This window comes from Dasypus novemcinctus, chromosome 24, assembly GCF_030445035.2.
Source record: "Dasypus novemcinctus isolate mDasNov1 chromosome 24, mDasNov1.1.hap2, whole genome shotgun sequence".
NCBI lineage: Eukaryota > Metazoa > Chordata > Mammalia > Cingulata > Dasypodidae > Dasypus > Dasypus novemcinctus.
This window is the reverse complement of record NC_080696.1, coordinates 60440522-60726381: the sequence shown is the minus strand read 5'-3', so window position 1 is coordinate 60726381 and position 285860 is coordinate 60440522.

Here is a 285860-nt window from a genome sequence, read left to right as displayed (position 1 = left end):
AGCGAGCAGCTCGGTCAAACACCGGGATCGTTTTGCACCGCTGGGCGGATCGCTGCCTCCCGGGGCCGAGCAGAGCTCCCGGGGTGGAAGCAAGCTCTGGCACCAGCTGGGTGTAAACGCTCACGGGGGGGGGGGGGGGGGGGGCGCTCAGAACAGACCCAACTGAAAATAGCTCCATGCCCAGCAAGAGGGGAATGGCTTCTTTTAAAAAAAAGTAGCGGAGTCACAAAATGGAATACTAGACAGTCACTGAAAACTAATGATGTTTTGGTTGAGCTACATGGCATGGCCACTTTTGTAGATGGAAAACAGTTGAGTATCAGAGAGCTCTGATCCGAGGATCTCAGTTTTGTACAATAATTGTATTTATAGGTGTATAAATCCATATATATTTTAGCTAGCTAGGTAGATAGATAGATAGATAGATAGATAGATAGATAGATAGATAGATAGATAGATAGATAGATAGATAGATAGAGATGATAGACACCACATGGTGTCTATTTGGTGAAAGTGTTTTTACAGTATAAATAAGTTTTATAATAACAATTGTCATTTGGTTCTGGAAATAAACGTGTAGCTGATGCCCACGGGGTGTCAGGCTCCCTTCCCCGAGGTCACAGGCAAAACCCCCTCCCCGCCCTCGTGGTCACCGGGCCCTCCGGGGGCCTGGCTCAGCCTTCACACCCTCCCTCACCGCTGGTGACCGTTGATTGGTCAATGGTGGTCACCTGATCCAAGCTGAGCCAATCAGAGTCTCTTTCCTGACTTTGACCATGGGACGGGGAAGAGGTTGTCAGGGGGTGTCAGGGGTGTCAGGCGGGAGCTTCGGTCCCTCATCAGGGTTGTGTGGGGCATGTTTTCCCGCGTTGGGGAAAAGAGGAGCAGGGGGAGCGGGAGGCCATGGGAGGGGTGGAGGGGACGAGCAAAGTCCGGGGCCAGCGGTCGGCGGGGGTGCCGGCGGGGGTTCCAGCGGGGTGCAGGCGGGGGTGTCGGGGGGCCCGCCCCGCCTGCGGCCCTCGCTGTGCAGCCTCCGGGCGGGGCCCACGCCTGCTGGGGAGTCCCCGAGGCGGCGGCCCCGCAGGCGCTCGACCATCAGCCGAGGCAGGCGGGAAGACCGTCCCCGACGGCGCTGGCGGCGCGCAGCTTCCGGGGCGCCCCCGCGCAGGCCTCGGCGTGTCGCGCTGTTGACTTCCCGTGACAGCCCTGACTGCAAGGCCGCCTCGGCTCACGCGTGGCTGGTGGAAGCTCAGAGAGGTCGGAGGCTGCTGGGTGGCGGAAGGGCGTGCTGGCTCCCAGGGGCTGCCGGCCCAGGCGCCGCTCCTCCTCCACCCCTGCCCACGCGCCACCTCCCCCCGCGGGAGCGCGTCACCACGAGCGCCGGAGGCCTCGGTCTCACCAAGCAGCAGCGAGGCCGCCGCCAGCACCAGACCTGGGCCCTCACAGCCCCACCGACGGCACAACACACACCACCCACCTCCAGCACCACGGCACAACACACCAGACACCCACAACCTAACTCCACCGTCCCACCAGCCATGAAGACACCACCAACCCCACAGCTCGCACCACCGGGAGTGCCACCACCCTTACAACAATGTAACCCCAACCACGATGCCGATGCCGCCACCAAGAAGCAACAAAAATATGTCAGAATACAAAACTTCACCTTCCCAGACCTGAAGTGCTCCCGGAGTCTAAACCCACTGCGCAGAGCAGACCCTGCGGCGCCGATGAGCTGCCGAAGCCACGCAGATGGCCCGGCTGGTGCCGGATGCAGCCACCGCTCGCACCCAGCCGGTCTCTTTTAGGAAGCCAAGTCCATGTGGAGGCGACAGCAGCCTTGCTGGACACCCTTCTTCTCGGGGGCCCTTTGCACGCCAGTCCAGCTCAGGAACTGGGCGCAGCTCCCTCATCCCTCTTTGTGGGCCACTGTCATGGGGAAGCGGCGTGAGGAACGAGGGAGCTGGGGTGCTGCTGGACCCCGCGGCGCAGACCGCCCCTGGCTCTGTGTCCACACCTGGCCACCGTGGCCCTGGGCACGCCCAGGCCAGCGGGTGAGCACTCGGGGCTCCCCCTCTAGGACAGGCCTCGGGTCTGTCCTCCAAGTCCACTGTGACCCCAGGCTCTATGCCCGTCACCTCCCTCCTGGAGGGCCCCGGTAGCTGCCCCACTGCCCTCCCTGCCTCCAGTCTCATCAGGTGATCTTTCTAGGGTGCCAGCGTGCCCCCATCCTGTCCCCGCACAACGCTGCCCCGTGGCTCATCTCTGCATCATGTCTGAGATCTGACCCTGCTCCTCTCCAGTTCAGTCTTTGCCCCTCTTCCGGGTCTCCAATCCTGCTGCTTGCACTTGCCTGAAGATGCCACACTGCATTTTGCCTCCAGGTGCTGTCCCTTTGCAAGGAGCACAGACCAGTCCAGAGCAGAATTTGTTGAGTACCGCAGACCAACAGTCTTTGCATTTATTCTCTTACTGAATCCTCAGAAGGGCTCCCTCATTCCCACCGTGTAGCTGAGGAAGCCGAGGACCAGAGTGGCTTAGAACCTTGCCCAGCTCTCACAACTCCGAAGTGGTGGAGCTACATGGGACCGCGGGCAGCCTGACACCACACCCTCTGCCCCTAACCCCTGAGCCACGCTGCCTGAGAGCCCGCCCGGGGCTCCCTGAGCCTGTGATCCTCAGCTCAGAGTGAGAGGTGGTCGAGGAATGGCGTCCCTGAGCGAGCTCAGGGCAGCACCGTGACGCCACGTGGGAGGCGGTGGGAGCAGCAGGACGGCTGTGCAGTGGGGTCGGTCTGGCTGTGAGCCCCAGCTCTGCTCGTGGCTCTGGGGGCAGGTGTGGCAAGTGGCTTCCCCTCTCTTGGCCTTGACTTCCCCGTCTGCAAAGGGGGGGTTTGAAACAGTCGCTCACTGCCGTGGTGGCGGTGGAGGGCAAGTGGGCCCGTGCAGCTGGAACACCTGAAGGTCCCAGCATGCACCGAGGTGTGTGCTGAGCAAAGAGCAGCGATTTCTGCCCGCCTCTCCCGCGGTCACCCTGGCGGGCTGAAGAAGCCTGCTCAGACGCCGTAGCGAACGGCGCTCAGGTGGACGCTGCTTCTGGAGCCGTCTTGCTTCCTTGGACGCGGGCTTGCTTGGTCCCATGGCCCCGTAAGTTGGGGCTGCCCTTTTCTCAATTTTTTTTCTAGATGGGGAGCAGGGGCTTTTTGCAACAGCAGCAGCCCCGACCCTCAAAGTCCGTTCCCCATTTTGCGCCATCACATCGCCCAGCAACTAGTCATGTAATTACAGATTTTTCGAGGCTGAGGAGAACAGGCTTGGAGGGGCGGGGGGGGGGGGGGCGTTCGTTCTCTTGCCAGGCCCAAATTCCCGTCTGCAGAGGGGAAGGTCCTGGGGATGATCGAATGCGCTGGCACGGGTGGCCCTCCGTTGGCCATCAGTGGGTGATGTTTGCATTAGGAGACTCAGCTCCACCCTCCAGCTGGGGGGCCCTGGGCACAGCCCTCAGGCTCTCTCGGCCCTTCTCCCTCTCTGTAGAGGGAGCTGAGGCCTGTTTTCCAGGGCGTGTCTCCCGAGTCGCCCAGAACTGGAACTAGAACACACGCTTTCTCATGGCCAGGCTGGGCGGGACCCAGGCTGCACCCTCTAAATTAGTGAGGTGTGCCCAGGCCCGCGAGGACAAAAAGAGCTAATACTTAATGAGCATTCCTGCGTGTCTCTTCTTTTCAGCCTCACAGCGACCCTGGCAGTGGGTGGTCTTGATCCCATTTTGCAGATGACCAATTTATGTGCAGGATGGTTCCGGCCACTTGCTCTGGTTTGCAGAGCTGGTGGTGGCAGAGCTGCGGCGGGAACCCGGGTGTCTGCCCTCGAGTCCGCTCTGTGGACTGCCACCCAGGGCTGCCGCAGTTAAAGTGGCCCGGAGACTCTCCGGCTGGTGCTGCAGACGCTCCAGCCCAGCAGCGCTGCCTTTAGCTCTCAGCATTTCCATCTCCCGCCTTCCGGAAGGAGCCCAAGTCTGTTCCCTAAACTGCCGCCCCACAGGCTCTGTGGGGACTGGGAGGGGCCCTGAGCTCACGGGGAAGGGCTGGCCCCACTGCCGGAGGCCTCACCCCAGAGCAGCTCCGGGGACAGTGCCCGGCCTTTGTTAGCCTCACGTACTCATTAAGCCGGGTTGAACCGAAGGTCAGGTTTGACTGCAAATCTGCCAACCCAGAAACCCACTCTGTGGAATGGCGCTCAGACCTTTCCGGTCCTTTTATGACTTGGTCGTTGGGAAAAAGAGAGAGCGAGCTGAGCGGAGTGATTGTGTGGCTCCTTGAAGATGGCAGGGTGCTGAGATGTACCAGCCCGGCAGGGACCTTGGGGTTGTGCTCTGGCCCTGCAGGAGCAGGTTCTTCCCAGCAAATGTGTCCTGGGCTAGAAGAAGAGGAGGAGGATAAAGCAGGAAGCAGTGGCAGGGAGGTGCTGCCAGAGGAAGGATTTCCCGGCGTGGTCAGACCTTGAGTGAAAATGGTGTAGAAGGCTTTCCTCCAGTCAGAGGCGCAGAGAGAACTAGATACACCCGGGCAGGTTCCTTCGGTCTCTGTCCTTGTGGTGGATGTAAAAATTAGCCGTGTTTCCCACCATTCCTTCTATGTTCACCCTCTGCGGTGGGACTTTGTTTCTCTCCCCGACCAGAACTGAAGTCTTTTCCACCCCCCCTATCTGGGCCAGCCTTGTGACTTGCTTTTGGGAATAGGATGTGGCAGAACACATGCTGTGCCAGTTCCAACCCTAGGCCACAGGAGGCCTTGCACACTTCCCCCTGCTGTCTTGGGACACCTCACCCCCCCCCCCCCCCTTGCTGGGTAGGCAAGCCCAAGCTAGCCTGCTGGAGAACAAAAGACATGTGGCCTGGTGTCCTCCACAACCCCAGCTGACAGCCAGCCACCATAGTTCACTGGGACAAGGCAATTTTAGACTAGCCCTCAAACTACCTCTCCAGCTGACCACGGACACAAGGTCAAGCTCAGCCCTGATCCATGGAGTCTAAGTCAGCAGAACCTTCCAGATGTCCTGTAGACTCATGAGAAATAACAAGTGGTTGTTATTTTAACAAGTCATTAAGTTTTGGGGTGATTCGTTATGCAGCAACAGCTAGCTGCTACACACCTCCCCTCTTCCCTTTTGCTGACTTCTGGGCTTGTCCTTCTTCCCATTCTATGGTTTGAATTGCTTAATTAATGAATTTTGTTAACGAGGGGCTAATCTGGTGAGTGTTTATGGACCTTGCTGGACTGTAAGCTCCGTGAGGGAGGAACTCTGTCTTCATCTCCAGTCTAGTGCCTGGCACATAGTAGGTGCTTCTTAGATGTTCATTGATTGAGCTGCGTGTGCACGTGCTGCAGACAGCCGAGAGGTGAGAAGAAGCCCTCCTGTTCGTGTGTGCTGACGTGTGTGTGCAGGGATTCCCCTCTGATCTGACCCACCGTGAGCCCCAGGCTGCAAGACAAAGTGAATTTTCACAGGCCTGGCTGGGTCAAGGGCGTTTCTTCCCAGTAGCAGGGGAATAAGGGGACGACCTTCATGGAATACAGCATAACGGCCTCCCGAAGATGTGCAGACTGCTCAGACCTGTGAACCTGTCACCTCACACAGAAAAGGGGCTTTGCCAAGGGGATGGCGGGGAGGCTCTAGAGATGGGCACAGGAACCTGGGTTTTCCCAGTGGGCCCAGTGTAGCCAGAGGGAGGTGGATGGCCAGAGCAGGGCAGAGGTGAAGGAAGCCACGCCGCTGGTTTCCACAGTGGAAGAAGGGGCCACAAGCCAAGGAATGCAGACAGCCACCAGCAGCCAGGAAAGGCAAGGAGACCGGTTCTCCCTTAGAGCTAACTTCCAGAAAGGAGTGCAGCCCTGCCGACGCCCGGGTCTTAGCCCACTGAGACTGATTTCAGACTGCTGGCCTCCAGAACTGTAAAAGAACAAATCTGTGTTTAAAGCCACTGAGTTTGTGGTGATTTGATAGAGCAGAGATAGGAAACGAATGCAACCCTTAACCACCTTCTCTGCTGAACATTACTCAGGTTCCTCTGGCGCAAAGAGCATCTTTGGGCCAGCGGGAAGAGCCTGAGCAGGCTTTGGGACTCAACACCCACTTCTGAGGAAGTAAACATCTCCCTGTTCCCTGGGGACTGGGGGTGCAGTACAGGGAGATGATTTTACTGATAAAATCCGTGGCAGGGAAAGAGAAAGCGAACCGATGCTGTGTGACCGGTCACAGCCCAGGCGGTTCCTGGCTGCCTTGGGGACTGCTGGTGGCTGCAGGCAGCCAGGACGGCTCCTCTGGGCCCCTGAGAGAAGCACGTTTGTGAAAGGCAGCACCCACCCTTGGTATTTGTAATTGAAGGTGTAATTCAGACTCCGCAATGGATCGTTTCTTTTTCGCCTGCCCAGCATCTGTTCCCTTCATTCTGGAAACCATCCTTCCCCCAGTTGCAGCCCACCCCCCTCGGGGATGGCGGCCTCTCACATCCGGGTGTGGTCCCGTGACATGGGCTCAACCAATCAGCGAACTCTGCCACAGGGATTGGTTCAGGGGCGAGCACGTGACCCGCCTTTGTCCAATCAGAGCCAGTGTCTACCTTTTTTGCCTTAACTCTCTTGGGCTCTGGGAGGACGGGGTGGGAGCCTGTTGCTACTGGCCACCATCTTGCCATCTCAAGGGCGGACTTTTTGTGAGAATGGAACCAATGTACGGGAAAGCAGAGCTGAGAGGTGGAGAGCAAATTAGTGAAGAGCCAGAGACCGAGCCTGATGTCAGAGCCCCTGGGCCAAGCCATGCCTGAGCCATTATTCTTCCCCCCTCTTTGGTTATCCAGTTATCCTCCCTTCTCCTTCCCAAAGCCAGCGTGAGCGAGTTTTCTGCCACTTGCAACCAAGAAAGTCCTGACTCATATACGAAGCCAAAATGGCAGATCCAAAAAGACTTGGGCTCCATTGGGTCTAAGCTCCTCCTCCATTCTGTGGCTGGAGAAACAAACGTCCCAGAGAAGCCATGAGGTTTGTCAGGCCTGGAGCTGAGAGTGCAGGGACCCCATTTAGGACGTCTTCTACCCCGTGGTCAGTCAGCCCCCCTCCCACCTCAAACATCCCCTGCACCGACACCCGTGAACCTGAGAAGCGGTGGGGCTGGAGGCCGAGGTTTCACACTTCAGGCGGGATTCGCACGAGGCTGGGCAGGGTCGAGGGATTCGGGAGCGGAGCGCCACCGCCTGGGGCGTGGGGGACAGGTCTGGAGGCACAAATCACAACAGCTGCACGACTGCCCTGAGGGTCTGTCTCTTCCTCACCATGGGGCTTACCCTCCCTCAGCCAGATTCCTCCTTCGTAGACCCGCGATGACGATACTACCTGTCATTCATGCATTCATTCATTCATTTGGCAAATACCAGTGACACGCTGGCACGGTGCTCACAGAGGGACCTCAGCGTCCCAGGGGACAGAATCCCCAGGTTTTTGGTGCTTACGGGTTGGTGGCCTCTCTGGGTGTTTGTGTGAACTAAATAAGGCAACAGGCAGTCAAGAGAATTTAGGGGTTGGCAAAGCATGCAGAATTGCATTGACTGGAGCTAAATTATGCCTAAATGAAAGATAGTTTCATAAAAAAAAGAAGAAAAGTAAATAACACTCTTCCCCCGTTAGAGTGATAGGCTTATTCTGCACATGAAAGGGGAAAAGGCTTAGAATTAATTAGAGAGAGACTCGTTGAAATAAAAACTTCATTTAGGAAAGAAGAGGTAGCAGGTGTCAAGGGCTTCGGCCAGGGCTGGGCACCCAGCTAAGTCCACACGCCCCAGCCGTTACTGTCAGCTGCTCCCTGCTGTGGCTTGTCAGCTGTTCTGAATTATCTGTGTCATCACTCCCTACCCAGTGCTGAGGTCACCAAGGAGTGACCGCAGTTTAGGGCCCACGCCCGCAAGCTTAGAAAGACCGAGCTGACAAATGGAGCAGCCCTAAAATCATTAACGGGAGGGAGGTCAGCCACGGGGCCGCTGGCCAGCACCAGAGCACGGCCTCGGGCCTCTTGGCCCAGGCGGGCCAGGGGAGGGTGCCCAGGCCAGCTCCCCGTCCTTGCTGGCAGGCGCTGTTCCCAGCCCAGTGCCCAGGATGCGCCCGCAGTCAGGAGCCCGGGAGGGCAGCAACCATGGCTGCGCCCACCCTGGATTACAACTGTTGCTCTGCTGGCCTGAACTTTCCAGAGGCCAGGGCTGATGTGAATCAAAGTGTGGGGATTATTACACTTCTGTAGGAGGCGGGAAAGAATTCAAAATCAAACCCATGAAATGAAGCTGCTACGTGGAGAAGAGAGAGAGGACACAGGTGGGTCCCTTTGAGGATATGTGGGAGTGTGTGCGTTCTTAAGCATGGGCTGGAAGGAAGAAATGGAGTTGGCCAGGTGGCTGTTTGGGGGAAAAGAGTCCCACACAGAGGGAATAGCAAATGCAAAGGCCCTGGGGCAAAAACTTTTGCCGAGCCTGTTCATACGTTCAAAGTGCAGAGTGACTGGGTGGAGAGAGCTGGGAGAAGTGGCAGAGAGATGGCAGGAAGGTCAGACCGTGAGGGCCTTGGGCACGAATAGGACTTTGAGCTTATTCAGAGCGAAACAGGAGCCAGAGCTTTAGGAACACGAGAGCCAGGCAGGGCCCTTTACCCCCAGCAAGCTCTCTTCAGGGGACAGAAGGCGTGGGCAGCAGGTCAGAAATGGCCGCAGGGGCCAGGCCAGGGCTTGTGTCACAGAGGCTTTTAGCCCCGTGTTGAAGTCACCTCCACTTCCCGCCTGCCCTAGAAGTTTCCTATCTTGGGAAGCAACTCCAGGGCAGTATCATGAGGATTTGTTTTCTTTCTTTTCAAACAACATAAAAACTTGACAAGTGGGAGTAGCCTTTCCTCTGTGCCAGCATCTGCATGTGTCCGTGCCTATCTTTGGAGGGATCGCCTGCCCATGAAACGTGAGCCAAAGGACGTGTCACAGATCAACTGGACATTTCAGAGAGTCAGCGTGATATCCATCGATATTTGCCAACAAGTTAAAAAAAATTATGTTTCCTATAATCCAGGATTTACACGGTGCGATCTTGACGGTGTCACCTTTCTTCCCTTTATATCCCAGCAATAATCTTAAACTCTACTCAAAACAAAGAGCTCCCTGTTGGCAGTTAATCCTCAAAGGGAGAGCTTTGTTCGAGACTAAAAAACCTCATTCAACAACATTGGCAAGGAGCTGGCATTCTTTGTGCCAACTCGGCCTGGTATTTCCAGCTCTGACTCGGAGCCCACATTTGAGAGTTTAAGTCCATTTTGTTTCCCCCTTTGCAAGGAGAGCTCTCTGTCACGTGGTGCATTTGTTGAGCAGGTATTCAGAGGAATAAGGCAATTCAAACAGTGGCCAGAAATAAAAGCAGGATTAGAAGGAAAACTCTGGAAGTACTGAGAGAGGGAATTTCTGGGAAAACAGGAGTCCAGGGACAGTGGATCCACGAAAGAATTCTCTTTCCTGTTAGTTTTCAGTGCTGCATAACAAATTACTGCAAACCGGGTGGCTTGAAACCACACCCATCGATTAGCTCCCACTTCTGCAGGTAAGAAGTCCGAGCACAGCGTGACTGGTCCCTTTGCTCAGGCTTTCACCAGGCTGTGTCCTCGCCTGGAGCTCGGGGTCCTCTTCCAAGTTCACAGGCTTGTGGAAGCACGACTCGGCTCCTGTTCCTTATTGGCTGTCAGCTGGGGGTCACTCTCAGCTCCTAGAGGACAACCTCATTCCTTACCATGTGGCCCCCTCCATTTTCAAAGCCAGGTTTTGAAGTTCTGTTCACATGAAGGCGCCCTTTTCAGGACTGGCCTGATTAGGTCAGGCCCGCCAGGATCTCCTTTGCTTAGTCATTCATGGCTTATAGCATAAGCTAATCGTGGGGGTGATATCCCATCCTATTTACAGGTCCCCCCTCCTAAATGGAGGAAATTATGTGAGCATGTGGGTCTGGGGGGTGGTGGTGAGGTCATAGGATTCTGCTGACTATACCTTTTTCTTGGCCATTAGCAGCCATTTAGAGCCCTTTGCCAATGCCAGACCTTGGAAGCCTCAATCATGGGCATAAGAGAAGCCTTGGACTCTCCATCAAGGCAGAGTGGTTAGGGGCTGAGGTCTAGAGTCAGACATCAAGTGTGAATTTTTTCTCTCTGCTCTAGTCGTGTCACTATCAGTCAGAATGGGTTAGATTATGCTGCGGAAACAAACACCCCTAAGATCACATCAAAACGACAAAGGCATGCGTCCCACTCACAGCCTGCAGTGGGCAGTGGTCGGGGGCTCACCGTGACCACGCAGGGTCCCAGACAGAAGGAGCAGCCACCCTCCCAAACAGGTGGGGAGCCAGGCCAGAGGGAAGAGAAGGCGTCCACAGCAAGTTGCCCCCCGCACTGCACCCACGAGAGCAGGGACGTGCCCTCGGTGGGGAGAGCTGGCGTGTGTGCAGACGGCCCTCGAGGAGTGGGCCGCTCAGCTGGACAAAGCTCTCCCCGGGGAGCCTTCGTTCATCGCCTGCCAAATGGGCGTGAGAGTGTGGTCTAGCCAGAGCTGGGGAGAAGGCGAGTGCTGGAGAAATGACGACTGAGTGCCTGCCCGGGCCGAGGCCCCCGCATCCCACACGGCCGGCATCCTTGTGAGAAGAGGGAAATCTGGGCACATGGAAGACGGTCACCCAACGGCAGGCGGGGGTCAGAGCAATGCGTCCACAAGCCACGGAATGCTGACGCGTGCCACAGAGCCCCAGATGCAAGGAGAGAGACGTGGCGTGGACGCCGAGACCTCCCAGGCAGCACGGCCCCAGAGCACCTTGTTTCCAACTTCCGGCCCCTGGAACGGTAGAGAATCCATTTCCGTTGTTTTAAGTCACATGCCTGTGGTTTTGTTACAGCAGCGGCAGGACTCTAACGTCCTGGTTCCTGAAATCCCTGGATTTGTTCATCCCAACTTCACCACCTCCCCGGGAAAGCCCTCCAGGCACTGACGGGCTGGCAACCGCTGACCGCACTATGCTCAGTTTCTTTCTAGATCTTGATTCCAGGAGACAATTGGGTTAATCATCATTTTCACAACTCCAGTTCCTTTTAGGACTTGTTTGGTCATGGTTTTATGGTGGCACAGAAACTAAGCTTCAGAGTCAAAAGAATTGTCCTAACTGCATGATGGTGAGTAAGAACAAAGTAAAAAAAAAATACCCTGGACAAGAAATCATTCAGTAAGTAAAACAAATGAACAAGCCGTATAAGACCTAAAGGAAGGTCGAGATGAATTCTCTGAGGAGGGAAAGATATTTTGTTCTAATATTCTATCAATCGATGGTATTTTTAACATGATCAGATTGAAAGAAAGCTGGGTAACTCCAGACAGATGATGCAAATGTTCATTTCACTGCTCTGCTCTGGGGTGGGTGTCAGCGCCAAATCCCAGGATCCCCATCTCTGCTACCGGCTGGCAAACACTTCCAAGGGATTATGCACAACACACACGTGATCCCGCAGAGTAGACGTTTCCATGGAAGGCCGTAGAATCTGGGATAACGTAGCTCTGGGAGCGCTTAGAACTGGAGGTTTTGAAAACACGTTTCCAGGACTTTCAGCAAGCAATAGTTAATGTTGAAAGCCGGTGAACCAATGTCAACGTTTAGAACCGATTAGGGGAATACCATGTCCACGCACTCACCGTGGGGTGGTCAGCTGGGCGGGATGCGTGGCCGCGGTCTCTTGTGGGATTTTTTGGTGTTTTTTTTTTTAGACTTTAGATATTATGAATATCTATATTCAGTGTCCCAGGCTAGTCAAAGTTTCACATGCTGCCGTCTTTGTCTCAAATTTGTTTTAAAAAGGATGAAATCATTTCAGATGTGCTTGAAGCCCTGTGCACCTGCTGATCCCAAGTCCAGGGCAGTGGGTACTATCCTCGCTCAAAGCTGCTTTCCTAAAGGATTTGAGGCGTCCGTAGCAGGAGGCCCAGGTAGAATAAAACGGCACACCGCTGGCCCTCGGACATCGGCGGGGTCGCAGCCGGGGAGAAGCTCTCCTTGCTCTCCCTGGAGCTGGCGCACATCCACCCTCTTCCGCTCGGCAGGGGGTGGGGTGCCAGGCCGGAAGCTGTCCAGGCCCCAGGAGCCGGGCTGCAGGGGACCCACCGCAGGGCCCTGCGCTCCGGTCACCGCTGTGCTCACTCTTGAACTTCGCATAATGTTTGGACACGGGGCCCGCCTTTTCATTTCGCTCCGGCCGTGAATTGCGGAGCCAGCCCGCCCATTTAGAGCTGCGGGGCTTAGCGAGTTAAAAGTCAGCTCCGCCAGTCACGTTTGATTGTCCGATGAACAGAGCGTCGTTCTTCGTATGAATACGTCCCATGCAATATTTTGAAACAATGACTGATGTTCAGTGTTAGTACATCCCATGTAGTATTTTCAAACAACACATTTTGTAGTGTAAGTTTGACACCCTGAACTTATTTGTCACGAGATTTGTCCCTGAGCTGAAGCGCAACTTTAATGGGTTGTCCTGTAGTTTTTCTGGCCACCTCACACCCGTTAGCTCCATGTGACAGAGCGGAGGATGGTTGGGGACGGGACATAGAGCTGCTGGGGCTTGAGCTCACGGAAGGAAAGGGGAGGGTCCAAGCACTGTTTTCTTTATAGAAAGATCCTGGGGTGTCCATTTCCTGCCCCCCGGGGCAGTTCTGACTCAGCCTGAGGGCCTGGCTTTGGCTCCTGGTGGCCAAAGGATGGACCGAGGGAGGTGGAGGAGAGGAAGGGAGCAGCCCAGGGGACTGAGCACCCATGTGCCGTGCTCTGGGCGAGGCCCTGGGGGCTCCAAGATGAACGAGAAAACTCGTACAGTCTAGAGCGGTTCTGTCCAAACTGTAAAGTGCTCGCGAATCATGGGCAGCTTGTTAAAGTGCTGAATCTGATGTGCTGTCGGGGGTAAGCTCGGATTCGGCATCTTCAAGTGGGGCTGCTGCGCCTGAACCCCGCCGTGGAGCGCGAGGGGCTGGAGCACATGGGGGGCGACAGCCGGCAAAACCGGCCCTTCCGACGCGTGACGCGCAGCTGTGCATCCGGTGAGCATCCTCCGCTCACCCATCTGCGCTGCCATGAGAGCTGAGCGGTGGGGTCTTTTATTCTGGTGAGGGAACCTGGAGTGGGATGACCCTGCTGTGGGGGGAAAGGAGGGGTGCAGGCCCGACCAGGTGCCGACAGAGCCCGTGAGGGCTGCTGGGGACCACGCGTGCCGTGGACGCCGCAGAGGCCTGGGCTCTGCCCTCACGGCTCCCAGGGGCGCTTATGGGCGCCCGGGGGGGCCACCCGCGCAGCCGTCCTCGCACTCTCTGCCCTGGCCGTCCCCCTTCCCGGCCACCCTCCAGGGTGGGGCAGGGGGCACCGAGGCTGCTGCTTTGAAGCGGGGGCAGCTCGCCGCAGCAACCCGGCCGCACAGCTCGTGAAACCAAATATGAGGGATCTGAAGACTTTTATGGGGGCTCTTCTGCATCCAGCACATTCCAGGGCACAGGTTTACAGTCCTTTGATTCCAGTCCTCCCTATCCCCCCCGGCACGCCCCGTCCTCCAAAGCGAAGGGCTGAGGCTTCCTCCGAGGGCGAGGGGCATGCAGGAGCAGGAGCAGAGCGGAGACGGCGGCGGCGGGGGCTGGCGCGCCCCGGGGGGCCTCGGGCCGGCCGCTCAGGCCACCCCTGGGCCCTCTCAAGACCCCGGACGTGTCCGCACCGGCCGGAGCGCGAAGAAGTCCATGGAGCTGGACTCTGTGGGGCGCCTGGCTGCCCCTGCAGGACGGGGAGGGGTGGAGAGACGGAGAGACAGACAGGGACAGGGACTGACAGAGGGACCGTGATGGAGAGCGGTGCACACAGAGACAGAGCGGCACGCAGAGGTCAGCAGAGGCTCCGAGAGACACAGAGACCCCCATGGAAAGACAGAGAAGGGCAGAGAGAGACGGAGAGGGGCAGAGAGACGGAGGGGGCAGAGAGAGGGGGCAGAGAGAGGGGGCAGAGAGAGATGGAAGGGGGCAGAGAGACGGAGGGGACAGAGAGAAGAACGGGGGCAGAGAGAGACAAAGGGGGTTCAGAGAGATGGAGAGGGCAGAGAGACGGAGGGGGCAGAGACCGAGCCCAGTGGAGAGAGACGGAGAGACTGAGGGGGGAGACATGCAGACACAGGGGGCAGGAGGGGGGGCTAGAAGGAATGAGGCAGGAGATGGGGAGAGAGCAAGTCAGAGAGAAACAGAGAAGAGAGAGCAGAAACAGACCCGGCGAGCGAAGCAGAGAACCCCAGAGACTAGGAGAGAAAGAGGGCGGAAGAGCCCGAGCTGGGAGGCTCCCTGGGTCCCTCGCCCCTTCCCAGGTCCGGGCTTCCCCCAGGCCGGCCGAGGGGCTCCTGTGTGGCCGCAGCTCCAGGCCTTGGCCCCGCCCCCCACCAGGTGGGCCACTCCCTGAGGACAGGGGCTAGTGCTCCTGAGGGGCTCCCTCTTGGTGCCTGGACACGGGCAGGGGGCGTGCCCACCCTGACGAGAGCTTTCCCTGCACCAGCCGTGCTGCTCGGGGGCAGCGGGGGTCTGTCGTGGCGAATGGGAGGTGCTGACATGGGCGCACCTGGGTTTTATGGGGCTTGATACACAATGCAGTGGGTGGCTCTTTAAAGAAAAATCACTCAAAATCATGACCGTAACCTGGGGACAGGGTCTTGGAAGAGGCCTGAGCGCCGGGGGGCCCCCGTGGCTCGTGCCCCATTACCGTCATGGCAAGTCGGCTTTGGCCAGTGTGGCCTGGGGCCGCCTCCCCTGTGGTGTCCACTGCAGCAAGGTAACCCCGGGATTTGCCGCATGCTGGGCAAGGCGCGGGGCCTCTGCGTTCGGGAAGGGCCCCCGGGCCCTGCGTGTGGAGCAGGTGAGGGCAGGGGTGGAGGCAGGAGGCCAGTTAGGGGATGCGCTCAGAGGAGACCGTCATCTTCCAAAAGCCGCGTGGCCAACTCTGGCAGGCCTCCGTCCCCACCCTCCTGCCCCACACTGGGCCACCTCCAAAGCCACCCCCTCCCCATCCTTTTAGCGTGCTGATGGGTCTACCTCTGGGCCTGGAGACCGAAGACATTCATACTTTACCTTGAGGCTGGAGCCTGGGTGTGTGATCCAATTGCCGCTGGCACTGGGCATGAGGTCAGCAGGGCTGGGGGGTATCCTGGGAACGTTTTCCTCCCTCCTCAAAAGAGACTCATGAGAAGAAATGGCCATTTTCTCTTTCATTGGATGTTGTTGCCTCTGCTTGGTTACTGGAACCCTGGCAGCCATATTGTGACCATGAGGAGTGACAGCGCACATGCACTGAGGATGCTGAACAAAACCCTGGAAAGTCCATGGAAACTGGGTGACATTGTTGAGCCAGGGCACTGTCCCTTTGGGTGGGGTTTTCTGTTCATTGCCTTCTAATGGTGTGCACATTGGAGTACCCAGCTCTGTTCTCCCCTTGGCTCCTGTCCACCTTGGCCCTCACAAAGTACCAGTGGAAAGCAAGCCTGCTCCACCAGTCAGGGCTGGCTAGGCTCTGCTGCAGTGACAAATAACCCCCAGGTCCACATGGCTTCAAACAACAAAGGTTGATTCTCCTCCCACCTTATGTGCTATGTGGGGTCGACAGAGGGATTCTGTTTATTGTGCTCATTTAGGCCAAAGGAGGTGTGATGGTTTGGAGCCACGAACCCCAGGAAAACATCTTCTTACACGTAACCGCTCCCCCTGGGTGGGACGCCTCTTGGAGTAGGACGCCCTGACGAGGTACGGTCGACACACCTCAGTCAGGACGCGTCTTAAGCCCTATCGCTAGAGTTCTTTCTAAGCAGAGGGAGATTCAGACACAGAGAAGAGAGCGCCACAGAGGAAGAGGCCAGAGGCTGGACATCCACGGAGCCCAGGGGAGGAGGGAGAGGCCGAACAGGTTGCCCTGTACATCGCCATGTGACAGAGGGGCCCAGCCCCGAGGAGGGCCAGCAGCCAGCCCCGGACACTTCGGGAAGAAAACCTCGTCTTGCTCAGGTCTTGATTTGAACTTCTAGCCTCAAAACCGTGAGCTAATCATTTCCCGAGTTTAACCCATTGCTCGGTGTTTGCTCGAGGGGCGAAGGAAGTGAAAGCAGGAGCCTTCATCACTCGCGGATGCTGGGACCCGGCCAGGCGAAAGCAAGGGGAATGGGGACGTAGAGGGGGCGAGCCAGGGAGGGGGCAGGGACAGGCCGAGCGTCCCCAGAGGCGAGTGACTCGCTGGGGCCCCCGTGGCCAGTGCAGGTGGGGGCGAGCCGGGTGTCTAGACTCTCTGTCCAGTGCTCTTTCTGCTCCTTGAGGCCATGGCAAGGCTTCTGCCTTCCGTGGGGCCTAGACAGTGGCCATCCTGATAGCCCCATTTTTCAGGCTGTTGCGGGGATTGTGTAGGGGCGCAGGGGGTACCCACGGAGGTGGGAGGCCCAGAAAGCTGTGCTTCGTACGCAGTGGTGGGGGCCGGCATTGAGCCCCGAGCCCAGCGCCTGCCGGGAGGTCTGAGGCCTTGAGGCCAGGGTCAGTGGCACCCAAGACAGGGTCCCTGGAGGCTTGTCTCCGCAGGGAACAGAAGTGCCCAAGCCCGACACGGAGGCTGCGGGGAGGCCCGATGGCAGCCCGGTTCCTGGAGCCTGGGAAGGTGCCGCTCAAGCTGGCAGGGGGCACCTTGCAGAGGGGGCTGAGCCCAGGCCCTGGAGGTGGGCGCAGGCCCTGGGCTGTCCCGGCCAGCCCGCCACGCTCGAGAGCTCCTCGAAGGGCCGAGAAGGAGCTGGGCCGGTGCCCAGAGAGTGCGGAGGGCTCGCCCGGCGCCCTGCGCTGTCGGGGGCACCAGCCAGGAATGCAGGCCACCCTCCAGCCCCGGAAGGAAGGCAGCCCTGCCCAAGGCTTGATTTCAGCCCCGCAGGACCCCCGGACGCCTCCTGGACTGCGAGAGAAGGGGCGCTTGCTCTCAGCCACCCCTGCCTGGTCACTGGTCAAGCGGCTGCGGGAAATGGGCACAGGACACAGCTGACCTTTGCTGAGAGGACACACAACGTGCTCTGTGCGGGGCAGAGACCAGCCAGGCCCCGGGGCTGGACTGCATGGATTTAACCCCCACTCCGCACTGGCCAGCTCAGGCACGTCCCGGCACCACCCGTGCCTCAGTTTCCCCTCCGTACGAGGGGGTTCTGGTGCCCCCTGACTCAGCGCTGCTGCCTGCACATGACAGCTGCCCTCCCCGCCTCCGGAGCCCTCGTCGCAGGCCGGGGAGGAAAGCGGTTCTCCTGGCTGTGCACCCACCCGGGGGCGCGGGGGAGCGAGTGTGTGCAGGCAGGCTGGGTGCTCCTGCGCCCGCGTGGCTGGCTGTGCTGGGCAGCCTCGGGGTCCCGGGCGGGCGTCACTCCCCTGCCCTGCTGGGCGTCTGCGGACCCCGGGGCAGAATCAGAGACGAGGAGCCCCCCCAGCCCAGCCCCGCGCTTCTCTTTGGCACCCCCGGCCCTCGGGGCAGGGGCCAGGGTCAGGGGCTCATGCTGGGACCGCCGGGCAGGGGCAGGGCCATGGGGGGCCCGGGCAGCTCCCAGGAGGACGCCGGGCCAGCGCGGGGCTTGCTGGCCCCGTGCAAGGGCGAATGCGCGTGTGTGCTCACGAGTGTGTTTGTGCAAGTCTGTATGTGCGGGTGGGTGTGCAAGGAGTGACTGTGTATGTGCAAGGGTGTGTGTGTGTGAGAGAGAGTGCACGTGTAGGGCCGCGTGTGAGCAAGTGGGAGTGTGAGAAAGAGGGAGCGTGCAATGCCCGTGCGTGTGAGTGTGAACGTGAGTGTGCACGGCCCGTGAGCGTGCGGCTGAGTGGTGTGAGCCCACGGCCCTCGCTGGGTCGCCGCCTGCCGGAAACCTCCCTTCTGCGGGCTGTGGTTTAACTGGACCCTTGGCTTAGAGCTTACCTGGCACAGGTAGTTACCCTTTGTGGAGCCTTCTGGAAACTACTCAGCCCATTGCCCACTGACTCCGGCCCCGCCCCAGTCACAGGCTCGGGGAGTTAAGTCATTCCCTGGTGGCACAGCCGGGGCGGGGCGCAAACCCTCCCTGCGCCACCCTGAAGCCCGCGCAGCCACCACCCTGAGGCCTCCTGCCCCCTGGCCCTGTCCCACCGCCTCAGGGCCCTTGGCCTGCCCGAGCGCCCCCCCATCCCAGCGCAACAAGTACGGCTGCACCTTGCCCGTCTCCTTTGCGAAACCCAGAGGTGAATCCCAGAGGGCAGGGCGGTGTCGGCTTCGTCACTTATCACCAGCTCCCTGGACGGGGCCAGGGCCATAGCAGGTGCACTCTGTGTGGTTGTTGAATCACTGAATGAGAAATCTTCCTCGCTCCTTTGACTGGCTGCCTCGCTCCCAGACCTGAAGACTTCTCCTCCTCCAGGAAGCCTTCTGTGATAGCCCTCCTGCCCCCAGGCTGACTTCCCTCTTCACACCGCTTGTGTCTGCCTCCCGCACCAGACTGCCTGACACATGGCAGGTGGTTAATAAATATGGATTTGCTGAGGCAGGCAGGCAGGCAGGCAGGCAGGCGGGCGGGCAGGCAGGCGGGCGGGCGGGCGGGCGGGCGGCTTGGGGATGGGGGACAAGGTCAGGGGAGGGTAAAGAACGCTGAACACTAGGGACAACTAATGATGACCCCCGTGACCTGCCCTGCCCAGCTGGGCGGAGTCCCGGGTGATTCTGGGCTCGGAACCAGGCCCACAGGACCACTCACCTGCGGGGCACCTGGGCGCGTCCGTTTCCTGTTGCTGCGGTAACACATGGACACGTGAACGCACGCTCAGTGGCTTGAAACGACAGAAACGTATCTTAATTCCCGAGGTCAGAAGTCCCAAATGGGCCTCACGGAGCCAAAAACCCCATGTCGACCAGGTGCGCGCCTTCTGTCCCGAGAGAACCCGGCCCCCTGTCCTCCCGCTCCTGGATGCCGCCCCTCTGGCTTCCTCACCCCTGTCACGTCACCCTCTGCTCCTGGCCTCCCTTCTCTCTCGCTCTCTGACCCTCCTCCCCCTTAGAGGGACCCTGGTGGCAGCGGCCCGCCCGCCCCCCCCCCTCCGGGACCACCTCCCCGCCTCGAGACCCCCGCCTTCCTCACCCCTGCAGAGCCCCTGCGCTGTGCCAGGTGACGCGCGGTTCCGGCATGAACACCTGGGCGTCCCTGCGGGCGACCGCGCCCACACACTGGGTACCCCGCTGCCCCGCTCCGAGCCTCGGCTCCTGCGTCCCTGAAACGCGGACCGACTGCGCCCGCCGCGCGGGGCCGCTGCGCAGCGGCTTTGGGCAGTGGCGCAGCGCTCGCTGCCCTGGGAGAGGTGCCGGGGGTGAGGGGGCCGGGTGACCAGGGTGGGGTCCCTAAGGGCCTGCCCCAGGCACGGAGGAGGGGGCGACGGTCTGCGCAGAGCTCTCGGCCCCCCGCCGGGCACGTGGTCGGGCCGGGCGGGGTCCCACTGTCGGCCCAGACAAGGGACAGCTGGACGGCCTGCAGTCCCCGCGGCCCGCGGCCCGCTCCCTTGGAGGTGCGCTTGCTGCCCTCTGCTGGCCACGCAGAGACCGCCCGGGGCTGCCCGCGCTGCCCTCCTGGGCCCCACCTTGGGGTGGGGTGGGGCGTGCCGACCTACCAGCCACCACCGGTGCCGTAAAGAGTGAAGCTCCTTTCCTGCCACCAGAACGCCAACAGCCCTGCCCCGCTGCTTGAATGAGCGCAGCTCAGGGGCCTCGGCCACTTCCTAGAGGCCCCCAGCTCCCTGCGCCGTCCTTGGCTCTGCCTCTTCCCGGCTGTGTGACCTTGAACAGCCTGCTTAACCTCTCTGAGTCCTGGTTTTCTCATCTGAAAAAAAAACGAGATGACTATTTTCCGCGCAGAGCTGGAGCAACCCCAGTGCTAAGAGTCGCTGAGTGTGCGCGCCAGGCTGTTCTGGACGTTGGCTCTGCATCGTCGTGCGCAATTTTAAGTGGGCTGATGAAATCTTCTCAACAACCCTCGGAGGTAGGCGTTGTGATCTCCATTTTACAGATGGAGAAACCGAGGCTCCGGGAGGCGAAGTCTCCTGCCCGGGGTCACAGAGCCGGGGAGTAGAGAACCGGGGTCCAAGTCTGGGACTGCCCAGACCCCGGACTGTCCTCCTCGCCTCTCGTCCTGGGTCCCCGGGCCCGGCAGAAGCCCAGATCAGCCTTTCCATATGTTCTTGATTGCCTACAAATAAAGTAAAGAAAGAAAAATAGATGACTTGATGAAAGCGTGTTGTCTGGTAGCCATTTCTTTCCAACTGCAGGGGAGGAGAGATGTAGCCGTAAAAGAGGTTCTCGGGGGCTGAAAAGTTGGGGAGCCCCAACCTCGCGGCTAGTCCCCACGGCCACCACAGTGTCCGCCTTGCCCATCCCCCTGACACTGCTCGAGACCTGCAACAAAAATCAGAGGTGGCCTGCCCCAGAGTCTAGAACCCCCAAGAGAAGCTGTCCCCCCACTCGCCACCCATGGCCGCGTGTTGCACAACCCTCCTCCAGAGTTTTTATTGTCAGCTCTTTCTGATTTTAAGAAAGCTCCTAAAAACCGTTTTAGCTGGGGGAATCTGGCTTTTGGGAGAGCGGGAGCCATGTTTGGTTCTAATTAGTAAACCACAAATCCCTTCGGCAGCCTCTCTTTGGGGACAAGTCTAACAATGTAAAATCCATTAGAAAATTCCTGCCGGGAGCACGGCTCTCGGGGGGCTGTGTGTGCCAGGTGCTTCGCGTCTGCTCCCCTGTTCAGTCCCAGCAGGGGCTGTGTCCACAGTTCACACAGGGTGAGCCGAGCTTCAGAGTGTCTAGGGGAGCCCCAAAGGCCCACGGCTGCTCTCAGACAAAGCAGGGATTTGGACCAGACGTTGCTGTGCTCCTCTCCTCCCCTCACCCCTGACAAGCCCAGGTGCTCAGGGAGAGGCCCCGTCCCTGTCCTGGACGTCAGTCTTCGTCAGTTTGCTAAATGGGGGCCAGTCAATTATTTTCTGTAAAGTACCATATAGCAAATATTTTAGACATAAGATCTCTGACATTGTACCGTGACAGCAGCCAAGACAATCCATAAGTGAATGGACATGGTTATTTACAAAAACAGGCCGGGGGTGGGGCAGGTGTGGTGCTGGGCCATAGTTTGCTAACCCCTGGTCTTAGTCAATCAGGGAAATTGAATCCCCCTTTGGAAGTGGCATGGACTATACAGTTCTGGCCCCTAAGACCCAAAGAGACCCATGGATGGGATTCTGGGAAGGGGTTTCTTCAGCCTTAAAGAGATGGATAGAGACCTTTTTTATCTGTACCTGGACATGGCGGGCAAAGAGGTGATGCTTGGGGCTGGTGCAGCCCTTATGCGCTATGAGGAAATGAGCCAGAGGACCAAAGCTGACATGTGGGGCGGTGCAAGATTCCTGTGTGTCTGAATGAGCAAATCTGGTACTGTCACCCCTCTTCTATATTTATGATGTGAAATTATAAAGATTTGCATTATTTAAATCACCTTTGGTAAAATTTTGTTTCTTTACAGCATTCTAAGTGATAGATAGCCTTTAGTTATATTGCAGGAGAAAGTTTGTCTTTTCCCTGTTTCCCCACATGGTTTTTCTGATTTGACAGGTTTTATTTTATATGGGGCTGAGTAGAGGAGATGCTCATCTGTTTTGATGCCAGAGGAAAATCATCTGCAGCCTAGGTTGGCCCAGTACCTGCAAAAAACCACAGGTACTGAAGTGTATGGAAACGGATGGCTCCCCAGCAGGAATTTTGATTTATGCAACTTTTGCTGCATAAGCCCAACTTTAGAACCTGATGCATTGAGACGGGACGCATCGCTCCCAAGCAGGCGTGTTTCTGATGACATAGAAAGGCGTGGCAGTTGTGCTCCCATCAGCCTTCATCCAGGCTCCCAGTTGGCAGGCATGTGGCTAGGGTCTTGGGAAGAAGATCTCCCGTGCGTGTGGGTTTCGTGGAGGAGGGCGGCTGGGCCCGGCTCTTGCCAGCCTGGCTACTCAACAGCAGGCATGTAAGCAGGCTAGAGCACCAAGGGCTTGGAGATCAGGGGGGCCTTCTTGGAGGAAGAAGCACCTCAGCCAAGACCGGAGACGACAGCGATCAGAAGGCAATGGAGGAAGCGGATGTGGCTCAAACCATTGGGCTTCCGTCTAACAGATAGGAGGTCCAGGGTTGGATTCCCAGGGCCTCCTGGTGAAGGCAAGCTGGCCCACGCGGAGCGCTGCCCCACACAGGAGTGCTGGCCCGCGTGGAGAGCTGGCGCAGCAAGAGGACACACCTGAAAGAGACACAGAGGAGACACAGTAAGAGCCGTAGCAGAACAGGGAGCTGAGGTGGTGTAAGAGAATGACGGCCTCTCTCCCACTTGGGAAGGTCCCAGGATCGGTTACCAGAGCCGCCTAATGAGAATACAAGTGAACACAGAAGAACACACAGCGAATGGACACAAAGAACAGTTAATGGGGGTGGGGGGTAGGCGGGAAATAAATAAATCTTGAAAAAAAAAAGGCCCTGGAGCAGGACACCTGGGGACAAAGGTGTGTGTCACCTAGAGAGTAGTTGGTGGGGAGGCCCAGGTGTGAGGGCCAGACAGCGTGGTTCTTTCAAGGAGCTTTTATTAATACGTCGGTCAAGTCGCAGCTGATCTGGATGTCATGTTCTGCAGCAAAATTTCCATTTGTTTGAAATAACTTATGAAAACCCCCCCAAAGTGCTCATCGCCGGGCTAGGACCGGCCCTCGGCCTCAGCAGCTGACGTCCTGGTCGGGCTACGTCTCCCTCGTGAGGGGGCCTGCCCTGGAGGGCGCAGGCAGCAGCCCCCCGGCCGCTACCCAGAGACGACTTCCCAGACTGTCTCCAGACTTTGCCAAATGTCCCGTAGGGGCAAAATCGTGCCCACTCGAGACCCCGGTCTGGACTAAAAGAAGGGAAGTCTGGGCCCCGGGTAGAGGGTGGCGAGCGGAGGGCACGTGAGCGGTGCTGCCCGGCTCTACCGTGGCTCGTCCCCTTCGTGGCTTGTCACCGGGGCTCTGGGACCGGACGGGGTTCCCGGATGTGCTCCAGGAAGAGCCCACCCCCTGCCCCCCCTCCTCCTTGCTAACAGCCTGGCCCCCCTCCCCATTTTAGCCGAAGCACCTGCCTCCCAGGCAGGGGACCCCATCCTGAGCTCCAGTGCCCATTGGTCCGTGTAAATCAGCCGTGGTCGCCTCAGGCCTCTGGAAGGTGGCCGGTGTGGGGACTGGGCAAGTGACCCAGCTCTGGGCAGTGAGGGGTGAGAAGTCTGATGGGGGGGTGGTTTCTGGAAACGGTTTCCTGGCTGATGAAAGGCCAGCCCTTCTCATCTCCCCCCCGCCCCCCCCCCCCCAGAGCTGCAGGGGCCATTGAGACCAGGAGGGGCCCGGGTGGGGGGGCAGCCTGGGACAGTGGAACGAGCCATCCTGCAGCCTCCAGGGTTGGGAGGCAAAGTGTTTTCTGGTCATCCAAGCTCGTGGAGGTTGAGGCTTCTGGGAGCTACAGCTAAGAGCACCCGGCTGGAGACTCCCGTCCCGGGCTGCACACAGTAGGTGCTCAACACATACACGGCTTTCTCAGAGCTACTGCTCGCTTGCTCGCTTTCCAGTCTGGACGCCCCCCGCAGCGCTGCGTCCTGACCTAACGGGGTCTTGTCTTGGGTGGGCCGGGTTGAGGTCAGTGCAGAGGCTGGTGGCCCCACGAGGACCCCCCCCAGGCCCCGGCGGTGTGGGGGGCTGGGGCCGGGGCTAAGCAGACCCTGGGGGGGGACAGGGACGTCCCCCTTCCATGCACCGGGCTGGGAGGTGCAGGCTGACAGAAACCCAGGGCCCCCCCCAAGCCCCCGAGGGATTCTGCAAAAGAAGCACTTCTCAAGTTCATTCAAGTTTTTTTTTAATTAAAATGTAAAAAATAAGTTAAAAAAAAAACCTTAAAGAAGCACGAGCCCCTCCCTGAAGCCAGTTGTCCCGGAGCAGCCGAGGCGGCCAGCCGACAGGAGGGGGCCCTGAGGCGGTGCCGCAGCGGCCCGAGCATGGGTGCAAAGCGGATCCCGCCCCGGGCAGCCGCGCCAGCCCGTCGCTGTGTGTCCCGCTTCTGGGCGTGGGCCCCGGGGCACCCTGTCTGCAGCAGGGGAGGGTCTGCGCCCCCTCCCCCCAGGTGCAGTGGAAGCCTGTCCTGAGGTCCCGGCCCCCTCCCCTGCAAGGCCATTAGGCAAGGGTGACCCCTTGTGGCCTCGCAAACGGGTGGGCTGCGCCAGAACTGGGGCAGCTTTGCCCTCCCCGCCTGCTCGGAGCCTTGAGGGGCCAGCCTGGCTCCCCGCCCAGCTCGACCATCAGAGCAGACGCGAGGGGCACCCCACGCCAGGGGCTGCTGTCCCCCACGGCCCCACCAAGGCCAAACGAGCTCGGGCGGCCGGGCACGTCTCGGCATGTCCTGCCGGCCTTGGGCTGCAGCTGCTGTTCCCCAAATGGCCGGGGCTCTCGTTGCGTGGCCCCTGGTTCCCACCGCTGTGTCCCCTCCCCTGGGTCACCCTTTGGCTCCAGAACGCCCCTCCCTGAGAGACCCCGCTCCAGGGTGCTGGCTGCTGCCAATCCGCCGGCGTTGAATTGCCAACCGCATGCAAGGCATTACGGGAAAGGCAACCCCATAACTGATAACTCTCTCCCCCACAAAATGTTTTTTTGAGAAAAAAAAATGGGGAGAGTGGAATTAACTATTACCATGAATTGAAGCGACCCGGAAGTGCCCCGGAGAAAACAGGTGCGCGGCCAGGCTAACTGTGAGAGAGGCCGGCGGGAGCCGCATGCTGCGCGGCCACCTGTGCTGCCCTGACCTGTCACAGGCGAGGGTCACCACAGACCATCAGACGAGGCGAGAGACCCCGGCGAGCAGAGGCACCGCGGCGCCTGCGAGGAGCCTGGGCGGAAAAACCTGCAGGGAAAGGTGCTGTCCCGCAGCGGATGGAACTGAGCGGATGGAATTTAGATAAGGCTGTGGAGGACAGCGCGATATCGGGACTGTGTATTCTGATTTTGATAACTGAACTGTATGTGAGAAAACGTCTTTGATCTTAGGACATTTGCCCTGAAGTATTAGGGTGAGAGGGTGTGAGAGCTGCGATTTATTCATCAATGGTCCATAGTAAAGAGTGCGTGGGAAAGCAGTGAATGTAGAGAGGGGGAGAAGGAGGGGGAAAGAGGGGGAAGAGGGGAAGGAGGGGGAATAAATGTGTGAAGTGTTGTCGTGGACTGCTTTGTGTTGTTCCTGCATCTTGGCTGTGTGCTCTAAATCACTTCAAAATAATGGCTCAAAAAAAAAAAAGGAAACACCTGATGCCTGTGACGTCAGAGCTCTAAGAGGGGCCTGAGCCGCCTGGAGTCGAACCCCCCTCCTGGAAGCCACTGGCCTCGGGGCGCCGACAGGGCGGGCCAGCCCCTCCCCCCAACAAGACTGGACACACTCGTCACTCCCAGCACACCCACACCCACTCCTGCAGATACACACCTGCCCACGCTCACACCCACTCCTTCCCTCCTACACACCCGCCCACGCTCACACCCACTCCTTCCCTCCTACACACACTCCCACGCTCACACCCACTCCTTCACTCCTACACACCCGCCCACGCTCACACCCACTCCTTCCCTCCTACACACACTCCCACGCTCACACCCACTCCTTCACTCCTACACACCCGCCCACGCTCACACCCACTCCTTCACTCCTACACACCCGCCCACGCTCACACCCACTCCTTCACTCCTACACACCCGCCCACGCTCACACCCACTCCTTCCCTCCTACACACCCGCCCACGCTCACACCCACTCCTTCCCTCCTACACACACTCCCACGCTCACACCCACTCCTTCCCTCCTACACACACTCCCACGCTCACACCCACTCCTTCACTCCTACACACCCGCCCACGCTCACACCCACTCCTTCCCTCCTACACACACTCCCACGCTCACACCCACTCCTTCACTCCTACACACCCGCCCACGCTCACACCCACTCCTTCACTCCTACACACCCGCCCACGCTCACACCCACTCCTTCACTCCTACACACCCGCCCACACTCACACCCACTCCTTCACTCCTACACACCCGCCCACGCTCACACCCACTCCTGCAGATACACACCTGCCCACGCTCACACCCACTCCTTCACTACTACACACCCGCCCACGCTCACACCCACTGCTATACACACTCACTCCCACGCTCACACCCACTGCTACACACACTCCCACGCTCACTCAGTCCTGCTCTCACACACTCACACAGACACTTCGACACTCTCATTCTCTCACACTCGCCCCCTTGTACGTCCATGCACACGCATTCTCACACACACACTCAGATCCTCAGCCGCAGCCTCCCCGAGACTCCCGCCAACCTCGGCCCTCCCCGCGGCGGCCTCTGCGCGAGCACCCGGCGCCCTGGCCTCAGGGGACGCCTCCCGCAGTCTCCACTGGGCCCTCGCGGCCCCTCCACGCACCCCATAACCACCCAGCCTCCCCCTCCTCGGTGCCCAGGTCCCTGCCTCAGGACCTCGCGCTTGCCCTGACAGCCCGTGCCCTCCCGCCCTGCCCTCCTCCTCACCCTCCCGCCAAATGCAAACTGCACCAAAATTCAAACGTTCACCGAAGGCGAAAGTCAACTTCCCTCCTGGGCTGACCAGGATCTTCCATTCCCGCACTGGAGGAAACCCTCTGACCCATTTCTCAGTGATAACCCGGGTGCAAATGTGCACGTAGACTCTGCTCTCACGTGCCCTTTTTTAGAAACACCAGGTCAGTACTGTGGGGTTTTTCTGTTTGTGTTTTTGTTGTTACTGAGCACTGCATGACGGAGAGGATTCTAAGTCAGTAGCAGGACGCGGCCTCTTCCTTGTTGACGGGCTGTGGCATGACCTTGACGGCAGGACCAGCCTTTGCTTAACCAGCCCCTGCTCGTGGGTGCCGGGATGACACCAGCCTCTCACGGACAACGCTGCAGGGAAGGTTCTCGTTGCCGGAGCCTGGTGTGCATGGGCCAGATAGCCAGACGCTAAACTCTGAGCAGTGACAACGCCGCGCCTGCGCCCCCGGAGGGCCCGCCCAGCACACAAGTCCCCACCGGAAACAGGCAAAGACAAGGCACAGCTCGCCCCGCCCTGTGCACTCCTCCTCCAGAGAAAGCCGGGGGCTCCTTGGGTAGCACGCAGGGGCGGAGGGACCCCGGATCCTTCCCTGCCGCTCCTTCACCCTCACCCACCGCATCTGCTGCCCGCACACCTGCGGATCCTGCTCCACGCCGTGTCCCTCTGCCACCGCCCCTCCCCTGGGCAGCTGCTCCCGCCACCTCGCTGGCCCGCTTCCTCCACGTCTTGACCCTCCATTCTAGTCCTCATCCGGAAGTGAGTGCTCGGACTCTCTCTCTCACTTAAAATCCTCCAATAGCTTCTCATCCTCTTAGAACAAAGCCCAGACACCCTGGGGGCCTCCAAGCCCTGTGTCATTTGGCCTCTGTCCAGCAGGGTCTCCCCTAATGATCCTTAGGCTCCTTCACACCAGCCGTGTGGCCCTGTCCAGGCTTCACGCCCCCAGCATGCCACAGGGCCTTTGCACTTGCAGCCCCTGCTGCCGGGAATGTCCTCCTTTGGGATGGTCATAAAGTTGGCTCCTTTTTATTATTTTGCACTGATGATCTATGTCACTGCCTCCAGGAAGACTTCCCTGACCACCCCATTCTTTTCTGCATCCCCTTGTTTTGATGTCTCCACGGTCCTTACTGAAATGTGTAATTATCCTGTTTATTTGTTTCTGGTCTCCTCCGGTTCCAGGGCCAACTCCCTGAGAGCAGAGAGCTTGGCTGGGTGGTTTCTTCTTAGGATGGTGACACTTTATGAACAAAAATAGATGCAATAACTGGCTGCCCCCATAGATCTCACAAGGCAGGCGGCCCCTTCCTAAAGCCAAGTCTCCTGGGGTGGCCACGCCTTCCACGGACCAAGGAAATCCACTGTCCCATGCTTGAGAGAACCCGACCAGTTGGCTAAAATCTGGACTGATTTCCAGCTTGCAGCTTGCGGCATTGATTGGAGGTTCCAAGGTCAGTCCCACAGGCTCAAAGTTAGGGGCCAGTCATGCGATTCCAAGGAAGCCACGGCAGGGCATAGAGCAGCAGGGCTGGCTGCAGTCCGGGCGGAGTGGAAGAAGGCGTGAAATCCCCACTGCTGATTAGCGAGGTGGCTCTGGGAGGGGCCCGTGAAGCCGATGAGAAGCGGGCGCATCTGTCCCCCGAGACGCAGCCAGCAATCGGTGAATCGGCATGTCCCGGCTCAGCGTGATCCAGCAGCCTGGCACTGGACTTGGCCCAGCATAGGTGTGGATGGGTGGGCATGGCCCAAGAAGTCAGAGGGCCAAGAGGTGATATGGGAAAAGTTGTCCATCTTTCTGGAGTTTCCGGAAGTCTGGAAGCAGAATCCAGACCTTGGGGTGAAAAGCTACCTGGCCTTCACTGGTGTGTGAACCTCAGCCTTCACCCCGCCCCTCTCACGGGGTTGTCTGGAAGATCAGATGACGATATGGGAAGTGCTTTGTGAGCCCCCGGGCCGGTGGTGAGGCTGGGACTGGGATATAAACTCCTGGAGGCCGCTGGCCTGGACCATGTCCCCGGACCTCACACCGGGTGGGCGCTGCAGGCACTGCTCTCGGGTGGGTGAGGGCGAGGGCTGTGTCCCAGGGCTCCTGGCCTTGAGCAATGCAAACCAGCTGGAACCAGCTTCAGACCAGACTCAAGGGCCCTCGCCAGGGCAGTGAGCCACCAGGCCCCAGGAAAGGAGGAGTCAGGAGCCAGCAGGAGCCTTCCCCTTTCCCCCTGCATGTCTGCCTCGTTCTTTTCTTTCTAGAAAGACTTGATTCCTTGGCTTCTCAGGACCACCTGGCAGAAAACATGACTATCGACTTTTGGGTACTCTTTGGGTCCAAAGAGCATTTCCCAGGGAAGTTCTCTGATTGGCTCACCTTGAGTTCTGTGCTCATCTCTGGACCAATGAAAGGGAACCAGGAAGTCAGGGTCATATTATAAAATAGCCGCTTCTACCGACACCGAGGGAATGGGGGAGCCATACAGGACCTCACGGAGGCTACTTTTTCTTTTCCTAGAAATAGGGTGCTGAGCACATAGCCCATAGGCCCATTAAAGAAGTCAATTTAGATGAAAGAATTATTTTTGTAAAGTTTATACACAATACACATTTTCACTGTAACAGGTGCTGGCTGGCTAGAGGAGGGGTGGGGATCGCCCATAATCACTAACTCAGAGTAATTGCTGTTTGTACTCTGGCTGGCCCTTCGTAGCCTCCTTTGCTGCGCCCCGACGTCAGAGGCCCTGGGGCGCATCCAGAGATAGCTTTCTGTCCAGAGCCACTCATTCCCTTGTTGACTTTATCCACTTGTGACCAGAAGACTCCCAAATGTCCATCTTCCCCTGGACTTCTCCCTGACATCCAACCACTATATCCAGTGATCGTCTCTGCGTTTCCACGTGGCTGTGCAATCAGTGTCCTGCCCAGACCCCACCCTGTCTGAGCTCCTCAGCTCCCACCTTCACCCCTGCTCTGCCCACGCCCCCCTCCTTATTTCATGGACACTTTGGCCCTTCTGGAAGCTTGGCTTGGGGTCACAGTGACCTCTCCTTCTTGCTTTCTTTTTCTCCCCATGTCAGATTGATCTGTCAGCAAATCCTAGTGGTTCTGCCTTCAAATTATATCCTTTATCTGGCCCCTTGTCATCCCCTTCACTTAGCCAACTGGTCACAGCTGCCCCCTTTCCCTGCATCATCGCAGCAGTTCCTGCCTGGCCGTCTTCCACCCGCTCAGCCCCGCAGACCCAGCGGTCCTGCGAGAAGGCCAGTCGTCCCTGCCACTGCCTCCTCAAGCCCCCCTGTGGCAGCCCGTCACAGTCAGCAGGAAGGTGCCAGTGTCTTTCGGATGAAAGAAGAAAATGTTCTATAATTATCCAATGATGGTGATTGCACAACTTGAGAATGTATCATAATGTGTACCATACACATTAAAAGGGTGACTTTTATAGGATGGAAATTCTATCTCAATAAAGTTGTTATTAAAAATAAACAGGGAAGTGGCTGTGGCTCAATCAGTTGGGCTCCTGTCTACCATATGGGAGGCCCTGGGTTCAAGTCCCGGGGCTTCCTTGCGAAGGCAGGCTCGCCCGCACGCTGCGGAGCGCTGCCTGGCCCACAAGTGCTGCCGAGTGCCGCTGGCTGGCAAGCGCCACAAAGAGCCGACTCAGCAAAGTGATGCAATGAAAAGGGAGACAAGCAAAAAAAAAGTGCAGAAGAGCACGCAGAGAGCAGACATCAAGCAAGCTGCAAGGTGGGGAAGGGAAATAAATAAAAATAAATACAGACACATAAGATGGCACATTAAGTGGACACAGAGAGCAGACGGCACACAAAAAGCTGCAAGGGGGTGTGGATAATAAAACAAATAAATAAATAAAAATAAACACCGAAGCGGATGTGGCTCAGCCACTTGGGTGCCTGCCTACCACATGGGAGGTCCCAGGTTCGGGTCCTGGTGCCTCCTAAAGAAGACGAGCAGACGCCACACCCGCCACAACAAGCAGACGCCTAAATGAGCAGATGCCACAGACTGGCAGAAGCCGCAACCCACAGGGAGCGGATGTGGCGCGGGCTGTTGGGCACTCGCCTCGCATGTGGGAGGTCCCAGGTTTGGTTCCATTGGCGAGCAAACAATGAATACACAGATGAGGGAACCAGGTGGGGGAGGGGTGATAAAAAATAAATAATAAATAAATAAATCTTTAAAAAATAAATAAATAAATAGCTCACCTGTTGAGAAACCATTTTTAAATGTTGGAGTCCAATTCCTGAGAGAGGCCCGCCTGCCCCGGGGAAGCTGACCTGTGTCCCCTGGCTGACCCTTCTTCTTCTCTCTCCCCAGCACTGGCACTGCTCTGGCCTCTGGTCCCCCAAACTCTGCCGCAGGGCCTTTGCACCTGGAGTGCTCTGCTCCTGGAAGCCACGCAGCTCAAGCTCTCCCCTCTGTCTTGAAGCACCCCCGGTCTGAACCTGCTGCCCTCCTCCTGCCACTCCCAGCATTGTCCTTTGCACTTACCATAGCTTATACGTGACCTAAAAAACATCTCTGTCTCATTTATTCTTTGTCTCTCCCTGCTTGTTTTGTTCACAGAACACCGCCTGCCTTCTAGGAGAAACTCAAAGAAATACCTCTGATAGGGTGGGTGGGTGGATGACAGATGTGTGAATATCTGACTCTGGTTTTAAACACCCACGTCTCTGTTAAAGAGCTCTCTAGGTATATTTACAAGTGTGGGGACACACCTGAGCTGCTTTTTGGAACCCTCTTTTTTAATCCCTTAAAATATCCTGGGCATCTCTGCTTACCTAAATTTTGATTTTTGACATTTATTGTATTTTTCCCACTAAGAATGACCCTACTTTATTTAGTGAACACTTTATTGACTGTATTGCAGTTATTCCTGATTCCAGTTCGGTCTGGACACACAGGGCCACTGGCCCTGGGAGGCTAAGTCCACCCCTGGCACTGCTGGAAGTAACCTCTGTCCTCCGGAATTGGGGCCTCGGGCAGCTGGTGCCCTGGGCCCAGGGTTTTGTCTTTGGGGCCGTGTGGAGTCTTCCCCCTTAAGTCCTGGGGCGCATCCTGTTGCAGAGAAGCAGGCTCGGGAGCGCTGGGAATTCTGCTTATGGGGTTTTTAGGGAGTTCTTGGGAAGAGCAGGGCTTCCTGAGTCGGGTTGGAATCTCCTTCTTCTGCAAACTAACGTGTGACTCTGGGCTGGTTGGGTCTCAGACCTGGGGGAGGATTTCACCTCTGAGGGGGCGCCCCTCATCCGCGTGGAGGTAGCCCTGCCTCAGCCCTGCGAGCGCCAGGGCGGGGGCCGGGGGCGCCTGGCTCACTCTTGTAGACGTCGAGAGAGGTTCAGTTATTTGCGTACGGAAAGGCCAGGACTCAGTAATAATTTTGGGAAGAAAAAGAGAATTTATGACCGGCCAAGCTGGGGACCTTTCTGTTTAAAACCCGAGCCCCGAATAAGATTTTCGAGTTCTTTCTATACAGAGGAAGAGTGAAATGGTCCCTTGTTTCAGTGTTCAGTAAGTTTGAATTAACACATATCCCCGACATTTTAGCGTGAACTTCATACATTTCGTGTAAGCTTTTAACATATTTGGTTTGCATTTTCCCTGACTATTTAAAGTTTATAGAGTGTCCATTGTTTAATTGTTCTTCCAGGATTGGAGTTGTTGCCATGGTTACCAAGGGCAGGGCTGCTGGGCACAGCCAAGGTTATCTACCAGGAGACAACAGCCCCAGCCATAGCCTGTATCGTCTCGACGATGCTCCCAGGGGCAGCCCCTCCCGCTCCTTCCTGCCCACGCCAGGGGCGGTGGCTGTGGCCCTGAGTGCCATGCGGGCAGCAGAGGTGGGATGCCCTCAGCGCCAGGCACCGGCACCGCCTCTGCCCTGCAGGATCCAGCCCCCACCGGCCTGGAGAGCTGGCTGGTCCTCCACCCAGGCAAGGGCAGCTACGCAGGAGCTCCCCTGGCCTTGGGCAGGTGCACCGGCAGGGGTGGCTCCACGGGGTCCCAGGCAGACCTGCGCCCGTTAATTCCACAAGTCCCCACTCTTCCTGCCAGCGGATAGTCCAGTGTTGCCTCTGAGGACCCCCTGGACCCAAGACTCATCCAAAACCTCCGAGAGCCCATCCTGTCCAAAGGGAGTGGTCGAAGCTGCTTCAAAAAGCCGGCGTTGAGAAAGCAGGAGTTGGACGTGTTACGGCCCTCACTGCAGTGTCGCCTGCATGGGCTTATAAGGACGAGCTGGGGTGGGGGGCTGGGGTCCTTCAGGGAAGAGGAGCAGCTAGACCTGGAGAAGTGGCAGGATGCTGGCAAGCGGGGGGCCAAGGCGCGGCACACGATGGCCACCAGCTCTCCAGGGAGCTGGGCTGCAAGGAGGCTCTGCCCTGGGCAGGTGGGCAAGGAGGGATAAAATGCCATGCCGTACAGAGGGCACTTAGCCCAGATCTGAAAGTTTACCTGTTACTACAAAGCGTCAAAGTGCCTACGGGGAGATCCAAGCCTGGCCGGTGAAGGCCTCCTGGGGGACTGTTGGAAGCCCGCTGGTGTAGACAGAACCGGGCTGTCGCGGTGAGCAGGGGCAGGAGGGAGGAGGGCACACACACACAACACCTAGCGTAACTCCATTATCTAAGTGGTACTGCGCTGGACGCGTGCTTCTGAAATTTATTTATACTCAGCATTGTATTTTTGAGGCTTTTGTAGATCCATGTGGTTCAAGTTTATCCGCTGTCACTGCTGAGTAGGATTCTATCTCATTAATGGGCCATAATCGTATTCATCCGTTCTCCCTCGTGGGCTGTCGTAAGTCATATGCCGTGAACGTTCTCGCGTGGGAATGATTTGCTCAGGACTTAACCCGCTGCAGCGCTGCCCTCAGCTGCCCTAGCTCTCCTCCAACCTCCTGATGCTCCTGTGTAAGTTCTTCAAAGACAGACACCTGCAGGCGGGATGGAGGCTTTTTCTTTAATTCTGATGCTCAGTGCTTTATTTATGTCAACTTTTCAGGTAACACTCTCTGATTCTGTTTTTAAACCATAGTTAGGCTCAGATTACATATTTTTAAAAATTACATTGGGGAGTAGATAGGCTCGAGCAGTTAGGTGCCTGCCTCTCACATGGAAGGTCCTGGGTTCGGTTTCTTGTGCCTCCTAAAGATGATGAGCAAGACAGTGAGCTGATGTGAAGGACTGGTGCAGCAAGCTGATGCAACGAGATGTCACAACGAGATGATACAATGAGGAGACCCAACGAGAGACACAGACAAACAGAGAGCAGATGTGACTCAAATGATTGGGCACCTCCCTCCTACATGGGAGGTCCAGGAGTTGGTTCCCAGTGCCTCCTAAAAGAAGATGAGCAGATACAGAGCACACAACGAGGAGACACAAAGATCAGACAGCCAGCACAAACAACAATGGGGCAGGGGGAGAAAGAAATAAATCTTTTAAAAAAAAAAGACAGGACAAATGGAGAAAATGACAAATTTTATTTTAAAAATTACATTGGCTAAAAACTGGTGTATGAACTGTAGGCCAATAATGTTTTAAGTAACTATTGAGGTGTCCTTTATAACATAAAATGCACAGAGCCTAAGCGGGGAGTTTCGGCAAAAGCGCTCAGCTGTGAAACCACAGCCAGATCAAGATACAGAACGTGTCCCTCGACCCAGAAAGTGCCCCCTGGCCCCGCCCCAGATGGCCAGTGGCCGGCTGGCTGTCACTGGATGGGCTGTGCCAGTCCTAGGCGTGGGCAGCTCCCTGGGGACTCTCTGTGTTTGGCTCCTTTCCCAGAGCAGACCGTGCCCCCGCCGTTGTCTGGCTCAGGGATTGGTCCCACGGCCAGGTGAGCTGAAGCCCGCCGCACGGATGCACCACGGTGCGCGTACCCATTTCCTGTTGGTGGACATTTCCGTCAGCTTTTCTAGTCCTCAGGACACCTCCATCTTACAGGGGAGGAAGGCGGCAAGGGCAGCTGCCCTTGGCAAGTTCACACAGCTGCCGGAGCCAAGTCCCCCGGCTCTGCCTCAATGAACGCGACCCCATAAATGCATGTGTGCGGGCACACGAGGCGCTCTCACAACGTCTATGTTATTAATTGACCATTACCAAATATATTTTAATAGACAACAATTATGTCATTAGCAGACCGCCGAGCTGGCCCAGCAGCCGGCACGCGCTGCCCCTCTCTGGTGGTGTTTGAGAAGACCCAGATGCCTGAACCTAGGAAGCCCACCCCCCAGCTGGTGCAAGCCCCCCAGGCAGGCTCTCTCCTTCCCACGAGCCCCTCTGCCCCTTGACTCACCTCCCAGGCCTGGTGGAGGAGTCAGACAAGGACCTTAAACTTCAAGTCTCTTTGTCTCAGCAGTTAAAGTAGAGAAGGCCCAACAGCTTGCAGGCTGGTCTGGGGGCTGTAGGCAGGGTGACTTGTCCCCATCACCCTCCTGGCTCTGGCAACTCCCATCTCAGCTCCTGGCCAGGAGGTGATGAAGGTACAGCCGAGGGCCCCAGCGGGATGGAGCAGCTCTGCAGGCTCCAGGAGGTAGTGGCACCCCCGGGTTCCCCTCCGCACCCCAGCAATGGAGGTCTGGGGGTGCCTGGCTTCTGGGGTGGCCTCTGATTTCCCTTTGGGGGATAAAGTGGCTCCCTCCTCCCAGGAAAGCACCCACTCTACTTACTACCACCCAGCCGAAGGCGGGAGGGGCGCTGTCGACCCGCGTTTCCCAGACAGCAGCGTCCGCCTGCGCCCCCTGGGGGTCTCGGTAAACCCACTGTCTGATTTGGGAGGTCGACGGGCGTGTCTAACGAGCCCCCAGGTGAGGCGAATGCTGCTGGTCCAGGGAGCGCACCCTGAGAAGCCAGGCTGTGAGAGCAGGTGCACGGAGAAGTCGCGTCCTGACGCAGGGACGCGCCTACGCACGCCTCAGACATGGCTGGGTGGGGACACAGGCAGGCAGGGACATCGGCACATCTGGGCCCACTAGCCGCCCTGTGTGGCTTGGGGCAGCGTGGGCGACCGCTCTGAGCTTCCGTTTTCTCATCTACAAAATGCAAGGACTGCCAGTTACTGCGTAAAGCTGCTGGGATGAAAGGCGTTCACCCGCAGCGGCATTTGTTGAGTGGGATGGAGAGCGGGGTTGAGAGAGCTAGGAGAGGTGTTTTCCACTCGGTGCCTCTGCCACGCAAATTTCCTAACAGTCTATTTCTTTCCCTTCCTCTCTCTTCCTTCCCTTCCCTTCCTTCCTTCTTTCTTTTGTTGGCTCATTCATTCATTCATTCATTCATCAGATCACTGACGTCATGAACCAGCCAATGGAACATTCAAGAATGGTTTGCAATGTTGCTGTCGTTCTCGAAGTGCCGAGCCCGAAAAGCCGGGCGAGGTCTCCTTCTCACCCTGGCTGTGTCCCTGTATCCGCACAGAGAGACGCCTGCGACAGGTCATCCCAACGTGGAACTCTTACATTTGGGTGAGTCTATTTCAGGTCGTTTAAATTTTCTTGTTAGCATTTTTAGGGAACATGTTCTAAGTGTGTAATATTTTAATTCAAAAACAGTGCTCCCTGTTAAAGCGCTTGTATCTAGGGCCCACTGTGTAAAACGTCCCGGGACTCTCACCGCGGTCAGTTTGATCTGCTCGTTCTCTCACCCGCCACAGGCTACGGGGACATCCCCGGCGGCCAACGCCCTTGCCGCAGTCCCCAGTTCCCTCCGTTAGGGCCGTGCTCCTCAGCTCCTGAGACTTGCTCTCCAGAGGGGCGGGGGCGACATCCAAGTGACCCGGCCGCCATTCGCAGCGGTTCCCACGGCGACACCACCACCAGCTGCCCCTCTGTCCCCCTCTGACGCCAGAGACAGGTGGGCAACCGGCCTCTGCACACGCTCAACGGACCCTTGTCTAATCCATGAAGGAACAGATGGAGGAACGAGCCGCGGTCTTGGGGGGACCTGCTGGGACTCATGCCCTGGGAAACGGTCTGCACCGCCTGTCCCGTTCCCCGGCCACGCCGGGCTCACCCGGGGAACCAGGCCCCAGGGGTCACGTGGGTCCACGGTGCTCCAGGGGCCCAAGGTCTCCCCGAGCTCCCCTCTGTTTGGGGTCAGCCCTAGAGCTGGAGAAAGTCCTTTAAACTCGAGAAGCTGCCCGGGAGCCCCGCGGGGAGAGGAAGGCCGCGGTCTCTTCATCTGATGGAAAGGGGGTGGCCTCAGGTGGGGTGGGGCTGCCCAGAAAACTCAAGTCAGCTGCCGGGGGTCAGGCTCCCACCTGGGGGAGCGCAGCGACTCCCCCCACCCATGAAAGCTGGTGCCCCCAGGCTGGCTCCAGGGCTCATTAAATACCAGGCCTTCTGGCAGGAAAAGACTAAACAAAAGGTTAGCTCCGGTCGGGGGGCATCTGGGCTGCAGGGCCGGGTCACTTCCACCAGGCCTGCTTCCCCCGGGTCTGGCCTCCAGGGTTTGCCCCCTGGCCCCTGGTCTGAGCCCTTGCACTGGGGTCGCTGGCTTCCCCGGGGGGTCACCCATCAACGCTGGGGGGAGTGGGGAGGGAGTCGGAAGCTGGGGCAGGAGTGACCCGGATCTGTGGCCTCCACAGTGCTGGGGGGTGGAGGTGGGGGCTGGGGGTGGAATGAGAAGGAAAGGGGGCTTGAAGACAAACCGGGGACCGTTCACAGTCTAAGAGCCGCAGGAGTGGGGGAGGCCCGGCAGGGTGGAGCCGGGCGGACAACATTTGAGTGACAAGGACCTCGGAGACCATGTTACAGTGCTGTCCTAGTTTCTGTTTGTTTGTCTAAACTGTTTTTTAAATTACTTAGGGCAAAGAATAATGACGCATGTCTCATATTAATATTTTTCTTGCCAAAAGTCTCCAAGAAACCTCCTGTGAGTGAAAACAAAACGAGAAAGGGCCCGTTAATTCCAAGAAATCCAGCAAAATGACTGGTGGGATTCATTCCAAAAAGTCAAGAAGGTTCTGCTATGGAGAAATCCATGAAGAGAACTCCCATTAACCAGCTGAAGACGAGAACTCTGTCATCACCTCGATGTCAAAAGGGACTTTGATAAGATTCAACTTCCATTCCTGAGGTTAAAGACCTCTAATAAAAGAGAAAGAACGACAGTATATATAAATGTCTCCAAATGAAAAACTAAATGATGCACAAATACTGGCCTCAAGTGGCCGAAGGGCTTGGTCAGCGATTCAGAGAGGGTGAAACACCTGTGGTCACTAATACGGCCGCATGCCCCACGTGCCCCCGTGGACACGCTGCGGGCACCACAGGGTCCCCGGCTCAGCCCGAGCCTGCCGGGCCAGGCCTCACCTCTCCCGGGTCCACCCTCGGGCTCGGCCGAGTGTCCGGCGCGCAGAGCTGCAGGGCCCTGGCCCGTTCCTCTGCTGCCCGCGGCCCGGCAGCTTGGCGCCCCTTTCTCGGGGAGGAGTAAGAACGGGGGACACAAGGGTGGGAGGGAGGGAGTGGTCCTGGCGAGTCTTTTGGACACTCCTTTGCACCCTCCCCTCATTTTCCACGAGGGGTTTTTCTTTTATGTGGATAACTTTGCTGGAGAAGACCTGCAAACAAGGTATCCATGGGCCCCGGGCTGGGCGAGAGCCTCCGTTTCTTTCTTCCAGCCTCCGTTTCTTTCTTCTCTGCCACCAGATCGCTGCGAGTGGGGCCGACAGCGAGCCCTGAGCTGCCAGCGCTCCGTGTCCTGACTGAGCGGGACGGGCGCGCTCTGTCTGCCCTGGGGACGCTTCCTTTAGCCCGTGGGAAACACTTGAAAGAGACCACACAACTTTTCAGAACCCATTTTGATAAGTGGCAGTGACTTTTATCCTAATTTTCCTTCTACCCTGTTTAGCCCAGCATCCATGAGCTTCCTCTGCCTTGATGAAAGTTACAAAAAAAGCAGAAGTGAAAACTTTCGGCCACGGTGTTACAGTGCAGGGAGATGAGAAGGCCGTTACATCCTGTGTGCTCGCAAGTCATCGCAAACAAAGAGACGTTTACTGGGTGTTTTTCCCCAGCGAATTTCTGCTCATCCTTTAAGACCTGACTAAAAGTCACCTCCTCAATGAAGCCTTCCCTGACTTCCTCAGGATGCCTCTTCTATGTTCCCACCACACTTTGTTCCTGTCTATGATGGCACTCATCAGTTTACAAAGCTGTAACAATGAGGTAACCCCATGGAAGCTGTGACCCACGAGACCAGTAGACCTGAGAGTGATGTGTACGGGTACAAAGTTTGACAGCCACGTGATATTATTTCTCCCCCCCCGCCCCAAATTGTCTGCTCTCTGTGTCCATTCGTTGTGTGTTCTGTGACCGCTTCCATCCTTATCAGTGGCACTGGGAATCTGTGTTTCTCTTTGTTGCACCATCTTGCTGTTCCAGCTCTCTGGGTGTGCAGCACCATTCCTGGGCAGGCTGCACTTTCTTTCGCGCTGGGCGGCTCTCCTTACGGGGTGCACTCCTTGCGCGTGGGGCTCCCCTACGCGGGAACACCCCTGCGTGGCATGGCACTCCTTGTGCGCATCAGCACTGCGCATGGGTCAGCTCCACACGGGTCAAGGAGGCCCGGGGTTTGAAGCGTGGACCTCCCATGTGGTAGGCGGACGCCCTATCCATTGGGCTATGTCCACTTCCCAGCCACGTGGTATTTTAAAGGCTCTTCTGTTCTCTGCTCTCAAAAGAACACAAATGGGTGTTGTGGACAGTTGTCATTTTTGGGTGCCTGCCACCTATCTCCCCTTCTCAACTGCCCCATTGTCTCCCCCACTTATAGACAGGGCACTGGACTCAGGGTCCTGTCCCTGCCGCCTCCCCCCACCAGGCACGTGGTGTAGATTAACCCCATGCTCTCTCCAGCGGAGGAGCCAAGAGGCTGAAAGTGGCTTCCCTCCCGGAAGCAGCCTACGATCCCTCTGCTTCCTGCCTCGAGCCCCCAGCCTGCCCAGGCCCCGCATTCTCCACCCCAGGCCTCGTGCCTCCTCTCAGGTCCGGGAAGCTTCCAGTAAAGGCTCTGAGGTCATTAGGGCTGAGCTCTGTTGCTCGCAACCCAAGAATCCTCATGATGCCAAGTTCCCCAAATCTTGGCCTTGTGATTCTTCTCCAATATTTTGAGCCTCACGTGCCCTAAGCCTCTCGTTTCCTGATTCCCGGGCCCACGTCCTACAGGCAGCCTTCACCTGCTCGCCCCACTCTGTCCAGCCTTTGCTTTGTCCATAGTCTTCACCAGTCCCTTCAGAGCCTCTCTTGGTCCTCCTATTAGATCAACTCCTCTGACTTCTGGGAACTTCCAGCAAGAAGGTCCAAGAGCCAAAGGCCAAGTCTCCCCAGAGGGCAGGGGGCAGAGGGAAGGCTGGCCTGGGACACCAAATCCTGGGGTCTCTTTGGCCGGTAGGGGGAAGGAGGCAATGGGAACCCTCATCTTTACCCACTGGAAAGACCGCCGCGGGCTGAGCACTTGCTGTGCGCCCAGCTCCACGCTTACTCCAGCTGGCCTCATCCTCGGAACCACCCAATGGGGTAGTTTCCTTACCACCCATTTTCCAGATGAGGAGACCGAGGCATAGAGAAGTGATAGCCTGTCCCCCAGCCAGGAGGAGTTTGTGCCTGGAGTTGAAGTTTCATGTGCCTGTGTTCGGAGCCCTTGCTGGGTCCAGACCCCTCTCCACTGTCCTTCCTGCCAGCTCTGCCTTCCCCGCGAGCAAGGTCATTATCATCAGGGAGGCCCGAGCCGCTGGCCCAGAAGGTCTGGTTGTGATCTGTACCCATCAGTTTGGCCTCACCTCTAATCAGAATGACTGGAAACAGGAAACAAGAGACTATGCTTCATTCTGCCTCCATTCCCAGGAACCTGGGGGGCCTCCAGAAGTTTCTGCAAAGAAACCACCAGCGTGATGTGCAGCTGGGAAGGCGCCCCTGTTGGGAAGCCCCGGTGGGGCCCAGGTTAGCTGTCGCGGCAGGTGCATTTGCCATTAGCTCTCCTCCCCCAGAAATGGAGCCACTTTCCCCAACAGCTGGCCTGGGCTCCCCAGCTCCCTCCCACCCAGCAAAATTGGGAGACCATGGTTGCATTTTTCTCTTCTCCCGGGCCTAGGTGTTGTGCAGTTGGAACTAGAATGAGCAGAAAGACTTCAATGGACCTGCATTTTCGCCCCTTTTGTTGGGGGGATTTCAGAAAGAGGAGTGGGGCTTCTGTTTATTGAGCACTTACTATGTGCCAGGGGCCGGCCTCTCCTGCATTGTTCATTGTATCCCTTCAATGGTCCCACCACTTAGGAACTATTATAGGCGCATTGCAGAAAAATCAGCCCACACAGGTCAGGCAATAGGAAACTTACAAACACCTAGATTCTGGCCCACCCCCAGAGGGTCAGGTTGATGGCTAGGAGTACAGGGTTGTCTCTTCAATAAAACCGCTTTTTAAAGTTGAACAGCACGTAACCTTCAGCTGTGCCCTCCGCCTCTGCGGTGCGTCTGGGTGGATTGCTTATGCTTGGTCTGCTCCTTTGCCAGCCCAGCCCCTCCCCCAACCCCCTGCAGCAGCACCCTACTTCTCCTTTGGGGGACGGGCCCTCTCCCTGCCCCAGCCCCTCGTTCTCCCACTGTCTTTCTCCCTCTTTGTCTGTAGTGTGCTAAATTGTGGCCGTCCTCCCCCCGAAAGGATGTGTCCATGTCTTAACCCCCCAAAGATACGGGACGATGATCCTTTTTGGAAAAGGGGTCTTAGCAGACGCCATTAAGAGTCTCAAAATGAGGTCACCCTGGATTACCTGCGTGGGCCCTGAACCCCAGGCCAGGGATCCTTTCAGGGGGAGGTTTGAGAGCAGAGACCCCTGGGAGAAGGCCACGGGGGAGGTGGACACTGGAGGGCTCTGGCAACACACCAAGGAGCTCCAAGAAATGCCTGGAGCCCCCGCAGCCGGGCGAGGCAAGCACGGGTTCTCCCCTGGAGCCCGGGAGGAAGGAGGGCTCTGCGCGCCTGGGCTTGGGACTGCCGGCCTCGGGAGCCGAGAGAGAGGACATTTCTCGTGTTTAAAGTCACCCAGCAGGTGGTCATTTATTTGGCAGCCCCAGGAAACTTTTTTTCTATCTAATGGATACATATTGAACTTTGGGGTCGAAAAGTAGAGATACGTAAAAGTATTTCCCACATATTAGACCAAAAAGCAGGTTATAAATAGTAACATACATACATTATATATGTATATATGCATGCAAATATACATACACATATGTCCATCCATTTGTCAGTGTATATATGTGGGTTTATATAGATATATGCGTGTATGTATTTTTTTACAAATTTCCCAACATTATTGGTTGACGGATAACAAACATCTCACTGATAATACATAATATATACACATGTAAAATAAAGTTAAAGTATTTTGTCTTTATAGTAATTAGTGTCATTACATTGTTTAATGTAAAATTATTGATAATACAGGTGTATACACGTGTGAAAAAGACACTGTCTCTTTCTCTTCCCTCCCTCTCTCCCCTTTTCCTCCCCTCCCCTCCCTTCCTCTCTCATTCTTTCTCCATCCTCTTTTGCCAGCTGCTTGCTGAGGCCTTTTCTCCTTTTCCTTTCTGGAATTACCAGGGTGCCGGAGCTGCGGCCTAATAAAGCTGCTTGGGAGAGCACCTGCGTTCCCGTGGCTGCGGTCCCTGCCCCAGAGGCCCTGCTGACCGCGCCGGCTTCAAGAGCCACTCACGGAGGCAGCTCGGGCCCCGGCAGGGCCTTCTTTGCTAGGGCTTCCAGGGCACAGGTGAGTTTTTCTACCTAGAAGTGTAAACGACCCCAAGCGCTGGGGGTGAGCACGCAGCCTGCCAGCGGGGCCATCGCCATGGACAGGTGGGCGCCGGCGGCTCCGGGGCAGGCGAGAGGCACTGGGCCGCCCGCCTTGGGATGCCCAGCGCTCAGCCATCACGGGCCGTGCTGAGTGAGGAGGGCAGAGGCCCCAGAGCCTTCCGCTCGCCCCGCCGACCCACGGAGCCCCCCGCAAGAGAAGGCCCCAGGGCCCAGCTGTCGGCCGAACAGGCCAGGTGAAAAGGATTCCCGGGCAGAGCTCCCTCAGCTCCGCTGCACCCGCGGTGCAAGCTCCTCCGGGCATCCTCCCTGTGTCTTGTGCTGACGGCACCTCCCCTCTCCCTCTGGGTGCTCCGGCAGTGGCAGCGGCCGAACAGCCATTTCCGGGGTCCTGGAGCAGCTGAGTGAACCCCACGCCCCGGCCCCTGCCCAGCCCCCCGCCCCTCTCCAGCAGATGGTGATGACGGGGGCATCTCGGGCGCCTGCGAAAGCCCGGCTCCCTCGCCCCTTCTTCTGTTACCGCTTCCTGCCCTCTGCCCCCTCCCCGCCGTCCCTGTGCCTTGGGTGGGGCTCGGGGCGGCTCAGGGAACGGCATAGAACCCAAGTCAGGCTGAAGACTGCCAACCCCAGAACGGCGGGAACATTGAGAAAGCCGTTTTCTCCTTCCACTCAGGCTGCGAAACCAGAAGGGGGTAGGCCTGGAGCGGCTGGAGCGAGCCTCCAGGGGGTGAACCCCGCTACAGAGAGAAAAGCAGAGCTGGGGTGTGGAGCCAGACGCATTCCCATCCTGATCAGATACCTGGATCCAGCAGTGCCTGAAGTCCACTGCCGGACTTTTCAGGCAGGGGAGCCAACAGATATAACTTTTGCTTAAGCCAGTTTGAGTTGTGCTTCCGTTAGGTTAACACAAAGACGCGCAATGAATACGCTGTGCCATACCCACTTTGTAGGATAACATGTGCCAGTCACAATGATATGGACTTCACATAGTTTTTTTTTTTTTAAAGGTTTATTTTTTATTTATTTCTCTCCTCTCCCCTCCCCCCCCCCCGCCCACCCCAGTTGTCTGTTCTCTGTGTCCATTTGCTGTGTGTTCTTGTTTTTGTCCGCTTCTGTTGTTGTCAGCGGCACGGCAATCTGTGTTTCTTTTTCTTGAGTCATCTTGCTGTGTCAGCTCTCCGTGTGTGCGGTGCCATTCCTGGGCAGGCTGCACTTTCTTTCGCGCTGGGCGGCTCTCCTTACGGGGTGCACTCCTTATGCGTGGGGCTCCCCTACACGGGGACACCCCTGCATGGCACGGCACTCCTTGCGCGCGTCAGCACTGCACATGGGCCAGCTCCACATCGGTCAAGGAGGCCCAGAGTTTGAACCGTGGACCTCCCATGTGGTAGACGGACGCCCTAACCACTGGGCCAAGTCTGTTCCCCAACATAGTTATTTTTGAATCCACACATAATCTCTGAGTTTGGTTTTTCTGGAAACAACAATTACTTCCTCCCCCGCCACACCCACAGCTCCCAGAGAGGCCAGCCCACCCCATGCCCCCACTTTTCCAGGACCTTGGGATCGAATCCTGAGGGACAGGGTTAGCAGTGGGGAATCGGGCTGGAGTGTAGGGGGCTGAGGTCACCGTGGGGGAAGGGGCTGTGAGAGGCCCGATGAGAACAGGAGAGGCTGGAGGGCAGAGGCAAGAAAGGCAGGGAGCAGCAGTGACGGGAAAACGGCGCCGCAGAGAACGAGACGGGGCACAGCCGTTCCCGGCTTCTGCTTCACAGACTCTCCAGAGCCAGGCAGGGCTGGTGGGATTTCCTGCAACTGGAATTTTATGGGATCCCCCGTCTCCTACCAGGAATGTCTCTTCACGTCATCTACCTTGAGAGGATTTCTGAAGTTCACCGCCAGTCTACAGATGAGGAAACTGAGGCTGCGAGAGGAGGAGGAGCTCAGCCAAGGTCGCCGCGCTGGCAAGCGGTAGATCCGGGGCAGGAGCAGGCTCTGGGTACCAGCCGTGAAGTGTGGCCTCTCAGACCGAGTTTTCCAGAACTTTCTTTTAAGAAGTAGGTCCAGCACACCTGGTGCTCCTGCTAGCCCAGGGAATTCACAACAGTGAAAAGAACCACCATTACCGTCCCGAGGCTCAAGTGCCCTCAGCCCCCCTGGGGGGCTCCTGGGTTTTGTCCAGAACTGGTTACAAGCTGACCAGTCAGCCCTGGGGCTGGCGGAGGACACGAGACTGCCGGGTCAGAGGCCAACGGCCTTGTCCCCCTGGCTCGGCCGGCAGCACGAGCTTCCCGTTTGTGTCCCTGCCTTTGTCCCCTGAGCCCGGGGGACATTGCGGAAAGGCCGAGCAGGTGCTGCACGTGCCACTGAGCAAGCCCACGCTTAGGCAACTCCAGTCTGACAGAAGCTGCGAGCAAACCCGACCAACGCTGCTCTGGTGGGAGGCATGTCTTTTTTATACTGAACAGCTAACATCTGCCTTCTCCCGTGGAGGGAGAGACTCTAAGGTTGTTCGCTTAAATCATCCTGGAAGAGCTGATCCGGGACAAAATCTGCAAAGTGCCTCTGCTCTCGAGATGCACAAAAACCCAAGAGAGCCAAAGAGAATGTTCTCTCGACAGGAATGAAACGAGAAGAGAAATGGAAAGAAAGCAAGCTCTGACAAAGGTTTATGTGGGTAGAGTGTGCGACTGAGAGACTAAGAAACTCTAATCTAGTGATTCGTTCTTTTTTTTTTTTTTTAAGATTTATTCTTTATTTATTTCTTCCCTCTTCCCTCCCCCCCCACTCCCCGTTGTCTGCTCTCTGTGTCCATTCGCTGTGTGCTCTTCCGTGTCTGCTTCCATTCTTGTCAGTGGCACTGGGAATCTGTCTCTTTTTGTTGCGTCATCTTGTTGCATCATCTTGCTGTGTCAGCTCTCCATGTGTGCGGCGCCACTCCTGGGCAGGCTGCACTTTCTTCGCGCTGGGCGGCTCTCCTTACGGGGCACACTCCTTGCACGTGGGGCTCCCCTATATGGGGGACACCCCTGCGTGGCAGGGCACTCCTTGCACGCATCAGCACTGCGCATGGGCCAGCTCCACACGGGTCAGGAGGCCCGGGGTTTGAACCCTGGCCCTCCCATGTGGTGGGCGGATGCTCTATCAGTTGAGCCACATCCGCTTCCTGATTCTTTTTTAATTATGGATTCTGTACCCCGGTCAGTGATGCTCTAAGACATTCTGAATCTCCCCCTCAGCTCTTGCAGTGAGGTGTCCAGCGGACACAGCAGTTGCGATGTGCTTGGTGGCGAGTCACAGAAGAGCCTTTTCCAGTGTCTTCATTAATAAGGAACTCACGACCTCACGCTCAAGAAGCCCAAAAGGGGGGCAGTGGCTCCCAGGCTGGCAGGCTCAGAGGCTCAAGGGCACCACCAAGGACACATCTTTCTGCCCTGCTATTCTCCCCCAGAGGCTTCATTCTCAGGCCTGTCCCCTCATGGTTGCAAGAGGGCTGCCACAGCTCCGAATGTAACGCCGTCACTCGACACAGGAGGGAGAAGAGCATGTCCTTTCCATGGGCCTTGTCAAGAGTGATGAAAAACTCCCCAAAGCTCCCCACCTCCCCACACTTCCTCTCACCTCTCATGGCTACCGGCATCTGGCGAGTAGCGGCCACGGATGCCCTCAACACCCTACAGTGCACAGGGCTCCCCCACCCCTACCCCAGAGAAAGATCTGCCCCACGTGTCCCTGGTGCCGAGAGCAAGAACCCCTGCCCTAGGTCAAGCCACCTCGACCCTCCACCACAGTCCTCCCCCCGGCCTGAAACGTCAGCCCAGCTTCGTTACTCCCCCGATTAAAAGGTCTCAATGGCCCCCCAGCTTCCCCCAGGCCTCTGACCTCCCAGCTCCAGCCCCAGCTTCTGTCACCCAGGACGGGTCTGCTCAGTCCTTTGAACGACTGCTTCCTTCTTACCTTTCAGCCTCAATCCCAGCGTCACCTCCTCCAAGAAGCCTTCCGTGGCCTCAGCTCCCCTGACACCGGCAATCACTTTTCTCCATTCCTAATCTTGTCAAGGAGCTCATTTATTGATTTCCCATTGAGGAAATGTTTTCAGTGTGCCCACTCTGGAAGGAACGCTTCCTGAGGGCAGGGGCACTCGCTGTTTTGTCCCTCGCTGTATCCTCAGAGCCAGGTAAGCGTCCAGCGCTGATAGAGGATCCATAAATATTTATGGAATAAATGAAAGAATGAGTTCACGCAGACAAATTACAGTCAGGCCCAGCTACATAATTTGTGGGGCGGATTCAAGATGCGGGACCCCGACTCAAAAATTCCTAGCAATTTCCAGACGGCGGCAGGGGGCACGACAGCTCGCAGGGCCTGTGTCCCTCGGCCGCTCGGCTTCAGCGGCTGCTTCCCCAGCCCCGGGCCAGGGAGAGCGCTCAGTGGCCCGAACACGACGAGAAAAAACATGAAGATCAGGCTTTCGAAAGGCCACCTTTTCTTCTAAAGGCTGAGTTACCTACCGCAATCGCCTTCCTTTTCGACTTCCGCTGGGTGAAACCTCCTTTTGGGAAGCGACGGTGATGGTGGACGCCTTGGCAGGACAGGGGGCCGGCCAGCCTCCCCAGCGACCCTTTGGCGTCCTGCTCGGTGCGTTGTTCTGCCGCCTGGTCTCCTCGGCTGGGGCAGGACCCGGCTGAGGGGTGCGCCCGGCTCCCCGCCTTCCCTTTCGGAAGAGAAGGGACTGACTCCTGTGGCCAGCAGAGGGGGCTGCGTGAACGCCGAATCCCCCGGCTGGGTCCCCTGCGAGGTCGGAAACCGAGGAAGTCGGTGACATTTCTCTAGCGACTCGGGCCCTTTCTGCACCTGAGAACCGAATCCTCTTCTTGGGCTCCTTGCTTTGAATCGGAGGGTCTCAGCCGCGGCTGCGTGGGAGACGAGCTAGGAAAGTGCAACCCCCCCCCCCCAAAAAAAGAGCAAACACCCTGAGACCCACTCCCAGAAATTCTGATTCAGGTGGCGGGGGTGGAGCCCAGGCAGCGCAGCTTTCAATACCACCTCTACCCTCACCCCCCGTGAGTTAACGTGTCACCGGGGTCGAAAACCCCTGCTTTAAAAAGTTGAGATACACGTACTTTTAAACAGTGGTCTATTTTTTTGGCGAGGGCTTTTTTTATTTTTTGCTGGGGGGGTCTGTCTTCATTCGGCACTTGGAGGACGATTCTCAGCAAAGCACGGGAGGAGCCCGGCGAAGGCCTCCAGGGTCGTGGCTGCCAGCCCAGCCGCACGTCCGTGGACGGGGCGCAGCTGGCGGGTCCCGCCTGCGTCGTAGGCACGCGGGCCCCTGGGCACCTGGCGGGCAGGTGCGGGGCGCTGGGCGCTGGGCTGCGGCTCCCCGCGGCGGCGCTTGGGGCAGCTCCTTTCCCCACTCCTCCCGGGGAAATCTGACGACATGCACAGACTGCTTGCAAACGTGTTTCCTAATAATAATCTTTCCAACAAAAGGCATAATTCAAAGTTTATGCAAGGCGATAGAACTCCTGAATGACTCAAAAGGTATTTTGGGAGCGGCTCCCCCGCTGGTCAGAATGAGTAATCCTTCTGGGAGCTTATAAGCAATTTAATAAGAAAACTGTCTCCAGGGTGAAAGTCCAAAATAAGGAAATATTTAGGTAGGAGGGGCTGGTTTAGACGCCCCTTTTGGAAGGTGTTTAAAGTAGGAACTCCCCCCCCAGGTGGGGGAACAGCCTTGCCGCTCCCCACCACCCCTGTATCCAGAACTAAAGGACAAAGGGACTTTCCAAGGACAGGTGGGCCGCCAAGGACAGCCTTGGCCCTGGAGCGCCGTGTTAAGGGGCGGAAGCCTCCACCTGGCTCTCCTTTACCTGGGGGAACGCGGCTATTTGCCCTGAAGAAGGCAGAATTCCTGCCTCGCAGCCGGGAAATGCGCCTTATCTCTCTGTCCCATGTAATATCCTTGTGTCAATCATAAGTCAGCTCCTGCTCTATCCTGGGTGGAGCAGGCAAAGCTAGAGCTTTCACCGCCCTGCTCGCCAGCTCCTCCCACCCCCTTTCTCCTTCCTAAGATGACTTACCTGTTGGAGCTTCGTAAAGAGAGTTTGTGTCCCCCAGCATTGCTTTTATACTTCATAAAGCCAGGAGAGAATGTAGAACTACAGGCACGGGGCGCAGCCAAAGGGAAGGCCCAGCTCTGTGTTTTTTCCTACAAGGCAAATCAGCAGATCAAACATCCGACCAAGACCCCGTCTCTCTCCTTTCAAATCCTCGCTTCTATTACTCATCTGCAGGAGATTTTGTTCCATCTAGAGATATTTATATTTTCAAATGCTACAAGCAGAATGAAGCCTGGCCTGTAAAACTGTCAATAAGTGAGAAAGATAGAAGGACGCTGACCTTGGGGAGCCATCTGGGCTCAACCTCTGCTTGCTGCTTTGTCTCGGGAACGTTGCTTTGCCCCAGGGGTCTCAGCTTCCCATTTGTGGGAAAAGAATAAGCACAGTAGCAACCCCAGAGGGTATCAGGAGGTTTAAAGCAAATCCACCCTGCCAAGGCCCCTGTCCAGGACATGGTAAGGAGCAGCACTCCCTAAGTACCAGTTACTATGGAGCAATAAATCTGGAAATGAAACAACAATATAAATCAATCACGAATTTTATCCTGAGTCTCCAAGTAGTAAAAATTGGTTCCAATATAATTTAAACTCACATCAGAAGTCAAGTTCCAAATGAGTATTGTAGTGAAACTACAAATTAAATTTATATGGATTGGCCTATAATTATAGGCTTAATTAAGTACCCAACAGATTTGTTCTTGAAGAGTTGTATACAATGTGTCCTATTTTGCACCAGAGAGAAGGCCTATTGGAAGGAACCCTATTTTCCTGATAGATCTTCAGTGATCACTGGGAATTGCACATATAAAGATTTGCCTAACAGGAGAGCCACCTGCCCTGTTAGTTGGAAATTCAGCATGTGCTATTTAAAAAGGAAATAACAAAGAAGTACATGCTCTTTGGGTGGGCAAATCAAAACAGAAGAGAGTAGATTTAAAAGTACAAGTTTATGTCTTAACTTTCCCTCTCCTGGGTATAAATTTTTGTTAAATTACTTCATGAAAATTCTCCCAGACCTTCCTTTCCAACACTCGTGCAAATATATGCCACCGACATTTACATAGATGTGTTCTTTATGGTAATTGTACTGTATATTCTCCGCTGTAACACACTTTCTTCTTTGAACAACATATCCCGGCAGCTCGCCAACCATTCTTGTTTATGGCAGCTCAGCATTCACTGTAAAGCATTTTAGGGGATAAGGAATTAGAGCTCTGCTTTACAGCTTGCAGACTTTAGGTCCCCAAAATTGTTGCGTCGACTCAAGCCAGGCAGGAGAAGGTTCACTGCCCGCCCTTTCCGCAGCCCACCCCGCCAGGAGCACCTTCTCTTACCAGTTCTGTGTGGACTCAGAGCGTCCTCCATGCACACCCACATCTCCAGCTTTGTTTTGTTTTTAGACAAACAGGGGCTGATGCTTTATAAACTACCACGCACCATGTGCCAAGAGCAAGAGGAAAACCCAGCGCGAGTGAACAATACTTTCTGTCTGGGTCTTTCACAAAGATAATTTTGTTTTGTAACCTCTGAAGGGAGGTTTTCTCATGATGCCGCTGACGTTGGGATGGTTTTTGGAGTTAAGGGTGGGGTGATTCCCAGCCCTTCTGAGGACTTTGCTTTCTGCCTTGGCTCAGATGGCACCAGCACCCTCCAACCCCTTTCCAGGTGGGCGTGGGTCCCCTTCCCATCCCTGGAAATGAGGCTTTCCCTGGAAAGTGATGGCAGAGACAGGGCGACAGGCTCATCCTCAGTTTAAAATGGAAAGTCTTCCCAAATATCCATCAATGGGCGATGGATATTTGTACAGATACATGCTTTATCTGGACAATGGAATATTACACAGCTGTGAAAATGGCATGCTGCTACATCCTGCTACGGGGTGAAACGCCAAAGCGTGCTAAGTGGCAAAGCCGGGCACAGAAGACGACATCGTGTGTGGTTCCTTTTACAGAAAATGTCCTAAGGACAGAAGCAGACTGATGGCTGCCAGGTTGCATGGGGTGGGGTAGGCGGGACGGGGAATAGGGGGTGACTGCTTACTGGGGTTTTCTTTCAGGGTGATGAAATATTTTGGAACGAAAGGTGGCGGTTGCACAACATTGTCACTGTGTGAAATGCCACTGCATTGTATACTTTAGAAAGGGTAATTTTACAATATGTGAATTTCACCTCATCTTAAAAATGAACAAACAATCCAGAAAGTCCCGGGTCCAGGGAAACCCTCTGGGTCCTGGGAAAACAGGCTGCTGGCCACCTGGGGGGAGGGCAGCCTGCCTCCTTCTCGGGGAGCTCGGTTAACGACGGAGTGAGCACGTTGCCATCAGTCGCTGGATGCATTCCCCAGGAAGCAGGTGGTGGGTGGCTGGTGGTGTCTGCTTTTTCTCATTGTTTGTTTTTAAAGATTTATTTTATTTATTTCTCTCTGCCCCTCCCCGCCCCCCCAGTGTCTGCTCTCTGTCCATTTGCTGTGTGTTCTTCTGTGTCCACTTGCATTCTTGTCATGTGGCACTGGGAAACGATGCCAATTTTTTGGTGTATCATCTTGCTGCGTCAGCTCTCCATGTGTGCGGCGCCACTCCTGGGCAGGCTATACTTTTTTTCGCATGGGGCAGCTCTCCTTGCAGGGTGCACTCCTTGCGCGTAGGGTACCCCTACGTGGGGGACGCCCCTGCATGGCACAGCACTCCTTGTGCGCATCAGCACTGCGCGGGGGCCAGCTCATCACACAGGCCAGGAGGCCCGGGGCTTGACCCTCCATATGGTAGGCGGATGCTCTATCAGTTGAGTTACAACCGCTTCCCTACACGGCGTCTGTTGAGGGCTCTTCGCCAAGCCTCTCTTGGGGCTCCCTGGACGCTGGTTGGTGGCTGGAGCCCGGACACAAGCAGTGGGCTGCGTCCTAGCCCTGCAGCTCCGAGCGCTCACCACTGAGCAGGCTGTGTTCGCCATGGGCACTTAGCGTGTCTGGCACGTTGGCCTCAGCTGTGAGAAGCTGAGTGAGTCCCATGGTCCCCCTTCCCTGGACCTGACCTTCATCCGCTGTGTGTGACAAGGGCCCTGAGGTCCCAGTCCCTGAGTTTGAGACCTGGCTTCTCCCCAAAAGAATACACCCAGAATCTGGGAGAAGATCCCGGCAGCAGGCAAGCAGGCTCGGACTCGATTGGGATTTGCCCTCCCCTGAGGCACACGGGGATGAAGGGGGGGCCCCCCACCCCCCTCCGCGTGGCCCAGCGCCAGCACAGCTGGGAAGCTGGGAGACGGTTGCCACTGGAATACTGTCCACAAGGAGGGTCAAAGGAGGAGTCCAGGGTGCCTGGCTGCCCACAGCGGGTGTGACTCAGGTGCCCAGTTTCCACTGCAGCCTTGGGCCCCTAACTCAGCCGTCATCACGAGCCCCCAGACACAGGGACATCTGTCTCCCAACCCTGGTGGGTTTGCTAATGTTCCATTAAAATCTCCCTTCAGCCTTAAAAATTGATGCGTAAATTTCATCAGGTGATTCCACAAGACAGGTTATTTTATTTTTCTGACTATAATCAGAGGATAAAAACTTGTAGCCGCTTGGATGAAATCATGTAGATTTTATTTGTCACCCGGCATTTAAAAATTGGGAGATCTCAGTTTACAATCTAGATTTCTGGACTCTCTGGGGAAAAAAAAAGTGAAAACTGTGACCAATAGGTCTGATTCTGATAGACAGAGCTGAGTGGCAAATGCCTCCTGGACACTGGGCATGGCTTCTCCAGTTTGCCACAGGCCTCACCACTCTCAGTTGTACACCCGGGTCTGGAGGCATTAGAGTTTGTGACCTCTGCCCTCCACAATTAGTGATCAGACTGAATTTCCTTTCTTCTCGTAGATATTTCGGGTGAAATAACTACACCTTTTGACTATGTACAAGTGGGACTGCCAGGTGTTTATTCGATATCTTTCTCTTCCTTCCTATATCCTTCCTATATCTTCCCTCCCTCTCCTCCCCTCCCTTCCCTCCCTTCCTAATAGAATCCTGCTTTTATTCTGAGCCATGAGATATAATGGGAAGTCATTGCATAACTTTTTATTCTACTTCAAGGCAGAATGACTCAGCTGAGAAGTATGCCCTTTTTCTCAGGCCAAACTCCTTGCTCCTTTTTTCTTCCTAGAATAAGTCATGAAGACTGGAGGTCCAGTAGCCACTTTGGACCAAGAGGAAACCTGAGGATGAGAGTCTAATGCTAAGAATGAAGAACGGAAATATAGAAGGAGCCTGGTACCCAATAACCATGGGCCACTTGCCAGTCCTGGCCTGTTCATCTCTAGACATCTTTTATGTAAGAAGGAAACAGACCTTGCTTAAGTCATTTATTTGAGCTCTCTTTTATAGGCAACCAAATATATTTCTAATGCCATACCTTTTTTACCTTGATTTCCTTTCCTTGTGGAAGTAATATTGCAGTTACACCCTCAGCTCTTCATTTGAGCTCCAGCTCCGCAGCCCAGACTTGGTCTATAATTCCACATAGAAGCCGGTGCCTGGGAGCTAGCCAGGCCTGGAGTTCTCTCTTAAGAGTTCTAGAATGTTCTGGGTTCCAGTAACTTTAGATCAGGAACTTTAGGATTCTGGGGCTCTTTCTGAGCACATATATCCTGCCCTGACTTTGTTCTTGGGGCTCCACAACCTTCCTCTCAGGGACCCAGAGCAGGTTTTAGAACTTTGTCCTTAGTTAGGCCTAAGCAACACAAATCTTTACTTCACATTGAATATTTCATTTGGGATCCTAGGTATTTTTCCCTTTAGGGTCTTGTGGAATATTTAGCTGCAGACTCAAGACATTTCCCCCTAGGCTTTAGAGCAGCACTTCCAAGAGAACTTTCTCCATCTGCCCCATCCACGACAGTAGCCTCCTGTACTGTGTGGCTGTAGATGGAGCACCTGAGATGCAGAGAGTGGGACCCAGGGACCGAATTTTAAATTTCATTTAATTCATTTAAATTTAAATAGTGGCATGTGTCTAGTGGCAACTGCCCTAGGTGGCTTGGCTCTAGCACCTTCTCTGTAAATGATTAGAATTTCCCCTCAGGGTTCTTTCTAGAAGGGAGAAATCAGCTGCCCTCATCTTGAAATCTCTATTTCTGCCAGATCTAAATTTTGCCTCTATCTTTCAAGTTGCGTCAGGTTTTCAAGTCCCAGCTCTCCACTGCACAGTGCGTCATTTGGAGTGATTTCTTCCCGCCCACCCCCCACCCCACCCCCGCCCCGGGAGCCTTACTTTCCTGCATCCCCTACCTCTCGGGTCCTGTGTAAATGGGGCTCTGCAACGAATAGTTGCTCAAGGAACCTAGCACGCGCCCTTCCCTGGTGTACAGTTGGTCACACATGGCTTCTCTCTCCTTCCGTTTCATCAGCACCTAGAGGGCAGGGTTCCAGTCACCTCTGAACCTGGCCGGGTGCTCAGAGCTGCGGGGAATGAGGTTGGCGACTCGAGGAGCTGTGAGTAGAACCCACCACCCACGGGCTGGGGTGTCTTCAGCGATCGGCACCTGCGCTGGCCTTGGGACGGGGGACAGCCAAGACCACCTTCTCAGGGCTCCCCCATTTGGGCTTGGTTCTCTACAGGATGGCACCAGTACGGGCCCTGGGTTGTTGGGACCCGCTCAGCAGGAGGCTGGGACGGTTTTTGACACAGTGGACCCACTGGGTCAACCTTCATCTTTGAGAGGCAAAGATGCCAAGCTCTGGGGGCCAAGCTTGCAAAGATGCCAAGCTCTGGGGGCCAAGCTTTTATTCCTGGGGCCGTGTTTTCTTCAAAACCATCACGTGGCTCTTGTTCCTCCCTTGGAAAGACCAGCAGAAGAGGACTGGGATTCGGGTCCCACCAGGAACGGCACGAGTGAACGTGTGCCCGGAGCCTGCCCAGCGCCAGGCCCTGCACCAAGTGCTTCCTTGCAAGCACATCGTGACATTTTCAAAACAGCCTCATGAAATAGGCCCTATTGCTATCCCCATTTGGCACAGGAAGACGCTGAGGTTCACAGAGGTTAAATGACTTCCCTGAGATCACACAGCCGAGAGACTGGCGGCAGAGTCGGGATTCAAAGTCGGGGTCCCCAGCCCCTGGGGAGCTGCCGGCAGCCCACAGTCGACCGCCACAGACTTCGCACCTTGGAATGTTATGAAGGAAAAGCAGTGACAATTTTTTTTTTCAATCAGCAATAATTGCACCTTGGATGAGCCTCGTTTGCCACTGCGCAAAGCTTAATTTTTAAAATAGTTCCCCAGGCCAGCACCTGAGCTAACACGTCTTTCAAGTAGGTCTAATTCGGGGAATAGGTTTGCCAAATCAAATACAGGACACCCAGTTTGATTGAATGTCAGATAAACAATAAATAATTCTTTGGTATAAGTATATTCCATGTTTTCTCTGGGATATGCTTACACTAAAAAGTTACCCCTGCTCACGGGAAATTCAAATCGAACTGGGCATCCTCCGTTTTTTTCTGCCGTAATATCTGGCAACCACAGCTGGGCAGGCCTGGCCCCCCACCACCGGGACGCTGGATTTCTCCAGTCACGTAAGGTAGACGCTGATCTCTGTCAGGTCTGGAGGAAAATAAAACACCGTGTCCCGGGCAACTGTGAAATATATGGGTGCTTAGGAGTTTCTTAAATGCACCAGGCGCATTGCTCTCGCTTGTACTTTGTGCCATAATTTACGGGCCTGCCCGAGGCGGGGGCGCGGCTCCTGGTCCCTGCTGCCGAGGTTCGGCGCTACCAGCTCTTCTTGTCAGTCTTGGGCGTCATCATTTAGCAGCTGTCAGGGCCTCCTTAAAAACGCCCAGGTTTCCTGGCAGCACCTCCCGCTCGTTCGGAGGCGACCAAACCGGGGACCCTCGTACCCACCTGTTCTTCATGAGCCTCAGAACAAAATCGCTGACTTGAACGACAGCGGGGTGTTTGGGAAAAGGAAGTGGGGAGGTGGGGTGGATAGTGGGGTGGAGAAAGGAGCAGAGAGGAGACCTGGAGGCTGTGGGGCCAGGTCTTCAGACCCCCGACCCAGTGGGATTCCGGCTCGGCCCAGGGCCTGTCCTGCCCTCTGGGGACCCCCGGCAGCTGCCTGCCTCTCTCCTGCCCCTGGCGAGCACGGCGGCCCTGGCCATTCTCTGTTGTGTTGAGTCCGCATTGCATCAATGAACGTCACAGCAAAGGAGAAAAGCCTTCAAGCAACCCTGCCTCCATTGCCCACTGCCCTACAGGTGTACACTCGCAGGCTCATTGGCCAGGATGCCCAGCGGCTGCAGGTGGTACGTGGAGGCACTGGTCACTCTTCCTTTGCTCCATTACTCAGGTGACACACACGGCTTGAGCCCTTTGCAGGCACTGGGGACGCGGCGGCGGGTGGGCTGCCCCTTGGCCACCTCCCGTCCTCAGCTGGGCCCGGCTAGGCCCCTGCTGTGGGGTAAGGATGTCGTTCCTAATGTTTGGCCTTAAATCACAAGACTGGCATTTTCCTCCAAGCCTGTCCTGAGACTCCTCCCTTTTCATCTTATTATTATTTGACATTTCCTTAGACCGACTCCTAAAGAAGAGTCAGAAGAGGAGATCGTGGGTAGGAACTTGGGTGCACCCCACCTCTCCCGGCTGCTCTCCCACGTCCAGCACCACCTGGCACTGTCTGTGGTCCAGCGACAGGCCACTCCGCCTCACGAACTCCTGCAGTGCCGTCCTCAGGGTAAGCGCCAAGGTCATGGAAACGACTGACCAAGGCCGGGAGCGGGTTTCCCAGGCTGTCACGACCGATATCTGGTGCCGGATGATTCTGGTGGGGGGGGCGTATCCTGTGCTTTATGGAGTGTTCAGTGCATCCCCAGCCCTACCCATCAGGTGCCACAGCATCTTCAGTCGTGACAGCCAAAAATGCCTCTGGATGGGGCCAGATGTCCCCTGGTGGCCAAAAGCACTGGACCGAGACCCCCTGAGGAAGGTGGCCCTGGCCCAGCCCCGCCCCCCCCAGCACTCAGGCTGCGCCCAGCTCCCCGAAGTTCTCAGGGGATCCCCAGGCCACTCCCACCTCTGCGGCACCCCCTTCCCCCAGACCCTTCCCGACCTCGGTCCTTACGCCAATGTCCCCTTCCCCGGGGGGCAATACCCCTGAAGCAGCCGCCCCTGCCCGCCGGGCGCCGGACCCCCTTGGTGCGCTGTACTTCCGAGGCAAGCCTCGTGGGCACGCTCTGGTTCTGCTGCCCCCTTAAATATGTGGAGTCCTTCTCCCTCCCCCAGGCTGGAAGGGTGGCGAACAGGGGCTCTGTCCTCACTGCTGCGGCAGCGACCCCCGGCGGGGCGGCCCCGAGCCCCCCCGCGCAGCGTTGCTGAGGGACGAGCGGCCCCAACCCCATGGCCCGGGGGGCCCATGGCTGGCTCGGTCCACCCTTGGGGGAGCAGGGGAGGCAGCGCCAGCCCCTGGGGTGAAGGACGAGCTCCCCACGGGTTTTCCCGCTGCCTGGGTGGGGGCGGGGGAGCGAGGAAAAGGGGGGGGCACTGGGCTCCGAGCTCTTCCCGCCCTTCAGGCCTGGGCTCCAAGACCTGCTCGGGGAGGTCTGGGGGAGACCCCTTCTTTCCAAGCAGGAGAAGGGCGGTGAGGAGCAGGGGGCGCTGGCGTCAGTGAGGTGGGCCTGTCTGCCCCGCACCCCTGTTCCAGGAGGGGTGCTGCCCCGCCCCCTCCCTCCAGGGCCTCAGAGGACCCAGGTCCCACGTGAGCTTGCGGTGGGCAGGATCGGGGAGGCGGGGAGGATCGGAGGCAGGCGGGACCCACAGCTCCCAGCTGCAGCGCCCCGACACCCACTGTGCAGGGAGCTGGGAGCTGAGGCTGGCGGGACCAACCGGGGCTCCCCCCTGCCCCCGTTCTCTCCAGGCACTGGCTCCAGAGGGGCCTCTCTGGCCGTCCTTGGGCCACATGCCAGTCTCACCAATCCCTAAAGGAAAGGAAGCGAGGACAAAGAAGAGCGATTGCTGTGCCCTCGCCTGCTCCCAGCCACCTCACTGGCTTTCACCCCTCACTGAACCCTCCCAGCTGTGCAGGAGGCCGGCACTCCCAAGAGACCCCTTGAACAGCTGGGCACACTGAGGGCCGAGAGGTGAAGTCCCCTGCCCAAGGACACACAGCTGCTCGGGGGAGGGCTGGGGTTTCCCTCTTACCACGTTCCACTGCCTAGTCATGAACTTCCAGGGTTTGGGAAGAAGTGCCCAGGACGTGAGCTGGAGGACCAGGTCGGGACAGGCCATAGGGGGGTCTCATCTCCTCTGCTCACCTGCCCCTTGCCCAGGGGCTTTGTACCTGGAGAAAGACAAGGTCCAGTCCGGCCTCTGGACCTTTGCTCCTCAAAGTGTGGATGGAGGAGCCGCAGCACCGGCCACACCTGGGAGCTTGATAGAAATGCAGAATCTTGGGCCCCACCCCAAACCTAAGAATCAGCATCTGCATTTTAACAAGAACCCTGCTCACGTACATTTGACTTGCCCGTGGGTCTGAAATGATGCCCGAGATGGTGCATTTCTAACCAGCTCTCCAGGTACTGCCAACCCTGCTGGTCCACATCAAACAGCAGAGCTATGTTCTGCAGGACTTTTTTTCCCCCGGGGAGGGTGGGGGCACAAAGCATCCGGAAAGCCAAGGAGAAGGTTGGTAAGATGCTGCTGGAGCAAGAGTCTAGATCAGCACTTCCTAAACTTGACCGTGTATCAGAATCACTGGGAAAGTTCATTAAAGCACTGCTGGGGGGATGCCCAGGAATCTGTATTTCTAACAAGTTCTCAGGTGATGCTGATGCTGCAGGTTCGGGGGCCACGTTTTAAAGAGCTGCAGGGGAGCTGCAGGTGGGTTTCAGGTGTGCTAAGCTAGTGCTTTCCCAGCAGCACTCGGGGCCATAGGGCAGGGCTTGGGGCCGGCAGAGGCTCTGCTTTGCCCAGATGCGCCAAATTCAGCCCAGACACCCTCTACCATTTCGGCATCCTTTTGCACCTAGAGGAGCACACCTCTGGCCTCATTGACAAGGGACCCCTGGGGAGGCAGGAGGCGTTTGTGTTCCAGGTGCTGCCAGCGCATAGAGTACAGCCCCAGGTGCAGCTGGGAGAGCCGGGGATGAGGCTGGGCAGTAGCTGCAGGTGGGCAAGCTCCAGGCAGCCTGCAACGCCGCACTCTGTGTACTTCTAGTGTCATCAAGCCAGCTGCAGGATCCTGCCCTACCAGGGCATGTGCATTCTGAAAATTAGAGCCTCAGCACTATTTTGCACTGCTTGATAGAAACGTTTGATTGAGTCTGAGATTGCTATCATAAGAAATTGCAATATTACATGTTAATGGAAAAGAACCACAGACTTTTTGGATTTTTAAAATATAATTTCACCTGTTTTTCTCTTCTTTAATTGAATATCGTTTTTAAAATATTATTTTATTCCTTATTTATTAAAAAATTTTTATAGTGGCAATGAGAAATTTGAAGATAGTCCCAGTAAAATTCTTGCTCAGAAGTCACGTGCAGTCATGCCAAGCACAAAAGCTGGCATAGATACCTTTATAGAAGCAAGTTCAAGGTTTGTTTTTTAAGGTGTCAAGGTTTTATTCCGACATTTTAAACAAAAATCCATATTAAATAAACCCCATAATCCTTTGCATTTTGCCCTTATTATAACTGTAGAATAGTTTAAAGCAGAATGAAGTTTTTTACCAAACCCCCAAGCCTGCCTGGCTTACCCAGAGGGCTCACTCCCACTTTCTACATGTGCTGAGTTGTAAACAAGGCAGGATGAGCGGCTCCTAAGACTAAGGGTTAGATCCTCAGCGTCCAGCACGGGCCTTGGCACATAGTAAGTGCTGAAGAGGCGGAAACAGGGCCCCTGCTGCTCGTGACTCTCGAGGCGTCCACTCAGACTTCCGTTTAGTGCAGGAGAGAGATTGACGCATCTTTGGCCTGTTACAGGAATCCACATGCCCGTATCCATGTGCATTGCTGGGCTCCAAAACTCCGAGCCAGTGCTCACGCTGTGCCATCAGGGCGAGCGACATCTGTGCATTCACCTCCTGCTCACCCAGTGCTAATTTGTACTCTTCTAGGTTCTGCGGATACAACAAGAAACAAGACAGAGTCCCTATTCCATGAAGTTCATGGTGCTGTGGTGATAATAATGATGCTTCCCTGGCAGGGCTGTTATGAATGCTTTAAATGCATTAACTCAGTCCTCTATGGCAGGTATTATTATCATCACATTTTACAAAGGAGGAAACGAGCTCAGAGGTTAAGTGACTCACCCAAGATCACACAGTAGGAACTGGGGTTAGAAGCCTGTGCTAATCTCACTATGCTCAGGGGCAGAAACAAAGGTGAGGGCAGACTTGGGACAGTGTCTGGTCTTCAAGGAATCTTCCAGAAAGGCCCAGATTCTCTGAGATGGGAGTTGCACTATTTTGCTGTGGATGCTGTAACAAAGGACCCCAAACTGGGTGGCTAAAGGCAGCAGAAGTTTTTTCTCTCACAATCCCAGAGGCTCCAAGTCCAAGGGCGCGGTGTTGGCAGGCCACGCTTGCTCTGAAGCCCGTGGCATTCTGGCGGTGGCTGGCGGGCAACCCTCGGCCCCTGCCTCTGTCATGTGCCCGTCCCCCTGCGCCATCTCGTGGCTCTCCTTCACGAAGGGCTCCCCTCGTACTGGGTCAGCGCTCACCTGCCTCCAGTTTGGCCTCATTTTAATGACTCCTTCGAAGGGTCAAGTTCGTGGGACCAGGGGTTAGGACTTGAACCTGCCTTTGGTGGGAGGGGGTGTCACGGTTCAGGCCACGGCGCGGCTCTCAGGCCAGCAGGGCAGGCTGTGCGTCGGGAACCTGGGCTGCGTGTCGGGGCAGGTCCACGCCGCGTGTCTGATGGAGTCTCACCCCGTGAGTCCGTCCCGGGAAACCTGGCACTCGTCATATAAGATAAAAATCAGCCGTTCAACCCCGGCCACCCTGCCAATGTCGAGTCCCGGCACAGCTGCCACCGGCTCTTCGGGTTTGCAGGAGCGGAGTCTGGGGCGGCCCTGAGGTGTGAGGAAACGCCAGGGGGACATTTGGCGATGGCAAAACAAGTTGTGTCTTCCTGCAAATGGAGTTCGGTGTCCCCAGAATATCTTCTGGCAAGCTCACACCATCTCGTTTTTGGGTTGGGAATTGACAGGGAGTGTTACGGTTTTATTGCACCCAAGTTTGTGTTGGCAGCTGCAAAATATGCACAGATGTCTCAGATGGAGCGGAACTTTCCTTTCTACTTTCCCCAGGCAGCTTTCCCGACCATTCCTGCAGCCCAGGGCACTAGTAAATTGGGCAGAGGGATTCCCAACCCTGTTATCCTGATGCCTACTCCATCCCACCCCACCTTGGGAATTCCAGTTAGCGCAAAGAGCATCCACAGGAAATTAGCAGCAGATTCATATTTAATTCATTTTCCCTCTAAAATAGATGCTTTCTCTGAAGACTCAGACATCTGGAAAAATCTGTCCTTAGGCCATAATCAGAAGGGTGGGCAAGAGTTTGTGCAAATACACACAGAGAGCGTCTGCAACAGCGAAAAGCCAGAAGTAGCTAAACCCAGCAGTGGAGAATGGTGAAACGACGGCACAGCCACAAGAAGGAACCGGCTGTTGTGCAACCACAGAAGTAATTGTTTTCCAAAGGAACAAAATGGCATGGGAAAATTCTCTGGGCTCACAATTAAATGATTAATAACTGGATTCAAACCTATAGGTAATGAAAGGACTTTAGATGGTTAGACCCCAAATGTGTAGTGTGTGTGTGTGTATGTGTGTGTGAAATGTTAGCAGTAATCATCTCAGGGTAGTGGAATTTTTCTTTTCTTGATTTATTTTCCAAATTGTCTACTTTAATAATCTTCAATTTCAGATAATAGTTGGGGGACTAAAATGTTATTTTATTTCTTTAAGTGGTAGGAATGTGAGGGCTTTTCCCCTTTCTTTTTTATTTTGTCCTTAATTTCCAATGTGAACATATTACTCTTCATAAATGTGTAATTAATTTTATTTTCTGGGGAAGAAACAACGCATATTCCATAAGGCACGAGGGAGTGGGAAATTTGATGTCATGAAGTGGAATAATGTTAAAGTAGCACAGCTACAGAGAAGGAAGAAATTAGTGGCTTAACGTGGCTGAAAGATATTAAAACACAAAGCACAGAAAGCAAAATGCCAACTAGAAGAAAAGATTAATCTACTTAGATTTTCAAAAGCACAAAACAAGACTTTGCTTCTCGGTAGGGACCATTCCCTTTCCCACTTCCCCCTCCCATTGTCTGAAGCTGGAACAAGCTGTGAAGGGCCCTGGCATTTTCCCAACATTGTCCCGAATCCCGACGGTTTCCCACCAACATTTCTTCATCTGGGGCAACGTCTGTTAAGGAGGGTGCCTCCATGTGCTTGTCTTCCAAGGATGCGCTTGATGGATGCATCTCAGACCTCATGGTAACCTGATGGTTGTGGGACTATTATTATTACCCCCATTTACAGATTGGGAAACTGAGGCTCAGAGGAGTGGTTCAAGCTCCCCCAGCCAGGAAGACGTAAGTCTGCCCCCTTCCAAAGCCTTTCGGCTTCCTGAAGTCTGGACTGGAGCTCTGGGTTGCGCCTAGAGCCAGGCCTTGCCTGAACGAGGGGTGAAGACTGGTGTTTGTGAGGCATGCACGTGGACAGTGCATTAAGCTCGGCCGATGGGTGGAAAACCAAGGGGCGGCGTCAACAACCCACAGGTGCCCCAGCAGGTGAAAAATGCTCAGCAGGCAAACAGGGCAGCAACTAGCAGCCCGGTGCGGGGCCAGCCCAGCCAAGAGCTGTAAATCAGACGATTGCAACACGGGAGCTGTCTGACACACAGCCGGGGAATAAACAACCACTCAGGCATTTCTATTATACACTTTTTTCTGAAACAAATCAGTTCAGCCTGAGTCATTTTGTAGAAGCTCAGACCATGACTCTGGAAGTGACAGAGCACTGAGTAATCCTGTCGATGGGCGCATCTCAAACAGGACTCCTAGGTTCCAGATGGTTCTAAGGAACCCAGGCCTGCCTTCGCCGGGACTCGCCGAGCCACTGAACTCGCTGGTCATAGTAGGGTTGCCGGTTAAATACGGCCCACTTGTGGGACACACTTAGGCACTAAAAAAGATTGTGTTGCTTATCTGAAATTCAAATTTAACTGGGTGTCCTGTATTTGGCAATCCTTCCTCTAAGCCATTATGATTCTTTGAGCAAAGGTAGCGCATACCTGAGGAAGCTCTTCAAGACAGCAGAGGAGCCTTTTCCCGAAACCACAACTGATCCTCTCATTATCTTGCTTAAAACACTTTCCAGGGGCTTGAGAAAACACTGCTGGGCTCGCACCCCTAGAGCTGCCCATTTAGTGGTTGCATGTCTAGCAAGCGCCCATGTGAGGCTGATGCTGCTAGCCGGGGGGGCCCCCACCTGAAGACCCAGTGTCCTTAGGTGGAAAACCAAACCTCCTTCCCTCCCCCCCCACCGTCCTCCACCTCCTACCCACGCTTCCAGCCAGCCTCTTTCTGCTACCCCCTTTGCTTGTAAGACTCGCTGGCTTCCTGTTTTCCTCAAGAGATCTTGGCTCCAAATCCCCACAGGGCCTTTGCAGATACCCATCTCGCCCCGAAATGCCAGCACCTTGCCCCCCCATCGCCCTAGGAGGGGGAAACTATCATTCACCCCATCTTACAAGTGTGGAAACTGAGATTTGGAGGACCCAACTCAGCTGCCCAAAACTGGTAAGAAGTGGTAGAGTCAGGGATTTGAACTTTCATCAGCATGTCTACAGGCCCACAACCCTTCTGCCACCCAAGGCTGCCTCCCCAGACTGGAAGCATTCACTTTTGTTTTGGACTTTCCTTGAATGTCGCTTTTGTGAGATTGCTACTTAGTGACTGTTTATTTGACCTCAAACAAAGCCCTTGAGATCTAGTACTTCGGGATTTGGGAAAAAATGTCAAGTTTATCCTCTTAACACCCTTCAAGATCTAATAGACTTAGCTCACATCCCCTCTCAATCGTTTTGGGTTTTTTTAAGTATCGTTTATTGAGGTGAAAGTCACAGAAAATAAAATTAACTGTTTGAAAACGAGGACTTCAGTGGCATTTCGTGCATTTAGCGCTGTGCAGCCACCACCTCTATCCTGTTCCAAAGCATTTTCATCACCCCAGAAGGCACCCTCGTCCTCATTAGGTCGTCGTTCCCCACTCACTCCTCCCCCGGCCCTCGGCAAGCACCGGTCTGCTCTCTGTCTGTACAGAGTTACCTGTTCTGGGCATTTGGTATTAATGAAATCATAATACAGTACGTGACTTTTGGTGTATGGCTTTTTCGCTTAGCATAAGTTTTTCCAGAGTCATCCAGTCTGTAGCATTTGTTACTACTTCATTCCTTTTTAGGGCTGAATAATATTCCATTGTAGGCATCCACCACAATTAATTTAGCCACTTGTCCACTGTGGACATTTGGGCTGTCCCCTTTTGGCTGCTGTGAATAGCGGCTAAGCCTCTTTCCATCTCTGTGTGAACTGGAGTGCTGATCTTACCCCTTCTCCAACAATACACACACATACGCTTCCAAAGTCTCTGGAGACTTTGCCATGGCAACTGAAAGCCTGCTCTCTGAATCCCTCCCCAATAGTTGGATGACATCAACTTCCTGTCTTCCTCTTGAAAATAATTTCCACTCTAGGAGTCTGTTAGTGAAGGTGGGGCAACAATCATTCCCAGATTGTTGAGCAAAGAAGGCCAAGGCCTTGTTTTGCCCCTCAAGTCATCTTCTTTGGGCTTACTTGGTTCTCAGAAGCTCTAGTTTTACTTTGGTGCTTTTCCATCCATCTGTCTACCCATTCCTACATCCATCCATCCGTCCGTCCATCCACCCACCCACCATCCATCCACCATCCATCCACCATCCATCCATCCATCCATCCATCCATCCATCCATCCATCCATCCATCCATCGACATGTACTCACAGAGCATCTCCCACATGCCTGGTATTAGGACTCTGAAGCGAATAGGAACAGCCGTGGCTGCTGGCCCTCTAGCCCTGGGAACTGCACCGTCCAGGGAGGCATGAGGCAATTGCTTGGACTGTACTCAGTGCCCTCAGGAGAAGGACAGCTCTTGGGGTGCATGACATTCACCTCCAGGCTGGTGTGCTTAGGAAGAAGCAATGTTTGAGCTGAAATGTACAGGCAGGGGGCAATTAGCCAGGTGAGCAAGGGGCAAGAGCCCTCCCGGTCAGCTCCTTGGCCACGCCCTGTCTTTGCACCTTTGGTTCTTCAGCCTGGACGCTCTTCCTCTTCTCTTCACACAGCGGCACAGCCTCACAGTCCTGTCATCTACGTGATACTACTTCCCGGGGCAAGCCTCTCTGGCCCCCCAGCCACAGTAGCTGCACTAGGCTACCGGCAGTCACTTTAGGCAATCCTTCACACAGCGAATGTTAACTGAGCACCTACTCTGTGCCCAACTCTAGGGAAAAGCGGGGCCTAAGATGCCCATGGAACCTGCTGGTGGAACTGACCAATGTAATCAGAGTTCCCAGACTCACCTTGCTCTGAACTCACCTGGGCCACTTATTAATAGGTAAGCTTTAGGAGGAAAGAGGTCTTCTCTGCCTTGTTCCCTGCAGGATCTCCAGCATCTAGTGTGGCACCTGGTACACAGTAGGAGCTCAGGAATGAACAAAAGAATAAACAAATGAATGGGGGTTGTCCCATATTCCTCTGGAGTAGCAGTTCTCAACCAAGGGTGATTTTGTCCCAGAGGTACATTGGGCAACGTCTGGAGACATTTTTTATTGTCACAACTGGGTGCGTACTGCATGGGGCAGCCCCACCCAAAAGAATGCTCCATAGTGCAGAGGCTGGAACCCACCTCAACAGCTTCCCTGGATTTCTGGATCTTCCACCTTCCCACAGAGGGTTAATGAGACCAGCAGGTCTCTCTTTTTCCAAGGCTAAAGCTGCATGTTGTTTTCAGGCTCAACAGAGGGACAGAGTCCTGACTTGCAGGGAGCTTTGAGAGGGAGCCAAAGAGGTAAGCCTCGGTGATGGTGGGTGCAGCGAGCTCCCAGAGAGAGCTCACCTGGCTTTTGTGCTGAGCTGCAGCTAGTACCTCCCTGGCCCCCGGGCTGACTCCGGGCTGCAGAACGCCTCCTACCCCTGCTTCTAGCACCGGGGGAAGATGGGGTCAGCTCTCCTGACACCCAGGCATGGGGAGCTGCATTTTTAAAATACTGTATTTATTTCATTTATTGCATATTGTTTGACACATTTGTACTTTCTTTCAGCAAATATTTACTGAGCATCTGTGTCGTGCTAATTGAGGCCCTATTTGTGCCCTCATGGTGTTTACCATCTGGTGGGGAGAGATATGCATAGACTAAGAATACAAATAACAACGTAACCATAACTATGAAGTGTGAAATGCAGAGGCACGGTCCTAGGGGAGGCATTTGACCTACTCAGGGAAAGGAGGGGCAGCCGGGACCAGGAAGCTTCCGCTGAGTTGAGGTCCAGAGGAAGGAGGCGTCAGCCAAGGGGAACAGCCTGTGCTGGGCGGAGGGAGCAGCCTGTGCTGGGGGGGAACAGCCTGTGCTGGGGGGGGGGGAGCAGCCTGTGCTGGGGGGGAACAGCCTGTGCTGGGGGGGGGGAGCAGCCTGTGCTGGGGGGGAACAGCCTGTGCTGGGGGGGGGGGGAGCAGCCTGTGCTGGGGGGGAACAGCCTGTGCTGGGGGGGGAGCAGCCTGTGCTGGGGGGGAACAGCCTGTGCTGGGGGGGGAACAGCCTGTGCTGGGGGGGGGAACAGCCTGTGCTGGGGGGGAACAGCCTGTGCTGGGGGGGGAACAGCCTGTGCTGGAGCGAGCCCCGAGGCTCAGGAGGAGGCGGGGAGCCTGGAGCACAGCTGGGGCAGGAGGGCAGTTTCCACCGAGGCTGGAGAGAGAGATGGGGGATTATACAGGAAGCTGTGGGCTCTTCTGAGGAGTTTGGTCTTTTCCAAGAAGTTTAATGTTTATGCAATGGGAAATCGTTGATGCGTTTTGTTTTACGCAGGGAGACTACACCATCTGATGTTTAATTTGAAAAGGTCCCTCTGCTGCTCTCGTTAGAGGGGTCAGAGAGAAATGGCAAGACTCAGGTCCGAGTCGATCCACGTGGCTTGGACTAAGCAGCAGTGGGCGAGGACACAGGACGTGGGTTCAAGACTGCTTCCGAGAAAGAAGTTTCGGGGATGGATTTGCTGAGTGGGCGTGGTCAGGGATGCGCCTTCCCTCCTGGCTTCCTCAGCTGGTGGCTGCTGGGAACCCAGGAGGACGGTCGGGTGTGGGGGCAGGACTTGAGTTCGGCTTAGGCAACATTAGGTTTGGGGTACCCTTTGTGCCACCCAAACAGGCCCCTCCTGAAGGCTGGTGGGTGTACAGCTCTGGAGCCTTGGAACAAATACCTGTTTGTGTGTATTCACCCAGGACTCACCTGTGCCTGAGACCCCCGAGGGAGAGCAGGAGCGGGATGGGGGCCCCTGCCTGGGACCTCGATTCTAACACGAAAGGAAACCTCGGTAAAGCAGGAAGCCTCTGCAGGGGAGACGGAGGAGGGGCAGCGGGGAGGTGGGCGCTCCGTGGAGAGTGCTGGAGCGGGACCCCCGAGCAGGTGCTTCTTCAAGGAGAAGGGGCTCCTGCTTAGGTAGGGTTGCTTGTCCGTGTCGGTCATCTCCCCGGGGGGAGAGCAACCGGAGTGACGATGAGGTCAGACAGGGCCTCAGTGCGCAGGAGCCGCCGCCGCCTCCCACGTGGGGCTCGCTGTGCCTTGACCCCCCGCGGGCCAGGAGACCCCCCGCGGGCCAGGAGACCCCCCGCGGGCCAGGAGACGTCCCTCAGCATTTTACACACGCCGCGGGTTCCTGCGTCTTTACAGGTGAGAAAACTCGGGCTGGGGAGGTGAAGGAGCGGGGCCCGGGTTAGAGCCCCGCGGGGCTGGGCTGGGGGTTTAGTCCTCGCGTCTCTCACCTGCATGTACTAGGTTTCTTGATTATCCAGGCAGTATTTTTCGATATTGCCCGCTGCAGCCTTAATCGAAATTCTCAGGTAGGCACGAACGATTGGATCTACCTTTGGCCTCCCTGTTTAATCCCTGTTCAGCTAAACCCTCCTTGCTCCTCTCATGCCCCTGGAGCCGTGCCCCGTACTCCTGCCCTGAGATCAGCACTGGCCATTCCTTTCCCCGGGCTTATGCCTTTTTTTTAAAGATGGATTGATTGATTGATTTTAATTTATTTCTCTCCCGTTGCCCCCCCACATCCCCCCATGTTGTCTGTTCTCTGTGTCCATTCACTGTGCATTCTTCTGTGTCCATTTCTATTCTTGTCAGCGGTACTGGGAATCTGTGTCTCGTTTTTTGTTGTTGTTGTTGTTGAGTCATCTTGCTGCATCAGCTCTCTGTGTGTAGCACCACTCCTGGGCAGACTGAACTTTCTTTCGCGCTGGGCAGCTCTCCTTACAGGCCACACTCCTTGTGGGGACACCCCTGCATGGCACGGCACTCCTTGGGTGCATCAGCACTGCGCGTGGGCCAGCTCCGCATGGGTCAAGGAGGCCCTGGGTTTGAATCGCGGACCTCCCATGTGGTAGGCGGATGCTCTAACCATTGAGCCAAGTCCACTTCCCTGGACTTATGCTTTTTATCACATCCTTGAGTCTGGTAGGCGAGACACAGGAATGACCAACTCTGATTGCTCTGCCAGGTCTTAGCGTCGAGAGGGCAGGGATGGCCCTTGCTCACCACTGAATCCTCAGAGCTGGACAGGGCACAGCACAGCATTTCCTTTCATTCACTCCTCAGATATTCATTGGGTGCCTGCCATGTCCAGGCACTGTTCTAGGCGCTGGGAATACAGCTGTGAACAAAACAGAAACATTCCTTTCCTAAACAGAGCTCATCTCTGAGTAGAATGGGTTAGTCATCAACTGCTGAGTAACAAAGTATCACAAACCTAGCAGCTTGGAATAGCACATTTATTAGCTCAGCAACAACTCCAGGAGCCTGGACTTGATCTTCACTGGGTGCTGCAGAGTCTTGCCGGGCTGCAATCCCTGTGTCGGCCAGAGCTGGGGTCCCATCGGATGGCTCTGCTGGGTGGGGTCTGCTTCCAGGTTCACGTGCTTCTTCACAGAATCCAGTTTCTTATGGCTTGATGGACCAAGGGCTTTAGTTTCATGCTGGCTGTTGGCCAGAGGTTGTCCTCCATTCCTTACTGCTTCAGCCTAGCAGCCGGCTTCTTTCAAAGCATGCAAGACGAGAAGGCAAATGGGAGAGCCAGCCAGGAATATAGAAGTTGCCATCTTTTCCAACAAGGTGACATCCCATCACCTTGGCCATGGTTATTCTTCTGGTCAGAAGCAATGTACTAGGTCAGCCCACACTCGGGGGAGGGGACCACACAAGGTCGTGAGCACCAGAGGGAAGGTCGCCGGGGGCCTTCCACGTGGAGGGAGACATCAGCTAGACAAGCAAGCAAGGGAATTCCAGAGAGCCACAGCAAGGCAACCGGAGGGCAGCCCCTGTGGGATGATGGACAGACAGACATGAGCACAGGACCAGTCCTCTGTGCTCAGGGCCACCTGGTTTTCTCCTGGGGCCCATGATGCAATGGCCCCAAGCAAATATGGGGCGCATGAACCCAGTTCTTCATCTGGGCGCAGATCTCATAAGTAATTGTGGGGCGGGCGGGGGCAGGGGCCAGCTCTTTAGCTTTCTGGTTTGGGGCCAAGATCCCATCTACTAAAGAGCGCCACTTAATGCATGTATTTCCTGCTTGGGGTTTTCCTTTTTATTTTTATCTTTCTAAAAGCCACTCACTAAGTTTTCTTAACTCTGGGTTGGGTATTTAGTGGTTGCATGAGTTCATGTCTTTCGGGGAATTTATAAGAAAGTGTCCAGTCTCTCCCTGGAATATCGTTTCAGGGCATTTTTCCTTTCCCCCAGCGAACGCACAGACATTCGTCTCAGGAGACACAAGCACGTTTTTATGTGAACAGAAAGATCAGAAGGTTATTTAATCAGCTCTCAACTGTGCCCCCCTCATTTTTTTTTTAAACTGAGAAACAACACCCATGTTTGGTTCTTATAAACGTCTAGGACTGTCTGCCGCCCTCCAGCTCTGAATCGTGTCCAGGAGCCCGGAGGCCACAGGTTCCAGTTGGAGCTAACCCGGGGTGGGGAGCCGAGCCCCGCTCCTGCATTCCTGCCGCTGGCAGCCCGGCTCTGTGCTCCCTGGCTCCCAGCCCTGCCCACCAGCCTCTGTTCCTCAAGTGCCCGGGGGGAGGAGGTGGCAGGCTCTACGAGAGGGCGTCCCCATCAGGAACACCAGGAAGCACGGGGAGCCCTGCACCCCTCGGGCTGGCAGTCAGGGGGAGGGTGCTGTGTCTCCACGAGCTTCGTTTCCTCTAGTAAGCTGGAACCATGATTCCTCGGGGCTGTTGACAGGCCTTGAGTCTTTGCTCAGGGTGGCACTGGAGGTGCTCAGAGGACATGGTCTGTTACGATTATTGTTGTTTTCCCTGTCCAATAGGCATTCCCTCCCTCTTCCTGATGGACAGAATTCTGTTCAGCCTCCTTCCTCTACCCCACCAATCATGGAACCCCATCCTCTTGCCTGGATGGGCTCAGGAATGGCATAGAAGATGTTCTTGCCAATGAGACGTGGTGAGGAGTTCTGGCTTCCACATTGGATGAAAGCCTCTTCACAACAGCTGTTTCATTGGACGTTGCGGTGTCTGGGTGTGAGGCTCAGAATGCCAGCAGCTATTTTGAGGTCCTGAGGAAAACTAGCCAGGGCAGAGCTGAAAAGTGGAGAATAGCAAGAGCTGGAAGATAGAAAGAAACTGTGTCTTTGATGACATCACTGAACCACCAAATTAGCCATATCTGGAGCTGCTCTGTTGTGGGGCTTCATGTCATATATTCCCCATTCTTTAACCAAGTTGTTGGGGTTTTTCTCTTGCTTGCGGCCAAATCTTTTCTACCTGAGACATTTCATAGCAGCCTTCTTATATTGGCGTTATTTGTCTACTCTACAGATGAAGAAACCAATGCTTAGGTCACAATTTCTCTAGGATCTTACAGTAGCAAAGCTAATATTTTGATCCAGATCTGTCTCACTCCAAAGCAGAAATGCATTAGAAGAAATTTCTCTCTCTTTTTTAATGCTATGTTTTCCTTGCCCTCCCTCTACCCCTGCTCCACTGTTCTTGCTGTCTGTATCCATTCGCTGTATGATCTTCTGTTCTATTTCTCTTTTTTTTCCTCCTCTAGGATTCACTGGGATTTGGATCTGGGAACCTCTGATGTGGAGAGAGCTTCCCTGTCACCTGTGCCACCTCAGTTCCTAGTTTCTGCTGCGCTTCACCTCGACTTGCCCCTTCGTTTCTCTTCTGTTGTGTCATCATCTTGCTGCATGACTCATTTACACAGGCACTGGCTGACCATGCGGGCACTTGGCTCACCACACGGGCACTCGTGCGGGCACTCAGCTCACCACGTGGGCACTGGCTCACCACGCAGGCACTGCCTCACCGTACAGGCACGCTTTCTCTTCTTTTACGCCAGGAGGCCCCAGGGATCGAACCTGGGTCCTCCCATATGGTAAGTGGAAGTTCTATCACTTGAGTCATATCTGCTTCCCAGCAATTTCTCTTAAAGAAACCTCAATCCCATATAAAACAGGAAAGAAGTCTACAGAGAGCCAGTCAAATCACAGCATCCTCTTTTCTTGAAGCTTTGGGTGACATTTGGCAAGTCTCGTCATCTCCGTGGGCCTTAGTTTCTCCCTTTCAAATGGGCTGAGGCTGCAGTGGTGTCTCTAAGCTCCCCTGGAGCTCTAAAATGACTGGACTCCAGGTCCGTCCACCCCGTCGATCGGCTGGCACACACCCAGGACACAAGCATCCGTTTCTCCTGCGTTGACAACTGTAGAATCCTGTGGTGGAGCCAGGCCTTCGAGAAGGAAACACGGACCTCTCCAGGTAGCTACCCTCACTGCACATTTTATTTCAATTCTCCAAATTCTTTTGCACATTTTACTTTCATGATGACATAAAATCCAACAGATGTAAGCGGAGAGCCAAGAGACCCTGGGATAACTCAAAAGAAAAGAGACCGCTTGGACTGGCTAGAATTATCCTCCCTGACGTGGGATTTACCTGGGGTGGGTGATGGGTGGGTGGAGTGAGGAGGGCTGGCAGGCCCCCCGGCTGGGCTGCTGCCTGCCTGGGAGAGGAAGGCGGCATGGCAGGTGGGAAATGGAAAAGGGACGGGGCTGCGTTCTGAGGCCAGAGGCCGTTTCCCTTCCAGAGCTCTGTGAGGGTTTGGGGTTCCAGGGACGAGGCAGGGGGTGGAGGGAGCCCACAAACCCCATTACAGGTTCCAGCCCCGCGCACATGCCGGAGCTCGGAGGGGTCAGTCTGTCTGGGAATGACGCCAAAGCTCCCGGAGTTTTCAAACGAAGAAATGTACATTTTTGGGTGGGTGAAGTCATCCAATATTTAGATGTCACCACTAGGGGCCAAACAAAACACACTGGCTGATGCCCTGTGGTCTAGCGCGGCCAGCTGCCACCCCGGCCACCGATGTAGCTTCGGTCTCCTCCAATCTACCCCTTGCTCTGGGCCGTACACATAGTAGCTATTCAACAAGTGCTGACGCCGCCCCAGGCACAGACCGGAGCTTACTACAGATCTTAGGTCATTACATTCTCCCTTCTACAGATGGGGAAATCGAGGCATGGGGCGCCACAGACCCAGCAGCTCCCCTGTACCCTACAACCCCCGAACAGAGAATTCCTCCCCTCTGAGCCTCCGCTTCCTTGGCTGCGAGAGGAGGACCCTAGCGACAAGCCGGCGTGAAACGAGCGGCTGCGTGTGGGGCGGCGCCCAGCGCTGATTCCGCCGTCCCGCCGGCCTCAGCTCCCGCGGTGGTGGCTCCCTCTGGTGCCTCGTGTTCCTCTGGGCTCCCAGGTGGGGCCATGTGAGTGCCTGGGCCGCTGCCTTCCCGGTGCGCAGGGCTGGCCCTCCACAGGCGCCTCCAGCTGCCGGGCCTCCCCGAGAGCCCGCGTGCGCCAAGCTGGGCCCGCCTCGTCGCCCCACGGCCTTCTCTGTGTCTCTGCCTCTCCTCTCCCTAAAAGGTCACAGTCCCTGGATTTAGGGCCCTCCCTCACGACCTCACCTGAACTTGATTACGCTGCAAAGACCCTGTTTCCAAATAAGGTCCCATTCCCAGGTCCGGGGGGCGTCGGGCGTGGACACACCTGGGGGATACCGCTCAGCCCACAGGGAGGCAGACTTTCCATTCATTTCTTAAGGTTTCTTCTTCCTTCCTTCCTTCCTTCCTTCCTTCCTTCCTTCCTTCCTTCCTTCCTTCCTTCCTTCCATTCATTTTTTTTTAATTTAGTTGCCTTTTTTTTTAAAGATACATAGATCACAAAAAATATTAAAGTACCCAGTCTGTAAAGCCCCGAGCGGGCGGCTGCCTCGGGCTGAGGGGTGTCCGTTGCGTTGGCGTCTCCCGTATTGGAAACCTGTGTCCTCACCCTGGCGACATCACGGACACCCAGGGCAGGGCCGGGAAGCTCTCGTGGCGGAGGGGCTCGGGGCCCTGGAGCGGCAGCAGGCGGGAGCTCCGCGGGGATTGGGCTGGCTTCTCGGCTGGGGGCGAGCTTGCCCCTCCCGCCCTTCCTGGGGACACGTGACAATGTCTGGAGACATTTCTGATTGTCGCAGCTTGGGGGGTGGTGAACCACTACCAGCATCTAGCGGGTAGAGGCCAGGGGTGCTGCGAAACCCCCCACAGGACGGCCCCCACCCCTGAACAGAGCCCGCTCCGGCCCTCACGCCCACAGGGCTGGAAAAGCAGGCGGCAGCGGGCAGCTGTGCTCACGTCCTGCCTGGATGACCTTGGCCAAGTCCTGCCCCCTCTCAAGCCTCAGTTTCCTTATCTGTCAGTTGGGCCCATCATGCCTGGCCTGGCTGGGTGAGGACCCGGTGTGACCATGCGTATCCACTCCTGGTCCCAAGCCTGGCACCCAGTAATGGCTCGTCAATGACTCTTTGGTTTGCTTCTCCCTCCTTTGCAGGGAGGTTAGTGCAAAGGAACCCGCTTCATGGACCTGCTTCCCGAAAGAGGAACGGTTCAACTAAGATAAAACACGGCCTGTAAACTGAGCCTAGACCTGTTTCAGAAGAGTCACAAGAGCGTGTGTCCTTGATTCTAAGAGGCCCTGAACTAGCCAGGCCTCAGCGTAAGGACGGCTTCTTGGGGGAGGGGGCTGGTTCCACATGAACTGCCCGTGTTGACGGCAAGGTGATGCGTCCTTCCGCAGAGATACACACCGCATCCCCAAGGCTCAAAAAGCAACGTTTCTCCTTATCCAAGCGCTTGTAGGAATGAAGCGAATACTCAACATATCAGGCAGCAGAACTTTCTCAAAGCTTCTGCAGGCGGATCTGCCCCACAGAGTTCAGGGAGCTCACAGCCCCCTCTCTCATCTCCTCTTGGTTCTTCTCGCTCTCCCCCACGCCCCCATCCTGACCTCTCTTTGATAGTCCAGTTTCCTTCCCTGCAGGACCCCTCTGTGGGAGGATAGTGTCCCCACCCCCCTGGAACACAGGAATTCCATGTGGCTTGCGTCAGCCAGTGGCACCTGGCCTCGCTGCACCTCTGTATCCCCTTCCTGCGTCTTTTTCGGGCTGGGGAATTGCACATCCTTTCTTAGAGAGAGACGGTGAACCAGAGCTTCTCAGTTTCTTCCATTTTCATCTCTCTCCACCATAAAATATTTGTGCCTAGAATCGTCTCTGCTTAGAAAGCAGGAAAAGTTGAAAATAACATATGTTTTCATATTTTTGTCTGTGGGTATCAAGTAAGAATTTAATGAAGCTAGAATAATTGTCATTTAAAAAACTAATGTGGGAAGAGGACTTGGCCCAGTGGTTAGGGCGTCCGTCTACCACATGGGAGGTCCGCGGTTCAATCCCTGGGCCTCCTTGACCCACGTAGAGCTGGCCCATGTGCAGTGCAGATGCACGCAAGGAGTGCTGTGCCATGCAGGGGTGTCCCCTGCGTAGGGGAGCCCCACGTGCAAGGAGTGTACCCCGTAAGAAGAGCCGCCCAACGTGAAAGAAAGTGCAGCCTGCCTAAGAATGGCACCACACACACGGAGAGCTGACACAACAAGATGACACAACAAAAAGAGACACAAATTCCCGTGCCACTGACAGCAGAAGCGGACAAAGAAGATGCAGCAAACAGACACAGAGAACAGACAACCGGGGTGGGGGGGGAGGGGGAGAGAAATAAATAAATAAGTAAATCTTAAAAAAAACTAATTTGTATGTGTTCTAGAAAATACACTTGGAATTTGTCCTCAGTTAGGATACTTTCACCTGCAAATAGCAACAACAACCAAAAAACCCATCTCAAGGAAGCTTAAAGAATATAAAGAGTTATTTCATTAAATGGGAAGTCTGAGGAAGGCCAGCTCCAGAGACGGGGAATTCGGTGGCCTAAAGACGTTCCGAAGATGCTGAACTCTTCTTTTTCTGCTCAGCCCTCCGTGAAATGCTAGGTTTTTCTTTAGACAAGACACCTGCTGCAGTTCCAGCAGGTACAACAACTTCCAAAGAAGGAAGTACAGTCCTCTTTCCCACTATCTCCTTAAGAGCAAAGCATCCTTTCCCAGAAGCCCCCTGGCAGGCCTCCCTTTCCTGGCCAGAACTGGGCGGCCCATGCAGGTCCAGAACAGTTGTTGGCAAGGAGAATGCGGTACCTTGGTGGCCTTACCATAAGTGGGATTTACTCCTGAGCTGGGGATACGCTCACTTCCTGAACAAACTAAGGGCCGTTACAAGGCGATGGAGGGATTGGCTGCTTTCTATGGGGAAGATCACTGTACTGGATGGTTTTAATTATGCAAATATCAAGCCTTTGCCCACCTGGCGGTCGGGTTCCCAGGGAGGCCCTGAGAGAGGACTTTTTTTTTTTAAAGATATATTATTTATTTCTCTCCCCTTCGCCCCTGCCCCTGTTGTCTGCTCTCTGTGTCCATTCGCTGTGTGTTCTTCTCTGTCCACTTGTATTCTTATCAGCAGCACGGGAAACTGTGTCTCTTTTTGTTGTGTCATCTTGCTGCAGCAGCTCTCCGTGTGGGCAGTGCCACTCCAGGCAGGCTGTGCTTTTTTCACGCTGGGCAGCTCTCCTTGCAGGGTGCACTCCTTGCGCGTGGGGCTCCCCTACACGGGGGACACCCCTGCGTGGCATGGCACTCCTTGCGCGTATCAGCACTGCGCATGGGCCAGGTCATCACACAGATCAGGAGGCCCAGGGTTTGAACCCTGGACCCTCCATATGGTAGATGGATGCTCCATCAGTTGAGCCACATCCGCCTCCCTGGGAGGGGACTCTTGTACAGGTGTTCGTTGAAGGAGAGCAGTCAGGAGAAACCCGTGGGGAGTGGGGTGCGGGGGGGCAGGGAAGAAGCAGGGTGCCTCTGGGGGACCAGCTCTGTTGGCTCGGCCCCCGCGTCGGGATGGTCCCCCTTGGGTAGCTGGGCTTCTGAGGATGTGGTTGGCTGCTCTTGGGGCTTGGCCCCTAACACATAACAAAATGCCAGCGTCTCACCCCATTCCGGGAGATACTCACACACTAAAGGACGCAGGGGAACCGCGAGCCCTGGAGGCAGGTTCATGGCCTGCATCCACGTCCCTCCTGCTATGTGACGTGGGCCCAGGCTGGGCGCATGTAGCCAAACGTGGCGCGTCATATCTTGCTGGCTCTCCTGGGCACACACGGCAGAGCCTTTGGTGGTTGAACTCTCGGCTTCTCTGGTGGGAGTCTAGCACTGACTCCCATGGGTGCTGGATTAAGACCTCCTCCATTAGTCCGTGAGCTCCAGGACTCAGGTCCCCAACTGCTAGCACTGTCCCCGGCACACAGAAGATCCCCAACAAATGTTGGCTGAATGGTCCTAGCTTGGCCTCAGCTCTCACTTAGAGAGTCAAGGGATGGGTCTTTATCTACTTGGGGGCAAGGCAGGGGGAGGAGAAAGAGGCAGCCAGCTCCCATCAGATGGAAACCCATGGAGCGCCATAAGCAGACGGATGGGTGGATTTATCAAAGGGAGACAAATGCACAAAGAAAGAGACAGAGGAAAGGGGCTGAGCAGAAAGTGTACAGAGAGGCCTCGTCTAAGGCATGAAAAATCCATTAAGCAAAGAAAATAACACAGCTTGCATATGGTGCCACTCAAATGTGTTCCCAGAGAAGGTCATCCAAAGAGTTTCTTTGCAGAAAATTGCTAATCCCATTGTGAGTTCCTGGTTAAAGAAAAGGTTAAACAAACACTCAAAGAAATGGGCTCTTTCACTGAGGGGAGGCTCCAAGAGATGTTCATTCTTTTCTTACTCAGGTGACTCCTGCAAAAAGCCCACCTGGATTTAATTTTAGAAACCATTTTCCCACTCTCCCTGTCCCCCTGTAATTGGCCCCATCTGTCCACATCTGGGAGAGATCCCGCTCTCAGAAAGGGGAACAAGACAACTGCCAAGACTTTGCCTGGCCATTGGGTTGCCAGGCTCGTGATGGAAATCTACCAGGTACTGCCATCATCTGTTTTCTCTTCTTCTAGCAAAAAGAGTAATTGGCATTCTCTGGGAAGTCCCCCCACCCCATCCATTCTTAGTGCTTTGCTTTAGGGGTAGTTCAAGACGTCAGCGATTGATTCAGAGAAGGATGAGTCACCCAAATAGAGCCAATAATGCATGCAGAGATGTTTACTTATATTTCCATTTAAATTCATTTAAATTTAAATAACCACATATGGCTAGTGGCTACTGTACTGGACGGCACAGAAATAGAAGAGTATAAATAAATCTAAAGAATAAAATAAATGTCACTCCTCATCCCACTTAGAATAACATTCAATTCTTGGTATATATCCTTGTACGTTTTATTCTGTGCATAGAACGCCAAGATTAGATTTCCTTTCAGAAATATATACTGCTTTTAACTTAATTTTTCCACTTAATACATTGTAATATATTTTCAATATCAGCAGGTACATTAGTAAGTCCACAGAGCAGATATTCGAGTGCCAGTTTTGGAAACAAATACGGATTCAAGTCCTGGGACTGCCAGACTTGCTGCGTGAGTTTGAATGAGTTATGTAGTCTCTCTGCGCCTCAGTTTACCCATCTGTAAATGGGGAGAGTCATGGTGTCTACATTGCCATGTTTTGGGGTGGATTAAAGTGCTTCACATGTTGGACATTGACCAGGCATCAGCAAACAATGGCGGCTAATACTGGTTCCACGGCAGCATTTTTGTGACTACAGAGTATTTCATTACATGGTTGTGTCAAGATTTGTTTATCCAACCTTTTACTATCAGTCATCTGGGCTTTCATTTGTTTTTTAAATAAACAATACTGCAGTGAAAGCCCCTACACCAAAAACGAAAGTGGTAAGTAGCACCTGCAGGCTCCCTGCTGAGGGAAAGACTGCTGCCCCAAAAGGAACCTGGAATTCGCCAAGAGGGTGTCAAGCCAAGGAGTCCCCCACCTTGAGATCAGCTGTCAACCTCAACAGAGTTTGGCCAAAGAGATCTGCCGTCTCTTTCCATTCCTCCTTGGTCAACTTCAAACTGCACCAGCAAAGCGAAAACCCGCGTGTGTGCTTACGTTTGGATTTCCTGCTAGGGCTCACTGCGGCTTGGAGATAGTTGGACCAACGAGGCACCCTGGTCAGAGAAAGGCTGAGCAAGGGTTTTTGGGGTTTTTGAACCTGTGACTGGACTGGGTCCTTTAGAATGACTCTTGCCCATCATTTCATGTTACTAAATACTGCTGGTCTCCTGAGCTACAGATCTTTGGGGGCAAGGAAGGGTGAGTCCCCACTGCCCTGGGCAGGTGAGATGGCGAGCTTTCTTTCACCAGCTCAGTAAGCTCTTCTGCTCCCCTTCTTTGGTCACTGTCTCTTGCTCAGAGGGGTGGCTCTGATTCAGGCTGGCCAATCAGAGAGGCCCGTGCCCTGGCATCAGTGATTGGTCCAAGGGGGTTGGTATGTGAGCCAAGCAGGACCAAGAAGACTTCCTCCAAGACCAATAGACATTTGCTAGGAGAAGAAATTCTGTCTGCAGTGGAGCTGGCAAGCAGGAACTGCAGGCAGCTGTGTCCTTCGCCGCAGGAAGCGCAATCTGCAGGAGGAAAGAATGAGGTGGAGAGGCCAGCGGAGATGAGAAATAGCAGTGAGAAAGTCGTGGGGGGCTGCTCCAGTCCCAGAGACCCCGGTGCCGTCAGCTTCGCCCTGCCTCCTGTGAGCATGCCCAGGCCCCTTCTCCTTCAGCTTGAGAGGGCTTGGCTTCCGTCACAGGCAACTAAAGCCACTTGACGGCTTCCTCTCATTCTCTGACTCCCCAGCTCCTCCGAGTCTTCACCCCCATAGCGCCCCCCCCACCTCCCACTAGGAGACTCGGTCTCCACTTCAGCTCCTTGGAGTAGCCTGCCCTCCCCCCGATGCCCGGGGCAAAGGGGGCTGATCTCCCCTGGGCTGCCGCACTGGGCTGCCGCACCCCCGCGATCCTCAGGGCTCCCCACTTGGCACCACGGCTCTCCCCTGGGGACAGCAGCTGGCGTCTTGTGCCGCAGCAGCCCAGCATCCAGCATCCAGCACGGGGGGCAGGTAGTGCACCACGGGGCGCTTCCAGGTGTGTGCAGAACGCCCCACCTGGAGCCAGACAGGCCCGCTCAGGCTCCACGACCGACTTGCAGTGTGAACTTGGACCAAGTAAATGAGCTTCCTGTGGCCCCAGTTTCTGCATCTGTAAAGTGGCTCGATACACGGCCTTTCCTTCCTGGAACGGCGTGCGGGTTTAGGGAGATGCTTCCCGCACCTTCAGTGCCGGGGCTGCCAGGACTCTCTTCTCCCTCCCAGGCTCTGTGCTGCTTCCCTCCATTTCTGGCACCTCAGTCTCAGGAAGAGACGGACACTCCTTAGGGTGGCCCAACCCAAGGGCACCCGAGGGTTCACAGTCCCAAAGGCCAGAGCCCAAGCTCGACAGCATCTGCCTTGGAACTCTGGGGAAGGATTCTGATTGGTCTGCTTGAGTCTTGGACCCACCCCTGGACCAATCACTGTGTCCAGGGGAATGGGGCCCTCTCATTGGCCAGCTGGGTTCTGAGCTGCCCTGTGGGTTGGAGTTGACAGACACACCTGGACCACATGGGAGGGGCTATTCCAAGGAGCAGATGCTGCCTGATTCCTCAGGTTCCTTAACTGAATCTTCCTGTTACTAGAAGTAGGCAATACCACTCCCCGCTCATCCACACAGAGAAAGGCTAAAAATTTTAAGTAGCGACCACGAAGCCACGGGTTTAGAGGTAGTAGGAAGCTCCTCCGCTCTCCCACTGGCCTGTCCTTACCCTCACCCCCCTCATGTCCTTAGGGGTGCCACAGTCCAGCCTCAGCCCCGGCTTTGGGAAGGTGGCTCTTCTCTCCTGGACTCCAGTTTCACATCAGATTTTGGGGGAAAACTTCTATTTCCCTCCACCTGTGCTTACTTCACTGTTCCATTCACTGGGCCTATTATACTTGGGCTGGTTATGCCTGGCTGATAATACCTGGGCTGGTAACACCTGGGCTGGTTGCACCCGCTGGCAATGCCTGGGCTGGTAACACCTGGGCTGGTTACACCTGGCTGGTAACGCCTGGGCTGGTAACGCCTGGGCTGGTAACGCCTGGGCTGGTAACGCCTGGGCTAGTTACGCCTGGGCTGGTAACGCCTGGGCTGGTAACGCCTGGGCTAGTTACGCCTGGGTTGGTATGCCTCACTGCTCCACACTCCCGTGCTTTCCTGCATTTTGAAGATTTACTCTCCGGGCATTCTTCCCTGGTACCGGACCCTTCCTGAACTGCAGCCAGGGGAAGTGAGGCCCTAAGTTCTGGGATCAGACTTGAGTTCAAATGTCAACTCTGCAAATTATTATCTGTGTGACCCAGATCAGTGAGCCTCGATCTCTTCGTCTCTATGATGCCGATTAATAATTGCACCCATCTCCTGGGGTTGATGAGATGAAGCATGCAGAGGGCCATGAAGCTCAGGGGATGTCAGCTTTGGGGCCCCTCTGTCGTGCAGGCCCTTTTGGGCAGGGCCCAAAACAGTGTTCTCATGAGCAGATGTTTTTGTAGAATTTGCCCAAGTTCAATGATTTTCCGGCAATCATTAAGGCAGTTAACTCTTTCTACACCAAGGTCACGTGTACCCCTTATGCCAGGTGACGGTGAAGACAGTTGATCTTGGTCAGATACGCTGAGTTTGAATTCAGTACCCTCTACGGGGCTCAGAGCAGAACTAGGGTGCGGCGAGTGAGGCACCTAGGGCGCAAGATGTCAGGAGGTGCCTACAGGCCCCGAGCAGGCAAGCGCCTTAGATTCTGTGCCTCAGCCCCACCCCAGCTCTGTCTGTAGTGGTTTCTTTCCCTTGTCTTCCTTCCCTTGCATTTTCTTTTTACTTTACTGAGAAGTAATCGCTACCTGAGCCTTCTGAGTTTCCCTTTTGCTACTTCTCTCTCCTTCGCCAGCTCCTTCCCGAGTCCACATTTCTTAGAAGAGCCAGAACTTCACAAAGGAAATGGGGAAAAAAGACCACCTCACCTCCCCTAAATGGCTGTGTCTAGCACATGTGTCATTGCAGTCACCTTCACCTAAAGAAATGGTTTAACTCTCTATGCGAAATGCCAAGAATTGATACTCTTACCTCCGCGGGGAATAGGAATTTTTTTTAATCCAGTAGAAATTCAAAACTTCCATGTGAAGTTTGAGTTTGACTTGCAACATTTAATTTATTTAAAAATAGAAATGTAAATGTAATCTGTATGTGTTCGTCTCCTCCTCAGGAGCTCTCTCCTGCTCTGACTGACTCATTAACAAATTAACATGTTGTGATTCTGCTGTGAAAAGTTGCAAGATAATTGTTACAGCCACATCCCGAGGCTCTAGAATTGTGCTTCCCAAACTCTTTTATAGAGTACAAATTAGATGCTTTTCATATAGGCTATCTAATTTTAATTAAAATTTGCCCTAAAGCTATCCTTAACAGCTTTGAAGTTACTGGAGTTTTGTCATCTTGGGGTGGTGAACAGTTGCAGTTGATAATGTCAAAATCTGTACCCATGGAAACCGCTTCTGACTGCTGCTTCCTGGGACAAGCTCAAATCTGCTGGAGGTTGATTCCAACTTGGTTCGAGCATCACTCTCCCTTTAGAGAAGGGCCGTTCTTCCTCGGACCAAGTGGAGATTTGGGGATTGAGGCTGGAAGGGAGGGAGAATTACACGCAAAGATCTCAGATTTAAGAGAAGGGATCCTTTTGAATAGTTCATTTTTATTCATCTATAAAATGAGGTCACCACCATCCTACATGCTACTAAAATGCCCAAGTCACTTGGGACTTGGAGATTTGGAAAGACAAAGAAAACCATCCTGCGGAAAGCTATAACATTTTACTCAATCTCAGTCACATGACCAAAGCATGCTGGGAAGATTTACTTGGCAAATGTGTTTTGAAATTTGTGTGGAAAAAGCAATCAGGCTCCATGAGGTCATCATGATAAAAGTGCTGTTAACATGCTGCAAATGCTAAGGTTACCCACTAAAATGTCATTAAAGATGACTTGGATTCTCTTTAGTTCATATTCCGTATCCTCACTTCCCCAGCAGGATGGTACAGTTGGGAGGAAAGTCACAACAACTCCCAGAGAAAATCCAGGCGGAGGTGGCACAGGTGGAGATGGCCCAGGCCAGCTCACCTGGCTGCTCTGCGTTTGCTCTGGCCTGGGGGCGGTGACACAATATTAGCACTGCTGGTGCCTTTCTGGAAGAGTCTAGAATCATTTGCAAATGACCCCTAAGGCTTCAGATGAAAAGTTCTCTGAAAACAGCTAGTACTGTCCTGGTTATCACAAGCTCAAATAACCAGTAGGCTACAACCACATACTGTATATAAACGGGGGAAATTAAGTCCCAAACAGCTTACTAGAGAAATGACTGCTTGCCAGGAGAACTGTTGGTTCCTCAGACAGTTGGTTCTTGACTCCCAAAGGAGAAGTCAGATTCTTTTATTCGTCAACACAGTTCAATGGGTTTCCCCATGTCCTACCAGTAAATTCCCTTTCCCATACATTTGCTGCAGTCAATTTCTGTTGCTTGCACCCACCAAATTCTGATCTTCTAACTAATGGGAAGTGATCAGCAGCCCAGTTTCCAACACTAGGGCCTGCAGCAGCCACACTGCAAAGGCCCTGTTCAAAGCTCGAAGGCAATCGAGGTTGGAGAGAGGCTTGGGTGTGACTGTGTGTACAAGGGCGTGCATGTGTATGTGTGCATGTGTGTCAGACCTCATCCACTTCTAGTCATTCACATTTTGTGTCACGTTTCCATTCTGTAGTGGACATGCACAGTCCATCCAGCATCCTTGCTTTGAGAAACCACCTCCCCTCCATTCCATGTGGTCTAGATGGAGCTGACTCCAGGCGGAAGGAGAATTTTAACCCGTGCAGTCGGACCCCAAAGCCCTGGTTCTTCTCTCACATATGTACCAAGCCCATTTGGCTGCCCTTGGCCTGCATTTCGGCAATCTGGATTTTTCTTCTCCGGTAGTTTTGGGGGCATGCTGGATCTAAGAGGCTCCTCATCATCTGAACAAGCAGAGTGAGTCCACACTTCTCACCCCCACCCCCCCTCCTCAACTCTCTTCCCCCCACCTCCCCACTCCCACTTTAGTCCATCATAACATCCAGTTTCTGATCAGACCCTGCCCTTCAGAACCATGGCTTCTTCCTCATTGGCTTAATTGCCCCCAAGACAACCGGAGGGATGAGAGTGGAGTGACTATTGGTTGAATTGTTTTATATGATTTACTGAGAAGATCTAACAAGAGTAGAAATCAAAGCAGTCCTGTGGCCAGGGGCTCCAAACCCACACAACATTATCTCTCATCTCTGGGTCCTATGAAGCCAAAACATACTCAGTATCTGTCATGTTATCAAGGGGAGAGCTTGGGGAAATTTTCCAACACACAAGTGGGTAGCAGCTTTATCTCATCTCATCCTCAAAGACTGGACAATCATGAACAGATTTTCAGAGCTGTCCTCTCCCCTCCCACCACACCCAGCACAAGCCTGGGCACACAATGGGGCTCAAAAAAGATGCATCTTGTGATTTAGTGGTTTGGATGCCCAGAAAGTAAGGCGGGCATTGCAGGGTGGGTTTCCTTCAACTAAGTGGAGGATTATATAATAACTAAAGAAAGTTTTATTGGAATACAGCCAGGTCCATTCATTCCCATATTATCTGTGGTTGCTTTTGTGCTACTTGAGTAGTTGAAACTGAGACTGTATGGTGAAAAAAATTATTCCAACCCAGCAGGCATCAGAATTTTCTGTAGCAGAGAATTAGGAATTAGAAAAATGCCTCACCAACTTCTAGGAGTGTGGAGGTGAGTCCCCAAGGGGGTTGTTAAAAAAGATACAATGCTGGAACAGACAGCTAAACTTTTTTGTCTTCTTTTTTCATTAGAGAAGTTGCATGAAAAAATCATGCAGAAAATATAGAGTTCCCATCTACCACCCTAATATTAACACCTTGCCTGCTTTGAAACAAAGGGAGGAAGCGGTGTGACTCAAGTGATTGATCTCCTACCTACTACATGGGAGGTCCCGGGTTTGGTTTCCAGTGCCGCCTAGAGAAGACGAGCAAGGCAGCAAGCTGATGTGATGGGCTGGCGTGACGAGCTGATCCAACAAGGAGACACAAAGAGAAAACACAATGAGAGACACAACAAAGCAGGGAGCAGAGATGGCTCAAGTGATTGAGTGCCTCTCTCCCACATGGGAGGTCCCAGGTTCAATTCCTGGTGCCTCCTAAAGAGAAGACGAGCAGACACAGAGAGCACAGAGCAAATGGACACAGACCAGATAGCAAGTGCAAACCATGAGAGTGGAGGGAATAAATAAATAAAATGTCTTAAAAAAAAAAAACAAAGAGAATTTTAAAAAAAAGAAGTGGGTAGAGAGGAGCAGAACAAAGAAGGGAGAGGAAAAGAGGTAGGAGGTAGGTGTTCAAACAAGTAGAAATGGCAAAACAACACAAGAAGATTCCTCCATTCTGAGCTGTCTGTACTGCACTGAAGTTATCCTGCATTTCCATAAACCTTCAGTAAAGGGGCGGCACATGGACACCCCATGCCAATGTTTAACTGAGTTCAAAGGAAAGGGTCTGGGTTCCACGTCAGGGTGGTTCATGGGGTAGATCAGCTGTGTAGACGGTGAGGTGATCCCGGCTAGAGCCTGGAGCCAGAGGTGATCCAGGAAGCCACAGCCACACCCTTCCCAGGGCCCCAGTGAGACCTGGGGAGACCTGGCATCCTCTGTCTCCAAGAGCAGGTGGCTCTGCCGGCATGTGGACCAGAGGTTTTTCGAGCCCACCTTACTCAAAGCCCCGAAGCCTCAGAGGGCAGCTGAAGGGCGCCCCTCCTGCCCCTTCCCACATCTCCCTTTGGAGGAGGCTTTCAAGGGCCTTCTCCTGCCACCCTGCTGTGTTTGTTCATTTTGCCTGGTGTGGACACTTGCCGGATGGCCACTCCAGCCTTGACCTTGCTGCTGCTGTCCTCCCGGCTGGTGATCCACGGCAGAGGTTCAGAAACCGCGGGTGCAGCCTCGCACGGGGAGCTCAGCCTTCACCCAGTGGCGATGCACAGCAGGACGCAGCTGTGGGGACCGGCACAGCTCCTGCCTCTGAGTCCTGGCTGTGACCCTTCCTAGTCGTGTGGCCTTGGGCAAGTCGCATCAGTTCGTGGCCTCTGCCGTCTGGTTCTTGCGTGGCTCTAGAGAAAATGTGCATGCTGTAAAGTGAGTGCCACATTTTCTTGGAACAAGCCTGCTCAGGTCCAGGCTGGGTGCCCCCGTCAGGGCAATGGCGGAGGGACTTGCCCCCCTGCCTGCACCATCCCCTGTCCAGCCAACAGGATGCCCTGGCTGTGCCCTGCCCCTGCCTCCTCCATCTGGCTCATCCGTCCAACCCAAGGAAGGAAGAAACGTGGAGGCCACTGCCATGTTTCTGAAGGGAAAAGTTGTCTGTGGTTTGAATTTTGCAACAATAGCCACATAATACTTTTGGGATAGGGGGGAAAAGCACTGATAAAGAACTCAGAAAATCTTGTGCTGTGTTGGCTGATTTTCCAAGCTGCTTCCTTCCTTATTTCAAATGCCAGCTCCTCCCAACCTGCAGCATGATTTTATTTTGCACCACATGGACTTAAGTCATAAAAGTCAAATGTCACTTCCTCAGAGAACTTTTGCTGACCTACCAAATAAAAGGGGTCTCTCCCCATCCCCACCCACCTGTGGCACTCCATAAATCAATCTGCTTCCTTATCACGATTAAACAGGGCACACTAATTTACCGGAAGGTCAAATGGCGCCCCCAGTTTGATTGACTGCCCCCACGAACCCCCATGTTTGGCCCAGTGCTTATCACATGGTAGGGCTCAATAAATGTTGCATGAATGAATGAATGATGGAGCACCTGGGAGGAGGATACAGTAGGTCCTGGGAAGGCCACAATTTCTCATCTGCTCAATGCTGAGGACAAGTTACATTTTGTTCATTGCCTTTGAGATTGTTTTGGAGGTTTTGTGTGGAGAAAATCTAGTCTGTTTCTGACTCCTTTATACTCTTCTCCACAAAACATGGTTCTTGGACTGTCATTTCATATCTGAAAAGTGTATTTAAAAAATAGCCTCTTGGGAAGCGGACTTGGCCCAATGGATAGGGCATCTACCTACCACAAGGGAAGTCCGCGGTTCAAACCCCGGGCCTCCTTGACCCGTGTGGAGCTGGCCCATGCGCAGTGCTGATGCGCGCAAGGAGTGCCCTGCCACGCAGGGGTGTCCCCTGTGTAGGGGTGCCCCACACGCGGGGAGTGCGCCCCGTAAGGAGAGCCGCCCAGCACGAAAGAAAGTGCAGCCTGCCCAGGAATGGCGCCACACACACGGAGAGCTGACACAGCAAGATGACGCAACAAAAAGAAACACAGATTCCTGGAGCCGCTGATAAGGATGGAAGCGGACACAGAAGAACACACAGCGAATGGACAGAGAGCAGACAACTTGGGGGGGAGGAGAGAAATTTAAAAAATAAAATAAAAAATAGCCTCTTAAATTTTGGTTTATTTTCTTCTATCACCAGGAAGTTTGCATTTACCCAAAGTGAATTTGCACAAGCACCCTTACCCCTCCACAGTGGGTGCAGCTGGCAGCTGCGCTCCCAGGGGTTCAGAGGGCAAATGCCTTGAGGTCTGCACCTGGTTGTCACCCAAAGCCAACACCAGCGCCCACTCCCTTCTCCTGCCCCTGCGGTGGGGAGGGCAGCCAGGAGCGGCACCCCTGAGCTGGAAGGCCCTTCCGGGGCACATGACCGCCCGACGCAAAAGTTGAGTGGAGCCCTGAGGATTGTCCAGCCGCGGAGGGAGAGGCTTTACAGTGAGCCTTGAAAGGAAGGAGGGCGGGAAGGCTGGCTGGCCCCCGCACCGCTCCCCCCAGCTTTCACCGTCACCACCTGGTAACGAGCTGTGTCGACACTTGAATGACACACGTCTCTAAAGGGTGTTGCCGGCTGGGACATGCTGCCACTTCGGAAGCAGGTTGTGGGTTGGGAATTTGGGAATTTGGGGAATGACGCCTCCTCTGGATGCTGCGCTATCAGTGGGCAAGGTTCGCAGGGAGAAAGGACTGGTAGAAACCTCCTCCGTGAAGTGCTTTCCTGAGTCCAGAACTTGGGGCCAGCTCAGGCGCCTGTATTGTCTTATTCTGCATGGAATTATGGGTGACAGATTGTAGAACTGGCCAGAAGTGGAGGCTCTGGCTAGAGCCGATGTAACCCCACTGTTACACATGCTGCAGAGCTGGCAGGTGCCAATGATCACAATCCCTGCCATTTATCCCGGGCTTACCGGGATCCAGGTGAGCTGCAGGCTCTAGGCCAGAAGGATCTTTAGGATATATGCTAAGGCAGCACTTTATTTATTTTTTTAAAGATTTATTTATTTATTTCTCTCCCCTCCACCCCCCCCCCCACCCCCCAGTTGTCTGCTCTCTGTGTCCATTCACAATATGTTCTTCTGTGACCGTTTCTATCCTTATCAGCGGCACTGGGAATCTGTGTTTCTCTTTGTTGCATCATCTTGTTGTGTCAGCTCTCCGTGTGTGCAGTGCCATTCCTGGGCAGGCTGCACTTTCTTTCGCGCTGGGCGGCTCTCCTTACGGGGCGCTCTCCTTGCACGTGGGGCTCCCGTACACGGAGGACACCCCTGCGTGGCAGGGCACTCCTTGCGCGCATCAGCACTGCGCATGGGCCAGCTCCACACGGGTCAGGGAGGCCCGGGGTTTGAACCGCGGACCTCCCATGTGGTAGGTGGACACACTATCCATTGGGCCAAGTCCACTTCCCAAGGCAGCACTTTAAATGTTTCCTCATTTATTCTTCACAGTCCCTTGTGAGATGGGCATAATTATCATCCTCATTTTACATTTGTGGAAACTGAGGCAAACCACTAATAATTGCTGGAGTGAGAGACTTTTAAGGGGAAACTTAAGGTTCCTAGATGGGAATTTCAGTCCAGAAAAAACATTAAAAAATAATAATAAAAGAGTGGACTGGCACAACAGTGGCAACTTTTGATTGGCCAGGTATGGGCATTAACAATAAAAAAGGGGGGAGATGGGGGTACCATCTATTTGCACCGTTCTTTCATAAAAGGCATTTTTATACCAACACCTAGGAAGGATGGTCCTAGAAAAAGGTATTTCTCTTTTTTTTGTCTTTATTCATTTTTTTAATATTACATTAAAAAATATGAGGTCCCCATATACTCCCCACCCCCCTCACCCCACTCCTCTCCCCATAGCAACAATCTCCTCCATCATCATGAGACATTCATTGCATTTGGTGAATACATCTCTGAGCATCGCTGCACCTCATGGTCAGTGGTCCACACCATAGCTCACACTCTCCCACGTTCCATCCAGTGGGCCATGGGAGGACATAAAATGTCCGGAAACTGTCCCTGCAGCACCACCCAGGACAACTCCAAGTCCCGAAAACGCCTCCACATCTCATCTCTTCCTCCCGTTCCCCACACCCAGCAGCCACCATGGCCACTTTCTCCACACCAATGCCACATTTTCTTCGATTATTAATCACAATAGTTCATGAATAGAATATCAGTAAGTCCACTCTAATCCATATTCTATTCCTCCATCCTGTGGACCTTGGAATGGTTGTGTCCACTCCACATCTATGTCAAGAGGGGACTTAGATTCCACATGGATGCTGGATGCAATCCTCCTGCTTGCAGTTGCAGGTGCTCTTGGCTCCATGGTGTGGTGGTTGACCTTCTTCACCTCCATGTTAGCTGAGTGGGGTATTTCTTTATATCAATCACATTTTGCTCCACAGAAACCTCTCCCCGTGTCCTTTTTTTTTTCTCATTTGGTCAAAGGGCGCCCCCGGCCTGGGGCATTTCAGGATCACTGCACTAAGTGCATTCTCAGCTGGGGCGGCTTTGCCCCCAAGCAATGTCTGAAGATGTTTTGGTGGTCACCACGGGGATGGGTCCTCCTCGCAGCTAGGGGGTGGAGGCCAGGGACGCTGCTGACCACCCTACGGACAGACAGCTCCAGGAACACGACCCACCCCAAAGCGGCAGGAAGCCCCACCTCCGCCGCGTGCCTACTGGCTGTTCGGCTGGCGTGGTCGTTCATTACCCTCTATGTACGACCCGGGGCCCAGGGGAGTCGAGTCGGAGGACACGCCTGTGCTGTGCCCTGTGCATTCTCCAGGGAGGTCAGAGGAGCCCTTCGCACGCACGGGACCCCAGCGCCTTCCCCTCCAGTGGGCCGGGGGACTTTCCAATAACTTGGAAAATCGCACCCCCAGTCCAGCAACGTGAACTTGGAACAAGGTTTCTCTGAGGTTGAGTTTCCTTTCTTGGCAGCCCAGCCCCTCCTTTGGCTTCCCTGCTCCCTTCCTGCCTGGCGTGACAGTCCCTGCCTACTCCGCGGCGCTGCCACTGGAAGGGCAGGGTGGCAGGCCACGCCACGGCTGCCGTGTGACTTCTGTCTGCAGGGTGGGGCGCTGAGCACCCGCCCCTGACAAAGAGATCAAGCAGATCTGTGATCCACGGTTGTGATGGGAGCTAATTAGCATTTCATAACATTTGCCAGGGGAGAGAAAGCAATGACATTTTAGAGCAAATAAAACCCATTTGCAAATTTACTCCTTTCCTGACAAGTTAATGTCTCTACCCATTACCTACCTCCCCTTCAGTAATTTATTCCTTCATGCCACGTTCCACTCTGCAGGGCTTTGCAAACTGGAAGTTACTGATTGAAGGTTAGAGTTGCTTCTGGACAGGAGCCTCACGGAGCTTAGGACTTAGACCACGGGGGTTGGGGGTGTCTAACACTTTGCTTTCACTAGGTAGAGGCTGGGCGAGGGGGCTGGGTTCGCAGTGGGTGAGCATAAATAGCTGATGATCGGTACCCCTGTGGTCTGGTCCAGTATCTACAGATTCCAAGCCTCTGGTCTGCTTTCCGACAGCCACGTCCTACACTGCCCACAAAGACGGATGACTTACCGTCAGGGAATCCTTAGGCTCTCATTTCCTCACTTTGGATTAATTAGAGGAGAGGACATTAAGATAATGGATGCAAATCCCTTTGCACAGAGCTTGAGCTAGAGCAGCTTCTCAGTAAACGTTGCCCAGTATTTCTATGTAAGAGCCGTATGCTAAGGTTCATGGGAAGGATTCAAGTTGTCTAAACCTGTGCTGTCCAGAACGGCAGCCACCGGCCACGGGGGTCGAGGGAGGACTTGAACGTGGCTGGTCTGCGTTGAGCTGTCCTGCGAGTTTAAAACATGCGCTGGGTCACAAAGCCTAAGGAAAAAGCAGAATGACGAGGTTCATGGTTTTTACATGGATTGCCTGTTGAAACTAGAAGATTTTGGGTCCATCAGGTTAAGTACAATTTATACTTTATTATTTGTTAAATTATATTACATTAAGGAATTACATAGTAAATTATTTTTACTTTATGAAGCGAATAAGATCAGTCTTGTTCATTTCTTTTTACTTTTCTTAATGAAAAATGGAAACTTAAAATTACAAGACTTGGGAAAGCCAGATTTCCAGGGCATTCTGTTCTTTTCTCTGGGGAAGAGCCGGCGCCTTTCTGTGCCTGGTTGGCTTGGCTCTTTGCCAGGCCTCAAATGCCACCTTCCCTGATATCCCTCCTCCAACCCTAACTAAGGGCCCCCTGTCCTTTTCCTTTGTAGCATTTTACACATTTATCTGTATGTTTATTAGTTTATATTAGTTTCTAGGACTGCAAAGTACCAAAAGCTGGGGGACTGAAAACAACAGAGATTTCCTCTCTCCCAGTTCTGGAGACCAGAAGTCCAGAATCAAGGTGTCGGCCAGGCCAGCCTCCTGCCGAAAGCTCCGGGGAGGCTCCTTCTGCCTCGTCCAGCTCCTGGTGGCACCGGCACTCCTGGGCTCCTGGCCACCCACTCCCAGCTCTGCCTCCAACGCACACAGAATCTCCCTGCGTGTCCCCCCGTGTGTCCTCACCTCTTCTTACAAGGCGCTCCAGTCTGCTAGTGCTGAAATGCAACAGACCAGAAATGGTTTGGCTTTTACAATGAGGATTTATTTATTTGCAGTTCTGAGGTTGAGAAAAATGTCCAAATGAAGGCATCACCAGGCAATGCTCTCCCTGAAGACCGACAGCCGGCGATCCTGGACTCCTGTCGTAGGACAAAGTACCCGGCGGCGTCTGCTGGCCTCTCCCGTCTCCTCCAGGTCTCCTTGCTTTCACCTTTCTGTTTCCCTGACTTTCTCTCTCTCCCTCTGAACGGCTTTGTCTTATGATGGGCTCCAGTAAGAGGATCAAGACCCACCCTGGGCCACGGCTTCCTGAACTAACCTAACCCAAAGGCCCCACCTACAATAAATTTACACCCACAGGAATGGATTAACTTTGAAAAGCATCATCTTCTGGGTCCATCCAGCTTCAAACCGTCACAGTCACACGCAGACACAAGTCATTGGATTTAGGGTCACCCCGATCCAGAACGCAGTATGACCTCATTCATTTCACGTCTGCCTCCCCCGGGGGCTGGGAGCTCCGTGAGGGTGAGAACCTTGTCTGCCTCGTTCCGTGTGGGATCTTCAGCCCTTTGCATTGAGGCTGGTGTGTAGCAGGTGCTCAGTAAACATTACCTAAAGTGATTATATTAGTCCGCCAAAGAGGTGCCAATGCGAAGTACCAGAAAGCTTTTGGCTTTTACAATGGGGATTTGTTTGGGGTAAAAGCTTACAGTTCTCAGGCCCAGTGAATGCATCAGCAGAGATGCTTTCTCACCAAAGTCAGCTACCCTTGATCCCGGTGTGTTGCCTCATGGGGAAGCAAGATGGCCGCCGACCTCTGCAAGGTTTCAGCCTTCCCCTCTGGGCGCAGCTGCTCTGCTTTCTTCCTGATTTCAGCTGCAGGCTGGCAGAGGGCTTTGTCTCTTAGGGCTGCCTTTCTTTCCTGGCATAGGGCTTATTTCTTTCTGGGCCTCCTATCACCGTCTTGGCCACTCTGCTCTCTTCCCAATTTCAGCTGTGAGCTGTCAGGCAAAAGGGCTCATCGCTCCCCAGAGCTTCAGCTGTTTGAGCCTTTGCCTTTCTGTCACATGACAAGATAAAAAATGACAGAGTTCTCTCTTCCCATGTCTGTCTGTGTCTGTTTATATCAGACCCAGCAAGGGGGAGGGGACTCAGCCTGCGGTAACTGAATCAAAAAGACCTCAATGCAATCTCAACAAGTAATCTAATCAAAAGGTACCTCGGCTCAATTTAATGCAATCAACGGGTATCACACCCAGAGCAACAGATTCATTTACAAACATGATCTTTCTCTTTTTGGGAGTCATGAAATAATTTCAAACTGCCCAGCGATATGGATCTCTGGACCAAAAAAAGCCATTGAAATTTCCAGCTCGGGGATCAGACTGACCTGGGTTCAAATCCCATCTCAGCCGCTGCTTACCTGGGTGTCATGTCCTTTCAGGAAAGCCATGAAATCTCCCTGAACCTCCAATCCATCTGCAAGGTGGAGACAGGAACAGGATCTGCCTCCCTGAGAAGTGGTGAGAAAAAGTGAGAAAGTGGACATCCTAGGCTCGGCTAGCGCTTGGCTCCGAAAGCGCTGGGCGATGCTGGCTGCCGCGCCTCTCAGGTGAGCAAGCGCTGCTCGAAGGGCCCGCTCAGGGCTGGGGACGCCCCTGAAGGAGGAAGGAAGACTATTTGCTGACACGTCTATACGGTATCTTTGAAAGGATACAAGAAACTGTTTGTGGTGAACGCCCCAGGGAGAGAGCCAGGTGGCCAGGTGTAAAGCTGGGAAGGAGTTTTGTTCTCTCTAGCACATTTGAATGCTGAGTAATATGAAAATTACCTATTCAAAATAAATGAATAGATTTTTAAAAATACAAGATAGCCTATCATTGAAAACGATGATTTTAGGACATTCGGGGCAAGGTAAAACACAGTATGTGATGGCTGAGGTTTAGAAGAGGGACGTGAGAATCACAATTGGTGGGAAATGGTCAAGTGAGAGATTTCAGGTATAGCTTTTGGCACACACTTCTGTGCTAGAGAAGCAGCAATTAATTTCGCAAATAAATTAACTGGGACCAAAACTTGGCTCAGTGACCAACCTCCCCGTAGGGCTCTACAAGGCGATTACCTGCCGGAGAACGGCCCGCAAGGATGGGGACCAGCTTGATGCCATCTGGATGGAATTGCTCCCCCAGCGCCCGGCAGAAGCCCCCCCAATGCGTGGGAAGACACAGACCACCCAGCCACTGGCCTGTCTGTCAGGGCAAGTGCGTTCGGAAAATTCTTTTGACATAATTTACTTGTTTGGGCCGTGGCCATTCCTCCAGTTCATTTGCTCACTGACCTTTGACAAGACATGACAAATCAACATCAAATACCAATAGCAAAATGGCATTCTGGAGGATTCTTTCCAACGGCAGGGCCTCCTCACCCAGATTAAGTTTTCTCAGAAACTGTGAGAACCCTGAAAAAGTGATGTTAAAATTAACCAGAAGGACTTTGGGAGAACAAAAAAATTTAACCAAAAGAATTAAGTCAGAAAACGAGAACAAAGGAAAACATGGGGAAGGGCAGAATCCAAAGTAAGCATTCACTTTTGTTTAAAAAAAGAGAAAAGAAAATTTGCCCTTACAAAAAAGAGTATTCCTATATAATGTGGGAGTAGAACCAAGCCATGTGCAGCTCAGATTAGCCATGATTTGAGTGCATGTGTGTGTGTGTGTGTTTATGAGTGCGTGTGTGTGCATGTTTTAAGTAAGGGCAGAGGAATAACAAGATGATTTTTTAAAATATTTTATGTATTTATAGACACTACACACCATTGTTTGCACTCGCTGCGCCCATTCATGTGTGTCCTCTGTGTCTGCTTGTCTTCTCTTTAGGAGGGACCAGGAACCAAAGCTGGGACCTCCCACATGGGAGAGAAGCGCTCAATCACTTCAGCCACCTCCACTCCCTGCTTGCTGTCTCTCTTATTGTGTTTCCTTTTTGTGTTTCCATGTTGCATCATCTTGTTGCATCAGTTCATGCCCCAGCCTGTTGCGCCAGCTAGCTGTCTTGCTCGTCTTCTCCAGGAGTCACTGGGAACGGAACCCAGGACCTCCCATGTGGTAGGCGGGAGCTCAATCGCTTGAGCCACATCCACTTCCCAAGATGGTGATTTTATGAGGTAGGTTTTTTTTTTACTTTCTCCAAAGTGGAAAAGAACTGAATTTGAAGTCTTATTGATAAGCACAGATTTTTTCACAGTAAATTCTCCTAAAGGGAACCACACTGAAATAAGTATGTTGGCTAATTTGGTGTGCACAGCAACCTATTTTGAGTTAGAAAAATTAATTTCTTTATGCTTTATTTACACATGTTATTTTGATGCCACTGAATTATTTAAAGTAACTATAAATACACTTGAATATATATAAAAAGGAAAGAAATCTAAAACAGAAATTTTTAAAGTTCTCCCCGAGAATGGGATCACCGAAGGGGTGGATTATTCTCTGGGGTGATGCAGTTTGGTGGTTGATATTTGAGGTTTAGACAGAACCTGGGTGTGAATCCTGGACGCACCATCCATGAGTGTGTGGCCCTGGGCAGGTGACTTTGCCGCGCTGAGCCTCAGTTTCCCCACTTACTAAATGAGAACAATAAGAGTAAGTACAAATGGGTCATTTGGGGATGAAATGAGTTCATGTTTGCTCCTATTTTACTTGCACCGAGGTACTATTTTCGGCATTTACCTTTTTCTCCCTTGCTCCCCCCCCCACACACACACACCGTGCCCCTTTGTCTTGGAGGAGTGAGGGAAGAAGGAGAAGGAGCCTACGAGGCTTTAAGAGATGAAGGCGACTTTAGAGAGATGGCAGAGTAGCTCAAGGGAAGGCAGAGAGGGATTTCTGGGCAGAGACAAATGTCTTTGTAAAGCAGGGGGGACAATGGGCCTGCACCCCCACACAAGCCCAGGCTGAGAAGAGCAGAGAGAAACTGTGTTCTGGGTGCTTGGCACCCAACAGGACTGGCTCTGTGGCAGGGAGGGCAGAAGGGGCCATCGGCATCCGCGCAAAAAATTCCCACCGCAGGCGTGCCCTGGAAGCAGCAGAAGGCCGGGGCTGAAGGGGCCTCTGGACCGGGATGCTGGTGTTTCCATGGCAACCAGCGTGCCCACATCCCTGGGCCGGGAGTCCTTTCCTCCCAGATGCCCTGGAATTTCAGTGCATCTCCGATGCTGGGGGACCCCCGGGGAGATGGCAGTTTTTCCTCCTGGCCCCTGGAATGGGCTCTCAGAAGAAAACGTGCAGTTTAGTTAAGAACTGAGGAAGCGATCTTTCCCCAGGATGGAACCCTGGCCCCTCCGCCGCTCCCCCTTCCTTCGTGCGGCCTCCGGGGCCCCAGCGCCCAGCACCAAACGGGCAGGAGGCCGGACGCACGGGCTCGTGGGGGCAGCCTCTGCCCTCGGGCGGCTCGAGGCTGCTGTGGCGGCAGCTCCTCACCCTCACTGTGCTCCCCAGTCATCTGCAAGGGTGGAAAAGTCCTGTCAGCCCTCAGAGACCTGGCTGCCTCAGGCAGGCCGTGGGGGTGGGCCGCTTGCCTTCCCAGGTTTCCCAGGGGGTCTACTGTCCAGCCAGGGCAGAGAGGCCCTGGGCTAGCGAGAGTGCAGCAGAGGGAGCTGCCGGCCGAGTGCCGAGCACCCCAGGGCGTGTGCGGCGGGGGCTTGGCCCAGCCTGGGGGGCAGAGGGCCTTCTCAGGAGGGCCCCTGGTTCAGCAAGAAACAGGGAGCAAACTTCAACCAGAGGCGCTATGAGGGGCTGAGGGGGCATTCCAGGCGGAGGAAGGGCACTGGGGTGGGGGGGCGACTTTAAGGTCTCCCCAGCGGCTGGAGGCCAAGGAAGGGGCAGGGGTCCACAGAGGCAGGAGCCCCCGGATGTCGCTGTCACTCATGTGTCGAGTGGCCAGATTTTGTTTTGTTTTAGAAAGTTCTTTTTTTCCTTAAGATGTATTATTTCCTTGTTTCTCTCTTCTTCCCCACCCCCAGTTGTCTGCTCTCTGTGTCCATTCACTGTGTGTTCTTCTGTGCCCGCTTATATTCTTGTCAGCAGCACTGGGAATCTGTGTCTCTTTTGGTTGCGTCATCTTGCTGTGTCAGCTCTCCATGTGTGTGGCGCCATTCCTGGGCAGGCTGCACTTTTTTCGTGCTGGGCGTCTTTCCTTACGGGGTGCACTCCTTGCCCGTGGGGCTCCCCTATGCAGGGGACACCCCTGCGTGGCACAGCACTCCTTGTGCAATCAACACTGTGCATGGGCCAGCTCACCGCATGGGTCAAGGAGGCCCAGCGTTTGAACCTTGGTCCCTGCTTCTTTCCACGTCCTCGCCTCGCAGCTCTGCTGCTTGTCCAGGTTGGTTCTTAGGTGGCTTGAGGGTCAGCCACTCAGTCAGCAGGACCACCGGCCTCGGTGAAGCCCCTCCACACACCCCGTGGAGACTGGTCTCACGTGCCTACTCGACGAGGCTGGAGCACCCCGGTATTTGGTCAAACCGTCGGTGTCGCCACGCGGCATTTTGCGGAAGTGGATGACACCTACAGTCAGGTGACTTAAGTAAAGGAGGAGATGCTTGGTAATGGGGAGGGGGGCGTCCCATCAGTTGAAAAGCCCTAAGGGCAAACACTGAGGTTTCCCAGAGAAGAAGAAATTCCAGCTCAAGCCTTTTCCGCCACCAGCCCACCCTACAGATTCCATCCCGGCCCGCCCCGCAGCCACGGGCGCCAGTTCCTTAACAGATAGCCTATTGGTTCTGTTTCTCTGGGGAACCTGATTGAAACAATGCCCCAGATACCTTCTGGGACAAAGGAAGGGCACCAGAAAAAGGAATAAATACAGTGTTTGGCATTCAAGGGGCTTAAATTCACCAAGAGCTGGGTGGCCAAATTAATTGCATTTTATCCCAATATTTAATTCCATGGAGCCATGAAAACTGATTTCATAGAAGAATATTTATGATACGGAAAAAGCAGCGTACGGATAACATGGATAGTAAATTTCACTCTACAAAAACACATACATAAAAACATAGCATTGTACATAGCAGCATTATTCATAATAACCAAAACATGGAAACTATAAGTGTCCATTAACTGAGGAATGGATGAACCAAATGCGTTCTCTCCACACAGTGGAACATCATTCGACAATAAACTGGGATGCAGGAGGGCTGGGCACCGCAACATGGTTGAACCTGGAAAGCAGCATGCTTCATGAAAGAAGCAAGTCGCACGTGCGCACACACAAATGTAATATAAATGTATGCATACAAGATACGTATTATATGATTTCACTTATATGAAATGTCCAGAATAGGCAAAGCTGTAGAGAAAGGAAGTAGATTGGCGGTCACATAGAGCTGGAGGTGTAGGGGAGGGCGAGCGAGTGACTGCCCTTGAGCACAGGGTTTCTTTGGGGTGAGAAAATTATTCTAAAGTTAGTCTGTGGTGATGGTTGCACAACTTTGCACAACTCTGTGAATATAGTCATCATTGACTCGCACACTTTATGTGGTTTGTAAATTACATCTTAATAAAAACGTTACATACAAATGCATGGAATATATTTATATATGCATATTTATGTTTACACTTACGTATATCTAAACAAGCAGTTGTGGCTCAACTGACAGAGCATCCGCCTACCATGTGGGGGTCCAGGGTTTGATACCCAGGGCCTCCTGACCTGTGTGGAGCTGGCCCACGCGCAGTGCTGATGCGTGCAAGGAGTGCTGTGCCTCGCAGGGGAGTTCCCCGCGTAGGGGAGCCCCACGCGCAAGGAGTGCACCCCGCAAGGAGAGCCACCCCGTGTGAAAAAAGCGCAGCCCACCCAGGAGTGGCACCGCACACACAGAGAGCTGACGCAGCAAGATGACACAACAACAAAAAAAAGAGACACAGATTCCCAGTGCCGCTGACAAGAATGTAAGTGGACACTGAAGAACACACAGCCAATGGACACAAAAAAGCAGACAACGGAGGGGTGGGCGGGGGGGCTGGAAAAGGGAGAGAAATAAAAAAAAATAAATTAAAAGACTAGAATGATGGAACAGCAAAATGTTCATCCTGGTTATTTCAGGTTTGCGGGATTATAGGTGGGTTTTTCCTCTTCTCTTTGCTTTTCTATATTTTCTGATCTTTAAAAAAAAAAATGAAAATGTAGGGTGTCCCCTGCAGCCACAGCTGCCACCACCCCTGCTGTCACCCTGGGGCGCTGCTGTCCTCTGATGAATTGCTCCGGAAGGGCGATGCTGAGAAGACTGCAGAGGAGCTGGAGGAGGACAGCGACAAGGAGGTGGATGAGACCCTGTCGGAGAGAGCGTGGGGTTGATGGAGACGTTCCCACAGAGGGCTCAGTCCACGCTGGAGCCACTTTTGATCTCTCCCTCTCTGTGGTTCAAAAACTGTACAGGTGGGGAGTGGCGGTGGCTCAGTGGAGAGCACCGGTTTCCCACACACGAGGTCCCGGGTTCAATCCCCGGCCCCTGTACTTAAAGAAAAAAAAAGTGCAGGTTTTCCAGGGCAGCCCTGTGGCTGGGACCACTTCCTTTACGATCCTGGTTCTTCGTGTTGATTTTGAGGCTGAGAAGTTGCAAATGGAGAAACCACAGCAATTGCAGCAGCGGCAGATACTTCTAGAGCCCAGCTCACGGCTGTCAGAGGAGTGCCAGGGGCTCCAACTTCACTTCCTGGAAAGATCTAGATTGTTACTGCTAGATTTCAGCAGTGTGAGAAATTTGAAATTCAATCATGTTTGAACTGCTGATGTGAATTTTTTTTTTTAACTTTGGCACATTGATCTATCTAAACCTAGTGGGGAGAATTGTTTACTTTCACAGAGACCCCCAACTTGCACCCGTGCCCTCCACACTGACCTGCCTTAATTCTGATACTAGAGTGCAGCAAGGCGGGTGCTTACGCCAACGCTGGCCACGCCACCCCTTTCCTGGCCGGCCCTGAGCACTCCCCGGCTAGCCACTGTAGATGAACAGATGCCAGGGGAGGGGGGCGCCCCTGGCCATTAAGGACTGGTGGTTGTGGTTTTTTTAGACTGGAGATGTTGGGGAGGGACATGCACGCAGTTTATGAAAAGCCAGTGCTCACTTTTTGTATTTAATAGTGAAAATGATTCCAACTGAAAAAAAAATTAGAATGCGATAAAAGTGGCCTATAGTACTGCGAGCCTGACCCGTGTCCCGCGTTGTACTGTTTCCTTCACTCATCCCGTGGCAACCCCAGGAGGTAGATACTATTAGTGTCCTGTTCTCTACAGGTGGCAGGGACCCACAGAGGTGAGGCACGCTGCCAGGCCACGCCGCCAGCAGGTGGTGGAGCCCGCCCGCGGCCCCGCAGGTCCACCTCCATGGCTGGTTTATGCCACCCCCTCCGTGTGATCTGGGACAAGCGGCTGGTCCACGTGGGAATAAATGACGACAACGCAGCTCTGCTGTGAGGATGCTAGTTATGGCCACAGTGGGCCACGTGGGGTCAGGGGGGGACCGGAGGCTCCAGGAGGGCCCCGGCAAGTGGACAGCGTCCACTCGAGAGCCTTGTGGGGAGGTGGAAAGGGGGAGCAGCGAGGGCAGCTCGTGTCCTGGGGGAGGCCGGGGGGTGAGAAGGCAGAGCAGCGAGGGACGAAGCTAGACTGCCGGCAGGACCGGGTCCAGAAAGGCTGGACGCCAGAGCCAGAAGCCTGGGCTGACCCCGAGGGCCTTGGGGAGCCCCCGGAGGGTTCCGAGTTGGGGTAGTGCAAGGCCCCATCCGTTTTCAGAAAGCTGGCGCTGCTTCCTCGGTGGGGGGCAGCACCAGCGGGGGGTGCAGGAGATGGGCTCACAGAGGCCCTGCTGAGCTCCTCCCGAAAACGGCTGGACGGGGCATCTGAGTTGAGAACTTCCGGAGGCCCCTGCTGGGAGGGCAGCCAGGAAGCCTCCCCCCACCGCGGCTGCTTCTGCTTTGAGCCCCGTAGGGGCTGGAGGTGGGGGGGGACACCATTCCTTCCCATCCGACTCGGAGCTAATGTCAAGGAAGCTAGGCCCCCCTCCTGGTTCACCTGCGCCTCCGCCTCCCAGGAAGGCGGTTTCCGAGATTGCGCTGCTGCCCTGGGCCGGCTCCCCACCCAGGCACAGGCGGCAGAGGGCGCGGGCCTTCGCTCCCACTGCCCACGACGCTACCAGCTTGACACCTGAGTTTCCCCTCCATCGGGGGCTTTCTTTGACTGTCCCAAGCTCTGATCCCACGGTGGGTCCCGGTTTGCCCGACAACCGGAGGAGAGCGGGAAGAGTGGCTGGGGGGTCGGCCCTTTCCTAGCCGGGCCTCAAGGACTGGGGCGAAGCACGTCCAGGGACGAGCCACCACCATTCTCACCGTGGCTACCACGTCCCGCACCAGCTCATTTATTTCCTGCAGCTACTCTAGAGACGGTGTCTGTGGTTAGAAGGATTTGGGGAATGAGGAGCTGATAACTCAGAGGGTTACGGGTCCTCGGCCGTCAGAGCTGTAGATGACAGCCCCAGAATTCACAGCCAGGTGTCTTCAGCGCGCCCCCTCTGCCCTCAGCTCCCCGCTTGCCCCCTACGTGCTCAGGCAGGTAAGTGCGCCCCAGTTCTTACGGACAGGCAGCTCCCTGCTCCCCAGCTCCAGCAGATGCCCTGTCTTGAATTTGCTTTTCCTGTTAAGCACTTGGCGCCTCTCCTCTCACTCCCCCCACCACTGCGGCTGATTTTAATGACTTTTGACAGTTATTTGTATAATTTGAGTTATGTGGCATCACAAGGATTTTTCTCCCAGGGAAGAATATATGAAACTGTTTTGACAGCTCTCACCAAAGGGGCAACATTTAATGTATAACAGTTCATGAAACAAAACTGGGATCCGAGAATACCTTTTGCTGTTAGTCATGATGATATCACCTTTAGGTCTAAGTAATAATAATAATTTTTTTAGAAGGCGGGGAGGGGGCAGAAATTTTTCCTTATGTTGTGATATCTCTGAAAGAAACTCCAACCGTTGAATGATAGAGTTTATGTGTGAAGGTAGAAGTCCTTTACATTCTGCAAATGTAATTAGTAAACTTTCGGGAATGAATATCCACCACCGGTATTGAGTTTCAAGAGTCCTGAGTTGACTCCACTCTCTCCAAGCATTTTTTCTTTTTGGCTCTCTTCTCTAGTTGAAGAGGACCTGGTAAATCTCTAAATCGATCAGCCGTCTTCTTTTGAAATCCTATTTGAAAACATACATTTCCCCTGAGGCCAATTGCGCTCATTTTTCCCCTTCTCTCCCTGCCTGAGTAATTTACTTTCACTCCCTGCAACCTTGTTATTCATGGGAGAGAGCATTTTCAAATACAATTTCTATAAAAAGAGGTTTTGAGAGATATGGTTGGACCCAGACCTTTCTGGAAAAGGGGGCCGGGGAGGGGGGGAGGAGGTTTCGAGAGAGCTAAGCACCTTTATTCTGATAAATGCTGCTATTTCAAAAATCGCTCCCATCCCAGCAGCCCCAAACCTCAGGCAACAAAAGAAAACGAAATCTCCAAAATGGAAGGGGTTTCTCTCTCAATGGGCTGGAAGCTCATTCTGCAAAATTTGCAACCTAGTAGTAACAGCAATTAACTAATTACCAGAAGCCAAAGAAAAGGCTGCTTGTTAGAAATCTGGGAAAGAAATGTTTCTTTCTGTCTCCAAGTTTAATTCTTGGTTGCACCAGCCCTGGAGCCTGGGCGGGTATCTGAAGCCTCTTCCTGGGCTGAGGCAGGAAGGCGTGTGGAAATCCCGGTTTCCAGACCTTAAAAGGAAGAGTCAGTTCTAACAAAGCCGAGAAACGGGACCGTGTGTCGCCGGGGATGGGGTGAGGGTGGGGGTGGGGGATGGGATGGGAGAAGCACGCTTCTACCTAAAAGAACTATCAGTTTCTTAAATCTAAGAGGTGGGGAATGTGGGAAATGGAATTCTTGGTATGGTCTTGCAATCAGTGTCAAGTCTCCAAGAGCCGGGATATGACACAGCCTGGATTTTAGGTAGCCAGGCCTCCTAGGAATTTCAGAGTTTGTGTTTATACCACGCCCCCAGCCCTATCTATTGTCAAAAGTCATAACAACTTCGCTCTCTAAAGCAAGAGACATTTGCTTCAAGGGGATCCAATGGTCGGATCATCTGATCCCGGTGGGGGAAAGCATTAAAAACAGGAACCGATAAGACTGAATCAAGACGAATATGAATAATGCTTTCTTCTCACTCATTCATTCATTTACTCAAGAAATATAGATGGCGCTCCTCCCAGGTGCCGGAGTCAGAGTGCAGACGCAGCTTCAGCCGCAAAACAAAGCCCTGCAGTGGAAGTCAAAGCCCTGCTGCGGAAGTCAAAGGGAAGTCAAATGATCGGCAGATCCCAAAAAGGTTCGGGAGGGCCGCCCCAGCAGGGGCCGGGAGGAGAGGGTGAAGTGGGGTGCGCGTCGTTAGAGAAGCTGCTGCTGACGTTCCAGGGAGACGAGGCCCGGGTGAGGGTCACCGCCAGGCAGGGGGCTCGGGAGTCAGAGGTGCAGAGGCGGGAGGCCCAGCCCTTGCACTGTGGGGGGTCGGGATCAGCTGGTTCCCAGAGCCTGGCGCTCCAGGGGCACAGCTGCGCTGTGTGGGCTCCCCTCGCCTACTGCCACCCTCACCGCCTGGGCTCAGCCAAGACGCGCCCACCCCCCGTGGCTGCTGTGCCCTCCCCTTCGTGCTCTGTGTCGCTGGTTCTTTTTTTTAAGATTTATTTATTTCTCTCCTCCCTGCGCACCTCATTGTGTGCTCTCTGTGTCCATTCGCTGTGTGTTCTTCTGTGTCCGCTTGGATTCTCATCAGCAGCACCGGGAATCTGTGTCTCTTCTCGTTGCATCACCTTGCTGCGTCAGCTCTCGTGTGTGCGGCACCATTCCTAGGCAGGCTGCACTTTTATCATACTGGGCGGCTCTCCTTACGGGCAGCACTCCTTGTGCGTGGGGCTCCCCTACATGGGGAACACCCCTGCATGGCAGGGCACTCCTTGCGCGCATCAGCACTGCACGCCGGCCAGCTCACCACGTGGGTCAGGAGGCCCGGGGTTTGAACCCTGGACCTCCCACGGGGTAGGCGAATGCTCTCTCCATTGAGCCAAATCCGCTTCCCTCGCTGGTTCTCGATGCTCCGTCTCAGTGTTTGAAAGGATGTGGAAGCCTGCGAGGCCCGCGAGCTTGACCCCGCGTAGTGCATCCCCCAGCTGGCCGCGCTCATGAGGAAGTTCTCCATACGGGCCACTTGGCCTGACTTATCCCGGGCTGGGCAGGAGGCCACGGGTGTTACAAGAAGATGCCGCAGCCGCTTCCAGCACCGCACACATCTTGATAAACCTGACTGCGTTGAAGGGGCGCTCGAGGGCTTTGGAGACGGGTGAGCTGGACTCGAATCCAGACCCATTGTGTCACTTTCCTCATCTCCGAGACAAGGATACTAAGCCCCACCTTGTGGGGTTATTGCAAGGACTCAAAAATGAGCAGTCTCAGTGAATGGACAAATCTTTTTGTGCCACTGCGTGGAAGGGCTGTTGGGGCACTCGTGAGGCTGGGGCCTGGTGGGGGTTACATGGAAGAAATGGTCCCTCGCCGTGCCGTGTCACCTCCACGCTGATTCCCTCCCATCCTCCAAGGACCCGGGGGGCTTGGGGGACCCCGAGACGGCAGTCTTCCCATTTTAAAGACTCTCTTGACCCTCCACTGTCAGGGATCGTGGGAAAGCACTGGAATCACCTCGCCAAATGCATCCATTCAACAAACGCTGTGCAGATGTCCTGGGACTGGGGAGCAGAGCACACGGCGGTGCCCGTGCTCCGGGGGCCGTCACGTGGGGGGCCGCAGACCAAGTACGAAAGAACTGTACAGAGGCTGGTGAGTCGAAGTGGGAGGAGGGGCACAGGGAGCGCTGGGTGGGGTGGGTTCCCATGCTTTGGGAGGTGGTCGGGAAAAATGTGGGGAGCCATGCTTCTATGGTGGCCACAAGCACAGCACGCGCAAAGGCCCTGCGGCAGGGGAGCTGGAGGAACAGTGAGGGGATCAGCATGGCTGGAGCTGCAGAGCTAGCGGAATGAGATCAGAGGGGTGCTCGGGAGGGTCTCGGCAAGGAGCGCCGGCAGGGGAGTGGGCACGCGGCATCCTTCTCCCTCCACTTCTAGCCTGTTTCCTCTGCCGTGGGTCCCCTGAGCCAGATGCCTTCACAAGGGCTCATCTTCTCTTCCCCCCTTCCAAGCCTCCCCTCCCTCCAGAGAGGATCCACGCACAGATTCCACATTGGCTGTTGATCCAACGAACAGGAAGAAGAAACCTTAGGAGCAGCCCACAAACCTCGCTTCGCTATTTAAAGATGTTCCCGCAACCATTTCCTTAATGAAGAACAGCTCAGGTCCAAGTCCAAAGCCTTCTTCTGGTGCCTGCAGACAACTTTCCCTCCACCTGTCCACAGCCCACAGCTGAGTCCGCCGGAAGCCACTTTTGTCGTTTCCTTCTCTCTGTTCGCCTTGGAGCAAGGTGGGGTGATAACGTGAGATGCCTCCACCGAGCTTGGCAGCACTTCCTCTGCTCCCGGAGCCGGAGGCCAAGCAGAGGTGTGTGTGAAAGGGAGGGCTCGAGGGCCCTGTGCAACCCCCCTGTGAAGTGTGCGGGGCACAGCAGGGGGAGGAAATAAATACACTCTAAAGGCGCTGAGGCAGCTCGTTTCTTTCTGACGCTGATCCCCTGCCAGGAGAGAAAAACAGGGTGACTTTCCTCTTGATGACGGAAGCGGCCATATTTATATTCACTTGACTCTCCAAAGGAGTAGATGAAGAGAAAGGGGTCTCAGTGGACCTCAGGGGACAGAGAGGCTAGGCCGTGGATTGCAGCTGGCGAGGGGCTGCATGGTCTTTGAGGGAGATGGCAAGTGGGCTGATTTTCTTGACCAAGAAAATCACAGCGTGTCAGTCCTGGAAACACTGAAAGCCACTGCCAACGGCTAAGACTTCAGACCACTTGAAACAGCCTTCCCGTCTTTCAGATGGGGAAGTCGAGGCTCGGGGTGGGGGAGGGTCTTGCCTGATGGGGAGGCAGAAGCAAGCCAGCCCTGCGGTTTAGATCTCCTGGTCTTAGATCAGGACCTGTGAGGCAAAGCATGCCCTGGTGCTACTGGGTTTTGTCTAGGTTCTTGGCGATGCTGCAGAAATGAAGTTCAAGAGCACATCGGGTGCGTTAGGTCAGTAATTTATCCAGGCAGGGAGGGACGAGAAATGGGAGAAATAACAGACCATGGGTCCCAGGCGAAGAGGAAGGGGCTGAAAAGTGATGAAGTGGCTGATTTACAGACCACAGGTCCCCGTTACAGGTTACACACCCCCAGGTGTACTTGCGTAGTGACAAGTGGGGGAGGAGGCAGCCTGAGTCGGGTCCAGGGGGGAGAAAGCGCACGTGCAGGCCTCGCACCTGCTTTCTGAACCATTAATTATCCCGCGCCTTTGCTAACGCACAGGAGGAGCTCCAGCTGTCTGCTGTTTGGACCGATGACCACCCCACCCCCCAATCCCCGTGAGGGCCCCATGATGACATCCTCGGGGAATATCCAGGGCTTCTCCCGGCTTCCAGAGGAAGTCTTTGTTCTGCATGGCAGAATCCTGGGCAGGGTCTCCCAGCAGCCCTCTTGGGGGTCCCTGATGTCCAGGTGGACTTCTCGGCAGGTTCTAGATCCGTCTGCTGGTTCCCTGTCTTACTAGCCGGCTTCCCTGGGGCTGACGCCACTGTCACTCTGCTCTTGACCTCAGCGGCTCACCTGGCGCAGCCCAGAGACCCTGTCCCCACCTTCGAGACCCCCCTGCAGGAAAGGAGGCGGGCGGGTGGGACACCAGTGTTCTCGTCTTACAGAAGGGATGTGTGACCAGGGGCCCCAGCAGCCTGTGCTAGAAGGAGAGTCACACGCTGAAGTGGAGTCTCCACGTTTACGAAGGCTTGGGGGGGCCCGGGGAGGGTGGCGGGCGGGGAAGGGGCGCAGAGCGGGTCGTCCACGCGCCAAGTGCTCGTCCCCTCCCGCTGCTCACCACTATTGGAAAGCATCGGGCGACACGGGGTCGCCACTGGGAGGCACCCCTTAGGTGGCTGCCTCTGCGGGAGGGTTGGGGGAGGACAGAGGGGGGCCTTGCTGTTTGTCATTAGGCCCCCTGTGCTACATGTGATGTTTTCTAAACCACACACATGAGTTTCTTGGGGGAGTTTCTATCAAATTTAAAGAATCCCTCTCTCTGCAGAGCTGAGGGACTGTGGGCTCCCAGGTTTGGCGCATCAATTCCGCACTTGGGCCTGGCAAACCTCCCTGGGTGACGTGGGCATGGTGGGGTCAGAGCCCACGCTGCCCTTCAGCAGGTCCAAGGCGGCCGGGATTTCCAGCAAGTTCCCAGGGGATGCAGAGGCTGCTGCCCAAGGGGTCAGGGTGGGGGCTGGAAAGCGTGGTGGTTGTGGGTGTGGACTCAGGAGTCAGCCTCGGGTTGAAATTCCAGCTTTGCTCCCTGGTTGCTGCATGACCTTGGGCAGGTGGCTTCACCTTGCTGTGCCCTCACCTGCAAAACAGCGGTGCCGCTCTGTCCTGCCACGTGGGGGAGTAAAGGAGACGGCGTCTGTGAGTCCTTTAGCGTGGGGCTGGCCCCGGGGGAGTGATACGACCACAGTGTCATCGTGACTGTCGTCCCGGCTCTGGGGATGGCAGAGGAGCTCTGTGAAAAGGATTTGGGGGAAGCAGGTTTGGCTCAACTCATAGGGCATCCGCCTACCACATGGGAGGTCCAGCGTTCAAACCCTGGGCCTCCTTGACCCGTGTGGAGCTGGCCCACACGCAGTGCTAAAGCATGCGAGGAGCGCCCTGCCACACAGGGGTGTCCCCCATGTAGGGGAGCCCCACGCGCAAGGAGTATGCCCCGTAAGGAGAGATGCCAAGCATGAAAGAAAGTGCAGCCTGCCCAGGAATGGTGCTGCACACACGGAGAGCTGACACAGCAAAATGATGCAACAAAAAGAGACAGATTCCCAGTGCTGCTGATAAGGATGGAAGTGGTCACAGAAGAACACGCAGCGAATGGACACAGATAGCAGACAAGTGGGGGGGGGGGGGAGGAGAAATAAGTAAAATCTTAAAAAAAAAAAAGGATTTGGGCTCCAGTGTCCGAAGGGCAAACGTTCGAATCCCAGGGAGCCCTGAAACAAGACAGCATGGCATGACTGATGAACTGTGTAGATGCCGACCCCGAGGAACCGCCTAAATGTGTATTTTTGGATGACTTGCTTGGATGCCAACCGCGGTCTTCTCCTTGCCACCCACACACAGGGGGGCGTGTGTTAGAGGTCCTCCCATGCCTGGTTTAGAGGGGTGACTCTGCGGCCGTGATTCCAGGGGGAGTTGGTTTACTTGTTCCCATCTGGGGCAACTTTCCTTCAAGGTGACCTCGACACCCACCTGTGAGCTCCCCGCGCAGGGTACTGCCTCGCTTCTCTCCAGGGAAACCGAGTGGAACTGCACCGGTGCCGGCCTCGGCCCGGGAACAGCCGGCTGGGCCTCCGGGGAAGGCGCCTGGATGCCGGGGCAGCTGCCCCTTCTCAGCAGCGGGACGCGCCCAGGCTCCGAGCTGGCGCAGCTGGTGCCACGGGGCGAGCCCCCTCCCCGGTGTCCACCGTGATTGGCTGGTTCCCTTCACTCCTTCACCCAGGAAGCAGGGAACGCTGCCCCGGGACGGGCCCTCGGGGCTTCCGGGGGGACAGCGGGGGACAGCGGCTGCCGGCGCCGCTGAAGGCGTGTTTCACTCGTTTCTCACTGTCGTTGCCCTGGTCTAGACCAGGGGTTCTCACCTGGGGTGATTTTGCCCCCCAGGAGGCATTTGGCCATGTCGGGGACACTTCCACCTGTCACGGCTTGGGGGGAGGTGTTGCCGGCTCCTGGTGGTCGCGGCTGGGGCTGCAGCCCTGCCCCCCATGGCCCAGGGCGCCCCCCATGGCCCAGGGCGCCCCCCACGGCCCAGGGCGCCCCCCACCACCCAGGGCGCCCCCCACGGCCCAGGGCGCGGGACAGGCTCACTCCGAGGCCCATCGGGAGGGGCCGAGCAGCCCTGCCCCGGGGGTCTTGCTTTGCCAAGTGTGGCCACGTCAGCATCACCTGTTAGAAACACCGATGCCCGCGTCGCACTGCCGCCTGCTCCAGCAGGATCAGCACTCTGACCAGGTCCCCGGGAGATTCGTGTGTGAACGGGTGACTGGAAACCGCCAGCCTCCGAATCCGTCTCCACCGAGCCCCCGCTTATTTTGGGTCTGATCAGCACAGCCACGGCATGTCCCCGGCTCACGGACGCCGACCCTGACCTTCCGGTGGGGGGAGGGGGTGCTAGTCCTCACTGTACAAACTTGAGACGCAGAATCTCAGAGACGGCGGGTCACCTCGCCAAGGACACACAGCTAATTAGCGGCAAAGTCAGCGTGGTGACCCGGCCCAGCCAGCGCTGAGGCTCCCCACCCTCCCAGGGGCTCAGTCCCCCGTGACACAGCAGGACCCCCGTGCCCGAGGCCAGTTCACAGGACCTCTTGGGGAGGAGGCCGCAGGTTTCCAGGGGACTCTAATGGGCAGTGGCCAGCGTTTCCAAAACATGATCAGCAGAACCTCCTGGGGCCCCTGTGAGAATGCAGATTCTGGGTTGGGCTTCCGGCAGTTCTGATTCAGGAGGTCTTGGCTGAGGCCGGGGAATCTGCATTTTCAAGACATTTCCCCGGTTGACACTCTGAGCAGCACATTTCTACTCCGTGCAGTCTCAGTGGGACAATATCACCCCCAAGGGGATGAAAATGGGTCTGGGGGCTAGTGGAAGTGGGGCTGGGCATGAAGAAGGCATCTTCTTCCCAGGTATAAAGCTCAGGTACGCATACAGCACAGAGACAGATAAATGGGAGGTACTAAGCTTTCATGAGTGGGAGCAGTTAGGGGGGAAATTGTCTGCACAGGCCCCTTAAGGAAGCAACAATGCCGGGGGAAAGGCTGAAACACTGGTCTAAGGCAGCACACACACGGCGCTGGGCGGAGCTTCCCGCGGCAATGATCCAGAACCTTCTTTCCAGGCCATGCAGCTCATCCTCGTCACTCTCGCTTCCTGCCTTGGTCGTTCTCTCCCCTGCCCCTCATTCGCCCTCACTCCTCTCCCCTTATTCCTTTTGCCACTGGAATCTCTTCCCAATCCCAGAGAGGACCCCCCCCCAGCTCTCAGTACTGACTGCTCTTCCGGTCAGTGGTTTGCAAATGCTTTGTAAGCTTCTCAGCTCGGGACCTCTTCCTGCAAAGCGCGGTGGGAGCCCAGCAGTGCAAGAGGTAGAGGCGGAGGAGCTCTGGTTAAGCGAGGGCCGGGCGGGCAAGGAACAGCCCGCTGCTGCCTGCAGTTTGCAAACCGTGACTTTCTTTCCATCGGGACAGGGTGGAGGGATTGATTTTGGAGCCAAGCACACCTGGATTCAAATCCCAGCTCCTCCCCTTAACGACTGGTGGCCTTGGGCAACTGACTTCACCCCTTAGCCTTGCTGTCCCCATCTGGAAAATGGGGGTGTTGGGTGATACTTACCTGGAAGAGGTGCTGCAGTGTGATAGGAGGCACCTGCAAGGCCCAGACACAGAGCAAGCAAAGCTTAGATGTGGCTGTCATCGCTAACAAGCCACGGCCTCTGAGGCACCAGGAGGCAGGTGGAAGGGTGCTCCCTGCAGCGCCACTTAGAGTAAAGAAGGGGCACACTGGGCTGATTTGCCTGGGACAGTCTGTTGCCATCGGTCATGCTTAGTAGCACACTTGTTTACTCTCAAAGGCGCCCTTGCTTAGATGATAAATTACATGGTTAATCTGATCCTAAGGAAAAGCTGAAATCAACGCAAACGTCCATCACTAGGTGGATGAGTCAGTAAAATGCAGAAAATCCTCTAATCTTAAGAGGTGTTGAAAAGAATAAAGTCCACGTTGATAAGGAGGATCTCCAAAGCACGTCACTGACTGGAAACAAAGAGTGTGGGTGAAATGGTACCGTTTATGCAAAGCAAAGCAGAGCAGTAAACCTGCTACCGTGTATTTTTGAGTTTCGATAGCTAAGTAGATGGATGTCGATGGATAGGAAAAGTGTGGAAGAGTACACTACGAGCCGCGAAGAGTTTATACCTCTATGGAGGGAGAAAGTCTGGAGAGTGAGGTGGTGATCAAAGGAAGGTGTAGTCCTTTCAACAAGAAGCAGACACTGTTGCACTCGTTTTATAAACCTAAATCAATAAACAGGACCCCCGGGAGGCTCCTTACGCAGTGTGAAGCCAGGCTGGCCACCTGGTGAATGTAAGGAGGTAGCTCTTAGGGCAGAGCTGGGAGAGCATCGCCAGGTGGCCTTGGGGTGGGCATGGGGTGGGAGTGTCAGCGCTAAAGTGTCCTGATTCGCCCATAGCTTGGGTGCCTTGTTACCAGTGCCCCCTCCCTTCCTGTGGAGGGTGGGTGCCCTGAACCCACTGTGGGTCTCCCACCAAGCACCCTGCTGTGTGAACACCGTGTGATTCTGGTTTGTCACCGCATCCCAAGGGGAGGTGCTCATCGGCAAACCTCTCCACTTCATTCAGAACTTTAAAATAACCCTTTTGATGGAGCCCCATTGAGAGGGCCCTGGATGGCTTCTGGGAGGAGCAACTGCTGGAATGGCCCAAGATTCCCACATTCCTGCAACATTCATGGATGAGCAGCACTGCCCCAATTCACCTCTTACCTTTTGTCACGTCACGGTTACTATGTGCATAAGTAGTTATGCAGTCCTTTCCTTTAAGGCCACCCACTTTTTAAACTTAAATATATTTTTAAAAGAAACTTTATATATATAGCCACTGGACTTTGGAGAACCCAGTATCACTTTCTAACATGAAAGGTGCTCATAATTATAAGCACAATGCAAATAAAACAATGAAATTAAACCTTTGGATACTGTTGCCTGCCCCCATTGGATCCTGATGCCTGCCTCTCTTTTTTTTTTAAGACTTTTTTCTAATTTATTCCCTCCCCCTCTCCTTGGTCTGCCCTCTGTGTCCATTTGCTGTGTGTTCTTCTGTGTCTGCTTGTATTCTCATTCGGCGGCTCCAGGAACCAATCCTAGGACCTTCCAGAGTAGGAGAGAAGCGATTACTCTCTTGCGCCAACTCAGCTCCCCTGCTATATCTTCTTATTTTCTCTCCTCTGTGTCTCTTGTGTCATCTTGCTGCGCCAGTTCTCTGCGTTGGCTGGCACTCCTGTGCGGGGCGGCTTTTTCCCATATGAGGCGGCATTCCCACACAGGGCAGCTCTCCCGCATGGGGCTGCATTCCTGCATGGGCCAACACTCCATGCAGGCCAGCTCACTGCGTGTGCCACCTTTCCCTGACCAGGATGCCCTGGGCATCAAACCCTGGACCTCCTATATGGTAGACAGGAACCCAATTGGTTGAGCCACATCCATTTCCCAGCCTGCCTCTCTCTGTTTGCAACTGGAGACTAGAATTGTCAGAGTGATATTACAGATAAGGTGCCTGTCTCCCCGGGTCCTCAGAAAGTTTAAAAGAGACCTGAAAAGGGAGAAAGACAAAAAATGCTTTACTACAAAATAAATGTTTTTTGCGTCAATACTATTTAATGTCTCACATCATGGGATATAGTGGTCCTTTGTCATCCTCTTCTGAATTCTCCACCTTGCAAGGCAGAGACACCTCTCCCTATACAAGCCAAAAAGGACAGATACTCACTTTTCCAGACTCCCTTGCAGCTATGACACAAGCACATGACCTAGTCTCAGCCAATCAGAAGCACCTACCCCAGACTCCGTCGTGAAAGCTGCTGGTGCAAAGAAGCAGGCCCAGGGGGAAGCTGTCTAGGTACTGGATGGTGGCAGGAGGGATGGCTTCTACAGGTTCCATGGGTGGCGCTGATAGTTGGTCCAGAGGCAGAGTCCAGAGGACAGTCTGGGGCGAAGTGTAGCCGCTGTGCCCAAGTGCAGTGGTAGATGAGGCCATCCTGGCTCCTGGCCATGTCCCTGGCTGCGTGGCTTCTGAACTTGGCTCTGCAGCCCTCCTGACAATTCCCCGAGCTCCCCTATATGGTAAAATAAATTGTTTCTGTTGCTTGTCACTAGCAAGTCTGAGTGATATGGGGTTCCTTCCAGGGCAGGGGTTCTCCGCCTCAGCGCTATTGATAGTTTAGGTTGCGTGATCCTTTGATGGGGGAGGGGAGCATCCTGTGCATTGCAGGATGTTGAGCAGCGTTTCTGGTCTCCACTCACCAGACCCTAATAGTGGCCCCCTGCCCCATTATGACAACTCTGTTTCCAGAAACTGCCTAATGGCCCCTGGTTGAGTAGCAACTCAACATGGTCTAGGCCGTGTTGAGTCCTACCAGAGGGACATGTCTCTGTTTTGGGAAGCACTGCTCTGGTAGCATACAACCTTCTAGGCTCTTCTACCAATCAACAGAAAGTGATTTTTTGCCGATATCTCTGTTTGTGCAGATGCACAGCTGCAAGCCTGAAGCAGGATGCACCAAACCATTTCCAGCAGTTACTTCTCAAGAGTGAAATTGGGAGAAGGGGACTTTCATTTTTATGTTACACATTTCTGTACCATTTACACTTTATGCAGTGAGGCTATGTTAATTTTGGCTACAAACCATTAAAAGGCAGGCTGAACAACTCAGGGAAATAGCCAAATCCATGCTCCACGCTGCAGGCAGCGAGAGCTTTCTAAAAGGCTCATCTGACCCTGTCACTGCTTGACGCCTCTGAAGGCTCCCATTGTCCTCAGGATGAAAGCAAACTCCTCCACCTCACTGGCAAGGCCCTGTGGGACCCTCAGGGGGCCTCGCTCTTTCTTGAGCCCCCTCCCCACCTCTTGGTCCTCCCCTTCTCCTAGCCACCCCCTCGTGCCCTCCAAGCTCTGGCCACGTTGAGTTTCTCTCAGCTGCTCACACGCTGCCGGTTCCCTCCGGCTCCTGCCTCTCTTTCGATTCCGAGCAGCTTCAGCATGACCTGCCAGTATTGTGAAATTAAATCCTGTTTCTGTTGCTTGCAACCAACAAGTGTGACTGATCTGGGTTCCTTCTGAGGCCACACGGGCAGTCTCCCTGATACACACCCACACACCCAAATGTCAGAGAGCCTCGGGCTCAGCCTTCCTACCAGGCAGCACCAACCTTGTGAATCACTTTCCTGCCTGGAGGCACCTTTGAGTGTCCATGAAATGAACACCCACAGGCCATTGGGAGTGGAGGGACCTGTGTTCCAATCTCACCTTTGGTCAGGTCTCTTTTTAGCTGTATGACCTTAGGCAGGTCTCTTAACCTCTCTGAGTCTCAGTTTCATTATTTAAAAAATGGGGATATTTGTAGCCTACCCAATAGGGTTGTGAAGATTGAAATGACGAATGTAAAGTCTCAGCATAGTGTCTGGCATAGAGAAGGCGTTCATTAAATGTTATATTATTACTTTTACTATTATTCATTTGCTATGATGACTGGAACACAGTAAATGCTCAAGAAATGACAACAACAACAATAATAATAGTGGCCTTTTATTTATTGAGTCGTTCTTGCCAGACACGGTGCTAAGTGCTCTGAATGCACGGCCTTGCTTCAGACACTGTCTTTGCAACAACACTGTAAGAAAGATATTTTTATTCTTTTTATAAGAGGAAGAAAAGCCATTCAGAGAGGTAGAGCAACCTGTTCAAGCCACGCGGGAAAAGGCAGAGCAGCAATTCAACTGTGGTCGTAACACAGCTACACTCGCTCGCGGTGGGTGCTGGGGCTGCTACAATCCAGCCCAGCTCTTACAAGACTCCTGAGGCCAATAGGGGGGTGGTTCTGGAGCATTCTGAGAATCCTCCCCTGGCCTCCTGGCTGGCCTGGGGTCAGGGAATCCAAACGCCCATGAGTATACTTCCTGGGGTGGTGGGAGGCGCGTGGCTAGGCTGCAGTAGTAGCAGGTCTCGCCAGCAGGTGGCGCAATTGAGGTGCCCTGAATTTTCTTTGTTTTTCTTTTCTGTCTTGATGAAAGTGTTGCCATTTGTTTAAACCCTGCCTAGAACAAGTACAAGCTTGGTGTATATTTTAGGACCTCTGGAGATGATATCTGCCTATTATTATTATTAATTTGGAAACAATTCTTTTGTGTTTCCTGACTCCAATCCATAACTTTTTCCCTCCCCAGGCAGTTGGTGGCACAAGGCTACACAGTCAGTGCCTTCATGCAGTCCATGTTCAGAAAGTGCTGTTTATTCAGGGAGGCAGTGAACAAAGTTGAATGACTCCAAAAAACCCTCTCTCACTTACCCAGGACCACCCACATTTGGGTGTCTGACCCATCCCTGCCCCAGCAGACCAAGCCCTGGGCGGATTAGCCAGAGGCTTTAGCCACGGGTCTCCCTCTAGGTGTCCCAGCAGGGCTGGCGGGACTGCAGCTCCCGAGAAGAGAAGCGGGATGAGGAAGCCGGAGCACGAGCTCAGCTTCCGGGGAGCGTCTGTCTGGGCCTCCGTTTTGCTTCTACTTACCGGGAGCCCCCCAGCCTCCTTTGCGAGCAAACCTAGAACTGGAGCATCCACTCAATCCTCCCCATGATGATCGGATAAAACCTTCCCAGCCCCTCAGAGAGTTAGGTGCCGTCATTATCCCCATTTCACAGACGGAAACAAAAAGGGCAGGTGAGACTTGAACTCAGACCAGCCTGACTTTAGAGCCTCCGCTCTTTGCAGGAGGCCTAAGCACACGGTAAGCTGTCACCTGTTAGCCGTCAGCGCATGGCGGGGACAGGGGGTTTGCCATTTCCTCCCTGCCAAACTTCTACCGTAAGCAACAGCTGCCAGGACAATTTTCCCTGAACCTCCTGCGTTTCTGTGTGTCTCGGGAGCAGAGGTACTCACGGTGTTTTTTTTCAGGCTCTCTTTCCCAGGATGTTTGGAAGCGAGTAGTCATGGGAGACAGGAGAGAGGACTTGCTTGTTTCCTGACCGGTGATGCCTCCGTGGAGGCAAAGTTCAAGCAGGTTTGCTTGCAGTCCATTATAAAAGATTGGGGTTCCCTAAGCTTGGGGTTCCTCCGCTGCTGACACAAAATGAGCAACAGCTTCTGGGTCGCTTCATGTCACCTCCAGAAGACTTAGGGGACAAGGGAGAAGAGACTCTGCAAGCCCAAAGCTCATGCTGCCTGCTGGGCTGTGAGTAATAAAGTCCTTCGTCTCTGACCCAGGAGTCCTGTGTCTTCTGCCAGTTTCCGTGAAAGTGACAGACTGGCTCGGCTGGTCAGGGGAACAATTTCAGACCCTACACAGCTCTTCACAACAGCCAATGGTGATATTCGGTACATTTTCTTCCATGTATCTAGCTTGCTTTTTTCATTGAGCTGATCATAAGCATTTTTAAATCTCACGATATATTTTTCTACAGTGTCATTTTTAAAGGCGAACTACACCCAGGCCTTGGTTGTACTGCAGTTAATTGAACCACTCCGTGATCATTCCTGTTTTGAATTCTCTACCGTTATAAACAACGCTGTGGCGAACATCCTGTCAGCTAACAGTGTGTGTGTGTCCAAGATCACCTCCTCCACGCCGAGCCCAGGGGTGGAGCCGCCCCGCGTGCTCCCTCCTCTCGCCTGTGACCACGCTGCTTCCGCAGAGTGGGGGAAGAACTTCCTTTCATGTCAGCAACCCCACTCCCCAGCCGGGAAAATGGCTCTCTCCCTTCTCTCGCCCCCGCCCGGGAGGTCCAATTGGCCTCTCAGAATTACGGTCCCAAGTGGAATTCTCAGCCCTCTTGCTGGACCAGCTCCCTTCTCAGCGAAGGCCGAGCCCTCTTTGCAGTGGTTCTGGGTTGCCTTCAGGTCATCTGACTCTTCTCTCCCTCGTCAGCCCCAGGTCCGTACCTTCAGCAGATCTCATCAGTCCCATCTTTACAAGAGATCCAGCGAGGCCCCACGAGCTTCTCCGGCCTCACCCCGTGAGCGCCCCTCCCTCGCACTGCTCGTTGAACCAGCCGGACCTTGCCTCTGCCTCAGGTCCTTTGCACGGGCTGCTCGCGCTGCCTGGAACGCTTCCCCCCAACCAGCCCAGTAAAGACAACCCCGGCGCTCCTCGGCCCTCTCTGCCCCACGTCCTAGTCCGTTTTTCTCCATCACGTAGCCCCCTTTGGACACCCACGTATTTGTTACAGTGTCTGTCTCGCCGCTGAGAAAGGTAAGCTTTCCCGGGACGAGGCATTTTGCCTGCCTTCTCCAGTGCCGCACCCCAGCACCCAGCACTGCTCCTGGCACCCAGTCAGCGCTTAGTAAATATTTGTACAAGAGAGCTTGGATCTGGGACCTCTCCTGGAGCACCCAAGCACGTTGGAGCGTGCCACCCGGCTCCGCGCCCTGGTGGGCTCCGGGGGGCCTGGGAGGCTCTAGGGCAGGGCGTTTTCTTCATTTCGCTGCAGGCTCAAATGAGGTTGGGATGCCTGTGATGGAAGTAAGGGGCCCCTACCCCTAAAACACAGCCTAATTGAGCAGAAAAGGCGTAGGTTAAAATCCGGGGATTGGCAAACTGTGGCAAGTGGGCCTAGCACCTACTTTCGATGGCCTACAAGGTAGGAATGTTTATGACTTTTTTTTCCCAAGGAAAATGTGTTTTTTTTTTTAAGTCTGTTAGTGTTTGGGGGAGAACAGTTGCTCAGTTTTACCTCCTGGACAGCAAACCTTGAATTACTCCTGCTCTGACCCTTTACAGAAACTGTTGCTGATACCCAGGTTAACTGATGAGCAGGGAAGGTGGGTAGGGGGCGGAGTGGCCGGCAAGAGTGACCAGCCGCTCGCAGGGGACTTAAAGACGAGGTCCCTGAGCCCCACGCCAAGGGGAGGGGCCCGCTGTGGACCCACGTCCACCCTCTGCCGTTCAGACTGAAAGAACCCGATCGAGGGGAGGGCGTGCGGGGCGGCGGCCCGCAGCGAAGGAGCACGCAGCCTTCAGCGAAGCGACGGAGCCCGGCCCTGCGCGGTGCTCTTGGCTAAGAGTGACTCCCACCTAGGGCCCACTGGAGCTTAGTAAACAGGCAGATTCCGGGGCCCCACAGTCCCCCCACCCCCGTCCCACCGCCACCCCTATCTCCCAGCGAGCATGGGCCTCAAAGGTCTGAATTTCCTACAGTGATTGGTTTGTGTGATTCGGAGCACTGCTTGGGGATAAATGCCTGAGGTTAACTCTCGGGGGCCTAAAAATAATAACATAAAATGATAAAATAAATAAAATAAAATAAGTTTGTGTCCTGATTCTGGCTCAGGAGTCAGCAATGAGGGAAAGATGCATTTGGGTCCAGAGAGCCCCCACCTCCAATCCAGGATGGGGGCGGATGTTCCAAGACGTGGCTGACTTCACCTAGAATGTTCTAACTTCCCACAAACAAGACCAGTTGTAAAATTAAAAGGATAGCAGAAAGAGAACTCTATGCCCTTCCTTAATCCTAAAAATGTTAGGCCTGGAGGAAGGACGCCTTTCCCAGCCCTGGGGACACAGCGTAGAGGCCCAGCGGAGGGAGGGAGGTGGGGTCCCGGGCGTGTGGAGGGAGGTGGGGTCCCGGGCGTGTGGCTCACTTGGGGCACCCCATCATGGATTTTGACGGCGATTTGTCTCCCAGCCGGGGGAGCAGCAGCCTGTTATTACATGTTATTTATTGTTAATGCTAGCGCTGCTGTTTAATTTCTCACCACTGAAGCACTTGGCGATACTTCGCTGTAAGAGACTCACTATAAATAACCGTTTACGGCTACACTCACATCATCTGGAGAGTAAATGTGGCTGCTCAGACCCAGCGCCTCCCTGACATGCCTTGATGTGGAGCCAGCTCCTCAATTCCCAATCTGAGTTTATGAAACATTTTATTGCCCATTTCTCCATGGCCAGCTTCCCAGCTGAAAGCAACAGACCCCTGCACCGGGGTAGCAAGCAACATTTCTGGAAACTGCTGAGGTTGTATTTACGAATGAGCTGGCCCAACAGATAATTCTCCCCCAACTTCTGGGAGTTCCTGGGGAGACTGTTCCCATTGACTCGCTCCTTCCTGGTGGGCTTTCACGCTGATGGGCACTAATTGTCCTCCTCTTCGCGGGGTTGCCTGCACCAGGCTTTTCCCAGACACTTGCCACTTTCTGTTGCTGGGACTCACTTCGGATAAATGGTCTTTTGGAGGATCCTTGCTCGTCTTTACTCCTTGAATTATCCATAATGATGGGCTGATAGTATCAACATTAATTAAAAAATAGACACCAATTATAGAGTATCTACCAAAAGAGGATCTCAGACAGACGAGCAAGGCACCTTAGATAGGACCCCCCCACTCCGGGGAAAAGCCTCTCTTGGAAGTAGGTGTTGTTGTTTGCTCTCAAGATGAGGGACCCTAGGCACAAAGAGGTTAGACAGCCTGTCCAGAACACAGAGCCTGGCTTCGAGCCCAGGCACCCTGGCTCCTCAGGCTGCCCTGCCAACCGAAAGAAAGAATCCGAAGAAAGGGTTTGTCCGTGAGTCTCCGGCACTGTCTTGGATGGCAGAGGATGCTCAAATAAGCCACTCAGGGAAGACAATTGGTCTTTGCTGTAGGAATACGCGTGTCTATTGCAGGGAGAAAAGCCCCTGCTCCATTTCTGTGTCCTGGGCACTGGGAGTCTTCCCTTCCTCTCTTCTCAGCCCATCCTTCGAGAGAGATGCCGTTATCATCTCCAGTTTGCTCTGAGGAGGAGCACGTCGCTCACCACCTCCCACTCTTGCATGGGGGAGCTTAAGCCTCTCAGCAGTGCCTGCCTGGCACTGAGGGCAATGCATGGGCTCTATCTGCAAACATCTATTGAGTGCATGCCCGCCAGGTCTCGGAGAGATCTGAGATTTCACCCTACTTGCAAGCTGACACGCTAGCCTGTCACCATTTCACAAATACTGGCAGAAGACATAAGTCTCCTGGGTCAGAGAAAAAGGCTTTCGTTACTCTCAGTAACAGCAGCAGTCAGGGCATCAGCGTTTTCTCGAGCTCGTTCCCGGAACCCCAGTCTCACTAAATGCAGAGGTCAGGAGCCATCTGCACACAGTGGGTTGCTTACACAAGAGCTTAAGGAGCCGGAATCTTTTATAATGGGCAGGAAGCTTGCCTGCCCTTCGCTCTGGAGAAAGACAGCATCTCTCTTTCCAGGTTGTTTGCTGTACGGACATCCTTGAAAAGGCAAATCTAGAACAGAGGGCAGCAGTGCCTCATGCATCTGATGTGCAGAAACCCCAGCCCCCTGGAGAAGTGTGTCCTGCCAACGCTCCCTGCAAGGTGCTGAGGACAGGGTAGAAATGCCCAAGGGGCAGTTCTCCTCTGCAGAGGTCAGACCTGGGGGGGAGAGGAGGCCGTGGCCCCCTGGGAGCCGACAGAGAGGAGCAGGTCCTGGCACCCAAGGCGAGGAGCCTGGATTTCCTGCTAAATGCGGGAGGGGGTCACTCAGGTGCTTTAAATGGGGAGTGGCAGGGCTGGTTTACACCTGGAAAGCTCAGCACGCTGGGAGCTGGGGAATGGACGGAAGGCAGTGAGTCTGGTGAGGAGGTCGTTAGCTACAGGCCCTGGACTCATTTGGAGACTCTTGGAAAGAACAGCTGGCAGGAATGCATGCAGCGGTGGAAGCAAGGGTGTCTCCTTCTTAAGGAGGCTGAGAACTCAAGTGAAATGTCTGGGATGTGCCTGGAGATGCTCTGGGGTAGAGAAGACAAGACTGACATTGGGTTGATCAATGTTGAAGCCAGATGATAGGAGTATGGGGTTTATTACGCTAGTCATTCTAGTTTTTACAGTGTTTGAGCATTTCCATGCAGGGTTTAAAAAAAAAAGATTAAGAACATAAAAGAGGGAAGCGGGTGTGGCTCAACTGATAGGGCGTCCGCCCACCATATGGAGGGTCCAGGGCTCAAACCCCGGGCCTCCTGACCCGTGTGGAGCTGGCCCACGCGCAGTGCTGATGCGCTCAAGGAGTGCCCTGCCACGCAGGGGTGTCCCCCACACAGGGGAGCCCCACGCACAAGGAGTGCGCCCCGTAAGGAGAGCTGCCCTGTGCAAAAAAAGCGCAGCCCGCCCAGGAGTGGCGTCGCACGCACGGAGAGCTGTCGCAGCAAGATGACGCAACGAAAAAAGCAACACAGCTTCCTGGTGCCGTGAGAAGAATGCAAGCGGACACAGAAGAACACACAGTGAATGAACACAGAGAGTGGACAACAGGGGGAAGGGAGAGAAATAAATAAAATTAATCTTTAAAAAAAAAAGAACATGAAAGAGTGACGCTTAGGCTCTTGACTTCATCCCCCAGCCCCTCCGGGAAGGCCTCCCTCGGCTCCTTCCTCTCGCCCATTCCAGAGCTTTTCTGGAGCCTTGATTAGGTGAGGGCTTTGTCCCCTGCTCTCCCCCTTGCCTGAGGAGGGGTCTTGGACCAGATCGAAAGCCCTGTGAGGGCAGGGGCTGCGGCGCTTCCGGACGGCCCTCCCGCTCCCCCTTGCTCAGTCACTGCCGCCTCCAGTGTGTGGCCCCCCTGTGAGAGCCCCAGCCTTGCTGGGCCCTGCCCGCTTTCACTGCCCGGCACTGCCTCCCTTCCAGGGACCTGCCCTTGGCTCCTCAGCCACCGCGAGCTCCCGTCTCGGAACATCCCCCTGCAGCTGAGTCCTGAGCCATTCGTGGGGCCAGCAGGGCTAAGTACGAGGTGCCATCACAGGCCCCGAGAGCAGGCCGCCAGGAGTTTCGGATCAAACTCACAGTGTCACTGTGAACTGCCCGGAAGGACCGAGCAGCTAATGTGACAACGTGGGCGGGACGACGGGGAGTGGTGGCAAATCGCAGGGGAGCCCGTGCCACTCCCGATTGTTGTCGGGTGTTTCCGTTACTTGACAGTACAGCCAGGTCTTCCGATTGTTTAAAAAAGAAGTCAGACATTTAGATTGAAACAAAAGAAAAACTGAAATTTTCCTATCTCTAGACATTGGTCACCAATTCCACTTTCATTAACATTTTATAAGTCAAAGAAAACACCCCATGAGCCAGATTCGGCTGTGGTTTACAGGGTTGTAGCCTCTGCTCTAAGTTGCTAAAATAAGGCTATGCTTTTTCATTTCTGGAACTTTCCCAAATTGTTTTTGCACACAGTAGCTTCTCCAAGAAACGCCACTGAGAGTGGCTGATGTCAGGACTGCGAGACCTTGGCTGATGGAAAAGAGAGCCTTCTCGGGAGCTCAGGGGCGAGGGTAGTTGCCCCAAGCAGCCTCCCGGGGGCAGGGGGCCTTCCGAGGGCCATGCCCCACATAGGGGTGGCAAGAAGGGGCCACACGCGGGGTGGTTTAACACAGAGGTCCTCAGCCAGAGGCGATGTGCCCCCCAGGGGACACTTGGCCCTGAAACGTTTTTAGACGTCACACTTGAGTGGGGGAGGGGCTGTGCTACTGCCTTGAAGTGGATTGAGGCAGGGACGCAGCTAAAGTCCTACAGCTCACAGGGCGGCCCCCACGCCAGAGAATTACCCCCCCAGAACCGCAGTGGCTGAGGTTGGGAAGCGCCGAGCAGGTTCCTTGGTGCCGGGACAGAGCAAGCTTCGCCTGTGGCTCTGGCTCTGATTTACTGTGCGCCCTGAACGCCCCACACCTCACTCCCCCTCGTTTTCCCCTCTGTGAATGGGGGTTGGTGGAAGCAAAGGACGTTCAAGGTGGCTGTGAGGTGGCGATGGGAGAAGGCACGGCAGGTGTGCCCGGGTGCCCGCCGCCCTCCGCGTGGCCGCCCCCGGGGCTGCCCCTCCGCACAGCTGCCCGTCTCTTTATCTAATCATCTATTGCAAGGAATGGGCCTCGCAAGCTGTTACTCGGGGTCCCGGAATTCAAAATTGGTGGGACCCCCGCATAGGGAGTTTTCAAGACCCAGGAAACAAACTGGCCCTCTGGAGAACCTGGGGAAGTTACTGTTCACTGTAGAAATGTCCTCTCGGGACCCTCCGCCTCCTTTAATAATTATCCATCAAATGGGACGCATCCTGCTCCTTCGGGCCCTCCAAGTCAACAAACAACTAGTAAACGAGCCCCCTCTCCCCCTCCCGCCCTGCAACCTCGCTTTGCTGTGAGTATATAACTGATTATTTACTGGAAGAAAGCCGGCCTGGGCTCAGGGCTGCGCAGAGCGCCCAGGGACCGGGAGGGACCCGCTGTCCAACACCCGCAATGTGATGGCTAAGCCCGGACAGCGGATCCCGAAGTGGCCAGGGCGGGGCTGCGGGCCTGGCTGGCGACTGCGGGGGCGTGGCCTATTTACCAAGAGAGGTGGGAGAGGGTGGGGGCGGGAGAGGCGAAAGAGTGGACCACATTGAGGCTCACTCTCAGGATAGGAGGCTTTCGAAAGTTCTGGCCCTCTTGCCTGGACCCATTTTAATGGTGGGGGGGAGAGTTCTCACTTAGAGAAATTAGGGGCCGCCCCTTGGGGCCTGGCACTGGGTCCAGCCCCAGAAGTTAGCCTGAATTTCCGTGCGCTAGCTGGGTGAGCAAAGGCAGCCGGGGACGGCGGAGCCGCACGAAGGCCATCGGTGGGGTGCGGCCGCAGGAGAGGGCGGGGGCTCCGTGTGGTGGAAGCTCGGGGACGGGGGCTCAGGAGGGTCTCACGGGGGCCGCTGAGAGTCTGGAAGCAGCTTCATTGCTTCGGGGCCGGGTGACCAGCACAGCTGCAGGCTGTGCAGCCTCGGTGGTGTGTTCAGCTGTGTGACCGCAGGAGGCTGGGAGCTGGGACCTGGGGCGGCACCCAGAGCCGAAGCCTCGGGGCAGGAAACCCTGAGCCTCAGCAGAGTTGCAACCCCTGCTTTCCGGTTCGTTGGACTTACCCAAGTCAGCTAACAGGGAGGTGAAGAGGGTCAACCATCACACCAGGGAACTAAGCGTGCCTACAACTGCAAGCAGGAGAATCCCATCCATCATCCATGTGGCATCTAAGTCCCCTCTCGATAGAGAGGTGGAGTGGACATCACCATCCCAGGGTCCACAGGATGGAGGAATAAAATATGGATTAGAGTGAACTTACTGGTATTCTACTATAGAACTATTGTGACTAGTAATGGAAGAAACTGTAGCACTGATCTGGAAAAAGTGACCAGGGTAGTTGCTGAGGGCAGGGAGAGGGAAGAAGAGATGTGATGTGGGGCATTTTCGGGACTCGGAGTTGTCCGAAATGATACTGCAGTGACAGATGCTAGACATTATATCTCCTGCCATAACCCACTGAATGGACTGGGGGAGAGTGTGAACTACAATGAAAACTATAATCCATGCGGTGCTGCAGTGCTCCAAAATGTATTCACCAAATGCAATGAATGTGCCACAATGATGAAAGAGGTTGTTGAAGTGGGAGAAGTGGGGAGATGGGGGGTGGGATACGTGGGAACCTCTTATATTTTTTTGCAATCTATGTATCTTTTTTAAAAGATAGTTTAATTTTAAAAATTTATTTAAAAAAAGGGGGCAGGAAAGCTGGGAGGGCTCGCTCTCAACAGCCTCGGGTCATAAAGATAGAAGCCAAGGCCCCAGGGAAGTCCTTTGGCAGCTGCTGACGACCGCGTTGGGATATGCCAGGTGCAGGCCTGGCACGTGCGGCTAGAGCTCGTTTGACCTTCACGGCAGTAATAACAGTAGCAGGGGTGGTAAAAGTATTATCACCTCCATTTCCCAGATGAGGAGACTGAGGCAGAGAAAATCAAATCCTCCTGCCCAAAGCCCGAGCTGGTGCCATGGCTAGCAAGCAGGTGGGCACCCATGCCCTTTCCCTCCTGCGTTCTCAGGGAGAAGCGCTGCCCGGTGTTGGGAGGTAAGTCTCAGGGCACCTGAGCTTTCCTTTGTTCTAGTTTTAACTTTTAATTTTTCTTGCTTATTTAGCAACCCACCCTTTCTTCAAACAAAATCAGATGCAGAAACATGATATGAAAAATAGCTAGATAGATAGAGCAGCTCTAATTTTTTATCAATCAAAATAAAGATGAAATATTTTCACCTACCAATTTTTCGCCTGATACCTCTTATTATGAAAGGCTGATAATGGCCAATGCAGGCGAAGTTGTGGGAAAACAGACACGTTCTGTTTTTAGAACTGTAACTGACATTGGGAGTGTGGGTTGCTGCAATATTTTTGGAGGGCAATTGGGCAATACCTGTGAAATATCAATCACCACATTCCTTCTGACCCTGCAATACCACTTTTAGAAATTTACCCTATGGATATACTGGCAAAAGAATTCCAAGATTTATGCACAGACTAGTTTTGCCTGTTCTGGAACGTCACAATAAAGGAATCCCTTGCTCTGCCTTCTCTTGTCCCTGGCTTCTGACACTTCACCTAATGTTTTCAAAATCCATCCATGTCGTGTGCCTCAGCAGTTTGCTCCTTTTTATTGCCGAGCAGTTTCCGCTGCAGGGATGCAACACGATTTACTCTCCAGTCACATTTGGAACATGTGGGTTATTTCTACCCTTTGACTAAGATGAATAAAGCTGCTCTGAACATTCTTGGATGAGTCTTTTTATGGATAAATTGCTGGGCCAGAGGACAGGTGTTTGCTTAACTTTAATAAAAACTGCTGAACAGTTTTCCAGAGTGGTTCAACCAATTGACATTCCCACTGGCATTACAAGAGAGTTCCTGTTTCTCCACATCCTTGCCAACACCTTGGATTGCCAGTGCCTTTTTTTTTTAACCATTTCTGGTGGATGTGTAGAGGTATCTCGTGATTCAAAAGAGTATTATTATAAAACCTTATTGAAGTATATCATTCATACATGAACATACACAAACAATAAGTATATAGTAAAAGTTATGAACTTACAAAACAAACATACATATCATCGTACAGGACTCCTGTACTTCACCTCACCACCAACACCTCGTATTGTTGAGAAACATTTGTTACAAACTATGAAAGAGCATTGTCAAAATAATACTACTAACTGGGTCATAAATAAATTTTCCTTCCTGAAATTAAAAAAAAAATTACTACTAACTATATAAAATTTTTTAATGAAATAAAACAATATGCAAAGCAATGGCTATGCTATGACCCCCTTTGAGTAATATTATATGTTACACAATGTATTTTAAGAATATCTACCCGTACATACAGAAGAAACATTTTCAGAAATAATAAAAAATAGAGAAGGTTACCATTCATGAAGGAAGATTGGAATTGGGGTAAGGAAGGAAGCCTTCCCTTTTTGTTTATTTATTTCTACAATGTTTAATTTTCTAATAGTGTCCATCAAGCTCCAGAGCAGGAAATGGAAACCACTCTAGGGGATGAGTGCTGGTAACAGGGGGCTCGCAAAGCCACGGGGAGTTTGGGAGAATGGGCCCCAAACTCCCACAGCATGTACAGCAGATCTTCCATGGGCCACCACCTCCCAGGCTGCCAGAAGAACCACAGAGTTCAAGAACACATGACTGCGTGCACCACTCAGCCACCAGGAAGCTGGAAATGGACATGGAGGTGCTGCTGCAACACCCTCCCCACCCACCCAAAGGGGAGGGCCATAGCATCCGCTTCTCTTCCATCTTCCACATCTTCCCTTCCACCTTCCACATCTTCCCTTCCACCTTCCACATCTTCCCTTCCACCTTCCACATCTTCCAAGGGCATCTGGTTGGCAGAATGGTACTCACATGCTGAGCTCTAGCTGCAACGATGTCTGGGAAACATAGTTTTCAGCTTGACAGCCTCTGCCTGACAGGGAGGGCACGGTGGGGGGAGGCTGAGCACCACTCTGACCTGGCACATTTATTTTCCCATTAGCAGGGGTCACCTGGGGTGGATTCCAGCCATTTTTATTTTCTCCTTTATAGGTCATGTCCTAAGAAACACGCCTGTGTGTACACATCATTTGAAACACCAAGCCCCGGATGGTTTGGGTTGAATTTGGTTGACTTGGGGGAGCCAATCCCCATCTGATCCCTTCCCAAAGGAAGCCCCAGGACATCGCTTTGCAGGCCTAGAGCTCAAGAAGCAGTTTGAGAACCTCGTTGAATGCTAACATGTTGGTCAAAAGCCGCGCCTCTGCAGCGCCTTAGAATTCAGATCCCAAAGGCATCCAGCATTCACCCGACATCCTCCTGAAAGCCTCGGTGACCACAGACAGCAGCCTGGCTCCTCTGTGTCTCAGGAACAGTACATGGGAGAAAAGGAATGAGGAAAGCTCTGTCCAGTCACCTCCAAAAGAATTATTTTTATTTTTTAAAAGCAATGGCAAATCAGCCTCTTACATGCCGGACGATCGTTTCCTTCTCCATCAGCCCTTTCTATTTCTCTTTGTGCTGGGGGTGAGTTTTTGGTGTACTGGTTTTCTACTGATGATCAATTCTGAAATCCAGCTGTGTACCTGACAGGAGCTCCTTGAGCAAGACTGAGTCCTCCCCCCGGCTACACAGGATTCTCCTCAGCTTGCTCCTGTTCCCCAGGCTTTGGCTCTCTGCCCTGAATTATCCCTCCTTTTCCATCGAAACAACCCCTTTTTGTGCAGAGCAGTTTATTCAGCCCGTCTCCTGAAGTCCTGTTTCATCTTGTTCTATTTCTTTTCCTCTTAGTCCAAGCTGACAGCATTTCTTCAGTTCAATTATCTTAAAAATACAGTGAGTGTCCTATGAATCTTACTGAGATCACTCCATTGGACGAGAGCCCCCAAATCTCTGAGATGACCCCTCCTCCACTTGGCTGTAGGAGTCTGCGAAGCTGCTGAAAGACAGCCGTGCCCTGAGTGGTTCTTGGGGTTTTCTGAGATCTGAGCAAAGGATTTTAAGGTCATAGCTTCCCTTTTATTTTAGGACATGTTTTCCTGACCATACTCTGGATTTCATCTTTGCCCAGAAGCCTTTTCCTGCCATGTTCCCCATTGTTTGCCATCTCAAGGGACTGGGAATTTTCAAACCCAGCATGTCCTGGCATCTTTACAAGAAATGGTTTTTTCCTTTATCTCTTTCCTCTGACGTTTTACTCTCAGTAGCAACAAGAAGCCAGGTGGTACCTGCAGCAACCTGCAGGTTTCCTTAGCTAAAGCCTGGTCTATCAGCTACACAGTGTCTTTTCCATGTTACTGCAGCTGCTAAACTACCTGCCACTGCATGATAAGGGCTCCCTTCCTTCCAGCTCCCAATCCTATTTTCTTCAGTCTCCTTCTCAAAGGCCAGCTGACTCCTGATCCGTCCCTTCAAGACCCTTTAAGCTTGGGAAGTGGCTGTGGCTCAAGCAGTTGAGCTCCCGTGTACCATATGGAGGTCCTGGGTTCGAGCCCCATGACCTCCTGGTAAAAAAAGTAAAAAGCTGCCCCAGACCTGCGCTGTGCGGAGAAGTACAGGCCCCCACGCAGTGAAGCAGCACACCAAAAAGACGATGATGCAACCAGATAGGGGAAAAAAAGGCCCTTTGAGCTTTCACTAACACTCTCTTCAAGTTTGCTACAGCTTGTGTCCACCGCCTGGCCTCAAGGCTAGGCCCACCTTTATTAGAGCAGCAGCTCACATCCAGGAAACAAAATCTGTTTCAGTTATTACGTATGGCTGCGTAACAAGCCACCCCAAGTTTAGGAGCTTAAAACAAAAACAATGATTCAGCATCTCCCATGGTTCGTCTGGGTCAACAATTCAGGAGTGCCTTGTCCAGGCAGTCGCATGGGACACTGGGGGGATTTTGGCCAGCTACAGGCAGCTGGCCGGAGCCGGGCTCTGCTTCCAGGGGGGCTGGCCGGGGGCGGGAGTGGCCTCAGCAGGGCGGCTGGCTTTCCCACAGCGAGCGGTCCCTGAGGCCCCGGCAGAAGCAGCCTCGGCCATCGCACACTGTCCCACTCTCAGGGTGTCGGCCCTGAGTAACACAGAGGGGACACGAGGGCCTCAAAACCAGGAGGGGCAGGTGCCTGGGGGGGCATCTGTTTTGGAAATGGCTATTTTGGCAATGAGAGTGTTGTCTTCAAAGACAGGGCAGGGTTCTCTGGAGAAAGGACCTATCTCTCATGGAGCTGTCCCCTTCTAAAATACGCATGAGTTGTGGGCAATTTGCGGGCTTATTTGCTGCTCTATGGCTTATCCGATGTGGGGCCTTTGGCAAGTGACCACCTCTCTGGGCCTCAGTTACCACATCTGTAAAATGGGGCTAACGTAAAACTCACATCATGGGGTCATATAGGGATGGCACGAGGACATTCATGTAAGACGTTTAAGAAAAGTGTTACTCGGTAGTAAAAGTTGAACCCATGCTGGCTGGCAGCATCCTCGTGTGCAAACTTTCTCACGCCCACAAACCACGCGGCATCTCTGCCAGCGCTGCGGCTCCCGTGAGCTGTAATCTGAATTTCTTACAGGAACAGCAACCCAATGAAATACGAATTTGTCCTTTCTCCCTGCAGATGATGTTTGTGGTTCAATAGTTCTAAAGAATAACTTGATTGAGATCTGGCTTAAACTAGTTCTCCGGGTGTTTTTAAAAACCATTCATCCATCCATCAGTCAGGAAGGCTTTCAGATTATAGTTGTTCTTTGCTACCCCCTAAAGAATTTCAATTCTTGTGATAACAGTCATGACCATATCTTTACCTTTATTCCGTTAAAATCAACAAATAAGAGAAAATGATTCTCAGTGTCACTGAGGAGCAAGCCCTGGCTCTCAGCCGCCGCTTTCAGGGCCCCTTTGAATTGGCTTCCTGAGAGCTGGTGAGAACCTGCCTGCCCCCCGCCCCGGCGGGTCACAGCCCTGTCTGGGCCCTTAGGAGGGACCCACGGAGAAGAGGAGATGCCTGCCCAGGAGCTCCCAGGGGCGGCGGCTCCGCAGCCAGCTACGAAGGCACTGCGCTCTGGGCGCACCTGAAGGGCCCACGTCATAGGCTCCATCTTGAAACCCAGTGGCCCAACGTTGGTGGGGGGGTGGGTCCACACAACAGGAGCCCGCAGTCCAGGGCCAGGGGAGCCAGCTCTGGGACCTCCCTGTGTGGGGGCAGGGCTGGGCTCTGACAACTACTCCCAGGTGACCTGCAACAAATTTCAGGATATCCTGGGCCTCAGTTTATCTGAACTGTGAAATGGGGATGATGACAGTGAACAGCCACGGGGCTGTAAATATGATCATGCACGTTGTTAAGGACATATTGTTGGTGCAGCAGTGCTCCAAAATGTAGTCACCAAATGCAGTGAATGTGCCATGATGATGACAGAGGGTGTTGATGTGGGAGGAGGGGGATGAGGGGGATGGGGGCTATATGGGGACATTTTATATTTTTTGAATGTAACATTAAAAAAAATAGAGAGAGAAAAAAGAATACATTGTTACAGGTAAAACTACCTCTTATCCAACAAATGCCAAGGATTTTATACAACTCTTAGTGAGGGAACCAGTAAGGTGTCACAGATGGTTCAAAGGAGAATTCAAACACACGCATACCTTAGCAATCAGAACCGCCGAAATGGATTTACAAATAGATGCAAACCTGATCGGCTGTCGTGGCAATCATCTATTGCATTATTAAACCTTCTTTTGCACTCTGTGGACAAAAATCATTTGCAGGACTCTCAGTACAGACCGCAAAAGGCCCAGGCCCCTAGAGAAGCAGAGGGCAGGGGACACCCCAGACGGGACATCGGCAGCTGCATTTTTATCCCTTTCACATTTTTCTCTGACCGTGTAAAGCATCGAGCACCTGTAAAGTTCCCACCAAACATTGGTCTAGTAAATTCTCGCAATGCAAGATCCATCCCCACCCATCCTATAGTTCAGGAAAGGGGGTGGGAGGGAGAAGGGCAGGAGGGAGAAAACGCAGACCAAGCCCGGAATGCGCTGCCGGCTGCGTCGGGCGGGGTGGGGCCCGGCTCACCCAGCGCTTCCGCTCGGGGTTTCCTCCCGCCACGGCTGGTGCTGTCTCTTTGTTGTTCTCTTTGGGCGCCTGAGCCTGGGTGGCAGCTCGTCCCGTGGTCTGGCCCCAACACACGCCAGCGCTCCCCAGGCCCCGTCTGCGCGCCGTGAGACGTGGGTTCAAGTCTCCGGTGCCACTAGCTGGCCACGACTCAGGCTTCACTGGGGGGACCCGGGGAGGCCCCGACGGGAGCAGCCTGGGCAGCGGGCAGCTACTCCAACTCCAAGGCCACTGGGGACAGAGTGAGGGGCCTGGCGAGACCCTGGCCCCGCTTGTCCGGGCAGACCTGCCTCGACGTTGGGATGCAGCTTCCTTACCCGCAGAGGGGAGCTGCAAACCCCGGCTCAGCTCGGGAGAGGGGTCCACGGAGGGAGGGGTCAGGGCCACACTGAGCGAGCACGTGCGGGCGTCCTCACACAGCTCATGACATGCTCAGAGATGAAGCTCTTATTATCCCCATTTTCCAGGTGGAGAAACTGAGGCTCAGAGAGGTTAGGCAAAGAGGGGGACAAAGTAGGAGGAAGGAGAGTGGAGAGGGAGCAAATGAGAACGTGCAGGCAAAACGCCCCACGGCCAGCACTCAACCCGCAATAGCCCAATTTTTACTGTGTGGGAGGAGGGCAGGGAAAGGGGTATCCCAGGCTCTCCTGGAGCCCTGGCCCACGGGGCGGGGACAGTGAGAACCAGGAGCCACGCAGAGTGGCCGTGAAGGGCCCCTGTCGGCTCACGTCCCACCGGGAGCACCTGGTCCTGACGGTCACAGCCCTGGGCAGCGACCCAAACCACTCCCGATATGACAGGCCCGGCAAGGCATCCAGGGACACGTGACACTCCTCGGGTCTTCCTGGGACCAGAAAAACAAGAACCTTGTCCAGGAGGTGGCATGAAAAATGCAAGGCGTGGGGGATCCCAGTTCTGACTGTTACTGACAAGCTGTGTGACCTTGAGAAGTGACTGCCCCTCTCTGAGCCTCACTTAGGCCTCTCCCATCAACATCCATTTACAAAGGATGGATTTATGCGCACAGGGTCGGAACAAGACATTTGTTGAATGCTTGAATATAAATACTTCTAACCCCTTAATCGTTGGTCAAATCTTGTTCTTCGTGGTGACTCTAGTTGAGCGTGTCTCGTGCACACCTCCCAAGAGTTTATAGCCTATAGCCACAGCTTCACTAACTATATCTCCCACCGTGTCTCACTCAGACACACTGGGCCCTGCAGTTCTTCCAGCACCAGAGCATGCTCCTGCCTCAGGGCCTTTGCACATGCTCTCCTGTCTCCCCCCACATGCCACCCTGTTATTAACAGCTTGCATTGGTGTGGTACATTTGCCACTGTTGACGAACGCCTATTTTTATGATTATGATTGTGATTATGGTTTAACTTAGGGTTTACTATGTTGCTGTGCAGTTCCATGGATTTTTTTTTTAATTTTCTAGTACTATATATACAGTCTTACATTTCACCTTTTAACCGCATTCATATTTGCATATTTCAGGTCTGCTAATTATGTTGGCAACGGTGTGCTACCATCACCACCATCCATTACTAAAACATTTTCATCCTTCCAAATAGAAACTGCACATTTTAAGCCTTAACTTTACCAAGCACATGCTCATTTCTGGAAGGCTCTGCCCCCGGTTATTTGCATTCAAAGCCTGGTACAGGGTCACCCCCTCAGGCCTTCTCTGCTGACGCGGTTTCTTTTTCTCCCTGACATTACAGCATGCGTTCATTTTTCACCTGCCTTCCCCACCAGAGCGTAAGCTGCACGAGGACAGGAACGGCTTCCAGCTACAACGAACAGCAACTGGCCCTTGTCGAATGGATGCGTGAGTGAGTGAGGGAATGTAACTTGTAGCCAAGTCCTCAGTGATCACAGTTACTGCTCTTGTAGGCCTACTGCGTGTCAGATGCAACTGCCTCACCTATGCCCACAGGATTCCCGAGTGCTGGGCGGTGTGAGCCCATTTTACAGAAGAGGAAAGTGAGCTCAGAGAGGTTCAATAACTCACCCAAGGCCACACAGTAGAATTGCACTGTCAGGATTCGAACCCAGGGCTGTCTGATTCCCACAGGCTCTTTCCACTGCTGAAGAAAATCTGCTGATCAGAGACAAACAGGTTTGGGGCAATGTGTCTCTAAGACCCAGAAATGACTCCAGCTGGTCTCCAACCGGGATCCCCTATGTAATTTGCAGTGCCTGGCACAAAATAAAAAGATGAGGTCCCTTGTTCAAAAATTATTGAGGATTTCAAGATCGCAGCAGAGCCTGTAAAACCAAGAACAGGCTCTTACGAGCTAGGGCCAGAGGGCTGTGACTCCAGCTCTGTCCCCACTCACCACCTGGGCCCTGGACAAGCCAGGGGCAGCGACTTCCCTGCTCTGCAGTCCTGAGGGTCCCCACTGGGTTCCCAGGAAGGTCTCAGGGAAGGTGCTGGGGGTGGAAGCATGCCCCCCACCCTCCTCTTCCCCCCAAAAAAAGTCCTGTTCAGGTCCCAACCCTGGGGCTGTGGGTGTTAGCTAAGTTGCCCATCCTGAATGAGGGGGGCCTTAGTCCCATCTGCCTGAAGGCCTTAGAAGCAAAGGAAACTGGACCTGGAAGGAGAAGCCACTGGGAGCAGTCAGGAACTGGAAGTCAAGGGAGCCCAGAAGAGCGAGAAGGGGGAAGCGGACTTGGCTCAATGGATAGAGCATCCGCCTACCACACGGGAGGCCCAGGGTTCAAACTCCAGGCCTCCTGACCCATGTGGTGAAGCTGGCCCATGCACGGTGCCGATGCCATGCAGGGGTGTCCCCCGCGTAGGAGGGCCCCACGCACAAGGAGTGCATGCAGGGGTGTCCCCCCATAGCGGGGCTCCACTCGCAAGGAGTGTGCCCTGTAAGGAGAGCTGCCACGTGCGACAAAAGTGCAGCCTGCCCAGGAGTGGTGCTGCACACATGGAGAGCTGACACAGCAAGATGACGCAACAAAAAGAAACACAGATTCCCAATGCCGCTGACAAGCATACAGGCGGACACAGAGGAACACACAGAGAGCAGACAACCGGGGTCGGGGGGGGGAAGAGAAATAAATAAAAAATATAAAAGAGCGAAAAGGAGCCCTGCAAAGGAAATGCCTGAGACCCCAACAATGCTGGCGCCAGCGGAACCCACCCTGGCATGAGCAGGCCTGCTCGCCGCCCAGACTGCGTGTGTGGGATTCCTGCTGTTACACCAAGCCCTTGTGTGGTATTTGTTTTAGCAGCTGGGAAACCAAGACAGGGTGTCAGAGTGACAGCCCCTGCCCTCTCCCCCTATGGCTGGCCCCTTCCCAACAGGACAATCACCCCCTCCTCAGGGGACCCCAGTGGCTGCTGCCCAGGAGAAGGCAGAAGTGGCAGAGCCTCGACTCAAGCAGCCTCTTGGTAGCCGTTGCCTGTGGGAAGAGCGCCGGCCGCACAGAGGCCCGGCCGGGGTCGGGCTTCCTAAAGGATGCGGCTTCATCTCTTGGGGGCCTCAGTGTCCCCATTGGTCATTTAGACCTCAGGGCTAGGACCCCATGCAACATGATTATCCTACAACAGGGGTGCCCATGGGCCAAACCTGGCCCACCACCTGTTTTTGTAAATAAAGCTTTATTGGCACACAGCTGTGCCCATTCAGTCACACATTTTCTATGGTTGCTTTCACGCCATAACAGCCGAATGGAGCAGCTGCAACTGAGACCCCCCTGGCCCACAAAGCAGAAAATATTTACTATCTCGCCCTCGACAGGAAAAGTCTGCCGACCTCAGTCTTAAAATATACAAAGGATCATGACCAGCCCCGGCCTACGCTGTTGAGTGGATCCCTGGTGATGATCTTCGCCCTCAGGCCCCGCACGCTCCTCCCGCTGACCGCTAACCGCTGTTGCTGCGGCTGGCTCCCACGCCCCAGCCAGCTCCTCCGCCCCGCCGCCTCCCCCCTGCCCCAGGGCCTTTGCCTGGCTGTGCTCATCTCCCCCAGCCTCCTGCCTGCTCCTGTTCATCCCACCTCAAAAGCCAACCTCCAGAGAAGCCTCCGGGGTCTCCCTGAGCCCCACGACCCCTTACCCGAGCGCCCTCACCGCGCCTCTTCTGGCTGCTTGATGTCATCTCCCCGGTGGACGGTGAGCCTCTGAGCGCTGCACACGCGGCCTCATGGGCTCTTCTTCGTTGGGACGTTTTTCGTGACTGATTCCATCTCTTTGCTTTCATTATGCGTCCTTCTGTCCTTCTGTCCCAAGGCCCACACTGAACCCGGCACGGAGCGGGGCGACCCGGTCAGCACTGGCATGCGGGGCATGGCCAGGTCCTGCTCCCAGGTAAGCACGGGGTGAAGGACCCCAGTATAGGGAGGGGACCACCGACTGTCAGGCCACCCTTGGAAAGGCCCCAGGCAGCCCGAAACAGACAATATGTGGCATTTGGAGGCGGGCACGCTACTTCTCTGAGTACAACAGTTGATTTTTTTCCCAGCATTGGTCTGTTTCTTTCCCGTGACCAAGAGCACAGACCCAAGTGCAACACTGCCTGGGTTCAAATGCTGGTTTTGGTTCCTGTTTAGCAGTGTGACCTCGGCCAAGTCTGTGCCTCAGTGTTCCCATCTGAAGTATGGGATAATGATAGGCTTGTGAGGATTAGATGAGTTAACTTATGCAAAGTCATTTAGATCAGGGCTGGAACATAGCATATGCTAAATAAATGCTCCTTTCCCCCCTCTAAACAGGGTAAGTTTCCCTCTAAATTGGCAAACTACAGGCCAAATCTGGCCAGATGCCTCGGTTTTTGTTTTTGTTTTTTTATGGCCCTGAGAGCTAAGAATAGTGTTTCACACGTTTTAAATGGTTCCATATAAGATGGTGCTATAATGGTTATGAAATGGTTCTCCCTCCTCTCCCTCCCCCTCCCCCTCCCTCTCCCCTCTCCCTCTCCCTCTCCCTCCCTCCCTCTCTCTCTCTCTAACGCCCCCCCCCCCGCCCCGCCCTTGGCCCACCAAGGCTCTCTGGCCTTTTCGTAAGTGTGTGCTGGCCCCTGCACTGGAACGTAGGCTCCTGGAGGCGCAGAGGGCGAGCCTGCTCCCTGCGTCTCCCCAGCGTGTGGATCAGCACCTGCAGGTGCTCGGGAGAGAGCTGTGGAGCGGGAGCGAGTAGCTGGCCTGCGAAGGCAGCGGCTCTCAACTGGGGCGAAGCTGGCAGTTTCCCGTTCAGTGACCCTGCTCCTTCCGACCGGGCTCTGGGCGCAAACCCCTGCTTCCAGGGCTGGGTGGTGAGGAAATAAAGGAGCAGCTCTCACCTGCGGGGTTTCTGTCCATTTAAACATGAGCACCTGCAGCCGCGACCGCCCCCTCCCCAGCTAACGGCTCTGCTCCCCACCAGACCCTGAACTTCCAAGAGAAAAAAAAAGCAAAGCAACAAGACAGGGGCTGCTGGCCATTTCACTGCTCTGAAAACTTGGGTGCAGCCCAAACGGTCTGCAACGGAGATCAGTCGAGCCAGTTGTGGACATCCAAATAAGGAAGAAGCCGGGACCCCAAACGGGACGCCGCAGGGTCTTTACTGACGTGGGGAGTTACTCTCGACGTGCTGGTGAACGAAAATGAGTGAGAAAACAGGTTTCTAAACAGTCAGCTCTCCCGGGCTGGGCGGGGGTTGGGGGACACGAGGGGCCCTCGGGGCTGGGGGTGCTCCATGACCCATCTGGGTGCTGGTTGCTCAAGTGAGTCACTTTGTGAAGGCTCACCAAGGGCTAGGTTTGCGCCCTTTTCTACAAATACATTATAGTTTGATGTTTTTTTAAAAATTATTTTAAAAAAGAGGATTGTGTTATTCTTGACAATACAATCGAGTGGTTGTATAAGCAATTGGATGCCGGGGATCCGAGGCCACTGGCTGCCTTTGAAGCCGGCTCCTCCTTTCACAGGCTGCGTGGCTCCAGGAGAGAGCTTTACCACTCTGAACATCAGTTTTCTCATCTGCAAAATGGGGACAAAAACCGTACCTAGTAGTGACCTTCTAGGATTGTTGAAGTTTGATGAGAAACTCTATAAAAGGCTAAGCTCAGTCTATCACTAAGTGTCAGTAAATTGCAGTGGCTACTATTATTATGATGATGGTGATTCTGCAGAGGGAAACATCAGGACGACCACGGCAAAATGGTGCTAGTGATCCTCTTTGTTTGGAGGGGCTACCATTGGTTTTTACAGCCTACATTTTGCTTGTCCATAATTTCTATATTTTCCTATTTTTTTTTATGACGAGCATGCATTGTTTCTGCCATTAAAGAAAGGTATTACAAAAGAAACAAAGCTGTCTTTTTAAATCCTGAAATCGATATAAAGCCCCCAAAAGCACCTGATCACAAAAAGCTTGGAGCTGGGGGGCGGCGCTGACCGCCCTCTCGCTCGACCCCAGGCGTTTACAGGCCTGCGGAGCAGGACACACGCCTGGGCACGTGGCGGGCCTTGGCCGGCCTCGTGCCCAGCCTGGGGGCAGTGGTGCAAGTCTAGGGCGAGAGCCAGGGCTGCCCGCCCGGCCCCACCTCCTGCCGGCTCGGGGACACCTCCCGGGGCCGCCAGCCAGGTGCTCCAAGGCCTCCCGGAGAGTGGATCGTTCCAGGCCCTTCCCCAAGGCAGAAAGAGGGTGGGAGGGCGCTGGGCTTTCCCAGACACCCCTGACCTTTCTCTCCCTAGGGGAGGTGGGGAGTGGCTAATTACAGGGGAGCAGTACCCCTTGACCTCCCCTCCGGCAGGGACCTGTGGGGATCTGCTGGGAGGCAATGGCTTCCCAGCATCCACCTCTCCTGGCCCCTTTGGCTTTTTGGCCTCCGGCGTCTGAAATCCTCAGAATATTCCCTCGGCCTGGCGCATTGCCCCAAGTGGGGCCAGCGATTTGGTTTGGAAATTGGGTCCCCATCTTCATACCAGGTCTGCCCCTGAGAGTTTTGAAAGGCCGGCAGGTCACTCACTGGGCAGCCAGCAAAGTGGGTCCTGGGTTCGAGTCCCACCTCTGCTCCCCGGGCCGGGTGAGCCTGGACAAGACATGAGACTTCTCAGAGCCCCGTTCCTTCTCTGTGAAACCAGAAGCTGATGCTGATAAGGATCCTTAGCTTAGGGGCCCTTCTATCAAAAGGCATGTTAGGGGAAGTGGATGTGGCTCAACTGATAGGGTGTCCACCTACCATATGAAAGGTCCAGGGCTCGATACCCAGTGCTTCCTGACCCGTGTGGTGAGCTGTCCCACACGCAGTGCTGATGCGCGCACGGAGTGCCGTGCCACGCAGGGGTGCCCCCTGCATAGGGGAGCGCCACGTGCAAGGAGTGCGCCCCACAAGGAGAGCCACCCCGCATGATAAAAACGCAGCCTGCCCAGGAGTGGCGCCACACACATGACAGCTGACGCAGCAGCAAGATGACACAACAAAAAAGAGACACAGATTCCTGGTGCTGCGTGACAAGAATGCAAGCGGACACAGAACACACAGCGAATGGACACAGAGAGCAGCCAACAGGGGGGATGGGGAGAGAAATAAATAAAATCTTTAAAAAAAAAAAGTCATGTTAGGAGCAAAAAAAACCTGTGAGATGGAAAACATAAAAAGAAATCAGCTCTGCAATAGGAAAACAGCACCACAAAACCAAAACTACCCACCGCTTCCTTAAATATCCACGAAACCTAGGAGAATAACAACTTAGCAGCCAGCACTCAGCTGCTGTGTGCGTGTCCCCACAGCCTGGGGGGGCACTGAGGCGTCCGATGGGATCTCTGGGGCAGGGGCTAAGCCTGATTCTGAGCAGCAGTGGGCATCTAAGGCTGGCCTTCACCACGCTGTCTGTTTTTGGAGGATAAGATGAAATACTACATTGAAATGCCCTGCCCAGATGCGTACACGTGGCGCACGGTCAGCAAGTGTCACTGACCGCTGGTACCGACTCCAAGCCAGCCGTCAGGGAGCGCCACATCCCAGTCCAGCCTCGCCATCTTGTTGCTGGGTGACCTTGTGCAAGGGGCACGACCTCTCTGAGCTTCAGTGTCCTCTCCTGCAAAATGGGATAGTCGTAGCACCTGTGCCAGAGGGATTCAAACCCACGAAGCATTTGGCGCAAGGCCTGGGGTCGAGTGAGAGCTCGATAAATGGCGGCCACTCTTCTCTCTACTCTCGTTGCTCCGCTCATCATCTCAAGTGGCACGAGGGCCTCTGGAAGGCAAGTGTTCCGGGGCCCTCGTGCCCCGAGAAGAGAAATTTGTAAATCTGTAGGCAAACGCTCTCTCTGAAGATCCCCCGTCCTGGCACTGAACTTGCTGAAAGGGCGAGAAGAACCTCGGTGGGGCCTGGTGCCCCCAGACATGTCCCCTCCACATCTCGCCATTTCTCTAAAGGCGATGGGGGGCCAGCGGGGGAGCCCCCAGGGCAGAGGTCTGAGCCGCAGGCTGTGCCAGCACCGGTCACGGGCACGCAGGAAAGGGTCCAGTTGGCTGAAGGCTCCTTCCAGCCTGAAAGAGAGAGAAGGATGGCTCCCCCTCGCCCCACCCCCGGCGGCTGGGGGCGAGCCCATGCTGCTCTCGGGAGGGGGAGGTCGCTCTGTCACCCCCAGCAGGCACTGGTGTTCTTGATCACTCGGATTCGGACCAGTCGAGCTGGAGAAAGGGGTGGGCAGGAGAGGGGGCCGCGTGGGACCTCGGCCTGCTGTCATTTCTTTTTTTTTTTAACTTGCCTTTTTTGGGTTGTCATGTCTTAACTCTGCAGTGAGCTTGGGACACGGGCGCTGGGCTGGCGGCCCTCACCCCTGCCCTTGGGAGCTCAGTCCAGTGAGAATGACGCGTCCAAACAGACGTCAGCGTAAGCGTGAGTTGCATGGTTTACAGTTTGGTGTTGTTTGCATGTAATCTGGTTGGTGAGAGGTACGTGCCTGTGGCCATTCAAAGTGTCACCCCCCAGAACCGTTAATCTGCCTGGGGGGTGGCAGGGGTAGGGACAGGGTGGCCGGTGCAGACACCCCAGCTTCCGGCGGCGTTGTCATCCCGGGCACCGTGGAAGTCTCAGCAGCAGGTCTATGGGCTTCTCATAGGCTAAAAGAAGCCTCAGGCCAGGCACTTGACCTCCTTTTGCCTCAGTTTCCCCATTGGGAAAAGAGAACGGGGAGGGCACTGTGGAGCGAGGCGATTCCGATTTGTTTATTGTGAGCTTTGAGCTGCAGGAGGAAAGCCTTCGCGCGCACGGCTGCTTTATGATTATAATCACAGCAGACTTGGAGAAAATTCAAAGAGATGTTTTATAACCCCGATGATAGAAGTTTCTCCGTTCGGGAGGGAATATCCCAGAGTCATTACTGAGGAAAGCAGGTAGCAGCCCTCCCGAGAGCCCCCGCCCTGCAGAGCCGGGAGAGCGTTCTGCCGCGAGGGTGGGGGCCTCCCCTGCAGCGAGCGGGCCCCCCTCGGGGGCCACAGCCTGCCTCCACCTGCGCCAGCTCGGCCCCTGCGGGCTGGCCCCTGGCTGCAGCAGGCGCGGGGCGGGAGGAGCCGCAGAGCTGAGGGTGGGCTTGGATGGCGTGAGGCCTTTGCCCTTCCCCTTCGCCGTTCTGGGATTTGGACGCTTACCTGGGGGAGTTACCTGGAAGTTCCCTGAAGGGTGATATTTTTTCCTCCAAGGATTATACCGACTCCAGTGGAGGGACGGTGTTGCCAGAAAGGGCTCCCACTGGGGGGTGAGGGGGTCGAGGGAATAGGAGCTTTCATTTGCACTTGAACCCACCTCACAAGTGCCGGGGCCTCCTGGCCACGTGCCCAGGCCTGCCTAGGTGAGGTGGCCAGCCTTTTCACCTTGTTGCAGAGAGGAATGCACTGGGCTGCAAGCCACGGAAGAACCACGGTTTCTTGTGTGATAGTTAGTCTGGAAGAAGGTGACCACGGGCATCCGTTCCAGGACTCAGCGGTGTCAGTGCTGTGGATGTCCTTGGCCTTTCCCCTATGGCTGCAGGATGGCTGCTGCAGCCCGGCTATCACGTCTCAGTTCATGGCGGGAGGAAGGAAGAAGCAGCCAGCTGCATTCATCCCATTTATCGGGAAAACAAGCATTTCTTCAGAAACTGCCCCGGGGCTTTGCTCACGCTGTACCTGTCCTGGGAAGGCCTTTGCTTTCCTTGCTGCCTGGTTATCTCCTATTCATCCTGTGTCTCCCAGTAACCACAGCGTCCCCAGATGACACTCCTTTAGTAGCACTTGCCATAACCGTAACTACTCTACAACTCTGTCTTTCATCTCTCTCCCTCTTAGACTGTAAGCCCCCCGGGAGCAGGGAACTGTGCTCACACTTGCTGTGCCCAGCGCCACGCCTGGCACGCCGTAGGAGCACAATGAAACCACGCTCGCCTTTCCGTCCGTCAGGCAGGCGGTGGCGGGAACACTCGCCCCTCCCCTGCCGCTGGTGACCTTTCGCCTCAGCCCTCCAGGCCCAAGGCCCTGTATCCTTCCAGCTCCTCCTGCCTCCTGCCCGGGGTGCGTTCCGTCAGCAGGACGGGCTCACAAGCACATCTGGGAGCTGTGCGGGAAGACGCAGTCCCGTGTGACGCACTTTCTACTGAGGGTCTGCTGCCGGCAGCGCCACCAGCTTTCTGCATCCGCAGGGCCCCCACCCCACCCAACAGCGCTCACTGGGATACAAGTCCATCTGCTGGATTTGTGAGCACCGTGGTGGCCACAGACGCCCCGTTCCTAAGGGTGCAGCCTTGGCAAGACTGCCCAGCATGGGGTCAACCAGCCGAAGTTTGCCCGAAGGCTTCAGTCATTGCCAAAAAGTGAGCTGGACAGCACCGTGGGGCCACGAGCGTCCTGAATTTGTACTGGGTGGGTGAAGAGTCCACGTACAAATTCTTTGAGGCGACCTCATTGACCCAAGCCATAAAGCTATCAGAGGAAGTCCTGACACCCAAGGGGCCCCTGAGCCAGTCCACAAGCACAGGGAGATGCGTGGGCTGACGTCCGCAGACCGTGAGAGCCGTGGCCTTGGAGAGGGCCACAAAGTCCACCATTCTGTCGTCACGTGCCTTGGAGAAGGCACAGCACCCTCCAGCCCACATATGTGAAGTTTGCAAAATTCACACCTAATAAACAATCCAGTTTATTATGCAGTCAAGTCTGCATAAAAAGAGTTCTTTGTTAAAACAATAGTTATCTCCGGATTATTTCAAGACTGGATTATCAAATTATGAAAGCTAAAATGCAATCATGTTTGAAGACTATAAAATGATGATTTTGTCTTGTTTCTAAAGAAAATGATTTTGTCCTTGCTTTATCTTATTAGGGAGTCAGTATTTAAAATGCCATGCAGGGAAGTGGATGTGGTTCAAGTGACTGGGCTCCTATCTACCATACAGGAGGTCCAGGGTTCAATTCCTGGGGACTCTTGGCAAAGGCAAGCTGGCCTGCATGGCAAGCTGCCCAAGAGGCGAATTGGCCTGAATGGAGAGCTGGCCCACAAAGAGTGCTGATCCACATGGTATGCTGACCCACACAGCATGCTGGCCCATGCAGAGAGCTGGTGCAGCAAGATGACACAACAAAAAAAGGCACAGAGGAGAGACAATAAGACACACAGCAGACTTGGGAGCTGAGGTGGCACAAGAAATTGAGCGTCTCTCTCTACTCTGAAAGGTCCCAGGATCAATTCCCAGTGCCGCCTAAAGAGAAGACAAGCAGACATAGAAGAACACACAGTGAATGGACGCAGAGAGCAGACAAGTACAAAAAAAACAAAAACAAAAAACAAGGGGGGATAAATAAATCTTTGATAAATAAATAAATAAATAAAAAAAATACCATGAAGTGCAGTATAGTCAGTGTAAAATAAATTCTTTTTTTCCCCCACTCTAACCCATATTTTATTCCTCCATCCTGAGGACCCTGGGATGGCAATGTCCACTCCACCTCTAAATTGAGAGGGAGCTTAGATCCCACGTGGCTGATGGGTGGAATTGTCCTGCTTGCAGCTATAGACTCTCTCAGTTTCCTGGTGTGGTGGTTGACCATCCTCACCTCCCTGTTAGCTGACCTGGGTAAGTCCAATGAACCAAAGAGTAGAAGTTGTGCTGAGGTTCAGGGCCTAGCTGACCAGAGATTCAAGTCTCCTGAGCATACACCAACCCCAGCACCAACCACAGGTTAAGTAAAACTGACAGAAGAGGCTTGCGTAGAGAGGTCGCATCTGAGTCCAACTCCATCACACTCAGGAGCACAAATTCCAAAGTAGGGCTCACTGGCAAGGCACTGAACTCCAGAGCCATTTGTCATGACTGTAGGACCTGGGTGTCTCTGTCACCCCAATACCTGGGATTGTATCTACTTTGGCTGTCTCTGAAATCCTGCTGAGATGTGCATAAGCGTGACCCCCTCTGATGACCTCCTGGCTCATTTTGAAGTCTCTTGGCCATATAAACTCATTTGTCTTTACAATTTCACCCTTTTGTTCAAGGTCTTTCTCTAGTTGCATCACCAGCTGGTGCTTGGTAGTAATCCCTTGGCACCAGGAAGGCTCATCCCTGAGAGTCATGTCCCATGCTGAGGGAAGGTAATGCATTTACCTGCTGACGTTGGTTAAGAGAGTGGCCACATTTGAGCAATATGGAGGTTCTCAGGAGGTAACCCTTAGGCACCCTGAAACTTTAGGCCTAGTTGAAATTTCAAGCACACAAGCTTATAAGCATAGTTACCAGTATTAAGAGACCATCATTGGACAATCGTTTTTCACTGGTCTTTGCCCTTGTACTTAGGGGTTTGTTGCTGCTCCATTGGCGACTGTGACAGAGTTTCCCAGAATGGGAACTCAGCACTGCATCAGTTGTCATGTGAAACTCTACCCCCTATATCAATACCCAATGAATATCTGAACATATCTATATACCCTATATGCATGCCCTGGGTACTCCCTCCCACTCTTGCATCCCCCATCAATGACACCCCACATCAGTGCTCCTCCCTTGCCATAGCTGAACCCCTCTATGATCCAAAACTTCTTCAAAAATGAAGTGTAATATATTGCCAAATTCAATTAACAGGAAAATGAAATGGTAATGATAGGTTTAAAGATTAGAAATAGAATCCATAACAATTTAGAAAAACTAAAATAGAGTAAAAAATAAATTGGGGTATTAAAAAATGAAAAATAAAAAAATTTTTTGACATTAACCTTTCATCACTGTAATAGGTATTGCCCTCTGTGTACAGTGGCAAGGCAATCTCTTCCAGTAAAAAAAAATTCTTTAAAAGAGAGCACTGAAACTATCTCTGTAGACTTGTTTGGTACATGGGATGAAACCTAGAGCTTTATTGGGGTTATGCGTGCCCTGCCAGTTTAGTTTAGGGTGACTATTTTGGGGAGTTTGGCTAGGTGGAAAGGTGGACACATTATTTTGCTTGGAAATGTGTGGGGTAGAAGAATATCTTAAACCTTTGTCATCATCATCTCAAAAAGAAGTAATGAAAATCTGGACTAGAGCCCACATTTTTAGATCTAATCCAGAATTCCATTCATATAACTGCTGCTTCTGAAAGGCAAAACTTCAGAAGAATACCACCATTTTTAGAAGAATTGACTAAACGAGAGAGTTCTCTAACAACCGAGACAAATCTGGGCTGACAACTAAACAAAACCGCCTCGGCTTGCGTAGTCCCGCTCAAGTTCATAGAGAAAACCACTCAAGTTCATAGAGAAAACGAGGGCAGTTTCTGTTCCGTGCCTCCCCTTCTGGTGTCTGCAGAATTCTCATTTTTTTTGTGAAGTAGTCAGTAGTGGTTTTTACACTGTTCTACAGCAAAACTGATGGAAACTGAACATTAGAAGGTAAATGAGACGAAGGAACCATGAACCTTAAGGATTGTAAGCTGCCGGTAAACACGAGGATGGAGAAGCTAGTGGCCATTAAATTAATACCTTTGGAATATCGTGAGGATGAAAAACAAAAACCTGCTTTGATCAAGATTTCCCTTTCTCTGTCATGGTAATTTGTGACCATTATGAGGACTCATCAGGGAAAAAATGCAGTTGGCTAGAAAAGTACATCGTGTTAATCTGGTCTAACCGTACAGATTGCCTTGCGTCAACCCACTTTCTCCATTCCCATCAGGCTACTGAGAAGAGTCAAATCCCGGTGTGGATACAGGACCCTGGTTTCCAGCCTGACTTTAGGTGTGCTGTGCTGCAGTGATTGCTCTCTCCCTCCTGTCCCAACTGGCTGGGCTGCTAGGGGTGCACCCACTCAGCTTGAAGTGTGCCACCACCCTCTACTGCATTTCTTCTGTTTACATCATTTCTTCCCCCAGCCTGGGCTTCTGTTTCCCAGGGTGTATTTGGGCATGTAGGAAACACAGAAGACAAATTGTCCCCATTCTTTCCAACTCTGAGCTTGCTGATTTAACAACGGAGAGTTTGATTTCATAATCTGATCACTGATTTCCCTGAACCAGGTCTCAAAAACCTCAGTTAAATGATTTCCAGAAAACATTTGTAGCAGGTTTCATAAAGAAAACCTTGTGACCTAAATTCCTTTCTACTAAAAAAAAAAAAAAAAAACCACACAATCTTTTAAGTAAACTACACAGTCTGCTGTGTGCAGGAGTTATTCAACGGAAGGAATGAACGCTTATTAAACTAAAACAAATGGAACTTCTGTTATCTTTTGGCATCTGCTGGTGTCAATGTGCTTTAAAGCCAACTAAATACCCCAACCTGCCAAAAGGTGTCAAAACTCGATGGCAGAAAGAGTTGACACAATCTAAGGGAAAAATGGAACATATAGTACGGTTCTTGAAAAAAAACCACAAACACCTGTGTTTGGTGTCTGGTTGAAGGCACGGTTGGTTATTTCCATTATCAAGGCCTTGTTCTGCCAGAATCATCTAGCCGACAACCTCAGTTTCCCCGCTTGTCCACTGATGGAGACCTGTCCCTAGGGGATGACCACTAGAACCAGGTGAAAAACCCAGGAGTCCTCTGGGAAAGCACCTGCCGGGGGGAGGCTCCGTTCCTGCCCATCTCAGAGCTGCCTCCTACTCCATCTTCTGGGAGGGAAACCACAGGGTCGACCGCTAGAAGCGACAGCTCCCAAGCGTCACCTTACAATGCTCTGGAGGCTTCGTGAATGTCCAGCCAGCAGAAAGCTGAGGAAACCCTGTCTAGTTGCCTCCTTCTCCAAGATGGTGGTGAGGGCCCAGTTCCGGGAAGGGGCTTAATGTGCAGAGGTGCCCCTTCCACACGTTTCCAAGGAAGAGTTCCTGAGCAGCTGCTGGGGAGACGCTGCCAGAAGAGGCAGTTCTCCACGCCCTGCAGGCTCACAGGCAGCTGGGACAGACGCAGGTTGAAGGAGCACGGCGGGGTCTTGGAGAAGCCCATAGAAGGCTGGGAGGCCAGTTTCTCGAGCTGAAGCGGAACGAGAAGAGGACTGGGTGCTGCTGAGCTCCTGCCCCATTGCGTCCGCAAGGTGCTCATGCACGCCAGGCTCCCAGCAGGCCCTTGGAGGTGGCACCTAGAGTGACCTCTTTTGCAAGAGCTTTCTGGCTCTAGTTTAACCCCTTGAGAAGAAAATTAGTGTCACAGTCACGTGCAGCTCTTCAGACCTTTTCTATCCTTGGACCTCCTCCCACTCCCAGCCTCAAACGATGCCTGGGAGGCAACTCAGAAAGCACTGGAGGGGTCTGGGGGAAGGGCTGGGGGCAGAAAAGAAGTTTGGAGAGTCTTCCAGAAGTCAGCTTCTTGCACCATTTTCTCACCAGCAGATACTTGGGATAGGATGGCTCCTGAGCCTGCTGGGAAACCTCTAGCAGATGCCTGGTTTTCCTGTCCGGCTCATTTGCACGGGGAAAGACACAGGTGAGGGAGGTTTTGAAACTGGGCTAAGGAGCAGAGATCCAAACACGTGCATGCCCAGCTCCGCCTTCCAGCCCATGGAGCAGCTTGCTTTGGGGGTGGGAGCGCGGGCACTTCCTGCCTTTGCCCTGCCTTTTGTAACACGGGCCACTTCTGGAGACCACGTTTTAATTACTGAAGTCATTGCCTCTTCTGGACCCAAAGATGCTTTTATAATCTCTTCCATCCTGGACAGTTTGTACCCAGCGACATCCTGGCTTGTGCAACTGGTAGCCGATGCCACTGCCGCCCCAGAGGAACTACATGAACCTTATTAAGTGGAGAGGACATCGTGGACTCTTCACTGCCACCCAGCTTCATCGTCTCACCCAGCGCTGTTTGCCCTAATTTATCCGTTGGGCTTCAGTTACCCTACATTAAATTGTTCAGATTTAATGACAGTTCACCTTGGTCTGAATCCTCATCTTAGATGCACCTGTCCATTTACACCAAAAGGGGGCAGCGTTTTCCTGCCAAGCAAAGGGGCTTGGAAAGCAGAAAATTGGGGTGGGGGGGGAGGCGAGGGCCATGTCAGGCCTGCAGAGTCTGTTTTAAATGTCCACGACGACGGAATAGCTTTGCCTACCCCTCTTGACACGGCTGGTCCACTCTTCACTGGGGCAGGAGAAGCTTGGAAGTGTTGGATAACTACACTATCAGGACTTCTTTACTGCTTCAGTCTATTCAACACACATGTCCAAATAAGAGCCTGAAACCCAGGGGCACTCAAGTGTAAAAAAAAACAAACCAGCAAGAACTCCAAAGCAAATGAATGAGTATGAGCTGGGAAATGCTAAGATGCTAAGATTCCTGAGCTCTGAGAATTTACAGGTGATTGCCTCTGTGATGTATTCCCTAAGCAGTGAGAGGCTTTTTGGTTTGGTAGAAATTATCACGGAGGCTGGACTTTGAAAGCAAATTCTGACAAAGTGTGGGGCTGGGCAAGCAGCCTCCCTGAGCCTTAGTTTCCTTCTCTGTAAAATGGGGATAACAAGAAGAACAACAATTCCAGAGTCTGATAGGTAGGTAGAGCTGCAGGCTTGTGGGGAGCATTAAGTTAGAGCAAGAGAGAGAAAGTTAAACCAGTGGGCTTGCATTTTCATTTCTGGGCACAGAATGCTTTTCAGGGTGCACACATACCAGAAGCCCTCTGTACCCTGGCAGGATGGAGGGGTGGCTTGGAGACTGATCTGCCCCCATCTCCTCCGGTCACCCCAAATAAAATAACCTTCAATGTAAGGATGACCACTGAACTAACCTTACAAATAGGTATGGGTTCAAAACAGGTCCCCCCGAGGTGTCAGAAATCCTGGAGCTCTCGCTGCAGAAATCTGCAGGATGGAAGCAGAGGCCACTGCTGGCTTCTGCAGGAGCCAGGAGGAAGCCGAGGGCTGCCCAGCAGACTCCCCCACCCCAGCCCCAGCTCCCAGGAGAGTCCGAGGGAGCCTGGGAGCCTGTCGAGATGGTGCTGCCCACCTGCCCAATGGCTTCAGATTTCAGGTTCCAGGGGCTCGTGGTGCCTGGGCTCAGGGGTTCCAAGTCCATATTAGTCAGCCAGAGGGTGCTGCAGCAAAATACCAGAAATCAGTTGGTTTTTATAAAGGGTATTTATTTGGGGTAGGAGCCTACAGATACCAGCCATAAGCATAAGTTACTTCCCTCACCAAAGTCTATTTTCACGTGTTGGAGCAAGATGGCTGCTGACATCTGCCAGGGTTCAGGCTTCCTGGGTTCCTCTCTTCCCAGAGTTTGCTTCTTTCTGGGCTCAGGTTCCTCTCTTCCTGGAGCTGGCTTCTCTTTCCTCTGTGAGCTTACTTCCCGGGGCTCCAGCTTAAGGTTTCAGCATCAAACTCCAACATCAAAAACCCTCCCCTCCATCCCTTGCCATGCCTTTATCTGTGAGCCCCCACCCACCAAGGGGTGAGGACTCGATGCCCTAATGATGTGGCCCAATCAAAGCCCTCATCATAACTTAATCACGCAGAGGTACAGACCAGATTACAAACATAATCCAATATCGATTTTTGGAATTCGTAACCATATCAACTGCTGCAGCGTCTTCCGGGTTCTCTGTAGATCCTCAGGGAAAGAGTCCCATTTCCTAAGACAACTCGTGGTCTGGGTGTGCCTGACACTGCTCATTATTTCACCAGCAAACCCAGAGAAAAGCAAATGGAAGGTACCACACTGGTAGCTGTACCTCACCCCACCACCACCCCATTTTCCCCTCTGTTTTGCTTACACCAAGCACCTGCCGTGGGCCAGGTTCCACAGGAGCCTCCCAACATCCGACAGAGAAAGGTCGCGCGTGATCACCAAGGCCGACTCCGGGAGGCTGCATAACTCACCCATGGTTGCCCACCTGGGAAGGGACACAGGTGGGTGTCACCTGGCACCACACCGCCATCAGCTTGTGGCCCGGGGGTCCTGGCTGGCTCAACTCTGCAGGCTCAGAAAAGCCCCCAGTGGGAAACCGTGGGCAGGCTGGTAATGGGCAGTCCGATGGGGGTGGGCACTGGAAGATGCCAAGACGAGCCCGGAAGGCAGGGCCATTGTTTTCTGCCCCCTCCAACAAAGCATTATAAAGTCAGCGCCCTGGATCCACCGCTGCATCACGGCAGAGGGCGGTGGCTCCAACCCGCCAGGCTCAGGACCGGCCCTGCCCTCCGGGGACACATAGAGCCCGGCCTGGGAGCAGAGCAGGAGTGCGCAGAAGGAGCTCCCCGGGGGAGGGGACAAAGGGCCACAGTGGCCCCTCAAGAGCCAGAGGACACGAGGACCACAGAATAGATGACCATGGATTCGAATCCTGCCGCCACCACTTACCTTAACCGCGTGCCTTTGGGCAATGTGGCAGATCTCTGTTTGCCCGTGTGTCAAATAGGGACCCTTGGTGCCCCCCACTTCACGGTGGAGCTCTTGTGGAGTTGACACCCACTGTGCCCGAAAATCACCCAGCACGGAGGCCAGCACGAAGGAGACGGCCCGCGTCACCCTTCGTCACCAACAGTGCCCCCTCACCTGCCTCTCCTGGGCTGGTAGCACAGTTGGCACCACAGAGAGAAGCCAACTGTCCCCGGAGGGCCGAGAGGTTTAGAGACAGCGCCTCCGTGAACGTGTAAGAACAGTGCAGCTTCCAAGGAAGGTCGGGAGCGCCGTTTCCCTGCATTTTCTTATGAGCTATCGAAAAACACGTCTTTTCCACGTGTGGGTGCACAGTCACCCCCCTCCTGTCACACTCAAAACCAATTTCCAGAAGCCTTGAATGAATTGGCCAGAAACCGAGTCGAGCCTGTGGGAGGGCCCTGAGAAGAAATCAAATGTGTCCTCGGTTTACCGTGCTTGGTACAGGTGCCGCGTTTCGACCCCAGCAGCCCCCGGGCTCCTGGCAGGAGGAGGCTGAGCCTGAGGATACCCGCCCCGCGGGGGGATCCCTCCTCCAGGGACGTCCTTCCTTACCTCAGCTTTCTCCTCAGAAGCCCACAGGCCTCCCCACACCAACAGGCCCGTGCCCACCAAAGCTCTTTTCTCTTGCTCCTCCCTCAAGATGAGAAAGGGTTTTCTTTCCCTCCTTATTTCATTTCTCTCAGCCGGGAGGGGGCTTCATTCCTGCCAGGACAGAGCCACCCTTCTCTGCCTTTTTTAACCCGAGGAAAGAGTTGTAAATGCGGCGGGAGCCTGACCAGAGCGAGGTGCCAGCGGGCGGTTCCGCCACCTAACACCCTGGGAAGTCCTCGTCCCGGGGCGGCTCCCAGCCTTCCCTGCCCCAGGGCCGCATCCCGGCAGGGAGGGGTTAAGTCCCTCCGGTCAGTGCTGGTTTCACTGACCAGACCCACAGCCCGACTGGCCCCACACCTGACAATCTGCACCTTCGGTGCGACACACGTGGCCAAGGGTTTTCTGAACTGAGAGGAGAGCACGTGTCTAAGCCGCCAGCTGCCCTGGTGGAGGGGCAGTGGCACAGGGAGAGCTGGGTTCAAATCCCAGCTGGGTGACCGTGGCCGTGGCTGAACCTCTGACTTTCCTCCATTAAGTAAGAACAGCATCTCCTGGGAATTGTTTCACTGGAAAATAAGAAGGGAATTGTGTCTGTCTTCCTCCCTGTTCTGTCCCGAGGGCTGAGAACGGAGCATGGCAGAAAGTAGACAAGTAACAACTCCCCATCTAGTCATGCATGCCCATCTGCTTTGCAGGGTGGTCTGGATTGCCTGAGATGGGAAAAGCAAAATGTCACTTATCAGGCAGCTGTCTGATAAAGGTTTGTGCCTTTTCACTTGAAGCCCCTTTTTTCTAATCATCTTGATCCAGCCAAGCATTGTTCGTTTCAGATGAGATGATGTATATGAGAGAAGCTGCAAATGCTCTTTATATATGTTTATAAACTCTACAGCTTTTTGTCTAAATATTTCTACCCTGTAAAGTACTGGGCAGAAAATTAAGTGTTCTCATATGGTCCCTCATTTGATCCCCACAACCCGGTGAGGTGCAAGTGAACAGTGAGTTTCAGAGATGTTAGATTATTTTATGTAGGCATATCATTTTTTCTGCATGGGTTCAGAAGGCCTCCTCTCCCCAGCCTGGCCTCCTTGGCTCCTGCATGGAAAGGGTACGATGACAAAGAGAACAATGCAGCTGGATAGGACAATCTGAAAAACATCTGCAGTGTTCAGCTGAGGCCGTAACACCAGCTCATCCAGTCTCTACTCCAGAAGGGGCTGATAACCAGCATTACTCTTTAAATAGGTAAAAGATCAAGGTGCAAGGAAAATAATGTTGGAAAAGCAAGTGATGAATAAGCTGGGGACAAATGGGTAAACTCCATGCTGTAAAGAACAGAAGCTGCTAATTCAGGAAAAGCTGCACATGAGGCCAATGCATTGCATAAAGAAAAATAAAGTCACTGATCACGTGATTAGTAATTTTTTTAAAATGCAAGTGTAAACACCAGCAAGGATGAAAAAACAACACAGAGCTGGTGAGGAAATAGTGAACAAACTCTTTCAGGCACTGTGGGTGGGGTTAACTGCTACAGCCATTCTGGCAGCAACCGGGCAATATGTACCCAAAGCTTTAAACATACAAACCCTTCTCCTAAGGAAATAATTAGAAAAGTGAGCAAAGATCTATGATTAAGAATATTTATCAAACATTCCAGTAGCAGAAAAGTTGGATGCAAATTAAATGTCCACCTGTAGAGGCTTAGTGATCTGGGAGCCATTAAAAATCGTGGCTTCAATTTAATTCCCTGAAAATGCATAGATAGGTCAATAGACAGGCAGACTGGAAATATCTGTAAACAAAACGTTGTGGGAAGTATCCATTTTCTCTTGGCGTGATTTTCTGTATTTTTCAAGTATTCTGTAGTGAACGTATGTTATTTTGTAAGCAGAAAAGAATCACTAGTTTTATTTTTTAAAGTGACGCCTTGAGGCAACACAGCTTTATAGATTCCACTTATTTATTTGGAACCTATTGAGCAAGAGAAGGGAGCTGACCTTTGCAGAAGGTCACTGGCTGTGAGGCTTTGGGCAAGTTACTTAGCCTCCCTGTCCCTCAATTTCCTCTTATAAAGTAGAGCCTGTAGGTGCCCGTTGTAGGGTGTGTGTGCACGCAGGCATGTGTGATCCAGGCGGCGCAAAGAACACGCAGCCCAGTGCTAAGGAACCAGGGCTGCTCTTGGGAAGCTGGTCACTGGGGATAGCACTGCAGGTGTTTCCAATGGAAAGAGGAGACAGAAACAGAAGGAAGCCAACGAGTCCCGGGCTCGGCGAGGGATTTGCAGAGTCGAATGCAGCCAGGTAGGTGATGAAGAGGATCCTCCAAAGGGGAAGCTCCTGACGGGACGGGGCGAAGAGGAGGAAGGGTAGGAAGCAGGGTCGGGGGGGGGGGAGAACCACAGCGAGCTCGGGTTCAGCGGGGGTGGGGGGATAGCCCCACCCAGCCCCGCCCCTGCCTCACCAAACCCGCCCCCCCGACATCTCGGAGCAGATGGGACCAGAACTGTGCCCTGAGAAGAGACAGAATGTGCCAAGCAGGTTCCCCGCTGGAAGGATGCCCAGGTTGGGTAGAAGTGCTGACCACCTGAGGTGCTGGGCACGGTGAGATTTGAGGACACAGACACGGAGAGGAGCCCATGATTTTGTATCAAGAAAGGGAGGCTGGGAAGCAGATGTGGCTCAAGTGATGAGGCCTCCATCTACCATATGGGAGGACACGGGTTCGTTCCCTGGGGCCTCCTGGTGAGAAAGAAGAGGACGCGTGGCTGCGTAGCGAGCCAGTGCCCGTGTGGCAAGCCGAGCGCCCATGTGGCAAGCTGAATGCACGCGCAGCAAGCTGAGTGCCCACGTGGTGAGCCAGTGCCTGCACAAGTGAGTCACGGAGCAAGATGATGACGCAACAAAAAGAGAGACGAAGGGGAGAGTCAGGGTGAAGCACAGCAGAGACCAGGAACTGAGGCGGTGCAATTGCCAGGGAACCTCTCTCCACATCAGAGTTCCCCGGGATCGAATCCCAGTGAATCCTAGAGGAGAAAGACAAGAAGACAAAAAGAGGAATAGATCAGAAGATCACAGAGCAAATGGACACAGACAGCAAAAACAGCAGGGTGGGGAGTGGGAGGGGGAAAAAAGAGAAAAGCAAGGGAGGCACGGGGTGGGTGCTCTGCAGTAGCAATGATGGTAACAATCCAGCATTGACTGAGCGGCCAGGCCCAGTGCCGGCTCCGCCTTCCATCTGTCCTCTCGGCAGCCCCAGCCATTAGGCTTTACAGGTTCCCCTCTTACAGGGGAACTGAGGCTCAGAGCAGTGAAGCAACCTGCATGAGCCTCACGGCCAGGGAAATGCAGGATTTGAACCCCGGCATTAGCCTGTGCTCCCAGCTGCTTGAAACTGCCCCAATGAGCACCTGAGCTTTGTGGTAGCCCCTCTTACTGGCTGTGGGGGCTGTTTCTTACCCCAAAAACTGCAATGTAAGGCAGAGGGCAGAGGCAGCGGCAGGCGTGGCTGCAAGATGTGGCAAAGGGGCTTCAAAGAAGTCCTCGGTGGCAGGGGTGCCCCGTCTACTGGTCTCCTAAGGTTACCTGGCACTCAGCCTGGTGGGGGCAGGTGGGGCTGAATGTGGGGTGACCGGGCTGGGCACGGGGGGCCAGAGTGGAAAGGGGGGCCCGGGTCTGCTCGCACCTACCCCTGGCTGGGGAACCACAACCTCGTGTGCTGGTGGGGCTGATTCGTGGATGCTCAGGCACCTATCCTCGGGGAGCTTAGACGCCGCAGGAGGGGAGGTAACGGGCACCCAGAGACATCGGACCGAATCGCTGCGACCCGCGAGCGTGACCTGATTTGGAAAAAGAATCTTTGCAGATGTGATTAAATTAAGGCGAGCAGTGGATGCTGATGACCTGGGTGGGCCCGATATCATCGCAAGGGTCCTTGTAAGAGGGAGGCGAGGGCGATTCCACACAGACGAGGAGGAGCAGGTGAAGCCGAGCGCCGCGGCCACAAGCCAGGGCGTGTCAGCGGCCATCGGCAGCCAACCCCACCGTATTTCAGCGCAGCGATACCGGTTTTGGATGTCCGGCCTCCAGGACGGTGAGACGATAAATTTCTGATGTTTTAGGCCACAAAGTCTGTGGTTATTTGTCACAGGAGCCGCAGGAAACCCCTTCAGGCATCAAGCGCCATGGAGGGTGTGGTGGAGAGAGCAGCGGCGGGACGTGGGCTCAGGCCCGGGCTCTGCCGGCTTCTTCTGGCCTCAGCTCCTGCTCCGGGTAATCGGGGGCTATTTTTCACTGATGACAGTCAGAGCTGGTCAGAGCGAGGGACAAAACTCCAGGAGACACTGGGAAGGGCCGTGGCAGGAAGGGAGAGCCACGGGGCTGGCTGCGGGCCTCCCTGAGTTCTGAGAGTTGTTTCAGCACATGGTTGGCCCCGAGGTGGCGGTGGGAAGCCCTGCATTTGCCGCCAGCTGGGGAGACGTGCGGGGGCCCTGGGAAAGCCCACCTCGCGGCTGGAGCCTGAAGTGGGGGCAGAGAGCCAGGGCCGTCCTGTGGGGTCTCTGCCCTTCACCTGTGAAATCGCACCTACAACCAGGCAGTTGGAGCCAGAATCGAACCATAGTGGGTGTCGGAAATTATGGCACCCCACAGGCCAGAGTGTGAGGGTGAACTCTCCAGAAAGGGGAAGGGGCAGACGAAACAACAGACGTCTGTCACATCCCTCATGGGGTTGTGGCGACCACATGGCGAGGACACGCAGAGACGCCCACTCCGCAAGGAGGGAGGGTTGCAGCGAGCTGCCGAGCTGGCCGGGCCCTGGGCCGGCTGACCCCGCGTCTCAAGGTCTGGCTTGAGCACCAGGCTGTGGAGAGCCCGGATGGGGTGAGCTGAGAGGGGTTCAGGTGCTGGGCTAGCCTCGCAGCCACAGGAGCGCAGCGTTAATCCAACTCAAGAGAGGCAGCCACTGAAGGTCGTTGAGCAGTGACCTGCCCTTGAAAAGCAATGACGAGGGAGAATTTGAGACTTCCCTAAAATAATTCATAGCTGTCCTTACAGACTCTCCTGGGAAGGCACTGCCTCAGGCCTGGTTGGTGCTACTGAGCTATTCTGCACTATTATTTGCCTTTCCTGTTGGTTTTTCATGCACATGAGGCAAATAAGCAGATGCCTAGGATTTTAAGAGTTCACCCAAAGCAGCAGAACTTCATTGCCAAGGAACTCCCGTCTTGGGAGCTACTGTGCTTGGAAGGACTATTCAAAGTCAGTGTCATCTTCTCCATTGCCTGTGTTAAGAGCAGCATAAAGTAATCCAAACTCATGTAAAATGTATTATGAGCCTTGAACTGAAACTGAGCTAATGCAGCAGCCACGGCCACGTGTGCTTCTTGACCACCTGAAATGTGGCTGGTCTGAATGAGAATGTCCTACAGTATCAAATACACACCAGACTTTGACGATCTAGTACCAAAAAAGGAGAAATAGTTTGTTAGTAATTTTTATATTGATTACATGTTGGAATGGTAATTTTTTTGAAAGATTTTATTTGTTTCTCCCCACCCCCTCATTGTTTGCACTTGCTGTGTCTATTGTCTTACTTGTTTCTTGAGAAGGTGCTGGGACCTGAATCCAGGACCACCAATGTGGGAGAGGGGCGCCTAATAGCTTGAGTCACCTCCATTCGTTGCTTCATTGTGTCTCTCATAATGTTTTTCCTTTTCATGTCCCTCGTTGTGAAATCTTGTTGCATCAGCTTGCTGCACCTGCCCATCATGTAAGCTTCCTGCCTTGCTTGTTTTTTTCTTTTAAGAGGCACCAAGAACCTCTGCTCCCTGCTTTGTTGTATCTTTCATTACGGTTTTTCTTCATGTCCCTTGTTGCATCACCTTGGTGTGTCAGCTTGCCATGCTTGCCAGTCATGCCAGTTCTCTGTCTTTTTTAGGAGGCACCAGGAACTGAACCATGGAACTCTCATGAGGTAGGCAGGAGCTCATTCGCTTGAGCCCACATCTACTTCTCAGAATATTTTGTGCTAAATAAATTATCAAAATTAATTTCACTGATTCTTTTTATGTTTTACATGTGGTTATTAGGGAATTTAAAAGTAAACATGTAGTTTGCGTTTTATTTCTATTGGACAGTGCTATGTCAGAAGCTCACATCTGTGCCTCTTATTTATCCTCACAGCAACCCATTGTATTGATAGGGAAACTGAGGCTCCTTGAGCTTGAGAGATGTAGCACTGGTAAAGGGCAGAGTGGAGATATACCCCCAGATTAGTTTGATTCAGAGGTTGATCTTTTCTGCTCAATGCCAAGTTACCTGTTTGTAACAAAGCATGAGTTATAATATTTTGGGCTACAGGTAATAGAGTCCTAGCTCAATTTTGCTTTTTAAAAAATCAGTATTTATTTTTCCACCTGAGCAGTTCCCAGGTTGCTTAAGAGACTTTGTAACATCATCCAGACTCCAGGGTTTTCTGTATACTCTATTAGTCAGCCAAAGGGGTGCTGATGCAAAATACCAGAAAATGGTTGGTTTTTATAAAGGGTCTTATTTGGGGTAGGAGCTTACAGATACCAGGCCATAAGCACAAGTTACTTCCTCACCAAAGTCTATTTTCATGTGTTGGAGCAAGATGGCTGCCGACGGCTGCGAGGGTTCAGTTTTCCTGGGTTCCTCCCTTCCTGGGTCTGGCTTCTCTCTGGGTTCAGGGCTCCTCTCTTCCTAGGTCTTGCTTCTTCCTGGGCTCAGGGTTCCTCCCTCCCTGGGGCTGGCTTCTCTTTCCTCTGTGAGCTTACTTCCTGGGGCTCCAGCTTAAGGCTTCAGCATCAAACTCCAACATCAGAAACCGTCAACTCTGTCCTTTGCCTTTTATCTGAGAGTCCCCGCCCCTTGGTGGGTGGGGACTCAATGCCCTACTGACATGAGAGGTTTACTTGATTAAGTAATCCAATATAATCTCACATGCCCAGAGGAAAAGGCCAGTTTACAAACATAATCCATTATTTATTTTCAGAATTCATCAATAATATCAAACGGCTGCAGCCCCTGCCCTCCTGGCCTGTTGGTTTTCCTCCCAGGGTATCGCAGGGTGCCAGGTGCCAGGCTGCAGCTCCGAGCTTCCCATCCTCAGACAGCAGAGGCAGAAAGGACAGTTTCTCTCCCTGGGGCTCTTTTCGTAGGGGAGGAAACCCTTTTCCAGGGACCCCCTAGCACCTCACAAGGCAGGGTGGGGCTCGTGGCGGGCAGCGGCAGCCCCTGGGGGCTCGTCAGTCCCCGGAATCGCCGGCTCCACCCCGGGCCTGCTGAGCCACCCTTTTAACGGGGCGCCCGATGGCGCGTGGGCACATCACTGCTGGGGCCGCCCTGCCCTCGGGGGCTTCCCCTTCCATCTCAGGGGCCAGGCCTGCGTCACGCGCAGGGGCCTCAACCAGTCGCTGGGAAGGAGAGTGGAGTCACCGTCGCGGCTTTAGGGCCGTCCCGGTTCCCATCCCGGGACTGGGGGGCCCCAGCACCACCTCCGCGGAGCTCAGAGAGGGCTCCCGGGGCTGCCGTGCCGTGGGTGGGCCTCTGGGTATTGGGGTGATGGGTAGGCAGCCAGGAGGCCGGCGATTCCTTGAAGGTTTGCCGTGAGGATTAAATGAGATAATACACACGACTACCCCAGTCGTTTCATGTTCAAGTCCACGGTTTTGCACCGTTACTGATCCTCCGGCTCTGAGGCTACCAGGATGAGCAAGACGCCACTCTTACCCTTGGGGGCTAGTGGGGAAAATGGACCAAAGGGGGGACAAAGGACACTAAGAGATGACTAATTACAATGTTGCAAAATGCCACGGAAAAGCCAAATAGCACAAAACTAGAGGCTGGAGGAGTTCAGGGCTCAGGAACTGCCTCTCCGTGAGGGAAGCGCTTCACAGAAGCTGGCAAGGGGCTCTCGGGACCCGGCTGGGGTGGGTAGGGGCGGGCCGGAGGGGCCTGGGCAGAGGCCCTGAGGCCGGAAGGAGCTCAGCCTGTCCCCACGGCACGGGCAGGGTCTCCCCTCTCTGGGCCCTATTTAGCACTCGTGTCCAGGGATCGTGTCTGCTCTAACGTCCTGGGATGCCCCAAGTCCACGTTCCTCCTCCCAGAGGAGTGGGACCCTGGACCCCGTGCCTAACCCACAGCCCCCCCAGCAGGGTCCATGGCGGCCCCCACCTCGCACCACGCCGCCCATCACAGCGCGTCGTGCTCAGCGCCCATCTGTCTCTCTCTGGTCTGGGATTCCCTTGCTCACAGGGGGCTCGACGTGCTCTCATCCGTGTCCCCATCCCTCGCCTGGCGTGTAAGGGGCAGGCATTTCCCACAGGTGCTGAGTGGGTGGGTGAGTTCCTGGACCCGGGTAGACGCCTGTGCTTAATGCTTGAAGGGACTCCGAGAGCTTCTCTGAGCCCACACCAAGCCCTTGCTTATCACCCACTTTGCAGGCGAGACAGGGTCAGGGAGGTTAAGAAACGCCCCCTGGCCCGCAGGTACAGCATGAAGGTGAGAAGTCAGTGTAGAGCCTCGTTGACTTGAAGCGGGCCACATGCCTCCCGGAAATGTTGAAACATACCTCTCACAGCTCCATGAGGACTCCTCACAGGGACGAGAGACCGGAAGTAGAGACAAAGGGGAAGAGGCAGCAGGCTCCTCACAGAGCCCATCATCCAAAACTTGGTGGCCTAAATCAACAATAAATGTGTATTGTTCTCTCACTTTCTGTGGGTCAGGAATCTTACATGAGGTCAAGAGGTTGGTCAAGGCTGTGGTCGTTTGAAGGCTCGAGTCAGGGTGGGAGTCCACACCCAAGATGGCGGACCCCGATGGCTGGCACGTGAATGCGCTCCACGGCCCTCCTGAGTGTCCTCACAACATGGTGGCCGGCTTCTCCCAGAGAGAGAGCCCGGAGGGAGCCATGTTGCCTTTTATGACTTCACCTCAGAAGTCACATACTGTCGTCTCCACCACATTCTACTCATCAGAAACGAGTCTGACTCACGGGCAGAGGCAAATCAGACTTTGCCTTTTGAAGGGAAGGGTGTCAAAGAACTTGAGGACAGATATTAAACACGCAAGAACAGCCATTGGGCTGCCCATCCTAGCCTAGAAATGGTCCACTGACTTGCCAGAGCTCACTGGTGGATCAGAAGTTCTCCCTTGGGTATGCTTGATGAGGATCAATTTGAGGCATACATTTTTGCTACAACTGAAGATGCCTGTTATGTCCACATTATCTTCTGCCTAAAGCTACATGCAGTGGGAATCTGATGTTGCACAGTCTCTTGGATCACAGTCTTCTCTTAGGGTGGGAGGAGAAGGGATTCCAGAAACTTCTTAGGGCCCAATTTCCCTCTTTCATTTCCAGCTAATGGAGTCCCACTCCCCACCCCAATACATACACATATACACAACCTTCCAGGCTGGGAGGCTGCTTTGCAGAGGACACTTACTTGCTCCCATCCACCTTCTGGAGGAGACAGACCTGGCCCTGGCCCCCTATCAAGAGAATCTGCATTTTCCAGCCTGCCCCTGTCATTGCCACCCCCCCACCCCAGCCATGGTGAACATTGTTGCTCTGTTGACCTTCGAATCAGGCACAGTGTCAAGCTGGACCCTGGTTGGGCTACATAGGGTATGCTGTGGTGCAGCCTCTATAGAGGACAATTTGGGCAATAGAATGCTTAATTGAAATACACATATCTTTTGATCCAGTGATTCCTCAAAGAATTCACCCTACAAATACACCCCTACTTACGAGATACAGTGTGTATAAGAGGATAGAAGCAAACAGCATTTTTCCCAGTAGTAAGAGACTGGAAACCATCAAATTGTCCATCACTGGGGACTGGTTAAATAGATGAAGACCTCTGTACAGCAGAATAAGCTGGCTGTTTTTTTTTAATATACCAAATGGACCAATCTTCAAGGTTGCTAAATGAAATAAGCTTATTGCTGTGGAAGGGAAAAGGTTTTATGTTGGATATGTGGGAGTACTGTATATTGTATATATGAATTACTGTGATCTAAAACTCTTGTGAAGATAAGCTTAATAATTAGAAAAAAGAAAAGAAAAAGATAGGATGTAGAATTTTTCCAAATTAATATGTATTCTATATCTAACCTTTAAACTCATCACTATATTCCATTTTACTATTAAGGGAACCTGGCAATATATTGGGCTTCACTTTTCAGGAAGTTTTGGATCACAGAGAAGTTCAACAATGGCAGCAGAGGAATACTGGTGTGGGATGTTATTGACAGGGGACACATGGTTGGCAGGGAGTTCTACAGGGCATATATCCAGGGTACATAAAAATGTTTGGATATTTTCATAGTGGAAACAATTAAAAACAACAACTGAGGGAGTGCTGAGTTCCTAGCCAGGGGAGCTCTATCACAGTCCCTAAAGGAACAGCAACAATCCCCCAAGTGCAACGGCAAAGGCCAGAAAAGAAGGAAGGTCCAAAAATGAGCCCGTGATACTAATGACTATGCTTGTGAGCCTGTGCACCTGAAATAAGAACAAGGCCTAGAGCAGCAGTGTGCCTAAAAAAGTTACTTCCTGAGAGCCTCTTTGTTGCTCAAATGTGGCCAGTCTTGAAGCCAAACTCAGCATGTAAATTTGTTGCCTCCCCCACCCCCCAGCATGGGACATGACTCCGGGGGTTGAGCCTCCCTGGCACCAAGGGATTACTACCAAGTACCAGCTGACGATGTGGCTGGAGAATGACCTTGAATAAAAGGGTCAACTCAGACCAGCAGAATATCGCAGCCTACATGTAATATCAGGAGTTAAAAATGCTTTTTGACCCTGAATAAAAGGGGGAAATGGAAAGGACAAATGAGTTTATATGGCTATGAGTCTCCAAAAAAAGAGCCAAGAGGTCATCAGAGGGGTCACCCTTATGCACACCTCAGCAGAGTCCCAGAGACAGCTAAAGTAGATACAACCCCAGGTATTGGTTCTTCTGAGGGCTACAGAGACCCACATGTTCTAAGGTCATGGCAGATGGAGTTCAGTGCCATGTCAGTTGGCCCTTCTTTGGAGTTGGTGTTTCTGTGTGATGGAGGTGGACTCAGATGTCATCTCTTTTCTCAAGCCTTTCCTTTTACTTTACCAGAATTGTAGTTGGTGCTGGGGTTTAATATATATGCAGGGGATCTGAATCTCTGGACTGACCATATGATAAGCCAGGCCCTGAACCTCAACAGACTTCAGCTCCTACACTCTGGTTTATTGGACTTACCCCACTCAGCTAACATGGAATTGAAGAAGGTCAACCACCACACCAGGGAGCCAAGAATGCCTACAACTGAAAGCAGGAGGATTGCATCCAGCATCCATGTGGAATCTAAGCCCCCTCTTGACATAGATGTGGAATGGACACAACCAATCCAAAGTCCACAGGATGGAGGAATAGAGTATGGATTAGAGTGGACTTACTGATATTCTATTCATGAACTATTGTGATTAGTAATCGAAGAAAATGTGGCATTGGTGTGGAGAAAGTGGCCATGGTGGCTGCTGGGTGTGGGGAATGGGAGGAAGAGATGAGATGTGGAGGCGTTTTTGGGACTTGGAGTTGTCCTGGGTGGTACTGCAGGGAAAATTACCGGACATTGTAGGTCCTCCCATGGCCCACTGGATGGAAGGTGGGAGAGTGTGGGCTATGATGTGAACCATTGACCATGAGGTGCAGCGATGCTCAGAGATGTATTCACCAAATGCAATGAATGTCTCATGATGATGGAGGAGAATGTTGCTATGGGGGGAGTGGGGTGAGGGGGGTGGGGGGGTATATGGGGACCTCATATTTTTTTAATGTAATATTAAAAAAAAAGACAAAAAAAAGAAAAAATTGTATATTATAAAAGGTCATGCATTTTTAGGTGAAAACTGTCTGCATTTGAATTTAAAAATAGAAGAAGCTTCTAGCTTCACTTTTTTTGTTGTTACCATAATCTTTATCATCTGAAATGATGGTCATAATAGATGGTTGTTTTTAAGCAAGGACTTTCTTGCAAAGAAAATAATGGCAAACAAAAAAAAAAAAAGAAAATCTAAATCACCATAGAATATATATTCAAATGTTAATTAAGTGACAAATATTTATTGAGGTTTTTGAAGTCCAGACCCTGGATTGCTCTCAGGTTTAAGTGACAATAATACAATGCCCTTACCGTCACATAGCTTATGTTCTAGCATAAGCAATACAAAATCCATATAAAACTTGTTATAATAAAACTCAACATAGATAAATAAAAAAAATAATAAAAAAATGAAATAAGCAAGAGAAAAAACATCAGGTAGAGGTTATATGTGTGGGTTGACTTGTGTCCCCGAGAAGACCTGCTCGAGTCCTAACCCTTGGTTCTGTGGATGAAACCTTGTTCTGGAATAGGGTCTCTGAAGAGGTTAATAGTTACGATGAGGGAAGCAGTTGTGGCTTAAGTGAGTAGACTCCCATCTACTATGTGGAAGGTCCAGGGTTCGATTTCCGGGGCCTGCTGGTAAAGGCAAGCTGACCCGTGTGACAAGCTGACCCATGTGGAGAGCTGGCCTGTGTAGGAGTGCTGGCCCATGCAGAGAGCTGGTGCAGCAAGATGACACAACAAAGAGCCTCAGAGGAGAGACAGTATGAGACACAGCAGAGCAGTGAGCTGAGGTGGTGCAAGAGATTGAGCACCTCTCTCCCACTCCAGAAAGTCCCAGGGTCAGTTGCCGGTGCCACCTAAAGAAAATACAAGCAGACACAGAAGAACACACAGCAAATGGACACAGAAAGCAGACAGTGAGTGCAAAACAACAGGGAATAGGGGGTGGTAATAAATAAATAGATAGGTAGATAAATCTTTTTAAAAAAAAAAAAAAGATGAGGCCCAGTGGGATCACGGTCATCCCTGTTCCACTGCGACTGGGATCCTTATGGGAAGGGAAGAGAACCTGGCCTTGTGAAGGTGGAGGCAGACACACCTGCATTTTACTTTATTCACTTTTGTATCATTTGTGTTTTTTTTTTAGCAGCTTTTATAATTAAAAAGGAAGTAGGGAAGGAAGAAAGAAAGAGCCGGGGCGGGGGGGGAGGAAAGAAGGAAAGAGGAGAGAGAAGGAAAGAGGGGGAATCCAAGTGTGCTCATTTAGGGTGAGAAGGAGAAACAGAAGCTCGGCTGGCAGTAAGCCTCAAGCCTGCCTGTCTGCCTCCGTTTTCTTAACTTTGCAATGGATATAGATGTGGGGAAAAGAGTTTAGATTGTATTTGAACTTTGTATGACCTGTTCCTTACTGTAGATGTTGCAGTTGTCCCTTGTTGTAGATGATAGTGCAGTTCTGACAGCAAACAGCTGCTTGGTAGTTTCCAATAAAAAACAAGGTGGAAACTCGGTTCGAGGCTCTCAGTTCCAGAAGTCGTGAGTCCCCTGGTCCCATCTTTATCTCCTCTCTTGTGTCTTTCTCTCTGTCCTTTTATTTTGTAAAGTTCTGTGTTGCCTTCCCTTCAAGCCAACCTATTGCTGAGCTGATCTCAGCACACAGAAGCTGGGGTCGCCTCTCTGGGCTGTTGAGAGGACAGAGCTGGTTGTCCAGGTTGAGCCCTCCCCACCCCGTGAATGCTCTCATGCTCGTTATCGTTGAGATGAACGAATGCCATTTTGATGTGTGTTGGGAGCAGGCGGCCCAGCGGCAGCCTGAGGTCCGCCCTGCCACGCCCTGGGCGCCTGCTGGAGGGAGACTGGGGGATGTGTTCTCCACGGCTTTGTGCAGGTACATTCTGCAGGTGGGGAGGACTTTGGGCCCCAGCAGGTGAGCTGCAACCTTGCATTTGCCCGCATCTGTCCCAGACTGGGCCAGGTGAGACAAGCCGCAGCCCCCCTCTTTCTCTCCTGCTTTGCTGCCATCTGCCCCCGGGGCCTGCACGGTGATGAGTGGAGCAGAAAGGCGTTGGTGCAGCAGGTGAGGCCCAGCGGTTCTCCCCCAGCGCGCTGCCGCCCGGACGACCCGCATCCAGGCCTCGGGCCTCTGCACAGGGCCGCCAGGCACCGCGCGGCCCAGGCTCCGATGGCCAGCCTCGGTGCAGGAGAGCCAGAGCCTGCCAAGCAGTTCTTTAGCCGACTGTTGTCCTGGGAGACCAACAACTCTCTAATCAATGCAAACCGAGACAGAGAACAGGGTTTGACAAGAAGCCCCTGCCCCCCCGCCCTTCCCCTTCCCTGGAAGCCCTATTTAGCCGCAAATCCTTAAGCCAGGGCTTGTAAAAAGCAGCTTGTTTGAGACTGACCTTCCCCATTCATGTAACGTGATATTGCACGCTTGGCTGACCTCGGCGAGCGGCTGAACATATGTCGTCAGCTGGGTGCTGCTGCGCCTCTATTAAGATGGTTCTGGAAGCATATGCGGGCATGGGCCTACCCCGGAGACTCCAGGGAAAAGGCAGGGACACGGGCAATTAGGGGGAGCCCGCCCCAGGCCCGCTGCCGGGCTGCGGGAGGAAGCCGGGATGCATCTCCTGGGCATGGAAACAATTAGGGTCAACAAATAATCGTGGAAAAGGAAACTTTTAAAAATGGGAACCTGGTGAAATGACCCAGTAAACGCCCGCCCCTGCCCTCCACCCTGCCCTCCGCTGGGGCTGCATCTGGGGTTCACGTGGCTGGTGCCCCCCCTTTATGGATAATGACTTCCCTTTGCAATTTCCTGGAGGAAGTTGTTGAAGTGATCCTCCAGTGATAAAATAAGCTGGGTGATTCTTAATTTTCAGTCTGAAGTCTTTAGTCGCCCGCCAGTCCAATCTCCTAATTAACGTGGGGCAGCGATTTCAGGCAGAAAATCCCTCGTGGAAGTGTGGGAGGAGGAGAAAAAGTTAAGGCCGGGAAACCTTCCCTCGTCCAGAACGGGGTGGGCTGGCCCTGAGTTTTCTCTCGGGGCGGGGGGAAACCGGCCAGCGCCAGCCAGTCACTGATGGGGTCAAGGACAAATTTTCCGTTTCCTCTTTTCCTACTTTTCCAAAGGATAATAACACCTCCCGCTTAGAAGCTCTTGGCCTGTGCCATCCAAGGTGGTAGCTACCGGCCATGTGAGCAGAGAGCACTTGAGATGTGACAAGAGCAACTGAGGATCTGACTTTTCTTTAATTTTAACAACATTGAAAACTGACGGCCCAGTTATTGAATTTTTAAGCGTGCTTGGAACACCTTGGGCATGTGAATCTGCTTTTTCAACTGCAAATTTTACAAACTCTAAAGAGAGCTCAAGTATTGCCATGGAAAACTTAGTGCTCAACTCAGATACATGCTGCTGCAGTAAAACTCACCCTAGATTTCAAAGACTTGGTACCCAGAGAAAGACCAGCTCATCGATAATTTCCTATTGATCACACATTGGAATAATATTTTGGACCTATTGGGTTAAGTAAATTACATTATAAAAATTAATACCACCTGTTTCTTTTATATTTTTTTCAAAAAATTTTATGTCATGTTAACCAGTTTCTTTTTATTTTTAGGATGTGGTTACCAGAAAACGTAAAGGAGCTCTATGGGCAGTGCGGGCTGGGTCCCACTCAGCTCTGGGTCACGGGCTCCCTTTGAAGATCTGCAGCCTACGAGGTAGGTCTGCGGTTGGCATCCTTCCCCAAAAGAATCCCTCCCCTGCGGGAATGAGGGGAGGGAGCAGGCTGCTCCGGGTCCACAGTCCCCACGCGGCGAGATCCGGAGGCCGCGGCGGTGGTGGGGACGTGGAGGCCGTGGAGGCCGTGGTGGTGACGTCCCCACTGCCTCCGGTCCTCCCAGCCCTTCCTGCTTCCGGGCCCCCGGGGAGGGCACACCGAGGGGAAGACGCTTGGCTCTGGACTCAGACAAAGCGCCGGCAATTGGCCGGGCAACCCCCTGGCAAACTAACACAAACTAGACTCGGGGGTGGAGGCCAGGGCTCTGCCGGCCCCCCCACCCATACTCACCCCCTTTGACGGGACAGCGCTGTCAGATACGGCCCCTGGAGGCTGAAACGCCAGCGCTCTCCCCTCCCCGGGCATTTCTGGTAAAGCCCTGTGCCCAGTAAGGAGGTTATTTATTTCCCTGATCCTTAGGTCAGACCTTGCCCCCGTCCTTCCCTCGCTGCCACTTCCGTGTCTCCGTCGAGCCTCTTGATCTCTCTAAGGTTCCGTGACTTCCAGGTCTTCCCCAAAAAACAGGCATGATGATGACAATAGCTACTCTGGGGCGGTGGCGGGGGAGGGGTATGAAGAAAGGAGTTTGGGCAAAATGTTCATTGCAGTGGCTGCCGCTGCACCCCCCCCCCCATGGCCGTGCACATCTGAACACCCCCCTACGGCCATGGACATCTGGACACCACCCCCCCCCCCCCCCCCCCGCCGCAGCCGTACGAGTCTGGGACAATCCCCCTCCCATGGTCATGCGCGTCTGAACAACGCCCCCCAGGGCTGTGGGCGTCTGAAACAACCCCCCAGGGCCGTGGGCGTCTGAAGCTGCTCTGTGCTGCCTCTGATGGGTCACAGCTGGCAGGCCTCGTGCCTGGTGTGGAGAGGACTTGCCATCTGATTGCAGGGCTAACCTGCCCTCGCCCTGTGCTGCTGAATCCTTCCAATCCATGCGCACAAGCCCCCTCCCCCCCACTCCACTGCCGGCCACCCCAGTCAGGGGCCGGGTCCTGGAGAAAGTAGGGGGGATGGTGAAGGAGCGGACCTCAGCCACCCGCCCGGACCCGCACTGCTGGAAGCTCATCCCACAGAGCACCAGGTGCATCCAGGGTTGGGGCTGCTGGGCTCTGCGTGGCCCCGCATCCCGCAGCACCTGTCACCCCTCTTCCTGGGTCACGGGTTGTGAAGGCTCAGAGCCGAGGGGCATCGCCTGGGGTGGGGGACAGAGGGCCCCAGGACGCAGGGCGTGCCCGATTCAATGTCCACTCATTCACTCTGCAAGCATCTCCAAGGCTTGCTCTTGCACCCGTCCGCGGCTGGGCTCACAGGAAGGGGCTCCCTGCCCTCCAGAGGCCTCCATTCTCATGGCCAGCGAGCCATGAGTAGACAGGCCGAGAGGACAGTCCTCCCGGGAGGCAGCCACGGGTGACCAGGTGTAACCAGGATGGGCCCCGAGAGCTTGGAGCTGAAGCAGGGAAGGCTGGGCTGGTGGGCTGGGGAAGAGTGAGGGCTGGAGGGCGGCTTCTGGTCTCTTCGAAAACAGTCGAGGAAGTCTCAAGGCTTACGGTGCTCTCACCCTATGCAACTTCAAAGAGCTATAAAAAACCATAGCATGGGGAAGCGGACGCGGCTCAACTGATAGAGCGTCCGCCTACCATATGGGAGGTCCAGGGTTCAAACCCAGGGCCTCCTGGCCCGTGTGGTGACACGCATGGGTGTCCCCCATGTAGGGGAGCCCCATGCACAAGGAGTGTGCCCCACATTGAGCCGCTCAGTGCGAGAAAAGAGCAGCCTGCCCAGGAGTGGCGCCGCACACACAGAGAGCTGACGCAGCAGGATGACGCAACAAAAGAGAGACAGATTCCTGGTGCTGCTGAGAATATAAGCGGACACAGAAGAACACACAATGGGGTGGGGGAGGGGAGGGAGAGAAATAAATAAAATAAATCTTTAAAAAAAATAAAACCATAGCATGGATAGGAACTCCAACAAAGTTCTGAAATCTCCCAGGAGGGGCGCCTGGATGCCTTTTTTCCTGAAATATCAGTTGTCATGAATTCAACTCTATTACAAATTGGGAAACGCAAAACCACAGCGACAGGAACAAGATGGGTGGGTCCAGGAGGAAGGAGGGGGAAGACGCCCTGGAGGGTGGGGCATTTGGGGGGCAGTGAATTCTCAGAGGAAACCGTAATGACGGTTACAGGCCTTATGCGTTTGTCAAAACCCATCGAGCCGCACACCACGGAGAGAGAAGCCTAATATAACTAGGACTTCAGGGACTGATAATGTGTTGATATTGGTTCATCAATTCTAATCCATGTACCACATACTGTGAGGAGTCAATGAGAGGGGAGACGGGGGGGGCTGGGAGGGGAGGGTGGGGGTAGGTGAGCTCCCTGTGCTTCCCACACGGGTTTTCTGTAAGCCTAAAACTGCTCCAAAACACAGTCTACTGAAAAAGTATCAATTACCAAATTCTTTCCTCTACCAGGTTTAGCTCAGTTTTATGATGTCCCTGCTTAGCTGCCACATTCAAGGCACACTCTGACAGCTGGCTAAGTGACGAAGCACAGGTGCCGATGTGGGGTGGGGGCGCTACCTGCACGGGTGCATGGGGGTATGGCGTCACGACGTCACATCTGAGAGGGGCTGTGGCCCAGCCACAGGTGGCAGATGCGGTGACCCTTTCGTCAGCGGAGCAATTCTCCTTCCAGGATCCAGCAGGCTGCGCTTCCCCACCACAAGGCAAGGCGTCCCCCTTCGCGGAGGAGTGGCCGTGACTGACAGTCGCTGTGCAGGGCAGTGGCCCCTGTGCCAACTTATTCACAACACCTGTCATCACGTGCTGTCAGCAGACACGTTTGGTTATGATTTAATTTATGCCTCGCGTGTCATAAGCCGGCACAGACTGTTTTTAGACCGTCACGTGGGCTCTTTTGTTGATGAGCCGCATTTCTTTTGACATGTGTTCAAAGTGGATGTCGGGAGCTCCCCCCAAGCCTGTGCCCCAGCCCCGAGGTCCCGCCACAGTGGCCGGCGTGGGAAACCCCAGGCCTGGAAAACAACAGCGGAGCTGGGAAGGAGAGGAGAGGCAGGCAAAGGGCTGCCGCGATTCCCGATGGTCCAGCAGGCCACCGGCCACTGCGGAACTCCAGGGCTCTGGTGACAGGTGCCCTGACGGCCCACAGAACTTCCAGAACTGAATGAATTCCTCAGTCATCTGCACAGGAATCTCTGAATTGCGCTCAGGGCCAGGTTCTCACCACGTCTCAACCTTGCAGGGCGGCAGCAAATAATCCAGCGCCTCCTTGCCTGGGACGTCAGTGTAGAATTGATCTCTTGAAAGATGCCAGCGGTGGAAGGGCGTGATATACCTTTGCCAGACATCTGAAATGTAAAGCAGGAGGCTCAGTGTTCTTCTACCTGCGCGTGGTATTTCGCAGACGCCAATGGAGGAAGCGTGGTAGAGTGGCAGAGCGTTACCTTTCTAAACCAAGCTCAAACTTTCTATATTCCAATTCTTTTCCTCTTGGTAAAAATCAATTTCATGTTTTTCCTACGATTTTTTTTGGTCCAAGAAACTTTTGCACCAAGTAGTTGTCGTGTGACGGTACAAGAGGCGGGAGTGAGTACATGCAATTCCCTTAGAATGTGCTAGGATTTTACAAGTGGAAATCGAAGGGGAGCTGGAAAGCCGCTGACATGCCCAGTGCCTCAAGGTCGCTGCATTCATTTCCCGAGACTGCGGTGGCAAATGACCGCAAATGTCTTGGCTTCAGACAACCCGACTTTGTTTTACGGTTCTGTGGTTTCGCCTGATGTGGGTCTCCCTGGGCTAAAATTCAGGTGTCGGCTGGGCTGCGCTCCTTTCCCGAGGCACCGGGAAGAATCCACTTCCTGGGCTTTCCCGGCTTCTAGAAGCCTCTTGGTTTCCCCGGCTCGTGGCCCCCCTCTGTCTTTAAAGCCAGAGCCGTTCCATCTCTCCGACCCTTCCACCCTGCTGAGCCTCCTCTTTTAAGGACCCCGTGGCCGTCTTGGCCCCACGTGGATGAAGCAGGAAAACCCCAACGGTCAGCGGGTGAGCGGCCGTCCTTCCGTCCGCAGCCTTTGTTCCTCTTCGCCCCGGGACCACCTAACACGCTCCCAGCTTCCGGAGGTCAGGGCGCCCCTCAGCCCTGCCTTCAATAAGCTGGACTCTAACAGACCCTCCCCAGGTGGACGCTAAGATGGGGGCGCAGCCCACCACGTGGTACAAGGCCAGGACCAAGGCCCAGGGCCACGTGAGCCTTGACCTTCGGGGATCCTGGGCAGGGCCTCAAATGGCCTGATGGCAAGTCCCCCTGCCAACAGCCCTGCTCCTGCAGAGAAGACCCCCTCCCCCGCCAAAGAACCCTTATATCATGGGGACCAGCTCGGCTCCCTCTTACTCCTGAGCAGCAAGCTCCGCCCCCCTGCCGGCCCATAGAATTAGACAAGCTCACCCCACCGCGTGGTCCTGCGTGGCGTGCAGGGCCCTTCTCCCACGGGCTGTGAGTCTCTATGACTAGTCAACTGGCAGCCATGGCAGTGCCGGGGTGGGGGCCGTGTGTTTAGCCGTCCCCACAGCCCCAGGGGACTCACCACCAGAATGAATCGAAGGCGATTAGAACCACCACCAAAAAGCTCCCTGGCATTTTCCTTTCTTTCCATGGTATGGAGACATCTCGCTTACTAGGTGCAGAACGACAGCAGAGGTGACTACCAAATATCGACTAGGTCATGCCTTCCAGGAAGCATGCCACAGGCTTTCTGGGGTTTTCTAATACCCCACGCCCTATTGGATGAGTGCCACGAGCCCGCGTTGGTGCTATGGAATCTGAGATGGGGGAGACTCTGTGCTCCAGGTCCCAGCCAGGGGGTGTGCAGTAAGACTTGAACCTCATCCAGAGACTCTGCGTTTGTGCACATTCTTACCAGGACTGACTTTAACCATAAAGTGGATGTCCTTGGTGGTTGGCAGTGAGCTTGGCCAACCAATATGCACTGGTGTTTGGTCTTTTAATTAAAAGGGGAATAAAAGTCCTGAGCTCAAGGACTGAAAAGCAGCCCAAGCCTTCCCCAGCTGTCCTCTGTAAATGTGTTTGTTTTCCTTTTCTTTCTCTGTGTCAGTAGATGCCATTTGCAATGGTCCTGTTTCCAATTACTGGAGGCCAGTCCAACCGTTGAAGCTTGGACTGTTTCAGTGTCAGACGGATTATGATTTTTTAATAATGCCATTTGCCATGAGTCTCATCAAGAGAAATCAACAAAAAGCTGCATCAAGCAGACAGTAAATTCTTTATTTCAAAGAATGCTTTTCAAATCTGTACAGAATGCCTTTCAACATCCAGGGTGTGACTTTCCATTGCATACTGGTCAGCCCCGGTTTTTCTACTGTTGTTTGTTTGTTTGGGTTTTTTTTGGTTGATCTAGAGTCATCCTTTGAAAATGAAAACTTCTTTGTTTTTCAGGAATAATGCAGATCTAATCTCTACACCCGAGTACCAGCCACTCAGGCAATGGAGCAGGACTGAGGCTGAGAGCAGAGCCAGGAAACCAACTCTGGACAGAAGAAGCAAGACGTGGAGACTGGCAGGAACGCCTGGCTGGGAGGCCAGGTGCAGGAGGTGATCACTTCCTTCTTCATTTGTGCAGGAATGAGACAATTCTCGTCTCTATTGCTTTCAACATTAATAAAAGAAAATATTCCTATTCTTTGTGGACAGCTTTTCAAGAGCTATTATGCAATATATCACAGAATATAATGACTTATGAGGAAGAAGATCTAGAGTGTGAGAGGTTTTAGAGCTCAGATGTAGGAGTCAGATTTGGATTCTGACAGCAAATCACATTCCCCTCTAAACTCCACTCTTCTGATCTGTAGCACAGGGATGATAAAGGCACCTGCCTTGGGATTATGAAGACTAAATGAAATGTTTTGTGCACCGTGAGCACTCAATGCATGATAATTTTTTTATTATTTTTCCCATTATGTTGCTCCAGATTTGAACTGTAAGTCCCCTTTTAATTATCCTTTGTATTTCTCAACAGGCCACTATTGCTTCATTGCCTAGCATGCATTTGCTATATTTTGGCCATTTATGTATACAATTCCACATTCTATTATTTTAAAAACAATAATAATTCAGCAGAGCCTGAGAATCCAGGAGACTGGTGGCTTTTGTTAAAGGATTAGGGGATTGGGTAAGAGATTTTGTTTGTTTTGTTGTATTCATTAAATTTCTTCTAAATGTGTTTTGACCATTTCTGCTTCAAAGTTCAATTTAAATACCTGTTAATCTAGATGACAATTTTCAGCAAATATCAAAATCACACACTGTTGGACCTAGAAATCCCACTTCTGAAAAGCCATCCCACTGAAATCCCTCAGTGTGGGCCCCTGCACTTTTCCTACAGGGGAGGAAAGGACGGGATATGAAATCAGGAAAGATGGAGAAAGAACAGTCTGCTCTGGGTGGTTAACATCGGGGCTTCAGCATCACACATTCCTTTGCAGACATCAACCTCAGTGCCAACAATTGTTGTTCAACCCTGGGAAAGAACCTTCCCTCTAGGAGACATTGTAAATTACAGGTTCACAGCCACCAACCACAATCCCAAAAAAGAGATTCTGATAGGCTCACCTTGAGTTAGGTGCCCACCCCTGGACAAATAACTGAAGGACGTGTCAGCATAGCCTGACCCCTGCCCTTGGGACCAGCTGGGTTGGCAGTATCTACCGAGAAGGGTGCCCAAGGCTGGACTGAGACCAGGCAGGCCCTTTCCCCATACATGGGGTCGACCAGATGGCCCAGAGAGAACAGGGCTCCTGCCCGTGGGGCTGGGCTGTGGTCCCACAGCCCAGCCCCAGTTCCTGGAGGGTGACTTGGTAAGCAGGTTGCTCCTGCTGATCATCACAGTATTATTTTTATAGGACAGTGTGAGACTGAGTTGTCAGAATGGTGCTGACGTGCTGATTTGGGGTGACTTGAATTGCTTATAAACACAGGTACCCCCCAAAATGATTTGCCTCCACTCCCCCATACTAGGGGCCATCCTGCACGTCACAAAAGCGCTGTACATAGAATCATTTCTAGAGTCCTTAGCCTACAGACTACCTCCCTAGCCCCGTGAGGTGGGCTCTGCCGCCCATCCCCATGTCAGAGCTGAGCAATCCAGGAATTCTGATGCGCCTCAAAAAGGAATGAGAAGAGGCCGTGTCACTAGGTGAAGATGAGTCGACAGCACTCGTTTGCTGATTGGGCTTGGTCCCTTCCCCCTCCCCCCTCCCATGCAAACTGGGAGGGAAGAGCTGCCACTGAACTCCGACCCTTGCGTACAATGACACAATTTCTAAACACATCAGAACGTGGAGGTGGATCGACAGGTGCAAGAAAAGGTCCAAGAACAATAGAATAGTGTCTGAGGTTGTGAAGGAAATGGAAAACCTCCTACCTGGGCGCTGTAGGAAAGGGGAAAGCCCCGATTTACACAGGTGAAAGCTGGGAGGGAGGGAGGCTGCTACCCACGGGACAAAGATGCCCTTCATCCCCCAGGAAGCCGGAAAATCCCTGCCGTTACTTTGGGCTTGGGAATACTGAGGTTCAAAAGATGCGTCTCCTTCCTTCTAGCGGGAGAAATGGTTCCGACCCGAAAATTGAAGCTAACCCTATCCTGAAATTGTCACCTCAACCTTTCCTTTGCAAATGTCACCCTCCACTTCTTCCCTGCCTCCCCCCACCCCATCCCAGACACCCCCATCCCTTCAAGTCACCTGCTGTGGCTGCCCGGGAGCACCCAGGAGTCCCAGTGCTCAGGGTCAGTTCGGATTTCAAATTATCCTATCCCATTAGAGCCAGACACTAGCAAATGTTCTGGAATCTTAGTATCTCACTTTCAAATGGTAGATTAACAATATCATCGTTCACCATTTTTTAAGCATCTTGCACTTGCAGTCTTGGGAAGTAGGTACCCTCACTTAGGCACATTTTACAAAGCGCAAAACTGAGATTTGGAAAAGTAGACTCATCCAATGTCACAAGCGATTTCAGAAACGTCCAAAGGGCCCGTCCCCCGGCAGAAGATCCACCAGACGCCAGCCCCCACGAGGGGCACGTGCAGGCTTGCTCTGTCCACTGCCAAATGGCGGTGCTTGGCCTGCGGCGGGTGCACAACAAATCTTTGATGAACGCCCAAATGCATCCCAATATCATAAGGGTTATCTGTGAAAAGATGAGCTCACACGGTGAGGATCGCCGTCTTTGAGCGTCTCTCATGTCCTTTCCACGGCTCAGGAAAGGCCAGCCCAGCCCACCCAGATATTCATGCCAAAAACTTGGAGGTTCTCCTTCAATCCTCTCTGTCCCCACCAGCCACAACCAGTTCATCAGCAAATCCTCCAAAGGTTCTGCTCCAAAATAGTTCCCTCCTCCACCCCTTCTCCCCACGTCCCTTGCCCTCCGGCCTACTTCTAGGCAGAATCACCTCCCCCCTGGGGGAGCACCCTCTCGTCCCACCTGCTGTCCCCACTCCACTCTCATCCCTTTGATCAGCTATGAGCAGGTTTGGCTGCAAATAACAGAAATCCCAAATTAACAACAACTGGGATATAACCTTATTAATTCCTCTTTCCCGAGAAAGGCAGTCCTGGGCCGGTGGGGGCCACTGTCCTTCAGAGTGTCCCCTGACACTCCTTGGCAGATCTCGTTTCCGCCCTTGCCCCCCACAGGCCCTCCCCCGCCCACTCCCCTGCAGTCGCTAGCCTGCCTGCCCGGGGGCATTTCCTCAGTTCCACCTCTCTGAAATTTACACGTGCCTCGACTGTCTCCACCCTCCCCACCCATGAAAACCCCACGAGGACAGAGACCTGTCCCCTCTGCTCCTCGTTGCGCCCGCTGTGCCCAGGATGTGGGTGCCACGAAGCGGGAGTCCAGGCAACACTAAGTGACTCGATACCCACAGGGTGGGTCCTGGGCGTGGCACCTGCTGGCCCACTCCACTTCCCCGTGTGATGAGAGCCAGGCTATCCATCGCTGTAGCCGGAGCCTACGGTGTCCCAGGGACCCATCTCACCAGCCCCGGCCCCCCGTCACCCTTGCCTCAGGTCTTGGGACCAAGGCAGGTCTGTGACTGATCAGACAGAGTGGTTCCCTTGTTTCCTTCAGTGTCAAGCTGAAGGAGAAGGTGCCTTGGCTTTGGGTCACCTGGTACCGGAGGCAAGTACAAGTAGCACCACTTAGAGACATATTCCCCCCCAGGGAGCAAGTTGACCCACAGTGGAGGAGGAGGAGCCCAGTGAGAAGCAGACGTCAGAGAGAGGAGAGGGCACACACGCCTGGTGACCTCATTGATGCCCCTGGATCCAGCCGAGCCTGAAGCTGTCACTGAGCCTCCCATTTCCTTGAGTCAAGAATTCCTCCTTTTCCTTTATAAAGTCAGTTTGCAACCAACAAAGTACTAGTATCCTTTTCTCCATTTTACGAGGATGACACAGGAGTCTAAGAAGTTTAATTACTTTCCTTAAGGCCAAATAGCAACTGGCAAAACCATGATTTCAAACACAGAGCCATATGACTCCAAGACCTAAGAGATCCCTACGAGTCATCTTCATAGGCCAAAGAATTCACCTACACTACAAATCTGAAAACAGCTACCTTTCGAGAAAAATAAAGAACCAGAAAAGAGACAGGGTGCATTTTCACTGGGGGTGGCAGACCCCACCTCGGGTGACTGCTGAGTGGTGGGACGTGGTGCCCAGAGCAAAGCAACATTTCTGATATTCAGCGGTTCTGCCCATTAATATAACGTATGCCAAGGCTTAGATTTCTAGAATAGTCATTAATGATGTACATTTAAAACTGAGAGAAGCCTTCAAAAGACAAAACAGAAAGATAGTATTCCGCATTTTGATTATTTTCACCTAATTGCTGCGTTTATGCAATTAGTCCCAGTGGGCTGGCTGCTAGAGGAACCTTGGTTATGACTTTGAAATCCTCCAAAATTGCTAGATCCAGTCGAAATTTGATTTCACTCTAAAAAAAAAATGCATTCCAAACATTAGCCTCGATTTTTAAAAAATGCACATAAATATTTGCAATCAGCATCTCTTGGGCTCTGAAGATAAACAGTCATAAAACAATATTGTGACCGCATTTTCTCCTCTTGTTAAATGACTTCCTTGGGGGGAAAGGTTAGACTAATCAGAAGTAAATTAACTACAGCTGCAGCCAGCTTTTTTCCTCTCTCTCTTTTAAGAGAAAACACTTTGCAGGGATTGTGTGGCAAATTCGTGTGCAAACCAGATTAGGATGACTGCAGACTCAGGAGGCAAAGGGCTGAGGGCTTCCCCTGCTCAGCACCACGAGGCGGGCCCTGGGCTGGGAGGCGCTGGACAGGGACCCCGGCCGTGTGGCACTTTTCCTTCTAGAATGCCCTGGAAAGGGCAATGCTCTCCCGCAGGCAGCAGAGCAGCGAGGGCCCATTGGTGGGTACACGGAAGGCTTGCCCATCCTCCGTTGACAGTATTATGATGGGTTTTGAGCTGGATGTTAATTCAAGTGTGTGCATGTTTAGAAATGTGCTTTAAAAACGGCGTCTTGTTTTAATTTACGCAGCTAGACGCTGCCGACAGTCTTTTGCTCGGCCGCCAAAGAAATTCAACTTCCAGAGTTATTAAGTTGTCGTCTACTCCATGGCAAACGCCTGGTTGGTACCGTAGAGAAGCCACAGGAGAGCGACAGCAACGCCGGCCCCTGTAACCCTGGGTTGCCCAGGCTCACTGCCCAGAAGCCTTTCCACCGACTCTGTCTTCACAGCGGTCGCTGGTCTCAGGCTACGCCCTGTCCCCCAGCCCTATCGTGGTGGCCCGGTTCACAGCTGAATGCTTTGGGGCTTAAGGGTAAGGTGACTTTGTCATTTATTCATCCAACGAACGTTTATCTGCTGGGCACCAGGCACTCTGTGTGCGATAGAGACACAAAGAGGCAAAGACCTGTTCTGATGAAGCTTGTGCTCTAGCAGGGGAAGGAGGACATGAGCAATCTACAAATGTGTGCATGAGTGTGTGTGTATGAGTGTGTGCCTGTGTCTCCGTATGTGTGTCTCTGTGTATGCGTGCCTGGGTGTCTCTGTGTGTGTCTGTGTGAAAGTCTGTATGCGTGTGTCTACAAGGGTGTGTGTGTGTCTGTGCATATGGGTTTTTTTCAAGATTTATTTATTTCTCTTCCCCCCCGCCCCCCGCCCGCCGTTGTCTGCTCTCTGTGTCCATTCGCTGTGTGTTCCTCTGTGTCTGCTTGTATTCTCACCAGGCGGCACAGGGGATCTGTGTCTCTTTTTGTTGCGCCGTCTTGCTGCGTCAGCTCTCCGTGTATGTGACACCACTCCTGGGCAGGCGGCGGTTTGATGCGGGGTGGCTCTCCTTGCGCAGGAGGCACCCTTACATGGGGGCATCCCTGCGTGGGTTGGCACTCCTTGGGCGCAGCAGCACTGCACGTGGGCCAGCTCACCACACGAGCCAGGAGGCCCTGGGTTCGAACCCTGGACGTCCCATATGGTAGGTGGATGCTCTATCATTTGAGCCACATCCGCTTCCCTATGTATATGTTTGTGAGTGTCTGTGTGTATGTGTCTATGAGGGGGTGTCTGTGTCTCTGTGTGTGAGTGTGTATGTGAGGGCAAAGAGGAACAATGAAAGAAAGTGGAGTGGGCAGCAACTGGAGGAGGGTGGCATTTTATTTTGTATTTGTTCCAAACATGGGCTTCTAATAGTCCCATTTTTTGCCACTCTCTTTGTTCAACAAACACACCTTACAGGGCCGAGAGGTTCTGGGCTCCACGTGTTAGAGCTCAGGCCATGGCCCGCCTTGTGGCTTAGGAGCAGTGAGGCTCCCGGTGTCCTGCTGGACCCGCAGGGCCTTGGTTCTCATCCTGAAATCTAAGGACACAGTCGAGTCTCTTCCCTGGGGCATAAACCCAGACGCAGAGCAGGAGGGCGCAGGGAGGCGCTGCTGGCAGCAGCAGCTGTTGTTAATACTCGCCGTTCTCACCCCTGTAAGTCACCGCGCGGCATCTCAGACTGGCTACCTTGCCGCTCGCCTCCTCTATTGCTGGGTGCTCAGGACACGTCCAGGTGTTTCCTCGACAATGTCACAGTGAGTATTTTATCTGCTCATGCGTCTCTACTGATGCATTTCCGTGGGCTGGTCCCCAAAATGCAAATATGTCCCTATCCTAGTGTAATTAACAGTCTTAAGTTTTCTTGTAGCTGTACCCACAACACATGGAAACTGACAGGCTGAGGTTGTCTGACACGCATTTCATGAGCCCCTAGTGAAGCTGGAGGTCTTTTTATATAAAGCATTTTGAGTCTTTAATCATCCCCCTTGATGAAATGCTTGTTGAACCCCTAGTACCTCCCCACCCTTCTTAAAAACCTACACTGGCCATCTGTTCTCAGGATGAAAACATCCTGGCTGCCTTAAGCCAACTCTCCATGCAAAGAAAAAACTAGCCAATAGCGAACCTTTTTAAAGCACTGCCTTTTAATCTTCACAGCGTCCCTAGAAGGTGGCTGTAGGCATTATCCCCTTATAACAAAACAGAAGCCCAGAGTTTTGGAGTGAGGCCTTGGGTAAAAGACCGACTCAGCCACTTGCCCAGGTCACAACAGCTACGGAGCTACCGAAGGGGGACGTGTCTTATTGACGCTGCTAAACTCTCTCTGCAAAGCTATTCCAGTGGGCCGCGGAGCCTTTAGCTTAGGGCCTCCGATTATCAGCTGGGTGCACACTGGAGAAGATGATAAAAGGAAAGAAGACTTCGTCTTTCTCCCAGTCGTTACTTTTCTTTTCTCCTGCCGAGTAAAGCTCTCCTTCCACCATCTAAAACACATAAACAACACCGCCCCTGCGGCTGCTGCTCCTTCAGGGGGGGTGTGTATGGGGGGTGGGGGTGCTCCTTTTTGGGTAGTGTTAGCAAAATCCCTCGGGAAAAATGCCATCACCAATTCCTATTTGGTTGGGGCTTTTGCTTTGTTTTCCCTTGTTTTTAATCAGCAGCTCAGAGCTTATTTGGCCCAGTTAAGAAGCTCTGATGTTTCTTTGCAGGGAAAGGGACCCGATATGTTAAGGCAAATATTGGTTTATCAGGTGTAACTGTTGAGGCTGGAATGCGGGAGAGAGTTTCACTTTAGAAAAAACAAACAGAAAAACAAAAGTGCGTGAGCAAGGAATGCGGCGAGCATTTTTGTGGGTTCACCTTTCACGGTGCCCAGCACATTTATTTTATTATCTCCCTGAGTCCTTACAAAAACCCTATGAGATGAGTATAGTTAGTATTGCCCCCATTTCACAGAGCAGGAAACTGAGGCTCAGAGAAATTCAGGGACTAGCCCGGGTCTCCCAATGGGTTTGGATCCAAGCCTCTCAGATTCCAAAGCCAAAGATGAACGTTAGCTTCTGCGCTGGAAGGTGCTAGAAGGCACTGGACTAGGCAGACTTCAAAATATTTAAGTGTTTTATTTGTGGTGGCCGATTTCCACTTGAATGGGCTCCTCTTAAAACAACAACAAACCAGAGCAGTCCAGTGCAGTCCAGTCCTGCGGACGAAACCCTTGGCCTTGCTGCTCCTGCACCTCTCGGGGACTCCTGGGGCGTTGTGTAAGCGCAGGTTCAAGCACGTCTTCAAATGGACACCTGATCCGGAGGAATCAGAGCTGAACGATGAGGCTAAGGAAGATTTGTTTTACAGACGGGGAAACTGAGGCCAAGAATGTGGAAGAGACCAATATCATACTGGTCTTCCCATTTGAAATCGCCCTGTAGAAGGAAGACATCACTTGTCAGCTACGGGGGGCTAAAGAATGCCTCGTGGAGACGCCCATGTGCTGGTCTCTAGAACCCGTGAACGTCTCCTTACACGGCCAAGGGGGCCTCGCAGATGGGCGAGGTGAAGAATTCTGAGATGAGGAAAGGATCCTGGGTTATCCCAGTGGCTTCCTGTAAGAGCAATGCATCTCTCTATACAGACTGAAATTTACCTAGCTGCATACAATTTAACTTTTTCCCAAGTGGAGGTCTTTTCATTCCAATCAGGTCGTAGATTTGGGGCCAGTGACAGAGAGGGCAGGGCGTCTTCCGGGAGGCTCCTGCGTGCCCAAGGGCCGGTGTGCTGAGCCCCTTACCCGGCCCAGTGCACCAGCCCCTGAGGGAACTGCCCTCCAACCCTGCATCACGGGAGCACGAGGTTTAGAGAGGTTAACTCACTGGTCCAAGTTCACCAGCTAATTAGCAATGGGCCCAGGAGTCCTCTGTAGTTTTCAAACTCCAAATCAGCTCAATTAATGGAGAAAACAGGGCAAGATATTTGAAACGGGACTTGCCCTGGGAAAATCCAACCCTGGCCACGCCTCTTTGTTCTCTCTTTTGAGGAATTTTATTGAATGTCTAACCTGCTGCCTCGATTGGGAGATGAGTGCAAAGGAGAGGGGTCTGCCCTCGCTGGGCTCACGTCCCCCAACGACACCCAGAAGAGAGCACCTCTCGCCGCCAGGTGCGGGCTGGGAGCACATGCACCCGGGACCTCGAATCTTGACCAAATCAAGAGCAGTTTTCTGGAAATCAGTCTAGGATGGGAGATCGAACTATTGGTCTAGACCAGTGGTTCTTTACTAGGGGTGACCCTCCCACCCCCGGGAGCATTTAGCAATGTCAGGGGACTTTCAGGTCGCGTGCTCTTGGCATGCAGTGGAGAGGGTCCAGAGATGCTGCTAAATGCCCTACAAGCACAGCGTTCTCCACCCCAAACGTGAGCAGCGCCTGGTCCTGAGGCCCCGGCCCAGCAGCTGCCCCCTTAGAGGGGCTCATGCCTCCACCCCTGTGTTGCCTCGTGGGGGGGCAGAGGGGTTCCCCCCCTTGGCCGTGGGCTTGGCCGTGTGACTTGCCCAGAGGGCAACTTTACAGTGTTTAATTTTGAGAGGTTCAAAGGAGGATACCTCCGGCCCAGACCATTGAATAGGGGGTGGGCACGGAGCAGCCCCTCGGCCTCCTGAGAGCTGGCTCCAGCAGCTGCCACTGTGGGAAGCTACCTCGCTGCCGTGGGGGCCTCCAAGGCCACGGCCTGGCAGGCTCTCTCAGCGGCCACGGAACAGAAAGGCTTATAACACTGACGTGGAGACAGTGGCCACGGGAGTTGCTGAAGGCAGGGAGAGGGGAAAGGAGGCGTGATACGGGGGCATTTTTGGGACTTGGAGTTGTCCTCGATGATATTGCAGGGACAGATGCAGGACATTATATATCCTGCCATAACCCACTGAATTGACTGGGAAAGAGTGCAAACTACAACGTGAGAAGCAGTTGTGGCTCAACTAATAGAGCGTCCACCTACCACGTGGGAGGTCCAGGGTTCGGTGAGCTGGCCCACATGCAATGCTGCTGTGGGCAAGGAGTGCCATGCCACGCAGGGGTGTCCCCCATGTGAGGGTGCCCACACGCAAGGAGTGCACCCCACAAGGAGAGCTGCCCTGCCCAGGAGTGGGGCTGCATGCACAGAGAGCTGACGCAGCAAGAGGATGCAACAAAAAAAAGTGACACAGTTTCCTGGTGCCACATGACAAGAATGCAAGCAAACACAGAAGAACACACAGGGAATGGACACAGAGAGCAGACAATGAGGGGGCGGGGAAGGGAAGAGAAACAAATACATATTTTTAAAAAAAGCACAACTACAACATAAACTATAATCCATGCTGTGTAGCACTGCTCCAAAATGTAATGTACTCATCAAATGCAATGAATGTGCCACACTAATGAAAGAAGCTGTCGATGTGGGAGGAGTGGGGAGTGGGGTATATGGGAACCTCTTATATTTTTTAATGTAACGTTTTGTGTGATCTATGTATCTTTAAAAAATGGTAATAATAAAAAAAATATTTAAAAAAAAAAAAAGAAAGAAAGGCATAGGGACCAAGTCGCGATGCCTCCTCACAGTTTATTGTGTGAGGAGAGGGATAAGGGAACGAGCCCGGCGGCTCAGACGCTCAGGGAGGTAAGCGGGGAGGAGGGAGGGCACCGCCTGAGCCCCCTGTTTGGGGACGTCCACACAGCCTCTTTCTCTGCCCCGTCTCGTCGTCACCCTTTCCCTCCGACAGTGCCATTCTGGGAACCAGGGTTGAGAGCCCGCCGAGGGCACTCAATGCGCACACGTGCTTGGCCGTCAGATGGTCTCGGGGCAAGTCTGCAGCTGTTACTCCCTGCCCTGCTGAGCTGCCACAGGTCTGATATTCTATCTTGGGCAGAAGACACCAGGGGCCAGAATTTAATAAAATAGGCTATTAATAACTAATATTTAAGATTTTAATCATCAATTAATAATAGAATATTAGTATTGAAATTAATTTTTTAAAACAAGGCAGATACAACTACTTCCAGGGTGGAGAACGCTGCCACCTGATTCTGGAACCGTTCGCTCGGGTGGACTGGCAGGCGCCGCCTTGGTGTGGGTCAGAGAACACGGGCTGGGGTTCTCGGGTTACCTGGCTGGCAGATTAACCAGAGATTTAGCAGGTTCTAGACGGGGAGTCTTTTGAGTTCTGAATTGGAGTCACTGTGGGAGGGGCAGTTGGACTGCAGTTTAGACCCATTTGAACTCCACTCCCCCGACCCACAAACACACGGCACCCAACCAGCGTTCACTGTGTGGTGATGATGGAGAGGCAGGATTTGACAAAAGAGGCCTCTTCTCCTATACAGGCCATTGGATGACTGAGGGAAACGTTGCTAGACTCTGCCCTTGAGCTCTTTGCAGACATCTTCTTTTGCAGGGTGCAGGGGGAGTGCGAGGAGGGAACCCTTATTTATGGAGCAACTCAAAGAGCACAAAGTGCTGTTTCTTTTAACTTCAAAATGAAGTGTGCTTTGTTCTTTTCCCATTACATCCATATAGATACATCATTTTATATAATAATAATAATAATGTTCTCCAGGCTGCTTAGGCCTTTTTTTTATATATAGAAGATAGAGCAATATGATCTAGAACATCTCCAGATCAATAAAAGGCATACATGAAACAGTTATGGGCTGTGTTCCAATTAGTTATGCATGCTAAAATTTGAATTTCACATAATTTTCAGGTGTCATGAAATATTCTTCTGCTTTACACTTTTTTCCAATCATGTAAAAATATAAAAGCCATTCCTCGCTTGTAGGCTGTACCAAAACAGGGTCCAAGTGGAGTTGCTAGGACCAAGGACATATGTACCCATATATTTTGATGCATATTTCAAAACCTCTCTCCAGAAAGGCTGTATCTTTTTTTCCTTTAAAGGCAATCCCAGTTTCCACTCTCACATCTTTTGAGAGTGACTCCCTTCCCTTCTTTCCATTCTCACCTAGTCTGGGAATTGTCCAGGTAAACCAGAACTCTGGGTGGAGGCCTGTCCTTCCGTATTAAAAAAATGGAGGTGTGTGCCTTAGGAAATCTTTAGAACCTGCTAGCAGGCCCATCTTAGCGGGCACCCAAAATTGATCTGGTGTTGCAGCAGCTCTCTTCTCCTACCCCTGCTCTCCCCAGCCCCACAGGAGTGAAAGCCTCTGTTTCCTGCAGAAAATTACTTGGAAACTTTGACTCAGATGAACTGGGGGGAGGTGGGGCAAGGCTGTAGATGCTGTCAAAGAGAGGCCTGGCTGTTTGGCATCTTGGGAAGGAAACTGGGGCTACCTGTGTGTCTCCCTAAACCACGTACTTTTGAACAAGAAATCTGGTACATTAGCAGAGGGGCCACCGAGGGTGGGACAGGTGTCCTGTTACCTGACTGACAGATGGACCAGAGGGTTTGCAGGTTCCTTGACAATTACAGAGCCCACTGGCTTAAAATGGCCTTCTCTGTCTTGCAAAGATTTGCTGAGAAGCAGTTAAAATCAGCCGATTTAGGTGGGATTAGGGCAACTAATTATTGTTTTTGGCCAAAGGCAAAATTCGCAGGGTGAAGAACAGAAACAAAACTATCTTCAGCAAAAACTGTGCGGTTTCAGAGGGAGCAAAAAGGGAACGAATTCCTGGGTTCATAATCAGAAGATTTAGAATTCTTCTTAAATGAGGAAAATTGCCAGACTAAAGCAATCTCATGTTGATTTCACTGATCAAAGTAAGTTCAAGTTTTGATCTTTGAACAGTCCAGTGCAAAAGAGAAACTTCAGGCAATTCTTGTTCTTTGTTGATCAGGGTGCATGGCATTTTGCTATCCCCAAACTCTCTTGAGTGAGAACGGAATAGAAGCTCCAAAAAATATTTCTGACAGAATTCTAGCTGCCTGGTTGGATGGAGCCTTATCTGAGACACTCTGGAGATGGTGAACCCAGAAGGCATTTGTCTAGTTCACTCTTGTATCCACTGAGCCAGGGCAAACACTGGATAGGAGCTTGGGAAACGTTTGTTGAATGAATGATCAAATGCTCCACACTGAAATTCTCTTTCCGGGGGCACTGGCCAGCTGTTGACTTCTGAGATGGAAAGACAAAGGCAAGGATAATACTCAAACTTGAAAACCGACCCTTAAGATTTTGGGGAAATGTCAGTTTTATTTATCACTTTGATCCTATATCTATTTTGGGAAAGAATTTGGGGGGAACAATCTCCTCCAACATGTCTGGAATTTTCTTGAGAGATCTAAAAAAAATAGGGCCACGGGTAAGCTAAAAATTAGGAGGCAAAGACATTTCAGTAAATTATCTAATTGCTGTCCTGGTTCGTGTTTGCACTATGGACATTCAAAGTGGGTTTCATCACTGTTAATAAATAACCCTATTGTCCCGAAGGCAAAAGGGATATGTCCCGGGAGAAACAAGCCAGCGTTTCTTTTTTCTTTTTCCTTTTAACCTCTATTAATAGACCCTCCAAGAATGGAGGGAATTTTCGGAAGAGGAAAAGCTGGGCTTCAGATAATGCATCAATTCTTTCAGTTCTTTCCAACGTCATTGTCACGGAGGCGATTCCTGGGTAATAACTCAACATTTCAGCCTTTTCCAGAGGACAGTTCATTCCTTACTTGTTTACCTTCAGAAAGTAAACCAAGTTACCCACGGCAGTTAAGGGGCAGTATTGCTTTGCCGCTGAGCAGCAGGCAGCGGATGCGGAGTGGATTCCGCGTCCTTCCTAAGTGACGACGTTCTTGGCCATCGCTGACTCAGGTTGAAGAATTCTCCACAACACAGAGGAAAACGGTCTGTTGCAGAGGTCAGCAAACTACGACCCGCGGGCCAGAGCGGGCCTGCCGCCTGGTTTTTGTAGGGCCCACAAGCTAAGAATGGTTTTACATTTTTCAAATGGCTAAGAAAAAAAAAAAAAGAAAAAAGGAAGACTATTTTGTGATATATGAGAATTCAATGAAATTCACGTTTTCATGTCCATAAATGAAGCATTTTGGAACACAGCCACATGTGGGTGTTTATGTCTCATCTATGGGCAGGGGTGAGCAGTTGCCCCAGAGACCTCTTGCCTTGCAAAGCCAAACAGTATTTACGCTCCGGTCCTTTACAGAAAAAGTTTGCTGACCTTGGCCTAATGTTCGTGGAGATCAAACTGAGAGTGAGGAGAAAATGGACAAACATTTAAACTACTTTCAGTCTTGACCTAAGCACCAGTTTCATCTTGCAACAGTAGTCTTCTCCAACTGCAGACATTCGAGGGAGAAGACTGTTCACAGGCCTAAAGATTTTCGTTTTGGTTTTCACTTCTAGTGACTTGATTGATTTGATTCATCAACTGAGTTCAACATTTCCAATGAAATCACTTCTTTTTCACAAGATTTCTTGTATGCTGTGCAAAACTCAAAGACCTCAATCTTGTCTGTGAGGTGGACGGATGACGAGGTTAAAACATCTTCTTTGAAGGCAGGTGGCCATGGGTTCAAATCCCAGTTCTATCACTTCCTAGCTGTGCGACCTTGGGAACATTATTTCCCCTCTCTAAGCCTCAGTTTCCTCTCCTGTGCAATGGGCCAATATTTGTGTTTGTATTTGGAAGTACCTTAATTAGCAAAACTCAAGATCTGGGCACCACTGATTAAGTTGTAAAGAACCTGATCTGGTGCCTGGTCTGTGAAGAGTGCTTAAAAATGGAAATCCTGTTTTTGTGAAACTGTAATTCTTATTAGGTGGTTTATTTGGATCCTAAACAGCATCTGGCACGTGGAGGCACACGTAGTGTTGCTGGATGAACGTTTTTAAGTAAATGGTGAAATGAAGAGAAGTTCAGTCTGTTTACTTGACTTTGCTGCTCCCGACCTCAATCTTGGGCGCGCGGAGGTTTTGCTCAAGGGCAGTCCTGTTCCCAGAGCTCAGACCGTGACTTCAGAGGGTTTGGGTACTCTTTCTCAGCCCATGGCCCAGTGTGGGCCTGCTCTGTGTGGCCCACGGAGGCAGGAGCTCCTGCAGAGGGACACACGGGAAATTTGCTTCACCCGGAGAGCGAGTGCCTGCCCTGCCTCACCTAGCCCTGACCCTGTTGGGAAGTCTGAAGAGCAGGGAGGAGGCAAGTGTGGAGGGAGCCTGGTGGGGAGCAGAGCCAGGGGCAGGGGTGTGGGGACATGGCCAAGTATCTTTTCCTTCATTCCCAGGGGGGGATAAAGACAAGACCCCATTTCCATTTTAAAAAGGTGATCCCAGTTTAAATGTTAAAAGGAGGCCTGTGAGGAGGTCACCGGCTGGAAGACACACAGCGACAGTCTCTGGTCTCCCTGGCGCTCAAGGCCAACGCCCTTAACCATTAGGCAGCACTGCCTCTCATCCCAAGGCCCACCGCAGATTTCTGGAGGGCTGTAAGGCCGCCGCTGAGCTGAAGGCTCACTCCACTAGCCTCAGGACTGCTCCAGGAGAGGGTTCCTACCTGGCAGATGAGGAAACCAAGGCTCTGAGCCTTGAGGCCACTTTCTCAGGATCCCACAACCAGGAAGCAGCTAGCTCGACCTGCTTCCCTGATGTGGCTGAGGCAGGACCTGCTGCCTGGACCACAGGTGGCTGCTCATACAAATGGACACTGTTGGGGATAAAATATGCCTTGACTTTAAAAAAATAATAATTTTAAAAAAGCAAAAAAACCCCAAACAGAAAAAGGCAGCTCAATAAGTCATGGAAGCATTACTTCTGTCCAGACACTTTTATCTCATCTGATTCCAACTAGTCACTCAATTGTTCCTCTTGTGTTCAGAAAAATAGACAGATGAGCAGATTATTTAAATGAGGTAGTCAAGGTCTCCTTATTAATGAAAAAAAAAAGAAGAGAAAAAAATACGTTTCCTTTTGCCTAAGGCATCCATGCCTCCTCAATTTCTTTTTAAAGGGTAGCGTTAGTCTTCCTGTATTACAAAGTTTGAAGATTTAAATTCTACAGGACACCCAGTTAAATTTGAATTCCAGACAAACAATGAATTAGGTTTTGTGGGGTTTTCTTTTTGTTTTTGTTTTGTTTTCCTTTCTGGGTTTTTGGTTGGTTGGTTGGTTGGTTTTTGTATAAGCAGATCTCAAATATTGCTTGGCATGTACTTACACCAATAAGTTATTCAACGTTTCACTGAAATTCAAATTTAACTGGGGTCCTGCATTTTTATATGATAAACCTGCCAACCCTAACTCTGACAAACCCCAAACATATTGTATTTGCTCTTCTCCCCAGAAAGACACTCCAAAAAGTAATTAGCGAGAACTTGAGGACGGAGGTAACGTCAACTTTTCTCTTACGCCCCTACACAGGCTTTGGAGGTGTTTCTCGAGGAGGGGCAGCCCCTTCTCCCCCCCCACCCCACTCCTAACCTGAGAAATCAGCACTTCAGGAAGTGCTGTAACGAATCGGGGTATAAATACCTTTCAAAATAATAGGCAATCAAAACAAATAATAACCCCTCCCCAGTGTGGCTGGTTTTTCCTTCTGTTTACCTCGGCTTCTGCTTAAATGAAGGCTCTAATGATACATTTGCTGTTCTTGTCGTTTTTGCTCTGTTTGATGGTTAATGATGTGCTCTTTATAAATGGCATTAAGAAACATTCCTTGTCTGTCACGAGCGCCTGGAGGCACCAGCAGCCAGGCTCAGCCCTCAAAAGTAATTAAAGACAATCAGCCAAAAATGTGAGTGGTCCCTGTACCCCGGATTCCAGACTCCACCTACACACAGCAGGACCCAGCGTCCCGCGAAGACGCGCTATTTACATTTAACTCTTTGATGTTTGATGGTTTCGTCCAGCTCAACCGCAGCAGAGCTTGCTGAAGATGTAAACACCTGAGAACTTTGTCAAAGAACTAATGTAGTTTTCTTTCAAGAACTAGAAGGAAAAAAGAAAGAAAAAGAGAGGGAGTGAGACAGGGAGGAAGGGAGGGAAAAAACCCAGCCCTGAACATCTGAAACCATTTTTCCCCTTTGGGAATTAGAATTTACTTCTTCTTTCAAAAGGCTTATAGGTAACAAGGAAGAGAAGATGAAAATAATGGTTTCGTGTAAAAATTGTGTTAAACCAACACAAACCTTATTTTCTTGAAACAAGTGAAATTAGATGGAGGTACTGTTTAAGGAAGCTTAACCCTTTGAAATTTCTTTTAAAGGCATTTAAAGTCTTTAAAATTTTCTAAGTACAGAATAACATATCAGATTTGTGTCAACATCCAAACCCACTGCTGAGGACAATTTTCTTTGAGGAGGAAAAAAGCTGCCGATCACGAGAAGGAAACTAATTTGAGAATTGTGTATTCACCAAAACGATGCTAGCTGGGCCAGAAATCAACCCAAGTTGAGCAAAGGACATCTTGGATACGGTAGGAATTAGGGCTCCAAATTCCTCCTCCCTGGGCTTGCATTTAAAAGGAAGCAAAATGCAAGGAAACTGATAAGGAATGCAAAGGGCGGAGGTGTCTTGAGAGCGGGTTAAAGAGCTAAAACGTCCCAGCGTCCCCCAGTCATGCCACATAGCATGCAAATGTCCTGCCCAAGTCTCTAATGTGAGTGGAATATGCAGCTGTGTTAGTTTCCAGTGCAATCTGCCTTGCTTATTAGTTGGGTAGGGTCGAGGGGGGCAGGGGATGGGGACTTCCAGGAGTTTGGAGGAAGCCACTGGTCAAGCCTGGGAAGGCAGCGATCTAGCCGCCTTCTGCAGTCAGATGCGCCTAAGCAGGTGCATCGTCTGCTCACCCAGGTCCAGTCCCAGCTTTGACCTCTCAGAGCAACCAGTGGTGTCCTGACTGCTGGGCTCCCAGGCAGCCTTGGCCTGTGGGTAGGGAGCTGTGTGAGGCCAGCTGGAGGGAGGGCGGCACCCAAACCCCGGCCCAGGTAGAGTAAGCACAAACCCAGTACCGGTTCCCTTTCCCCTTCAAGGGGAAGAAATTCCCGGGCCAACATTCCCTGGAATTTCCTGCTCCGGGCTCAGTGGGGGATGGGAGCCCATCCCTCTGCCCTCCCTTGACACTAGGTGCTGACCCAAACTCCTGTAGGCTAGTTAGCGACGGAAAGCACCACTCAAATATTTTCTCATAGATCTGACGCTCAGAAAGAAAAAACACTGAAGAGACACGGTGACGAGGTGCGGATGAGGGGGTGGGGAAACGGGCATTCTCAGGTTCGATTTTGAGGAGCGCAAATTGGACGGGCTTCCTGGGAGGGCAAGTTGGCCTCAGCTATTCAGACTTAGCTTTTAGGCTGGCATTTTCTCTGCTAGGAGTTTAACCACAGGAAGCACGCTGGCCGGGACCTGCATCACGGTGCTGCTTGCTGTAACGAAAGGCTGACCCCAGCCTAACTGTCCACGAGCACGGGACTGGCTAAAGAAAGTGTGGTTCATTCATGCAAAGGAATGCTTAGCCAGACACTATCCGTGAAAAGAGCAAACTGCAGTGATGAGCAGAGCATGCTAACTTCCTGTTAGCAGATAGAGATGCCTCTTGCAGTAGGCTCAGGTGTGCAGAGAGGATCTATGCACAGAAAGGCAAGGAAGGTGAGCACTGTCTCCGGTGAGAGAAATCCAGAAACTGGGCATGGGATGGGGGACGGGATGAGAGATTTCTCACTCTTTGTTTGAAAACATGTTTACTATGCACATGTATTGTTTTATTAAAATAAAATTAAAATGCTTGAATATGATGTAATTCCATTTTTGCTGATCTGTATGAAGAGGAATTTCTCTTGCAGAGCAGACAAAACTTGAACACTGTGTGGGCAGCAGCGTGACCCAAAGCAGCGGCTGCATTTTATTCCCCTTGACGATCTTTTTCCATCAGTTACAAAGTGTCGTTTTCTGAACGAGGTGCTGTCTCCCGGTCTGCTTTGGGGACTTGAAGGTAACCTGGCCCTCAGCCCAAGTGTGTAAGTGCTGTGACTCCAGGGGAGGCACCAAAGAGGAACTCCTTCCTAACTGTTGGCTGTAAAAAAGGACTTCCCTGATTGGAGGAAAGAGTGGGTGAAATGGGAACAGACACACCCCTTTCCCTGGAGTGACCCCAACTATTTCCAGTGGGAAGAAGGATGTTTCTGGATTCAACGAGATAAGAGCTTAAATGTTTGATACAAAGAAGAGGATAGGCACAGCTAGGTGCGTTTTTATGCATATTCATATGTGACTAAAGCTAGATTATTGCCCAGGGTTGGTTCCTGCTCTAAGTCTAGACTGTGTGAGGGAAATAGCATCCTTCATCCTGAAAATATGAATTATTCGCCCTAAGGAGATCATTGGAAATGTGTACAAAGATAGGAACATATCATACCAGATGGTTTTAAAGAAGCAAAAAAGAAAACAACCCAACTGTTGTTGGGAACTGCTCAAGTGAAGGATAGCAAATCCACGCCCCAAGAGCGTCAGCCGTGGATACCTAATGTGGATCCATGTTCATTGATACAGAAGCATGTCAGTGGGAGTTGATTCAAGTATCATCTATCCTAGAAGCCCTCTAATATAAAAGCAGGGCAATGCATGTGACACGCGATGTGATTGATCGGAATAATCTGGAAACACACATACGCACAGGCCCTGAGAATGATGGAAGGACTAGAACTTCCTCTTTACCTTGATTCTGTGGTTTTAAGTTTTCTAGAATGCACTTATATAACTTTTTAGAAATAGAGCGAATTTTCCCTTTAGACTGGGGATGGGGGGGGAGGCGGGGGGAAGTCCCTCTTCCGGTCTTTCGGAACTGTTTGCCTTAAGGAGGTGGAACCGCATCTGGGAGGAGGACGAGAGATATTAGTAGTTCTGCACTCGTTGATTCGTTATTAATCCATTCAGCGGATATTCCCGGAGCGCCTACGACGAGCTGGCAAGGCCCACCGCCCCTCCTCCAAAATGACTGGGGCGGGGTGGCGCAGGGGCCGCGTCCACCGACCGGGACACCCCCAGGGGTCGGGCGACGAGCCAAGGGCCCGGGCCCCCTGACCCGTGGGGTGGATCCTTCTCGCGCCGCCCGCAGAGGGAGACGTTCTCGAAAAACGCAAAACCCTTAAGGGACGGGCCGCCGCCCGTGCCCCGCCCCGCGCGCGGACCCGGCGCGTCTGCGTCGACGCGCCCCTGCGGCCGCTCGGGCTGGGGACCGCGCGGGGCGGGGGTCGGCCTCGAGCCGGCCCATCTGCCCAGCCGGGGGGCCTCGGCCGCGCCAGCCCCTGACCTCCAATCTGTCACTCCGTCGGCTGAAAGGCCGCGGCGGCGCAGGACGCCTCCCGCTCCGCCTATTCAGCGCGTGAATGCAAAGTGGTCCAAGTTGACCCGCAGCCAGTCCCGGCGGCTCCAAGTCGGCGAGGCACCCTACAGTTTACCCAGCGCCGCCTGAATGCAGCCCGGAGGCGCCCCATTCAGGCGGGCCTGCATGCAAAAGAGCCGGCCATTAGATCATCGTAATTATCCCCATTGACAGCGCCCGGGGCCCCCGTGGGGCGGGAGCCCATCAAACGCGTCCCTAATGAGGCGCTCCTGGCCCATTGTGCGCGCCGCCGCCCCCGCGCCCGCCGCCGCCGCCGCCGCAGACAGGCGGTCCCTTTCAGGCGCTTTCCCTCCCCCTGACCCCCCGACCCCCAGGGTTATGACATCAGCAGCCCTGATTTGTGATCATTTTTATTGGCACGCACTCAACGCTTGTTTCCTGTGTTTAACTCGGGCAGCCCCCCTCCCTCCGCCCTCCTCCCCCTTTTTTTTTTTCAGCGAAACTTATTGGAATCTAATAGGCGTGTACGCGAGCACTACAAAGTGGGCCCGCAGCGTTCTCACAGAGGTTCCTGACCATTATCCAATCATAACAACCCCGCTTCATTATCTAGGCGTTCGGATACGCTAATCACCGCCACGGCGAACAATCCCCAGCAGATGTCCACGATTTTATGTTTTAATTAAAACGTTCTACTGATTTTTTTTTTTTATCAATGCACTTTAAAAAAAAAAATTAGAAGATGTTACTTCCTTGCAGTGTTTTGCAAATTACGCCTTCATCAGGGTGATTAAGAGACGCTTCTTTGGAACTAATCGAGTTCTTTCCCCCTTCCTTTTCACATGCTGCGGCTAAATTTTTTTTTTTTAAGAATTAATTAAACTCGAGGATTAAAAAGATTCTGTTTTCTTATGTCACAACAACTCCGTGTAGCAGGGAAACTGTGTACGTTTCTCCCTTCTGATGCAAAAGATGGCAATTTACGCAAATTCCTTAATTTCAAACGAGGTTGACAGAAAAACTCCACTTAAGTGTTTTTCACTTGTTTCCTTCAACAGTATTTTCAGTTCGCCATCTCTTTCCGAATGGTTTGACTCAGTGAAGGGCGTTATTGTTGGTTTGTGACTTTAAGTTTACGAAAGATCCACTTTAAACAGAGCAGTTGGAGTTTCTTAAGGTATAAACGCCAAGCTCTCCACAAAACGTCTTCAGCACATATGGTTTTTAATGTAATTTTGTTTAACTGCATCATAATTTAATTTGCCATCAAACTAAAATGAAAGGACATTACAAACAAGCTTTTGACTTGAGTGTCAGTTAAAATAACCATTTGCTGAAAGGCCAGAACTTAAGGAAAATGGCAACGTTTCATTGCAAGTAGGGCACCAGAATTCAAAAGAAAAAAGAAAAGATTCTCTCTTTCTAAAGGTACCTAGACAACCTTCACCTTTATGTGAAATAACATTGCAATCGCAGTGAGTGTCCACTTTTGTTAACAATCTTGGCCTGAGTGAAAAATTAATCTTCAGAAAGATGGCTCAATCAGAATATTATAAAGTGCATTTGTAAACACAAAAGTTGTAGATAAAAATTTTCAACGGTGGAAAATGTCCACCAGCAACGGCAGGGAGTGAAAAGGAAAGGAAGGTGACACTTTCCATTCGAGCCACAATGAAGTTTCAAAGAACCAGCTTCAAATGATGTTGCGCTAACCAGGCTGGCAAGTTCTAAGCCAAAGAAGCCCCATTTTCGGAGCCTGGGTTGCATTCTATCTGGGATTTGGCTGCAGTCCCCAATGTTTCGTGATCCTCACCTTATTTATGCAATCTGCGCTTTGGCCCAGTCTGCCACACCACAGATGGCTTCAGACACTGCCTCCAAGTCCATCATTAAACCCTTTGGCTTTTTCCACAGTTTTCTCTCCTGAGTCTCCATTTACAGTCATTTCATGCAGGGATGTGGAATGTGTCATCACCCGCCTCCCCTCCATGAAAGCATCACTCCCGTGTCTTCATAAAATAGGAAATGGCCCAATTTGATGAGATTAGATTGCTTTAGAACACACACACGTACAGCACGGCTCTGCTTCACTAGCCCTATCCCAACAAATTCTGAGTTTTCTTGTCTTCTATCGCCCACCTCGAACTTTCCAAAGCAGGGATTTCAACTGCTCCGAGCTCCGCTGGCAGGGTGTGCAGCCTGAGACTCAGGATTCCTAATTCCTCATTCCACCACCAGGTTAGGAGAGTAATCAGACTTAATCATGGAAAGCCACTGCTGCTTTCTAAAGCGGCCACCAGGAATCGTCCTGGAGCAGCCCTGCCCTTTTGCAGACAAATGTGGCAGCTCCCAGGCAGACGTGGCCTGGAACTTCACAGAGATTGCCATGTCACCTGCCTGGCATGGGGGGTGGGGGGAGGCCCGAGGATTAAAGGCAGTTGAAATGAAAACCATGCGCCTTGCAATGACTAGGTTTATACAGGCTCGGCAGGCGTACTGGAGCTGTTACAATGACAGCCTCAGAACCGTAAATATTTAGTCATCCAAATCCCCCGGCGTGGTCTTCAGAGAACACGTCTGTGCTGTGGCTCCCTGGAGCCGAGTGGGGTCCCTTGAGCATCCCACGTGCCGCTCACAGCCAAAAGATGTTCCAGTTCCAGCTTGGAAGATGCTGCAGGACAGTGGCATCTGATAGAAAGAGCCATAAAGGTGAGCCACACGTGGAATTTAAATGTTCTAACAACAATATTTTTAAAAGCAGGAAGACCAAGTGAAATGAACCTTAATAATATATTAAATATATATACCCAATATATCCAAACTATTATTGCTTCAATATGCAACCAATATAAAGTTATCAATGAGCTTTTTTTCTTTTTGTACTAGATCTTCGAAATACAGTGTGTGTTTTGCACTTGCAGCACCTCCCAACGGGGACCAGCCACATTTGTAGCGCTCAGAGGCCACGTGTGGCTAATGGCCGCCGTGGTGGTCGGCTCAACAGGAGCGCGCAGCGTGAGCCTGCGCAGGGGAGCTATCACCTGGGTCAAACCCCGGCTTGGCCACCCGCCAGGTGTGACCTGACAGGTCACTTGTCCTTCCTGAGCCTAGTTTCCTCACCTGCTAAATGTGACTGTGGGTGTGTGAGAAGGAAGAGGAGCCCTGCTGCCTAGTGTGAGGGGCGAAGCAGACAAGCGGTGCAGAGTGGCTGGAACAGGGCCTGGCACCAGGGGGTAGCATTTGCTGTCTCTGGTCCCATCCCCAAATAAATCCCTTCTGCTGATTCAACGAATACTTCGTGACACCTTGTAGGTGCCGGGCACTCCCCTAGGTGCTGAGAACAGCAGTGAGCAAGACGGGTACAGCCCCTGCCCGCACGGAGCTGCCATTCTGGAGGGGGTGACAGGCATTAAGTAAGCAAAGAATAATCACCTCAGACATCGACAATAAGATAGGGAGGGGTTGCTCTTTTATGCAGCTGGAGCAGGGGTGGCCTCACCAAAAGGTGACACCTAAGCAAAGATGTGAAATTAGGTGAGGTTGACCAGGCTTGTGGTTGTCAGAAGGAAGGCTGTTCCAGGCAGAAGGAACAGCCAGTGCAAAGGTCCTGAATATGCATAGTGTGTGGGAGAGCCAGCCAGGAGGCCGGTGTGGCTAGAGCAGAGAGAGGGACAGAAAGAGCCCTACAGGCCAAGGGCAGAGAACAGTCCAGACGCTGGATGCCCATGGAAAGGATACTTTCACTTGGTGTGACATAGGGGATCTTTGGAAAGCTCAGCACAAAGAAGTGACTTGAACTGACTTGGGGTTAAAAACTCCCTCTGCTGCTCCAGGACTCAGCAGGAGCAGAAGGCACAGGGGAACCTGTGAGGAGGTTGATGATGGTGGTTTGGGCAGGGCTAGTATCTGGGAAGGGTGTACTTTGAAGGTAGAGCCAACAAGATCTGCTGGAGGATTGGATGAGGGATGAGAATGTGAAAGAGGCAACAAGGATGACAACAAAGATTCTGGCCCAAACGATGGGGTCATGGAGTATAGCAGTTTGATATGGTTATGAGTTCCAAAACTAGATATTGGATTATGTTTGTAATCTGGTCTGTACCTGGGCATGGTTAAATTATGATAAGGGTTTGATTGGGCCACATCACTTGGGCATTGAGTCCTCACGCCTTGGTGGGTGGGGACTCACTGATAAAAGGCATGACAAAGGACAGAGTTGAGGGCTTCTGATGTTGGAGTTTTGATGTTATAGTTTGATGCTGAAGCCTTAAGCTGGAGCCCCAGGAAGTAAGTACATAGAGGAAAGAGAAGCCAGCCCCAGGAAGAGAGGAACCCTGAGCCCAGGAAGAAGCAAGCCCCGGGAAGAGAGGAACCCTGAGCCCAGAGAGAAGCAAGACCCTGGAAGGGAGAAACCCAGGAAGCCTGAACCCTCGCGGACGTCAGCAGTCATCTTGCTCCAACATGTGAAAATAGACTTTGGTGAGGGAGGTAACTTATGCTTTCTGGCCTGGCATCCGTAAGCTCCTACCCCAAATAAATACCCTTTATAAAAACCAACCCATTTCTGGTATTTTGCATCAGCGCACCTTGGGATGACTAATGCACGGAGTTAACAATTGGTGGAGACAGACAAGTTCTTGCCACAAGCCTCCCGGTCCAGGGACTGAGCTCGATGCTGTCCACGTGGGTTATTAATTCTCACAACAATCTGAGGCAGACACTGTGGTTTTACCATTTTATGGGTAACTGAGGCTCGGAGAGCTGAGCTCACTCACCAGACAGCTGGACCCACTGGGTTCCGATACCAGCGCTTGCTGTCTCCAGAGGTCACGGGTTTCACTGCCGTGCCCCATCGCCCCTCTTGCACCACCAGCATCTCAGCAGAGGGAGGGACTGGAAACTCACCCCTCTGCTTCTTTCTCCCAAGTACCCCCCGGACTGGTTGAGGAGAGGGGCTGCTAGGGCGAGGGTTACCCTCTCCCGCGGAGTCTTCTGCCCGCAGGCTTGGGTTGGCCAGTCTTGCCTAAGAGATCCTGGAGCCATTTGCTTGATCTTGGTGGTGGATTCTCTGCTTCCAGCAGGAGACAAGAGACTCCCATGGCCGTGGCTACCCTTCCATCGGCCACCACGAGCTCTCCGTGGCCGGGACCCAGGCTGTGATGAGCACATCTTGGAAGGTCGCTGTGGACTGAATAATGGCCCCTAAGATATCCGGGCCTAGTGCCTGGAACCTGTGACCTTGTACGGGGAAAAGTCACTTTGCAGATGGGATTAAGTGCCTTGAGATGGGGAGATTATCCCGGTTTAGCCCTGCGAGCCCCCTGCAACCCTGAAGCTCCTCCTAAGAGGGACCAGAGGGAGAATTGACAGCTCAAAGGGAGGAGGTGAAGGGACGCGGAAGCAAGGTGCTGCCCTGCTGGCTTCGGGGACGAGGAAGGGGCCATGAGCCCTGGAGTACAGCCTTAGCAGCCGGAAAGGGCGAGCACAGGATCCCCCAGAGCCGCCCCAAGGCAGGCAGCCCGGCTGCAACTTGACCTGAGCCCGGGGGAGCCGCTTTGGACTTCGGGCCTCTGGTGCTGTCAGAGAATAGACCTCTGGTTTTCTAAGCCACTGCGTTTGCCGTCCTTTGCTACAGCAGCCCTGGGAAACATATGCAGCCCCCTTATTTTCCAGGTAAGCGGTTACCTGCGTGAGGTCTGGGCCCGACTCTCTCGGCGTCCCTCCTGACCCCACCACTCAGCTCTGCGGCTTTGGGCAGGTGAGAGCACCTGGGTCGAGACTTCCTCATCTTAAGGGGGGCAGGGGGATTGGACCAGAGGAACCCTGAGAATGTACCGGAAACACCCCCAGCACCTTTCTCTGCAGTTCTGGAGTCCCAGGGGACCTCCTGGGGGTTGAGATGGGCCAGATCACTTTCATTTCCTGGGGCTCCCAGCATTAGGAAATGCGGTAACAAAAATTGTGGTACATTTGAAGTGCTCGCCGTTAACAAAGCAGTTCTCGTAACACACACAGTGATGATGCTCTGGGGTTGCGTGACCCATGAGAGAATGTGGGGTCTACGAGTCGTGATTTGCGGTGACCCAAAGGCTGGCCGAGCCTCAAGAGCGACACAGTGGCTCGGAAGTCTGTCTTTTTGTCACCTCTGTCAGGGCGTCTCCGGCTGCATGTCTGGTGTCAGCGTTTGTGGTAGTCAGCCAAAGGGGTGCTGATGCAAAACACCAGGAATGGGTTGGCTTTTATAAAGGGTATTTATCTGGGGTAGGAGCTTACAGATACCAGGCCATAAAGCATAAGTTACTTCCCTCACCAAAGTCTATTTGGAGCAAGATGGCTGCGACGTCTGCGAGGTTCAGGCTTCCTGGGCTCCTACGTTCCTGGGACTTGCTTTTCTCTGGCTTCAAGTTTCCTTCCTTCCTGGGGCTGGCTTCTCTTTCCTCTGGGTGCTGACTTCCGGGTCTTCAGCAAACTTCCCTATCAGAAATCCTCAACTCTGGCGGTGGACTTGGCCCAGTGGTTAGGGCGTCCGCCTACCACATGGGAGGTCCACGGTTCAAACCCCGGGCCTCCTTGACCCGTGTGCAGCTGGCCCATGCGCAGTGCTGATGCGCGTAAGGAGTCCCCTGCCACGCAGGGGTGTCCCGCGCGTAGGGAAGCCCCATGCGCAAGGAGTGTACCCCGTAAGGAGAGTCACCCAGCGCGAAAGAAAGTGCAACCTGCCCAGGAGTGGCGCCGCACACATGGAGAGCTGACACAATGAGATGACACAACAAAAAGAAACACAGATTCCCGTGCAGCTGACAACAACAGAAGCAGACAAAGAAGACGCAGCAAATAGACACAGAGAACAGACAGCCGGGGTGGGGGCGCGGGAAGGGGAGAGAAATAAATTAAAAAATATATATTTTTTTAGAAAAAGAAATCCTCAACTCTGTCCTTTGCCATGCCTTTTATCTTTAAGTCCCACCCACCAAGGGGTGGGGACTCAACGCCCTAATCATAACTCAATCATGCCCAGGTACAGATCCGATTACAAGCATAATCCAATATTTCTTTTTGGAGCGCATCAATGATACATTCCAAACAGCCTCAGCGTTCAAGGCCTTCCTTCCCAGAAGCTCCGGCCCAGGACCGAGGCCTCCCTCCGCTCCTGTCCCCCGAGGCCCACACGCGACCGCCAGGCTCCCCTGGGCCCCAGGTCTACAGGCGTGTAATTGCAGCTTCTTGGACTCTGGAGTCACAGTAATGAACTCGCTGGGTACATTTTTAACCCCGGAGGCGTCAAAGCTATTATTGGAGGGAAGGTGTGTGCGCGTCGAGGGAGGGGGTGGGGGTGTGGGTATGTAGGTGTGAGTGTGTGTGCAGGGATGTGTGGGTGTGCAGGGGTGGGGCGGGCAGGGTCGTGTGAAGGTGGGGATGGCGTGGGGGGTAGGGCAGGGGTGACAGGAAGACAGAATCCTGATCCTCCCTGAGAGGAGATCAGTGGACAACATTAAATACTGAACACGGGTAAAAAGCGGTGTCAGTATTTCCTGTTAGAATATGATGATAAACAGAAAACAATCAAATTTGTTTGTTCTGGGAATGGGAGTTGGGCCCAGGAAAGGTGGAAACAAGCGAAGGTTTTATTGTTGTTGTGATGAAATCCGAGTACGCCTGTATTTTTTACTTGGAAGATATATAAGTTAAATGAAAGAGTTATGGGAAAAAAATTTAAGTAGAAGAATAGAACGTGAAATAAAATCTTGGCTGCTTTGCGGCTGCAGGATGCTGGTGCCGGGGGTGGAAGTTGGTGGGGGGAGGGGTCCCGGGAAGGGGAGATTCTGGAAGACCCTGGAAGAAGGACCTCGTGAGAAGGATGCTGGGGAATCAGGTAAAACAGATACAGTCTAAGGGGACAAGTCTTTTCAGAACTGCCTTAATTTTGTGCCACATCCAGGTCTTTGCTGCCAGACCACCCAGAGCAGGGAGAGTTGGGGGGTCCAGTCCCTCCCACTTCAGCCCAGAAGCGAGTGGGGGGAGGGGGTTCAGACATTCAGAGAGCCTGAGGGCTGAAACCTGGGGAAACTGGTTTCAATCAGCTTTGCACCAAAGGAATTCAGAGGCTGGGGTGGGAAAAGCAAGGAATGTTAAAAATAAGAAAAGCAAGGAATGATAAAAGTAAGAGTAATTTGACAGGTTGGAAAGCTGGTGGCCAGTGGCCTCAGTCATGGACAGAGTTTACCTTGTGGAGTTGTTCCAGCTCCCAGGAAAAATAGGAAGTCAAAAGCATCAGGACTCCTTCTGCTGATGACCTGCAAACATTCTTAGCGTTTACCGAGTTCTCGTTATGTGCCAGGCATAGGCTGAGCGTTTTTTGTATGCATTTTCTCATGGGAACAAGGCTGCCAGGTGTTGCAAATGAGAAGACTTTGAGGACAGTGTTAGTTTCCTCTGGCTGCTGTAACAAATCACCACAAACAACAGTGGCCAGAAGTCCACTGCAAGTTCTGGGGGCTGAAATCAATGTGCTGCAGGGCCACGCTCACTCCCCAGGCTCCAGGAGAGAATTCGCTCCTGCCTCTGCAGCACCTGTTGGCCTCCGCCACTCCTGCGCTTGTGGCCTCCCCACTCCAGCGTCTGCCTTGGCCTCCTCCGTCTGTCATCTCCCGCTGCCTGCCTCTTAAGAGAATACATGGAATTGCATTTCAGGCCGCCCTGCACAATCCAGGATAACCTCCCAGCTCAAGAGCCTCAACTGAATCGCATCTTTTACCATAAAAAGTAATAGTTGGGAAGGGGACTTGGCCCAGCGGTTAGGGCGTCCGTCTACCACATGGGAGGCCAGGGTTCAAACCCTGGGTCTCCTGACCCGTGTGGAGCTGGCCCATGCGCAGTGCTGATGCGCGCAAGGAGTGCCCTGCCACACTGAGGTGTCCCTGCGCAGGAGAGCCTCACGCGCAAGGAATGCGCCCCATAAGGAGAGCCGCCCAGTGCAAAAGAAAGTGCAGCCTGCCCAGGAATGGTGCCGCCCACATGGAAAGCTGACACAACAAGATGACGCCACAAAAAGAAACACAGATTCCTGTGCCGCTGACGACAACAAAAGTGGACAAAGAAGACGCAGCAAATAGACACAGAGAACAGACAACTGGGGCAGGGGGGTGAGGGGGAGGGGAGAGAAATAAATAAATAAATCTTTTTTTCAAAAAAAGGTAATAGTCGCAGGTTACAGGGATCAGGACTTGCTATCTTTGGGGGACATTTTTCAGCTGACCGCAGAGACTGACTTATACGAAAAGATTATTCATTGTTTAGCCGATTTAAAGTTAACTGACAACCCTATACTGAAACCTCCCAATAGCTCAGATTACCGCCCTATTTCCAGATGAAGAGACTGAGCCTCAGAGAAATTAACTTCCCCAAAGCCACACAGCCAGTAAGTGGCCGAGCAGGGACTTGACTCTCGTCTAGGCTTGTCACCTCTATCATCTCCTTCCTGAGCTGTGGCTGCCTGATTTGGGGAGAGCACTACAGTGTATCCCCAACCACCACACCTCGAGACCTGCTACACGTCACATACATTCACTAAGAACGCTGTGAACAGGCTCCTGCCAAGTCACATTGGGTGTCGTTGCCACCCTGCTCAGATGAAGAAGCGAAGCTTCAGAGGGGTCGGTCTACTTGACCAAACTCACACAGCGAGCCCGGGTTAGAGCCAGGCGGGGCTCCACGGCGGTTCTTTGAACCCATACCTGCTCAGTGGCAGACACAATATCCGCACCCGCTGTTTTTCTGCCTTGCCACACGGCCTCTCCGGGGGAGCGCCGTCTCCCGCCCGCACTCTCTGGACCCAACGGCTTTGTCTAACTAAGCCGTTACCAGATGTGGAGGTGCCATGTGGGGCCGGTGGATGTGCAGAAATCTCAGCAAGCAAAAAACACAAGCGTGCACCTCTGTGGAGAACGGGCTCCCATTTTTGTAAAAACAGTAAGGAAGTTGGGGGGCACTGCAGTCACTTCTATATGCTTAGACTATTCCAGAAGGATCCACAAGGAGCCGTCCCCAGTGGTTGGCCCAGAAACGGCCATGGGCTACTATGGTAGAAGGGGGTTGACAAAATCACCCGGATAATTGAGGACATGGGTAATCTCGTGGACAGGCCAAGGGTGCTGCAGAAATACGACAGCCCGCGGGTCACCTGTCGTCTGTGTTCCTGGTGGGTCTCGTCGCAGCCAGCGCTCTGTTTATGTCCTCACTCTGGCAGCCTGCACGGCACGCAGCAGGGCTCAGTAGTGACAGCACAGCCCCTCCGTCTCTACTCTTTGAATTTTTTCTCTGTGGGTGTGTCTATTACATTTTCATGGCTTTTAAAAAAGATACAGGGGGAAAGATTTTCATTTGAACTGCCCGAATTTCTACAGTTTGTTAATAAATAATCTCCACCGGGCAGCACGGGGCCCGGGGACGTCCGTGGAGGACCCACCTTACCTCTCGTGCCGCCTCCAGGCTGCCCACCCCTTCGACCCCACCACCTGCGCGCCACCTCGGCCAGGGTGGGGGTGCTCAAAAGGTCCTCGGGAGACCTTTCTTTGGGGCCTTCAATCCATGTTCTCTCCTGATCAAGGGTTTGCTTCCGTCCCGTGTGCTTTGTGGATCACGAAATGACGGGCGCTTCCCTTTGGACCGGGCGGTTCCTTAGCGCTGAGCCTGCGGTGGTTTCCATCGGCGGGTGCCAGCACACGCAGGTGTGCCCATCGCCCGGGGCTACCGTCTCAAATCCCACCAACCTGGTGATTTAAAACAACCCAATTTTTGAAAACAATTTCAAACATTCTAAATTTATTGAGACTTGTTTGGTGACCCCACGTATGGTCTATCCTGGAGAACACTCCACGCACACATGAGAAGAATGTGCAAAACGACCCAAGTTTATGATTTTGCAGTTCAGGAGGTCAGAAGTCTAAGACTCAACGCATGGGCAGCGCTGTGTGTTCCTCCTGCTCTGCAAACGTTTTCAGCGTCCTGCCCCGACCGTCAGTCCTTGTCCTGGGCGGATGTGTTCATGGCTAGTGGGTGAAAGGCGCTGGTGCACAGTTTTCTATTGGGTGGAGTTGACACATTCCAAGCCCTTAGGATTGTGGGGTGCCGCCTCCACCAGGAAGGCCCCCTGCCCTCCTCCATCAGCCAGAAGTAGAGCATCTTCCCATCCCTCCCTCCCTGGCCCTCTGTTTTCCCTCTTACAAGGATCCTCCCCCCATCTCGAGACCTTCACTTACATCTACAAAGCTCCTCTTGCCTCACTAGCTAATAAATCTGCAGGTTTCCCAGATGAGGACAGGGACAGCTTTGGGGCATTCTCCTCCCACAGGACGTCTATGTGGCCTTGTCTACGTGGCCTGCTTCCTGGCTGCTATTTCTACTAAATCTCTGTTCTTAATTTCTCTTTTCCTTTTCTCCCATCTCCTAATTCTCCTTCTTGCATTTTATGCATCTTGCAAACCTCTTTAAATTCTCTTAGAGGGAAAGGTAAAATTAAGTTTATGCAATTTTTAAAACCCTGCAGGTGCTTGATAAATGAAGACTGAGCTGCAAACTTGGTTCTGGGACCATGGAGGAGAGATTGATGAAGCAGATTTTGTTCCTGTGTCCCCAGAGGCAGGTGCTGCCTGGGGACCCCTGTCCAGTAGGTGTGACCCCAGGAGCACCCAGGGTCTGAGCAGGTGGGGATCTGGGGTACCCAGAGGCTGCCTAAGCCCTGAGGTGGGTTGAGGGGGGGCTAAAGTGATGGGGGCTTCCCTTGGGGGGGAAGGGTTTGTAAGGTTAGAGGAGAAGGTTCTGGGGGAGACGGCCCTGGGAAGAGCTGGCCTCACTTACGGGCTGACGTGAAATCAAGACATCAAGCATCCAACCACTGTCCCTTGAGCAGTTTTCTCCCCCGAGGAGAGCAAGGCTGGATGTGTCCGGGGGGCTCCAGGGCAGGGCAAGGCTGAGACAGACCACCTGCTTCAGACCCCTACTCTGCCCTCAACTGGCTGCGGAGCCAGGGACAAGTCGGCCAGTCTCTCGGCCCCAGCGTCTCCTGTAGATGGGGGATAATCGCTGCACCCCTTCCCAGGGCTGGAGAACCCACGAGACGAGGCAGGGAAAGCAGCCGGAGTGAACTCTGGCGCGTGGCCGGAGCAGAGCCAGCTACAGCAAGGGCAGGGCCCAGTGCAGAAGGGAACAGGGGCCCCGTGTCCAAAAAGTATTCAGAGCTTCCAGGCGGCGACAGCAGAGCATCGGGCCAAGCATCCTTCGGAGCTGTCCAGGCTGCAGGCCCAAGAAGCCGACCTCGCTGGACGCTCAGCCAGCGGACGCTCCGGCCACGGGCAGAGCTGATTCCAGGCTGCTCCCTTCCTCCTCATCCCCTCGGCCCTCGAGCAGCCACTACACGAAAGGCCCTTCCTTGTGGCACAGGCCGTCCGGCTCAGGGGGCGCGGTGGAGGGCAGGGAAGCGCTGCACCTGCTCCGCTGGCTCCAGCTCTCTCCTCTTAGAAGCAAATGGAAGAGTCCTCGGGCCATGAGGACTCCCCGTGTACAATCCACCAGAGCAAGCAGCTTTTTCAAATTCAGGGAGGACTCTGCCTTCACCTATCACCAGACACCAAATGACCAACAGGCTCAATTTCCCCTTTTCCTTTTAAATAGAACTAGCTGGATATTACGGGGCGATGGCCCCTGTTGGAGGGGAAAAAATTACCTAATCCTATGAGATCAACTTTTTTCTGGTGCTTTGGTGGGGACGGGGGCCTTTGAGGATACAGTGGGGGAAGAAAGAATAGTCCCAAAGAAGTGCAGATGGGAGCACCAATTCCCAGCCCCTCTTCTTCTGCCGAGACAGGGGCAAGCTGGGAGCCGGCGGGGAGGGGGCAGCCTAGGAGTGCAGGCGCGCGTCCTTGCGAGGAGTTCAGCCGCACGTTTGCACAAGGCCTCAGGTCAAGCTGTTTCAGTCTCATGTTATATACAGATGTGTCTGCATCTGTGCCTGCAGAGAGCAATCCCACGAGGGCCATTGGCTTGTCCCGAGTCGCCACGGCCAGCAGGGGACAGAGCAGTGACTGGGGCTTCCCCTTCCCAGGAGCGGGACCCTGGGGGGGGCAGGGAGGCAGAGCCTTCTGAGCCCCTGCAGCCTCGTCTGTAGAGTGAGGGGACAGCTGTCACCACATCCACTCACACCGGGAGCTTGTGTTCTAGAAAGCAGATAGGCGAGAGACAAGAAGCAGGCACGCCACCAAGGCAAATCTGGATCACACGAAGCGCTACGCGGGAAATAGAACGGCGACGTGGCGGCGAGTAACTGGGGGCGGATGGGGCGGAGGTTTCCGTGGAACTCTCTAGAAGCAGGTCCGGAGGCACCGAGGCAGGCTGGTGGTTGCTCGCAGGAGGGCAGTGGAGGGGGACGGCCTGCGGACCCCCAGGCTGAGAGCCGTCCTCGGAGGTGCACGGTGCGTCCTGGCAGCCCACCCTCACGGCGGCAGGAGGGGCGGGTGCGAGCTGGGCAGGGTCGAGCCCCAGAGAGGGGGCCCCGTTGGGGGCTAGCAAAGGCGTCTGAGAAGGTGACGGTTGAGCAGAAACTTGACCCATGAGGGGGAAAAGCCAGGAGGGCCGCCCAGGCAGGCGCCCGCAGCCCAGGAGGGAGAGGGCAGGGGCTCCGGCCAGCGGACAGCGCACCGTGGCTCACCGGCCAAACCTGCCTCCTGGCTGGAGTTCCTTAAATACAGTTTCACTGCCCCCCCAGTGGCGCCCACTCATGTCCGCCTTTTCCCTGCTTCAGGGCTACCACGGGAGAGTGGACAGATGGCCCGGAAGCAGCCCGGGCAAACCACAAAGCCCCAAGCAGTGACCCCTGACCCTTCACAGAAAAAATCGGCAGAACCTTGTCTTCGAACCCCCAAAGGAAGGCAAGAGCACCCGGAGGAGAGCAGCCGGGCGGGGTCACTGGTGGGCTGGAGCTGCGTGCCCCCCAACGCTGGGGGAAGCGGTCGACGAGGCAGCACCACGGGGCTGGCAGCCCAGAGCCCGGTCCCCAGGGACACCCTGTCCGCAGTGTCCTTTCTGTCCTGTCTCCGGCCTCCCGTGCTCTGGAATTACCCATGGACCCTCGAGCAGGCGGTCGATTTGCACCCTGGCGGGGGGACACGGGCGCCCACCCGAAACCAGCTTTAAAGATCAGAGCGAGCCCTTGACTCTGCAAAATGTCACTCCACCTCTAAACAAGAGGCAGGGCCTGCGAGGGCGTTCAGGGCGGCAGGGAGGGGCGACGGCGCGGCAGGGCCGGGCAGGAAGCGTGTGCATGGAAAATGACCCCATGTGTGGCCCATCCACAGGGACCTAGGGGAGGGGGCAGCCCAGAGTGTCAGAGGTGTGAACATAGATAGTGGGGCCAGTTCTAAGAAACAAGGCTTTGTGGTATTCACTTTTATCTGCAGCAGAACTTTCTCAGCACCACTCATCATCCCGACGCCCTAGAGCTCAGGGCACTTCCCACACGTGGCCCAGCTGTCTTCCCCTGGAAAGCGCCCGGGAGGGCGAGCGCGTGCAGCTCCCCGGTGTTCCTGGAAGGGCCAGTTTCAGACGAGGGCGCTGGCAGAGGCCGACAGCTGCGCGGGATAAGGTGAGATTTTTGAACCTGGTGAAAAAGAAGAGGGAAATTGGCCTGTGTGATCTGAAAAATCAGACCCATGAGAGTTGAATAAAAATGAGGGAAGAGGGAGACACACACTCAGGATTAGCATAATAAATTGTCAAATATCTTATTTCATTCATTCCATGCTGCAGGTCTTGGGGCTTTGGAATAAATCCCCCATGAATCACAGCTACCATTTCTTACTTCGTTGATTCTACTTAATCACTGACTCGCTCTTGCAAAGTGGGGCATGGGGTGTGCTTTTGTCTGCCCTGTACGTTGTCGGCTGACACTTTCTTAAAAAGTGAAGTATTTGCCAACAGGAGCTATGGAATTCCCATGGGCCAGGGTCAGCTAGGGTGGAGTGGGGGCTGCTCCCTGTAGATCAGTGGTTCTCAGCCACGGTAGACTTTTGCCTTCTGAAGAATATTTTGCAATGTCTGGAGACATTTTTGGTTTTCATGACTTTGGGGTGCTACTGGTATTGGATGGGTAGAGGCCAGGGATGCTACAAACAGCCTACAATGCTCAGGCAGAATTATCCTGCCCGAAGTGTCAATAGTGCTGAGATTGAGAAACCTTACTGTAGATAGGTGTGCATTTTGCCACAGTCCCTACCACTCCCTATTGTTTTCCAGACAGTGAGGCTAAATGTAAGTTGCTCATTGTCCTTTTACACAGGACCCCTTTAATTAATTTCCATTATTGTCTGTCCCTGTAGGGTCCTATCCTAACAGGCATACCTTTTTTGATCCCCTGGCCAGCTCCCAGGCCTGCCCACATATTTCCCACGCTGTAGGTGAATGATCTTTCAGTAACTTAAATCTGATCCTGACACTTGCTTGCTCAATTAAAACCTTCATTCATCCCTCAGGAGAGAGGTCAAGCTCCTGAGGCCAGTGGACAGGCCCCTTCGCCATTTGGACACTGACTCCTATCCTAGGATCCCCTCTGCCAAGAGACTGCTCTTAGTCAAGACGAGCCGTTAGCATCGACCTCTGGGCTTACATGCTGGCCATTCCTTCTGTTAAAAATCCCCCTAAGGGAAGCAGATGTGGCTCAAGCAGTTGGGCACTCACCTACCACATGGGAGGTCCCAGGATCTGTTTCCAGGGTTTCCTAGAGAGGACAAGAGAGACAGTAAGCTGATGTGATGGGCTGACATAATGGGCTAGCGTGGCAAGCTGGTGCAACAAGACAATGCAATGAAGAGACACAATGAGAGAAACAGCAAGTGGGGAGCAGAGATGACTCAAACAAATGGGTGCCTGCCTCCCACATGGGAGGTCCCAGGTTTGGTTCCCAGTGCCTCCTAAACAGAAGATGAGCACACAATGAATGGACGTAGAGAGCAGACAGAAAGTTCAAACAATGGGTGGGGAAAGGGGGGGGGGAAATAAATAAAATAAATCTTAAAATTAAAAAAAATCCCCCTTACATTCTAGCCTGGCAAATGCACCCAGAACGTCTTCCTCGCCAATCCCTAGGTTAGCCACCCCCACTCACCTCCTTCACCTCTGTCGAGACACTTAAGACATCGCGTGCTCACTGCTGGCAGCTGTCTGTCTCCTTCAGGGGGCTCTGGGCAGGTCACATAGATAAGCGAGGTGGGACTCACTTGGAGAGGACGGTGATATTTAGCTCTGTGTTCAGCAGGTTCTCCAGGGAAAGTGAACCAACAGGAGGAATCTGTAACTAGTGTGAGATTTTATAGAATTGTCTCATGCAACCATGGGCATGCATGAGTCCAAATTCCATAGGGCAGGCTGCAAGCCAGGAGCCCCGACGGAGGTCCTCGATGACTTCCCCAGGAGACTCTGGCTGTCTGAAGTAGAGATGGGAATTCTCTCTTCTGACTGCTGAAATCACCTCTCTTTTTAAGGCTTCAGCTGATTGGATGAGATGCCTATACTGTGTGTTATTTAATAAATGTATCACCCCCTGCACCAACACATCCCTACAAGAAAAATGTGTTTTGAATTTCAATTCATACTCAAGGACCCCTTGTTAAGAACCCCTGCCCTAGAGGAGCTCCTGTATTCCAGGCAAACTCTTCTTTACCTCCATTGTGTAGTTGCAGTCCTATTTCCCCGTGATGGTCAAGATCAATCACCCCAGCCAGGACAGTAATTCCCTCCTTTGCCTGCTGATTCAGAGGCATGAGGAGCCCAAGGTGGCCAGGTGGCAGTCTTAACTTCCAGTTCAAGGGAATCATTGTTAGGTTCCCTGGTGGAAGCACTCCTCCTTTTGGAACTAAGACCTGTAGACCAGCAGAGCTTAAGGTTGCAGGAACAGGAAGCAAAAATTTTCCTAGTAATAGTGAGTGGTGCCACTCCATTCTACCCCTTGATTCCTGGACCTGTGAATCCTGTCTACGGGAGAAACAGCACCATAGAGTGGACACCAATTTAGAGCATATGCAGCCTCTTGGAGAGCATTGCCCCAGCCCTGCGAGGTATTCCCATCTAGTTGGTGCTATAATTGAGCCCTTGGGTAGTGATGCCATTTGGAGGGCCTGAGTGTGGATTTCAGCTGCGGGCAGCTTGGGCACTCAGCACCGGCTGTATCCAGGTTCAGCCCTGACGAGGGGATGCCCATGTTGTTGAGCCCATGCCTAACCTCCACCCCTATCACCATGGCCACTTTGTTCATGAGCCCATCGGGCAATGACAGGAATTGTTTGGGAAAGTGGTGCTGTCCACAGAGCAGGTCATCTTATCCACTTGATTATTAAAATCTTCCTCTGCTGAAGTCACCCCCTGGTGAGCATTCATGTTGGACACAAATATCTTCATGTTTTTTGCCCACTCAGAAAGGTCTATCCACATAACTATTCCCCAGACTTCTTTGTCACCAATTTTCCAATCATGTTCCTTCCAAGAACCTGACCATCCTGCCAACCCATTGGTGACAGCCCATGAATCAGTGTACAAATGCACTTCCAGCCATTTTTCCTTCCAAGCAAAATGAACAACCAGGTGCACGGCTTGAAGGTCTGCCATGGGAGGATTTGCCCTCACCACTGTCCTTCAGGGATGTCCCCTAATGAGGTGGCAGTGCTACAGCTGTCCACTTTCAAGGGACACCTGCATGCCGTGCAGAACCATCTGTAAACCAGGTCCAAGTTTTCTCTTCCTCAGTCAACTGATTGTAAGAAGCTCCCCAAGAGGCCATCGCTGTGGGCTGGGAAAGAGAAGGTAACGTGGCAGGGGTGGTGACCATGGGCATTTGGGCCACTTCATGTAACTTACCTGTGCCTTCAGGACCCACTAGAGCCCTATCTTGTATAGACCACTTCTACTTTGTGATGGAGTGCTAGTGTGCACACCCAAACTTATGGTTTGGTGGGTCAGACAATACCCAGCTCATGACAGGCAACTCAGGTCTCAAGGTATATTGGTGGCCCATGGTTAAGTGTTCAGTCTCTACTAAGGCCCAGTAGCAGGCCAAAAGCTGTTTCTCAAAAGGGGAGTAGTTATCTGCAGGTGATGGTAGGGCTTTCCTCCCAAATCCTAAGGGTCTGCGTTGTGATTATCCTATAGGGGCTTGCAAAAGGCTCCAGACAGCCATGGATACTTCTAGCTCCATTGGATCTGCTGGATCATATGGCCCAAGTGGTAGTGCAGCTTGCACCACAGCCTGGACCTTCCACAGAGCCTCCTCTTGTTCTGGTCCCCACTCATAACTAGAAGCTTTTCTGGTCACTCATTAAATGGGCTGGAGTAGCATACCCAAATGCAGAATGGATTGTCTCCAAAATTCAGAGGCCGAGTAGCATTATGCCTCTTTTTTGATCATAGGAAGGGTCAGATGCAACAGCTTATCCTTGATTTTAGAAGGGATATCTCACCGTGCCCCACACCACTGGACACTTAGATATTTCACCAAGGTGGAAGGTCTCCTATATTTTTGTTGGATTTATCTCCCATTTTCTGACATTCATATACCTTACCAATAAGTCTAGAGTAGTTGCTACTTCTTGCTCACTATGTCTTATCAGCATGTTATCATCAATATAATGGATGAGTGTGATGTCTTCTGGGAGGGAGAGATGGCTGAGTTCCCTGCAGAAATACTATGACATAGGGCGAGAGTGTTGATACATCCCTAAGGCAGGACTGTGAAGGTATATTGCTGGCCTTGCCAGCTGAAAGCAGTTTCTCATGGTCCTTATGAACAGCAATTGAGAAGAAAGCATTTGCCAGAGCAATAGCTGCATACCAGGTACCAAGGGATGTGTTAATTTGCTCAAACAACAATACCATATCTGGAATAGCAGCTGCAGTTGGAGTCACCACCTACTTAAGTTTATGATAATCCATGGTCATCCTCCAAGATCCATCTGTTTTCTGCATAGGCCAAATTGGAGAGTTTACAGGGACTTGGTGGGAATTACCACCCCTGCAAACTTCAAGTCCTTGTTAATGGCACTGATTTCTACGGTCCCTCCAGGAATCCAGTATTGCTTTTGGTTCGCTATTTTGCTAGGTAGGGGCAGTTCCAGTGGCTTCCACTTCGTCTTTCCTACTATAATAATCTTCACTTCACAGTCAGGGAACTAATGTGGAGATTCTGCCATATGTTGAGCATGTCTATTCCAAGTATGCATTCTGGAACTGAGGAAAAAGCCACATAATGGGTCCAAGGGCCCACTGGACCACTGTGAGATGGACCTGAGCTAAAACTCCATGGACCACCTGACCTCCACAAGCCCCTTCTCTGACTGTGGACCACAGTTACATTTTGGGTCTGCTGGAATTAATGTTACTTCCGACTCAGTGTCTAATAATCCCCAAGACGTCTGGTCATTCTCTTTTCCCCAATGCCCAGTGTGGCAATTTGAGATTATTGATGAATCCCAAAAAGAGAAAGATTATATTTCTAAACAAAGGTATTCCTTTGGGTCTGATACCCTTCGATTGCATCAGATGCCACTGAAATGTCTTTGATTAAATTACCTGTTAAGATTAGGGTTTTGATTCCACCACATCAGTAAGGCGTGACTCAGGCTGAATCCCCACCCTCTTGGTGTAAATGGACACTCACTCAAGAAGACACATCAGAAGAGAGAAAGCTGTCATGTTTGATCCTGGGGCCATGGGGAGAGATGAGCCATTTGCCTAATAGCCTACAGCTGACCTTGGAAAGAGCAGAGACTGATACAGGAGAGAGAGCGGCCTGGAAGCCCCGAGGGAAAGGAGACCAGAAGGACGTCAGTGACCTTTTGCTTCAACAGGTGGCAACTGACTTTGGTGAGAAAGCAGCCCTGAGCTGGACTCTTTACAGCTTTGTAACTATGAGTTTTACCCCCAATAAATACCCTTTATAAAAGCCAACAGATTTCTGGTACTTTGCAGCAGCACCCCTTTGGCAGACTGATACACGCGTTACCCTGGTAAAAGACCATAGGTCTCTTTGGGGAAAGCTGGGAGGAAGATTAACAGTATGAATTTTTGGCAGAGCCCCTCATTCAAGGGGCTCTGGGTCTGTAAATTGTCTCAAGTCTGGGAATTAAGAAGCTGTGACTCTCTGTTTCTGTAATTCAATTGGACTTTTATTCAGTTGACCTAGAACACTTCTGCTAATACAGAGCAAGGAGGAATTTAGTAGACGGTCCATCTATTTTACTTCTAGGTACCCTATGATCTAGTAGCCAATGCCATAGCTCTATGTGACTCAGACTCTTTTGATCGCTGCTTTGAGTCTACTTTTCATTGCAGAAGCCCACCCAGCTTGTCTTTGGCAATTAAGAGCTGCCACTTGTTTTCTGCCAACCCAGGATCCAATGAGCTCCATAGTTTTTAAAGATCCCAGTTCAGTGACAGCAGTTCCCAAGGTAATATCTGACCTACAGAGAAGAACAACCACAGAGCTCTTTAGGGGTGATGGAGTTAGTCTCACAAATTTATTCGTCACAGTCTTGATGAAAGGTATGTCCTCTGGACATTCCTGGGGTGGGTGGGCAGGTCTCTGATGATACATCCATCCTAACATTCCAATCCAAGTCTTTGGATCTCCTCCTCTACGTGTACCAGGGCTGTTCTGGCATTTTGACCTCAGGCAATGTCAGTCATCTTTTGATCCCTGATTCAGACAGCCGCCCAGATAAGCTGCTGGAGCCCTTTCTAGCCCCTTGAGCTATAACATTGAATCCAGAATCTCTGCTTAATGGGCCTATATCAACAAATTCAGCCTGATCCAACTTTATACTCCTTCCACCACTCTTCCACACCTGTACTGTCCATTCCCACACATATTCCCCCAATTTCTGTGTGTATAAATTGGAAAACACGTGCAATTCTTTTGTTGGAGTATAGTGTACTCCTCATGGGTCACACATTGTACTTGGCCCTTCCGGGCTTGTTGTAACTTTAGTTTAGTTACAGGTCTAGAAGAAAAGAGGGTGGTGGGGGTGGGTAATGAGAAGGATTAGAAGTGTCTTGCTAGCAAATTAGCTCAGGGCATTCCACTCCAGTTTCATCTGGTAGCCAGGATTAATCTCTTCACGTTGAGGTCGAATGGCAGGTTCCTTGGGGCAGGCTGGACGTCAGGTGTTTCCTCAGGGCAGACCATTACAGGTTTATCTGGCAAAGACCCAGCAGAATTTAGGGTCTCAATGTCCCTGTTGCCATCATTATCAACCCATAGGTCTCCATCTCAATCCCCAGAGTTCCACTCCTTTCCAATCAGTGTCCTCACATTAACAGCAAACACCCTGGAAGGCTAAGATTTTAGTTTCCGTTGTAACTGATACTTGCTCTGTGAGACTCTGGGGCTGGTTTTCAGAGATCTCAATTCTGCAGCACAAAACAAGATTTTCTTTCAGGACACAGAGAAACTTTCACGTCATTCATGCAGTGCTTCAGTTGCAAATATGAAGCCTTCAGCTCACTTCCTGCCCTCCTCCTCCATTTTTTTAATAACTGTATTCAGTATATTTAGAATAGTTGGGCAGCATCATTGTAGCTTTTAGCTCCACAAAACTCTGCTAAAGTTCCAAAAACTTTCTCACTCAGAACCTTGTCTCTTAAAAGCATGGAAGAAGTAGCTGTATCCAGTGGTGATATTTTTCGTGTCTTGATCACCAAGTCATGCTATGGACTGTCGATGGCCTCTTGATTATTGGGAACAGAGTCATCAGTGCCTTTGAATCTAATTAGAGTAGAGAGCCAATTACAAAAACCCCAGAACCAATTCAGAAATCCTATTTTTTAAGATTCTGTTTCCCAAGAATCAGCTGTATTAGTCAGGGTTCTCTAGGGAACTAAGAGGAAATACCTGTAAATATAATAGATTTTATAAAATGTCTCACATAGGCATGGGGATGCATGAGTCTAAATTCTTTAGGGCAGCCTGCAAGCCAGGAACCCCAACGGAGGTCCCCGAGAGTTCCCCCCAGGAGACGCTGGCTGTCTGAAGTAGAGATGGGAATTCTCTCTTCTGGCTGCTGAAATCACTTCTCCTTTTAAGGCCTTCAACTGATTGGCTGAGATGTCTCTCATTGCTGACAGCGATCCCCTTAGTTAATTGCAGATGTTATCAGCCACTGATGCAATCGACTCCCTTATTTAAGCCATTGCTTGCTTGACCAAACAACTGGGCACCCTTACCTAGCCAAGTTGACGTATGAGCCTAACCATCACAAGCTCCATCTCACAACAGCTGTTCGCTTATTCTTTATTCAAACAAGAAATTTTCATGCATATGTCAGATATGGTGCCAAGAACTAGGATACAGCAGTGAACAGCACAGAATAACGCACAGCCTTGTGCAGCCCTCATTGCAGGCATATCAGTGCTAAAAAACAAAGAGGCCGAACAAGCACACATATGTGTAGATTATACATATAAATTATATGATACACAATATTAAACACCCATCCTAAATTCAGAGATGTGGGCCCAGTGTTGCTAGATCTTACTGTTTTTCCAGAGAATCATGAACTCTGTATTTGTTTTTGGAGGGGACCTCCCAATTTTTAAGTGCTGGCAATTACATTATCATTATTTTTTTTAATGTGGTATGATGTGGTCCAGGAAAAACAGGTGCCCTGTCTGTTCTGATGGTTTCTGGTCCCTGCCTGGAACTGTGTCTTTCCTCTCTGGACCTCCAAGCTTGCAGCTGGGGTTTAATAAATGTTTGCATAATTGATGGAGTTTATACTCGACCAGGAGAGAGAAATCTAGAGGCAAAGGTAACTTTTATTTGAGGGGGAAAGTCATAAAGACTCCAAAAGGGAGTCAGATATTTCTGTAGGCACTCAGAGGAGGAAGGAAATAACTTTGGTGGGATCAGAGAACATTCTGGAAGGGACTGGGGCTGTTGGAGGAGTGTGGCCCAGAGCCCTAGCCCCCTCCCTCTGCCTACCTCTCCTTCCTCCCTGGCAGCGGATGGTTCAGCTGGGAGCTTGGCTGTCTAGTGAAAGACAGTATTTCTCAGACTCCCTTGCGGCCAGGTGTGGCCTTGTGACTTGGTCTTGGTTCATCAGATATGACCCAAACAATGAGAGTGGTAGATTGCAACAATGTCTCCAGCTCTTCCCCACTCCCTGTAGCCTTGCTTTTTGCCATGTAAAAGGCAACTCCCTCCCCTCCCCCCACCCACCTTGGGCTGGCTGAGTCCTGGCACCGGGCTCTGTCTGGTGGCTTCCTTTGGCCAATGGGATGTTAGCAGCTGTGCTATGTGCAGAGGCGGGGAATGGGCTTGTGCCTTGGGCGTGTGCTCTTGTGCCTCTGCCATGACCATGAGCGCATGCCTGGGCTAGCCTGTTGGAGGATGAGGGGTGGAGCACGTCCAAGTCGGCCCCATGCACCCAGGTGAGGCCACCCTGGATTAGGTGACATCCAGCTGACTCCCAGACATGTGAGCAAGCCGAGCTGAGGTCTGTGAAGCTGCTCAGCTGACTGCCCCAGGGACGTGAACAATAAAAATGCGTTGTTATGTCCCAGTTACGGGTTTGTCGGTTTTTGTTACACAACAACAGATCCCTGACACACACTCAATAATAAAAGGAACAAGCTGTCTCCTTGTCTCTTCCCTTCTTTCCTCTGGCTGGAATGCAGATGCAGTGACAGGAGCTGAAGCAGCCATTTTAGACTATAAGATGGGTGCCTCTGATTGTGGAAGAGCAAAAACAGAGAAGGAGCCTGGGTTCCTGGACTGTTTACACTGCGATATAAAAGAGAAACAGACTTCTATCTACCCTTAGCCCCTTGGTTTTGGGCTCTCTCTCCATCTCGGGTCTGTTTCTCTCCCCTGACTGGAGAGATAGGCCAGCCCTGTCTCCTGGCTAATGGGTAGATGGGACCCAGCCTGCCCTTGTAGATGCCAATGGCCTTGTGAGATGGTTCCTTGAAAGTGAAGAGCCGGGCCCTCCCCTCACGCCTTTCCCCCTCCTAGTGGAGACGGTGCTCGGGCCGTGCAGATGGGGTAACACGGAAGGCAGGGTTGAGTGAAATCACGGAAGGGGACCTTCGAGGAGGCGGGTGCACTGCTCCCGTGGCCCCAGCATCCTGGTCAGAGCCCAGCCGCAAGCCTCGAGCCGCCATCTGGCCTGGCCACCTGGCGCCTCTGCGTTTGCTGTGACCCTCACCACTTCCTGCGCCTGTGCTTGCACTGGGACTGCACGCCTGACACTTGGTGCCGCATGACTGGAGGGCCTGGCTCACGCCCTTCACGCAGCCTGGCGGCCCCAGCTTTGACTCGGCCTTCTTCCTGGCCGCCTCCTCGAGGCACCATCTGTGTGCCCGGATCTGACGGAGGTGCTGGACTCCATCAGAGGCAACGGAAAACTCCAAATCCAAAGAAATTTGGAGGGAGCGGATTTGGCTCGAGCGGTTGAGTGCCCGCCTCTCACACGGGGGGTCCCGAGTTTGGTTTCCGGTGCCTCCTAAAGAAGACAAACAATGAGCATTCAACGAGCAGACATCAAGCAAAAAAAAAATAGCAGATGAGAAAAGACAATGAGGAAGACAACGAGCAAGAAACGAGCAGATGAGCAGAGTAACAAAAACAAAAAAGCAAACAAAAAAGGAGAAGAAACTTGGTTGGCAACCCCCCCAGTTTTATGAAATAAGACTGGAAAATTCTTTCCCTCTCTCTGACTTGCACAGACCTTGCTTGGATCGTGAGAGAGAAGGGAGGGAAAGATGGCTGCCAAGGCTTGACTGACCGCTGATGGGCCTCCAGCTTTTACCTGGCCATGAGCTGCGCTTGGAAGATTCAGACATCTTAGAAAAATATTTAGCCACTGGAAAAAAGACGGAAGATTCATGAAAGAGGCAAGAAATTTCAACGACTAGTGATGCACAATCACCAGCGTCACAGTCCTCCAGGAATCAGCAGGTTCAGGCTACGGACGTGCGTCACAGGGAAGAGCTGCCCAGAGGCTGCTGGTTGGCCCGCTGGCCTGCCTGGAGCAGCCCTGGTGAGTTAAGGCGGTGGGTCAGACTTGTTTGAAACTGAAGGTTTCAAAACCTTCAGCACAAAAGTTACAGCACAGCCTTTCTAATTCCAAGGGCATTGTTGACCTCTCTTGCTTATTTTATTCTTTAAGCCTTACTGTAGGCCACCCATATAAAATATTAAGACTTGTTTACCGACATGAGGAAAAAAATTCACTAGGGTTCCCATTCTATACTGTTTCATTATCTCCAAAGTTCAATTACGATGGCCTACTGTCTTTGTTTTTCTAACTATCCAGTGCATTAGCACATTCCTGATAGGCTGAGCAGGTTGATCCACAGATTCCTTAGACTTTCTGATGGAATTGGTTTAAGGATGTCATGATTAGGTGGTAAAAATAAACTTGAGACAATCTTCAAAAAATAAAATGCAATATAATATAAAGTAATAAAATAACAAAATGAAATGAATCATGGAAGGGGTCTGCTCCCTGACACTGGGCTGGTGGGGGAAGGGGGCAGGGGCAGCAGAAGCACATCAGGGCAGACTTCCAGTGCGGCCCGCTTGGGGGTCTCACCACATGCGGGGTGCTTAGGCTGGGGAGGCAAGAGCCCCCAGTGGCCCCCGCACCCTCGGCGGGGACGCCCATCTGCCTCTGCTCACCGCAGCCCCTAGCCAGGGCATGGCATCCGGAGGCCTCCTGGACAACGTGTGGGTTCTCTCTTGCTGCGTAACAAATGACCACAGACTCAGCGGCTTCAAACAACACAACGTCCTCGTCTCACCGTTCTGTCCAGGTCGAGGGCTGGGCGGGCCTCGCAAGGCTGGAACGGGGGTGCTGGCCTGGCTGGCCTCCCACCTGGAGGCGCTGGGGAGAACTCATCCAGGCTGGAGGTGGATTTCAGGTCGCAGGCCTGGGGGCTGCGACCACGGCGTGCTCAGGTCTTTTCCAGGTGGCCCCGTCCATCTTCACAGCCGGCAGCCCAGGATCTCCCTTGCCCTGAGGCCTTCTCACACTTCGAATCTCCCATCTCGCCTTCTCCTTCCACAGAAGAAACTTTCAGCTTCTAAAGAGCTCGTGTGATTAAATTGGGCACCCCCCCCCCCCCCAGAAACCTCCCTGGAAACTTCAGTTGGGTACAACATCCTCTTTGCACGTAACAGCATAATCACGGGTATAATAATGCATCCAGTTCAGGGCCAGGGTATGAGGGCAGAAAGTCATAGGGGGGTATTTTATTTTACTTATTTATTTTTTTAAAGATTTATTTGTTATTTATTTCTCTCCCCTTCTCTGCCCCTCCCCAGTTGTCTGCTCTCTGTTTCCATTTGCTGTGTGTTCTTCTGTGTCCGCTTGTATTCTTGTCAGCGGCATGGGGAATCTGTGTTTCTTTTTGTTGCGTCATCTTGCTGTGTCAGCTCTCCGTGTGTGCGGCGCCACTTCTGGGCAGGCTGCACTTTCTTTCATGCTGGGTGGCTCTTCTTATGGGGCGCACTCCTTGCGCGTGGGGCTCCCCTATGCGGGGGACACCCCTGCGTGGCATGACACTCCTTGCACACATCAGCACTGCACATGGGCCAGCTCTACACGGGTCAGGAGGCCCAGGGTTTGAACCCTGGACCTCCCATGTGGTAGACAGATGCTCTATCCATTGAGCCAAATCTACTTCCCAGGAGGGTGTTTTAGAAATCCACTCCTACTGAAGAACACGGCCACACCACCAGAGAGGAGGTGGCCCTCGTGTGTCTCTTCCTGTGAGGGAGGGGAGCCTGTCCACCGCCAGCCTCTGCTGAGTCCCCTCGGGCCCCAGTGGCCAGGACTGAGCCACAGCCTCTTACTTGGCCACGAAGGAATCTGGGAAGCGAGTCTCTGGCACTTCCTGCCTCTACTACAGGCTACGGGCCTGACCGGAAAGAAGACGGAGAGAAGAAATGGCCGTTGAGAAGCACCCAAAGTGTTTGCCACACACAGCAGCAGCGAGGGCCTTTCCTCTCTTTGTCCAACTCATTTCCTTCTGTCTTCCAGGAGCTGTGGACTCGTTGACCTCTCTTTTGTCAGTGGAAGCTCTCCTGGAGGGCAGTGGCTGTCCTTCATGAAACTTACTACCCACCTCCCCAAACGTAGGAGGAGAGTGTTCTGAAATCTGGGGACTAAGTTGCAGCAGTTAGGCTTTGCTGCATAACAAATCACCCCCAAACTGCACATGCATCTTCTTAATTTCTCATGATTCTGCTGGTGGATTGGGCAGTCTTCTGGTCTGCGTCTCCAGGCTCAGCTGGGGCTGGCTAGCCTAGAACCTCCTCGCTCACGTGTCTGGGGACGCGTCTGGGATGGTTGGGGCTCTCTCCACGGGATTGCTCATATGGTGGCAGAAGCATTCCCCAAAACAGCAAGAGAGGGGCAAAACCCAAGGCAAAAGTGCCTATCAGTCCTCTCCTCATACCATTTTGCTGAAGCCCCATTGGCCAAAGCAAGATACATAACCAAAGCCCAATCCAAAGGGGGGACACGTAGACTGTACTTCTTGATGAGAGGAGATGTAAAATGTTGTGGCCATTTTCCCCCCATTAGGGTCTTTATTTAGCACAGATTCCTATGAAGTGGAGCATTGTTTCTCTATGGCCAAACAACATTCACACAGGTGTCTACTGTCTGTTCTCCACCATGGGAACAAAACACAGTCCCAAAGGACAAATCCTGCTTCTCAGTCATCCAGCCCCGATGGAAAAGGCTCTTGGAAAAGTGTTATCTCCTTCACTAGCTGCATTGGTAGGAACCATGAAGACTCCTGAATTTTCCGAGAAACCATTCCGTGCTGGTTCCCATCACCTCCACTCCAGCCAAGATTTCCATTTTGGCAAAAATCCATTTTATGCCCAAAGTTTTCATGTCTTAACATTCCAAAGTCACTATTGTTGAGAACAAAACTAAACTTCATATGAAATGCAACCATATTTATCTGTCAGGGAAAAGCCATCCTTTCAGACACCTTGACCACCTTTTCATCACAATCTGCAGGCATCTGTCAAAATGTACTGTACCTTATAAATATGTATAATGCCAGTTCTCATATTTTGTGCTAGAAAAGGGTATCAATGCTACAATTAATTAGTCTAATTTGCATTCAAGACTATACATAATTAATTTCTTCATTAAAAGCTTTCAACATTTCTCTGCAGAAAGTGCAAAAGATCATTGATGAGGTTTGAAGAAGCAATTAGTAATAAAATATGTCAATGTCAGAATCGGGAAATAGTAGCAGGACAGCCCTGTGCCATTCAAAGCCGGGACGACCTTGTGACTTGGAGACATTTCTTTTTCATCACGTCTGTTCCAGGTTGTCATTCTCAGGTAAAGACAATTCCTCTTTTTTATTCTCCCTTCCCAGCCCGTTTTTTTTCTACCTTAATGTGGTGTCTATGAGCTGCTGGAGAATAGCTCTAATCAGAAATGTTAATACCTGACAAATGGACTGTTCTTGGTCTGTTCTCCTGAGTTCTGATGGGGGACATGGAAAAATCTACTGGAAAAATCAGGTATATTCCTCATACAACTACAATAATACTGATTAAAAATAATAATAATGAGCATTTATTGGGTGCTTGCTATTTCTCAGGCATTATATGCATTATCTCATTTAATCCTCCCCAAACAACCTTCTGAAATTGCTTCTAATTAAGCCCTATTTATTGGGGGGGGGCCACAAATACCCATGGGCCAAGTCCAGCTCGCCTCTTTGTTTGCCAACACAGGCAGCACTGAGTGGCTGTAAAGCTGGAAATATTTACCACCTGGCCCTGGATGGTTCCTGGGGCTGCTCTGACAGGAACCACGACCGTGGCTCTGCACAGAACAGTCCTGGGGGTCAGGAGTCTGACCTGGGTCTCACTGGGCGGAAACCAGGAGCCATTTCTGTCCTTGGAGCCAAGTGGAAGGGAGGCGGCTCGTCCTTCCCAGAAGGCAGCGCTCCTGCAGCTCCTGCGAAGAATCTACTTCCTTTCTTTCTCCAGCTTCCGGGGCTGCATTGCTTGGCTTGTGGCTGCCTCCCTCCCTCAAGGCCGGCAGCCTGGGGTGGAGCCTCTCAGGGCAGCACTGTGGGTGCCCTCCTGCCTCCTCCCTCACTCCTGGTGCCCCTCCTGCCTCCTCCCTCACTCTGGATGCCCTCCCTGCCTCCTCCCTCACTCCTGGGTGCCCTCCTGCCTCCTCCCTCACTCTCGGTGCCTCCTCCCTCACCCCTGGGTGCCCCTCCTGCCTCCTGCCTCACTCTGGGTGCCCCTCCTGCCTCCTCCCTCACTCTGGGTGCCCTCCTGCCTCCTCCCTCACTCTGGGTGCCCCTCCTGCCTCCTCCCTCACTCTGGGCGCCCTCCTGCCTCCTCCCTCACTCTGGGTGCCCTCCTGCCTCCTCCCTCACTCTGGGTGCCCTCCTGCCTCCTCCCTCACTCTGGGTGCCCTCCTGCCTCCTCCCTCACTCTGGGTGCCCTCCTGCCTCCTCCCTCACTCTGAGTGGCCCTCCTGCCTCCTCCCTCTGCTTTCAAGGGCCCCCATAATGGCCTCAGGCCGCTCTGGCTAATCCTGACTAACCTCCCCTCTCAAGATGTTTGACTCACTGCCATCTGTGAAGCCCCTTCTGAGAGGGTCTAGGGATTAGGGGCAGCTCTGGGGGCATCACTCAGGCTACCTCAGGCCCGTGACTGAAGTCTGCTGACCCCTGGGTCAGGAGAGGCAGATCCAGGGGGAGCCGCTTCCCCAGCACGGCAAGCCATTCCCCCATCGTCTGACCCTCCCCAGGCCTCCCTCCTCCCTGGGAGTAAGGCCACGGGCCATGCCTGCCCCCAGCCCGACTGGCCCAGCCCCACCTTGCTAGCCTCTCTCCTCCCCCCTCCTCTCTGCTCAGTCCCCTCGGCCACATGACCTCATGCTCTGCCCCCGTGTCCAGCACACTCGGGCCTCTGCGTGTGTCACCCCTCACCTGGAGAGTCCTTCTCCAGTTCCTCCCCAGCTCACCCCTTCCTTCCATTCGGTATCTGCCCCAGTGTCCATCAAGCAGCAGCTGCTTCCGCGCCCTGGCTCCTTGGCCTGTCCTCTGTTGCCTCACACTGGCCACCTCCTGGCATCCTGTGTCAATTCCCTGATGCATTGGTTGAGTCCATCTGCCGGCACTGGAAGGTAAGCTCCACGGGGAAGGCAGGAAGTTGTCTGTTTTTGTACTTCTAGAGCCTAGAAGAGTATGGTGAGGTCTTCTCTTCCACAGCCCACCAGGAAGACCTGCTGTGGGAGCAAAATCATGTTCCTTATATTTTCCACAGCAAAGGAGAGTACCTCCTTGACAGAATCCTAAGAGTGCCTCCAAAATGGGGAAATAGAGTTTCGGGGCCTGAACCCAGTGATGTATGGCAGATATCCCGAGAAGGACAATTGCAGTGGACTGTTGGGCCAGATGCGGTCCGAGGTGACCCTCGATGGGGTAGCTGCCTGCTTAGCAGAGCCCTCCTGGCACAGGCCGCTCTGCTATCTTTGCTTGACCTCTGAATGGTTTAACATAAACACAGGGATTTCATTGTTTTCATTTCACAAATGCTTCAAGTGCAGGAGGCGTTCAATTCATGATTGTCAAACGGATAGATGAATGGATGACTGGGCGGGTAGATGATGACATGACTTGCCCAAGGTCCCACTGAGCTGGGAACTGAAGGAACCGGGTTTGGGCTCAGGGCTGCCTGACTCCAGCCCTGCAACACTCACCTGGTTGACGAGCTCGAGCACCCTCCATCTGCTGGCGGCTCGTAGGGAAGAGAACGCGGCATTCTGGCGTCTCCACCTACTGCCATTTGCTTAATCTTTACAGCTGAGCTATTTTTGGATTTGAAACTACAACGGACTGGAACTTTTCTGAATAACTCGTGGACAGTCAGGAACAGAATAAACATTCAATAAATACTAATGATGGGAAGTGGACTTGGCCCAGTGGTTAGGGCGTCCGTCTACCACATGGGAGGTCCGCGGTTCAAACCCCGGGCCTCCTTGACCCGTGTGGAGCTGGCCCATGTGCAGTGCTGATGCGCGCAAGGAGTGCCCTGCCATGCAGGGGTGTCCCCGCGTAGGGGAGCCCCACACGCAAGAAGTGTGCCCCGAAAGGAGAGCTGCCCAGCGCGAAAGAAAGTGCAGCCTGCCCAGGAGTGGCGCCGCACACACGAAGAGCTGACATAATAAGACGACGCAACAAAAAGAAACACAGATTCTGGGTGCTGCTGACAAGAATACAAGTGGACACAGAACACGAGCAAATGGACACAGAGAGCAGACAACTGGTGGATGAGGGGGGGGCTGGGGAAGGGAAGAGAAATAAATGAAAAATAAATCTTTAAAAAAATAAAAAAATTTTAAAAAATAAAGTTAAAAAAAAAAATACTGTTACACGACTATTCGCTCATTCCTCCGTTTGTCAGGGCAGAGTTGCTGTCTCCCCCAGGGAGGCCGTCGAGCTCGCATGGGAATCGGGAAGCCCGCCGCTCGCTCTGCTCCTTTGCCATCCTCCTCCTCCTCCCTGCAGTTCTCCATGTTGCAGATGGGAAAGCTGGAGGCCCAGGCTCCTCTTAATCACTCAACAAACAATTGTGCACGGCTAAGACATGATCCAGGAAACGTGGCCCTTCCAGCCCCTTTTGTCTTTCTCGATGGCACCCACAGCACACAGCACGTTTTCCTCTCTCGGTGTCGCCTCGAGAAGGGGATGGACAGGCCTGGGGTCTCCCAAGAGCATGGGTTTCCTGCTGCTTCCAGACTGAGAGAAGGTAAGTACTCCGGAGCCTCGGAGCCTCGTGTAAATGAAGGTGATTGTATTTCATAGAGTTGTTACATGGAATAAATAACAGAATGTATGGAAAGAGCTTAGCACAGCACCCGGCAGGGAGTAAACACTGTATAACTTAACAACAATTAGTATTGTTACTATTCCATTGCCATCAGAATCAGGCAGCCACTCATCGCCAGGCTCACCTGAGAAGTGAGAGGTAATGTCAGCCTTCAGAGAGGACAGGTTTTCTAGTTTGAATAAGAATGACCAAAGACTCACCGTGACTGCGTCCTCCTGCTCAGATCATGTTGGGTCCCTTCCTAAGGAAATGCTTTTCTTTGCAAACCTTAAAAATGACCAGTCGTCGTCCCAGATGCAGCTGACTTCTCCTGCGCCATTGTTTTCTGAACCCCAGGGAACATAAAGCATTTTAATAATCATTCAAATTGTACATATTCAATAGCAATTTGGAAACCATTTCTTTCTCTGACCTCCATTCATACCTAATTGATTCTGGGACCAAACCCAAGAGGGCAGGTCACCTGCTGTTTAGAAGGCTCCGTACAAATATCCCCTCTGGTTGCTGCAAATACAAGAGCATATTTATATGTAAAACCATCTGGAAGTCAGATTGTACACCCCTGGCATCTGGATGGACCAGGCTGAAGGTTTTTTCTGTTTTTTGTTTTGTTTTGGTAACCATTTCGATAAACCACAGAAGAGCAGGGAATACCAAGCCACTGTCGAAAGAGGAGCTTCTCCAAAGGCAGAGGGTGCTGGCCCCGTGAAGACAGGAGGTCGTTACCTGATGGTTACAAATAGTGAACCACTGGGAGGCGGACCTGGCTCAACTGATAGAGCATCTGTCTACCATATGGAGGGTCCAGGGTTCATATCCCCAGGGCCTCCTGACCCGTGTGGTGAGCTGGCCCATGCACAGAGTTGACGTAAGTGAGGAGTGCCAGGCCATGCAGGGGAGCCCCTGCATAAGGGCGCCCCATGCGCAAGGAGTGCGCCCCGCAAGGAGAGCTGCCCTGCATGAAAAAAAGCACAGCCTGCCCAGGAGTGGCGCCACACACACCGAGAGCTGATGCAGCAAGATGACGCAACAAAAAAGAGATGCAGTTTCCCAGTGCCACCCGACAATGCAAGCAGACACAGAAGAACACACAACGTATGGACACAGAGAGCAGACAACGGGGTGGGGGGGGGGCAAGAAGGGGGAAGAGGGAAGAAAAATAAATAAAAATAAATCTTAAAAAATTTTTTTAAAAAACCTAATCATTGATTTAAACAACTCCAGAAATTATTAAAAATAACAAGACACACCCCCTCACCTCCTGCCCCAGCTTGGAGGCAGAGAACGCTCTGCCTGTCTCCCCGGCTCTCCTGGGAAGCCTGAGCCAGGCTTTGAGATTCCACCTGAGGGTCAGGCTTGGCATCAGGAAAAGGCCGGGCAGGGCGCCAGGCAGGGCCGCCCGTCCTCTGCACCACTCCACCCATCTGCTGGCGGACCTGTGGCCTTCCAGGAGGTTTTGTGTCCTGAACCTTTTTTCCTTGGTGGGGAGACAGCCCTCCTCAGGGGCATCCCCGGGAAGTGTCCCGGGTGGCCGGGGCTTCATGTCCTCTCCAGGGCAAGGCTGGCACTTGTCAGCTCCAGGCAACAGCCATGGACACGTGCTCGTGCTTTAGCACATTGTCTAGGCGTTGCCCGACCAGCATGATTTCACATCTCACTGACAAGGCCCTTGGAAAGCCATGAGTGTTGCCCCCATTTCCAGATGAGGACAAGCTCAGGCTTACCCAGAGGCTGCCCAGCCCACGGGCAGCCGGCTCCTAACCGAGCCCTCCCTGCCCGGCGCCGCTCTGCAGGAATTTGTGGGAAACCTCCAATAAATCCCTTTACTGTCTGAGTGGATTTGCCATCAATAGTAACATAACGATTCATTTTACATCCGAATCACCCTCCATCTTCTCTGATGGCCTCGGTGACCCTGAATTCTGCACTCACCCACTCTGTTGTGTTTGGGGTGTGAATCAGTCACTGACAAAGCACAAGCCATTGCTTTGGGGCTACTTCCTGGCCCTTTCCAAGGACAGAGAGAGTCAGGAGTGTGGGCTGCGGGCTGCAGGGCCCCGGGGCTGCAGGGAGTCTTTGCAGGGGGTCATCAGTCCCCGCCACACTGCGTTTGCCTTCCCCAGGGATGAAGCTGACGCCGGAGGATCGTTGCTGGGACGGGCTGAGCCAGGACTCGAGGGCTTTGCTTGTCAGGTTTACGGGGTTTGTGGCTCATCCATGTCTCGGTTCGGGGTGGCTGGGGGTTTTCCTGTCTGCTCGAGACTTCAGGTAAGGCCACTCTGTCACGTCCCACCCCGCTGTGCATTGTGACGCTTCTCTTCGTTATATTTTTAAGGCTTTTCATGTAGATTATTTCACCTGGCCAAGCTGCAGAAAGGGAACGGCAAGCGTGCACATGAACGAGCCCGCGTTTCGGAGTTAACCGTCCTTATTTCCCCAACACCCAGTCGCTAGCACCTGACAGCGGCTCAAGATGGGAACGCGCCTGTCCCTCCCTGCGCTGCGGAACCCGAGACACAAACAGGCGAGATGGAGGCGGCTCAGCCTGGCTCCGGGGCTTCTGGCCTTCCTGTGCCCTTTCCCGTGGCCACAGGTGCCACGGCCTGCTACCCGCCTCTCTGGCCCCGTCCCCACCGGCCCCCGCCCCCCCATTCTACCCAGCCCTTGCCTCGCCGGAGCCTCCCTCATTGTGCTCTTGCTGTTCCCTCTGCCTGGGTGTCCCCCAGGCAGCACCCCCCCCCAGCTCCACGGGTGACTCAGATGTCACTGACTGCTCCCCACCAGCACACTTCACCCCCTCCCTCTTGATCTTTCCCTAGAAGGACACATCCCTCGCACATGTATCCTCCGCTTCACTTGCTCGTTTTGCGTGACGTGGGCTCCATGAGGACAGGGTTTCTGGACGCCGTGTTCTCTAATCCACTCCCAGCTCCCGCAGACCCGCGCTGGGCACCCAATTGGAGCTCGGCCAATACCTGCCGGATGAATGAGTGAATGCATGAATGAATGATGTGCCCCGGGTCCCGTGGCTTGTGAAGCAGGGTGGTCACGGATTCCTTCCTTCAAAACGCAGTCCCCGCTCCGTGGACACCTGCTGCCCTCCAGGAGAGGCTGACCCAGCATTGGACTCTGCAGGAATGTGGTATTATGCATTCACTCAGCTTCTCGTTCAGTTTTAGTTGTCACTTTCCCCAACCCCTGCCTTGGGAACAAAGAGTGAAGAATCTGTACGTCGATCATGTCATGCTCAGCGCTCAGGGCCCCCGTCCCCAAACACCGCCTCTCCTGCCAAAAGTCGCTTGTTCAAGAAATAACAACAACCGAACCAGAGAACGTTTCTTAAATCCTACAAGGGACGTGTTTGTTGGCTCAGAATCAGAAAAATCCAGGATGATGTTGGTTTGGGGAGAGGCTCAATCCAAGCGGCTCATGTCCAAAGACCAAGAAATTTCTTTCTCTCCACCTGCCCTCTCTTCCCTCTGCAGGGTGCGTGTGATGCCCAGGCTGTGCCCAGCAGCTGCGGCAGCTCGAGTCACTTTGTACAAATGGCACACCCAGCTTCAGACTCCCCCTCACACACTGCCTGTGATCCAGAGCAAGAGACGTCCTTTTCCCAGAAGCCTCGGTGGATACCTCTTCATATGCTTCTTAACTTGCAAGCTTTTTGTTTTCTAATAGTTTTAGATTTCCAGAAAAATCTTAGTGTGGAGAGTTCCCGTATATCCCACATCCAGCTTCCCCTATTAACGTCTTACAGTAGTACAGTGTATTAGTTACAATTAACGAAACATTATTGACATAGTCATAATAAGTAAATTGCATATTTTATTCAAATTTCCTTGATTTTTCTAATGCCCCTTTTTCTGTGCCAGGCTCCACCCAGGACCCCACATTCCCTCGTGCTGCCGAGCCCCCGTGGGTTCCTCCTGCCTGTGAGTCTCTAGGCTCTCGTTGCTTTGGTAACTTCGAGGGTTTTGAGGTGCACTCAGACTGGTCAGGCGCTTTGCAGGCTGTCCCTCAAGCAGGATTTGTCTGGTGTTTCTCTCGCGATTCGAGGAGGGAAGGCCACGGCAGAAGGTGCTCTTCTCTTCACGTCCTGCCGAGGGAACAGGCTGTCCACCTGGCTTCGCGTGCTGGTGACCCTGTCCACTGGCTCAGGCGGTGCTGCCGGGTTTCTCCACTGTAAAGTTACTCTTTCCCCCCTTTCCATGTTCCTCTCTTCGGAAGGAAGTCACTATGTCCAGCCCCCAATCAAGGGACTCGGGGCGGGGCGGGGAAAGGGCAGCGGTTGCACTTCCTGGAGTGGAGTTGATACATAAATTATTTGGAAATCTCCTGCATGGGAAATTAGTCTCTTCCACCTGCCTTGCACCCCCATCCTTTAGCTGGTTATTCAGTTGTGCATTTATCTTAGCATGGACTCCTGGATATTTTTTTTTGCACTTTGGATTCTAACCCAATGCTACTGTATTTATTTTGTTGCTCAAAATGTCCTAGCTTTGGCCATTGGGAGTTCTTTCAGTTGGCTCCTGTGTCCTTTTGACAGGCCCCCATCTTGCTGGGAGTTTTGAGCATTTCCTTACTATCTATATGACTCATCTTGCATATTTCCTGCCCTCATCCTAGAATTGGCCATTTCTCCAAGGAGCCCCGGGTCCTTTTCTTGGGAATGGAATTAGCAACCAAAATCTGGGCTCTAGGTATGATCATTGCTATTGGGATGCTGCTGCATGTAGGCCCTCTTGGCTGACAGAGCGAGGAAATGTCTGTGTGCTCTTATCTTTTAACACAAATTCAGCAATGTGCCCACTCACTAAACCCTGTGTCCAGGGGTGGAATGTGCTGGTTCGTTCCAGCCAGTAAGGGCACACCCCTGGGGTGTGACTTAAAGCTGGGCTTTGACTCCAACCAACTAGCCAAACGGAGGAGGCATGTTTTCCCCAAGATCACTCAAGATAATGACAAGGAAGAGGTGGAATTGACATGCAGAAGCCAAGACAGATTCTGGTACCCTTAGGGGCAGCGGGGGAGGCTGGGAACAGCCAGTAACAGGAATTATAAAGTTTCTTTAGCCCTAACATTATATAAGTTCCCTTTCCTTCAGAGAAAGTGCTAGACAGTAAGTGGTTCAGGAAAAAGATAAATTCCTCAGGCAGCTATTCCCAAAGTCATGTGTGCATTAATGAAATATTTTTAATCTTGTCCTTCAAGCCAGCTGGTGTCTTTCCTAATAGGTTCCAATTAAATTCTTTTTTTAAATTACATTGTTGTTAAAGACTTTGCTATCTTCAGATGATTTCCCCCCACCCCTCTCAGCCCCAACCCTCTTAAAATTGCCTCACCATCCTCCTTTCCTATTAAAAATGGAAAATTGCACAATTCACCTAATTAGTCAAATTTGAATCGTATGTGGCTATCACAGCCCAATGGTTGAATTTCACACACCATTTGAAAAGATATGGTAGAAATGTCATTGTTGATTTCCTCCCACACTCCAGTGGTACTATTCAATTACAAAAGGAATTATTTGGCTTTCTGTCACTGTGAGGCTCTAGCAATATGCTATTAACCTTTATTGATTTTTGCTTAAATACATTCAAGACGGGTACATTTTTGCAAATCTAATGTGCTGGTATTTAAACAGAAATATTTCATTAAATGGATTTTCTTTTTAAATGAAATTTGCCAAATGATTGTAAATGATGATAAATGATGGAGGGTGAGTTTTGAACTCGAACAAGAGCTTGTGCGAAGGTTCTAAGAAGAGGGTTTTCTGTGCTACCAAGTGGGCAAGGGGAGTCAGAGAAGACTTGGAGGGGAATGTAGGCAGAAGGAAGGCAAGATTCTTGAGCCCACATGCACCGAGGGTGGTGAGCATCCAAGAGCCACCCTGAAGGACTGGTGCACCTATTGGACCCAACACAGGTGAGGGTCATCCAAGGTAACAGGGTCAAGGGTCACTCGCTCAGGCCTATCGCATATTATCAGGATGGTTTTAGGCAGGGGTTCTTAACCTTTTTTGTTCCATGGATCCCTTTGCCAATCGGGTGAAAACCACAGACCCCTTACTAAGCCCACACTCTACTGTGTATTATTTAACAAATAGATCACACCTGCACCAGATCACATCTGCATGTTTCAGAGAAACACCTTACAATCCGGGGAAACTGCTCGGCAATCCAATCTGTTGTATTTTAGTAACTCCAGCCCCTCTTGGGGGGGGAGGGTCTCCCATCTCTTCACTCCTTACCCTCCCCCAGGTCCTCAATTTACACTTACAAACATACCTTAGCCTCTTGAAAAGCTTTTTCTTCTCTTTTTGGGGGAGGTCACTTGACTTTCATTGCTCTTCTTGGTTCAGAAAAATGTTCACCAAGGAAATGTCAGCTCAGCCAGCCTGGACGTGGCAAGGACACAACGGAACATTCGGATGGTTTTCTACACACCTCTATGCACCTGCGCACATCTTAGATACATTTGGCTTCAGAAAGGGGGTATTTATATGGAATATTCCAAACAACGGGTGGCCCACCTCATGTGACTTGTCCTTGGTATGGTTTAGGTGTGAATGAGATCGCAGAAATCCCATTCCAAACAGCTTTTGCATGGGCATCGCTTGAGCGAATCTGAAAATGGGTATTTACAAAATCACGGGGATTAAGGTCTTGGACAGCTGGCGGTTTTCAACGCCTGTGAAGAAAACTGACTTTGCCTTTTCACGATAACTTCCACCACTGGTGCCCCCGCTTCTCCCCTGAAGTCAAGGGCCCCACCTTACCCAGGGAGACCAAGAGTTTGGAGTGGCCATTGGCTTCTCCCTTCTGCCTACTTTACCTGTCTGTGGATGGCATCCTCAGTATGTGCCCAGAAGCCGGCCACCTTCCGTCACTTCTGTCGCGCACTCATGTGGACCCTCGTAACCTCTGAGCCGGTCTCCCTGCTCCCACCCCGGCCCCCCACATGCCATCCCCACGTAGCAACCTCAACCTGTCTCTCAAAGTCAGCCAGGCCCCGTCACTCCCTGCCCACATGCTACACACGTGGTAACTCATGTGACCTTCACAGTGGCTCTTATGCCCATTTATAGGTGAGGAAACTGAGGCACAGAGAGGTGAGATAACTTGAGTCGGGTCCTCCCCAACTCGGGCATCACTGAACTCACCGCTCATTCTCCTACTAGACGGTCTTTCTAGATCCATCTGTGGACCGTGGCCTCCATCCTGGAGGGACTTGGTGTGTTTTCTTCTTGGCTATAGCGCCACAGGTGCAGGTGCTGGCACGCAGCAGGTGCTCACGACCGAGATGCTGACCGACTGCCCAGCGCCCCGCTCAGACATGGCATACAGTTGGTCATTTCTCGCTGGGGAGAGGTACGGTTTCGGCTCCGATTCAGCCAGGGTCCGAGGCCCAGGAGGGGCGCGCTCTGCTCTGCCATGGGTGGTGGGTGTGGAGTGGACTCGCTCTGGGGACCGCTGGCCCTGGGCTCTGGACCAGGAAGCGCTGGGCTGGGGCTGGGGCTGCAGCGCTAGATGGGCTGGCTCAGGAAGGGCTGGGGTGAGAAGCAGACGGAGATGCGCGTCTGCCCTGATGGGGAGCGCTGGCCCAGAGCAGGGACGCCCGGGGAAGGCGGCGCTCTGGGAGCCTTGCCTGAGCTAGACCAGGACCCGAGGACATCTCCCTGGGGTCAGTGGGAGCAGGCGGGCCACAGGGGATGGGTCAGGAGGGGGCACGTGCCCAGCGCGGGGGCCAGTGAGGCTGGGGATGGGGGGAGCAGCAGAGCCAGCCTCCTGTAGTCCAGCAGGCCAAGGCAAGAACAGTGGCCTTCGTCCCAGGAGCCCTGGGAAGCCAACAAGGGGCTTAAAAATGTGTTTAAGACATGAATTGACAGGGAACCTCTCTCCCCATCAGAGGTCCCCAGGATCAAATCCCAGGGACTCCTACAGAAGAAAGACGAGCAGAAAAGACAAAAAGAGAAATAGATACAGAAGATCACACAGCTAATGGTCACAGCAAAAACAGCAGGATGGGGGGAAATAATGAAATAAATAAATTTTTAAAAAGGTTTTAAAGTTACAATATATTTGTAATAATAATTTTAAAAAGACACGTGGAAGTGCCCTAAGGCTACAGAAGCAAATAGCCCCAGCTTAGTTGCTTAAAACGACACAGATGTGCTATCCTACAGTGGAGGAGTCAGGAGGGGAAACGGGCTAAAATCTAAGTGTTGGCCGCTGAGCTCTTCCTGGGGGCTCAAGGGGAGAATCCTGCTCCTTGTCCTCCCGGCTCTGGGAGTCTGCCTGCACGCCCGGGCCCGTGGTCCCATCCTCCAGCCTCGCACCGCTTCACTCTGGTTCTCTGCAGTGGGAAAAGGGGCTCCGCTTCCAAGGACACGGGCCTTTGGGCTGGGCCCTCCCAGCTAAGCCAGGATAAGTGTCCCTTCTCAAGAGCCTTAACTTAGTCACATCTGCAAAGACCCTCTTGCCACGGAAGGTGATGCAGTCACAGGTTTTGAGGATTCAGATGTGGGCATCCCACAAAGCTACTGGTCCCTGCCTCGTGTTTCAAATAATGCCTTAGCGTGGGGGAAGAGGGAGCTAAAAACGCAGATTCCCAAACCGACCCGAGAGTCCTCCTGGGAAGGGCTGCGGGTGGTCCCGGCGTCCACGTTTCAGAATGGCCTCCTGGGTCCTGCCAAGGGGGAGGCCCCTGTCATTTTTAAAAAGGCGCCTTTCCTGCGTGACTTGCTGCTTTTCACCCCAGAAGTTTTCCTTCGGGGCTAGAACTGGAGACGTACATTTGCAAGAGGATCGAAGGAGAAAACCCTCCAAGTGCTGAAAAATACCCAAAGCAACAACCGAAAAAACCCACGATCCCCTTTTCTTCCTACCCACTTCCCAAAAGTCGACACAGGGTTCCATTTTCTGGATTGCAAAAGAAGGGGGCTCTCTAGTTCTTGGGGAGGTCCTGGGACCTGAGCTGGGAGGTGGAAAGAGGCCCAGGGAATTTCCCTGCAGTTATAAAAGTGGGTGAGGGGTGTGGGGGGGGGTCACTGTCCCCTGGCTGGGGGCTGGGGAATTGCTGTCCCCTGGATGGTGATTTGGGGGTCACTGTCCCCTGGCTGGTGATTTGGGGGTTGCTGTCCTCTGGCTGGTGATTTGGGGGTCACTGTCCCCTGGCTGGTGATTTGGGGGTCACTGTCCCCTGCTGGGGTGGGGTAAGTGGCAGAGACCCCAGGGCTCCTGGGCCCACCAGGCCCCTGGTGACGTCCTCCCAGCAGGCCTTCTTCCCGCCCCGGGAAGCCCTGCGAAGCCTGCTCAGCGGGTGCTGGTGAAGGAGGCCGCCCGGGCCCTCGGCAGACCCGAGGGGAGGCCACAACTGGTCTTCAGAGCTGCTGTGTGCCGGGCACCTGCCAGGTGTCGGCAAGCCTCTGAGGGCATGAAGTCCTAAGGTCACCTGAGCCTCCCAGGCTGGGCCTGGGCTACGAGACCACAGATCGACAGGTGCCGGCCCGGGGCCCTGAGCTGCTCCACCTTCCGCACGCACTGCCGCCCCCAGCCCTCCAACCTTGAGAGGAGGCACCCTAAGCCAGCACCTCTACCAAGAAGCGCCCAGAGGAACGGCAGAAACGCAGGCCTGGTGCTGAATCCTGCGATCATCAAAGGCCGAAACAAGCTAGAATTCTGGAGGGACAGAACAGCGGGCAAGGGCCTGGGGGCAGGGGTCCACCCCTTTACCCTCTGTCAGCTGTGTGACCTCCGGCATGCTCCTAGGCCTCTCTGAACCCCCTGTCCTGTGCAGTAAGGACCAAGACACTGCTCCTGAAGCCTCTGGGGCAGGGGTTACCATTGTCTCTAACGCAGACCCCCAAACCGGGGCTCTGGAGACTCGCTAACCTTCCCTCCCGGGTCCCAGAACTGGCTCAGTCCCACCGAGTTTTCTACCCCTGGCTGGAGAAGAGTGCCCTTCAAAATTCTTTGCAAAGTCCAAGGAGAGCTGACATCCCTGCTTGCTGCCTGTTTCCAGCAGGCGTGGCTCCACCGGGGCTGAGCTGCAGTCCCGCTTCTAAAGCATCACTCTGCCCTTCGCCCCTGGATGATGGCCCCAAACTCACTGTGATTTGGGTTCTATTTTGTCACCTGTCAAAAAGCATTTTATCTCCTGAATCACTCCCCTGAGCAAGCCAGAGTAAGAGAGAAGACAGAGACAGGTATTAAAACAACTGCTGAGGTAAGTCCAAAGAACCAGAGGGTAGGAGTTACAACTCTGCTGAGGCTCAGGGCCCAGCTGGCACATGGACAGTCCAGAGATTCAGGTCTCCTGAGTATACACCAATGCTAGCACCAACCACAGGTTCAGTAAAAGTGACAGAAGAGGCATGTGTAGAAAGGTCACACCTGAGTCCAACTCCATCACACTCAGGAGCACAAACTCCAAAGTAGGGCCAACTGACATGGCCCTGAACTCCAGAGCCATCTGCCATGACCATAGAACCTGTAGGTCTCTGTGGCCCTCAGGAGAACCAGTACCTGGGGTTGTATCTATTTTGGCTGTCTCACCCCGCCCAGCTAACAGGGAGGTGAAGGTCAACCACCACACAGGGAGCCGAGAGTGCCTACAACTGCAAGCAGGAGAATTGCATCCATCACCCACGTGGCATCTAAGTCCCATCTCGATATAGAGGTGGAGTGGACATCATCATCCCAGGGTCCACAGGATGGAGGAATAGAGTATGGATTAGAGTGGACTTACTGATATTCTCCTATGGAACTATTATGATTAGTAATGGAAGAAATTGTAGCATTGATGTGGAGAAAGTGGCCATGGTAGCCACTGAAGGTAGGGAGAGGGAAGAAAAGATGTGATGTGGGGGCATTTTCAGGACTTAGAGTTGTCCTGGGTGGTGCTACAGGGACAGATGCTGGACATTGTATGTCCTGCCATGGCCCACTGAGTGGACTGGGGGAGAGTGTAAACTACAATGTAAACCACTATCCAGGTGGTGCAGCAGTGCTCCAAAATGTATTCACCAAATGCAATGAATGTCCCATGATGATGAAAGTGTTTGTTGATGTGGGAGGAATGGGGTGAGGGGAGTGGGGGGGTATATGGGGACCTCTCATATTTTTTTAATGTAACACTTAAAAAAAAATAAAGAGGAAAAAAAAAACTGCTGAAAGAGCTTGACTAGGAACCTCAGATCCCAGCTTATGAAGAAGCAAAACAAAATCAATCAACACTGACATTTTTTAAAATCTCATTTTTTAGCTCATAAATATTTCCTGGCCACCCCAAAACTCCAGACCCTGGATTCCACAATTAGATTTTGAGGTTCTCCTTTGGAAAAAAAACTTTAATTCCGGTTGTAAGTTTTTTTGGGGAGGGGTATTTGAGGGCCTCCTGAAGGCCTGATTCCCGATCCACCCTGGGAGCTAGCCCACCTTGGAAAAGTCCAGTGGTCCTGCGTAGCCCACCTTGGAAAAGTCCGGTGGGCCTGGGGGTCACCAGGTTCCTGCCGGTCTGAGATTTCTCTCTCAGTCTCCAAATCCCTTGAATTTACTCCCTTGAAGTGCTGCCCAATAAAATATAGGAAGCCCAGTTAAATGTGGATTTCAGACAAACAATAAATAATTTTATAGTATAAGTATGTCCCAGGCAATATTTGGAACGTACTTACACTAAACATTTTAGCATAATAATTTTGAAAGTATTCGTTGCTTCTCATGAATTCAAATTTAAGTAGGTGTTCTGTATTTTAGTTTGCAAATCTGGCAACTCTCCTCGCTATGCAGGAGGGTTGCATTTTTGTCCTGGCTGCCCGAGGAAATTTATTGACTAATGCTCACACTCACCCTCCAAGACAGGGCCGAGGCCAGGGGCTGAGGCCTTGGTTCCAGACAAGGGCAGGCTGAATCACCAGCTTTAAGGACCTGTTTTGTGCCACGCCCTGGGCTGGCCCCTGTGCACAAGGTGACTTTCCTAGCTCACCCCACCACAGGCAGGGAAACCCAGTTCCTCTCTGATAGGAGTTGGCTGCCTTTTTCCGTGAAGGGCCAAATATAAATAGTAACTATTTTAGGCTGTGTGGGCCATGTGGTCTCTGTCCCAACTCTGCCCGGAGGTTAGAGCAGGAAAACAGCTGTGGACGTATGTAAATGAGCAGGCATGGCCAGGGGCTGTAAAACTGCCTTTACAAAGCAGGGGGAGGATCTCTGCTCTGAAGGACAGACAGAGTTTTCAGTTTGAGTCTAGCCAAGTTAACAGCACACTTAAAACAACAACATTACTCTTTAAGGGAACACAACAGAGTCTGGAAGGTTTACATGTGTCGGTCTTAATATTCAGAATACAATCCCAAATTACTAGGCCTACAAAGACAAAGGGAAGTGTGAGCCATACTCAAGGAAGAAAAGGCAACCAATGGAAAACACACCCAGGTGACCCAGAGATGAAATGACCAGACAGGGATTTTGAGGCAGCCATATGCTTGAGGATTGTAAATGCATGTAATGAATAAATAAATAAGAAATCCCAGCAGAGAAATTTTTAAAAAATGATAAAAATGACTCAAATGGAAATTTGAGAATTTTTACTGAAAAATGCTGCATCTGAAATTTTAAAATCACTGGGGCGGGGGTAGGTAACAAGATTGGAGATAACAGAAGAAAAGGTCAGTGAATAGGAATTATCCAATCTGAAAAACAGGAAAAAAAGATTAAAAAAAAAAATGGAACCAGAACCTCTGTAATCTGCAGGATTACAGGTGAAAAACATAAATTTACAGACTCAAGAATCCCAGTTAACCCCAAGAAGAATTAAAACAAAGAAAACAATACTTGGGCAGATCATCATAATTAAGAGAGAGAGAGAAAGTCTTAAAATTAGCCAGAGAAAATCCAGACATTATATACTAATGACTGCTGACTTCTCTTCAGAACCCATGGGGGCAGGAAGATAATGGAACAACATCTTTTAAAGAAGGGAACATTGGTCTGGCTTCAGTTATGTTTCAAAGATTTTCTAATGGTCTGTCTTCTCCAAATAAACTGCGGAGTCCTCCAGAAAAAGCTTCCATGAAACTTTGTGGAATTAAGTGCAGAAAAAGCTTCCATGAAACTTTGTTGAATTAAGTGCAAGGAAAATTGTAACAAAAACAATCATGATTATAAAAATGAACTGTGTTCTTGGTGTGCTCTAAGCACTCTCCTTTCATGACCTTGATTTATTCTCACAAAACCTCTACAAGGAAGGGCCTGGTATCATCCCCAGGCTTGGAGAGGCTAAGTGACTTGCCACAGCCCACACTGCTGCCAATTGATGGATCTGGGATGTGAACCCAGTGGCCTTGAGTGAGAATCTGCTAGCTTAGCATCCGTAGGCATATTCTCTCGGCACTGTATTTTGCAGCTTTGAGGGGACCAATTTGGCCAGGGAATTTTCTCACACTGACTTAGACATCCTTTTACCACTCCCAGGAAAACCAGGTATCTCCAGTGCATGCATGCAGCAGCCCAGGGCTGGTTATTTGGCAAAATCAGCAAGCCAGGTGCCTGGGCAGCCGCTGAGTCAGGGGTGATGACGGCAAACCTGCAGGGCGGCTGCGGCAGAGGATCCTGGCAGCGGGACTGCCTGCCTCTCCCGTCTGCAGCACCCGGGTGGGGTCTGTGGCCAGGCCGGCTGCTTTGCCAGCTGCTTTCCTAGCCAGCGCCGAGCCTGCAGACAAAGGCCCAGGCAGATTGCCCTTTGGAAATGTCAGGGTGCTGAGAGGCCGTGCATTGCCCTTCCCCGGCACCGACGCAGGCTCTGCGTGGTCCGTAGCACTGAAGCCAGGGCTCTACAGTGGTTAGTGTGGGTGCTCTGCAGTCAGGCCAGCCCAAATTCATGTTCCAGCCGCACCTGACCTGTGGGTCCTTGGGCAAATGCCTTCATCTTTCTAAGTCACAATATTCACATCTGTAAAGTGGAACAATAACAATTCCAGAACCTTCCACAGGGGCCTCTGGTGAAGGTCAAATGGGATATTGTGTGCGCAGTCCACCGCGAGTATCTGACCAGACTGTGCACCAGCTCTTCCTCCATCCTCTTCATCCCCTTCCCAGAGTCAATAAATACTCTTCAGTGGACCTGGAGAGCCCCTGGAGTAGATGCCATCAGTTCCCTGCCTGGACGCCTCTGCTGATGGCCCACCCACCCCCAGCAGCTGTGCCTGCTGAGGCTAAAGGCCTCATAAGCAACTTTCTTGAGCAAAGTGCCCTTAGGTGATAGGGACTGCCTGGCCAGAAGAGGCCTGGGGGCTACACCCCACCCCCATCCCTCAACCGGTGATTGACAGAAGGCGGGAAACTCTGCGAGGCCTTCACACTCCAGAACTCCGGGGACCAGGCGGAGGGGAAGCTTCAGCGGAGCTTGGCTTTGCCTTCCCGCCTCGCTCTCTCCACTGCAGGTGTTCCTCCCGAGAGCACCTTCCTCCGTAAACTGCTTGCCCTCTTCCCAGAGAGCCTGACCTACAACAGCTCCTGATAGTTCTCTGCATTGAAAGAGGAATGCGTGTCCCCTGGCAAATGTTCAATTTCCAAGCTATAACTCTAAAGCACAGAAAGATAAACAAAAGCATGCTGCAGGAGTTTCCGGAAAGCAGCAGGTTGGCCTGGAGGCGCTCTCAGGGGCCTCTTCACCCAGCCACGCTCCCCCGCCTTGCCCAGTGGGGACCGTCCTGCCAGCCCAGGGGGACCCGGGACGCCAGAGCTGCCGGGCAGGGTGCGGGCTGAGGGCTCGGCTGCGGCAGAGCTTTGCTCCCACAGGCCTTATCAGCTAGGCCAGGCTGTCACTGCGCTGAATCAACCCAAATGCGTGATGGCTGCAGCACCATTCCTTGCCCATGGAACAGCCAAAGTAGATATTCCTGATGGGCAGGCGACTGTCCTCGGTCCAGGGACTTGGGGCCCCAGGCTCCACCCTGCGGCTCAGCCGTCCCCTGAGACGGTGCTGCCACATGCGTGCCACCAGCCAGAGGAAAGCGGCGTGGAGGAGGCACCTCTTGGCCCAGCGAAGGCCCTCGTCGGGCAGCTGCACGCTGGAGAGCTACTTCCCTCGGACAGACCTGCTCCTCGGAGAGTGAAAGTTGTCTTTGGCAGACAGCGAACCACCCCTGCCACAGGACCGCCCGCCCTCCCTCCTTCCTTCCCTTCCTTTTTCCTTCTTTCCTCCCTTCCTTCTGTAACTATTTATTGGGCTTCTCCCTTGAGCCAGGCGTTGTGGTTGGTGCTGGGGACGCCATGTCCTTCCAAACGACAACGTCCTTGCCCTCGTGGAATTCTGGCCTTGCTGGCCGGCGGTGGCTGCGTGGCCCCTGGTGCTGAGCTCCGAGGGGGCCTCTGCTCAGCTCCTGCACCGTCAGCGACGTCTTCCCTGAGCACCAGGCATGAGCTTCTCCGAGGCACCAGCTCTGAGCAGGCTCTGTAGCCCGGCGGAGCTGAATTTCAATCCCAGCTGCCCTCCTTCAACCGCGAGCCACGTGGCTTTGGCCAAGTGCCTTGTGCTTCTTGCACTCTGGTGTCCGGTTGTAAACGCTGGTTTGGTGCACCCCACCACATAGGGTTATTTCCTAGACTCCATGAGAAAGGATGCCGGTCAAGGCCGCAGCACACTGCCCGGCCTTGGAGAGAGAAGGAAGCCGGCGGGGAGGCCTGGGAGGGTGGACCTGCGACTGGGAGGGGCGCGGGAGGCCTGGCAGCCAGAGCCCCCTCCTCAGCAGGCCGGCTCCTGGACAGCAGCAGCTCTCTTGGGCCATGCGCCCCGAGTCCCGGGTGCCCAGGCTCCCCTTTCCTGGTGGAGGTGTGTCTGTCCTGTGTCGTATGCCTCACTTGAACAACCCAGTCCTCGGGCAGAGCAGCAGCGTGGGCGAGCAGGAAGGGTGGCTGCGGGAGCGTGAGTGGCTGGGGCGTCCCCAGACTCCGTGCCGCAGCCTCTGGGCAGGCCGCGGCCGGCTCCGAGCATGGCGGGGGTTTTTTGTTAACAGCTGTGGACACCAGGCCACTGGCCCCGAATTCCAGTGGACGCCTGACCCTTCCCAGGGAGACTCAGGGGAGCAGAGTGCAGGGGCTCTGGGGTCCTTTAAATGTCGGCCAGCACCTGCCCGGCCAAGGCGCACTTGGAGGGCAGCACAGACTCCTGACCTACGCAAAGGCAGCCTCCCGGCCCCCCAGGCAGTGGACACGGCGCACCACACGTCAGACGGCTGTTGCCCACGTGTTCAGAGCAGCGGCTTGGGAGTCCCTCCGCTGATTGTAAGCTTCATCTCTCCTTTAAAACATACACACAGGGAAGCAGATTTGGCTCAACTGATAGAGCGTCCGCCTACCACATGGGAGGTCCAAGGTTCAAACCCCCCGTCCTCCTTGACCCATGTGATGAGCTGGCCCATGCACAGTGCTGATGTGCGCAAGGAGTGCCCTGCCATGCAGGGTGTCTCCCACGTAGGGGAGCCCCACGCGCAAGGAATGCACCCCACAAGGAGATCCACCCCGCATGAAAAAAGCACAGCCTGCCCAGGAGTGGCACTGCACACACAGAGAGCTGATGCAGCAAGATGATGCAACAGAAAGAGACACAGAGTCCCTTGCCGCCTGACAAGAAAGCTAGCGGACACAGAAGAACACCCAGCGAATGGACACAGAGCAGACAATGGGGCGGGTGGGGGGAGGAAGGGGAGAGAAATAAATCTTAAAAAATAAAATAAAAATAAAACACACACACATTTTCATAGCTTATAAACATGAAAAAATCTCGAACACAATGTGAAAGGACATGTGGGAAAATGTCACCCTGAGCCCCGTTTCTCTGCTCCCTTCTGCAGAGACAAAGAAATCTGCTACTGAGCCTTGTGTATCTGACCCGCGGGCATCTACCGTTGCTACACACGTGCATGTACCCCCAACGCAGACAGCAGCAGGTGGTGCTCACCCTTCTGCCCCGGCTTTGGGCTTGGCGCAGCTTGGCCATCTCCGAATCAGGTCTTAGAGAATGTCCTCGTTCCTCTCCAGCACGGCAGAGCAGTCCCACCGTTGATGTGGCCTCACTGACGCCTTTTCATGGACATTTGGGTTATTCCCTAAAGTTAGCTAGCAAAAGTCAGTGCTGTAACGAATAACGCTGTACCTGTGTCATTGTCACCTCTGCATCCTTGGATGTCCAAAGGGCACTTTCCTGAAGGCACTGTTGCTGGGTCGAGGGCAAAGGCACATGCCAGGCAGAGCCTGGCATGGCCAAAACACATGCCAAAGACGTGGACCCGCTTTCTAGCCCCACCCAGCTGCCTTACCGGTACCTTCTTAAACGAGTTTTATTTGGACGGTGGAGATAGCCACGTGTCCGGGGGACACGGTGGGGAGAAGGACTGAATCGTGGCTCGGCAGACTCTCCCAGTCACGCCTGCTTCTCCAGGGAAAGCCCTGGCTCTGCCACCACTGCTAATGTGACCTTGGGCAACTTACTTAACCTCTCTGGGCCTGCGTTTCCTCGTCCGTACAAAGGGAAAGTGATGCCACCACCTGCCGTGGAGGTGAGGACGGAATGAGTTCTCGAGGCAAGGCCCTGCGCCCCGGGGCTCGGCGCAAACAGGGCAGATGCCAGCCCTTCCCCGGGACTGCTGTCGATGCCGTTAGGCTTAGGTACTAGAAGGGTCGAGGGCTGTGCTCTGGGCGGGCCACGTGTCCTCTGTGAGGCTGAACTGGCTTTTGGACACGCATGAGTAGTTTGTCACCGGATCCTGTTGGTTAACGCAGGGAGGACGGGGTGCTCACGCCAACTGGCTGCTGTCCAGTGAAAATGCAGTCACCCCATCAAGTGGCTGAACTGGAGGGTGGATTCGACCTACTTCCCCACCCTCCCAGTGCGGGAAGAAAGAATGTCCCTTCCAGCTCCAGCTTACTCTTCAGGCTTTGTTTACGCCAGTTCCTCCAGAGACCTGCCTCTCCCACCCTCCCTGCCTAAGACCCCCTTTTCTGCGCCCAGCAGCCCTTCCCTTCTTCCAAGCTGAGTGCAGAGTTGCCTCAGAACTGGGGTTAACCGAGTCAGGCTTTCCAAAGGTAACTAGCCTTTTGTCGTCATTACTTCTGACCACGCAAGTGGGCATGCTGCTAAAATTAAATCATTTCTTTCCTCTTATGATTGCATATTACAAATACAAGAAGTTGAGGGGAAAAATTTTTTTGCACCCTGCAAAGTTGATGCTAGGCTTAATTATCCTCTGCATATTTTTGTCTGGCAAGCCTCACCGATTTGCATGCAGCTATTTTGAACACGGCCTCTATCTTCGCTCCTGAACACCAAACCCCTTTTCCTCTGGTGGGCAACAGCAAAGACAGACGCGCCTCCCGGAACCCGGCCACCTCGGTGCACAGACCAGGCAACCCAAAGAGGCGTGGGGGCCCCGCGAATCCAAGTTCTTGCCTGAACTGTGGTCTGTGCCCAAAAATTGGGAAACTGCTGACTGATTCCCAAACATGATTGCCAGTGGTTACACCTTGTTCCTGACTGTGCTTGCACATGCAGACAGGGTTGGCTGACTACTTCACACTCCCTCCACTTGTTTTGGCATTCTGTATAGCCTCAACTTAAAACAAATTTTTTTTTAGAGAATCATTCAAATAGCTACAAGTTGCCTTTCCTGATTCTTCTTGGCATTTGTTATATTTACATATTATTCCCATCTGTTTTCCCATGGCAGATTCTGTGTCTGGCAGTAGAATTACTTTATAGCCTTTTTGCCAGAAATTAAGTCCCTTCGCTTCCCACTGTAATTATAAATTTCTGTCTCATCATCTCAAGGACAAAATCATCCTGGGTTGGCCTCTCAGGTTGACTCAGATGGAGGGTGAAATTTGAAAAACAAACATCTCACAATGCAAGGAAAAATGTTTGAGAGGAGAAAAACAAAGTAAAAAAGTATCCAATCCCAGAGACAAGCCACCACTTCCTGGATGGGGACGCCACTTAGGATTTTGTCACCGACCACAACTACGGACAGAACCTGGCCCAAGCAGGGAGAAAATTAACTCGGGTGGGTAAACACCTGTTGTAGCCAGCCTCCGAGATGTGACTTCTGAGACCAAGCCGGTGAGGCTTCCATCTTGTTCTCTCGGCTCCCGCACTCTGGGAGCAGCTGGCCGCCATGTTGTGAGGAGGCTCAAGCACCTCTGTGGGACGCACACACGGAAAGGAACCAAGGCCTCCTGCCAATAGCTAGCCCCAACTCAGGGGCCACATGAGTATACCGGCTTAGAAGGGGATCCGCCAACCCCAGTCAAGCTTTCAGATGCCTGTGGCTGTGGCCCACATCCTGACTGCACTTCGTGGGAGACCCCAAGTCAGAACCCCCGGGCTAAGCTGCTACCAAATGGCTGACACAGTAAACCTGTGTGAGATGATGAATGTTTCTTGTTGTTTGAAGCTGCTAAGTTTGGGGATAATTTGTTACGCAGCAATAGGTAACTCAAACAGGGTCCAAGTCATTAAATTAGTATGACTAATGCATCATCTCTAAATGAGATTACCCGTAAATCTTCACGGAACAAAAAGGAGAGGAGAAGGAGGAGTGAAATTTAAGAAAATAAACCCTTTAGCTGTGTTTCAATATTAACAGTGATAGTAATTATTAATTGCCAGCCCTTTTTGTTAGTTACTATTGTCTCTTTGATCTGCCACTTTCTTGCTATTTCTCCCAGCCTGTTCCCATTCCAGGAACTTTGCGTTTGCTGTTCCCCCGCCTGGAACAGTCTCCCAGCTCTGCACACGGCTGCCTCCCTCACAGCGTTGAGATTCTGTTCAGATGGCACTTTCTTCCTGACCATTGTGGCTGAAGGGGCTACCCCCCTCCCACCCAGTCACCCTCTCTCCTCCTGAACTCCATCTGTTAGCCTGGGGTGCCTGGCCTCCACGGGGTGTGAGCTCCGGGAGGGCAGGGTCCCAGTCTCTCCTGTTCACCATCGTGAGCTGCGCCTGGCACAGAAGGTGATCAACAGGGCTCTGCTGACAGCAGTCGGTGCTTTCCTTTGTCAGACACTTTGCCTGCTCTGTCTCAGTGACTTTTCCCAAGAGCCTGGGGGTCTCGTAACTGCCCCGTTTTACAGGTGAAGGAACTGAGCCTGGTCATCCAGCCAGTGAACATTCCACTGGGGACTCGAACCCCAGCCTGCCTGCCTTGAGGCATTGTTGCATAACCAGCATGGAAAGTGGAAAGCAAATGGGTTGCACTGAAAAGCAGGGCACGGTGGGGAGGCTGTCTCTTTGGGGTTCGTGGGGCAAGGTGTGGGCGTGGGAAGTAAGGTAAGCTGCCATCCTGGAAGTCAAGAACCCGTGCTGTTTGTTTCCTCAGAGGGAGGCAGGTGTGGGCATCGGACCATAGATGGTTTAGAGGCGTGTGTTATCAGGGGCACTTAGCACCTGTGTGCTAGTCAGAAGGTAGTGTTGCACAGTGGTCGAAGCCCCCAGGCCCCGATCTTACCTCTCAGTGGTAAGATCTCAGTGGCTGTGTGACCTTGGGTAAGTGTCCTGACCAGTCTGTGCCTCAGTTTCCTCACCTGAAGCAGAACAGCAACATGGATACATTTTTCTCTGTTTTTTTTCCTTCTTGTGGGAAGCTTCTGGGCTGAAAGGAGAAACCCAATAATTGTCCCTCCAACCCCCCAATTTGCAAGGAGGTTTTGTCGCTTCTCTTGCAGCTGCTCGCTTCCTTTTGCCGGCGGCAGCTTTTCCATGTCTTCTGGGTTCTCATGGAATTGGGGGTTCTCCTGATGGAGGAAGTTCCTGTCATCCACGACGGCGCTGGGGACAGCGTTTAGAGCCAGGCCTGGAATTCTGATCTGAGGGAAAAGCAGCAACAATGACAGCCTCCAAGTAGACCAGGTGTTAGTTCTTACGGACAAGCAAAGCCTTTTCAGAACGTATCTTCCTCTCAGTCCACCTGGACAGCTGTGCATGTTTGTGGCTGCTGAAGCCACTGTGATTTCCACTGTGCCTTTCACCTCTCAGACACCCCTGTGTCTAATGTCCCATCCATAAGGTGGAGGTGGTAAAACCCTCCTGCAGGTGGTGGCAAAGATTCTTGGAGAAATCTGAGCCACCTAGAGAGGCTTGCTCATGTCTCTCTGCAGGGTGTGATAACGCAGCCACAGCCTCACCTGCTGATCCTTCGCTGGACCCTCAAGCCTTGAAACTTTATTGTCTTCCTTTTTATCCCCCTAGAGGCCAGCCCAGGGGTGGATGTGGTCAGCTGACATTGGCATCCATTCCCAGTGCTTTCTGGAGTGCCTTAAGTACCTGTCCAGTCTCCTTGCACTAGATTCCTGGATGTAAACTGGATGTTTGGTAGAATTACCGATGGTGGAGGTGAGGTGGAAGCCAGCTTCCAGCCGCTCCGGGCTGTTCCCTGCTGCCAGGAGAGGTCCTTGAGGTGCTGGTGTACAGGTGCAGCTGGACCCAGAGTTCCAATGCCCTATCGTCACAGTGACAGCAGTGACAGCCTCCTGATCCCTGGGTTATGACTGTGGCTTTATCCCCTTGACCAGTCATTTCAGCAGCAGCTTCCTGATTCTCCACCTCCCTGAGTTGGGGGAAGAGTGGGGGCTCACTCCTCGGAAGACCAGCGCGCAGTGCTCTGGGACTCATTCTCAGCAGCCCAGCTCAGGCCCAGTCTGTTGGCCCCTCCACAAATTTCAGAGTTCTTAGTTCTGTGGGTTAGAACACTTGCAGCTTAAAAGACCTAAAAGGGTCTTTATTTCCTACACTGCACTCCAACCAACACAGTCAGTACGTGCACATTCTTTCACTCATTCATTCCGTCAGTCAGTCACTTACTGAGTTGTAAGGCATGAGTCAAGGCCCTGGAGATACAGTGAACCAGAGAGACAAAACTTCCTGCCCTCATGGAGGTTACAGGTAAGCGAGGGAGAATGACACAACAATAAGGAAATAGTTGGGAACAATGACTGGGGGAGTACTGAGTTCCGGGCTGGGGGAGCTCTGTCGCATTCCCCAATGGAACAGCAACAATCCTCTGAGTGCAATGGCTAAGACCAATAAGGAAGGATGGTCCAACAATGAGCCCTTGATGCTAATGACTATGCTCATGGGCCTGTGTGCCTGAAATAAGAACTAGGTCTAGAGCTAGAGGGTGCCTAAGAGTTACCTCCTGAGAGCCTCCATGTTGCTCAAATGTGGCCAGTCTCGAGGCCAAACTCAGCATGTAAATTCCCCCAGCATGGGACATGACTCCCAGGGATGAGCCTCCCTGGCACCAAGGGATTACTACCAAGTACCAGCTGACGATGTGGCTGGAGAATGACCTTGAATAAAAGGGTCCACTCAGACCAGCAGAATATCTCAGCCTACATGTAATATCAGGAGTTAAAAATGCTTTTTGACCCTGAATAAAAGGGGGAAATGGAAAGGACAAATGAGTTTATATGGCTATGAGTCTCCAAAAAAAAGCCAAGAGGTCATCAGAGGGGTCACCCTTATGCACACCTCAGCAGAGTCCCAGAGACAGCTAAAGTAGATACAACCCCAGGTATTGGTTCTTCTGAGGGCTACAGAGACCCACAGGTTCTATGGTTATGGCAGATGGACTTCAATGCCATGTCAGTTGGCCGTATTTTGGAGTTTGTGTTCCTGAGTGTGATGGAGTTGGACTCAGGTGTGATCTTTGTTCACAAGCCTCTCCTGTCACTTTTACTGGACCTGTGGTTGGCGCTGGGGTTTAGTGTATACTTGGGGGACCTGAATCTCTGGACTGTCCATGTGATAGCCAGGCCCTGAGCCTCAACAGACTTGCAACTCCTACCCTCTGGTTTATTGGACTTACCCCAGCCAGCTAACGGAGGTGAAGAAGGTCAACCACCACACCAGGGAGCCAAGAGTGCCTACAACTGCAAATAGGAGAATTGCATCCATCGTCCAAGTAGAGTCAAGTCACCCTCTCTATAGAGGGGTAGAGTGGACATAGCCATCCCAGGGTCCACAGAATGGAGGAATAGAGTATGGATTAGAGTGGACTTACTGATACTCTATTCTAGAACTAATGTGATTAGTAGTGGAAGTAAATGTGGTATTGAGGTGGAGAAAGTGGCCATGGTGGCTGCTGAGGGTGGGAATGGGAAGAAGAGATGTGATGTGGGTACATTTTCAGGACTTGGAGATGTCCTGGGTGGTACTGCAGGGACAGTTACTGGACGTTGTATGTCCTCCCATGGCCCACTGGGTGGACTGGGGGAGAGTGTAAACTGTGATGTGGACCATTGACCATGTGGTGCAGCAGTGCTCAAAGATGTATTCACCAAGTGCAATGAATGTCCCATGATGATGGAGGAGGTTGTGGTTATGGGAGGAGTGGGGTGACGGGAGTGGGCAGTATATGGGGACCTCATATTTTTTTAATGTAACATTAAAAATTAATTACATGAAAAAAAAAAAACAATAAGGAAACAAATGAAACAACATCAAGGTGCCAGGTTCAAGATGGTTGATGAGGACAACAAACAAACTGAAAAGTAACAGTCAAGCCTCCATTCATTTGCTGTGATAGTGTAAGCAAATGGCAAAAATAGACACAGGCTCCTTTATGTTCCATCCCCCCCAGCACACACACAGCATGGCACCAGGCAAGGGTGGGGTGAATCTCACTCTCATGGAGCCCTGGACTGTGGGAAGGGCTGGAGGGGGAGAGCTAGGAGTGGAAAAGTACTGAGTCAGGGGGATTCAAGTACCTTAATCAAGGTCCCCCGGTAAGGTGTTCTTGGCAGAGCTGCCTGAAAAGTGTCTCCACCAAAGTCCCCAGTAAGAAGGCTTCAGAGAAGAGGAACTGGGGTAGGAATGCACATGTGTGTGTAAGCACAGTGGACGGGGGCAGGGGACAGTCCTGGAGTGCAAGTCCCTGCAGAGACTGCAATGCATGGGCTGTGTGTGCACCACGTCGGGGGGAGGGTGCCTCTCCAGGCAAAGCCTTGGTGACTGCCTGTGGTGGGTCACACAGAGGACTCTGGCCGCAGCTGGACTCTTTGAATAACACGTAAGTGCAGCAGTGACAGATTTCAAAAGCCACTATGGAGGAAGAAAAAGGACTCAATGGTAGAAATTTCCAGGAGAATCCTCCTTTAAGCAGCATGGTTCGGGAGGTTTTTCACATGATGCTCTGGCCTGATGTTGGGGAGGAACCAGGTAAAAGAAGAGGCAGAAGGTCCAGCCTGTGAACTACAACGAGGTAAGTAAGAGTGAGGCGTGTTCAAGGAGAGGACAGCCGCGCGCGCAGGGGAGTCGCGGTAGCAGAGGAGGTGGGTGGACAGGCACAGATGACATGAGCCTTGTTGAGGATGCGGTAGGGATTTGGGACTTCATTCCAGATGTCAAAGCAGGCCATTGGAAGGTTCTGAGCCAGGGACAGATGTGGTCTTTTTATGAAGAGCCTATGGCTGTTCCATGGGAGCTGGACAGTTGATGAATTGGTGGCAGATAAGAGTCCTTCATTCATCGTTGCAGATGCTGGTGGTGCTGGGAAGTGAGAAGACCTTTGGGGATCAGGTCTGTGAGGGAGAAGGGGAGGAAGTAGAGCTGAGTAAAGAGAGAAGGCCGACCACAAGGCCCGCTCCCTGGCTCTCTGTGCCAAGCTGGACTTCCTCCCGCACACTTTCTCCAGGGTCAGCCGTGGACTGCTGGGGACAGCCTCCAGGTCTTGGGCTCTCATGGCTCCCGCTGAGGATGTCAGGAGCCTGGCGTCCCATGGGCCCCCACGGAATGACAGCACAAGGGAAAATAAGAATATAAGAGGAGTGCTTCACGGTGAAACTGTCCTCAAAACCATTGTGCCACATGCAAAAATAACATCCGGTCCACTTTTCCACGCCGGTTCCCAGCCCACAATAGTGTCTTGCCGGAAACCGAAAAGACGGGACTTTGAAGATGGCTCTGCAGCCGGGAGAGTGATTCAGAGCTGGGTTTGGTGACTCTGAGTGTGAGCATGCTTTCAGGCATGCCATGAGAAGTTCTGCATTGTTTTGGGATCCCTTCAAACCCAGCCAATAAGTCACTCGTCCCAGATGCACACGGGGAGGAAGCTGGTAACGGGGATTGGTGGCCCTGGTGCAAGCTGCTCTCGTCTCAGGGCTTCAGATCAGGGGCAGCCTGGGGGTGGGGCCCAGGCTCTCCCTGTGTGTCTGCGGCTAAATCCATTTTTACAGCTGGTGTTCACCCCCCCCAGGCTTGGGAGCAGGGCAGGAGTGGGCTGGTTCTCAGAGTGCAGACTCAGAAGTCACAGAATACCCGGATGGCAGGTGCGGGCCCAGGGCTGGTGGCACAGAACCCGCCCCCTGGGCTGGTCACACACGGCAGCTTGGCAGGGGCTGACGCCAAGGGAGGGGAGGGCAGTGGCTGAGGGGAGCAGAGCGTCCCCCGCTGACGAACAGTGACCTTAAGCCCGTGCCTTGGCCCTCCCTGAGCCTGAGTTCGCTGCTCTGTGAAAAGTCAGTGACGACCTGGTGCCCACCTCCTTGGGACGGGTTGTTGGAGGCGGCTGGATTTTGCATTCCTCCTCTTTGGAAGTGACCCTCCAATTCAGTTATAATTAAGATACCATATGTGAGTGCACAGTTCAAAGAATTTTCGTCCGCATATGTAATTGTGCAACCACCTTCCCAGGCCAGCTTAGAGCGCTTCCATCACGCCCTGAAGCTCCCTCGGGGCTCTCTGTGGTGAGCCCTGCTCCCAGCCTGAAGGTGCGCCAGGAGGACTGTGCACAAGCGTAGGGCAGCTTGTCTGCACAGCTGAGTCACTGCCAGTGACTGTCCTCTAAAATTTATATTCCCTGGGGAAAATGCTTAGGAGGCAACAAAAAGTGAAATAGAACTGAAAACTCGGTAAATGTATGGCCTTAATTTGTTTTAAAAATATGTGTGTAGACATATTAAAAATAAGTACTGGAAGGAAATATCCCAGTCTTTTTATTGTAATTCTATCTGGGCAATATGTTTGGGTGTAATATTAATTTTATTTTTTATACTTTTCTGCATTCACCAAACTTTCTGTAAGAAGCATGTCTTGAAAATGAAGGTAAGGCATTAATTCTTCAATTACTTTTTCAATATGGGGGAATGATTCTTACGGTGGCAGTCAAAAAGATCTTTAAGATCTCCACATCTATGCTGTTTTTGGCACAGACTGAAAAATAAATAAAACAATCCAGGAGTCTGTTTTGCACACGTGTGAGCACGTGCATTCACACACACACACATACAGCATACTAGAGAAGACTTCTTCACGAGATGACTTATTGAACTTGGCCTAGTGAGATTCTGCAAGACAAACTGTATTTATGCAGTTGTAGTAAATGTCCTTTCATTTCTGGATTCTTCCAGACAGGCCCAAGTCTGAAAAGTTCCCCAGGTGGCCCACGGCCGCTGCGGCTCCATGTGTAGGAGATAAGCTATGTCCCCGCTAAAAACTCCCTGAACAGTGCGGGGCAGCGGTGGGGCAGGAGGACTCAGACATTTCCAGGGCCACTAACGGGTCATTATTTCCCGTAGGCATCCCCAGCTTTGGTGCCCTGGGGCAAAGGAAGGCAAAGCGATTCCTCCTAGAGAGTTATTTCCTATTCACCAGCGAATTTTTTCAAGGCTCTTAGAAAAGCTTTCTTCATACTTGATACGTAATAGTATCTTTCGGTCAGGAAACTGGTCAAAAAAAAAAAAAAAGAAAAAAGCTTAAAATTTCCGAAAGCTCTTTTTTTTTTAGTTAAATGAAATTAGTAACATAATAACAAATGAAATGCAATCCTAATCGTAATTAAATGTAACGGATATTAAACCTCTAAGTAAGCCCACCCAGACACCAACCGCATGGAGTATAGGATTAGCTATATTATTATTGCTAGCCCCTGCCGTAATTATTTTCTTAATTAGGACCCCTTCAAAAACACCATGACATGTAGCCTGTATCATAAAACACTATGTGGGCTGTCTGTGAAGCTACGAGGAGGCTTCTTCCAGAACCTTCTAGGAGAGTGGTTCCCAGTAAGGGGTGGCTTTCCCCCAGGGGCCATGCCCCTAGGTCTGGAGACATTTTTTTGTCACAACTGGGGAGGGGATGCTCCTGGCATCCAATGGGGAGAGCCCAGGGCAGCTGCTGAACATCCTGCAATGCCCGGAATGGCCCCACGACAAAAGATTGTCCTTAAATGCCAATAGTGCCTGGCTGCTTAGAAGAGATGAAAATTAATGCTGCAAAAACCATTTAAATATTCCTGGTTTGACTACCAGTGTGCCAATTTCCTGGAAAACAGAAGCTTATGCTATCAAAATGACAACTAATTATTATTATTATTATTATTATCATCATCATCATTATTATTATTAAGCTGCCCTGTTTGGGGGGAGGGTCGCGCAAGCTTTGGGGGACTCAGCGCTGTCAATTAATCTGACTGGAACTCCAACTTCATCCAAGCCCTTAAAACAATCACAGTCTCTGTTCTCTTCCCACCTCATCTCTCCTTCCTCCTCTCAGATGAAGGATGGCAAAACTGTCTCCACGTGGGCTGCCAAACCCAGACACTCAGCCAAAAACCTGGAGACGCAGATTTCATACCCATTTGTGGATTGATAAATTGGGTTCAACAACAGACACTGAAATGTCAAAAGTCGTCCTCTAGGGAAGCGGACTTGGCCCAGTGGTTAGGGCGTCTGTCTACCACATGGGAGGTCTGAGGTTCAAACCCCCGGCCTCCTTGACCCGTGTGGAGCTGGTCCATGTGCAGTGCTGATGTGCGCAAGGAGTGCCCTGCCATGCAGGGGTGTCCCTGCGTAGGGGAGCCCCACGTGCAAGGAGTGCACCCTGTAAGGAGAGCCGCCCAGCGCGAAAGAAAGAGCAGCCTGCCCAGGAGTGGTGCTGCACACACGGAGGGCTGGCGCAGCGGGATGGCACAGCAGGGAGAAGCACAGATGCCTGTCCGCTGACAACAACAGAAGTGGACAAGGTAGAGCATGCAGCAGATGGGCACAGAGAGCAGACAACTTGGGGGCGGGTGGGAAGGGGAGAGAAAAAAAAAATCTTCATCTCTGAGGTAGGCTTGGGTAATGCTGATTTTCTTCTTTTTAATGCTCTGTATTTCTTAAATTGCCTACCACAAACATATTACTTTATTGAAAAGAATTTAAGTTCTTCTTTTTTTTAAAAAATTTATTTCTCTCCCCTTTCCCCCTCCCCCCAGTTGTCTGCTCTGTGTCCATTCGCTGTGTGTTCTTCTGTGTACACTTGTATTCTTGTCAGTGGCACCTGGAATCTGCGTCTTTTTTTGCTGTTGTTGCATCATCTTGCTGCGTCAGCTCTTTGTGTGTGTGGCACTGCTCCTGGGCAGGCTGGACGTTCTTTCGCGCTGGGCGGCTCTCCTTATGGGGTGCACTCCTTGCGCGTGGGGCTCCCCTACGCAGGGACACCCCTGCATGGCATGGCACTCCTTGTGCGCATCAGCACTGTGCGTGGGCCAGCTGCACATGGGTCAAGGAGGCCTGGCGTTTGAACCGCAGACCTCCCATGTGGTAGGTGGATGCCCTAACCACTGGGCCAAATCCGCTTCCCATCCTAAGTCTATGTCCTCCTCTAATCGCTTCAGAACCCTTAGAGGCACGAGGCTCCCTTTTGGGACAATTCAAGAAAGAACAAAACACCATAAAAGTTGCACAAGGCTCATTCCCAGGAGGGTTGGTGTCCTCCCTGCGGGCAGCAGTTAGAATTGGGACACTTTCAAGTTCAGCCACGAGGGCTCAGAGACCAAGTGACAACATGGGCTTTGCCGTTTAGGACACCAAGTTTAGAAACAATCCAAGCACCTGGGCAGGCCTGCGGCTCTCTGTTACCATGGAAACAGCCTTGTGAGCCCCTCCCTGGCGTGCATCAGGCACGATGCTAAAGATTGACTCAGCTGTTCCAGGCATTTTTCACAAGACCCTGCAAAACAGGTATTCTTTGTTTTTTCTCTTTCCTTTTTAGTCTTGTACCTATTTCATTAGTTTTAACTGCCGCCTACAAAATTCTAGTCTGTGTTGTGTAATACTGTAAGCACTTGCCACATGTGGCAATTTAATTTACATTCAATGTAATTAAAATAAAAATTCAGCTCCTCGGTAGCATTAGCCTAATCTCAAGCACTCAACAGCCATCTGTGGCAAGAGCTAGTGGCTTCTGGAATGGCCTGTGCAGACACAATTTCACTGCAGTCTATGCCATTAGGTATGGTTAACTGGTTCTTAGGGGGTGAGTCTATATTTTCTGTTTATAAATAGTTTATTTTTGTTTCTGTTTTCCTTCCACGCCTTCCCTCAAATGATATTTTCTTTTTTTTTTAACTTCTTAAGGTAGGTGCTTATATCATTTCTTTTAACTAATGTATTTTCCACAATAATTTTCCTATGAATATTGGTTTAGCTTTCTTCTTTCAGACTATGGTGCTTTCATACATAAGGTTGTTGAATAATTGCGGGGTTAATTCTACCTTTAATATTACAGAATTTCTTCAGATATATTGGATGTTGAACATTGAGAAAGTTGGATTTAATGTATGAGCCAATCTGAGATGGTTGGCTTTCCATTCATAGAATTAATTGGCAGGCATTTGTTTGCATTTAAAACTTTCTTCCTTTTAAAGCTGTTTTCTTTTACTCCATGGTAGATCTTTGCTTTTCTGTGTATTACTAGAATGTAAGAGGCAAGAAGGAAAGAATATTTATTTTTGTTTAACTTTCCTCTTATATCCATAGCACAAAACGGGTATTCTTGATCCCACAGTAAAGCTGAGGAAACCGAGGCTCAGGGCAAAAGTGACGTGTTTTGCTGAACGTCAGACTATTTCTGCAAATGCCCAGCACAACTGATGAACCTCGGCCACGGGCTGGAAGAAAGTAGGGCCTTTTCCGAAGTGTTCTCTAGACGTTGAACACACACGGCAGCCCAGAGGTGTCCTCGTTCCCACCCCTCGCATGAGAAAACTCCGCCAAGCCTGAGTTCCTGAAGTGGTGCCAGCCCCTCACGCACCATCTGAACGGGAAGCTACACGAGGTCCTGAGGTGGGCCAAGAACCACTATGAGCGGAAAGCTCTGACTTCTGGACTTCTAGGTCCGTGGCGTATGTCGCATGAAAGAATTGAAGGGCATGCCACAGGGCAGGCAAAGGAGTGAAGAGTTTATTAAGAAACAAGGAAACGAGAAAAACACACAGTCTGAGGTATGAACCATTGGCATGCCGCAGAGTGAGCCGTGAAGGTGGGGCCCCAGGTCAGGCTTCTTCAAGTCTTTCCTCCTCCCCGTTCATAATGTTGGGGAGAGGCCCCGCTGTTTGCTCTTCTGGTTGGTTGTCCTGCCTGTTAGCTCTCAGGGGGCCGATGGTGAGGCCTTTTGTTTGAAGGAATCCAGGGCTTCCTCTTGACCCCAAATGGGATTCTTGTTTCAAATGGGATTCTCGTACATGGGGTCTTGTGGAGACTTGCCCACAGTCTTCCCCTCATGAGGTTTCCAGGCAGAGTTTGACAGCCATGTTTTCTGTCAGCCTTGTTTTCTGTCAGCCATGTTGTCTGTCAGCCATATTGTCTGTCAGCTATGTAGTCTGCTGGGCCTCAACCACCTTCCCCTTGCAAAAGGAGAGTCCTTGCAGGAGGATTGCAAACTGTTGGCTAGCAGTAAAGGACCACACAGTCCTGTTATATGGTGATATATCTGGGATTCTGGGATGGACACTGCTGTCCCCACCAGACATTCCTGAGTCTCTGCTGGGCAGCCTTGGTTCTCTGGACCTGTTTTGCAGGGAATGGGGACACCATGATGTTTGCAGCTGGCAAAGGAAGCTTCTAGAAAGCAGGATGGAGTCTGCTCCCCACAAGGGCAGGGAGGATAGTTCTGCAGGCTGATGGTGGGGGCAGAGGTGAGAGGGAGTCAGACACCTTGGGTGGGCGCAAGCCCCAGCATGGGGCTGGGGGCGGGGGTGTATGTTGAGAAGCTTGGAGGGTTTGGGGGTCCTTTTGGATTTTGTCCAGGACTGAGAGCCTCTCAGGGTTTGGAATTTTCTGTGCAAATCTAGGACAGTCCCAGACAAACCAGGACAAGTTGGTCATCCTAGTTGCTCAAGGTCACAGTGCTTTCACCAGAAACTGGTCTCCCACCATCTCCCACCATCTCCCCCCACCGTCAGAAGTGTTTTCCATCTCCACAACCCCCCGCCGGAGGGGAATTCCAACAAGAGAAATTTATGGTGAGAGAGGGGTTAAGGCTGTGTTTCCTGATTTCCACTATCCTGAGAACTACCCCTGTTCCTGTTCCATTGTCATCTGATCTGCTCACTTCTAAAAGTGGAGGTACAGGAAACGGTCATGGCTCAACTGGTAGAGCGTCCGCCCACCATATGGAGGGTCCAGGGTTCGAGACCCAGGGCCTTCTGACCCGCGTGGTGAGCTGGCCCCTGTGCAGAGCTGCCACATGCAAGGAGTGCTGTGCCAAGCAGGGGTGCCCCTACATGGGGGTGCCCCATGCACAAGGAGTTTGCCCTGCAAGAGAGTCGCCCTGCATGAAAAAAGTGCAGCCCGCCCAGGAGTGGCACTTTACACACGGAGAGCTGTCGCAGCCAGATGACACAACACAAAAAAGAGATGCAGTTTCCCGGTGCCACCAAGGGGGCAAAAGGGCACAGAACACACAGCAAATGGACACAGAGAGCAGACAATGAGGCGGAAGGGGAGAAAAATAAATAAAATAAATTTGAAAAAAAATGAAAGCGGGGGTAAATTTAGCCTTGTCAAATTTTAATGCACATTAAAATAAACATATAATTCTTAAATGGAAATGGAGCATTGGGCAGCCGCTCCACTGTCTCCCTGCACCCAGGGTGGCCTAACACCCTTGGGGTTCCGGGTAAAGACTCCTGGGGCCGGGAACACCCGGGGAAAAGGGGTAAGATAAAACCTTGATCACATGGCAACACCTGTGAAGTTAATCAGATAATAAGTGATAAAAGGTGAACGCTTGGAAGCCTTCCTGGGAGGAAGAAACCTGAAGGGCAGAGGGAGGGGGGTTGGGTGGGGGTGAGGTAGGGAGAGGGGAGGCCTAGGGAAGGGGCAGGGAGATGGGGGCTTAGAGGGTCGGCTACAGGACTCCAGGAGCAGGGGTGCCCCCCTGGAGGAGGGGTCTGCTCCTTCACACGACACTAGGACCACCCACCCAGCTAGGCTCAAAGCTGGGACCCAATGCCCCCCACAACCATCCCGTCCACATGGACAGTCCTGGGCTGGGAAAGGCAGCGACGGGCCCTCAGGCTCCAGCCGGCACAGGACAGGCTGGTCCCCCCCTCGGGGTGCAAGTAAACCAGCCAGGTGACTCCAAACAGTGCTCAGAAGGGAAGCGGACGGGGCGGGCCCGGTGGGGTGCTGGCGCTCCGCGGGCAGGGACTAGCACAGCAGGCGTCGCCACATCTGCGCTGGGACCTGAAGGACACAGGGCCCGGCGGAAGGAGGGGAGAGCGGGCAGCATCCCAGGCTCGGGCTCGGCCAGCGCGGACGCCCTGAGCGGGGAGCCTGAGCGCCAGGGGACCGGAAAGCAGGCCAGGGAGCAAGGCGAGAGGAAGAGGAGGAACCCGGGAAGAAGGCGAGAGCTTGGGGTACGGCCTCGATCGCGGCGCCGAGTGTGCAATGAAAACGGGGGGGCTCCTTGTTTGAACTTAGACTTAAGAAAGTGGCAGCAGCTGTGGGGTCCCCCGAGCGCGGGCCTGGGCGCCTGCCCGGCTGCAGCCACCTAGGAAGCCGGCCCTCCTGGGGGTCCCCGAGCTCAGCAGGGCGGGTTCACCCATAGAGCAGGCGCAGAAGTGAGGCGGTTAGAGTGCAAGGGGGAGGCGGCCGGCAGGCCACATCGCGGACAGGCCACAGGGCTGTGAGACCCCCGGAAACGTGGGAAGAAGGCTGCCGGAGAGCCCCGAGACCCGGCCACGAGATCTCGTTAGAAAAAAACGAGATCCCCATTGGGTCAAAGGAGAGCCCCAGATACCCTCAAAAGGCCTCGCTGTTGGCCCCTGAGAACTGACAGGTGGGATGACCGATCAGAGCAGCAAATGGCTGGGGCCTCGCCCCAACATTATGACAGGGAGGCGGGAAGGCTTTAAAAGGCCTGGCCGGGGAAAGCGGATTTGGCTCAAGGGATAGAGCGTCCGTCTACCACATGGGAGGTCCGCAGTTCAAACCCAGGTCCTCCTGACCCGTGTGCAGCTGGCCCATGCGCAGTGCTGATGCGCGCAAGGAGTGCCCTGCCACGCAGGGGTGTCCCCGCGTAGGGGAGCCCCTCGCGCAAGGAGTGCGCCCCGTAAGGAGAGCCGCCCAGCTCGAAAGAAAGTGCAGCCTGCCCAGGAATGGCGCCGCACACACGGAGAGCTGCCACAGCAAGACGACACAACAAGAAAAAGAAAGAAACACAGATTCCCGGTGCTGCTGACAAGAACATAAGCAGACACAGAAGAACACACAGCAAATGGAGACAGAGCAGACAACTGGGGGTGGGGGGGAGGAGGGAGGGCGGTAAAGGGGAGAGAAATAAATAAATAATAAATCTTTAAAAAAATAAAAGGCCTGGCCGGGACCCCCACTCAGGAGTCTCACCCTGCAGTGCTCCCAGGCCCACTGCCTCGGATGGTATATTTTCCTCACTTTCTTGTTTCCTTACTCCCTTGCCTACCCTGTGGCATGTCCTTAAATTCTTTTATGCGACATGGCCAAGAACCTGGAAACCCAGAGCCACCTGCTCACAGGAGGAGGCCGGGACAGGCCCAGGCCCTGCCTTAAAAAGATTCCCCTGTGTAAATAACTGCAGAGTACAGGTGAGTGGAGAGAGGGGAGGCGGTGACCTTGGCGCCCAGCTGGACGACCTTGGCCCAGCTGGCCTGCCTTGTGAATTCACCGCCGGCAGCAGCTGCGCCCACCCCCCTTCCGGGCAGGGTTGGTGGGACCAGGGTTCCACCGGGCATGCTTTGGGAAACCCTCCCTGAGCGCCACGATGCCACGAGTCCCCAACACTGTCTCGTGTCATACGTGAGGAAACTAACGCTCGGAGTGGGGTCAGAGGTTGCTCAGGGCACACCGGAAGTTGACGCCAGAGCAGGGAGCAGGGTGGCTGTTAGTAGATTACTCACATGGTGTACTTTGCCACTTAAAGAGCATGTGCAGGAGTAGGGTCTGGAAAATGACCAGGTGGCCCCAAATGTCACAATATATAAGCCACACACTTGGGGCGTGGGGTGGGGAGGGGGGAGATGGGAGGCAGTGATTCGGACATCTGAGCATCAGGACGTTTTGAGAACAAACAGATGCACGGTTTCCACTCAGAAAGAGAGGCTCCAGCCCGCTTCTTCAGAGTGAACCTGGGTGTGTAATTTAAATCTTATTAAATAATGAATCTGGGTCAGTGGTAATTTATAGATTACCTTCATTAACTGGATAAAAATAATCACCGACTCAACAGTGAGTCATAACAGCAATTAAAAAAAAAAAGGTACAGCTTAGCACTGGTTGGGGTGTGAGGACATGTCTCCAATTATTTCTCAAAGATTTTGAAGATTGGCAAAAATCAACGTGCATTTTGCCAGAGCTGACTCCCTTTCTTCCCTCTCAATTTTTAAGCTCTTCAGGAGAAATTTAATCCATATGTTTCAGATTCATTTACATTCAAACCATCAAAACATTGTTGGTAAGAAGCATTGATGTCCAAGAATTCTTTGCTGCCTCTTTTTTTGTTTGTTGTTTTGTTTTCTTGGAACTAGGAAGTTGTCTTTTGCCAAGAAGGAGCAGGACCGGCTAGCCGCGTGAGCCTGCTGAGTGGGCGCCCGCTCCTGCCCTCCTGCCCTGGAGGTGTGCCAGGGTCTTGGGAACCTCCAAAGGCGGGAGGAGGCAGCCAGAGCGGTGCCCGTCTCCCAGACATGCTCCCTTCGGCGCCCGTCCCGTGTGTGAGAATGCCAGCTTTCCTTTCTTGTGCACCTACTATAGCCAGACACGGTGCCGAACTAGCCTCAACAACCCGGTGAGGTAGGTGCTCTCCTTGTCCCCATTTTACAGATTGGGAAACTGAGGCCAAGAGAGATCAAGGGACTTACCCATGAGAACAAAGCCAGCACATGGCCGTGTTTGAAATATTTTAGATAAGGAGCCTGACGTTCATGGAGGCTGGGATAAAGGATGTAAAATAGTTTAGAAGGTGTTAATTGATAGACACACACACACACACACACACACACACACACGATGGGTAATATCACCACAGAGACTGAAATCCTGGCTCTCCTCCCACCCACCTCCCTCCTTCCCCTCCTCCTTTCTCCTCCTTAGGGGTTGAAATTGCATTCCTAGGTCTTTGGGGGGTGGGCAGCATCTCCATTCAGTCCTTGTTCTGCATTTATTTTTATATAATCATAATCATTCTGCGCATACACTTTTATGTGACCTTATTATTAAGAATGCTTCCACAATGTCAAAAATATTTTCTAGGGGAGTGAATGTAGCTCAAGTGGTTGAGCGCCTGCTTCCCACGTACGAGGTCCTAGGTTTGATCCCCAGCACCTCCTAAAAAAAGTACAAAACCCTGTTTTCTGGATGTCCTCTTTGTGACTGCACAATATTCCCTTTTACAGCTGCACCACAGTGTCCGCTTCCCGGGGCGCTGGGTAGCTTCTGCGGGTTTGCTACTGTGCTGTCACCAGGGGCCCGCAGACATCTTTGGAGAATGGGTTTGGCCCCAGCTGTGAATTCAGCTCAGGGCACCCTCCAGGGACATGACTGACAAAACAAGAAAGAAGCGAACATTCACTGAGCACCTTCCGGGGTCAGCTGAGTGCCTGCGTTGATTCGCTCACCCAGTCGTCGCCACGGTCTCACGTGGAGGCAGCCGCAATCCCCATCTCACGAGATCAGGACGAGAGGCCTGAGGTCCCGGCCACAGGCGAGCGCTGAAGGCAGCGGTGCCAGGGGGATGCCACGTGAAGGCAAGGAGGCTTAGTTCCAAAGTCTATGTTGTTATCACCACTACACTGCGAATAGGAGAGTTTCAATCAGCTAACTGCAGGTCTAAAGAAACAAGGTATCGAGTGAGCCTTTAGACGGGGGCTTCCCAGAGGGGACACAGCAGAGACCTGGAAGATGAGGGGTGGCCCTGAAGGGACAGGCCGCAGCTGCCCCGCGGCTCAGGTGGGGCACGGTCCTGCACTGACATGACAATGACAGCCAGCCCGCGGACACAGACCGTCCGTGGGCAGGTTAAGCTGCCTCAGCGTACCCTGTGAGTGTCTGTGAAATGGGCTGAGTTCCCACCACTTGGGGGACTGTGAGGTCTGCAGGATGAGCGCAGCACTCCACAGTGACAAGTGCCTGGGGTCAGCGGGACCCCAGCCCATTTGCATACTCGACCCAGCTGGGCTGGAGATGGCCCCTTTCCTTCAGGGCCTGCAACACCGGGAATTAGCAACCTCCATCCTCTGCCCACCAGACACCAGAAGCCGCACCACGTTATTTCAGTGTCAAGGGAGTCCCGCCAGTCACTCGGATAAAGTCAAATCTGCTGGCCGGGAAAGGTGGGGGTCAAGGCAGGACACCCGACAGTGTCCAGAATAATTTATCCCTTCCTGGTAAATGCCTAAAAACGCCCTGAATTTCAAAAACACCAGAGTCTAACATGACCTTGTCCACTGCCTGAACGGTTTGTACATACACATCCATCTAGCTGTACATCTGTCCACCTAGCAATCTCTGAGTAAGAGAGACTGGTTTGTAAGCTAACGGAGCTGCTTGGGTGGTCATTGTAGCGTAAAGATGTTTGGGGCAGCCTATTTCAACCAAAGCTGCTCTCAACGAGTTGGTCCTTTACCAGGACTGTGAAAGTAGCCCTGGTGAAAATAAACAAATAGAGCGAGATCCCCACCTCACAGCATATGCCAGAATGTATTCCTGGTAGACAAAAGATTTAAATGGTAAGTAAGTAAATGAAATGAAAAGGAATAGAAAAATAGATACAAGGAAATACTTTATAATCTTGGTGATGGAAAGAGCTTTTCTAAGCACGATGCTGAAGACTGAAACCATAAAGAATATATTGGACTACATAAAAATTAAAATAAGAAAGACTTGGACAGCAAGCAAAAAACTATAAACAAGTTGACAAATAACAAAGTTGGGAACACAGGGGAATACACAAAATGTGTCAAACAAAAAGCATATGGCCTTAATATATAAAAAGCAACTATTAGTGAATAAGATAAGAAAACAAATACAGGCACACCTTGTTGCATTGTGCTTTGCTTTATTGCGCATCACAGATACTGCTTTTTTAAAGGTGAAGGTTTGAGGCAACCTGGCATCAAGCAAGTCCGTAGGTGCCATTTTTCCAACAGCAGGTATGCACTTTATGTCTCTATGTCACATGTCAGTTAAGGTATGTACATTGTTTTTTTAGACTTAATGCTGTTGCACGCTTAATAGATTAAGGTATAGTGTAAACATAATTTTATATGCACTGGGAAACCAAAAAATTCATGTGACTCACTTTTTCATATTTGCAAATACTGAAACCAAGCCTGCAATATCTCCGAGGTATGCTTGTACCCCAATAGGATATAAACAGGCAAATATCTAAACCAGAAATGCAAATGAGAAAAACTAGCATGAAAGTATAACCGCGTTCTCTAGTTCAGCGTTTGCCACATTGTAGCTGCTCAATAAAATGCTCTGCAGAAAGTCTCTGTGTTTACAGCAGCCACTGGAGAAAGGGCTGGTGAGCTCTTGCTGTTTACTGGCTATGTGGCTTTAATCAAGTTCCTTCCCTTCTCTTTGCCTGAGAAGCTGAGTAAATGAGGATAAAGGAGGATAGTATTACTACCCACCTCGTGGGGTTGCTGCAAGGATTAAGCAAGTTAATACATGCTAAGTACTTAGAACAGTGCTTGGCTCAACAGAAGGACTTAATGCTCTCCAAAGTTCAGAAAGAAAGCTAACCAGTAAGCAAGGAAACACCCATCCGTTCATTGATCCCATGCATTCAGCAAATATTTAGCCAGTGTCTAGGATGTGCCAGGCATCAGCATACTAATGATAGATGCTCATTAAATATTAAGACAGAAACTGCAGCAACCGCAGTGCAGGGAAAACGACCTACGACAGAGAAACACCAGTTAGTGGAGGGACCCCGACGGGGCAGCTGGCCCAGTCCTCAGCTGCCGGGGGGGCTTTCTGGAGAAGGCGCCGGTCCAGCTGAGGCCCGAAAGAGCAGTGGGAGCTTCCCAACAATGCTCTCGACAGAGAAAGGTGCTCAGACAGGAGCGGGGCGCAGAAGCCTCTCAGCCCGCCTTTCCCACCCGGAGCCCTGCCACTGGGGGCAGCGCGGACCCTGCTCTGTTGACTTTCTCCTGGGGCGTCACTTGGGCCTCTGTACCTGTACACACAAGCACCCTGGTACAATCTACACAACCACACACGCATCCACGTGTGCATACACACACGTGTGCACACGCACTCATGCAAGCGCCCCGCGCCCAGCCCTCCCAGCTTATCCGCTGCGGTCCAGGCGTCACCCCCAGGTGTGCGTGTGCACCTGGCCACGAGGCTCTGCCCTTTGAAGTCACACACTCGCCCCACAGACTCTCGGGGTGTCGTGAGGGTTGATGGATGGGACAGCTTGGTTCTCAGCAAGGACCGCCGCGTGTGCTTATTACAGGCTGAGCGGGGGCTGGCCTGCGTCTGGACTGTGTAAGTGTCAATTGGTGACAACATGTGGTCCCCAGAAGGCAGATGTCAAGGGGGCGGGGGCGGCAGAGCCACCGCACGCTCCGGCTGCATCTGCACCGCGCAGACCACCCAGGGGCCGTGCGCTCGCTGGCCCGGGCGCCTGCCACCGCGCCTCTTCCCTGGCTTTGGGCAAGAGAACTGAACACTGCAAGTGACACTGCATCTCGGAGGACCTGCGCCGGGCATTTGGGCCCTCGGAGGGCGCTGCCACCTTCCCCGGGAATCGGGGTCACCCTGGAGGCACCCACGCCTGCCTTGCCCTGTTCCCTCCAGGAGGCTCCCCTGCTCCAGTTCCTTCAAAGAGGCTGAACTGTTCCCCGCCTCCGCGTGAAGAGAAGAATTTACCCAGGACTTGACAAGGCACCGGGCACTTTCCCCTCCAAATGCCGATGCTGTTGAGGTTTCACCCAGCCTCGTGAGGTTCTATGGACGCTCTAAAGCAGGGGCTCTTAACCCTTTCTGTTCCAGGGACCCCTTTGCTAGTCAGGTGAAAGCCACAAACCCCGTCCAAAGCCCACACTGCACTGTGTGCCATTTATTAAGTACATATCACACCACACCAGCACGTCCCCACAAGAATAATATTCTTTTGAATTTCAATCCAAGCTCACGGACCCCTGGTTAAGAACCCTCGATAAATATAGTCTCAATCGCAAGGAGGTTTTGCACACTTTGTAGGTGCTGGCGGAACAGAGAGCTCTCAGACATCACGTCAGTCCATCCTTTCTACAACCTCAGGCAAGAGGTGCAGATGAGCTCTTCCTCCGCCTCCCTGGGTGTCCCCTCCCTTGCCTCTTTCCCCCTCCTCCCCCTCCCCCTTCCCCTTCCCTCCCCCTCCTCTTCTTCCTCCCCTCCCTCCTCCCCCTCCCCTCCACCTCCCCCTCCTCTTTCCCTTCCTTCTCCCCCTCCCCCTCTTTCTCCTCCCCCTCCTCCCTTTCTCTCCCTCCTCCCCTTCTCTTCCTCTTCCTCCTCCTCTGTATCACCACCATCAAGGCTGACATTTCTGGAGTCCTTTGAGCTTTGGGCACTGCGTCGAGCCCTTGACTGGTCTCCTCTCAGTCAATCCTCCCCACAGCCTGCGGGCTGATGCTCTTGTCGCTCCCAATTCCCAGATGAAGGCCCCGGAAGGCAGGGCTGGAGCTCAGGGAGCAGTGAGGACCGTCTGCCCCACCGACCTGAGGAGACGTGGGGTTTCCCACAAACACCCCAACATGCTCTGGGCCAAAGCTGAGGAGGCCAGGAGCTGAGAGCACCTGGATGGTGCCCGGAGGCCAGGCTGCTGAAGACCCCTGGGGGGCAGCTTCCCCAGGCATGGCACTTGGACCCCGTGTCAGTGGCCTCTGCCTGGGAAGTCGCCCCAGCTCTCTTTAAAAGGTGCTAAGCTCTGCCGTGCAACTTCTGGTCTGTGAAATTGGCCCTGAAAAACTGCAGAGGTTACGGAGAGGCCAGATGCCAAGCATTCTTGAGAAATCAGAAATACAAGGACATTTGCTATTTTAATAACATTTTAAAGATTCCGGTGCTGGGAAGACGTAAAAATGGCCAGGAGCTACAGATTGCCTCCTTCTCTTCAACTCTGAGGGTGCACCTGAGACCTGGGTGCAGCAGGGTGTTGAGTGTGTGTTTTTGCTTTGCCCACTTCCCCCACCTGCCTCTCTCCCTCTCTCTCTCTGTCCCCCACCTTTTTCTCTTTCTCCTCCCCCCCTTTCTTTACAGGCCTATATGGCAGCTTCGCTTAAAGCCACTCTTTCCAAGAGGCAGTAAGTGTTAACCAGGCTCTGGAATCACCCAGATGTGAGTTCAAACCCCAGCTTCACCACCTGCTTCCAAGCTGTGTAGCCTTGGCAAGTTATTTTGCTTTGGGAGCTACAGTTTCCTCAGCTGCAAATGAAGTGAAAGGTAATAGTGAATATTCAACAAGCTAGAGAGGTAATTTAGCCCAATCCTCAACACGGGAGGTGATGATAAATGTTTGCTGGCATTTTTTTTAAATGCCACTCCAGGCCACTCTCTACTCCCCTCCTTTTCTGGGTGTGATGGTTAATTTATGTGTCACCACGGCGAGTCTAAGATGTCCAGTTGTTCGGCCAAACGCTAGTCTGGGTGCTGCTGTGAAGCTGTTTTGTAGAGGTGGTGACCAGCTGCAATCGGCTGACTTTAGGCAAAGGTGATGGCCCTTGGTAAGCTGGGTGGGCCTCATCCAATCAATTGAAGACCTTAAAAGCAAAACTCAGGTTTCCAGGAGAAGAAATTCTGACTCAGGATTACAACATCAACTCTCGCCTGCATTTCCAGCCTGCTAACCTATCCTCTACAGATTTTGGACTTGCCAGCCAGGATTGTGTGAGCCAATTCCTTAAAATAATTCTAGATAAGTGGATGATAGATAGATAGATAGATAGATAGATAGATAGATAGATAGATAGATAGATAGATAGATAGATAGATAGAGAGATAGATAGATAGATATCGATGGATGGCTGTAGATAGATGATCGATAGATATGGGGATGGGTATAAGTAGAGGTACCTGTGTAGGTACAGGCACAGGGGCACCTATGGACCTACTGGCTCTGTTTCTCTGGAGAGCTCTGATGCTGCCCTGGGCTAAGAGGCTGGACTTCTGTTATTGTAGACCTGAGTGTTTTACATTTCCCATGTCCTACATTTTCTCCCCATAACTGGAGGTTTTGCAAAAGCCCAATATTTGATCAAGTTAATGACCATTGCAAACTAGAATTTTAGAATCTGAAAAGAAGAAAAAAATCTAACAGAACTTGGAAAAAGTGGGGAAAATTTCCCCCAAAGAAAGAACTATGCAAAACAAAAAACAAAAAAACATGGGAGCCTCATTTTATCCATAATTGAAGCAGATTTTTCTCAGTTGTCTAGATATGTATCAAATAATTACAGTTCAACTGCTGTAATTCAGCACCTGGCTATGGTGAAATTGCTTTGGAATGCATCACACAGGCTGTTTGATGCTTGATTTATACCTGGGTGTCAAGGTACTAAGCAGGAATCTAACCCTGTGTTGTTAAGGCGGTACCCGTTGCTAGGCTGAGGAAGGGTGGGGCGCTGGAGACTGCAGGTTGCTTACCAGTTGGGCGACCAACTGTCCTGGTTTTCCCAGAACTGAGGAGTTTCCCAGGATATGGGACTTTCAGTGCTAACACTGGGGAAGTCCCAGGCAAATTGGGAAGAGATAGCCACCCAACCTACTAAATCCATATTCTGGCCTTCTCCCAAACTAAAAAAACTTACATTTCAATCAGGGACACTATGCATCCTGCTAAAAGACTGTATTTCTCAGCTTCCCTTGCAGCAAGTTCTGGCTAATAAGATGCGAATAGAAGTCAAAATTGGGTTTCTGGGGAAGCTCTTTAAAGAGGGCTAATGCAGCAAATATCTGCCCTTTTGAATCTTCCACCTGCCTGTCTTTCCAGAATGCAGATAGGATGACCGGAGCTATGGCTGCCATCTTGGGACCATGAAGGGTCCTTGAGGATGGAAGTTACACATTTAGGATGGCAGAAAGAAAGGAGCTTGGGTCCCTGATGACATTGTGGAGCTACCATCCAGTCCTAGATGAGAGATCATTTCTTTAAGTCACTCTGTTACAGCTTTCTGTTAGCATCAGCCAAATGAATAAAGTGACTGACCATCCTGGTTTAGCACTAAAATTCCCATGTTCCTTCAGTCCCAGAAAACCAGAGTGGCTGGTCATCCCAGAATGTGATTTCTAAAGGACACAATTGAGATTTAGGGACTAGGAGCAGGTGCATTTGGGGAGAGGTGTCTGAATAAAGTTGTGGGTTTACAGAAAAATCACGCAGAAAATGCAGTTCCCACAGACCCCCCAATGTTAACACACCCCCATCACTAACACTTTGCATTCGCATGGCACATTTGCTATACTTGGTGAAAGAATGTTCTAATTGTACGAGTAACTATAGTCCATAGTTTTCATCAGAGTTCACTGTGTTAAATGCTCATATGGCGATGTTTACATTTTTACTTTACTAACATACATACCATCTAAAATTTCTTCTTTAACCACATTCAAATATTGTGCTACCATTGCCGCCATCCATTCTCATCTCTCTCTTTTTTTTTATATGAATCTAGTTTATTCCTTTTACCTGCTGTGTGATATTTCAGGTATAGAATGTACCCTCTTTTTTATTTATCTGTTCTTCCGCTAGTGGGCTTAAACAATGCTGTAATGTTTTCCTGAGCACATGTACTAGGTTTCTCTAGGGCAGACCCCAAGGTTGGAATTGTAGACTACCTATAGCACGCATTTCAGGCTTGCCTCTGTTCGTTTGTTTCAGTGGCAGGTCCTTTCCAAGCTACACTGTAGATAGGACAGAAGTTATAGAATCACAACCTTTGAGAAATCGAAGCTATTGCAGGGATCGTCCTATGACATGAAGAATTAGTTAATTTGTTGCTCCCTACTCATAATATTTAATAACATTTTTATCATGCTTTGGGTGCCTTAGTCTAATCCTTTTGATGCCTAGATTATTTCTATTTTTAGTAACAGTTTCAGATGACAATATGTATGATTACAAGGAGGGCATCTTTGTAGCAGGTGTGTTTCCAATATTTGACCTAAAGTGAACTTTTAAAAATTTGTTTTTTACTGAAATACTTTTTTGAAGATCACATGTATTGAGTAGCCGATTTTTTTTAGAATTACACATTGTTGATTTAACTTTTTGAATCTTTGGTTACTATCTAATTACATCAGAAGTGGGGAAAAAAGCTTAGATTTAAAATCTGAGCTTTCCTGTGAAATCCCTTGTGTCTTATAAATGTAACATAGATAATGCGTACCTAAGTGATACGGAAACATCACATTTTCCTTATTTGGTTAGGCTTTCTTCAGTTGCATAATTATTACCACCACCCATTTAATGGCTTCTGTGTGAGAGGCTGTGATCATTTTCCTTTCCTTTTAATTCTTACAGCAAGCCTAAGGAAACTATTATTTTCATTATATTAGTTGTAAAAGTGACATTCAGGAAAGTTAAGTAATTTGTACGAGGTCACCTAGTTAGGAAGTACAACTAAGAATTCAAAATAAAGTTTCTTTCTTTAGAACCATCTATACTCTCCATGGTGCTATCTATATAAAGCTACCCCCTTATAGTATGTCCATTCTCCTCTTAATTTAACTTCAGCATATCTTTGGGGGGGGCCATGATTCAACCCATTACACCCATGCCAAGAGGTTTCCAGCATGTTTGGAATAGTCATGCAATGGGATGGGGAGGCATGGCTGATGCAGGCTTGAACCAGAGAAGAGCCCGGAGCTCCCAGCTCTCTGTGAGGCCCTGGGCTTGTGGCTTCAGCTTGCTGAGTGTGTTTTCTTATTTGGAAGGCCTGAATCCCAGCTGAGATGGCAAGCCGGTTCTCCTTTCATGCCATGCCAGAATGATCCAAAGTGACGAGCTGAATTGAGACTTGGCAGTACTGCTGATACTACTGCTAGGCAGCATATATTGAGAATTACTCTATGCCAGACACCTTGAGAACTATTTATATCTCATTTAATTCTCACGACAACCCTGTGGAATAATACTATCTATGTCTCTTTTACAGATATGGCTCAGAGAGGTTAGATAACTTGCCTCAGGACACACAGCTGCAAAGTGGAAAGATACTTGATTCAAAGCCAGGCGGTCTGGTTTTGCAGCAGGAGCGTCTTAACCCCAGCTCTTGGTAAAGTACGAGGATTGAGTAGCAATGTCTACCACGCGTGCTCAAATGGTAGTGATGGCACCTCTGCAATGGATCAGGGATCTCCAGATTTGCCAGTCTGATTCACAGACTCCAAGTCTTGACACTCCCCTCGGGCTTCAGTCTTCTTGTCCTTGCATGGGCAGTCCTCCGCTGGCAAAGCGCTAAGTGTGCTCAGTGATTTTAATAATCCATGGGAGCGTTCCGGTTGTTTTGTGACCTTTGAAAATATTTGTCAAAACATTAAACACTCTCTTACTGTTAATTACAAATGCATGGAGAAATGAAAAAATGGTAAAACTCATATTTATTTAGTCCACTGTAATTTCAAACATTAAAAACATGAGAATTAAAGTGTTTTATTTCTTGGGGGGGAGGAGTATGAAGTATAGTCTGAAGAGTGCTTGCCTTCTTCGCAGTGTCTCATTGACCATACTAAGCCAGCACGTTGCCCAGGCCTTGGAGAACTGTCCTACTCAATGGCCGACTTGGATTCGTTTCCAACATTTCGTCCTTTGCAATCTCTGTTTCGTTAAACATCTCCAATCACTCTTTCACGGTGCGGTTTCAGTGAGCACCCCCTTCTCTGGGACATCATCATCCTTTTTGTCACAATCACCTTCCTCATTTATTTTGATAAGTTCACCTTCACCAAATTCTGGCTGAATGTCTAGAGTCTCAAACAGTGTCAAAATATTTCGCCATCAGCTATTTCTTCTATAACTTCCTGTTCAATTTTAATGAATTCAGTTCATTCACTTCTAGTATAATTGGTTTTCACTTCTTTGAAGCACTTTTATCTCTGTTGTTCTTTTGATTATACCTTTTTGTAAAATGTCGTGAGGGTTGATCACTGGGAGCAGGGAGGGGACAAACCGCCTGCTTTGCTTTCTGTGCGCGAACGGGGTAACAGACTTGCAGAGATCAATGTGGACAGACTTTGAAAGAAGTGACGTGATTGGTCCCCGATCATGATGCACATCTGTTATTCGTGTAGGGATTTGTGGGCTGAAGAGGTAGCCGTGAGGTTTGGGCTTTATTCAATCACTCACAGTTAAGATACTGCGATAACTGAAAATTGACCTGTGCTGTGGAGGAACTGGTGCTATTCAGTTAAAATGTGGTCCCTGAAATTCACACGTAATGGAACCAGACCAAGCCAGGACTGCCTGCACTTTCCCCAAATGAACCCGTGGAGAAAGAGCGCGCCCCAAAAACCAGTCAGTCCGTGAAGCTTCACTCCTCGTCCATCGACACCACGCCCTGACTCCAAGGCCTACCCGAAGCCCTGTCTCCTCCAGGAAGTCTTCCTGGCTTCTTCTGTGCTTGCTCCCTTCTTCACAGTCCTTCAGCTACTGCCGTTCTGGGGCCCTCACTGTTCTCGAGGTGGGCACGTCCTCTCGTATCCCCCATCTCCAGGCGTGCCTTCACTCTCACGCAGAGCATGGTGTACCAGATGAACAACTTTTTTTTTTTTTTAGGTCCCGAGACCTTGGATTGAATCTGGGACCTTGCATGTGGGAAGCCGGAGCTCAACCACTGAGCTACACTGGCTCCCCACAATTTTTTTTTATTGTAACCATTTTGTTTATTTATTCTGATATCTATCTTCTATTTATGGAAACTGATAGTGGTTTTCCATCTATAGTGGTTATCCAGAGGTTCTTTTTTTAACATGTATTTATTTAAATTTTATTGTAATAACATACACATCACACAAAATTTCACACTGCAATCATTTTTAAGTGTCAAACTCAGAGTATTAATGACATTTATGATGTTGTGCTACCATCACCACCCTCCATTACTAAAACTTTTTTGCCACCCTGACCAGAAGCTTTGTACCCATTAAGCAGTAACTTCCCATTTCCCACCTTTTGGTTATTGTAAATAATGACTCTGCGAACACTGGTGTGCAAGCATCTGTGTGAGACCCTGCTTTCAATTATTTGAGGTACATACCTAGAAGTGGCACTGCCGGATCATCTGCTAATTCTGTGTTTAACTTTTTGAGGAACACCCAAACTGTTGTCCACAGTGGCTGCACCATTTTGCATTCTCACCAGCAGCGGGCAAGGGTTCCAATTCCTCCACCTCCACCCTCACCAACACTTGCTATTTTCCGTTTTTTACTTTAACAGCCATCTTAGTGGGTGTGGCGTGGTATCTCATTGGGGTTTTATTTTGCATTTTCTAATGGCTGATGATGTTGCGCATCTTTTCATGTACTTACAGGCCTTTTGTATGTCTTCTTTGGAGAACTGTCTATTCAAGTCCTTTGCCCATTTTTTCCCCAAGATTTATTTTATTTATTTATCTCTCCACACCCCCTTGTTGTTTGCACTTGCTGTGTCTGTTCATCTTCTTTGTTTCTTTAGGAAACACCAGGAACCGAACCTGGGACCTCCAGATGTGGGAGGGAGGCTCCTAATCACTTAAGCCACCTCCTTTCCCTGCTTTGTTGTGTCTCTCGTTATGTTTTTCCCTCCTGTGTCTCTTGTTGCCTCATCTTGTCATGCCAGCTCACTGTCCTGTTCATCTTCTATAGGAGGGACTGGGAACCTCTGCTCCCTGCTTTGTTGTGTCTCTCATTATGTTTTTCTTGTATCTCTTGTTGCATCATCTTGTCGCATCAGCTCACCACACCTGCCCATTGCAGCAGCTCGCTGTCTTTTTTAGGAGGCACTGGGGACTGAACCACCAACCTCCCATGTGGTAGGCGGGAGCCCAATCGCTTGAGCCACATCCACTTCCCCCCATTTTTTAATGAGGTTGTTTGTCTTTTTGTTGTTGAGTGGAGGACTTCTTTATATGTTCTGGATATTAAAACCTTATCAGATGTATGATTTGAAACTATTTTCTCCCATTCTGTAGTTTGACTTTTTACTTTCTTGGTAATGTCCTTTGATACACAAAAGTTTTTAATTTTGATGAAGCAGACGTTCCTTTTAAGTAAATGCCTTTATTTGGAAAAGGCGGGCCAACTGTTTATATAGTTGTGTAAGGATATAGCAAAAGTCCCAAAATCCTATGTGACAGATGTAGGTTGAGGAATCTGACTCGACCAGTTATGGAGAAAAAGGGGCTTGTGTCACACAGGCTGGAGGATCAGCCCCGGGCCACCTTGCTCTCTGGAAGCACCCGGCTTGGCTCTGCCTCCCACAGGGCCATCGTGAGCCTCTGCCACGGTGACCGGCTCTTCCTGGTTCCTCCAGGCTGTCTTGATTTTAGCTCTGAAAGCCCTTCAGCCTGGCCGACCCTTCGGTCCCGCGCCAGCAAGACGACTGGTCACCCTCAGATGCCGTCACGTCCCTGATCCGGCGCCTAGTGGAGGGCACTGCTGGGAAGGCCCCGGGACCCTGTCACAGAGCTGTCACACTCACCAGACACTGACTGGGGGTTGGGGAAAGGCGGGAGGTTTAAGATCAGGCATTATCTCCAGGTTCAGAAAACCTTCCCGGAGCAGAGTCTCTCGCCATCTCTGAGCTCTGACTCTCCTCCGCGGCTTCGCTCTTAGTTTTCCCCATATGGAGACCCAAAGGCAATTCCAGGTTTAATTACCTCCTACCCCAAATACCCATTCTCCTGTCTGTCTCCCTTATGATTTTGTTTGAGTTGGTAATTTGCCTGGCTAATAATATGCACCTTGCCAGATTTGCTTGCGGTTAGGGGTAGCAGGTAACCCACTCTGGGACATCTCTGGGGTGGGACCACAAGGAAGAAAAGGGATAGACTCAGGTAACTAGTGTCTTTTTCCCTTTTCCCTACCTATTCTTCTTGCCTTGAGTGTGGATGCAAATGCTGGGGCTATAGCAGCCATTTTGCAATCAGTAGGAGAAGGGTCACATGGTAAGGATGGAGCAGTAGGAGGCCAGCAGGAGCCTGGGTTCTTGACGGCTTTCTTATGCAGCTTCATTTGCCCCTGACTGCTGATTTCCAGCAGAGAAAAAGAAAAGAAGCCCTTTTTAGCTAATCCACAGTGCTTGGGTTTGTGTTCCAGCAGCTGAAAGAATCCAAAGAGAGCATCGCCTTCCCAGGAACCCGGTCAAAGTCCCAGGGCAGCTGCTCATTGCGTCAGCTTGAATAGACTGGGGGTGCACGTTCACCCCTGAACTAGCAGCTACAGCCAGGGCTCTGGACTCTGCTAACTGCCATGTATGGGACACAAGTCCACCCTGGAATGGGGGCCTGGTCAGCCCCCGGTTACCCCCTGGGAAACCCGAGCAGGCGTACCAAGAAGGGAGACAGTGGGTGCATCCCGGGCCCAGCGGCCACTACAGCACAAAACGGGGACGACCTGACCTTCAGGGAGACGCCACATCCGTGCCGACACCTGCACCAGCCTTCCCCTGGGGATTTCTCCCCGGCTCTTTTTTCTCCTCTGAGCCCGGAATCTGGCCAAGTCGCCTCCTTCCTCCCTTCCTCCGTGGCCCTCTCTCCTTAGCCATAGAGTTGCTAGAACATACCTCTGTTCTGGAGCTAGAACGTATCCTCCATCTTTATGATGCCACGTGGTTCCCACCTCCATCCCCGTGCTGGCTGTCCAGACAGTCCTGGTTTATTTAAGTTAAAAAAAAAAAGTTGTGAGATTCTCTTCCAAGCAGAGTGGCCTCCACTGAGGTCTGCCAGCCTGGGGATGCCAGAAGCTTTGAGGTGGAAGCTTTTGCCTTTTAACTTGTCACCTGCTCTCTACCGGTCTTGGGCTGACCCCCTCTGCCATTGGTCTCTAGAAGCAGAAGGCAGCAGGACATCACAGTAGAAAGAGGAGATATTTTGGGGTGAGAAGATCTGAGTCCAGCCTGGACGCCCCTGCGTGATCCCAGGAGGGCTGCCAGGGTTAGGAGAGGGAGCGCAAAAACAAGACGCCCAGTTACATTTTGAATTTCGGATTAACAATGAATCCATTTTTATTTTTTATTTTATTTTATTTCCTTAAAGACTTATTTTATCTATTTCTCTCCCCTCCTCCCCCACCCCCCCGCCCCAGTTGTCTACTCTTTGTGTCCATTCGCTGTGTGTTCTTCTGTGACTGCTCCTGTCCTTATCAGCGGCACAGGAAACTGTGTCTCTTTTGGTTGCATCGTCTTGCTGCGTCAGCTCTCCGTGTGTGCGGCGCCATTCCTGGGCAGGCTGTACTTTCTTTCGTGCTGGGCGGCTCTCCTTACGGGGCGCACTCCTTGCGCGTGGGGCTCCCCTACGCGGGGGACACCCCTGCGTGGCACGGCACTCCTTGCGCGCATCAGCACTGCGCATGGGCCAGCTGCACACGGGTCAAGGAGGCCCGGGGTTTGAACCACGGGCCTCCCATGTGGTAGACGGACGCCCTAACCACTGGGCCAAGTCTGCTTCCCAAATCCATTTTTAGTATGTCCCAAATTGCAGGTGCATCTGCATTGCGTTTATTTACATGTATTACATTTTACCTGGCAATCCTGGCCAGGGCCCTGGCCTCACCAGCTTCCTTTTCCTGATCTGGAAATGTCCAGTGTCTACGGGCAATCCTAGTCTGGCCGAGAGTAAGTGCTGCGACTCCAGGCACAGCCCCTGGCACGTTCTGGCACTCATTCCTTTCTTTCTTTTTGGAAGTCCACCTCGCCAGCCTCAGCCCTGGTGGCTGTCGGTGGGTTTTACTCCTTTCCAGACAGGGCATCGCCCCCGGCCCACTCAGAGTCTAAGGGGACCGGAATAAATGACAGAGGAAGGGCTACCAGCCCGTTTTCCTGGTTTCCAGTGTAGAAAACGCAGCCCTCGAGGGCCCTACCAATAGGTCGGACGTGACAGGAATTAGCTCTTCTCTGGGAGCAAGGAGGGTGGACGGGCAGCTGTGGGGAGAAGCTCAGGGCTAGATGTGGGGTGGTGTCCACCATAATTAGCTTCCTGGCCTTGGGCAAACCATTTCAACTTCTCTGGACCTCCGTTTTCTCATCATTTGTCAAACGGGGACCAACGAGCAGTGCTCAGCCAGCCGCTCCGCTCAGACGGGCTTACCGAGGACGGTCTCAGAGGACAGCAGCGAAAGCACTTTGGCCACCGCAACGTGCCGCCCCACATCACTGCTCGGGGTCACTGTCTGAGGAAGGTGGCAGAAGCCGCGGGCCTTCGCGGGTTTGTCGTGCCCTCCTGATAGCCCCGTGTGCCCTTCGGCCCGGAGCCTACTTCCGAGCCGGGCCCGGCTGAACCAACGAGGGAAGTGCGCTCTGGAGGACTCAGGGGCAGGGAAGTGGGCGCAGCCGGCTCCGCTCGAGCTCACTCGGGGTGCCCCGGCGGGGTAACGGAGCGCCGTCCTTGGAGGAAGAGCCCAGGGCACAGCTTCCGAATCAGAGCAACCAGGACAGGAGCGGGGCTGGACGTCCAGCCTCCCCAACGGGCGCACCGGGTGACCAAGCGCTCCGTGCTACACTTGAGATGGGTTTAATTCAGTCCTTTAATCCTCGCCCCCACCACGAGGCAGGGACTGTCCTTATCCTCGTTTCACAGAGAGGAAACTGAGGCACAGGCAGGTTGAGCGGGCAGTGGAGCCAGGCCTCTGTTGCGGTGCCCCGGCGCCCACCTCAGCGGGCCTCCCCCAGGCCTCCTTCTTCCCAGAGCCCAGGAGGCCACGCTGGGTCAAGGCAGCAGCCCATTGCCGTGTGGCTGTGGGCCCAGAGTCCCACTGTCCTCTCCCGTGGAGTTGGTTGGTGACGATGGACCCACAGTGAGGCAGCCTGGCGTGGGAGTCAAGAGGACAGGCACTAGAGCCAGAGGGGCTGGGTTCAAATGCCTGCTGTGTGACTTTGGATGCCTCGCTTAACCTCTCTGAGCCTCGCTTTCCTCAGTGGCAGAAATGGGAACAACATGGCGTGTGCCCATGCTGTGGCCTGCCGAGGACTCAGTAAGATGTTGCCCCTAACCAGTAGTGCCGCCAGGACGCGGTCTGGGAGGCTGTGCCCGGGAAACGCAGTGGACTGTGGGTGAAACGCTCCTCGCACCCCCACTCCCTGTGCAGGCTTCTTGGCTGATGTTCTTTCCCTTACCTCCCCCTCCGCCCACCTCACCTCCTCCGCCACTGGGCCTGGAAAGTGCTTTTCTGTTGATCAAAAACATGCTTTCCAGGAAGCAGATTTGGCCTTATGGATAGAGCGTCCGCCTACCACATGGGAGGTCCAGGGTTCAAACCCAGGGCCTCCTTGGCTCGTGTGGAGCTGGCCCATGCGCAGTGCTGATGTGCGCAAGGAGTGCCGTGCCATGCAGGGGTGTCCCCCACGTAGGGGAGCCCCACGCTCAAGGGGTGTGCCCCATAAGGAGAGGAAAAAAGTGCAGCCTGCCCAGGAGTGGTGCCAAACACACGGAGAGCTGACACAACAAGATGACACAACAAAAAGAAACACAAATTCCTGTACCGTTGATAAGGATAGAAGCGGTCACAGAAGAACACAGCGAATGGACACGGAGAGCAGACAGTGGGGAGGGGGAGAATAACTAAAAAATAAACCTTTAAAAAAAAAAAAGCACTTTCCCGGGTGACAAGCTCTTTCCATCCTCATTGTAATAGCTGCAGGAAAAGCAAACAAACCTTTAAACGCTATAACAGAAAAAAAACCGAATTTTTTTACAATTTTTAATGTATCTTTGCTATTGAATTACCAGCTAATTTTAATTTTTATTTAAGATCAAAACAGAAGATTTTGCTTGAAACGTGGTGGCCAGGAGCCAGGGGACTTTTAATCTGGATTTGTTTTAGTTCCAATGGAAACAATAAATCCCTCCTCGGAACCCGTTCTCCACTCCAGCGCTCTCAGCTTTCTTCTAATTAGCACCGAATAACAAAAGTATAACAGTAGCACCTCACTCCCAACGTCTCTAACAGCCTGTCAGAGGCGGCACGGTGTGAAAAACAGCTCAGCTTATGAGCGACTTTGTCAATTTTTTCCTGTTTAGAATGAAGCGCAGCCGCCAGGGCTCACAGGCCCTGAGGACGTCACGGAGGACGGCAGGCCCCGGCGGGAAGGAGCCGCTGCCCCCAGAGCCCCCCACGGAGCCCACCTGCTGCGACCCGGGCCCTTCCCCCAGGACACGGTTCCTCCTCTGAAAAATGAGGCTGTTGAGGGATAGAAAGAGGGTGACCGAGGGAAGCGGACTTGGCCCAATGGGGCTGGCCCACGCGCAGTGCTGATGCGCGCAAGGAGTGCCCTGCCACGCAGGGGTGTCCCCTCGTAGGGGAGCCCCACGCACAAGGAGTGCACCCCGTAAGGAGAGCCGCCCAGCGCGAAAGAAAGTGCAGCCTGCCCAGGAATGGCACCGCACACATGGAGAGCTGATGCCACAAGATGACACAACAAAAAGAAACACAGATTTCCGGTGCCAACGGTAAGGAGAGAAGCTGTCACAGAAGAAGACGCAGCGAACAGACACAGAGAGCAGACAATGGGGAGGGGGAGGGGGAACGGGAATAAATTTTTTTTAAAAATTAAAAAACGAAAGAGGCCTGGACCGACAGGGGCCCGGGTAAAGAGGGCCAAGCCTGCCCACACACCCCGCGGCCTGCGCGCCTGCTGCTGCCCGCTGGGCGTGAGGCCTCCCCTGCGGTGTCCCCCCACTTTACCCTGAGCTGCTGCGGCCCCCGACCCCAGGTCAGAAGGCAGCAGACCCCCCCCCCCGGCCCCAAAGCAGGGGCCGCAACCCCCAGCCCAGGCCCCACCATCCTGCCCGCGGCCACCGCTGAGGCGCGAGGTCACGTCGGGGAGGCGGATTGGGGGCAGGGGGAGGGCTGGACCCCGCCGGGGCGCCCCGGGCTCCCGAGAGACTAGCGCGGGCTTCAAATCCATTCATTCGTTCCCTCACTCACTCCGCGCTGCAGCGCTGAGGCCTCGCTGGGTGCCGAGCCCTGAGGGGGGCACCCGGGGCTCCAACACGAGCAGGGGAGGCCCTCCCAGCCCGAAGAGGAGGCCGGGCAAATCCTCGCTCATTCATTCATTCATTCATTCATTCATTCGCTCAAGCCGGTGTTTCCTGAGTGTCGGCTGCTCCTGGGTGCCACGGACACAGCAGGGAAAGGGCCGGAGACCCTGTCCCCACAGAGTTACGTTTCCGGAGGGGCCCTGGGCAGAGAAAGAGTGCCGATTATTTTAGATGGTGATGGAGGCTGTGAGGGAAAGAGCCGGGCCGGGGAGTGGCCGCGGGGGGGCGCTGAGGGAAGGCCTCCTGCAGGAGGTGAGGAGCTGAGGAGAGCCGCGGAAGGCTCCTGAGGAGGGGCATCCCCGTGGGAGGCGAAGGGCCAGGCGGGGAAGGCCTGAGGCGGAACGGGGCCTCGTGGAAACCAGCCCGGCCTCCGAGGCGGCACAACGAGGGAGTGCTCCGAGGGCGGAACTGCGGCCGCGCTCCCTCAGCCAGCTTCTCCCGGAGGGGCGAGGCCCACGGTCAGTTCCTTTGCATCCCCCAACGCCCCTTGCTTATTGGCCCGTCCATTACCCCTGCTCCTGTATTTACTCGCTCTTTTTTCTTCTTCTTCTTTATTTTTTTTAAATATTACATTAAAAAAATAAGAGGTCCCCATATATCCCCCACCCCCCTCATCCCACTCCTCCCACATCAACAACCTCTTTCATCATCCTGGCACATTCATTGCCTTCGGTGAATACATTTTGGAGCACTGCTGCACCACATGGATAGTGGTTTACATTGCAGTTTACACTCCCCCAGTCTACCCAGTGGGCCATGGCAGGACATGCATCTGTCCCTGCAGCACCACCCAGGACAACTCCAAGTCCTGGAAATGCCCCCACATCACATCTCTTCTTCCCTCTCCCTCCCCTCAGCAGCTACCATGGCCACTTTCTCCACATCAATGCTACAGTTTCTTCCATTACTAATCACAATAGTTCCATAGTAGAATATCAGTAAGTCCACTCTAATCCATACTCTATTCCTCCATCCTGTGGACCCTGGGATAGTGATGTCCACTCCACCTCTATATCGAGAGGGGGCTTAGATTCCACATGGATGATGGGTGCAATTCTCCTGCTTGCAGTTGTAGGCACTCTTGGCTCCCTGGTGTGGTGGCTGACCCTCTTCACCTCCCTGTTAGGTGGCCGGGGTAAGTCCAATAAACCACAGGGTAGGAGTTGCAAGTCTGCTGAGGCTCGGGGCCTGGCTGTCACATGGACAGTCCAGAGATTGAGGTCTCCTGAGTATACACCAACCCCAGCACCAACCACAGGTCTGGTAAAATGCCTGTCAACAGATGAATGGATAAATAAAATGTGGTATATACATACAATGGAATACTACTCAGCTATAAGAAGGAATACAGTACAAACACATGGGATAACATGGATGAATCTTGAGGAGCTTATGTTGAGTGAAGCAACCCAGGCATTGAAGGACAAATACTACACGACCTCTCTGATGTGAAATAAATATTTACTCACTCTTCTGCTCACTCTGATTCAGGTCTCCCAGGCACACCCCGGGGCAAGCCAGTGGCAGGAGCCAGCCTGCGACCTGGAGGAGAGAGAAGCCGCAGTAACCAGACTTGGCATTCCCAGGCCTAGGATCCATGGGGCCTCGCGGGGTGCGGTGGACACGTCACTGAGAGCAATTTGGGTAAAGAGGGAATTTTCTGGTTTATGTAAAGAAAGTGCAGAGATGGAGACGGTTTGGGGTGCAGCTCCATCGGGAGTCGGCTTCGCTACATCCCCCCCAGCTCAGTGTCCCAGCAAAGCCCTGCTGTCCTGTCGAGCCTCATGGCCCTGCTCAGCTCACGTGGCCTCCCCACTGGCTCTGGGCAGTGCTGGCCCTTGTGTGAACGCTGCACTCTCAGCGGCTACCGCGTCTCCCTGGAATAAGCCGCGGGCCGCCCGCCTCCTCGCCGACGGGACTTGCAGTTTAATTATTTGGGCTCCAGTTTGGAAAAGCCCAATGGAAGTTAACGAGAATCTTTGAACTGGGTTTTGGCACCCACGTCCAGCCCGGCTGAGATAAAACACGGTCCGCGGATAGTCATCGGAGAAAGGAGAACATTAAAAGGAAATGAAAAAGTCGTGCTATTCTATTTGTTGTCCAAATCTCCAAGAGACGGCTCGGAGAATGAGTCACCGTTCGCCGGAGAACGTGCCCCAGCCTCTCCCTGGGTGTCCGCCGCGTCCCAGGGCCCTTCCCCCGCCCACCTGGCCAGCTCTGAATTGAGAAAGCACGGGCGGGACCTTTTACGTAGAGTGGGCTCCACTCTCTCAATGGCTGGAGAAGTATTTATCGTGTCCCCGGTCAGGCCTGCTAACTTGGCCCCAGGTTTCGTGCGGCACAAAAGCCCCCTGTTGTCACCGAGCCTGCCACATCAGGCAGTGCGTTTCAAACCAGCAGTGGTTTGCTAGAGGAACTTGATCCTGACGTCAGGGTTGGTGCTTGTGCTGGGCTGTGTTTGAGGAGGGAGGGGATGGGGGGACATACTGGTTTGGTGTGTGTTTCTCGTAGAGATGTAGCTTTCCTCTTTGAAGTTTAAGACCAGTTGTAAATTCCTTGAAGTTTGTCCGACTTCCTTTTATATTAGCATGTTAGCAAGCTTTGGAAAACTGACAGTGCTTACAGGAAAGCACAGCTGGGTTGATCCCTGAGCTGACTCTTAATTCAAACCAGAGCCCGGCCTCGCGCTGTGGCCCGGCTGCTGTTTACAAATGCAGCAGGAAGGGCCCGCTGCCGCGGCGATGGAGCCATCAACTGCAGATGCTTTCTCTAGACGAAGCCCCAGTTGGGATTAATTAAGAAAGGAAATGCCGCAATGCTCCACATTACTTTTCCACTAGAAACCTTTGTACCAGATGAAGTTCAATAATAAAAATGAAAGAAAAGAGAGAGAACACTTCCCAGAAACATGTTTCATGTGAATTTAGGTTTTTGTCAGTAAGAGCAACCAAAGGCATAAACTTCCCGTTCCTTGCACTAGCCCACTGGACATTTCATACATGACCAGAAAGGAAAAGGTACTGAATAAATAGCAAAGCTATCCACTCTAAACTTAAAGCAGATCTCCTTCTCCAAAAGCACAACACTTTTGAGCGCCATTCATCTCAAAGGGCCTTTGGGGGGGGCAATCAAGGTGTGAAATCTTTTCCCTGTCTCGTAAGTCTCAAGGACAGTTCTTATTGCAGAGGGCTCTTTAAGGTAAAATGTGGCCTCACCTGCTATTGGGAGCACACGGCAGTTCACATGCTTAGGAAATGCCGTGTCAGGACAGAAAATGTGGTGGCTTTGGGGGAGGACCGAGATATATAACAAGGAAGGAGGGAACAAAACTGCAGAAGTGAAAGATGGAAATTTAAGCGAGGAAGCAGCAGTGTGGTTTCCAAAAGAATTCTTCCAACTCTGTTTGACACTGAGCCTTCTCAATCAGCCTCTCCGAGACGCACGCTCCGCTCCCGTAAGAGGGTCTGGGTTGGCTAGGAGAGAGGGTCCCTTCCCCAGCCGTCAGCAGTGGCCCGATCACCCCACCTCCCCTGCCGTGCACTTCCATTTGCTGCTCTCTGTCCCCGAACCTTCTATGCTGTTCAGTGCACCTCCCTCACCTTGGAAAAGGCTGCAGGGCAACGTGCTTGATTTTCGTTTTGATGGGATTTCAGCAACAATGAGTAAGGAAAATGTAAACACTGATGACGGCCGTATACTTTCCATACGGCCCAACGTTCGCTAACCATATGTTGAATTTTCACGCACCCCTGGACTTTTTGATTGTTACCAAAATCCCACGTGCACCTGGTTATGGAACCAAAATATCCCGCCAGAATTATAAACAATGGCAGCAGGGATTCAAGCTCATTGGAACCAGCTTGTCGAACAGGGACCCCCTTTGGGGGAAGCAAGTACCCGCGGGGCAACGTGTGTGCAGGTGGAGATGGTGGTTCATGGGCCGGCAAGCAGCTCCTTCTGCATGGTCTCTGCTTTGAGGGGTGGGAGGCACAGGGGCAAAGCCCGGGCTCCCCTTTCAACAGCTCTGGGTTAGGCTCGGATCGTCCCTTACTGGCTGGGTGACAAGTGACCTTCCCTCTCTGGGGAAAGGTGAGGATGTCATTCCCCACCTCAAAGGATTACATTGATGGAATTGATGACGCGCCTGGGAAGTCCTTTCCAGGGCTGCCCACTCAGCGAGTACCCAGTAAAAGTCAGGCAGCCGCTGCAACACAAGCCGCCGGCTGCTGGAGAGGGACAGCGGCTACAGACGGTTGTCAAAATCAGACTTCCTGGAAATAATACCATTTTGCCATGCTCACAAACCCGGAGGGACTGGAGTTGTTCCATGCTGTTGACTCTGAATTAGGAATCAAGGGAGGTTAATTTGGGGCTTATTTATGCAAAATAAAATCAGAGCGGGCAACTTGGACTTCCTTTGCCCCCTGTCCATCATGTGGTTATTTTGAACCATGTGTGTACATATTTGAAATACCTTTATTGAACTTTTTGTTGTAAAAGTTTGCATGCAGATAGTAAAAATTCCAAAACATTATAGAAGTGAAGAAGATCTACTCCTACTACTTTTTTTAAAAGGAGGTACTGGGGATTGAACCCAGGATCTCATACTTGAGAAGCAGATGCTCAACCAGTTACAACTGCTCCTCAATGAGAATTGGGATTTTTTTTTGTATGGTTGGTTGGTTTTTGTTTGTTTGTTTTCAGGAGGTACTGAGGATCAAACCCCAGACCTTGTACATGGGAAGCAGGAGCTCAACCACTTGAGCTACATCACTGCCATCCTACTACTTGTTTTAACCCCAGTGTCCCAACAAAACACTGGGAAAAGAGGCATCTTTTCAAGCTCTGTCTATATTTATAGACCCACCTACAATTTTGTTTTACAAACATGGGATTGCCGTTTTCATTTACTCTTGTATCTTGTACAAACTTCATGTCCATCTGTGAAGATCTGCCTCGTTTTTAATAGAATTTATTTTTAAAATGAACAGTTTTAGATTGACAGAAAATTTGAGATCATCTAGAGGGTTCCTATACACCCTGACTATTAACATCCTACCTTACTGGGGTACATTCACTGTAATTAATGAGACAAGAACGACACGTGATGCTGGAAGCCCACACCATCGTGGATTCCCTTCATCTCTCCCTGGTGTTCTCTCTCTGCACAGGATCCCATGACATTTACACGCCCTGTCTCCTCAGGGGCCTCTGGGCTGGATGGTTTCTCAGACTCCCCAATTTTGGGCCACCTGGATGGTTTTGAGGCATGCTGGTAAGGTATTTAGCAACGTGCCCGCTCTATTGGAATTCGATCCTTTTCCCATGATTACATTGGGGTTATGGGTTTGAGGACGGAAACCTCAGGACTAAAGTGCCCTTTCTTCCCAGCCCATCAGCATGACATCACTGTGGATGTTGAACTTGACCCCCTGGCTAAGGGCCACCGCGTTTTTTCAAATAGCTGCGAAGTATTGCTTTTGGGGGAATTATTATCATTTTCTAAACCAGACACGGGTAAATTAAGGCAAAGACTTTTTTTTTTTAATTAGAAACTGTGCCACAGTGAACTCTATTTGCTCAGTATCTCAGATATTTCTGAAGCACAGATTCCTGGACATGGATTGCTTGGATTTGAGGGGTAAACTGACTTTCAGTTTTGCCAGATCCTGCCAAATGGCCTTCTGCAAAGATCCTTCCAGGTCCCCACCCTCAGCTAGGGTATGTGAGTGCCAGTTACCCCGCCTCTTCCCCAACTTCTAAAATCTTCCTCCATTTGGAGGGAAATCTGACTCCTTGGTTGGTACCCCATAGTCTAATTTCAGAAAAGAATAAGTTTTGGGGGCCAGTCCCAAAAGAGATTATGCTCAATACTGAAAACGTGGAGAACAGAAGAAACATTTAAATTAAAATCGACTGTGGCTTTCTCCTAAGACTCCCGAAGCATCGCACCTGCCCGTCTGAGGGCGTCTGCCCCGGGCCGGGAAGCTGGACCTGCAGGACATGGGACGCTGCTGGCCTTCTGCTGTGCTCGCACTAACGCTATCTCGTCTCCACCTTCGCAATACAGTTCCCATCTGAAAAGTTTGCCTCTTGGAAACCCAGGCTGTGTCCCCAGTGTGCGGGGATCTGGTTTTCGGCACGTGCCGCCTCTACCCTGCTTGAAAATCTATACAAAGCCCGCGGGGACCCCGCCTTTCCGAATGGCAGGTTTGACAGCTGTTTACACGCTGAACAGAAGCCAAGCTCTCTCCACTGCTAGATATTTACAGCAGCTCGACAGCTGCCGCCAAGCCAGCGGGGATCCCCGAGCCCACGCCGAGGTCAGCCGGCGCCCGCATCCCCGCTCGCCGACACTGCCACCCAGGCGGCAGGGATGCAGTTCGCTGCGCTCCCAGTCTCTCTGGATTAAGCCGCAGGCTAACGTACCGCCCACGACCACCAGCCTGTCTCCCCTAGCCCAGGTCGTTTCCCTCATAGCCCTTCTTGTCAGCAGCACTGGGAATCTGTGTTTCTTTTTGTTGCATCATCTTGTTGTGTCAAGCTCTCCGTGTGTGCGGCGCCATTCCTGGGTAGGCTGCACTTTCTTTCGCGCTGGGCAGCTCTCCTTTCGAGGCGCACTCCTTGCACGTGGGGCTCCCTACGTGGGGGACACCCCTGCATGGCAGGGCACTCCTTGCGCGCATCAGCAGGGCACGTGGACCAGCTCCACACGGGTCAAGGAGGCCCGGGGCTTGAACCCTGGACCTCCCATGTGGTAGGCGGATGCGCTATCCGTTGAGCCAAATCTGCTTCCCTCATAGCCCTTCCTGATGTTGGCAAATATTGATTGTTGCTTGTGTCCCTACTAGACCATAAGCTCCACGAGAGCAGGGACTTGCTTTGTTCCCTTTTGTATTCCCAGTGTCTGGAAGTGCCCGACACCTAGCAGGTTTCTCGAGAAAGGTGTTTGTGCACTGATGTTCTCAGCAGTGTTGCTCACACTGGCCAAGAGACAGAAGCAACCCGAGAGACCATCGACAGGTGAATGGAGAAAGAGGGTGTGGACTACCCGTACGAGGGAATACCACTCAGCCGTAAGAAGGAATGACGTCCTGGGATGCCCGGATGAGCCTTGAAAGCAGGATGCTAAGTGAGAGAAGTCGGGTACAAAAGGACACACTGTGTGGTTCCATGTATATGAACTATCTAGAAGAAGCAAATTCATCGAGACAGAAAATAGATTAGAGGATGCCAGAGGCTGGGGGTGAGGTGAATGGGGAGTTAGTGGTAATGGGGCCAAGGTGTCTGTTTTGTTTTTGTTTTTAAAGATTAATTCTTTTTTATTCCCCCACCCCTTGTTTTTTGCACTCGCTGTCTGCTCTCTGTCCATTCGCTGTGTACTCTCTGTGTCTGCTTGTCTTCTCTTCTCATCTCTTTCCCGGAGGCACAGGGCACTGATCCTGGGACCTCCGACATGGGGGAGAGGCTTGAGCCCCCTCAGCTCCCTTGTGTGCTGTGTCTCTCATCGTCTCTCCTCTTTGTCTCTTTGGTTGTGCCAGCTCACCACGTGGCCATCTCTCCTTCACCAGGAGGCCCTGGAAAATGACCCTGGGACCTCCCACCTGGTGGACAGGAGTCCAGTCACTTGAGCCACATCCCCTTCCCGCAAAGGACCTGCTTTGAGGGATGGAAAGGCTTTGTAACGGCGGCTGGTGAGGGTAGCGCAACACTGTCGATGGAACTCGTGTTACTGACTTGTACCCTTGTTCAGGTATGTGTTTCCAGGTATGCATTTCGAAACATCCAGTAAATAAGCTAGCGGTGAACATATGTCAGAAGGAGGAAGACTAATTCAAAGCCGGGTTCACATCTTGGTTCTGAGCTAAGTTGCTGTTGCTTTTTGGCTACCAGTGCCCATTCCCAGTGTTTCTGTACTTTGGTAACAGAGCCGGTCCCCACAGCCCAGGACCGAGTCCACACGACCCACAGGGGCTTGCTCCATGGCTCAGCTGGGGGTGGGAGTCAAGCAGAGCCCGGAAGAGCCCGGCCCCGGGAAGCGCCGCAGAGGCTGCCCTGGAGATCCTTACTACCCTCTGGCCAGCTGGAAGCCTGTGACCTGGGCTGCTGGGGTGCCACCCACAAGTGGCCAGAGGCAGGCAGAGGAGGAGGAGGGCAGCACAGAGCCGGGAGCTGGGAGCTGGGGCTGGAGCTGGGGCTGGGAGCTGGGGCTGGGAGCTGGGAGCTGGGGCTGGAGCTGGGGCTGGAGCTGGGGCTGGGAGCTGGGGCTGGGAGCTGGAGCTGGAGCTGGGGCTGGGGCTGGGGCTGGGAGCTGGGGCTGGGGCTGGGGCTGGGGCTGGGAGCTGGGGCTGGGGCTGGGGCTGGGAGCTGGGGCTGGGGCTGGGAGCTGGGAGCTGGGGCTGGGGCTGGGGCTGGGAGCTGGGAGCTGGGGCTGGGGCTGGGCTGGGGCTGGGAGCTGGGGCTGGGGCTGGGAGCTGGGGCTGGGGCTGGGGCTGGGGGCTGGGGGGGCTGGGGGGCTGGGAGCTGGGGCTGGGAGCTGGGGCTGGGGGCTGGGGCTGGGCTGGGGCTGGGAGCTGGGGCTGGGGCTGGGAGCTGGGGCTGGGAGCTGGGAGCTGGGAGCTGCGAGCTGGGGCTGGGGCTGGGAGCTGGGAGCTGGGGCTGGGAGCTGGGGCTGGGGCTGGGAGCTGGGAGCTGGGGCTGGGGCTGGGGCTGGGAGCTGGGGCTGGGGCTGGGAGCTGGGAGCTGGGGCTGGGGCTGGGGCTGGGGCTGGGCTGGGGCTGGGAGCTGGGGCTGGGGCTGGGAGCTGGGGCTGGGGGCTGGGGCTGGGGGCTGGGAGCTGGGGCTGGGAGCTGGGGCTGGGGGCTGGAGCTGGGAGCTGGGGTTGGGGGCTGGGAGCTGGGGCTGGGGCTGGGAGCTGGGGCTGGGGCTGGGAGCTGGGGCTGGGGCTGGGGCTGGGGCTGGGAGCTGGGGCTGGGGCTGGGAGCTGGGGCTGGGAGCTGGGGCTGGGGCTGGGAGCTGGGGCTGGGGCTGGGAGCTGGGGCTGGGGCTTGGCTGGGGCTGGGAGCTGGGGCTGGGAGCTGGGGCTGGGAGCTGGGGCTGGGGCTGGGGCTGGGAGCTGGGAGCTGGGGCTGGGGCTGGGGCTGGGGCTGGGAGCTGGGAGCTGGGAGC